Genomic DNA, 288,332 nt, shown 5'->3' on the forward strand with positions numbered 1-288,332 from the left:
AACCACAAATACCCAAGAAAAATGTTAGTTTCCCTCAATTGCTGATATCAATTAGAAACTATTACAAAGATTTTAAATATTCGAAGCAGTGAACCATTATAGAGTAGAAGATTCTTTCGAGGTTATTTCAGAAAGTGACTTTTATGTCGTTTCGTCGAAAAATAAGAAACATTTAATGAAGAATTTGTTCGAGATTACCTTTAGTACGCGAAGTCAAACTACTCCAAAATGCAACAAGTTTTAATTAAATGCTCATTCACGCAATATTTTTATATTATTCTATCTGAATCGAAAAATTTATTGAAGCTTTTTTAAATATTTGATTTAATGCATTTAGTAGTTTATGCATTATTTAAATTAGCCGTTTAATTGTACACCAATATGATTTCAACATTAATATTTTGCAATGTATAAAATAACTGGACTATTATTTTATTATTATTTTGATTATTATTTTATTAGGAGTCAAAAGTTGACTCAATTTAAATGTAAAGTGAAGGACAATTAAAACACAATTCCTTAAAATTTTAACAGAAGTGTATTCTTTAGAATTGTGATTATCCGGTAAAAATAGCGATTTTAAAACAATTTTTATTGAATGCTATCTGTCAATGTTAACGATTTATTGTCAGTTGTTTTCCAAAATTGGAACAGTCACGCTCCTCAATAAGCTGCCATGTTTCTTAAGTGTTTAATTGTTGTTTTATAATTTTGTTAATTGTTCTTTTATAACTGCAATGTGCTCACTCATTTTAAATATTTAATTAAATAATTTAGAGCATGTCGGCATTTTTAAATAAAAGCACGACAGAGGTAACACATAGGAATTGGAAGGACAATATTATTTATCATACTTCCAATTCTAAACAGGAAATCTTCCAGTTTTTTGGATGATTGATCTAAAAATCTTTCTTGATCTTTTTTTTTACTGATCTAATTTTTTGATTGATTAGAAGTGCAAGCTAGAAAATCACTCATATAGTGAAATATTTAACAATTTTTAAGGAAAACTCATTCCTTGGGGTGTAGTGCAAGAATTAGACAGTTACTCCGCAGTGTCTTCGAACATTAGTTTTACCAAATGTCCGGGTGGATCCAGAATTAAAAATTTATATAAGGTAGATGAACACATGCATGACAAGCATTCTTATTTATTTATAGAGACATTTAATATGTGATTTTGTAGAGGAATAAGTCTTCAGTATTACATCATAAGGTATTGGCGTTCCATTTTCAAGGTTTTTCTCTAAGGAACCTTTTTTGTTCTTGGGAAAATATACTCGTATATATATATATATATATATATATATATATATATATATATATATATATATATATATATATATATATATATATATATATATATATATATATATATATATATATATATATATATATATATATATATATATATATATATATATATATATATATATATATATATATATATATATATATATATATATATATATATATATATATATATATATATATATATATATATATATATATATATATATATATATATATATATATATATATATATATATATATATATATATATATATATATATATATATATATATATATATATATATATATATATATATATATATATAAACTATTCATCGTTCATCGAAGATAAAAAATATATGGATCGTTCTCACGAAAACTGTCATTTTTCGGTTCATAAAATCCCAAAAAAGTAAAGTGAATAAAAAGCTCTGAAATTTTTTTATCTTAATAGAAATATGTAATGGCATTATAAAGAAAGTATATATCCTATAAATTATACTTAATATTTAAATTAATTAGTTTTTTAAATAATTAATGTATAATTAATTATTTATAATAATTAATAAATTAATTTAATAAATAAATTAATTAATTTAATAAATTTATTTATTAATTTTTTAATTTATTTTTCAAATTAATTAATAAGTAAATTAATTATTTTCACTATTTAAAAAGTGAGGGAATGACACTAATAGTGAGGGAATGATATTTTATTTTAATACATGTTTTTATCTAAGTTACATCTACCTAAAGCTTGAAAATGATAACATACTAAGTATATCTAATATTTATTATAATTTAGTCTTATATATTTAATAGTTTTTACAGGTTTGGGAAATAAAATTGGCTGGCATGATTGAGCAAAAAAATTTAATAATATACTCATTTTGAATCATTCCCTCACTTCAGCGTCATTCCCTCACTTTATACACTAGTGAGGGAATGAGCACTGAAAACTCAAAATCATCAATATCATCAATACTTGATTTTGGCACAAGTAATAGAATTTCTTTTGATATTCAACAAGAACTACAACACACATCAATTCAAATTTCCTGGATTAAAGCACACAGCAATAGAGTAGGTAATGAAAAAGCAGATGATTTAGCTAAACAATCTACGAGACAACAGAAAAATTATGTATACCCACTTCCAGTTTCATATCTTAAACGACGTATTAAAGATTCTCTTCTAACAAAATGGCAATCTCAATGGAATAATTCAGACAGAGGCAGACGTCTATTCAAAATTATTAACAATGTTACTTTTTTCAAAACAATTCCTCCAAAACAAGTCATCTGGTTCTTGACGGGTCATGGACCATTTCCAATCTTCTTTAATTACCTGCATATAACAGATACTGATCTTTGCACCTGCGGCCAACAAGGTTCGCCTGAACATTATCTCACTAGTTGTTCCTACACTGTCTCCTGGCATAGTCGTCAACCTAGCCCAACAAATTTAGAAATTTGGCAGAAAACTTTTATTACAAACAATACTTTAAATAAAAGATTAATAACAGTAATGAACTTCTTAGCGGATAATGACTATCTATTAAAATTTTAATAACTTCCCATTTCACATGTATAATATTTTTTTTGTCTAATTTCTTCTTAAATTCCACACTTTCAGTAAAATCTGTTTTTAATTTTTAATCTAATGTTTTTAATCTGAATTTTTAATTTCTAAAATTTTTTTTTAAAAATTTTATGTTATTTAGGCTGGAGTGGAACTGGACCAGCGGCCAAGTCCTGGGCTATATGGTTAAGGGTTTTCATAACCTAGGTACATGCTCAGGGCTTGGAGGAAAGAAAAAAAAAAGTGAGGGAATGACGAATTCAATAAAATTTAAAAATAGCAGTTAGGCCTAATTAATTTCTGAAGTCAATAACATACAATTATATCCATACAAGAAAGCAACATATAATTATCCACTTTCTCGATGAAGTTGTATTTTATTTAACTCTAAAAAATGACATGAGGGAATGACAAATGTAAATAATTTTACCTGGTTTGATTCATTCAAATTTATTCCACAGCAAAGCTTCTTTAAGTTGAATATGGAAACATACTGCAATTTTGTTCTATGATGCCAGTTGTTAACTTCTGAAGTTTTTATTAAAATATTTTTATTCTAAGAAGATTGCAGGTGATAAGAACATTGTTGTGAGGGAATGACGCGAAACACCGGGGACAAAGTTTAAAATAGTGCTGTGTTAATATTTTTATCAGAAATTAAGCTTAAAATTGATTTTCTGAATTCCTTATTTCAGTGTTCTGAAATAAGAAACACGAATTCGTAAAAAAAAAAAAAATTTCAGAAGCAATTCTTTTCTTTTTTTAAATCAGCAGTGGGGACAAGTGAGGGAATGACATATTGGTATATTTTAATTACCTAAAATAAATAAAAAATAAAAATTGATAATTTTATTTTTATTCTTTTGTTAGCTTGCATTCTGAAGGACACTTTCCCTGAATTTTTTTTTTCGTAAGCTGTAAAACAAACATAAAATATGCTGGGGACATGAAAATGACTGTTTTTGTGAGAATGACCCATATAGTATAAAGGTTAGTTTTAAATAAAAATATTAACTATATTGACTATATTTTAATAAAAGCAAAAGGAATAGTTTAGCATAAGCTTCTTAATATTTTGATTTAGTTTCATCTCAGTTTTTTATACAACTTTCGAAGAGAATAGTTTTTGATAATGATACCGTTAACATATTGATAGGTCTAACCTTTGTGGCAGGAATTCTAATAAATCAATGAAGCTTTCAAACTAAGTATAAGTTCGAATCCATTAAGAAATGAAAAGGTTGATTCGATTAATAGTCTTTTTCCTTTAGATTTATATCTTTTGATATTATTTTATTCACAATAATAATCCTACAGCTAATGCTTAATATTTAATTATTTATTTATTAATACTGAAAAATATTTTTAAGAAATGGTGCAAAATTATTGTAGATACATATTTTTTTAATTGTTGAACAAATATCAAATCTTCAATAATAAAAGTTTTATGTTGACCCCGTAAGAAGGCTATTCGAAATTGATTCTTAAATGAAATTATGCTACGTCTAGACTTGCAATTAAGTTATTGCTGAAACATAAAAATTAAATTAAAAATAAATGGTTAAAGATTTTATTCTAGTGAATTTTATGCGTAACTATTAAAAAAAAATTTTCGCCTATCTTTTAGGAGAAAAGTTAGAAATAAGTTTACAGTTTTAATTTTATTCAATAGAAATGTCGCAATGATTTGTTTTGAATTATGATAGGTAATTTAAAATAAATAGTACCTTTCACATTTTTATTAGGCCATAGAAAAATTCAATCAAAATACAAATCATGATTGAAGCATTTAATTGGTTGAAATGCAGTGAGGTGTAAATTATACGTCTTTACTTAAATTAAAATTATAGAAATCATAGTAATTTTATATCTCTTTCCAAATCCTTGCCTTTAATATAAATTTATAATCAGAATAATTTATGCATTTATTATTTATCAAAAATTGCTGTTTAATATAAACTTTTGATTAATTTGAGAGACTGAACTGAAATTCTATTCAAGCTAAGCTTGTTTGAAGTAAATTTTAATTTAAAATTGTCGTTTAAAAATGGAAACTAATAAATTCAATTAATTTGGTTGAATTCCGGATGATTCTTATTTGTACGTATGATTTTTGTTTACTTAATAACGAAAGGTAAACATGATATTCGAAAGTTTAAATTTCTAAATTAAGTCCATAAAATGATTTTTTATTAAAGATAATCCAAAAGTAGAATACATCCATAATTGTATAAGCCTTGAGAAATTTAGAAAAAATGATTTTAAATATTCTGGAAATATCCTTTAATTTACATAGTTGATTTTTATTTACATTAGGAAATAGGAGTAATAAAAAAATTGTAGGCTAATCGTAAAAAAAAAAACCGCAAGAGAAAATTAAATTAATAATTAAACTGATTAAAATTTTTTTAACAACCCAGTCTATTTTGATAAAACATTTTAAAAATGCAGTTTGATTTTGAATTATATGACTGCATAAGAAAAAAAGAAAATAAATACTGAATTTTTTAAATTAAATAATTAATTAATTTCATTCAAGATATGTCGATAACAAAATAGCCGAGGTTTAAAACAAGTAAAAGAGATATTGCTTCATAAGGGGAAGTTAATTTATAGATGAAATTAAAGAGCTAATTTTATAAACATGAATTGAAAATAACACTAATGTTATAATTAATGACGGAAATTTTTACTGTGAGGAGTATGATTCTAAAAATATAATGTAAGTTTCAGCATCAAAATTTGAAATATATTATCTAGTTGTTATACTGTGAGTCTCAAAAGTGATCAACTCTTTGAAAAACTAATTTAGGAAAAACGGAAGAAGATCAAGCTTTGGTGAAGAATTTGCTGCGTTTTGCTTAGGAAACAGATTATTTTATTCCTCAACAAGATTTAAAATTGGTTATAAATTTCTTCAACAGATGTGGAAATGTAACGAGATCTCAGAAAAAGGTTGCGGAATACCTAATTTACCTAATTTATACTGATATCTTTGGTAAACGCTGTTGAATAATGCAAACGATAAATAAAATAGAAATTAAACAAATCAATCAATACGAATTAATTTACACCCGAATTAATTTTTTCACTGTATATATAACAACGTTAAAAATTTAGTATATAATAAAAATGGAATAATAAGTAAAATAAACAAATATACAAATGAGAGACATGAGCAAAAATTTGTAATAAAATATTTACAACGTAAAATAAATTTAACATATTAAAAAAAGCCAAAAACAGGAAAAACAGTTTTTATTATGGTGATTATTTTTGAAATGCAATATTATTAATTAAGTAAATTCACTTTTTTATTAAGTGTGACTTATTTTTTTTTTGCATTTACTTGCATTAATTGCTAGTCTTCCGACTAAATTAATAACAAAATCTTACGCTAATAAAAATTAAAATGAAGAATTAAAAAAGCATGTTTACTAAATAACATTGTTTTATCTCTCAGGACGGCAATTTCAAGAGTTTATATTTCAGTTAATTAACTGTTCTGCTTACTTTCTGATAAAATAATTGCCGTGTTTAAAAAATAATGAGGAAAATTGTAACAGAATTATAAAAATAGTGAGATGATACAGCGTATAAAAACAGTTATTAAATCTATGAAAGTTCTTTTCAGTGTCTTCTTAATAAGGAAGTCAAGGAACACTTCTGACAAAAAAATAGATGTAACAAATTAGTTTTTTCTTTCTTCTACAAAAGCTATTTAATGAAGTCAATGATTTTTATTAACATTTTGCTTAATTTACTATGTAAAAATGTTGCAATTTAATATTTGTTAAAAAATTGAGAGAAACAATTTACAAATGGATAATAGAGTATTTAAAAATAAATAATATGCGATTTAAGAGGATGACACAAAAAGTTTTCTTTGCTCGGAGAAAAAAACTTTGATTTCAATATTAAGTTTCACTTAACATTCTTAAAATGCTTATTTTTTCCTTTTTTTGTTATCGACTTTAATAAATATTATTTGAAGTGGAAAAAAGAATTTTATAGAATTTTCAGATATTTTTTATTCTTTTTTACAGGTTTATAAATCTAGTTACCTATGTTACTATGTTTCTTATATAAGCTCATCAATTGACTTGTAGCTTTTATTAAATGTAAAATTTATTAAAAGTGTATCGTAGAAGATATTCGAGAACGTTTCTTGTATACCTACTAAATGGAAAAATAATACTAAAACTTAGAAAGCATTTAAAAATATGCATTTTGAATATTGTTAATGAGTTTAAAAAAATGGTAATTATGTTTAAACTTCAGTGAGTATTATTTTTTTAAAAATAAATGTTATAAAGTGTATAAAATACGGATAATGGGGATAATTTTGTATAAGATATATTTTTCTCATGTATCTGAAGTTCAAAAAATTTCGGAGCGGTTAAAAGTACCGCCATTCAGGGTGCCGGAACATTTTACTGTAAAATCCATTTTTATTAGAATATGTTGCGGGAAGAACCCTGATATACTGTAATTTTTATGGTAATAATTAATGTAAAATACACTAAATAACTCTAATGAAATAAATAATACTCTAAAAATTACGATATAATATTTTACGGTAAAACAAATTTTGCGGATGATGCACCCAAAGTGTCAGTACTTTATTTGGGAATTTTTTGCAATTTGCTTAAAACAAAATGTAATCAAGTCTTTTTTTTTGTGCAATATCGTTTCGCAGTTAAGTAATTCAGTGTCACAGAATACAGATAATTACTATAGTGTTTTTGGTAAAATAACAGGATCATCATTTGCATTGTACATGTGCTATATGTATCTCTAAAAATATGCATTTTTAAATATTATTTTGAAAAATATGAAATAATTGAAAACGTATGTGTGTTGATAACTTCATTATTCATTTTTAAATATTAATTAAATTGCCTGAATCAATAAAAATCGCGTGTGCTTTTATTTCTGGAAACAAACAACAAGAATAAAGGTTTAATAAATAATTTGTCAATGAAAGTAATAAAAAAATATAGCTAGTGAAATTTAAATTATTTTATTCAACGAAAAGAAACTAAATTAGAGTCACCTAAATATTTTTTATGATAAATAAACAAAGGTAATTAGAAGCCTCTTATAATTTTAAAGTGGGAAAAAATTGTGGGAATCTTAAGAATCTCATTAAAGTAGAAACAAAAATTAATTAAAGACGGATAAATAATTTTATTAAGGTAAAGTGAAAAAGTGATTAGTGACATTCAAATAACCTTAAAATAGTAATTAAAAAAGGTAATTAGAAGCTTCTTAATAACTTTAGCTAAGTATGAGAAAAAATTAATTATAGACATCTTAATAACTTCATTAAAGTGCGAAACAAAACGTATTAAAAGACATATAAATAACTTAATTTAAGCAAAGTGAAATAGTGGTATTCAAGCAACCTTAAATTAATAATTAAAATAGTAATTAGAGACATCTGAATAACTTCGCTAAAGTGGGAAACCAAGAGTATTTAAAGACTAAATAAATTTATTAAAGTAAACCAAATTTGTGAGATTTAAACAGACTTAAAATACTAATTAAAATATAATTAGAGACACATTATCTTTTAGAGACATCTTTTTTCATTAGAAACGCCGTAGGCAAAAATGAATTATAGACATCGTAATAATATCATTGAAGTGAGAAACAAAGAGTAATTAAAGACATATAAATGACTTTATTGAACAAAAGTGAATTAGTGACCTACGAACAATCTCAAAATAATAAGAAACAGGTAATTAGAGACATCATTAATAACTTTAATGAAGTATGAAACAAAAAATAATTATAGACATTTTCATAACTTCATTAAAGTGCGAAACAAAAAATGATTAAAGGCATCCTAATAAATTTATAGAAGTAAATTGAATTAGTGACATTCAAACAACCCTTGCGATAATAATTTAAAATTATAATAATAATTAATACAGTAAAATAATTATTAAAAAAAGGCAATTAGAAACATCTTAATAACTTTATTGAAATAGAAAACAAAAAAATAGTTATAGATATCTCAATAACTTCATTAAAGTGGGGAACAAAAAGTAATTAGCGACATGTAAATAACTTCAGTTAAGTAAATTGAATAAGTGACATTCAAGTAATCTTAAAATAACTATTAAGAAGTAAATTAGAATATTAATAATTTTATTAAAGTAAATAGAAATAAGCAATAATTAAAATGTTACGTAAGTGCACCAAACATTTCATAAAAATTCGCATTGCGACTATTTTATTCACAAATGAAGAATCTTCTTTGTTTTCTCAAAAGATTTTAATCAATATCTTAAGTCATTAGCAGAATTTTTTGATATTATTTCCTCAAGCAAAGGATAACTCTGGAGTTTTCATATAATCCATATAGAGTTTTGCAGTTACCGTCAACATTCTGAGGGAATGGGATGGTCTACAGCAAGCGACTATTGTTTCGGCTACACGGATAAGTCCGAGATAAGTAATGACAAATGTTTAGTTCTGCCTGCCTAAGCAGCTAGAGCAGTGGTTCCCATATGGTGTTCCGATTAACCCTAAGGTTCCGTGGAAGGGTCATGGGGGCTTCGAGAGTTAGGACATTTTTATTACCAGTTATGATTTTCGGAGCCTGTAATTAAATTTACGTCTGATTAGATAACTATTATTATTTAATATTCATAATGTCATTTTTATGAAACTGTTTTATTAAAATGCTTGTGGAGCAAGCAAAACAAAATTACAAAAAAAAAAAAAAAATTCTGAAAATATATTGAATGATTAATGAAAAGAACAAATTTATGAATATTCCATTTGTGTTTTACATTGAATAAAAGTAGCCAATTTCAACGATGATGAAATGCGTCTCTCTAACTAGCACTCTCAACATTTATATCAGTCCTTTTTCGTCCTTATTTCACTGAAAACCAAGTGCATGTATGTATATTTAGTTTATACAAACATTAAATTGAAAGTAGAAGGCTATATGCCACTCCAGACTCCATTTTTAAAAATGTCACAAAGCTCAATTTTTAAAAATTTCATTAATGCATTAAATATTTTCCAAATAATTAATAACATTACAATCATTAAATTTTTTCATTTGTTTATAAATTTATTTATTATGTCTCAGGGTTCCTCCAAAAGATGATCTTTTATATAGGGTTCCATAAACGAAAAAAATTGGGAACCACTGAGTTAGTGGAATGAAGGTATTTATAAACACAAATTTATTAAATGTTTGAAAGTGTATACTGTATTTGGATACTTCAGATATAGTATAACCGAAACTAAAGTTTTCGAAAAAAAATTAAAATTACATAGCAATAGGAAAAACATATATAAGAAGTTCCGTAACGACTGCCCTTTATATGTACTTTTAGAGTCCATATCAAAATGGAAAATAAAAAAAGCATTCATGTTGAGGTTGTAAGTTAATATTTTAATATCAGTTTGGAAACCCAATACATTTTAGTTTTTAATTTTGATTATGGATCCTAAATATACACATTAAGGGCGAATCGATATTTTAATATTAATTTGCAATCTCAAAGTGCATGCTTTTTTGTTTTCTTTCTTGATATGGATTCTAAATATAAATATTAAGGGTGGTTGTTACGAAACGTTTTGTATATGTGTGAAGTTTTGCAAAAAATTAAGCCAGGAAATAAAATAATGCTATCAACATCTGACGAATCACAGAACAGGAAGGCGCATGTAATAAACATCATAGCAGCAGGTTGAATGGATGGGGCGGGACTTTTCCGATAATCTTCTTTCTGTTCGTCTCTGTTTTGTTCCTCAATTAAATCTGTTTTGTTATTTATTATATCCGTCTTCCTATTCTGTGTTTCGTCAGATTTCGATAACTTTTTTACCTCCTAATATTAATTTGTGATTCCATCTGTAAATACATTTTTTATTTATTTACATTTCTGATTATGCTTTTGACATTACGGAACACTCTGTATAATGTAACCAAACCTTCCAACAAGCAGGAAAATATAACAGTTCTCGCAATAAATTTAACTTCAGAACTGTAAACGTGTCGCAAAATCTTCTGTTATGAGTTTGCAACTTTATTACTAACATTTCATTTTTCACTTGATGAAGGGAATTTTTTAAGATTGCCAAAATCTTATGTGGCAAACTCCTACGTTTGAAATATTAGCTCATAATATCGAGGAATATTTGAACTGAACAAACCCATTGAATTCAGGTCTGGTGAATAAGCTGGCCTTTATTGTGCCTTAAGGAGTCAAGCAAATGTGCCTTGCACAGTTTTTGAGTGCCTTTATCTCTATGTTAGCGAGAATAGAACTGTTGAAAAATGTCTATTATATATTGCAAAATTAGTTGGCGAAATGAAGAGATAAAAATATTTAGTTTTTTAAGCTATTTCATGGTACCCTGTAACTAAACTACTGATTGAAATTAGTTGAATAAGTTTTAATTATTCTAGTATTTAGTTGAAATTTTCCTTTTTTTTTAATGACATTTCCCTCCCAAAAGCGCATTGTAAAATTTGTGCGTTAATAGATTAAGTTTCCTTTCTAAATTATTATTATTAATTAGAAATAATTATTATCATGACAAAATATAGTTAAATATCTAATTTTTCTTAATATATTGACCATTTTCTTGCATTACTCTGAAACTTATTGATGTACGTGATATTATTGGAACAAAATGCATTTAACTGTGGTAAGATTAAGTCATTAAGTTAAAAAAGCGTACAATTTGGGGGAATAATGATGCTAGAGCATTTCTTTATGAAATTATTGATCTCATAATGTTAACTTCCTGCCGGGTAATGGTTTGATGCAGCAACAATTTTCTCTATTTTGTCCAAACTATGCAATTATTCAGAAATTTTAAAGTAATTTTGTTCATTCTACGTGTATTTACATTCCTTTTCCGTACATGCTTGTAATAAGTGCAGATAATCATAATATATAGGTTGGCAAAATAACCACATCACGTACATTCAGTTTAGATCATTAAGATTTTATTTTAGCTTTTAATCATATTTTTGCCCTTTGAAAAAAAAATGATGTGATATTTTTCATAAGCATTAGATTAAAATGGCATTTACTAAAGAAAATGTCCATATATAGTGCCATCTTTCACAGACGTATTTTACAAAAATATGTTCTTATACTTTATCTTAGGCTTGGAATAGGAATAATAATATCACGCCAAATTGGCCATTTTTTAAATAAAAAATTAATATTTCGTTTAATAACTTAAGTATCATGCTATTTATATGGTTTAAGTTCCCGAGTTTGTTTTTCAGCTTGGGATTATATAGATAGCACATAACTGAAGCTTTTTTTGGAGTTAAATTCATTCAAAGTAAGACCCTTATACTTTTCTTTGCGAAAGAGCTCATAAATGCAATTCAGCAACAGAGAAAGGATTACTTTTATGTAGGATAATCAATGTATTTATTAGCTGCTTAGAGTCGAATTTCTGCATCAAGAACGATTTTCAAAACCATTTATTCCTAATTCTTTTATATTATACACGTGAATGAACTTTAAAGTGCTTTGGAAGATACATACATGCTAAGCTTTTTCTAAAATATGCAACTGGAGAAAGACGTAGCAGAAACTTTTTTTATCCTTTCAAATTATTTTATCTTCTTATTAGATTATGCTCCCTCAACTACATTTTAAAAACTTTTCCGTAACAGCTTAAGAGCATTACAGGAAAAGTTTTATTGCCCACTTAGGTAGCTAAAAAAAGAACTACAGTGAAATATATGAGTTTTGCGTGAGAGATACTAAAAGATAATTTAAAAGGCCTAGTTAAATCGTTCTATTACTTCCTAAACTACTCTGGAAACTCTTGATTTCTGGAGAAGTACATTCCTTTTTCGTTATATTTTAAGTATCAAGAAAGTACCTTAAACTTTTGATAACAGCTGTAATTCAAAACTATATCCAGATATGTTTAAAAATTGTATGATTGAAATGTCACTTATGAAACTGATTTAAACTAATCAAACATTACGTACACTGTTAGAAAATACTTTAACGTCGTACTTCCTAGTGTCGTTCTGGGATTTAATGAGTTCAGTCGAAATTGTTTAGTTTTTCAGTAAGTAATTTTTTAAAATTTGAGCATTTTTTGTGTGTGACAACACTTCTATATATACGTGATAATTACATATTTATAAGTTATTTCAATTTTGTATTACATCTTTATACAATGACTACCGTGGATAACATGTTATTTTGCTTGTTAATTACTTTTCTAAATTCAATGGTAAAGCCTTATGACGTCACTTTGCTCTTTGAAGTTGGGTATATATATTTGTCGAGAAGGCAGGCTGAGCAGTTATTCTTACGACAAGCTGATCGGAAGTTCGACTTCCAACGCACACACCAGACATTTCCTCCATGATTTATATACATGAGGAGTTCATTTATCATACACTCCTTAATTGGTGAACCTAGTCTACAAGATCATGTAAGTCTACAAGATCAAGATATAGGTAGCAGCACCATACATCTACTCATCATCATCCGACTCACTAGATGCCAAACTCTAGTACTATCGAATTTCTCACCCTAGATTGATCAGCTAGATCAGCTAAGATATGTTTAACAATTGCATGTAACTCAGCTGCTTAAGTCACTGATTTGTTTTCGATTCAATATTGACACAAGTAAAGTTTTTGTTTCTTTAAAAAAGTTCCCTATTTCTTACAAGAAATATTACAGGTATAAATAAGGTATATTAACTGAATATTTCTAATTTCTTCTTCAGTCTGCATAGTTTTTATAACTGGCAGTTAAAAAATATATTTTGAATCATACCAGACTGAATTTGATTTGCAATTTAATGAAGAGTTGTTATTATTAATTGAGAAGGTGGAATGAGTGGCTGCGTATTATAAGTTTAATACTCAACTTTGTTGTGCTTTACTCTATTTTTTTCTATTATGTTACACTCTTCGATTTTCAGAGAAAAGAGAAAAAATTCCTGACAAACAAATCAGGAGTGTTACTCTCCTTGAAAGAATAAACCAATTCTACGCAGTATAAAGATGGATAGCATGTAGAGTAAATAAGTGATAGTTAAAAATACATTGCCTTTAAAATATTTTTTCTAATGTTTTAATACATTAAATGTAACTGTTTCTTTTGCAATATCAACCAGTAAAACTTTCATAAACGCGTATAGGAAATAATCTGTTGCAATATCAGTTTAAATTTTTTTAAATGTACAATATTTTTATTTTCACAGAAAGAATTCCAGTAAAAATATATTTTTCTTTTAAATTTGCGAAAGTGACTTTTTTTTTCAAAAGAAAAATTAATATAATAGTAATTTATTTTTCTTTTCGTGAAAATAAAATATGCTTTAATTTTTATTTTCTAAGCAGTTTAATAATTAAATGCCTGAATCCTTGATGCATTTAATTTGCATTAGGCATATTTGAATTTGTATTAAAATAATTAATTTCATGACCAAATAATTCTCGAAACTGTCTGAAAATAAATAGAAAGACGAAAGATAAAATGAACGGTCATGTATAACATATTAAAATCTAATGAGATGAAATATTTATTTTAAATTTCCGCTAAAAGAATAAACATTTAGATTTTATTTTCCAAGACATTATGTCAGAAATATTTAGTTTCATCCGAGAATTTATTAACAGACGGTTATAAAATGTGTTAACATCGTTCAAAAGTTAATTAAATTAATGGCAGAAATGAAAGAAAAAATACATAAAAATAAAACTAGAATAAAGAAATGAGACGGAAAAACGGAAAGGAAAAAATAGAAACGCGAATTTAAACGATGAAAACAAAACGGTTTTGATTTTTTAAAATCATTGTTGATATAAATCTAACAATCTAATTAAATTGTTACAGAGATTTGAAAATTTTTTAAAAAAGATAAATGCTGTTTCTTAAGAAAATTAAAAAAATATTAGAAACGTACGATCATCTTTTTTTCCCTTCTTTTTTTTTTAATTAAGGAAGAGAATAGTTGGAAATAATTATTTTTGGCCAGGAAATTAATATTATTGACTGTTAATTTTTGTAAGTAAAGAGCAATGCAGAAGGATGTATCAAATTTACTCCGTACTAAATCTAATGATTCTAAATCGAATTTCATTTTTATTTTAAGAATGTTCAAAGTAGTTTTATTAAGCTGATTAACATTATAAACTGTACATTTTAGTGGCTTTTTCTCAAAACTGCATCTCTCTAAACATTAAATATTTACTTTAAAATTACGGCTGGAATAAATATAAAATTTGGTACACACAGTGTGTTTTCTAAAGATCATCCTTGTTAATTATTTTTAGAATTCTTATCAAAAATGAAAATAAAAGAGTATACACTTTGGTAAGTTTAATGTGCCAATAGCAGAAAAAGAAAATGAGGAAAAGAAAATTATAAAAGTCTTACTTATCACAGAAAAGGAAGGTGGGTGTAATAAACAACGAGACAGGTCTGATTGAGAGGGGAAGCAGAGAGGAGTTAAAAGACGATTATTAGAAACACTTTCAAGTTTCAGCCTTCAATTAAGCCTTTCTTTAGCTTTGATTACACTCACTTTCTTTCACAATTATTTGTTAGATTTCGGCAGTGTTTGCTTTTTCCTCGCTTAAATATTAACTAGTGACTCTTAATATTGAAGTGTTTTTTTCATTCTTGACAAAAATACTGAAAATACATAAGAAAATACGCATGAATACTGAAAATACGCATGAAAATACACTTTAAGAAATACCCTATATAGTCTTAATGTTATTTAAATTAATCAAATTTTAAAGCTTTTGCAAAGTAGTGTGGCGTTTTTGAATATATGTGGCGATTTTGAATAATTTTAAATAAAGGATAAATAGAAATCTTACTTTTAACTAGTAACATTTTATTATTTAAACAATTTAAGAAATAACATTATTATAAGGATATACAATTAATTCAACTTATTTATACATTAATTCTTACGTGCTTTTTAGAATAGATGGAGAGAGACTTACCAAGTTTAGTCATGGTTCGGCCTATTGTCACTTAGGCTGATTGCTTTTGATTGCTTTTCCGTGATAGCTTTTCAACCCTTTCCTTCGGCTGCTTTTATATCGTATTTTTTGGGTGATAAAAAGTTACAAATCTGAGGAAAGGTCAAGTTCAAAAGTCATTGTTGTTTTCGAGTTTGTCCCGTGATGGGTCAATCACATGATGGGGGTGACATTGTAAGATTTAAACCTAATCGTTTATTTGAATTACTTTATCCGTATTTAACTTACTATTTGCCGATGGAGATTTCCCACAGTAGTTTTATTTAATCGAAGACTCTGAAATGTTCTAGAAATCTAATCTTAGCCCTTTCTCTTGATTTTAATTTTGAGTGACGATAAGCGTCACATCTTCCTCAAAAGCCGAGAAAAAAAAAAGAGAAAAAAAAATAATTCTTGCTTAACCAGTTAAACTCAGAAGGAAAGTCTCTCTCTTATTTAACACATAACATAGTTTTCATTGATTTTAAAAATTTAGGTAAACAATCATCATAAACACGATTAAAGTGAAGTACAAAGCAATATAAATAATATGCAAGAAAAAAAATATTTCACATACATAACAATTGAATACACCTGAAGATCTTGCATTCACAGGAATAAAATATTATTTAGACGAAAGATTTTCCCAAATTTGACAGAAGAATCCTAACATTGAAGATGATACGTACATTGTGCAAAATAAATTGGTAATTTATAATTAGTATTTCATTTTATACAAAATTTGCACATTACATATATTTATATATATAAGAAAATAATTTGTATTTAAAAGAGTTAAAATATATAGGATTTAAAAAAATGTTGTTTGATTAAAAGGAAAGGATAGTTCGATACGTTCTAAGAAACTTAGGTATCGTGATATTCCATTAAAGAAAATCTTTTCGCAAAAAAAATATACAATATATATATAGGAAAAATAAAAATATTTAAAAAAAATATCCAAAATAATAGAAAATAAAATTTACATTTCATCTCCTACAACAAGTAATGCAAGTTGAGATGATGGTAATGCTTAAACAAATAATAATAAGAAAAGCTCCAAGCATTTTGAAACCAAAAAATATATTACTCAATGTAGAAAAAGATAAAAAGTTAAAGAAACCTGAGCCAGAAGAATCAGAGCTGGTTATCGCTTTAGTGTATGAGGAATTAAAATTTAAGAGATTTATACTAGGCTCAGTTAAACAAAATGAAAGAAGTTTGCAATGCTTCATTTCTCTTGCTACAAGGCATAATTTTTCCTCATAACATTTTTGTTCAGCCTGAAATTTAATAACGAATTCCCGTGGCTCAGTCTCCAATACAAATGATTGATTGTATAAAACAATTTTTTGAAGTTCAACAGATACTGTTCCAGCTTGGCAACTGGAATGAGCAGTAAACTTCAGCTCACTTAAAATCTGGCAAGAATAACAGCCTTTTGCCGTTACCTCACTTTCCATAATTTTGGGACAAATTTGTGACGTGTGTAGCATTATCTTGTAATCACTAAAACTAATGGAGAGTTTAACAGGTGCAGTTGCCAATAGTTGCGATACTAGGGAACCCTTGCTCATAGAAAATAAGTGCAAGTCTCTGGCCAGTGGAAGGGCTTTTTCCTTTGAGCCGGTTATCAGGGTAAGGCCATCTGGTTTCCTTGTACATCTCAATGTTGTCTCGAAGAAATCACACTTAGTGATGTCGGGATCAAATATGAAACTTTTGGTGAAGCTTTCATTGGCCTGAATCTGACCCACCAAACCAGCCATAGGAACATGTTGAGGGCTAGCGGGCGTCAGATAAGCCTCTGATGGATTTCCAACTCGAACAACGAGGGAGTCGGAAAAATGAAGTTGTGGTTGGTTTAGCGAACCTTGAATTTCCATAAAAATTCCATCTTTTGTTTGGGCTGATAAAGGGAATGTCAGTACTTCTGACGTACCATTTTCCGATCGTTCAACCTCTATTGTATATGAACACTGATGACCTACAATGGAACGTACTTCATAGGAATGTATGAGATCAGGGATGTAAAATACACGGTAAAATAAGCATCCCATTCGGGAAATAATAGTGCAGCCGCTACCTACGCTTGAAGGGTGGCAATTTGTTGTGCCCGGATAGGCCTTACTTTCAACAGTTAAAGCTTCAAATTCCTTGTCTGGAATACAGTGTTCACCCCATGCACAATAATAGTTCTGGGGACAAGCCAACTGACTGATGGTCCTTTCTTGCACTGGAAATGTAAAATATAACCGTTTGGATGAAAATTTACATTGAGCTGAAATTAGTTTAAATTTCAGATGAAATAGATTATTTTTGTGGGCATCTTGAAACCATAAACATGTTTGATACTCCAGATTCTTTAGTGTTATTTCCGCCGTCGTAAAAATTGCACATTTTTGATGACCGTCAAATGTTTGACAGTTTTGAAGGTCGGAAGTAATAATTGAGTGGCTTGTACAATCACTAGTTACTGTTGCTAAAAGTGTTAAGAGTACCAGCAAAGGCAATGTGTCACGTCTGATTTGTTGGTTCGCATGATTTTCAAGAAATTGGTTAAAATTGAAAAATTGGCGCCGAGCTGAGTTGCCAACAATCGCTCCTCCAAACAGTGAAATGCGGAGAATACCTCTGATGAATTTAAAGGAAAATATAAATATATAACATAATGTCTTTAAAAAAAACGTTGTTCCTCTGAAAATTAGTCGTAAAAAGAATAAAAGTAAAATAACTACTATAGCAATAGCACCATAAACTAGATAAGCAATATGACGAGGCCAGCATTTGATCTGATATAAAAATTCCTTACAAAGAATACAGTTCGTGGAACGGCAAATAACTTTTCCTTCTAGGTAAACTTCGCCATGCACCGCCTTCCCATCAGATGAGATGAAAATTAAAGTTAGTTTGTCCTTGAAAGCTATAAGTTCGGTAGGTAATACAACGTTGAGATCCTCTTTAATGTCATAAATTATTTCATTACCAGAGATTCTGGCTATTAGTTTCCCGGCTGACGGGACAGAGACCACTGGTTCATTAAATGATAATGTTAGGTTGTGCTGTACAAAGATAGCACTTTCGAATTCTAGAAGTTGTCTTGAGTTGCGCCCTGCGTGAGGTTTCCGATATAAACATATATCGAAAGAAATTATGGTAGTATTTGAAACCCAACGATTGGCTTCAAAATGAAGAAGTTCGTATTTGACTTTTCTTACATCACATTTGCAAGAAGCTTTATTGTTGCAAGGATATACGGAACAAAATTCAGCTGTACCCGAACAATTTCGAGCGCAGTCACAAAGGAAGTCCATTGCGTCACCTCTGTTTACATCAGTTTCTGAACAATAGAAAGAGGTCATATTACCTCTATTGGTTGTAGGTCTGTCCATGAATTGAGATGGAGATCTAAATGTTTCATCCTGTTGAAGTAGTAAGGACCTTGATGACACTACACAATTTTGGCAGGATGTTCTTAAACAAGCGTCGGATGGCAAATCCAAGTTCTCGATTTCTCCTGAATTCATCGTAGTGCATTTTTGTTTTGCTTCATTTAGCCTGCACACCTGAACATCGTGTGCACTTACCAAAGTAAATGAGAAATAGATCAGTAGAATGGCTGAAATAAACAAGGAAAGTTCTCTCCATCTACTCAATAAACTATTATAAAGTTCTAGTACTTAAGAGTTTTTTTTTTCTCTTCCACTCATTCAGTACTAATCAAGTATTTAAAAATTTTGTTTCAAGAAATGACAAAAGATCATTAAACTTATTTGAGCATGAATGAACTCATTTAATTTTACACATTAACTATTCCTTATTTGCTCTAAATATAATTATTTCATTTCGATTATTCTTAGTATTTATGATTTAGTATAGATAATCATTATCATTTGATCCAGTTAATTTCAGTATTTGTGCTCATTTTAATTAATTGTATACCACCAAGAATGGTATAGTACAGTATAATTGCTTTATTCATACATATTGTACATAAATATAAATTATTTATATACGTATTTTAGAAGTAAAATTTACAAATATTATATAATTGAGAGGAAAAAAAAAGTTTTTTTTTTATTTTTTTTATTTTTACTTATTTAGTATAATTATTTATTAGTATTATTATATCCAAAGTGTTTTTTTTCTCTTTATTCCCTACTTATTTAGTTGACACATATTCGTCTCCAATTGTTTAGTCAACGTAACAAAGTTTTATAGCGCCTGCGCAAAACATTGTATTGACGCAACGAAACAATAAGTGACTAGATCAATTCCTCAAGAGGGGCCGCGGATTCCCATTCAAGAAATGATCCGAAATATCTATATGAACATTGACTAAAAAAAAAAAAAAATAAAGAGAGGAGGAAAAAAAATTTTTTTTTTTGCTAATAATTTGTATAAGATTGATTATAAAATATACGTGTTTGTTGAGGATAAAGCGTTATATTATTGATACTTGGGTCCCCTTCAGTTTGCAAATCATTCGAAAGCTTGGCAGATAAGGCATCGGCTACTTTCTCTAAAATTCCCTTATCTGGGTTTGAGTTATCTGAGTTCATTGCCCAACCAAGAATTTTACTTGAAAGCGAATTATTATCGGAGGATTGTTTTTGAGATGTTCGAATTTCTGGCTTATTTACCTGAATTGATGCTGTACTTTTCTCAGGTCTACGCCGAAGGTTGTATCTCGGTGCTGGTGAATCTACCAGTGATATCGGAGAATCATTAGTTCCCTCAACTTGCTGTGTATGACTTTTTACTAAAGATGAGTGAGAATTTTGAGTAGATTGTTGTTGCGATAGTGATTCCGTTGTATCATTACGCTTGTGTGATAATGACTTTTTTGGACGGTATGTTGTATATGGAATATAATCATCCCCATCATCTTCCATATCATAAGGAAATGTAGCATCCTTACACTTTTCGTCATTTATTTTTAATACATGTGTCTGAGAAGAAATAGTGGCGTTTGGTACATTCGTAGTGGTTATTTGAGGAATTTCTAAATCTGGTCTGCGTTGTGTATATGAAAAAATTCTATCAATGTGTACCTTAGTTGGTTTCTTATATGGTTTGTTTACATCTTGAATTGTATAATTTAGATCAGAATGTTTTTCAATAATTCTGTAAGGTCCTGAAAATTTTTTAGCAAATGCTCTACCTGTCAATTGATTTGATGTTGGCGTATATAAATATACTTTTTGACCTAAATGATACGTTTTAAGGTGAGCGTGTCTGTCTCGAATGCGTTTTTGTTTTTCAGCAGCTCTCTCTAAATTTTGATACACTTGACGATACACCAGTTGCATCTTTCTCATGTTTTCTTCAAGAAGGTTGTCGCATGGAAAATAATGAATTTTAGGTTCTTGGTCTAATATATGAAAAGGTAAATTCAGATCGCGATTAAACATAAGATAAGATGGCTTCTCTAGAGTTGTGTCATGGTAAGAGTTGTTATAAATAAAGTTGTAGTACTGGAGATATGTATCCCAATTTGATGCTTTGTCTGCTAAACAAGTGAGGCTATTTTTAATGCTTTTATTAATTCTTTCTGAGACTCCATTTGTTTGAGCGTGGAACGGTGTCGTCTTTAATTTATTAATTTGCAATTTTTTTGCTAAAATGTTGAATAATTGACTTTGAAAATTTGTTCCTAAATCAGTGAGAATCGCATTAGGTACCCCGTACGTAAGTATAACCTCAATTAATCTATTAGCTATAGTCCCAGCGGTCATATCTTTTAAAGCAAATAATACACTAAATTTTGTGAAATGGTCAATAACCGTCAAAACGTATTTATTTCCCTGTTCCGATAGAGGTAGTGGTCCTAAGATATCTAAACTAATCAATTCCATAGGATAAGATGGAGTTTCAAAGTTTTGCAACGGAGATTTAGTCAAAGGGAAGCCTTTTTTCTCTATACATAAGTTACATGAATTTGAAAAATTCTTAATGTCAATGTACATATTGGGCCAAAAATACTTTTCCTTAATTGCGCGGTAGTTTTTAAAGAATGCGAAGTGGACCGTTTCGGATCCTTCTAAAATATAAGGTATTAAATCTTTAGGAATAACTATTTGTTCAAAACACTCATCACGAGCGGCGCGTTTATTTCTATGAGAGAAACGCTTTAATAACCCATTATCTAAAAAATAATTTTCAGTGTTTATTTTTAAAGTGGTGTTTCTACCTTCCAAAATATTTATGATTTCGCTTAACTTAGGATCATTTCTTTGTGAGTTTTTAATGGTTTCAATGTCCGGTATATCTGCTTTGACAACATTAATATTTTCGTTAATATCACGTGATAAAAGATCTCCTAAAAAGTTTTCAGATCCCTTAATATGTTGAAAATAAAAATCGTAGTTTGACAGTTCCAATAACCATCTTGATAAACGGCTAGCTGGAGAATCTAATTTTATTATGTAATTTAAAGATTTACAATCTGATAGAATTTGAAATTTACGACCATATAAATAAACTTTATAATGACGAACAGCCAAAAGAATAGCGTACGCTTCTAATTGAATGGCAGGCCATTTCTTTTCATGTGGTTTCAATTTGTAGGAGAAATAACTTATTGGTCTGAGAATACCATTCGAATCTTTTTGTAATAGAGCAGCTCCAACCGCAATTTTTGATGCATCAGTTTGTAAATAAAATAAATCTTCAAAATTTGGATGCTTTAAAAGAATATCAGATAGTAGTTTAGACTTTATCAACTCAAACGAAGTTTGAGCTTCCTGGTTCCATTTAAATTTACTTTTAGTTTTAGTTAAATCTGTCAAAGGTGTAACAATTTTAGAAAAATTTGGTACAAAGTCGCGATAATAATTCGCGCATCCTAAAAATCTTCTTAATTTACGCACTGTGTTAGGAACTAGAAAATTTTGAATGGACTTTAAATTATGAGGCAATGGTTTAATTCCCTCTTTATTAACTTCGTGTCCAAGGTAACTTATGCTAGTTTGAAGAAATCTACATTTTTGTGGGTTCAATGTCAACCCATATTTTCGAAAACGCTCGAAAACTAGCCTTAACTTTCTTAATGAATCGTCTATAGTTTGAGACGGTATTATTACATCATCGATGTAAGCTGCGATGTTCTCAGACTGCAAGCCGTTTAATATTGTATCCGCTATTTCCTGAAAAATTTGTGGTGAGTTCTTTAAACCAAAACTTAAAAATTTGTATTGATAATTTCCGTAAGGACTGGTAAAAGCAGTTAAAGCCTTATCGTTTTCACAAAGTTTTATTTGATGAAATGAAGCATTAGCGTCCAAAGTACTAAAATAATTTGCTCCTCGTAATGAATTTAAAATGTCTGAAATAAGGGGTAATTTATAAGTAGAAGAAACAGTTATCTCGTTGAGTTTACGATAATCTACGACCAAACGATATTCACCTGCTGTTTTCTTTTTAACCAAAATGAGCGGAAATGAATACCGACTTTTTGATTTTTCTATAATTCCGGCATCTTCTAAATCAGATATTTGTTTACGAACATTTTCACGTAATGCAATTGGTACTGGAAATGGTCGACACTGAATGGGTGTGGAATTGGTGATTTCTATTGGAGGTGCTTCGAGAGTGCATTTACCGATTGTTTTCAATGTTATGCTAAAAATATCAGAAAATTCAAAAATTAAATTTTTTAATTTTTGTTTTGCGTGTAAAGGAACACCTGACCAATCAAAATGCTCTTCCTTAAGTTCTTGTCTCCGTAATTCGCGTAAATTTTCATTTGATTTAATATCTATATTTGGCTCAATATGAGCTATTTTACTGTGTTTATTTAAATGTAATTTGTTATTTGAAAGATTATTGACAACCAAGGATATAGTTTTGTTTTTGTTCACGGTACAAATAGAACGATGAATTTCAATATTGTGTTGGGAATTAGTGGGATGTACTAAAACATTAGTTCCTGTAGGAATAGAATTACTAATTTTTACTTCAACTATTGAAGAACTTTGTGCTGGAATTTTGATTTTCCGAGAGAGTTTACCGCAGTGATTTACAGTTATGTTATTATTTACTTCATTTTGATATTTTACAATCAAGGTTTTGCCTCCAGAAAAAGATACTGACTGATCTTTAAAATTTATGGTACAATTAAACGATTTCAAAAAATCAAAACCTAATATAAAGTCGTAATCTCGACTGAGACTGCCCTGAGTTATCAAGACTTTGTGTCTTAAAGGTTTGTCTTCTATTGAGAATGATAACAATGTCGTTGAACTTATTTTTATCTCCTCGCCAGATAGCGTAGAGATTTTCATGAATGGGTCAGACTGAGCTGTTTCGACATGTTTAGATGAAATTTGTTGCGATGCTTGATGGCTCATTAATGAAATGCTAGCTCCGCTATCTAATAATGCCTGAAAAGTTTTATTTCCTATTGTAATTGATATGATGGGTAACGAATTTTGAGAACTAGTGTTAAAATGTGTGACCCCTGTTACTGTTTGCACCCTATCCGCTTGATTTGGGAACTCGCGGGTTTTTAACGATTCCCTTATCGGTTTAAAGGTCCTCTACCCTTTGAAGTTGACATTGGCTGATCATAGTTTCGATTTCGACCCCTGATAGCATTTGATGGAAATTCGTTTGGTTGACGTGTGTTTTCTCGTACATTATGTCGAGTGTCAAATGAATCACGCCTGTTTACAAACGATCGATTGGCATTACGAGTATTTTGATAAATGCCCATAGGGGTTTTGTTTTCGAATCGTCTTAATGTAAAACATTGTGAGGAGAAATGATTTGTTTTTCCACAATGAATACAAGGTTTGCGATTAACAACATTATGATTTCTAAATTTATTATTGTTTTCCTTTCTGGGGGGATTTGCGTTGAAAGTTTATTTATTTGGCTACTTAATGCACTTATCATTTCGTTGGATATTTGCATGTGTTTATCTAGAACTTGCGATATTTTAAGATCTAATGTACTTTCTCGAAAATTTGGTTTTGTTTCCATAGCATAATTATGAACACATTCGGTGTTAGTAAATTGCGAATTTATTTCATCTAAAAGGGCGTTTTCAACAGCCGCTTCGAAAGTAGTAGGATTTCTAGTTAAAGCTAAACGCTTAAGAGCTGGTTCTAAGCCTTCCAAGAATTTAGCGAGTTTTGTCTGATCAACTATAGGTTCAGCATCTGCTTTTGACGCGTTTTGTAAACCAAAATAGTTGATGGTTAAGTTTGACACTCTGGTTGAAAAACTTCGAACTGATTCACCAGGGTTCTGCTTACAGTTGGAAAATTGTTGCTGTCTATGACTCAGCGTAGTTTTAGTTTCAAAATAATTCTTAAATTTTTTTGCTATCGATTCAAATTTTTTTTCGTTTATAAGTTCCGGATCTTCGATAAAGAATTGAAGTGCGGGCCCTTTAAGTTTAGACTTTAATACCGCAATTAGTTCTGCGTCATTCCAATCAGCAATTTCACCGATTTCTTTTAGATTGTTAAAAAAGTAATTAACATTTGAAAAATTTCCCCATCAAAAATATTAACTAAGTTCTGATACCCCGCTATTTTATTTGGATTCGGATCCATTTTTTTTCTTTCGAGCAGTTATTCGTTGTACGAACTAATTATGATCTTCTCTTAACATATTAACACAACATAGAATAATAAAATAGAGCCTCAATTAACCTATACAAACTATATTGCATTCCAAACAGTAATGATAACAAAATATTGTATATGTAATGAATAAAGCATAGTACCATAGAAAAAAAAAACAGTCAAAATCTACAAAATATATTAACCAAAGGGATCAGATGACAAAAAGTAATAAATTGTTTTAAATTAATTAGTTTTAAAAGCATGGCACACTATACAATTAAGTTACAACGCTGATAGAATTTTTTTCATTTAAAAATTCGCATTTATTAAGGCACCACTTGTGGCGTTTTTGAATATATGTGGCGATTTTGAATAATTTTAAATAAAGGATAAATAGAAGTCTTACTTTTAACTAGTAACATTTTATTATTTAAACAATTTAAGAAATAACATTATTATAAGGATATACAATTAATTCAACTTATTTATACATTAATTCTTACGTGCTTTTTAGAATAGATGGAGAGAGACTTACCAAGTTTAGTCATGGTTCGGCCTATTGTCACTTAGGCTGATTGCTTTTGATTGCTTTTCCGTGATAGCTTTTCAACCCTTTCCTTCGGCTGCTTTTATATCGTATTTTTTGGGTGATAAAAAGTTACAAATCTGAGGAAAGGTCAAGTTCAAAAGTCATTGTTGTTTTCGAGTTTGTCCCGTGATGGGTCAATCACATGATGGGGGTGACATTGTAAGATTTAAACCTAATCGTTTATTTGAATTACTTTATCCGTATTTAACTTACTATTTGCCGATGGAGATTTCCCACAGTAGTTTTATTTAATCGAAGACTCTGAAATGTTCTAGAAATCTAATCTTAGCCCTTTCTCTTGATTTTAATTTTGAGTGACGATAAGCGTCACAGTAGCTTTTAGAGCTTTTTCAAGCAATATTGAAGGAAATTATAGTTTAACGCTCTTCAAATTTCCAGAAAGGGTAATAAACTTAAAATTTATTCTTAATATATCTTCTCGATTAAGTACACATTTCCAATAAATGTGATACTGGTGGTGATGTGGTTATTTATCTGCAATTGAAAATTGGCTTGAGCCTGGTCACGTTGAAGCTAAAAAAAAATCTAAGATATCTTAAGACAAATCAATTATTTATCTATTTTAAAATTAAAACACGAAACTCTACGTTATCCGTTTTACTTACACATTTATTTTTATAGTTTTATAATATTTCAGATTAAAAAGTTTTCAAAAAATGTGGACAAAGCTTAGGGTGAGTTCACAATCTGCGTAAACATCAACGTCTCGATATATTATACCTTCTGCGCAAGCGCAGAATGCAAATTTTCAAAAATTTATTTAAGAGCCCTTGCGCAACGGAAGCTATATGCTGAGCTATTGACGCCGGTGCTCACTGTAAACACGCTTACAGATTGACTAATTTGACCGTTTCCTATATCTATTCAGGTATTCAAAATGACTGGGTAATGTTAATATCTCAACAAGGTAAACAGAAACTTTTAAACACAATTTTTTTGCATTAGTTTTAGTTTATTTTCCAACATTTAATATTAATATGCAAAATAATATTGATAAAGAGAGACTTGAACAGTAATGGGTTGATAAAATTAATAGTGAAATATTAGTAAAGGTTACATTTCAACAATCAATTTTCGCTATCAATTCTTGATCTAAAAAAGGAAATTAAATTCGTGAAGTAAAACAGTCATCAATTATAGACTATGCACATAAATTTGGCGGAATGCTAATTATTGTTTCATACCCAGTATTGATTTCATAAACGATTGTCGGAATTCGTTGGTTAGGACGGAAATTTCCGAAGCTATCATAAATATTCTAAGTTCCGCAATGTCGGCAGTTTTCAGATAGGTTCCGGATTGGAGAAGCCATTATTAGCGAAGGTGCACTAATGAAAGCGCCATTTTCGTTAGTTTTAGAAGTTTGGCCTGTCTGGAATGCTGATAATTAGCTCATTCCACGAAGGTTGTAAATTTTGGAATAAAATCTTTATAAGAGCTCAGTAGAAGCCTGTAAAAAAGAAGTCTTTTAATAAATTTTACAACGATTGCGATAAACTTAATATTTTTTTTGTTTTATCTTATTGAATTTATTTTTTACCTTTATTCTATCATGTAACGAATAAAAAAATATAAAAAACTAGCATTTTGATAATGCAATGTTTATAAATTATTTTTTAAATTAATAATTATCTGTACTCATAAGTTGAAAAAAAAATCATAGAGCACAGTAAGAATTTCCATTCTAAAAATATATTAAAATAACCATTAAAGCTATGGAATATTTATACTTTTACGGCTTTGAAACTGTTTACAACTAGTAGGGTTAAAATATAATGAATAAAACTATGCTGTTTTTTAACCCTTTGCAACTAACATGGTTTCAAAATTGAAAAACATTTACCAAGACGTTGGAGGTAGTTTAGAGGTTTATGGTGCTAAATTAGCAGCTTTATGGTACTTTACAGTGCTATCACAATATTATTTATATATGTTAAAAGTTCAGGGTCACAAATTGGGGTGTTCAGGGTACCGAAAAATCTTCATGTGTTGAACGGAATGACGGAAATATTGTGGCGTCACCGCTGGATATTGAGCCTCCGTTCTGTCGGTCATGAGAGTGGCAGATTAACCCTCTCGCCTATAATATGTACCCAGCTTCAAGTAATTAAAAGACTTCATCAGGTGGGCCTAATTGGTGTGATACAATTCTGGTTGTTTAACCGTATTAAGTGAAAGCCGTTAATAAACGGTTTTTCTCAAAGTTAACAGTTTGAATATTATCACGTTTATGGTTATTTGTCTGTTTTGTTTGAATATGATAAAATAACAATTAAATGAATTGTATTTAATCTTTTTTTCCGAGAAATTTCTAACAGAGAAATTTGTAATCCGTTTTGATTTTTTTAAAAGTACATGAATGTAGTTTTTGTTGCACGTCGAGTTTTAAAAAAATAATTTTTTCTCTTCACAAAATGGCGGTGTTTTGAACAAAAATCTAAAAAAGTTATTTCAAATAAGTTATATTTATGTGGATTACTCAAAACCAGTCAACTCATTTAAAAAATTCTTACGAGCAACGAAAACTATTTATTATGTCAAATTTCAAGTAAGTTGGTCGAAAACCGTATAAGACATACTGCAAGTAAGAGAAACATAGTTTTGAGAAAATTTCGTTTAAAGTTTTAAGATAAATAATCCTATATAAAATCTTGCAACTAACTATACTACATCAATACCAGGTCCGTAAGACGCTTCTTCTCTATCATTTTCAGCAGTCTTAGGTGGTAGTTTAGACCTTTTTCTCGTCGTTCAACGTCTCCTAAGTTTTCAGAATAGCTGCCGAAATTTTGAGGTCATCTTCATTTTGAACCTCTTCTTTGGCTGCTGGGCCTACATTTATTTCTAATTGTTCCAAAACTGCCAATAACCCTATGCAACCTCCATTAAAAAATATTACGACTAAATAAGTTTAAACTATTTATATTGAAAGTACCAATTCTTTTTTTAATCTAATTTTTAAATTTTTTTTTCAATAGAATAGTTAAAATGATAGTATTTTACTAAAATGTGTTGATAACAGTAAGCAATTCCATTAATCAGCTAAGCAGATAAATTCACTTACGTATATCACAGAGCTTCCTCTGTGTCGCGCTTGGCATATTATGCTAGAAATTTACATTTTTTCGAAAATCAATTTAACATTTTAGTACAATAATCTAAAGGGGATAAACAATAGAATTTTTTAAAACTTTTTTCTGTGTTATTCTCCCTAAATAATGTTTTGTTAAAAGTTATATAGAATAAAATATAAAATTATATTTGCGTTTAATTAAACCTTTGTAGAACCTTGTATTTTCTTGCATTGTTAAAAATATTATCCTAATTTATTTATTTCTTTTATTGGACGTTGTAAAGGTAGATGATGCTTGACGATGCAGATATGAATTATACAGAAAGTTTATATGTTCAAACATCATTGTAGTTATTAAGTTGTTGGGTAACGTTTGCAGAAGAACCGTTGTTGATTCTTTATTAATTTGGTCTTTGATAAATTAACTGGTACTCGAAAGAGAGAAAATGAATTATGAGATGAATTGACTCCATGTTAAGAAGACATTAAATTTATGGGCAGCAGCAGATGATGGAACCTCCGACTGGAAACTTCTTGTTGACGACTTAGTTTTGTTCCAGGTTGTTTTACTGAGGAGAAAAAAGATTCCTATTAAGTAGGATAAATCATTATCAAAGGTTACACCGTCTGACATGAACCAAGCAGAACCATAATGGTGTTAAGACTGGAGGAAAAGGTTAAGACTAGTAGAGTCAAGATTTTTTTTCCAAGGAAAATAAAAAAAGTTACAATTTTAATGCTTTAACAAGGTCACAATCTCAAACCATGCAAGTCATCTTGAGGTAAAAAACTATTTGGGTTTTAGAATGAACAAGTAATTTGATTATTCAAAAAAAGAATTAAATATTTATGAAAAATTGCCAATTAGGCAAAATTCTTCCATCTAGGTAAAATTTATTATAATCAAAACTTATCAATTTTTACTAAACTAACGATTTTTGTAAATTTTTATGACTGCAGAAAATATAGTGCTTACCCTTACCCTTTTTCTTAATAGCATTTTACGTCATTCTATGCCATCTTATGCTTCTTTTAATAATTGGCATAGAGGTCGCTGGCTAATGATGGGCAGAACTAAATATAACAGTGACTAATAATTCTTACTTACTCTCAGGGCTTATAAAAAAGTAGATAGAAAAAACTTAACCCAAAAGTCATTAATAATTGTTACTTAATCAGAGCTCTTAATACGAAAACAGATAAGCAAAATTTCATCTAACAGTCAATAATGATTGCTACTTACTCAAAAAAGCAGGTTATTTGCTGAAAAGTGTTATTGTACGTGACGATAGAGCCTTCGAAACGGTGTCATAATTCCCTCAACCCTAATATGGGTTAACTACGTTTTCGTGTAAATTAAACTGTCTTAAATTTGAACCCAAAATATTATGAGTGCATTAGTTGAGGTAAGGGAGGGACAGGCCCTCTATTGTAGAATTAAATATTGGTTTCGTTTAAGCCGAAATCAAACCTATTAATTTTAATCCAGTCCAATGAGCCACGGTGGCTGAGGAATTGAGCACTCACTTTCCAATAAAGTGTGCCCTGGTTCAAATTCCAGCTATGACTGGTTGATACAAACTCTGTTCTCGGCCTGCACCGACAACAGTGAGCATGTAAAACATCATTAGTGGTAGATAGATCGAGGGCTAAAAATAGTCCTCCACAAAGGCTAGTTAGTCTAAATGCTTGATGCAGGAATTCCCTTGTCTTCTGGAAGTGTTAAAATAACTAGGCGATGGAGAAGAATATTTGATAGATCTAAACCCAAAAATAAGTTGACTGTTCATTGTCACTAACAAAGTAAAATAAAATCCAGCCTTATACTCCTCTTATCAAAAGATATAACGCTTGTTAAACTACTGATACGGTACTTAACTTGTTATGTCCCTGTAAATAGTAAAAAAATAATACTCGAAGAAAAAGTTGATTTGATTTTTTATTATAACTATAAAAATATAGTCCTACTTTTTTTTATTCAAGCTCTAATACATTAAGGCTAAAAACAAACCTATTAATTTTAATTTAATATTTCGTCAGTTTGCCACAAGACCTTAAAATTATAAAATATTTGCGACAGAATCTGATCTTTTGTTTTCAATAACATGGTGAACAAAGAGATTCAAAGTTCATCATTTAAAATTCACTAATAGCTTTTTTTTATAGAAGGCTAAAACAATTTACTAATATTATTGTACAAAAGTAAAAATAATCCAATTTTTTCAAACATAAGTTCTTATCTATTGAAGCCGAAAGCTAGCTAATTAATTTTAACCTAATCCTATACTCAGTTTACCAAACGGTATCACGTTAGTGAAAATATTTGCCGCAAAAATGTGACCTTCTGTCTTTATTAATGCGGTAAATAAAAAGATTCATTCCTATTAACAATAGCTCGTTATAAATTCCTCGTTATAATTTACTATTAACAATAACTCGTAAACAGAAAGCTAACCTTATTATTACACAAAAGTAAAAATAATCCAATTGTTTTTTAAAACATAAGTTCTTATCTATTGAAGTCGAAGGCTAGCTAATTAATTTTAATCCAATCCTATTCTCTGCTCAATAAAAGATATTACAATTGTCAAAATACTTGCGCTAAAGAACTGATCTTTTGTCTTCAATAACATGGTGAATAAAAAGGATTCTCTCTAGTTAAGTTCTTATCTTTTCTGATAACAAGGGATGAATTAGGTTCCAGCGCTTGATAAATGATAACGTATAAAATATCTTTCGGAACGTAACAACATGGGATGATTCATCATTTCCTCAGACTGGAGTACGGTTATGATTAATAACAGCTTCTGGAAACAAATTGCTGTTAAGTGCATTTAGACCGGCACCCTCTTTGTCTGGTCGATTCTTTTTTACACAGGCTTGGCGCCAAATTTTCAGAAACAAAACAACTCGATGTTGATGAAGAAACGCACAAGAAACATTATGAATGCCTTCCGTAAACATAATAGTTTATTCAATAGATTTTTCAAGTGAAACTAACATTTATCATTAATGCTGGAATTAAATATTTGAGTCTTAAATAATGGCAGAGAATGCGGATTTTGCATAGAAATAAATTCAGAAGAAGAGAACAAATTCATAAATGCAATAAATTACTTTTTTTGGAGGAAGACCCTTTGACGTAGGTAGGATACCGGCGAATCTTATATATATATATATTTTCTGGTGGTCTAATTACAAGCAAAAATAAATTTTGGTATTTTTTAATTATAAAAAACAGTCTAACAAAATCTGCTAGATTCTTGCAATTGCATTTGTATTTAAATATATAATCCAAAAAGTAGTTTTTAAAAAAAAAAAAATCATTCACATTCAAACATTTACCAATGATTGGTTTTATAAATCAAAGAAAATTCTATGATGAAAAACTGTTTTTTTAAGGTCTAAATAACTGCAAATAAGTTTAAAGTTGAAAAATTATTGTTTGGCTGTGAGCTGTGCTTGGAAGATTCAACGCAAAAAAAGACATCTGTGTTTTATGTTTCATTATAATCATACATTATCAAAATGATAAACATAATATTTTTCACTTATTTTGACCTAAATTAATACAAAATAATTAAATAGTATGAAAAATAACTTGAATAAAAATTTTGCATCAAAGGGTTAATAAAATAAACTTAATTAATATTTATAGTTATTTATAATTACATTTTCAACTATCAACCATTCTAGCTGCAATTTTTAAACTCGATTCACCATCAGAGTACATCCTGTACAGGGCTCTAGAACTCGCAACACTTATCGTCCAAATTTTTGGAAGTATTTAGCACTGATATAGCACCAAAAAAGATTTAGCACCAACAACACCCCTCATTCCCTTATTACATAAAAATAATAAATTTTTAATTTTTCGCATTTTCTTTTACAATCTATCATGAATCTTTTCGTGAATTCAGTCAGCTTAAATAATTAGATATATATTTATACCTTATGAGATATAATTATATTTAATACTTTAAGATATGGTGAATAAAAGATATTATTATGAGACATATAATTACATCACATTAAAATCTGCTTTGCAAAACTATCAGGTTTTAAACAGGCCCGCAATAAATTTGCTTAATTATGGATTGAATTTTTTGGGAGCCTCATGCTGAGTTTGCATTAATCATTAACCGGATTTATTTTCATGTTTTAATAGTAGCACATTAAATAATTACACATAATATTATGATAAATCACTTATTTATGTTACGAAAAATCTGCAATAATGCACTATTATGTTTTAAAATAGAATTTAAATGAATTGGGAGTAACATATTAATTACTAAAACTCTCGATATCTCAAAGTTGAAGGGAAGCTGAAAAATATCAGATAGCGAGTTTTCGAGAAAATAAGTTCAGAACTAAATATGTTCTGAAAAGTAGAAAAATTATTTCGCAAACATTACTTTAAAAAGTAAAGTCACGAAACATAAAAATAATTACTATTAAATATGTATGAAATGATAGTTGACTATAAGTCTAAATTTAACAATGATAATTTTATTTTTGATAAGTAAAATGATGAGTAAAACAAGAATAATTATGTATTAAATAGAAAAGAATGAACTTACACTGTGATTTTTCTGAAAAAATTCATTTTCGATTTCGAAAAGTATTCGACATAGAAAGGCTTTGAGAAGACACCCTTTGACATAAGAATTTAAAATAACATTATGTGGATATGTAACGCCAAGGGCAAAAGTATTTTTTTGACATAGCAAGGTTTTAGAGAAATCGAAGTTCGAAAAATTGGGAGTATACTGTATATACTTAATTGTTTTATTGTTTGTCACACATTGTTTGTGCATTGATAGATAGTTAGGTTATATAATTCACGATGTAATAGTACCAAATCTGTCTAAGTTGAGTAATAGTTTTTACATTTTATGATTTGGGAGATGCCTGCTGAATTTTCATTAAAATATTATCAGGCTTTAAAGTTCGCTATTCTATTGTAGCATACAAAATCATTCAGTTATATTACACTAAATCTACATTGACGCACAACTAAGTTCGGAAGTTCCCGAATTAAAAGCAGCACACTAAAATTGTGTTAAGAAGGTATTATAGAGCTGCAAAGTTCGTGATTTAACAGCACCGAACTAAAGCTGTGTTCGTAAGGCATTAAAGTTTACGATTTGCAATTAAGCGTTATCAAACTTCAAAGGTCACAATTAAGCTGCAACACAATAACAATGTTGTAGATGATTATCAGGTTTTAAGAATTGTTAATTGCGTGCAGAACACATTATCCCCTTGCTCTTTACTATATGATGTATTTACATTTTTAAATTAATTCACGAAGTAGTTAAATTATTGTTAAACGTTATTTTTATATTATTTGGTGCTATTATTCTCTGCATTTACCATTAGTAAAATATATACGTCAAAATATGAAGAATTTAAAATAATTAAAAACAAACAAACATTAAACAGGTGTACAGTATTGATTGATCACCCTTAATGTACATATTTATAGAATCTTTCTCAAAGATAAAGTCTAAAAACAGTAAGTATTATGTAATCCATATTAATATTTAAGTGAAATATAAAAAATGAACATACCAAAACTTAACGAATTACTACTGAGGAAAGTAGATCAGTTACTGTTTTGATCATATGAGCAAAAAGAGAAGAGTTGAAAGTAGATTATGAAATACCTCAAAACTTCACCCAGCCTTTAACCTGTTTGTCTTTTTTACAGTCTCCATTAAATATTTGACAGAAAACAATTCTCTTTCTCACTTGAATATATATTTAAGACTCCTTAGGAGTATATTTTTTTTTACTTAATTTTTGATTAGCATTCTAACTGAATTATGGAGCCCGTATATTTTATTGTAACCATTTTACCCCTTTCAGGACCATGATCTCATACACATGATCACGTGATTCCACTTTCCCGGCCCATATAATACGTATACGTTTTAGTTGTTTTCAAGGTGTATAAACGCGGAACTTATGGGCAAAAGGTGAAGAAGTCCAACTCTTCGAATAGGTAAGGGGAACAGCTCGGTGCGACATGCTATACCAGAAAAACAACTTACAGGATGAGCAACATACTCAGATTTTAGCAGAGCATCATATGTACTAAGATCCAGCTCAGCAAAGTGACAGTCACGAGGTACATCATCTGTGTTATTGGACAACTCTACGTGTATGGTTGGGTATGCTACCTTCCGTCAACCGCCATTTCATTCTTTCTTTCTATGTCAAAATTGTGTTAGCAGATTGTATCAACATGGATTATGTAAATGTATTCTCCAAGATATATTTTAACTGATAGTACAGTACTGTTTATTAATAGCGGAAAAAAAAGCAGAACAAACCAACAATAAATAGAAAGAAAACTTTTTTTCTCCTCCCCAACAACAGTAGTGGTTGTAGGAACCTCGGCTGCTCAAGAACTTCTACTGCTTTGTCCCTAAATGTTGTTTTTCCTCTTATACAGAGGAATCGCACCAAACCTTCGGGGACTGGTTTACATTATGAATATAGAAGCTAGCATTCTTCTTCTATATATATTTTCCTATATGTATTCTTAGATATGGGCCTTTAGAAGTACTTCTTTCTCCTTCCACTAGTCTTGAAAGGATTAATAATCATACTTCTTTTTTTATAATTTTTCTTACTACATCGAGGATAATTTTTATTTTGCATTGTGGTTTTACGTAATAGTTAAAAATGTTCAGTAGTTTTCTTTGTACATTTCGATCTGTTTCGTTTTTTGTGCTTTCTCAATCATTAAAACGTACATTAAAATTTAAGAAGCTGAAAAAAAATCAGAAATGAGTATCATCTTATAAATTAATGAACATTAAATATAACAGTCACAAATAATTATAAAAGAAATATTTATTTAATTAAATATTAATTATTAATTATATATATATGCATATATAAAACTTTTCCTGAGTTCTAAGGGAACAAAAAGTTGCTCTTTATATTATAGTATTTGTTTAATCAAGTGTAATTTAGTAAAAGCATGACTTATAAAAGTAAATAGATATATACCAATCTCTTTGATGAAAGAAAAACTAAAATAAAAATAAATCTAAACTTTGTTAGAAAGAGAAACAAAACGTTGATAGTAAATTTATTTTTCACGTTCCTTTCGATTTCAAATAGTGTAAAAAAAGGAATTCAACACATAAAAGCGGCAAGGACGCATAAATAAATTAAATTGAAATACAAGAAGTCACGTCTTTAGAAAAGCTCAAAACTATTTTTGAAATGGGGTAGCCACGTTTATTCGATATATATCTATATTTTAAAGCAAAAGATGTGTGTCGTATTTTTTCAGAAGTGTTCTTTCATAGTTATTACACACATTTTCTTCAGTTTATGTACTTGTTTATAATTTAAGTTATGCGTGTAGTTATTTTTTTTTAAATATAAAGAATTTCCAGAGAAACTTTTCTATCATTAATGAAGCTCTTAAATTAAGGAAGTAATAAAATGCCTCTTTTTCAAACTATTCCACTTATAAAAAATATTAGTTTCTTTCCTCTTTTTGCTGAGTTGCGATTTATTTTTCATTCTTTTCATATCAGGGCTAAAGTTCCGGAGTGTGAGTTGGTGTTAAAGAAAATTTTGGAGGAGTCACAAATTTTTGCTCAACTTTGACTCCATTTAATTGAAAGTTAGAAAAAGTTTTGATAGTAGGAGAAATTATTTAGACAAATATGTATATTTATATACACAAAAATATTATTTTTGCTACATAATTTTTTTGATTAAGTTGAACTCTTTTTACTGACAATAAATTATATTATTAATAATTTCACGATCCCACGAAAGTTCCTAATTATGATAATTTATTTAGTTATAAAAATACTTGATCATGCTTAATTCAGTTGCGGGGATTTCAAATCGGAAATTAGTTTTGCTCCTGAAGCTACGGTTTTTTTAAAATCCTATTTTTAGTCTATTTTTTAGTTTATTTTTTGGAATAATATACCAGTTAAAAAACGCTATGTGTAACAGGGATTTGAATAAAGGTAGGAGCAAACTTCTAGGGTAGCTATTTTTCATAGATGGTTATAATAGGGAAGAGCCCTAACCGCGTACTGGGAATGGGTTCCATAATGAAACATTTCTGGGAATGGGTTCCAATGAAAATATTTCCTTGATGTTGTGCTTACAGATGCTGAGTTACAGATTTCCTTGATGCTGAGTTACAGAAGATTCTTTACATGAAATTTTAGAGAGGCCATTTTTCCTTAGTATATGTTTCAGTGAGTGGCCGTAAATGGGCGAGTCGTGGTGGTGCCTGCCAACGGAAGGCGGCTATTTATATTATTCATTAGCAGAAATCACAATTTAGAGGACAGCCTAAAGATACATTCAGAGTTACGGCGGGATTCGAACCTGAGAGTTTGGCGGAACGCTGCCAACACTCCTTCACTTTCTTTCACTTCGTTATCAGAATTTAAGGACCAAAAAAAGACAACATATATTTTTTTTTATAGCCGTCGTTGAACAGCAGACCCAATTTTTGGGTTTACGACTACTAATGTTCAACTCCATCATCATTATATCATTACATATCATTACATCTCAAAAATATTTCAAAATATAGAATAGCTCTGTATTTACACAGAGCTCACCTACTTCATTATTTACTACGGGTAATAATATTTTTTTAATAATAAAAATATGGTTGCTAGCACATATTCGGGTGGTAAACAGTTAAAAAAAATTTTTTTTTCGGGGGGAAATTGTTTATGTTTCAGTAAATATACAAATGATTATGTAAATATACCTATACATACAGTCCCTGGCCAAATTATTAGACATACTATAAGTATGGATGTAAAATCTTAATTATCAGGTGATAATATACAGCATTATTGCTTTCGCGCGGCGGCTGAAACCAGTTTACGACTTGTTTATTTCCATGTATCAATTGGTTAACATTGTAATGCAATACGTTAAAAATAAATACAAATAGGAAGCATATAAAAAATCTCCTCAGTAAAACCCCATTACGTGTATGTTTAAATATAAAAGTATTGTATATAAACTCGCGCAAAACATCTATAATTAAATAACTATAGTGTGTCTAATAATTTAGTCTAATTATTATAATATAATAATAAAATAAATATCCTATATTTATGTAATACATCGTTTAATTTATTCAGTCGTCAAATTTATATTATATATCGTCTAATTTATCCAAGTGATACAGGAACGTAAACAAGTGCAAACCGGTTTCAGTTGAGTAAAAACAATAAAGCTGTATAGTATCACCTGATAATTAAGATTTTACATAGAATATTACAGTGCGTCTAATAATTTAGACAGGGTCAGTAAGTCAAAAATTATGTCTACAGTTTTCAAATTTAGTAGTATAAAAATATAAGCGTTTTTAGAATAATTTGCTGAGCATTTACAGAATAGAATGTTGATAGAACAGCTTTGCGGCTCGAGGATTAACAAAAATGCCAATCAAATAGTGATCTCATCCCCTCTGTACTAACTTCGAATCTGACATTCTCAGAATTGCATCGGGATTCTAAAAGAAGATGCTGATCTCCCCCAAATTCCGAGTGGAGGCGCCTCGGCAGTCCATTGGCTGGAAGTTGAGGCCACGCGACCACCACCCCCAACTCAAATTCTCAGTCATGGCCAACGCGGCCAACGAGAGACTTCGACTTGTGTACGGTCTCCTTGCATTTCTTTACTTAGGCCTTGGACTTGATTTCTACCTCACTGCCAGACTTTGGGTATCAGTGATTCCCGCAGAGGAAGCTCAAGAGCATCAACTCAGCATCCTTAAAAGAGAAAAGAGATTTTACAATGAAGAGCGGGATGAACCAAGTGTGGAATTTTTCCCACAACCGCAGCCGACACAGAAAACGGATGGATATGTGTGGCTTACTTCCTATTCCAGGATACCGGTGAGATATTGAAAATTATTTAGTGTTTGCAGGGGTAACAATTTGTGTTAAAATTTATATTTTTATACATTTATTTGGGGACTCTTAGTTATGAGGGTACAATTTCATTCTTAATGTTGGAGGGCTTGAAACTCCTTTACAAAATTAGTTACATATTGAGAATAAAAAGATATTGATATACATATATCAACAGAAGATGTATATCACATGAAGATGTCGATAATTTGATATCGCTGAGATATTGAAAATTATTTAGTGTTTGTATGGGTAAAATTTTGAGAGAAATTTAATATTTAAATATGAAGACCTATTCAAATATTATATGTCTCACATTCATCGATATACCTTTAATTAATCAAACATTAAATTAATCAAATCCCTATATACATTTATCTTTATACCTTTTATCTTTTAATACCTTTAATTAATCAAATTCATCGATATACCTCTTTTATTAGCGATTTTCGTTGTAATAAAACAGTATAGTACATAATTATTGATGGTATTATTTAGAAGAATTGCAATTAAATTATGAGGCAGTAAAAATGTTATGTTTTTATTAATACTTTTCGATGGTTATACGATGGTTTCGATATTAATGCTTTTTTTATTGACCTGTATAAAATGTATATATAATATGTAAGCCTACTTTCATTATTTTAAGAATAAGAATGAAATGGGAGATCCAGATGGAGAATGAAAGAACATTCGAACTAAATTAGGATGCACAATGCTCCATGATTATTACATAATCATTATTTTTTTTTTGATAAGCAGAGCAAGTAAACTATGAGAAATTCCGAAATAAATTATGACAAAAATTTTAGGCTCTAAGACTCGTACTTTTTTATCATAAAATCTATTTTAACCACAACATGTTACGTTAAAAAATATGATGTACCCTAATTTTTACCGTAATAATTACAGTAAAATCACTGAATCACTTTAATTAAATAAATATTACTTTAAATACGGATGATAAAGTAATAAAATACGGATGATGTACCCTGAGTAATTTAGACCGTAAAATGATTCGGAAGTTTCTGCTGTGTAATTAAATACATACTTTATTACAAAGATCTTCTTAGAAATTCTTCAGTGAAAAATTCGTGCTTAAACTATTTTCGAATAAATAAAGCAAAATGTGTGCACAAAGTGCACAAATTTTTATTATTATGTAAATTAAGTAGAGCATGTTGCATAATTATTGCAAATATCATTCGTTATCATGGTAGCTAAATTATAATTTATGATGCTCAGTAAATGTTATGTGATCGTAAATTTTCTTCCTTTGACAATAAAGAGATAGTATAATCCCTGTAATTTTGTATGTTTTTCAGAGATAACTACATAATAAATTTCAAAATTAATATTTATGCAGTAATGAATGCATACATTTATTACATAGTTTGTAATTATAAGAAATTTTTAGGAATGTTGTCTTTAACTCATAATTTATTTATATACGCCAAAAGTAATTAATTTTCCTTCAACTTTTTGTTATAATGTCACTTTATTAATCAGGGCTGATACTTATCCCGAAAAAATAAGAAACTGTTAGTAAAAATATTTCAATTTAATCATTACTTCAATAATACTTACAAAATATACTCACCAAATATATACTCACAAAAATTGTACTCACCTAATATATCACTACTTATTAATAAGTAAAAGGTATATAAAAATTACATCTTTTGTTACAGTAGTTTCTATATTTTAATAGTAACAAAAATTTACTCCTGTCAAGTGAAAGGAAAATTTGAAATCTTCTTATTTCCAGTTTTTAATCTTTGCCGGGTGAATATCAGCTGATTAATATAAAAGTTTAAAAGTTAATACTTACAAAGAAATTTCAATACGCAACACGTACTGAATTTATTATGATTTTGGATTAAAATGAATTAAAAAACAAATTTAATTAAATTAAAAAGAAATTTTTTCATGTAATATTTAGATTATTTTTCATCATACATTATGAGAAATATGACCTGCATATTAAAGAAAATGAAAAGAGAAATGAAAAGAAAAAATGTAATTAAAATAAATATTCGTTTTTAGAAGACTAAGAACTTCAAACCAACTCAGAATGAATTTTTATAAGATTTAGCAGAAGTTGGAATTAAAAACACAAATTAAAACAGTTTTAGATTATATAAATATATTGAAATTTATTAATTAAAACATTATTTAATTAGAATAAATTTGGAGAGCAATGATCTCTACTTTGCCCTTTTATGGAAAGTTATCAGAAATTACGTTAGAAATGTAACAAAATAGTTGAGTATGTTTCAATGACAAAATATTAATTTCAGTTAAATAAAATTCTTATTTTTTACTTTTCTCTAAAAGTGAGTACAATGACTTTTTTTGTCCTAATAATGTTTCGTTTTAAAACGAATTACTTTTGATTAATAATTATGTGCGTCATATTTAAAGGATGATTTAGTTTTCAGATCCATATAAAATGTTAAAGTTGTGTAGAATATGTGTGTTCTTGAACATTAGTACAATATAAGAACTAGGGCTGGGATAGCCTGGTCAGTAGGGCGCTGGGCCCATATCCAAGAGGTCGTGGGTTCGATCCTCGCCGGCCGAAGACTCTCCGTGTAGTAAATGGTGACTGATGCACGTTAAATCTGTCGAGTCCCAAAGTCCTCCATGTTCCCACAACAAATCAATACCTCTGGGGGTACTGATCCTGGAGTTTCCTTGTCTTCTGGATTGGTTCAAAATTACAAGGCTACGGAGTTGAACGTAAGTAGTCGTAAACCCATTAAATTGGGTCGGCTGTTCAACGACGGTTATAAAATAAAAAAAAATATAAGAACTAGGGCCGGGATAGCCTTGTCGGTAGGGCGCTGGGCCCATATCCAAGAGGTCGTGGGTTCGATCCTCGCCGGCCGAAGACTCCCCGTGTAGTAAATGGTGACTGATGCACGTCAAAGTCCTCCATGTTCCCACAACAAATCAATACCTCTGGGGGTACTGATCCAGGAGTTTCCTTGTCTTCTGGATTGGTTCAAAATTACAAGGCTACGGAGTTGAACGTAAGTAGTCGTAAACCCATGAAATTGGGTCGGCTGTTCAACGACGGTTATAAAATAAAATGTAAGAACTAGGAACTGTGGTGGGTCAGGGGATAGAGCTTTCGCCTCCCAATGAAGTGACCCGGTTTCGATCCTGCGATGGCTGGTCAATAAGAATTCCGCACTCGCTCCGACCACAGTGATGACGTCTGGAGTCCCCTTGCCATCAGGCTAACGGCGGAATGTCTTCGCGACTCTCCTCGTCATGCAATGCAAATGCGAGTTACTTCCATTAAAAAGTACTCCACGAAGGCAACTTTCTCCCAACACTTGACCCAGAGTTCTCTAGTCTTCTGGATTGGGCTCAAAATTACAGTGCTACGGAGTTGAACATTAGTTGTCTTAAACCCAAAAATTGGGTCGGTTGTTCAACGACGGTTATAAAATATAAAATAAAATACATGTACTAGTGATTGTACATGACTATTTGTTTCAAAACAAAATACTTAAATTTAGACTATACTTTAAACTATTGTGACGTCGTTTATTATGCATATGCCGTTTATCCAAATTTTAAATAAGGGCGGAAAATATAATTTTTAATTAGAAATGTACAATTTAGAAGAAAGTAAACTAATAAATGATGCGAAATATTTTTTTTTAAAAACCAAATTAATTAAAATTAATAATATTTTTATTTTTTTTTTAATTATCACATATAAATATATTTTAATCTTTGGCATTTTTTGCGTATTGCAGGATTTTTTTTAAAGTGTATTTCTTCACATTTTGCCATGAAACAAAATGCACAATTACAATTTTCCTAAATAATGCTTTGTCTAAAAAATTACTTTTGATTTCTATTTATGTCCATTATGTTGAAAAGATGATTCAGTTTGAAAGGATATGTAAAAAATGTGTAGAATGTGTGCATGTTTGAATTTTACTACTATTACAATACAAGAACTAGTGATTGTACATTACTGTTTACCTCAGCTCAAAATTAATAAATTTAGAACATACTTTAAATGGTTGTTATTATGTAATAACCATCCATGTACATAAATGCTCAAACTTGAAATAATGGAAGAAAAAGTTATTTTTACTTAATGTAAAGCTAAAAAGAAAGTACATTTATAAATGTTGTAAAATGTTTTTTTAAAGTTTAAATTAATTAAACTAAATAAAGTTCTTAAGTTAATTTTTATTATCGCGTAAAAATGGTGTATTTTGTTTTAATTTTTTGTATTTTTGGAACATTGTAGGAAATTTTCAAAATGTATTTTTTAAGTTTTCCTTCCGTGTCTTATGTAGCAATCGCATACAATCTTTTTATAGCTTAGGGGCTAAATCTTGTAATAGATGGCGCTTGTTAGAGTCGGAAAATAGCAGATGAACACTTACTGTCGAATCAAATCATCACATCAGTTCATATGAGAAAAATGAGCTTCCAAGAGAAGAGTAGTTAGAGGTTGAATTATTGTACATTTTTTCCAACGTTAAATTCTAAAAATAAAAGTAATCGTTCGGAATATAAACTAAGCAGTTGATTTGACAGAAACCCAGAATGAATCTTTTAAACGCAAAAATCAAGTTTTGAGATATTGTGCCATAGTTTAATGGAAAATATATTAATGACCGTCAGATTGAAATGCTGAAAGCGTCGTTTTTAATGAAAACCTAGAACGATTTGTCAAAGAGAATTGATGTAAATAACATGTTTTGGTATAGTAGAAATGTTAAAAGTAATGTACGTAAAAGTGATTCCGGAGAAGTTGTTTTTGTTTTAATATCAATATATTTTATTTCAATATCAATATAATTTAAATTATCTTTATTTAAAATGTTGACATTTCGTTTTATGAATATAAAAAATAAATTATTTCAATTTTAATTTAAACATTTTCGGTTTATGATTAGGGAAAATAAATATTCACATAGACTTTGATGTTATTTAAAAAAATTGCAATGACATCAATGCTTTGTTTAATTACTTAATTTCAATCAAAGCAATGATTTTAAAATGTAATAAAGCTAAAAATTTAAAAAAAAACGCTAAAATTTAGGGCTAACTATATTAAACTTACTTCTAAGTTGGATTATACAAATTGCCAAAAATATACGTTAAGTTTATTAAATATCTTTTGCTTGTTAATTAGAATAAAAGTTATTTGAGGATTCGAAAAATTTTAGGAGCATTGGAAGAATTAAAGTTCTCCCGTTTATTAACTGAAAATTTAATTCATTTTTATTTAAAATTTTCATAAAATTTAAGCAAGAAAAATCACGATAAATTCAAATTGAGCGATGATAATTAAGCTATACTGTTGTGTTTTGTAGTTTAAATGCAAAGAAATCCTAACGAAAATATAAAGAATTTCTTTAATTAAGAAATCTTTAGTTTATGGAAAATATATTTAAATTTCTATTAACAGTTTATAAAAAAATTTGAAGAATATCTTTAGAGATTAGATGAATACAGTATTTTTAATTCCAAATTAATCATAATTTAAATTTTGAATCTCAATTATCGGAATATAAAGAATGAATAATCTTTTTAATCTACATAAAATTATTGAAATGTGGCTATTTTTAGAAGCATTTAATGAAAAGTAATGAAAAATTTTAAAAAAACTGATGCACCTAAGCCATTTAAATCTGTGTAACTGTTCATATTTATTATAATCACAGTTTCAATAGCATTAGAATGCATCTTTGAAGGAAAATTAATTTTTTAAAACTTTACTTAGTATTTTATTAATTTTTAATTTAAAAAAGTCTTTTATTCAAATATGAACAAAGAGTTGCATTCATGACGATTATAAGAGGAATTTTTAGTAGAATAATTTGATAAAGTTCTTCGAATGGAAAGTATTTTCCGTTTTCTGCAGAATTTATTCAGAGCAAGAAAAGCGAAAACTTTTTAATACAAAATAAGTTTTGTAAATTAAAATAACGAGATCAAAGCACAATTAAAGAGGCAGAAATATAAATTTCTTTACCTTTTCTTTGTGCTTTATTCACATTGTTTTGCTTTGAACACCAAGTATACCCCACCTTTGTTTGCATAATTGTGTGATAAAATGCATAATCTTGCAAAACAGAAGCGTAAAGATATGCTTGATAATAGAAAAATTACATTATGTTCAAAACGCCGTTTCAAAAGCTCAAAACGTTGATGTTCTGTCTCAAGAGTCTCCAGACTTGAATTAGTGGTGAAACAGACGTCTGACGTACCATGAGAATGAGTGCCTTTGTTTTGAGTGCTCAAACCGTGTCGACTTTTTTCAGTTTAATAACTATTAAATCTAATGTAGTTTCACCATTATCAAAGTATAAGAGTATTATGTCTTAGTTGTTTTTTTAAACTAATTTATGTTGCTGATGTGTTTTTGATATATTCTATTATAGAGTAAAATTACATCCGTTTTAAAGTTTAGAAATATCCATTTGAAATTTTTATTTAAATTAAAAAAAATAGCAACTCAAGTATTAGAAACGTTTTCATTTGCTTTTAAAAGCGTTAAAAATATTAATATCCTTGCAAAAAATTTTACTGTGGAAAATTTCAAATGTTTTAGAGGTAAATGAAAAATTTCTTACATAATTATTTAAAGTGAAACTAAACTACTAAAGAATTATAATCTGTATACATAAGTTTTAAGACTGTTTAAGTAAATTTCTTTTTTTTCTCTACACTGCCTTAGCCACCTGGTTAAAGGGAGTTTTCTCTCTTCCTAATTTACAAAAATCCTCTCTAAGGTAGTATTTTTCATACCAAACAAGTTACAGAAAAAATCCATCCTCCCATTAAATAATATTTTTACAGGCCTATAGTAGGCTATTCAGAGGAGGTAGTAATTGCCATATTTACCATAGATATCTTAATAGTCTTGGTCAAAAATTTAAGCAAAAAATACACACCTATAGGTCTCAAAATATTAAATATTTAAAAGATACCTCATCAAAATAAGACGAAACATTAACGGGTAAGGCTAGGTATTCTAGAGGAGACAAAAGGTTATTATCAGAAACATTTTCAAAATGTATCCGATAATCAAACTGGTTTTAACGTGTAATAACATTTTTTTTCAATTGGCATTTTCAGACTTCGGTAATATTTTTTCTCCTTTAATAATTTTACGTAACTCTCAGGTGCATGCACACTCTAAAAAATGAATACTCAAATACCACGAAACTGTTTCTCTGTATATGCTCCGAGTGAATTTTTCGTCAAAATGGTGAAATATCTATTATCACTTTTTCAAGTAAACGAATTTCGTCAAAATTAAAGAAATATTTCTTAATTCTATATTTTAACAATTTCTAATAACCTCTTTATCATGAGTACCATATAGGTAGACCATTGTTTCCCCAACAACGTAAAAATGAGAGATAGAAAGAAGAGAAAAATTTTCGCCCATGCCCGAAGCGGGATTCGAAATCTGGGATCTTCGTAGTACGAGGGCAACTACTTGACCACCATGCAGTCCTGTCGGCTTACTTCATCGGTTCATTTTCGATCGTCTATAGTCTTCATTCTAGTTAACTATCTCCTCCTAACCAATGACGATGATCTTTCGAGATGAGGAAACATTTTCGTTATATATTTGAGTTCACATTTCGTCCCAAATCACGGGATTTCGTGACGAAATTATTCTCAAAATTAACGAAACATAGCTTAAGGATTGCGCGATCATCAAAAGTTATACATAGCTGCTGTTAATGAATGCTTAATTTTTTAAACGAGTTTTAAACGAATATTTATTAAAAGTGACAGTTATGATGCAACTTGAGGTAATAATAGCACTGAACTACTGAATAATAAAACTGAATTACTGAAAGTGCTTCAGCTTAACCGCTCATTTAATTTTAAAAATACAATATTCATATTATCGGGCATTTTTAAATAGGATAGCAAATATCAACAGAATTGTTCGAATTCGCAGTCTGCGAAATAGTGGTCCTCAAGAGATTTTAATATTTTCGATGCAAGACTAATTGCAACCTAGTTAAAGTCTTTTAATGAATTTCATTAAAATAAAAGCATTCTCGACTTAATGCTGAATTCTTCAGAAGCTTAAGACGATTAAAAGGAGCAATTGAGTTTATAACGTCAACTTAAAAATTAATATTAGACTTCATTATTGTAATAGTTATTTAGAAAATTAAATTTTTGCAATTTGTTTAAAACTATTTCATAACTCATGTAATAAAAATAACTGTTAAATTGTATACATTTTGCATTAAAAAGATTATTTGAAGAAATATATATATATTTTATACCCAAGAGTTCGCAAATATTGCTTAATAAATATTTATATCTATATTTAGTTATAATATTGTACACATATCATTAAATGAGTCCTTTTAATGATTATAAAGAAGGAGAATGGTGATTTAACCTATTTCACTAATGTGCAAGATTATATTATTTTGTGGGTGGTTAAAATAAGTGAATTATATCTAATATAATTAAGCTTAAATGAATATAATTTGTGGAGTATTTGAAATGGACCTAAGATGTTTAATCAAATCTCTTAACTTATTTAAAAAGCAGAATAGACAACTTTTCATCCTATCCGGATTAAATTACAAAATATTATACCGTAATTTTTACCATAATATTTATTTAATTAGACTGATTCACTAATTTTACGGAAATTATTACTGTAAAAATTATGGTACATCAGATTTTGTTTTTGTAAAATGTTCCGGTAAAAATTTATTTTACTGAAAAAGCACTTCTTTTTGCATTGCTTGACCGAAATTTGTTTTATCAAGCAAAAATATGTAATAAATGAAGTACGCAAAGTGGATTCGTAAAATGCGTACTCAAGCAATTTGAAAGATCTTTTTGCTTTGTAATCTTCCTTCTTGTTATTATTCCTTTTAGTTGTTTAGTTTATTCTCTAACGAAATTGTCATGATTGATAAAATCAAATCAAACTTATCAGAAATATCATTTGAAAAATATAATTTTTATATATAGTACTCCATTAACGTATACATAAAAATACATTATAATATACTAATATATACACATATATATTAATAAATAAATTTATAATACATAAATCTACAGTAATATATTATTAATGCAGATTACTCAAGTTTTGATGGAACTATTAATTTAAAATTTATTTACATACTTCAAGTAATGGACAGAATTGAGTCATGTTATTAACCTATTATATTATTTGCAAAGTGTACTATATATTTTTACTGTTTAACTGTAAAATCTATTGGAAAACGCAAAAGACGAATTGTCATTTTGTAATTACCTTGCTTAAACTCGCTTTGTTAAGTTTAAAATGAAATTAAAAATACACCGACATGAACTGCAAATCAAAATTCAAGTGCTGAAAACTCAAACGTTGTCAAAGTCTGACGCATTACTATCGAAATAAGTGCGATTAAATAATAAAAATCAGATTGAGTGTCAGAGGTGAAATGAAAATATATAAAATTGATTATTGTTATTAAATATATAATTCCAAGAATCTGAAGTGGTAGGATAGTTTTTGATAAAAAGAAAACTTTATTTATTTCAAAAATATACAGATTGGAAATAACATATATTATTTTGTCAATTTAGGAGTATTAGGGCAGATTGTTAGTCACTCTTTCAGAGGCTCCATATTAGGTGGGCAAACGTTGCTCCCACAGTAAAGACAGATAGTACAGAGAATAAAAAAACATCCACATCTTGTCCGGGATTCGAAGCCTGAACTTTTCTGATGAAGCACTCAAAAATAGACGGGAGTTTTCAAAAATTTCCAGATGTGAATGAGAAGAAACAAAAGTGTTTTGAAATATAAAACGCAAAGTTGTCAACGAAAAATGGAAAATAAAGGTGAGGAACAAAACTGGAAAAACCCAGTAGCCAAGAGAGAATAAAAATAAATATGACAAAACAGAACAAGAAAAAACACTGACTGATTATTGTTATTGTTGGTATAGGTTATTATTAGTTTAAACCGATAATTACTTGTTTTTATGCCTTTATTCATTTCGGTCATGTCGAAAATCTAATAATTAACAGTTTTTAAAGATTTCTTTTTCTCAAACTTTAATATTATATTGCGATCTATTCGTGGATTAAGTGTATTTCTTCACAAAATTTTTTGAAAAAAAATTCTAAAAATGCTAATAAGGACGATGATTACGGAACATTCTAAATCTTTTAGGGTGTGCTAAATTCCAAAATATTAAGAAATTAAATATGCACTTTAAAATTAGTCTTAAATTAAAATCAGTTAAGTATGAGTGAAGTTATGAGACAGTTCAGAGCTTGTGGTCTCTTAGAGAAATATGAAACATTTTTTTTAATATATTCTTAAAAAAGTAACTGCTCATTAGACTGGAATGACAGAACAGAAAAAAAAGTTCATTTCAGTTATTAAATTTTCTTTTCTTAGCAAAAGTGTGAGGAAATTTTCCTATACTTAAAGAAAACATACTCGTAGTTTCATTTTTTATTAATTTTCGGCGGAAATGAGTATTTGATTAAACTTAGTGGAGCAGTAAATGCTTCCAAATCGGTGTTTTCCTTTTAAATTCCAAATTAAAAGTCCCTCTGCCGTGCATGCCGGAAACTATTAGGAAGCGGATGCAGAGTTATTTCAAGCAGAAAAAAATCAAGATGCTTCTAACATTTAATTTTATGCTTTTTGGATTAATTCGGAAGGAAAAATGTGTGAGAGAATTTTGGTGGAATAATGGAAGATAAATTGCCGTTTTAAACTGGCTAATAACTTCGTAAAATGCCGAGTTCTCATCTCAATAAAATCCAAATGGATTTAGGTTCAGATTATTGATCATTCGATTAATAATTTAAAATTTGAATTAAATATTTCATTACTTTAGTTCGAAACATATTATCACGTCTCACTTCAATTACACAATTCCATTAAATTCCCACTAGTTAACTCCAACTTCTGCCTTAGACTTAGATTTTATCGGGAATAACTTATCTTGCATTTGGATTTTCTTGGAATGACTTAAACCTTGAGTTTGAATTTTCCCTAAATAAATTTTAGCTTGTATTCGAATTTTTCCTAAATACCTTTGATCTTGCATTTGGATTTTCTCTGAATAACTTTGACCTTTGATTTGGATTTTCTCTGAATAACCTTTGACCTTCAGTTTAAATTTTCCATAATAAGCTTCTAACATTTAATTTTATTATTTTTGCATTACTTTATAAGGAAGAATGTGAGAGAGAATTTTGGTGGAATAATGGACACTATACCGCTGCTCTTAAATAGCCAATAACTTTATATAATTTCGGGTTTACCTCCCAATAAAATCGAAATGCGTTTGGGTTCAGAACATTGATCATTCAATAAATAATTTAAAATTTACATTAAATGTTTCATTACTTTAGTTCATATCGCATTCTCACGGCTCCTTTCAATTACGTTATTGAATTAAGTTCTCACTAGCTCCAAGCTTATACATAAACTTCTGTGTTAGGTTTGGATTTTTACTGAATAACTTTAACCTTACGTTTGGATTTTCCTTAAATAACTTTGACCTGCCATTCGGATTTTCCATGAGTGACTTTGACCTTGCATTTTGATTTTCATTGAACAATTTTGACCTCGCATTTGGGTTTTCCCTGAATAGTTTTTACCCTCAATTTGAATTTTTCTTAATAAGCTCCTAATATTTTATTTTATGATTTTTCGATTAATTTTGTAGGATAAATATTTGAAGAAATTTAGAAGGAAAATGGAAGATATATTCTGCAATTTTAAACTAGCTGATTACTTTATATAAATTCCGACTGTTATCGCCTTAATATCCAAATTGATTTAGTTACAGATAATTCACTTTTTGATAATTAATTAAAAATTCACATTAAATGTTTCATTTCTTTAGTTTGAATAAGGATTTCACATTTTACTTACAATCACGCAAATTGAATTTATTTCTTATTTATTAGTTTAACGTTTATGCATTATTTTCGATCTTATGTTTGTATTTTAAATAACTAATTTTAAACTTGCATTTGGAAATTTTCTGAATAACTGTGACCTTATGTTTTGATTTTCTTCTAATAACTTTAACCCGCAGTAGGGATTTTCCTTGAATAACTTTGATTTTCTGTTCAAATTTTCTTGGAATTATTTTAACTTCATGATTTTCTTTTCCTTGAAAAACATTGGCCATATATTTAATTTTAACATAATATTTAGATTTCCATTGAAAAAATGTGACCTTGTAATTGAAATTTCCAGGAACAGTTCTGAGCTTTTATATTTGCATTTTTCATAAATGATTTAGATCACATCTTAGTATTTTATTGAATAAATGAATGCTATTTTCGAATTTTCCAAGAATGATTTTGGTCTGATGTTTGGAATTTTGATGAATAACTGCAACCTTATATTTGAATAACTATTGACTACTTGAATCCTTAATATTCCCGTGAATAACTAATGACTCTATGTTTAGTTCGATAAACAATCATATATGAACATACAAAATAAAGGGCTTTGGATAAAAATTTCAACACTTTTTTTATGTATAGCTAGATTCAAAAGCACTTCTATCCACTTTTTCTCTAAAATGAAAAGTCGTAAGGGGCACCAAAGCCGCTGCTACTCCTTGTTTTGCTGCGCAAAAACTATACAACTTAGAAACTTGAAATTAATAAGGTGCGCAGAAAAATGTACAGGGATTTAGATGGAATGAAAAAATGAACATTTGGTTGTTGGTTCGAGAATTATAACTGTTAAACTTGTTGGAAAAAATATCATACGGGTCACTCTACAGACCTCAAGAATGCAACTACAGAGTTGAAATTTGGGACGCTGAAAGGGCCATATTAATTTATGAGCTCAATACTAAGTTTTTAAGTTTTATATGTAAGTTTTTTTTATCAATTCTAATTTGTTCAAAAGTTATTGTAATTTTGAGTGTTTTTTTGAGAATTTTTATAAAAAATATTTTCGCTTAACATTATATTTTGCATTTGGTGCTCCAAATTTCCAAGTCTTAGAAATTTGGAATTGCGGTGATGTCTAGAAAAATGTTTAAGGAGATTGATGGGATATGAAAAAAGACGATTCGGTTATTAGTTCGTAAATTATTAGATGTTAAATTGAACTAACTAAAAAAAATCTACTTTCAACTCTTCAATGCAACTACAGAGTTGAAATTTGATGTGCTGTTAGGACCATTTTGAATTGGATTTAACGAGAGTTTTTTTTTTTTCAAAAATTCTTATTTGTTCGAACGATTTTGTAATTTTTTTTAAATAACAATTATTTATTCATTGTTGAAAGTAAACTTATCTCTCTGATAGTTTTCATTTCAAAAGCTCGCGCTTTGTATCAAAATTAAAAAAAATAAGAAATAAAAACTAAGTAGAGATGAGAACTATTTCCATTGCGAACTGCTGTATAAGATTTATTCTGAACAATCAAAATTACTTCTAATTTATTACTGCTTATTGTGTCACATATTTTGCATTCCAAAGTTTAATTATTTTTCAAGTGCATTTGGTTATTTTTTAAATCCAGAATTGTTTATCCATTTTTTAAATCCACATTAATGAAATGCGCTTACGTAAAATTACAATAATTATATATTCTCTAGTCAAAATTAACTTTATTTTTTAGAAAGAAAAAAAACTGAGGTAAAGGAGGAAAAACATTTATGAAAGTAAAAGCTGATTCTGAGAAAATCAAGCACATTTGCGCACTAACTGGAACCGTTTTTTCCCATCACTGCCCATCTTCACTGAGTAATTACTCTAGGGGAGGTGAAGGATTTAATTTTCTAGATTATTGATTTGCCAAACTTTAGTCATCCTCAAAAAGGAACAGGTGGCAATCAAATCGTAATTTATGAAAAAAATTAAGATGAAAAGTTTTTTACATTTGATCTTCTATGAGCAATGAAAAGCCACTACGAGTGTTTGAGGGAGAAGCCTCCTAGTGTTTCTTTTTCAAAATAAAATAAAAATAAAACCGAATAGAGAAAGGTTTAATAAATTAAATTCCACTTTTTTCAGTAAAAATTTTTTTTTGGTTTAGTTTCCTGTCTGAAAAAAAATTCTAAAAGTCTCAAAACTATGTAATAAACCCATCATATTAAAAAATACTGCGTTTATAGTTTTTTAAGTTTAAATATTTTCCTTGTAAAAATGTTTTATTTTGGTATTAATGCTTTCATATTTTTTATGCGTATAAGAAAGGAATACATTTGTTTTTGAATTTCATTTTGGAAACAAGAAATGTTACTTAAAACAACTAAATTTTTTTTTTATTCTGCTAAGTAATTTATTTTTTGCTTTGGTGGAGGTTTTGAAGAATTTAAGTTTCGGAATTATAGTTAGATATTTTATTAAAATATCCCAGAAGTACCTAACAGATTACTTCCTTTTTATTCCAATTTCTAAAATATTAGAGTCTATTTTTTAAATTAAGTCAACTGTTTCGATGCTAGAATTTTGAATATTGTTGAGCAATAATAACGAAAATTCAAAATTTCGTTCAAAATTTATAGCACTCTTAACATTGTGATAAGCTGAACAATAATATCGTTCAAATTAATCCGTCTTAAACGTGATACTTCGGTTCAACTAAATTGAAAGCGGGTTCACTTTAAGCCCTTATTAAGGTCTTAGAAAATATACTGGTGTTGTGATTCAATGTATGGTTCAATATTTCTTTGAGGGCATAAGTTATACGATTTAAGATAAAAGATTCATCTTCAATAACTTCATTTATCAGGGCAGGTAGAACCCAGTTCATTTATGCCCTTAATGATATTATTGCCTTCAAGAAAATGGTCACAAAAGTGCCTATCTTTTATTCAAGAAAAATAATATGAAAAAAGGTGTACGTATAATATATATATTCATTTTCGATTTTTTTAAAATTTTTAGCTTGAAATTTGAAACTCTATGTGCCCATGTAATTCTGACTCCATAATGTATACAATTCGAAAAAATACTATATTACAGAACATAAACCACGTGCATTCACAAAGAGCATAAGTAGCTCAGTTAAGAGTATGAAATACATATCACAAATACATATATTTGGATAATCCTGACATCTAGTTTAAAATAAACTAAATCCAGTTACAATATAAAATAATTTGGTGCAGCCCTCTAGGGTAAAAAATAAGAATTAAAAAAGTTCCTGGCAGAAGATATATTTAAACCTTTTTTGGCGAATAACTTTTGAGCACTCTAGCCCGGAAATATCACGGGCACGAGAAATGGGAGACGAAAGGTCACCCCGTGATCTTGACGGGAGAGAGAGAAAATGGGCTAATTGTAATTAATTAATAGATCTTGGGTACTTAAAATCCAACATGGTTTTTGTTGTATATACTGTTATACCCAAACTAAGTGAATTACTAAAAAACAAAACTAACATATTATTAAAACATTTTGTATACCTGTGCTTTAACAGGACAAAAAAAACTAAACTGGTATTTATCAAACTTTGAAGTCATGCTCAAAACTGAAAGCATATACCAAAATAATAGATAAATCTAAAACAAGCATAAATTTATTTATTTTTCACATTTATAAGAATTAATAGTATTCCTAAAAAAAATAATATTGATTGGCCGTAGAATTAATGGTATTTATCGTAAGCTTCCTTTGAATAATAAAGCCAATTTTCCGTTATCATAACAAACTCCAGCAAAATTAGTAGAGTTGACCGTTAATTTACAGTGTTTGTAAAGCCTCCTAACTCAGAACAGGATGAACACCTTTTACCATTAAAGTTACAGAATAATGCTACAGACGCAGGGGTCCATGGTTCAAACCCAGAAAGCGAGAAAGATCTTCTCCTTGACGAGTGTCAGCAATACACTATTCTGTCTTATTTTATGGTTCGTCTTGATTCGACAAACAAATCGACAGTGTATCAGACATTGTCAACTCCCTAACTGAAGGTAACTTTTACTACCATAATGTTAAGTTACGGATATAGAAAAGTTCAGAATTTATTCTATACCATAAGTAATATATAATAGAATATTAATTTATTCTATAATTACATTGGATTGAAAATTATTTAAAAGACACAAAATATTTTTTACTGATAAAATTATAAACAAAGTTTAAATTTAATAATATAAAATTTGAATAATTTTATTTATTAAACAAAGCCCTTTTTTAAAATAAAGGTTAAATAAAGAAAAAAAGTATTGGATGAAAACATATCTCAAGAAAAAAATTTGCAGCTCGTTTAAAAGTGTCTTCTTATTCAGTTTTCAAGTTTGTAAAAAACCCTACTTATCTTAAAAATGTAAAAGAATTTTTAAAATATACTTTATTAAAAATTATAAAGCTTAAAAACGCTTACATATTAATAATTTATGCTAAATTTTATGAATATTTTTTAGTCCCGGTGAAGCATCTTATAAATATTTATGGTTTTAATAGTTCTCAGTAAGAATTATTTTTGTTATTCCCTTGTGACAGCTGTTATTGACATTTTAACAAAATAAAAAGAACAATCTTCTTTATACAGTAAAACATCCAGAAATAGTCGCAAGCCTATAACGAAAACAAAAAAGGTTTTTAAGCTTTTCGTTCAATATTTAGGAGTAAAAGACATACTTTTTTTTAAAGAAACAAAGAAAGTGTTTTGGATTCAATAAATTGACGAAAATACAAAAATTTTAAATGTGTTAAATAAAAATATAGCTGCATTTTTAGATTTAATTAACCATCACCAGCTCTTGTTTTTACCGAAGCAGAGAAGAGAAATTTAAAATAGATTACACTGGCGGAAAAATGTATTAAGTTATCATTTTGTGGTTTTTGAAAGAGTTTGTTATGTTTAGTTTTCAAGTTTGTTAAAAGCCTCAAAAGGATAAAAAATAAAATTTAATAAAATATAAACTTCTGAGATTTAGAACACTTATATATTAATTATTTATTCCGATTTTTAACTTCGCTTCCTCTTCGTAATGCGTCCAAACCTTTGGATTAAGGAAAGAGGAATAGTTTTTAATTTTTGAATTTAATCTCAAAATTTCATGCGATTTTTCTTTCAAAATCGTTTCCTATGCAGAGTATAAGTTCTTGAATTTTCATGAAATATGAATTTGAATCTCAAAGGGCTTTTCACAATTTATGATTTAATTAGAATTCAGATTAAAAAAACAATGTGTTCTTTTAGTAGAAAAGAGCTTTCTTCAAATATTTTGAACATAAGTTTGAAAAAATGTAAACTGGAAAGGGGTTTAACTTTTGCATATTCCTTGTAATGCACTCAAACTTCTTCAGAACAACAAAAATATATTTTTAGGAAATTCACTATTGAATCATAAAATTTTAAGTGGTTATTTTATTTATTTTAAGAATATACAGGTATGTTTGGATCACACAACATTTCATACTGTTTATGCTGTAATTCACTCTTAAACTAAGAGAAATACTAAAAAAAAAGCTTATTTATGTATTCAAACCATTCTTTGAATGATTTGATCGAGCGTATATTAATGAAACAGACGTAAGGTATACAACTGGGTTTGACACAATGTTTTTGAAAAGAACTTTAATTAAAATTTTAATTTCATTTTTTATCGGCAGGGGTCCTAAAATTATATATCTGAAGTGAAATTTAGATATTTTTAAATATTATTTTCAAAATAAAAGCTAATTTGAGCATAAAAGTAGCAATTTTTTTTTATGCCACGCTAAAACATTGTAATGCGAACAACTATCAATGTACTTTTTTTGCATATAACGAAATAGAATTAAATAGATTGTTCTGTATTAAATTTTTGAAAGAAAAATTCTTAATATTCTTATTTAAATCATGATAAAAATAATAAATTAAAATTTAGTTATTAGTGCTTAGTTCTAAATATAGCTAACAATATATAAAATCTACAGACAAAGTTTCAAAGAGTTCTATTATAAACTTTCTTTGTAATGTGTGTTAACGTAAAGATATTTCCTTAAAATCAGCGTTTTTCTGGAAATGCATTTAGAGTGTGTAATTTCTTTTCTGTATCTACTGCCAGCAAGCGAAAAATCAAATAAGACTTCGAAAGAATGGAGAACAAAACTTTAAAGCGATTTAGAAATCTAATGAACAAATGTAGTAAAAGTGAAACATTCCAGAGCTAGAGGGGGTCATGTAGGTTAAGCAATAAAAAAAGGCAACATCGAAAAAAAATGAAAATTTTCGTCAAAAATGCCAATTTTTACCCAGTCGAATATAGCAAAATTGCGCATAACTTCGCGCCATCATTGTAAAGTGCCAAAATTATTTAAGAACTAAAAAAAAAGAACTTTTTTCTTAGGGAATTTTACATGCAAATTATAAAATCATTTCACTTTTCCTTAAGACAGTTCTCCATTTAATTCTTTCTTGATTCATTTATACGTTAGACTCAAATTTTTTCTTATGTATCTGAAACCAAACATGGTTTTTATTGTGTTTGTTGTTATATTCCCCAAACTGAGTGAGTTAGTAAAAAACATATTATTAAAACTACCTGTTTTTTTTACCGGGTAAAAAGATTATAAAAATAATAAATAATCACTAAATCGGTATTTATCAACACTGTAACATCAGACCTGAAAAGCATATAACAAAATAACAGCTAAAATAAATATAAATTTTTTCCATTTTCATATTTATTGTTATTTGTTGCCCTTTTCTCATGCTTTACGTTATTAGATTAAGTAATATGTATTTCTAGACGGTCATCGCCTTAAAATAATAACTAACTATATTTAGTATAATTTGGAATCAGTATAATTATTCAAGATCATCTCACGATCTCACGAGTTACCACACTCACGATTTACCACTATTTACCACACGATTACCCACGATTACCAAAGAGTTTCCACACTCACGATTTACCACACGATTACTCCCGATTTACCTCATTCAAGAGATTTACTCCAGTACTTTTTCCATTCTGGTACCTACGCCAAAACTCGAACATACTTTGAAGGAATGTATGCTAATTCTTTTGCCGTTGGAATGAGTGAATAATTGAATTTGATTATAAGAGAAATCAAAATTAAATCCCATGACCTGCCTAATCACCATAAGCTTATTCAATAATAAGTATTTAATCTACGCTTTGGAGTATAAGAAGATATCCATTCCAGGAGCTATATCTAAAATGGGCACTGCCAAATAACAAGCCAATTCAGCCAACACTGCGTTATCTAATGTTAATATATGAATAATGTAGCTGAAGATTTAATGACAAAAGTGGTTGACGAAGAAAGTTGAAAATAAATATTGATATTGAGTTGGCGTAGCATCACTCTCTCATGGAGGCAAAAGAATTTGTGTTGCGTGGAATATCAAGCAGGTGAGTTGTCACAAGCGCGAAAACGTAAGTACACATGTTTACAAATTTTTGCATCGCGTGGGAACTTTTTTATAGTGGTAATTAAAAGCTGAGACAGACTGAGCTATAAGTTGGGGAAAAAATAAAAGATTAAGAGTGAATAGTTTATATCATCGAACAAAGAGTTCCAATATAGAAAAGTAATGGTTTTTTAGAAGTATAATAATTGTTTGCTTTCTGCAAGTTTTTCAACTGCATGTCAGTTATTTCAATTCAATTTCCTAACATTCATATCAATTGAAAGCTATGCTGTGATAATTTAAAGTTCTAAAATTTATAATTGTGTTTTTAACGAAGTAATGATTTTTTATTAGTAATTGTTTTTTTTAAAAGCATAATTTATGTTTTTCACATTGCATGGCATTGATTTAATGTTAAAACCTTTTATTTCAATAACCTATAACTAACTAATAATTTTAATTTTTTAAAACGAAAAATTAGTTTTAAAGATGTTAATAATTTATTTAAATTCTTAAGATTTTACTCTCTAACATATTTCAAATGGCTTTAATTTAAAGGGATGCTAACTGTGTGAGATTGCATAGCAATTTTTTGTGGGTTGGAGATCGTCAGTGAACAGGGGGTGGAGTCCACTAATTGAATTATAATTAGCCATACACTTGGATTGAAATAAAAAAGTTGATAATAATAAAATATTTAAACTTGAATAAAACATATATGATTTATTTAGTTAGAAAGAGATAAGGAATGATTTAATATAGACATAAATTTATAAAAAGAAAAAAATTCAAAGACTAGAAAACAAGCAATGCCCATAATATCGTGACAGTATGCCCGAGCATCTTTTTCAAAATTTCATTTGGACATCAAAGAACTTTACTCGACTTAAACTAGAGTGGTTGTTCTTTTGGTTTTCGAATTGTTCTCAATAGAATGTGAGTTCTTGAATTTTATTTTAAAGAATTTTTAATCCTAGAGAAACCCTTTTAAACTGCTTTATTTATTTTTTTTCGAGTTTCTCGAGAGAGAGTTATAGTTGTTGTTTTTTTCAGTTGCGTCAGCTGTTTTCGACGTTCAAACTAAATCTAAGAATTTGTGCTACAGGCTGACCAATTTCTTTTTAGACTTTATTTTGCTCAGAGAGCTCAGTTGAGTTGTCCAATTCCTTTTTTTTTCTTCAACAAGAAGTAATGGGTGGTTTTGACATAGCATTTAATGTTTAGCTGTGTGTAATGTGTGGCCAACACAAACTTTTATGAAGTTGTCAAAGAAAAGTTATTTTGACGAAGTTTGACGTTAAAGAAGATAAAACAAAACCCAGGTGTTGAGAAATGTTATTTTCTTCTTAGAAAAGTTTTCTTCGAATGAAGACCTATTTTGTTGGACAGAGATTTTATTTTATCCTCTTAACAAAAAATTAGTTTAGATCGTAAGTGAAATATCTATTCTGTTTTTCAACCAGTAGTAACAATTCTTAACTATTTTTAAAGTGATAGAGACGTCACTTTCGTGGCTAAGAAAAAAATTAAATTTAAAGCTTAGAAATGACAGATTTTTTTCCTTCAATTTTCAAACAAGTATTTTGGATGAAAAACAAACGAATCCATGTTATGAAAATATGTTTCTGCGTCTTATTTTGCTATCCTAGGCATATTTTGGAAAGGTATGAAGTATCGATTTGGAAACAATGCTAAGGAACAGTTAGATGCAAAAATAACACTTTTGGAAAAAAAGATTCTTATCCTAAACTGGTCCAAATATTTCATTTTATTTAAAAGTAAAGGATTATTATCCATAATGATTATTATTGAACAAAGAAAAAAAGTTAAATTACCGTATTATAATGGTAATGACATTCCTGCTAAAAAAAATCGGTAATAAAACCCAAAATATGTGGTTTTCAAATCGTTGATTTGGTAATTTTCACGTTCGTATGGTAACGATTTAAAGGAATTTTTAAAATTATTGTTTTTATTACCGCACATATAGCAAAATATACAAAGCTGAAAATATATCTAATAAATAATAGTTATAACATGTTCTGAGGTATCATGATAAAATTACCAAATTTTTCCACATTTACCAAATTTTATTACATATCATAAAAATTATTTTATTGTTAATTTAATCAAAACCATTACCAAAGTTTGAACAATCTTGACACTATCTACCACAGAATAGAAAGTTTGAATATTTAAAAAGTAATGAAAACGTGGAAAACAAGATGATTTAAGGAGAATGGAAAACTATGCCAACTTATATGACTTATTTATTCTAAAATATATTGCTTTAAAGACAATGTCAAGACTATACAATCTATAACACACTGCTGTTCAAAATGCAAAATATCTTTCAACTCTTATGAAAATTTAGAAAATTTCTTCTGAAATACGAAGATCGAAAGGGAAAAGTTTGAACATTTTTGACATTATCTACCAAAGCAGGGAACGTTTTTTGTCCTCTTCCTTAAACGTACATTCTAAGATTACGATTATTTTCTTTCTGAAGGCATCTCCCTTTTCTTACTTTAGAAGAATGAGAAGAAGTTTCTTTTCTTTTTGGAGTATTTCTTTCTTAGCAGGAAGGAAAATATGAGGTGTCCCGAATGCGACACAGAGGGAGTATTCATCTTCGACAATTTCTCTGGGGGTCTTTATATTATAGAGGGAGAGTTCCAAAACAAGATTCGTATAACATTACCCCGTCTGATTTTTGCCCCATAATTCTGTCCCAGACTAGAATAAAATAGAACACGAGAAGTGTATCTTGTGAATTCTGTGAAATTTGTCCTTTTTTTTAATACATTGAAGTGGAATATTAAAAAAATGATTTCCCGGGATCAATCTGAACGATTTTATATTTTGAAATTTAAATTTACATTCCTCTAAATGATGACTTGTATACCTTACTTCAATTGTATATCTTACTATTCTATTTTTTAATATCATTAAATAAAGCAATAATAAATAATTATTAACAATTATTTCTTGCATGAAATTATCTTCAGATAGACGGATTTTGTGATTGCGAATATTTTTCGAAGGTTTACGAATATTTCATGAAGATTATTTTGTACCAATGTTAGATAATGAAGCTCTCTTGTCCTCTGGGTCGGGTCCTAAATTACAGGGCTATGCAGTTGGACATTGATAGTCGTAAACTCAAAATTGGCTAGGCTGTTACACGACCATTTTTAAAATAAAATATTAATTGCATATCACAACTAAGCGTTTCTTAGTTTACATTTTCATATCTTACCTTTCCAGAGTTTATAAATTTATTCTTAATTTGTGTATTTTCTATTATATATGCATTTTGTAATTATTTAAATAATACATTTATTTAAAAAAAAAATAATGGTACCTATTATTTGCTTTTATTTCATTCATATTTTCATTAAAAATCAGAAACGAAATTCCCCTAATTGATTTTTCCTTCATTATCTTCTGTAATATAGTATAACTGCTAGTGAACTTTAAAAAGTAAAAGTGCTAGGTAAAATCTTATTATGTTTTTAAGTATTAATAGCTAATAATTCATGGTTTAAATTTCTCTCTCTCTCTCTCTCTCCCACTATATATATATATATATATATATATTATTGAATAATAATTCTGATTAGTTTTGCCTTTTTCATAGCATTTTTTAATTCACGATTTTTTAGAATCTACTAATTTTACCTCTAACTACCTACATATGGTGATTTACATGTTTTTATATTCACTGCCTTCATTTTTACTTACGTATTCCCTTATTAGGTACTTTACTTTCCAAAATTTATGTACTATACTTTCATTTCGCATATTTAACATAATCTACCTCTTTTTTTTAATTCACGATTTTTTAGAATCTACTAATTTTACCTCTAACTACCAACATATGGTGATTTACATGTTTTTATATTCACTGCCTTTATTTTTACTTACGTATTCCCTTATTAGGTACTTTACTTTCCAAAATTTATGTACTATACTTTCATTTCGCATATTTAACATAATCTACCTTTTTTTATCAAAATATTTGTCAAAATGTATGCATTTCGTAACAATTTAAGCAATTAAAATTATTTTGTTTTAGCTTTCATTATTTTATCGCTTGTTTCTAGCGCATTCATCTTTTTGTAACTGATTAATTAAAAGACTTAATACGGAACATTGTTTTTTTTTCTTAGATCCATAACTAATCAGGAATTACTGTGGCAGTCGTGGATTATTTATTTTCCACGGGCTTGTGGCAAATAAATAAGTGGAAATCATTCTTCGGTCGCATAGGGATTAGAAAGGAATTAGTAGCTCTTTGATGAGGACATGTTAAAATGTAACAAATTTATTTCATTCTTTCGGCTTAAGGCAATCATTTTAAGGGAAAAAAACATTAGCGTGATTGAAGTATTCGAATCTTAATAAGATCAGATTTAATTTTATTTAGTAATAGTCATGCATTTCTTAATGTTAAACGTCTTTCTGACCAATTGATAAATGCCTTTTAATTAAAAAACTAATCAGATAATCTAATTTCAGTCTTAGATTTGTTTTAACGGCGAAAATAAGTAAATTCTTTTTACATTTTCTTAAATTCTTGAATTCATGGGAATTGCTTTTAAATTAGAAAAACTTTTGCGTCAAAGTTGTATTAATTATAAATAATACGTATTAAATTAAAATTTTGAAATTTTGGAGATTACACTATAGAAATTCTGGTTCCATCTTGAGTAAAAAAATACCATACCTCAGGGTGCCGGTACTCTTTACCGAACATTAAAAAGCTTGATAATTTTTTCCGAAGCCTTTTGGTAATGAATGTCATAAAATGAATAATAAAATATATTTTTATAATGGCTGATAAAATTTGGTAAATGTGGTAAAATTTAGTAATTTTATCATGATAATTTAGACTATAGTACAAGAAATATTTAATCAGTAAAATTTAATTTTCAGATTTGTATTCTTAACTAATAACGCGGTAATAAGAACAATAATTTTGAAAACCAGAACACATATTGAAATATGTGAAAAAAAGATGTTTTTTTTATTGCAAGAACACTTGACTATTCAAAGACGTTTTTTTAGACGTTTTAGGTAAGGTTGTTAGACGTTTTAGGTAAAGTAAAATTTGTTGATGTAATGTAGGAACATTTTTTATTATAGCAATACTTTGTTATAAGATTTCCTCATGGTGGCTCAGGGGGTAGAGCGTTCACCTTCTAATGAGGTGAACCGGGTTCGAATTCCTGCAATGGCTGGTCGCATCAGGGTTGCACCGACCATAGTCAGTGCTAACATGAAATATCCTCAGTAGTAGACGGATCATGGGTTAAAGTCCCTAAGGCTAACCTTGGGAGATTTTCGTGGTTTTCCTCTCAGGGTAACGCAAATGCGGATTAGTTCCTTCAAAAAATCTTCCACGAAGACAAATTTCTTCAAATACTTGATCCAGGAGTTCCTTTGTCTTCTGGATTGGTTCAAAATTACAAGACTACGGAGTTGAACATTAACAGTCATAAACCCAAAATTGGGTCAGCTGTATTACGATGGTTATAAAATATAATGACATATCGTGACATATAGGTATTTTTTAAATATCGCGATAACGATATCTTATTAACTATTCTTCCGAAATAACAAGATCATGTCTTATGAAATAAAATTAAAGACATGTTATATTGATATGGACACATCATATTGAGTATTTTTGTATCATTCCGTCAATAATAAATACCGAATACAATAAGATTGCTTTTTATATTGTCAACGATAAATGTTAAATACGATAATGTAAATTTAACGAGTACTGTTGATAATGGTAATTGAATGTCTGCAAGTAACTTCACGCGTGAGTAAATCATGGCATTTGTTTATGTTTCTATTCAGCAGCCAATCAATTTCGTCTCCCTTTGCGTGACGTCACTTACAGGTATCCAATTAAATTTGACCCGAAAATTGAGTGAGCGTGATAATAAATAAGTCGAATGGCTATAATATTAACACGACATGCATAACTGTGTGATTATGCACAACTACATGAATTCAGCGGTCTTCTTCTTTTCGTGTTGCAAGCACTCAGTTATAAAAGCAATGTTATTTAGAACGCTTATACATTTTTTGGGGTAACGGAAATACAGTCCAATAATATGTAATTTAGTTCAATTGGAAAAATACCACGATATATGTTGAAAGATCAAGTTTTGTCGCTATATTTTGCTATATTATAATTCCGATATCACCAATTAATAGTCATTACAGTTCAGTTTGGTAGTTTGACGTTGGAAGTTTCTGACGATATTAATGTCGTGTCTGAAGAGATGAGAAAGAATCCAGCACTTTTATTTAATGTGAGAGACATTGTACTAACATTCGTTTTTTAGGAAATCAGTTGCAAAGCAATGGGGTGGTGCTGCTACCTATTGAGGTATGTGTTCATATCAGTACCGGGTCACCAATGTAATTGGCTTTTTTTATAACAAGGCGGAGAGGACGGGTGAGAGCCATGGTTAATACAGTAAAACCTTATTTTAATTTCTCACCTTAAACTAGCATAGTTAAATTAAAAATTGTATCAAGCTTGTATGCTTTATTTGCTGTTTGTTTATCATCCTTGTTGGACTCTGTAATAAAGGTTGTTACTGATTTTAAAATCAACCCTGGACTTTGATCTAGGATTAAGTTTAATGTTTGCAAATTATTAAAAAATAGTATTCTATTTTGTTAAAATATATTGCACTCCTTATTTTAATGTACACCTTATTTTAATTTCCTTAAAAACAGAACAAAAACTTGGAAAAATTTCGAATTTGAACTTAAAGTCAAATTTCGGGAAGGAAAAAGTTGGAAAAACATTTCTTCAAAAAGTTTCAATAATTGAAGCAAAATCATTTTTAATAAAAATTAAATTATCAAGCTCTCAAAATTATATTATTACACTCAAATCTAAAACAAAAAACAAGGGATGTAGCGAATTTCTTACGCAAGCTGGGTTTTTTAAAAGTACTCTTTTTTGCTTATAAAAGGTGAAGACCAGAAGTGCCAGAAATTTGCTTACGTTATAGTTTAACTGCCTTCCACACCAAGATAATAAATTAGTAAAAATGCAGTAAAATATTGAAGTTGGAGGCAGAATCAAATTATTTTAATCTTTGTGTATGCCTTACATGTTTTGATTTTGTTTAATGCTTAATTGAGTACTCTAGGATTACAACTCTGGAAGCATTCACATATTTAATTTAAAAGAAGAGAAACAAAGAATTTTATCTTCATTTTATTTTTTGTGCCATCCTGTTTGGAGCTAAGAAAAATGTGACTTTCTGTCTTCTAAAAAATTGTTCATTTTTTTTTTGCAATGCTATTTCTCTGGGGATGTTTAAATTACAGGGATAAAATTTCCGAAGTGAAGTTAGCTGTAAGAAAGAGTTAGATTTACAGTTCTTTCATTTTTCTTCATTCCAGATGTTAAAGAAATACTCAAGAAGGGGGTGGTATTTGTTAGAGTAATACATTTTTGATGGTTAGTAACTGTCGTAAGAGCATTTTAGTTTAACTTCTAGGGGCTTTTTGTTTTAACCATGTCATATATTACCTTTAATTACTTTTTTTTTTAAATTTTTAGTATTCACTCCATAAATAGCCATAAATGTTTTGCGAGCACTCGCCTCCAGATTAGTTGATCCGGGTTCCAATCCAAGCGATGGCTGGTTGATATGAATTCTGTACCCGGCTCACATCAACCATAGTGCTGATGCAAAATATCCTCAGTGGTAGACGGATAGTGGGTAAGCCCCCCCCCTGCCGTTAGGTTAACCATGGGAGGTTTTCGTAGTTTTCCGCTCCATGTAACTCAAATCTGGGTTAGTTCCACCATAGATAACCTTCCTCCATAAAGACAACATTCTCCCAATACTTGATCCAGGAGTTCAGTTGTCTTCTGGATTGGATTAAGAACTATAAGGCTACGGAACATTGATAGTCATCTACTCAGAACTTGGTCTCGGCAGTTCAACGCCGATTATATGTTCAAAAAAATATGCATAACTTTTGCTGATTCTTATGTGAAATAACTTACTGAATGAAAATATGGTACTTTTTTGTTGCCGAAAATTTTCCCTACCGACTTTTTTCTATACTTTTTATGACCATGAATTTGATTTGTAAGAAAAAGAAAGCATAATTTTAACCTTTATATTTCTTCTGAAGGACTAGAGGTGAAAAATTTTAACGATTAAATTGTTTTAGCAAAAAGGAATTTGGAGGGAATTTTTCCCCTTGAACTCCATCAATAAAAGGAATATGGATCAAAACAGGGATAATTTTATGGATGACGTCAGCAGGAATAATGTTCGGGTTAAAAAAATTTTTTTTTTCTTTTTAAAGTGGTATTGCTATTCTGGTAAATGCTTAAAAAATGATCATAGTACTTAAAAAATTAAGAATATTTTATTAAAGAATAAATTTTCAATATTTTACGAATAAAGCAGCCAACCACCAAAAAAAGGAAACACTTTTAGTTTTCTTCTATCAAAATGAACGAATCAAATAAGAAAGTAATTAAATACAATCATGAAAAATGGATTTCAATTTTCTAAAAAAAAATTAAAACAATATTATTTTTAATATGTTTTCATTTGCATCGCATTGTTTCAGTTAATATCATGTTTGTTCAAAAATATTTGTAAGGAATTTATCGAAAGATACCTTAATAATTTATATTAATTCCAGTCATCAGGTAGAATTATAAATTTACTCTAAAAATTTTAATTTTAATTAAGCATAAAAATTTATTACAACTGAAATATTATTTGTTTTATGCTCTCAGTTTTGAGAACTGCCTTTATAAAACCAGGTGATTACAGTGAAAATATATAAGGAACAACGGTTTTTCTAGTCTGTTTTTTTTATTTTTTCATCTTTATTTTCGGTTTCTCTCTCGTGAATTTTCTAATTTTGTTCATTATTTTCATTTTCCATCTTTCGTTGGCACCTTTATGTTGTGTACTTCAAATCCCTTTCGTTTCTCTCATTTACGCCTAGCAAATATATTCAGGAAATAACACAAAACTGATTTTTGTAGTACTTTTTAGGAAGCTAAAGCTAAAAAAAGTTTTTCCAAAATTCTAAAGCAGACTTAAAGCCTCAATCCATTATTCAAAAAAATTCTTTTTGGTTTCAATTTCCCTAAAATTACACACCATACAAGCATACATTATTTTCTCCTCCAACTCGATTTCGATTTCTGTTTACAGGCATTTATTATTTTTATCACTAGTAAAATCTTTTTTTTTGTTTGTTTTCTAGTGGCAACAATATTTAATGTTTCGTTTCTAATGAGACTACAGCTACTAATTTGCTTAAACAGGGTGAAAAAATATTAATGACCACTTCGCCTACATTATAAGCAGCGTAAATTACCTTTCATCTTAATATTTAAGAAATTTCTTTAGCTGTTAAGAATAACTGATGATGGGGAATGACGTACGATAGATGAAACAGCACGCCAAAGTTACACAAACATAAACCTTCTTTGTTAGCTTCGAACATAAAATATCAAAAGAGGCAATTACTACACAGTCGTTTCTTTAAGAAGGAACATTAAGAAAAATATTTTATTTGTTCATTCGGGTAATTTTCGTCAGTGATATTGCGTGCCAACTGAATTTTTTCGCATGTGGGTGGAATTATAATTCCTTTTCGTAAATGAGGAGTGTGATTAAAGACGTGAAAGACATTAAATGGAGCGGCTGATATTAGAGGTAGCATTTCATATTTCATTGGTGCCTTTATTGACAAATCAATAAGTATTTGCGATAGGTAGAAATGGAAAGCATTTGGCGTTTTATCTCTTCGTTAACTGTTGGAAGAAGCAAATAAACATTACCCAGATTGTAGTGCTAGGTTGATTTTAATGTCAGAAACAACAATTATCACAAAGCCCAACAAGGATTATAAATGATTAGCAAATACACCATACAAGCTTGAAAGAATGTTAAATTTAACTATTACTATAGCAAGTCAGCAACAACAAGACTTTAAAGTCAGCAGCAACCTTTATCACAGAGCCTAACAAGGATTATAAATGATTCGCAAGCTATTCATGCAAGCTATTCATGCAAGCTATTCATGCTAACTATTACTAATGCGAGTTATGATAATACAACAATGCGAGTGAGTGTTGTTGCAACAAATGTACGTGATTCAACCGCATATTTTTAACGAAAGAGTACATTATTATGAAATAGTTTGCTAGCATTAGGCTTAATTCTAGATAACAGTGTAAGGTTGATTTTAAAGTCAGCAACGGCCTTATTCACAGATCTCAACTAGGATTATAAATGATTTGCAAATAAACTATGAAGGCCTGAAATAATGTTAAATTTAACAATTACTAATGCAAGTTATGCTAATATAACAATGGGTGTGAGTGCTGTTGCAACAAATGTACATGACTCTAAAACATATTTTAACGAAGAATAATACTATTTTGAAATATTTCGCAAACCTTAGGCTTGATTCTAGATCGCAGAGTAAGGTTGATTTTAATAAGGTTGATTTAGAATTATTTTGCGTAAAGCATTGAAACTTTTTAAAGAAATGTTTTTCCTTTCTTTTTTCTTCCCAAAATTTGACTTTAAAATCAAACTTTAAATTTTACCAAGTTTTGTTCTATTTTTAAAGAAATTAAAATAAGGTGTACAACATATTTCAACAAAATAGAATAGTATTTTGAATAATTTGCAAGCATTAAACTTAATCCAGAATCACAGTGTAAGGTTGATTTTCAAATCAGCCACAATCTTTATCACAGAACCCAACAAGGATTATAAATTATTGGCAAAAAAAAATGCAGGCTTAAAACAAAGTTAAACTTAACAGCAATAGTTTACGTGCTATGAAGTTTGCATAAACAATCCTTTCACATCAAGACTTTATCAGCTTTTACAAAATAAGGCTGGAAAAACCTTCTGAAATCGATGGTGAATCATCATTCTAAAATCAAGATTAGAAAGCCTTTTTAAACTGAGGATAAATTCACCTCCTCAAGGTTTATTTCAGATTTTTTGGCCATCACTGAAGCAAGGTTTATTTGCGCAACCTTGATCTATGACAACATTTGTCAACAACCTTATCTAAGCAACCCTTATCACAAAGATTTATAAATAATTAGCAAATAAATCATGCAAGCTTAAAACGATGTTAAATTTAAGTATGCTAGGTTACATGCTATGAGGTTTGCATTAAGCTTTCAGAAATGACCCTTTTATAACGAGATTGAATCTGCCTTTACAAAACAAGGCTGGAAAGCCTTCTGAAATCGATGATGAATCAAGAGTAAAAAACATTCTCAAACCGAAGTTCAATCAAGCTTCTTAAGTTTTATTTAAATTTTAAGACCATCGTTGAAACAAGGTTTATTTGAGAAGGATTTTTTATACCTTCTTTACGGGTTTAAGGTTGCATTGATCATTAAATTTTCAACTCATTCAAAATGTTGCATTTGAGAGTCTGAACAAAGCTAGAATGAAAAAAAAATGCAAAAATAAAGTTTACAGTAAAAGCTAAAAAATGAGACTTTCTTTATGCCTTTATTCAATCTTTAAGAAAACAAACTTGGCATATTAATATTTCTACTAAGTTTAAAAAGAATTAATTAATCAAACTTTCTATTTCAACCAAAGGAAAATGAAAATATAATGTTTGTTGTAAGGTTGCCTGTTATTTCGGTAATTTTCTGTGAAGAAATTAATTTTTCTTAGCATAGATAATTTAGTTAATTACGTACTGAATTTATTGATTTGGCAAAGTATTGACTTATTAAAGTGCATGTACATTTTTAGACTGTTAGAATGTTTAACGAGAAATGTTTATAAAAAAGGTACAATTAAGCAACAATAAGTGAAAAAAAAGTTATTTTTTAATATTATATGCAATAATAATAATATTAATTTCTATACTAGTAACATTATTAATGCGGTGCGGTTACTGCGAATAAAAGGTAGAATCCAGTCTTCTAGAAATTCGCTAGTGTGAGTAAAAGGAAAGGTAGCAAAAATAAGTGAGTGCAAGTTGACTGTGACTTAAATGAATAAATGGTAGCAAAAACAATAAATGTTTAAATTTTTTTAGCGAGTTCACTTGGGATATCTTCACTTTCTGTTCTTTAATACTGCATGAGTACTCAGTAAGTTGAGGCATTTATAATGCAGTAAAATATTTTGATTGCATATTAAAATAAGAGTTTATTTTTAAATAAACATAATTAGTATTTTTCGGCTAAAGAGCTAGTGCTCTTAATAATAAGGAGGATGGATGAGTAATGAAAAAGAATGTGAAACTTATCAAAATTTATACGTTCCACAATTAAACAGCGTCCTCCAGTAGCTAAAATAGTAAACATTGGGTTTGGAGATTACTCATAAGAAATTAAATGCTATTTATAACAGCTAGTAGTATTACAGAATCAATTAAATTTGGAATGTTTCGTTTTATTAAAAATAATTACATATATTTAAAAATAATACTCACTAATTTTTAAAATTCTGAAAACAAGGATAAAAGTGTGCTTGATTCTATGAAACTTCATTTATTACAATAATTATAAAGATGGGAAAAGTCAAAATTTTTCGAGCTATCAAAAATAGGTGTTCATTATCAAGATTCGCCATATGTGAATGAAGAAAGCAAAATATATTTGAAACAGAAAACGTAAAGTGACCAACAACAAAAAAATGGAACATGAAGAAGTGTGGGAAAAAAAACTTCTAAAAGCCGCGGTACCCGGAGAGGCAAATTAAGAAAAATGCATTTTCACGCACCTTGGAAAGTATAGAGAAACTCAGTTAGGAATTGGCATAAAATGAACGTAATAAGCTTTTAAATGAAGGAATCATGATTCCAGAGCTTAAATTTGAGCTGAAGTTATAGGGTTGAAATTAATTTTATCATGATTTAAATAAAATCTGTGCCCGAAATCTCAACATTATGCGACAATAGATAATTTATCGAATTCTTAATGACGGACTGATTTGCCTCACTTGGTTTCAACTGTTTTTTTTTTCTAGCATTGTTTTTCTTCGTTACTTATTTTCTATTTTTACGTTATCAGCCTTGCATTTTCTGTTTCAAATCTGTATTCACGTCTGGAGAGTAATGAAAATGAGTGCTTATTTTTGAGAGCTTGAGGCATGTCAACTTTATACTATGCGGAAAAAATGGGCAATTTTTTCCAACTTTATAACATAGGAATCAAATAAAATTTTTAAATTGTCAAATTTATAACTTACTTTAGTTTAATCTGATTATTCGTATTTCCGCAAATAATTATGTAAGATATTAAATGTGTGTCAAATTAAGTAGTTGTCTTAAACTTTTAATTGAAATACATGAAAATCCTTTAAGAGCTATTAATTATGTATTAACAGAATTTAATGTATCTAACATTTTAAGTTACGGCGATAAAATTTATTATAAACTACTTAAATTATTTGTGGGCTTTATCGCGAGAACATTTGAAAGTTCTATAGGCTTTAACTCTAAGAGGATAAATTTTGTTAAGAGATTATTGCATTAATTATGCATTCTTGAACAATTATATGTAATTTATTATTTATTTTAATCATTTAGTGCATACGTATGTCAGCTATTTTACTTTGTGAAAGCACACAAATTTATTTTTTAATTAAACTATACTCATCAATATAAATGAAAAACACCGGAAAGCAAGCTTGTTACCTTCAAGTATGTTTTAATTTAAATGATAGATAATTTTCTTTTGAAATATTCTTAACTTCTACTAAAAAATATCTTTGAAATATAGAATACTTTTTTCTCATTAAATATTATCATTCTTAGAGAAGCCTTGCCTGTTTTTCGATTTTTTTAAACAGAGGAAATTCTATAAAAAATCACAATGTTTTTCATTTTGAATTATAGTATAATTCAATCATAAAAATAAATAGTTTAGAGCAAATAATAATAATAGTATAAAAAGCATATATAAAGCTAGAGCATATAAAAAGAGATGGCGGGTTTTCTTATTACAACTATTAGGTCCAAACAGTTTTAGCGAAACGCTACGGCAAAAAGCTTAACTATCAGTTATGGTTTGATTATTTAGTATTAATATTTTTATTTGAATTTATGAAGATATTTATACGCGTTTGGTCAGTTGATTTATTTTAGTTGTATGAAACGGTTAGATGTTAATCGTTATAGAATGTTATTTGTCCCTTTGTTAACGAAGACAAAAATACGTTTTGCAAAGTAAATTGCAATTCATTTTAAATATTTTAATTTCTCATAATTTTTCTAGTTCTAGTATTTATTTCAAAGTTGATTTAATCCGTATTAACGTGGAAGAAATGCACCATTATTTTATTTAAACTCACGGAAGAATAAATACTGAGTTATTTACGAAGATTTTATATTATTTTCTCTTTTTATAGTAGAATATATCGTTTGAAGGAATTGAAATAGAAGCAAATAAAAATATGAAAGAAATATTCTTCACCTATTATAAAACTTAAATGCAAAATAAATAAAAAATTAAATTTGATCAAATTTTTTTATGTAACTTCATAAATGCTCAATAAGAAAAGTTTTCAAAAACCTTACATATATTCGCGCATTCCAATTTTAATTCAATAGTTTAGAATAAAATAAAGAACAAAAACTCAACTTTAAAACAAATAATCACAAAAAATTATTATTCATTCTGGAGACAAATATAATCGTACATAAGTAAATAAAAATATATGACAAAAACGCTTTTAAATGTACCGTACAGTATCCACGATTCACATTTACTGAATTAACTGATAGTTTCCGTTGAGTGTTGTCAGAGAGGGTGGTAGATAGTTTTGCCTGGAAAAAGTTTGAGAAACGCGTTTTGTGGGCGTCAGATTGGATCGTCCAATCTGACACTGATCGTCCAATCTGGTCTTAAGTATTGCAGTTCATGGTATTGTTATTACTTTAACCTATATTAATTTTTAAAGACTAAATATACATTTTTTTGTTAAATAAATTTGAATAAAAGTCAAAAATCATGTATTCTATATAAAAAAAAGAATAAATAGCAGTTTTCAAAAATTCTTAAATTTCATGGTTTTTATCAGTGAAACAATGATTTAAATAACACAAAACAATTATCTTTATTGAAGCTATTAAAATTTTTCATTTTGTTTCGCTAAGTTTTTAAAAGGTTCTAGGATGGTTATTTTTTTTAAAGTATACACTTTTTTACTGTAGTAAGGCCGAATATAAACTATAGAGGAACGTTAGTACGATAAGCGAAAAATAAAATTCCAGTTTCCCGTCGCAGAGCGATGGATAATCCTAATTTCTAGTAAGAACTCTGTGCTGAACAGTGAAAAATGTTCAATAACTTTTATTTATTATTACGATACTTATTATACCGTTTAATAACTTTCCTTTTTGTGATATTTTCATTCTATTTCTGTATATTCTAACAAATTCTGAACTCAAAATATAACTCATTTTTCTTGATTTATTATTCTTTTATTTACTTATATTTGTGTTTTTATATTTCTTTTGAAAAAATGCATGTTTTTTAAAAAAAAATATTCTTTAATTTTCCACTGAAATCGTTAAAAAATATTAAAAAGCTAAACAATTTAAATTTCTGAAAGCAAAATTTCTTTCCATAAAAATTTTCAAAACCCTCAAAAGTTTAAATAATTTTTAAAAAAAATATCTATTACAATTCATGGTTTTGAAAAATTGTTTCAATTTAAGATAAAACACATAAGAAAGCAAACGGTATAGTTTTAAAAAGTAATATTAATTTTCAAGTTTATTTTAAAAATTTAAAAATTTAAACTGTATATTTTTTATTATATTTATTAGATGAGATAAGAATACTAGAACAAACCATTATAGCTAATTTTTATCATTCCAAATCAAACTCTTTTCATGATCAAATTAGAAATTTTATCGATTATTCTTTACTGTTGGCTCAATTAGTGTATTTAAGTAGAACAAAAAAAATATCTTAATATACTTCCTCTCATCGCAATAAAGCCGCAAGAAAAAAGAAACAGTAGTCGAAGACGCAGAAAAAAAATTCATTTTTTTAGTTGTTTTCTTCACCGTTCACAAAAACGTATCATTCCCGTTTGTTGATCGTTTTCTTCACTTAAAACAGTTTTTTCAGATTAAAAGAAAAAAAAACTTTATTTTTTCACTCCTCTTTTTTATCTTTAATTGTAAGCGAAATTTTCAGAAAAAAAGTGCTATTTGTAGAATTTTTTCTAATAGTATCTGATTTGAGATAAAAATAAAAGGTTTGGTAGAAAGTGAATAAACTACTTTTTTTCATTAAATTTATGGGAAGGGATTTTTTTTTAAATACAAAACTATAAAGATGTATTGAACACGCTCATAAGTTTTTTTATTTTCAATTTAGAAGCTTGAAAGGTTTTTATGAGTATCTAAGCAAATATTTAAAATATTAATTATTTCTTATTAAGGGTCTGGAGCCCCCTGATCACTGTCACTCTCTAACGTTTATGATTGTATCGAAATAATTATTTTTTCTTGACGTGAAATATTTTCTTCTTCTAAAGTTCAAACTATCCACTTAAAATATATTTGTACTGTGAATTACCGAAATTGGTAGTTTTTGACTTCCACCGGTAAATGTTGACAATCACATAATCGCCTTGGTAACGGTCCGAAATATATACTAGGTCTAGTTAAGTACCACTACCGATATATATTTGCCCGATATGCCCTACATCAGTGTTTTTCTTAGGTCAAGTGCCACTGGCCAATATGAATTTAATCTGTACTCCGAACACTGATGTTTCTCCTAATCTATCCTCAGCAGATATTAAAATATAAAATAAATATAATAATGTCATCGCATAAATAAATATCAAATCGGATCTAACAAATATTTCGGACATTCATCAAAGTGATTATGTGATTGTTTACATTTACCTGCGAAAGCGACATTCTCTTGATTTCTGTCATCCATTCATAACAGATATATTAAAAAAAATTCTGTTTGCTTAAGCTCATCATGTCCAAATATTTCTCTTATGATACTGTTAAGTTCATTTTTTTATGCGCGAATCAATTTTTTTAGCTATCACCACATAATTTTAAGTGAATTACGGGTCTAAGCCCCTGAAAAAATTCTGTTAATGAATTCTGTATTAAGAATTCTGTATAAGGAATTCTGTATTAAGAATTCTGTTAAGAATTCTGTATTAAGAATTCTGCATTAAGAATTCTGTATTAAGAATTCTGTATAAGGAGTTCTGTATTAAGAATTCTGTATTAAGAATTCTGTATAAGGAATTCTGCATTAAGAATTCTGTTAAGAATTCTGTATTAAAAATTCTGTATTAAGAATTCTGTATTAAGAATTCTGTATTAAGAATTCTGTATAAGGAGTTCTGTATTAAGAATTCTGTTTTAAGAATTCTGTATTAAGAATTCTGTATAAGAATTCTGTATTAAGAATTCTGTGTTAGGAATTTTGTGAAAAGAATTCGGTTTGCTTACGCTCATTACATCCAAATATTTATCTTATGATACTGTTAAGTTCTATTTTTGAGAGTGAATTAATTTTTTCTAGCAATCACTGCATTAAAATAACTTTTTAAATTAAAGCTTTAGCGTGGTTACAATTTTTTTTATTACCATTACTTGTTCCTCACAATTTTGTTTTTAAAATTTCCATTTTATTTTTGATTGCTAAAATAACTCGTTAACTGTTTTTTCTTAAAAAGATTACTTAGTAACAGAGATTAAAAAGTTATTTTTTTAAACAATATTTTGCAATTTTGTTGTCATAACTTTAAGTGAACTAGGGGCCCAGGCCCCTGAAGGAATTCTGTTTAAGAATTCTGTATTAAAAATTCTGTATAAACAATTCTGTAAAAAGAATTCTATTTGCTTACACTTGTGCTCTTACTTCACACTTTCTATATCAATTTCTTTAAATGTTAAATGTTTATTTTGAGTAAAGTTTGATAAGTAAATAGTATGGAAGATTTCCTGTGATTTTATTTCTCTCATGATTCTATTAAGACTTTAGAGTGAACATAAATAATTTTACTTAGAAATAATTTTTTTTACTACAACATTTAAAATTAAATGAAAATTGTTATAACTAATTTGTTAAATTCACAACGGTAATTATTTCATGCTTTCGCTTAACAAACAAGCTGATATATTAAATAAATTGCTTGAATGCATCACATTGTGCACGGAGCAGATAATTGCGTTCTAAATCTCTTTAATTTTAGTTTATGTTATTATATTAATATGCTAATATTAATGAACTTTACACTAAAAGTAATAAATGTGAAATGGTTAATAAGGTTAGACACCGATTCAAATGAGTTTGTCATAAAGTGTGGCGCAATTAGGTAATATCATATAATACCTTTGTTATAAAGAAGCAACTCCTTTAAATTAAACTCTTAATTTAGAAAGCTATAAAAATCAAGAACGTAATAATGGAAGAATAAAATAGGAAAAATAAATATTACAGGATTTATTACAAAAGATAAATTATTATTAAATACATTTAAATTTGGAAACTATTACAAAAATATTTTACAGGCAAACAATATCTATAAAACTTTCTTAAATTTATGCTGACGACAACCGAAAAAAAGTGGAACAATCTTGTTACATTTTCACTGATACTAAATCACTTGGTGCCTCTTCATTAGGTTAGTGTGAGGATGGCATTAGACTTTATTTGCAAGTTATATGTCTAGCGATAATATCAGTATGTTTGTAAGAATGGAAGTACTCTAACAACTCCAGAAATGGTTCCCCAGAAAAATAATAGTACCATTTCAAATGCGCAGAAACAGATAGTTTATAAAAGGGAGTCACCCCAAGTAGCATACGATGATATTTCTGTCATGGGTGGCAATTCCAATTTCTTATGATGTATTCTATTTTTCTAAGAAATTTGTACCTTCTGTTTTAAATCATCTTCCACATGCTTTCTACTTTTATTTATTTTATCAGTTTATTATAATTTTTTTAATAAAAAATAATAAATAATGTTTTCAAAATGCTCAACGGGAAAAAATTCAGATAAAATTATTATACTTTATGGTAAAAATTATTTGGACAAAAAAAATTCATAGTTCTAGTACGAAGAAAAATCAGAGTAAAGTGTAATGAATTTCTGGTTTTTTAAAATTATAGTTCCTATTATCACACATTTAGTAAGAAATACAAAATTGAAAAATAATGTTAACCGAATAAATAATGTTTGTGCCATGCACTATGTAATAAAGCCAAAATCGTGAAATTTTACCATTTTTACCACATTTTAACACACATTATAATCGCTACCAAATTGCTTCTATAAAAACTACCGTGATTTTTTGAAGTTTCCATACAGCTAGAAACACTGCAAAATGCACCATATTCTATAAGTTTTGACCATACTTTTTTCCAGTGCAGAATTCCTTTAACTGAATCAAAAAACATTGTTTTAACTAAATAAAACTTCGTATAAATTTCATTCGAATAAACAAACCATCTGATTATATATTCCGTGGTTTTACGAGAATTGTTGAAATCCATATACCCAGAGTTATGTTACAGCTCTATATATATCGGAATTAATTTTGCAAACGCGCATGTACTTTGATATGAGCAAATGGAAATGGCATCTGTGTGGATATTATTGTCAGAATATACTAGAAACCTTATTGTATATGGACCATGTAACATTATATGTTTCGAAACGTATATTTATATTACCATTGATGCTTCCCAGAATGCATTAAGGTTTCCCTTTTAGCCCATTAGATTCCTTATCTAAATTTCCCTTCCGCTGTATAAATTGCTATGTTTGGTACCATTTCGTTTTGAATACTAGAATGAATAGGGAATATCTAGGGAAATTTTAAAGTCTAACGGAAGTCAAGAGTGTTTAGAATGCATTAAAAATTTTTATCGATCTGAAAACACATGTATTTGTATTTCGTAGTTGAGCATGATAGTATAAATTAGATACACATTTAATTATTTCATTATTTAAAAAAATTGAACTTGTTGTTTAAATTGTTGGCTCTACGATCTTCTTCAGAGAAACATGGGAGCTTGGTGATAGTGGAATGTTATAATGAGCTGCTATCGTCTAGATGTATTAATATTTCACAATATATTGCGATATTAATGTTCCAATATTGTCTAGGTCTAATGTTCTTATTTTTTGAAAATGTTTACTATATGAAAAATTCGCCTGTTTAAAGTAAAAGACATTTTTTTATTGTTAGAATTTTTTTAAATAAATATTACACTTAGAAAAAGTATGGTCAAAACTACTAGAGTGTGATAAAATTTACTGTATGGGAATCTCAAAAAGGGGACGGTGATTTTCACTAATCAACTTCGGTATTAAATTTTGGTGAAATTAAAAATAACATATGGCTTTATTACAATTGTTTGCTAGTAATGTGGTGAAATTTAACAATTTTATCATGATACCTTTAAGCATGGCATAAAAACCATTTTTTCGATTAAATTTCAGTTTTGTATTTTTATTAAGTGTAGGTAATGGAGAGAGAAATTTTGAAAACCATAATTCCTTTACCAAGCAAACAAAAAAATTACCAAATGAATAAGTTAAATACCTTATATTTTGGTTTTATTACCCGAATAGTGCTTTTTTATTCAGAAATGTCATATCCATGCAAGTACGGTAGTTTCAGTAAAATATTTTTTCTCGCTTATTGTAAGAACATTTTTTAAAATATTATAAGCGTAATGTTTCAAAAATATCGATTTTTAGCTGCAGTTGTTGTTGTAGTTCATTTACGTCGCACTAGAGCTGCACAATGGGCTATTGGTGACGGTCTGGGAGATATTCCTAAGGATGATCATAAGAGAAGCCATCACAATTTTGATCCTCTGCAGGGGGAATGGCACCACCGCTTCGGTAACCCGACGACCTGCACGTGAAGTCGAGCACTTTACGGTAGAAAAGTTTAACGAGGACCCATACCGCGCACCCTCGGTTCCTACGCAGACTGATCCAAGTGGTCACCCACCCGCACACTGACCGTAGCCAGTGATGCTTGACTTCGGTGATCTGGTGGGAACCGTGTCTTAGCGATCAGTCCACTGCTGGATGATTTTTAGCTGTAAATAAGTATTTTATTCAATTCCAGCAACTCTAAAATCAATTAGGTTTCTTAGTTTTCAGCCTTCCTTAGCAATTTTTTAGATTTCCGTAATCTTTTATTTTATGATTCATTTTTCAATTTGCGTCCCTTAATTACCAACATTTTTTGTATAACTTCCTTAAAAAAGATTCTAAATATATATTTATTGAATTTGTTCACTGCTTGTATATTGTATATATTTAAAATAATTATAAATTATATATTTTTTATATCAAATTTTTTCATGTTTCAAACTTTTTTACATTGCGACATGGTAACGCTTTTGGACTCCAACCATAAAGGATCCAATTTATTTAAAGAAAATATTAGCTGAAACAATGCTTTGTGAAAACTAAGAATACAACCGCACTAAAAATAAAGAAACCTTAAAAAATTAGTCTCTAAAGTTCTTTCATAGAACTCAAAAGATCATTTTGAATAAGGGACCAAAAGGAAAAAAAACTACGTTAAAATATGTGGCATTTTTTTTCTTCTAATATTTTTTTCATATATAAGTTCTTTCTTTCACATTTAAACATGAATTGTAAGATTAGAACTTTTCCATCGTAGTAATTTTTTTTAAATCTAAAGAATAAGAATCTTTCTCCTTTTGAAGATATTTCTCCTATAGAACTGAAAATATGTGGGCTACCAAAAAATACTCTAAGGGTGTATTCATCTTTGACAATTTCTCTTGGGATCTCTATATTATAGGGAAAGACATCCAAAACAAGACTCACTTGACATGACTCAGGTTGATTCTTGCCCATCATTCACTACTTCTTGCACTGAGTAAAAAAAAGAAAAGACTAAAAAATGCATTGTAAGATATAAAAGGATTTTATTATAGCTCGCAAAAATGCGTTGAATTCGAAGTAGTGCTAAGATTTAATGCTAAGTGATATGCTAGAATTTTATGTAGCTTTATTATGTAAATGAGAAGCTTTTATGCGAAACAATTATTAAAAAATTAGACTTTGTAAAAAATGTGAAATATTTAACGTTGATTCTTGCCTACTGTTAATTTTTACAAGCAGAGAATAAATTAAATGAAAAAAATTAAAAACCGCATTGTAAGGTATAAAAGCTTTTATTATAGTTTCTATAAAGGAAAACTGCTTTGAATTGATATGCTAAGATTTTATGTAGCTTTATTATTCAAATAAAAAGCTTCTAAGAAAAAAAAATTATCAAAAAAAAAATAATAAACTTAGTAAAAAACATGTCATATTTATCGTTGATTCTTGCCTACTGTTAATTTTGCATGCGCTGAATAAAACAGATTTTAAAAAATTGAAAACTTCATAGTAAGATATAAAAGGATTTATTATAGTTTTCAAAAACGGAAATTGCTTTCTTCGTATATAAAGTAGGCTGCAATGTTTAGGTTTCCTGTAACCTTTAAGTGTAAGTAAGAAGTTTTATTGGGAAAAAGCTATTGAAAAATTAACATACTACAAAACAATACACATTAAACGTTGATGCATATTTTTTAAAACGCATTTCAAAATATAGTTTTATAGCACTGTGGAACAATGGGCATTGAAGTGCATTTGGAATGGACATTGAAGTGCATTTGAAATATGCTACAATCATATAATATGATTGTATGTAACTTCCTATGATTTCGTAGTATAAATTTAAGGTCAACTCCACGAATCATTAAGTTTGAGTACCAGAGCGTAAGGATCCAATCATTAGATCAGAAGTTATTCACGAGGGGTCGTTTTTTAGAGCACTATACATATCGTTTATTTTAGGTTATATTAATTTTTCTTTCTAACTGAAGAAAACGAGAGAAGTCTAGATTACTCTTCGTAAAAAATAAGAAGTTCAATTACACTTCTCAAAAACATATTTCACTGGAAAATTTTATTGCTGGCAAATGGATCAGATCATAACAAAAAAAATTCATATGCTAAACTAAAGGTTTCTTTTGAATATGAAACCACATCACATATGACACCTGCTTTATAGTCCTGCTCTTTGGTTGTTTTCACGTCATTGATCCTTGAAAGGTCAACAGAAGTCCCTTTTTGTACTGCTTTAAGCAACTGAAAGAGGAGTGTCACCAAACAGTTATATTCAAGCTGATGAAAGAGTCGATTGATTACACCTAAGTGTTCAGAGTGAATTAGCATGATTTGCAAATGAAATTCGGACGGCGAACAAGAAATTTTTATCATTCTTTACACAATAGTACCAAAAAAAAAAAATCAAAACTTATAGGCGAACTGAGATAGCTTGATTGGCAGGGCGTTGTTCGTGAGAACGGGAGTTCGAATTCAGTCTGTGGAATAATCGCTGTGTATTAAATGGTGACTGATGTACGTTAAATCTCTCGCGGTCACAAAGTCTTCCAAGTTCCCATAACAAATCAATACCTCTAGGGGCTCGGATCCAGAAGTTCCCTAATCATCTGGATTGGGTTCAAAATTGAAAGGCTACGGAGTTGAGCAATGGTAATCGTAAACTCCAATTTTGTTCAGCTGTCCAACGACCGTTATAAAGCATATAGGCATTTTTAAAATATGTTCCAAAATCCAAGTCCCCCCAAAAAAATTCACAGCGAAACTAATTATATAATATTAATGTTTATACATCCCCTTGCAGGGACAGAATTTTCAATCTCTTCCTTTAACATGCATGGCTCGAAATGAAAGATATTCGGATAATTAGAGTGGCTTTGGGAATATTTTAATTTCCTGCTAAGGTTTCTTATCTTTAAATCTTCGGTTAACCAAACATTCTCATTATCAGCGTCCTTCATTCAACCGAAGTCAATATTTACTTGTCGATTCACGCCTTCTTTTTGTTTCATCTTTTGTCTGTCATACGTGGTAGCTTATCAAGAGTGGGATTCTTTATTCATTTCCTTTTGAAGTGCTCTTTATGCCTCGATCGAATCTTACTTGTGCTCTGTGATAGATAAAAGTATAATTAGTTTAGCTGCAATGTAAACAATCCTCAACTAATTATAGGAAATTACAGTTTTACTTATGCTGGAAAAAGAAACTAGTATTTTCAGCAAGCAAGTCAGGAGTTGCTTATAATAGAGTTAAGGGATTTAGAAAATGAGACTGTACGGATTTTTATTAAAAGTTGCAACCTTCTATAAATTTCTTTTTTTGGCAATTTTCCAACCTAACTATTTTAAATTTTGTTTTGAGCAGACAATAAAACTAACCTAGAAATAATAAACAGTTATAGCGTTCAATTCATAATTTTTAGCTAAATATTACAATATTACTCATGAATATGTCAATTCACGCTTTGTTTCAACTTATACTTTGTCTGTCATGTATAAACGTAGAAACTTAACAAATGTGACATTCTGTTCTTTCTTCATTTCCTTTTGAAGTGCTCTTTATACCTCAAACGAATCTTTGCAGTGTCCCGTGACAGAAAAAAAGTATAATTATTCAGTACTATCCTCATGCATGGAAGCTTATCGAGAGTAAGATGGTGTCTTGAATTCATTTCCTTTCGAAGTGCTCAAAATGAAATGCTTAATTTCCTTTTGAGGTTTGATAGCAACGTTCTTTGCCCTTATTCAGGCTACTTTTCACAAATTGAAGTTCTCCAAATTTCGAGGCATATACAACTTTAGTGATGGTTCATATAGCAAACTTATGAACCATCTTACTTAGCAGAATCTTCTTTAGCAGAATCCCATAACATATTGAAGTGTGGACGAGCTGTTTTGGGGTTCTGTCTTTATCAATGGGTGACCAGCATAGTAAGAATATGCTACTCTTTCTCTTTAAGCTATCGATAAAGCAACATTATGCATTTCAGCTCTGCTCACATTTATGCAAGACTCATTATATGTCAAACTGTAATACTGTTTATCTTACATCTATTACTGTCTCACATCTGTCACGCTAGAGGGCATTACCAGATTAACTAATTCAGCCAAATTCCACTGTTCAGTAATAAATTGAATTAATATAACGCAATTATAACTCATCTCTCCGCTGTCGTGGCTTAGAACTACACTGGTTTGTACAGGAGAAATTACATACATAGAGAATTAATATATAGACTCATTATGAAGCAACCTTGTCTTTCTAAGTTAAAAGGGCATAATCGGCTGAGAAAAATAACCAAATGGCGTGCTGATCTGCATTTCGGGGTTATATATTCATCTTATATACATAGGAACCTCAAAATTGAATGCAATTGTAAGTTAACTTTCCACAATCTAAGTGTCAATAGTTAATTGATATTTGTTTAAAATTAATTATTGTACATGAATAAACAGTACTTATAACTAAATAGCAACTGTGAAAACTACTTGGGAATACTTAAAAAGTGGATACTTTAAAGAGACAAAAATTGAATTTTGATGTGTTGAAATCCGATTGTAAGGAAAAAAAACTATTAAAATAATAAATTAATTTGTTTTTGTTCCTTACTCATCTCAGAACGTATTTTTTGTATAAATTATAGGGTTTTTCTAAAATCTTTTCAAGTCATCGATACTACATAATAGTCACCGATACGATACTAATAGTCATCGATACGATCCTGCATAAACTATTGAATATGAAGTCAAAAGGAGTGAGGCTATTCCTCAAATTGAATGCGTCAAGAACTAAACACAAAATCATTTAAAGCTTAAAAAGAGCTAGCAAAGTTTCAATAACTAATTCATAGTTTATGAACAACACATAATAAATTAAACACACAGCTATGATGAATTTGAATACCAATACTCGATACCATTTCAGTGAATAATATCTAGTAACATTTTCTCTACTGGGAATTCTCAATAATATGCTCAGCTACTCATACATTAATGAACTTCAGATAATATTAAGCTTGCCAATTAATGTGAAATTAGAAGGTAAATACTTCTGCACCATCGTGAATGCGTTATTATCAACCCTGTGCATTCAGTACAAATTATTTGGGAATTCCGGTTCATTATGCGCCCTTGATGCCACGTCGAACGGAATGAATGAGATAAACATTATATTCCAAATAATTTGGGCGAATAATAGAAATGAATATCTACATTAAGCCTGTATAGTGTAGGCACAAATCTGTCATAATATATTATTTGAAATAGCATTTGAGTCTACTGTCCCAATATGAAATACTTTATTTTATTTTATAACCGTTGTTGAACAGCCGACCCAATTTTTTGGGGTTTACGACTACTGATGTTCAACTCCGCAGCTAAGTTATTTTGAAACCAATCCAGAAGACAAGGGTACTCCTGGATCAAGTATTGGGAGAAATTTACCCTCATGGAGGACTTTTTGATAGAATTAACTAATATTTGCGTTACATGGAGAGGAAAAACACGAAAACATCCATCGGTTAGCCAGACGGAAAGGGGACTCTAACTCATGATTCGTCTATCACTGAGGATATTTTACGCCTGCACTGCGGTTGGTGCAAGCCGGATGCGGAATTTGTATCGACTATCCATCACTGGGATTCGAACCCAGCTCACCTCATTCGAAGGCAAATGCTCTATCTCCTGAGTCATCATGGTGAATATGATATGATTAATATGAAGGATTGCAATGATAAAAAAAAACTACAGGAAACAATGTGATATTATAAATGCTTGTGTACATACACAAAGATACTGTAAGCAACATAAAGACCAAAAAGCTGCAGAAGTCGGACCATTTGATAAGAGCTGATGATATAAGTACGAGAAAGGTATTCTTAGGGTAAATATCAGAAAAGAAAAGTGTTTGAAAATGTAAGAAAATATGACGAGAGAAATTGAATATGAGAAATTGAGCGAGGTTTTTAACTCATAAAAACAACAAATTATAATAAGAAAGCTTGGGATCGGAAAGTTAGGAAATGTGACACGAAGAAGACAGAGATCCTGCAGTAATTTTAGTGTCTGAAAGTCAACAAGTATGCATCCGAATTAACTACACGTGCCATGCAACTTTTGAAGCACTGAGCAAATAACAATCGAAATAAGACGTTAGAAATATAACATTTCTTTAACTACATATGCCACGTGGCGTATAAGTTACGGCGAAAGATCTGAATTAGTGAATGTGAACATCCATTAAGGCCCAGTGGTTAAGTTGGAATTATTTGCTAAATTTTAACATTTCTAGTTTTTTGAAATCTAGTTTGAAAAATAACAACCATAATAAGACGACAAGAGAATATAAGATAGTTATAAACATTTACTTAACTGCATGTAGCACGTAACGTATAAGTTATTATGAAATACCGAAATTAGTGAATGTGTAATTCATAGGTTATTCATAGGTATAGGTAGTTCATAGGTAATATTTGTTAAATACATATTAATATTTCTCACTTTCTGGAGTCTAGTCTGAAAATTAACAATCATAATAAGATGACAAAAGAATATAAAGTTGTTATAAATATTTATCAAACTTCATGTGTCACGTAACGTATAAGTAACTGTGAAAGAAAAAAAATGTGAGCGTGTACATTCATTATGTCCCATTAGTTACGTTTGTAGTATTTGTAAATATTATCATTTCTCACTTTTAAGAGTCTAGTCTGAAAATTAACAATCACAATAAGATGACAATAGAATGTAAAATTGTTATAAACATTTATCAAACTGCGTGTGGCACTTAACGTATAAGCTACTGTAATTGACCAAAATTAGTAAATGTGTACATTCATAATGTCACTTTAGTTAAGTCTGAAATATTTGTTAAATATTAATATTTCTCACTTTTAGAAGTCTCGTCTGAAAAATAACAACCATAATAAGACGACAGGAGAATATAAAATTGTTATAAATATTTATCTAACTGTTTGTAACACGTAACGTATAAGTTACTGTGAATGACCAAAATTAGTGAATGTGAACATTCATAATGTAGTATTGATAATCTGGTGATTGGTATCTGCTTGGTAATTGGTATCTGTTAAATATTAATATTTATCACTTTCAGAAATTTAATCTGAAAAATAACAATCAATATAAGATGACAAGAAGCATTATATTATTGTAAGCATTTGTAACAACTCCATACTCATGTTATGTTGGCAATTACTCTTAAAGACAAAAAAATAGTGAATGTCAACATTTACATAACCGTGTTGATAATGCCCGAAATTTTTGTTGAATACCATTTTCACTTTCTGAGGCTAGTCTGGAAAATAACATTTATAATTGAACGACTAAAAATATAATATTATTAACATTTGTATTGCTATGCTTTATCTACATCTTGATTGTATATATTATTATATAATACTAAAATTAGTGAATGTAGACTATCACATCATCGCAATAGTGAATGTCCAAAATATTTTTTAACTATTTTTTTCTTTCATATCGATATAGATCAACGTGCTACATGTGAATATTATTTTTTTTCATAAAGTAACATTATTTATTACCTTAACTGGCTGATCATAGCATTCATACAACACTGATAATAATCTCACCAGTAACACATGATATATGTAATAACATCCATATTATTATTTTAATATTATCAATCCTATTTCAGTTGTTGTTCGCAAATTGTAAATTGCCTAAATAAGTAGATATAAGCAGATTTGAAGTTTTTTAAATTGATTAAAAAACACCCTTTAGAAATATTTTTAGTGAATAAAAATCGCAAGTTCTACGTATTCCAGTATATATGTTGAGTTATAGTCTGTAATTCTAGTTTATTTGTTGAATTAAAGCTAAAACGTAAGCGATAATTTTTATATGCGCAAATAAAACTGCGTGCTCTTACACTATTTAATCAGCATTGATATCAGTAGAATTAAAAAGAATATATTTTCCATCTACCAGTAATTTCAATTAATAGGACCAGCAATATTTTAATTTTTTACTCTCTATTATATTATTAACCTAGTTTTATAACTTAGTTAGTCTTATATTATTAACTTAGTATTATTAACTTAGTTTTATAAGTATTTATAACTTGTCTTAGTTTAAATGACAATATAAACAAAAAATAAAATAAAAATGTAATTTTAATAGTTTATTAACTAATAGCTTTCTTACAGACATTAGCAGATGTAAAAAAATGCGGGACAGAACATTTTCTACGAAAAAGTGCTTCTTTTAATTTTATTTTGACTTTATGTCTAGTAATCACATTTTGAAGTATTTTTCCATATACTTATATGTAATACAATGTTAATACTGACTAAAAACCATGTGATGAGCTTTCAATGATGCTGCTTTCAGTTTGATGAAGGGCTCATCTTGTAATTGCCTGATAGTACTAATTATCTAATCTTATTACTAATTTGTTGATGATTATTGTTTTAAAATTCCAATAATTATTGGTAATGTGATGCTTGATATATGATATAAAGAAATCATTATTTTTCTAACTGAGACATTTTCTCTCTTATTTTTCTGCAAAGTGTACATTACTGTAATTCCATTAAAATAAAGAGAAATTTCTAAACAGTTTATTCTGCGTAATGATAACAGTTAATGACAGAATTTATTTAATGGCTGTTTTTCTGAAACTAAGTTAGCAGTAGCAGTACACCGTCGAATCCTAATGGCATTTATTTTTACTCGGAGTGTGTGTCCTTTCAAATCTTTCCAAAAATGGCTTCTTAAGTAATTCAAAATGAGTTTTCTGTGAAACAATTAGAACATCTTTCCATAATTTCTCTCCAGTTATTCAATTAATTAATCGGTTTAAAAAAAGGATGTAATAAACATCGATGATTTTAAGATAGCAAAAGCTAGATTCATTTCTAAGGAAGATAAACGAATTCTGAAATCTACCACGTAATGGCATGTAATTTAAAATATCTAGGAAATGCTGATATTTAATTGAAAAGAGCAATACATTTCTAAATTTTTTTCTTTTTGAAATAGATAGGTTGAAATTATAAGTCTTCAGGAAATGCTTAAAATCACTTCATTCAATTAGTTTATGAAATAAACTGTCCCATTTTTTGCAATTTCTTAAGGAAGTAAGACCATTAGTGACAGGATTTTAGGATTTTATCTTATCTTAAATATATGTTATAAGCATTTGTGCTATATCTTAATTAAAAGTTCTGAAGATTATTTAGAGAAAGAAGAGTATTTTAAAATGATGCGGCTACTTTGATCCAGTAATACATTATTCTTTTATAAATTGGACCAATGGTTACATGGGATTAATGTGATTACTTGGGCATAAGTCCCATTGGACTATAGTTATATTGGACCAATAGTAACATTTAGACTTATATCGGTCTTATATCGAAATGACTCATGAGATGAGAAAAAACGGAAATGATTGATTGTATCTTCACCTTAAATAAATGACTTTTAAGAAAATGATTTTTATCATAAACTTTTTCAAAGAGTTAAATCACTATACTGATATAAAACTATAAAATCAACTTTTGAAAATGAATCATAAAATGTTTTGAATAATATTGCTCATTTGCAGGTGATGGAAAATGTTTTTATCGTCATAGCTGTTTTTATGAATTCTTGTGCATGGTGGAATATAGCAATCTTAATTGCAGCCCTTTCAGATTAGCTGTAGTACTCAAATTTTCAGTGAAGTAATGTATCTAATAAGAGTATAAGCTTCAGTTATTTCCTGACAGCTACAAGCGAAATTTGTCGCTATTTAATCATCAAATAGAATTTATTATCAATACAAATTATAAGGACTTTCCTACTACGAGTGCTCAAATCTCCAGTGAAGCTCTATGTCTCATAATCAAATTTAAATAATTTTCTGAGCATTACTCATAATTATCGTTAAACTATCGTCCATGGCAAGCTTTTAACAGCTAAAATTTTTAATACTTTCAGACTAACTAGTATGCTCAAATTTTAAACGCAACTTTCTTCTTCATGCAAATACAAAAACACATGCAGTTTTTATGTTTTTATCTTATTATCTCAGTAAAAGTAAATTACGTTTATAATTATGGGAGATATAAAAATTGTAAATGTAATTGTTAATTTTATTATTGTAGCAAAATTCATTTACGTTTATAATTAAGGGAGATATAAAAAATGTAAAGGTTTTATTTTATTTTATTATCATAGTAAAATTCAATCATGTTTTTAATCACGAGAGACGCCGCAAAAAATAAAAATATTTCATTATGTTTCACTATTGTACTGAAAGTAGTAAAAGTCACTCACGTTTACAATTACGGAAGCATAAAATTAAACACTATTTTGAACTTTTCACGAGACATTCTATTTTGAGTATTTCATTCCTTGGTACCTTTTTGTTTAACCATGTCATACTTTTCCTAGCAGCATTTAATCCCAAAGTAAAATGTTTTCTCAATAGCTGAAACATTTCTCATTCTCAGACCAATTTTTACCGGATATCTAAAAGAACGTTATCTCTTTATCAGGCAGCTTAAAGTAAGTGTGTCTGAAAAATATACACCCCAATATTGGCATGTTTTTCTTTTCCAGAAAACATCGGATTACATAATCTGCTTTTACCCATACCTTTTCTTGGCTGCAAAAGAAGATTTTTTGGTGTTTTCTTTTAGCAGCAGCTGAACATCATTACTCATTTCTCACAAAAACTTTTTTTTTCCACCTTGCTGGACATTTTATTTGGCGAGCTTCTCGTATTACAAGGTAGCCATCAAAATTTTTTTTTGGCGACGTGGTTTTAAAACTTTAATCACTGTAATGCAGGATTTGTTTTTGAGATGCGAGGTATGATTATTAATGAGTGTCTTTAAAATGAAAGTTTGGTCTCAGTAAACCAAAATGAATGTGCTCTTAGTGCGATAATCAAAAAAAATTTTTTTTTTGAAATAAAAAATGGGAAAAGTGTTTCTGTAAACTTTTATTTTAGTTTTAAATTATTTTCACCCTTAATTAATGGTTTGGGTTCTTAAATATCAAACAATATTTGTTTGTGTGTGTTAGTTAGTTAGAAGTGCTTACGAAACAAAAAGGAAATATTTTGATGAAACAAAAAGGAAGAGAAGAAGCAAAAAGGAAATATTTAAGAAACAGAAAGGAAATATTTTGATAAAAGGACACCGTTAAAAGGTTTATATATTAAATATTTTAAAAAGGTTTATATATTAAATACATTTTTAAAAAAAATCTTTTTTTTTAAATATTAGGAAATTTTGGATTTAAAAATGACAGTATAAACTCGAGTTTGAATGTCTTTAGATATTGGTTAATAATTTGAATACTAAAATTAAAGAATCTTTGTTTGTTAGCTAAGTTTTAAATAAGAATAGGCATGAAAATGGTTAAAGTGTTTTGAAAGAAAATTTTTGTGATTCCAATTAAACTATTCGTGGCAAAACACAAGTATGAAAGGTAAGAAAAAAACTTCTTGATGGTTTAAAATCGTCACGTACGTTATAATGCTTCTTCGAAAAATTTGTGTACATATCGCTGGTTCAAAACTAAAACGACACATCAGCAAACGTATTATGCTTGCAGATGCGTCGTTTTAGTTTTGAACCAGCGATATAGTAAGTATATATATGTATAGATATGTATGTATATGTATGATTGATATATATATATATATATATATATATATATATATATATATATATATATATATATATATATATATATATATATATATATATATATATATATATATATATATTCAAAATAATATTCGAGTTGAAAAATATGACAATGTTGTGAGGTATTTTCATATGGGTACGAATCAATAAGATGAATTTTTGATTACAACCTTCCGATAAATTTTTTAAATGTTTTTCATAACGCAATTGTTGATGATCTTTCTATCTTTGACCAACATGAATGAGATGGTTACCATCACAAGCTCAGATCAAAAACCGTAAGACTTCTTGATGGCACAATGAAGCTTATTATTCCAATTTTATATTAAATCAACAAAAGCAAAACTAATTTAGTTTGATGGGTGTTTCTCGATGTTTCTGCAAGAAAAAAATCATCATGAACTAGCACATTTTATTGGTTTCCATTTTAATATTCCATCAAAAAACAATCAATTGCATTCCATCAAAAATCATTAATTTTAGCATCAAGACTAACCATCATTTCGTGCTTAGATTTGGCTCAATATGAATAAAACAAGCATGACCTATTGGATTTTTCTTTTGATGATCCAACAACGATAATCCTTTTAGAAGCAATATTGTTTCCGGTTTCTAATTGAATATTCCATCAAAAACCATGTTATTCCTTGATGGTCTTTAAGAAGTTAGATGGTTTTCGACGCATGTTAGGTAGAAAATTTGTGAAATTAAGATCGACCCATTAGCTTTTTTTATTTGCCTTATGTTTTGAACTATGAATACTTCTAGCTACTATAAATCAACCTAAATATAAATTTAAATGCTGTTAAGCACATTATTGGCTAATTTAACGTTTAAATAGTCAATTAATATGTGGTCAAACAAGAAAAATACTAACTAAATTTAAAACGCTAAGATTATTAATATTGGATTTAATTATTGCCCCCGCATTTAGTTAACCTGAGTCACCATTGTTTAAAATGAGAGGGACTCAATTAATTGATTGATTAGGAAAACTCTCAAACAAAGGATCCGCTTATTTTCCTCTTTTTCTAAATCCATATTTAAATTAGCTTCACTCATTATTGAACAAAGGAGTACTGAGTTTTTCTCATTTGGCGTTCTTTTTTTCCCCAAACCCCCATCACAATTACCGATAAAAAAGGAAACTAAAAAATCCATTTCAGTTTTTTTGGGTGAGTGTGGTTAACTCAAGAGGACGATCAACAAACGGAAACGATACTTTCATTGAGTATAGAACAGGCACCCATTGCGAAAAAAAGGTCTCCTTTATTGTTCTTTCCGCCTTTAAAGTTTTTTTTCTTCAGTTTTACCGTTATTTGTTTTAGCGTTGCTTCATTAAGATTGAAGACATTTATGGAAGACTTTTTTGTCCCTTCCCGATTCATTAATTGAATCACTGAAGGAGAATAATCGATGAATGCACTAATTGGATCATCGATAAATGTTCATTCGGAATGACTATTAAGTTAGTCTTTTGTGGAACTATTGCCCAGGATGCGTGCATTAAGTCAAAGTAAATGTTTTTTAAGGTTTTAAAATGTTCCCACTTTTCTTCTACTACAATCTTGTTTTCGGTCCAGAATTGATGTTTCTAAAAATTTTTTTTTTTTGTCTTTTTGTACAACTACGTCTTTTATTTTAAACAAATATTATAACTATAAGGTTTGATACTTCTACTTTATACTGATACTGATTACTTTGATACTGATTTTAACAACAAGGTTTTATACCATTAATGCTAATTTTTTCTGAACATAAAAAAGTACTTAAATGTTTTTTTCAGTACAGAATTGAGGTTTTAGAAGAATTTTTTTTTGTCTTTTTACACAACTATGTTACTTTTTTTTAAACAAATATTATAACTATAAGGTTTGATACTTCTACTTAATATTGATATTGAATACTTTGCTGATTTTAACTATAAGGTTCTATTAATGTTAATTTTTTTCTGATAATAAAAAAAATTACTAAATGTTGTTTTCAGTATAGAATTAATGTATTAAAAGAAGAAGAAAAAATTTGTTACTTAAACAACTACGTTCTCTTCTTTTAAACAAATATTTTAACTAAAAGGTTTGATATTTCGATTTGATACTGATTACTTTGATACTGATTTTAACTACAAGGTTTCATACTAATAATGTTAATTTTTTTCTGAATATGAACAACTACTCCTTTTCTTTTACCAAATATTTTAACTATGAGGTTTGATGCTTCTACTTGATACTGATTACTTAGATACTGATTTTAACTATAAGGTTTTATACTATTAATGTTACTTTTTTCTGAATATAAAAAAATATCGACATTTAGATAACGAAAATGAACTAAATGCACAAATTAGATCATTGATGTATATTGATTTTTAATGATTAGTGCTTGGCGAGAAAAGAAGGGTAATCGAAGTATATGCAAAATGTCTCTTAATGATTAAAAGCATGCTACTATAAAATATTTAATTGCTGTTAACAACTTGAAATTTGTTGTTTTGTGTTATTACTCGCTATCGTTTCTTAACTATCTGAATAAGTTTCGAAGTTTCTTGCTTCTCTCGCGTACTATGTACTACTACATAGCAGTCTAGTACATTTATTTTAGAGATATGCTTGTCCATAGATCAGTAGGCCATATTTACTATTTAAACTTCAATTCAAAATCAAACTTTCAGATTCTTTTAAGTTATTGACAGCAATCGATATTTTTCTTTTGCATAAAAATATATTAATATATTATTATATATTATTTGCATAAAAATAAATATACTAAGCAAAAAGATGTTATCATAATGAGTTTCTTTATAAAATGAATCTATGTGATGAAAGCATTACTTAGAAGCATATCATGTCCTGTTGTCCCATGGTGTAGAATTTAAAATTTAGTAGAATATGTTGAATTTGTTTCGATAAATTAATAAAAATTTAAAATTTATCACTGATGGTTGGTACTCGCTATTGAAAGAATTACTTAGAAACAGATAATGCCATGTTGTCCCATGGTTAGGAATTTAAAATTTAGGGAAATATGTTGAATTTGTTTCGATAAATGAATAAAAATTTACAATTTATCACTGATTGTTGGTACTCGCTATTGAAAGCATTACTTAGAAACAGATAATGTCATGTTGTCCCATGGTGTGGAATTTAAAATTTAGTAGAATGTGTTAAATTTGTTTCTATAAATGAATAAAAATTTACAATTTATCACTGATGGTTGGTACTCGCTATTGAAAGCATTACTTAGAAACAGATAATGTCATGTTGTCCCATGGTGTGGAATTTAAAATTTAGTAGAATGTGTTAAATTTGTTTCGATAAATGAATAAAAATTTACAATTTATCACTGATGGTTGGTACTCGCTATTGAAAGCATTACTTAGAAACAGATAATGTCATGTTGTCCCATGGTGTGGAATTTAAAATTCAGTAGAATATGTTAAATTTGTTTCGATAAATGAATAAAAATTTAAAATTTATCACTGATGGTTGGTACTCGCTATTGAAAGAATTACTTAGAAACAGACAATGCCATGTTGTCCCATGGTTAGGAATTTAAAATTTAGTGAAATATGTTGAATTTGTTTCGATAAATGAATAAAAATTTACAATTTATCACTGATTGTTGGTATTCGCTATTGAAAGCATTACTTAGAAACAGATAATGTCATGTTGTCCCATGGTGTGGAATTTAAAATTTAGTAGAATGTGTTAAATTTGTTTCGATAAATGAATAAAAATTTACAATTTATCACTGATGGTTGGTACTCGCTATTGAAAGCATTACTTAGAAACAGATAATGTCATGTCGTCCCATGGTGTGGAATTTAAAATTCAGTAGAATATGTTGAATTTGTTTCGATAAATTAATAAAAATTTACAATTTATCACTGATGGTTGAGACTCGCTATTGATACATACTTTAATTTGAAGGAGTGACGAACAATCGCTTTTCAACTCTTTTTTTCTTCTTCTTTTTTTGTTGTATAGATATTATTAGAAATGAAAACATATGAATTAGGGAGTTGCAATTTCTTCTATTTAAACTCCTACTCCCCAACTCCTCGATGAACGAGCAACACCTAGTTCCTTAACTTTGATTTGGAAATACTGACTATGATTCAGTTTTTGACTGTTTCTAAACTGCGTGTTATTGTAGCCTGTGTTACTAGTAAACTCTAACTGGAAAATAAGAAACACATGACCCACACATTGTTTGTTTTCTTTCTGGTGTTTACTATGATGCATTTCTTTTCTTCAAATTATTTATTTCACAAAAATTATACATTACTGAAACTGATAAAGATGCTGTGTAATGAATTGAACCAAAATTGCTTTTAATCGAAAAGAAAGAGACACTTTCGAAATTAAGACAACAGATAAAATACTTTGAACTGATTGGTATTCCCCAGAATGTATTATCACTAAGAGAAAACTCTCCTCTTACTCCCTCATTTTCAACCATAGTATTAATTAGTGTTATTAATAAATGTTTTATAACTACTTAATCTAAATTGTGAAGGTTTTAATAGTTAAATACACTGATAACCGAATAGGTGATCAAATTTCAAATCTGTGATGTTAAATTATTACAAAACATTTTTACATACTTATTTTCGAATCATAAACGAAAGAAAAGTGGAAAGAAAATAAAGCATTGTAAAACCTTAATGACACTAGAAAAGTTCTTTTTGAAGTCCTCAAGAATTTATGCTCCCATAAAAGTCTAAGAACTTTAAAAAATGATGGTAATCCAGACGAGAATCATGATACTGGAGGCGAAGTTATAGTACTTATATCGGGAGAAAGGGCAGTGAAATTATAGCGAATACTTTTATAAGTCGTCTGAGTTGTAAAACTTTTTTCGTTCACTTAATAAAATGTATCGCAGGTAATTGCTGCTATTTGGTATAAAAAAAGTTCGTGACGTATTTTTAAAAAAATATCGATATCTCAAATTTTTCCATCGTTATTTCATTTAAACTTTGAAGAAAAAAATATGTGAATAAGACAAAGAATTAAGAATCTCTTCTACTGTGTGCAATTCCAATTTTAAAATATTATTTTCGCTAAAAAAAGTATTCCAAAAATTTTTTTAGGCTTAACTTAATGTAATAAAAGGTGTATTGAGTGTGTGAAACATTAAAAATAATAATTCTAGCAACATTGACTGTAATGGGAACATAGAGATGTCTACGCTGACGTCACTTATCTGTCATCGGGCAATTCATCAATAATCAATGAGTTACAGATAACTACTGAAAGGATTACGTTTGTATTGTGATGTGAATATGAATTGTCCAATAGGAATGGTGTAAACAACAATAGATTGATTTGTTTCACTCTGTGAAAAAGTTTAGCTTCTGACTTAGACATCTCTATGCTCTATTTCAAAAAAGTGCCCAATTCCTTCCTTCCCTTAAAAATTCTTATAAATTTTCTGAAAACTTATACAAGAAGGTAACGAGATATAATAAAAATATTTAAATATTTTGATTGACAAATGTTATAATTATTCAAAGGGGAGTTAATATTTATGGAATGCATTTCGAAAACCGAAAGTGTCCTGAGATTATTTTGAACTTGGTATATGACATATTTAATATTATTTTTTGTGTTGGAAAAAAGTAGTTTTATTTTATTTTATTTAATAGCCGGTGTTTAGCAGCCCAAAAAATTCTGAGCTTACGATTATCCATGTTCAACTTCGTAATATGAACCGAATTTGTTCAACTTTGTAATTATGAACCGAACCCAGAAAGCCCTCATCAAGCATTGGCACAAACTAGCCTTTGTATAATATTTTTTTGATGGAACAAGCCAGCATTTGCGATATATGGAGAGGAAAACCAGGAAGACCTCTCATTATTAGCCGGATGGTAAGGGGATTCTAACTGATGATCCGTCTACCACTGAGGATGTTTTAAGCCAGCATTGCGGTAGGTGGCAAATGTAGTTGAAAGCAACTGAGTTCTGAGTTTAATAGAAATGAGGAGTTCAAATGCAACTTTTCTTATAAATGAACAAACTGCAGAACTATTTTGGCGACCAGTATTACCGTTTCATCAAAAACAATTAATCGTATAGTCAACGGATTCGAAATGAAGTTAAAAGAATTAAACAATGGGGGATAAAAAATACGTTTATTGTTTTTTATTAGTTTTTTTTCTTCTTTCTACGATTTGAAATTGTGAAGGGAGAACCATTGCTCTAGTCAAGTACATTTGTAAAGTTTAGCTTACCACAATTTCAGAAATTTATGCATTTAAGAAAATTAATGATCAACAAATAGAAAAAATTAAAATACCTTGGAAATCAATACAACTTTTTTTTGAATGAAGCGAATAAAATTTTAACAATTTATTTCAACTCCTATCGAAACAAAAATCCAAAACTGCATCTTTCGCATTTTTATTCAAATTAAAAAAATAGAAATAAATTCATAAACGAGCGTAACGCCATTCTGAAGAACCTCGTTGCCAGTTTCCCCATTTATAAAAAAAAAATAAAATCAATTTTCAGACTTTTTGCCAAACAATAGAGTTAAAAAAATGAAGTACTGACGGATGAAGAAAGGATTTACTTTTTTTTCTTTCTTTTTACAGTTTTATCACTGACTTAGTTGTCGGTGAAAACAAAGACGGAATTTGTTTCGCTGAACCTCAGCTATTCATGATGGTTCTGCTTCTATCTATCGCGGATCTAACAACGGTTTCAATCGATAACTTCATCGCTACTGAAGAACGTTTCTCAAAAGAAAAAAAAAAGTTTGATTTCGATGATGATAACTAAAGTTGAGGCGTGAATTTGCCGAGATCCAGTAAATGAGAGAGTGAATCGCTTTTCTTTTGCGTTCATTCTTTAAAGAAAATGTGCTGATTCGTTCGTTTGAGTTTTTTTTTCTTCCTCGTCTGAAGTAATTCTTTCAAATTTAAATTCTGACGCAGACGAACATTTTTAGAAGTTTGAGAATCATTTTATCGTGGAATTGGTAATGCTTTATTTGAAATAAGTTTTTTTGTTAAGTAATTGCTAAATATTTTATAAATAACTGAAAGAAGTGTTGAAGCATTAGTATTTTTTTCAAAAGATACTTAACTAGCTGAAACATTTTATTTTTTTAAAAAAAAATAAATGAAATTATTAGTAATAGCTTTTCAAATTTTTTTGAATACAATATGTACCTAAACACTAGAAAGACTGCACATTTGCTGTATATCTGAAAATATTGCAACGACCAGTTTAGTCCCTGTTTGCGTATGGATCAATTAGATAGCCAAAATTTTAAAATACAATATTTAATTTAATAAAAACATATTATAGACTTGATCATCGATATTCTATGATTTTTATTCGATTTGGTTAACGAAAATATTTGATTATATGGAACATTGACTTTTCAATTATACGCATACATTAGTTTCTTAGATAATTGAAATTTCTTTTTTCTCTAAATAATAATTGTAAATATGTTGAAATGCAACTGGGGTACGTTGTATATACCAAAGGGTACCGTATGCCCAACACTATCTGGGGTTCTGGATTACCTACCAAAATACCTATGACTCTGACTCCTCCCCCTTATTCAAGGTATACGGTTCTATAAGGAAAGCACATGAATAATTAAATAAACACTTAAATTGGATCAAATTATGAAAAGGCAGAAATACTCAATACTTTCATTAAGTTATTTTCTGAATTACAGAACAACAAAAAGTGATAGGCACCAAATATACCTCCTCTGTTTTTCTAGTGTTAATCTCATATTTGAGCTTATTTAATTTTTCCAATAATATATTATTAAATATTATCATTTCTTACACTCATGATAGATCTCTGTAATGCTTCTCATTATGTGATTTTAAATGTCTTATACCTATAAAGCATGATCTGTCTGAAATATTATATTGATAAGGTGATCAGCATTAAATCATCAATATTAGGCAAAAAACTAGAAAAAAGTATTAATATAACGCGACATCGAGCGACGCTATTAATTTACTATAACAGACACGCTTGCTTCGTAATTACAATAAATTATCATCTCATGCAGAGCTACATCATGATATTTTATGTTTTGGCACTGATGATGGTACTTGTTTATTTTACCGGAATGACCGTACAATATTTTTTAAATATTTATTTTGAGTATTATTTTAATAATATTCGCTTAAATTTTTTTTTGACTCAAATAATCTCATATTCGAATCTCATATCTTAATCTGATATTTGAATAATCTTAATCATCTTAATTTCATGTTTGAATCATCTTAATAATTTTAATCTCATTTTTGAATTTCCTGCATTTATCTAATAATAATTTATTTAATATTTTCATTTGTTACACACATGGTGTATATTTGTAATTTTTCTCATTATGGAATTCAGAAAGTCTTATACCTATAAAGCATGACTTGGTTTAAAATATTACATTAATGAGTTGTCTGACATCAGCATGCATGCAAAAGCAATAGGCAAAAATAGTACAATAAAGTGATAACACAATGGGTGGCGCAGTTGGTTTGTCGTCCGCCTTCTGAGCCCAAGTCTGCGGGTTCGATCCCCGGCCCAGACACCGGATTTTCAGGATGCAGAAAATCCTCAACGGCCATGTCGTATGATTATGCGGCATGTAAAAGATCCCTGGAGTGCCTTATTGGCTCTTGGCATTTCCGGCAAAATTAAATTCCTAGTGCACTTTAGCATCTAAATAGAGTTTCGGTGCTGTCATCTAGCGTGGCAGAAACTAGACGTCCAAACTAACATGACCAACGGTATCTCACCCATTGTGGTGGTCCTGAAAGAGTAGATACCCCCTCTGGAGAACGCACTAGGTCTGCTCATCGGCAAGACCGATTGTGCAGCTCATTGGAAAAAAAAGTAATAACACTGCATTTATCGTACACTTGACTTACTAAACGAGACAGACGCTTGTATCGTTATTACATTAAATTATCATCATCAGACTAAAATACATCATGACTAATTCTATGTTTCGACACTGATGATGGTACTTCCTTATCGTAACGAAGCGATTATCTGTTTTTTGAAGTGTATTATTACTGTAACAAGTACCCCCATCAGTGCTATAATAAGATTTCATCGTCGTGCTGAAATAATAAATTATGGATTCTATATTTTGGCATTGATTATGATACTTGTTAATAATACCAAATCGACTGCCTGTTTCTTTGAAGATCTTGATCTTGTTCCTTGCAGTATACTGTTACTGTACGAGTACTATCATCAGACACAAAATGATTGATTATGTGTCTTGATCCTGATATAGCTATACAGATACAGTTACGTTTAATCCTGATATTTCAACACTTGTTATAGTATCGAAATGATTGACAGTCACACTTAATTATATTATTTTTGCTTAAGAGGCCCTTCCTCTCCCGACTGAACTCAACTGTCAGAGGGTTGGAGACAGGGAGGGAAAATTCTATATATGTACGTTTAATCCTCCTTATTTAATTTTCACAAACAAACTGATGGTGGGTGTTTACTTTCTTCAGCAATATCTTTCAATGCATGCAAAATACGAGATCGCCACACAATCTCAATTTGAGAATAAAGCGTGTGGTATTTCCGATTTTGTATTTTTTTTCCAGACAAATTTATGATGATACAATTCCTGATAGGTAGTTAAATACTATACAGTTGTCTGTTTTTAAATTTTTGATAAGAATCTTGTTTTTTTTTTCTTTTTTCAATTAGCGTTAAAAGAATTTTTTAGCGTTATCCAAACCGGTTTTTTATCAGTTTAAACTTTAATAAAATTAGATTTTTAAGAAATCTAAAGCACTGAAAATCGTGAAAACATTAATAACTTACTCAGAGCTACGAAGGCTCAGCGGATAGAGTCCTATGAGGTGAACCGAATTTGAATCCCTGCGATGGCTCGGCAATACGAATTCCGCACCCGGCTTGCAGTGACCTCAATGCTGACTTCAAATATTAGTGGTAGACGGATAATGCTGGACTAGTGGTAGACGGATCATCGGTTAGAGTCCCCTTGCCGTAAGGTTAACTGTGGGAGGTTCTCGTGGTCTTCCTCTCCTTGTAACGCAAATGCTGGTTAGTTTCATAAAAAAGTCCGCCACGAAGGCAAATTTTTTCCAATAGTTAAAAAATCCAATTCAAGTTATAAGAGTGTTAACAAATCCAATTCAAGTTACATTTTAGAATTATTTTTGAAAACATTATAGCATTGAGTCTGATCCGTGTTGGCTCAGGGGATAGAGCGTTTGCCTCTCAGTGAGGAGAACCGTTTCGAATCTCAGCAATGACTGCTCGACCCGAATTCCGCACTCGGCTCGCACCGACCACGGTTCTGATGTGAAATATCCGCAGTGGTAGTCGGATCACGGGTTAGAGTTCCCTTGTAGTCAGATTAACCGTTTGAGGTTTTCTACACCATGTAATACAAATACGGTTTAGTTCCATCCAGAAGTCTTAAACGAAAGTAAATTTCTTCCAATATTTGATCCAGGAGTTCTCTAGTCTTCTGGATTGGGTTCAAAATTACAAAGCTACGGAGTTGAGCATTAGTAGTCGTAAATCCAAAATTGGGTCGGCTGTTCAATGGCGGGTATAAAATATACTAAATTAACTTACTCAAAGCCGCAAATTGCATTACGTTATTGGCTTTAAAGTTTGGAGAAAATTTCCTGGATATTATAAATTCTAATTATTTATTCTAATCTATAAAAGCGACCTCTTTTTTTTCTGTACCATTTTTTGGAAGATATTATGCTGTTTAATAATACTATATCTTCTTCTTCTTTTTCTTCTCGACAGCCCCTTACAGGCCTTGGCTGCCTCAACCACACGTAGCCTCCTACTCCTCCTGTCCATGGCGACTTTTTTCCAGCTGTTTATTTTTAATGCTTTTAGATCTTTAGCAGTGTCATCCAGCCATCTAGTTGGAGATCTTCCTCTAGCCCGAGATCCCGAAGGATTATAATACTATATCACCAAACATAAAATATCAAGGAAATACAAATTGAAAATTTAACTTAAAATTAAAGATTGGTAGGTTAGAAGTCTCCTAATTTGTTCTGTTCTACTATACATTATGTTTTAATGTAACATAAATGTTTGCTTTCCAAAATAACCATGGTCGAGCATTCAAGTTTATGTCTTCCTTCTATCATAAAATGGGAGTTTGCAAATATTGTGCTATATAAAACGGAAATTTTATACAAAATTATTTAAAACGAATCAAAGTGGGCACAAAGGAAATAATAAAATATATAGATTTTATCATATAAGATAAAAGCGTGACTTAGAAATATACCAGATGATGCTTTTTATTTCAACTCTTTCTGTTGCTGCTAAAAAAAAGTGTAACTTAAGAATGTTTCGATAATATTCTTTTAAAGCGTTATTTCAACCTTATTTTTATTACTTAGGTTCAAACCTAAGTAAACGATCCAGTAACTTTTATTTTCGCGAACCTAGCTTTTTCTCTATACCTTGAGCTATTTAATGGCATTTTATTTGTTAGGGTTATCGTATATCTGCTCACCACATTTCGTGTGGGTGAAAAAAAAAGAAACAATTGGACTGGAATTAGAGTTTCTTTACTTTGTTTTCAACTGATCACTTAACTGGTTTCCAAGAAAACGAAACTGAGTCTTATGTTGGGGAAAAAAAGCGGTAACGTGATACCTTGATTTCATAGCATTATTAGAGCTGCTTTCGACCATACTAAAAATTACTCAAATTACTATAAATTACTGAAATAATACTAAAAAATTATACCATTGTATTGCTGTTAAATTCATTGTTTAGTTTTGGTATTTATCGGTCATATGGATTATGATTGCCAAAAGGTGAAACAATATCAGATTCTGTTTACGTCTATCTAAATCTGTTTATTACAAGTTTTCAGCCAATAATTCAAATAGGTGAATTAAATATGACAATGTCGTTATCATGAGCAGTGTGGCTCAGGGGATTGAGCACTCGCATCATAATCAGATGACCGAGGTTTGAAACCAAGCAATAGCTGGACGATACGAATTTGGCACCTAGCTCGAACCAACCACAGTGCTGACGCAAAATATCCTCAGTGATAGACGAGTCATGGGTTGGAGTCTCCTAGCCATCAGGATAATCCTGGTTAGTTTCAGTTGTTTTCCTCTCCATGTAACGCAAATGCTAGTTAGTTCCATCGAAAAGTTCTCCAAGAAAACAAATTTCTCCAAATACTCAATCAATGAGTTTCCTTATCTTCTGGATTGCGTTCAAAATTTCAAGGTAATGCAGTTGCACATTGAGAGTCATAAACTCAAAATAGGGTCAACTGCTCAACGACGTTTAAAAAATATCGTGACCATTAACAATAACAATACATATAGAATAGGATAATATTGAGATTATTATTGATAACTGTTCAAAATAAGATAATATCGCTATCGATAACATGTTTCAAGAAGAAAATATCGCGAATATTATACATAATGATAATTATTGAACATGACTTTAGTGTAAATACATTTTATTTGGGTAACGAAAGTATTGACGGATGTAAAAAAAATGAAAATTTGTTAAATTTGAAAAATATTATGATCTGCCAATAAATATAAATATTTTTTGATAATACGTGTTGGCGACAACTCGGATTCGCCGTCGCCAAAGCATAGTCCCGTAAACGTAAACTACATTTTTTCCCACATACTTCCAAATTGTGAAATGTTTTATGATGTGACCTTTCGTCCATTTCTTTGTTCTTAAAATATTACTATTTTATTTCAATTACTTAACTAAAAGTTTTTCAATTCAGCTTATTGCATATTTATACTACACATGGTAAGACTGAGTTACAGGTAAATTCTAATTTTGATTTTAAATTTTATTGTCAATTTATTTTTTCATTCATAATTTAAATTTTTATTGCATATTAAAATTGTTTTTTGAATACGAATCTTCTTTAAATTTTAAGCAATTCGAAATTAAATGTTTAATGTTTATTTTAAATTATAAAGCAATGTTGATTTGAAATTTTGGCGTTAATTTTTAATTTTAATATATTTATATAAATTAACATCATAAGAATTATAATATTTATATAAATTAATATTATATAGTTATTTATGTTATTTTAAAAATATTGCTTATATATTATAATTTTACAATTCTCAAAACTTGTCTATTGATTTTGGATCGTTAAGAAAAATAAATTTGTTTAAAATTTCACATTTTGGAAAATAATAAAGAGGTGTTCTTAAAACTGACCAATATTAAACTGATTCTTAAAACTGATCAATATTAACCAAAAATATGATAATTTTTGTTAAAATAAGTAACTCGTTACAGTTAAAATTTGTCTTTTTTAACTTTATTCGAAATATTAGAATTTTGCAGAGTAAATCTTTTGAGTAGTCAATAACTTTACTTCAGAAAAGTTAGACACTTTTTAGAGAAAAAGTGTGTTCTAAAGTTTCTGAAAAATTCCAATTTAATTGACCAAATAAAGTATCAAATACAAGCGGAATTTACTTCAATCACGATTCTTAATTTGGTTTTGTTCTTTCATCGGAAACCGATTCGGTTTTCTCAGATAAGTTTTGAGGAATCCAAAAGAAAAGAAAAATGAATCAAGTGTGAAAAGAAGAAACATTTGTTGGGGAATAAACTGTGACTGTTCAAATAAAGTTTGTTAGCAAATGTTTTTAGTTTACTTATCTCTGCTATAACAAAAAAATGAAAAAAAAAAGTTTCCGTGAGTTAATGTTATATATGAAAGGAAGTACTCACATTGGCTATACTTTTGAATCTTATCAGTTTTATTGAGTTGGCGCTAGTTTTAAGTAGAAAAATCGTGGTTCCGCTACTTAAGTGTGTAACGGCATTTTATGCTTTCTATTTAAAAAAAAATGTGTATCCATCTGTATATACATACATTTGTATTTGTATACATCCCTGAATTGAGTTAGTTAGATTTATATAATAACCATATTGGCTGTCAATTCTATTAATTTTACTGAAGTTTGTTTCAATTAAGGGTACTGGTTTTTTTTTTTTTTTTTTTTTTTTTTTTTTTTTTTTTTTTGAAGAAGGGTGCCGGTCGTTAAACTTAACAACAGACTCCTTTAATTTTTCGTAAATTTTTTAGAGTGTATACATTGCACTAATTAGAAATATCAGCTGAAGTTCTAAAAAAAAAAAAAACTAACAATCGCATTTTTAAAGGGAATAACATAAAGAAGAAAAATCATGAAAATCTGCCACGGTTTGCCACAGCTGTAACAAGAATTACTACTCACTTATTTTGTAGGATATTTAAATGGAAATGCTCATCTTTTTGCATTTAAAAAAGAGAAAAATCACAATCATGTCCCGTTATGAATCAGGAGATAGAGCTTTCGCCTTCGTGAACCGGGTTTGAATTCCAGCGATGGCTGGTCGATACGTATTCCGCATCCGGCTTGCACCAACCACAGTACTGACGTAAAATATCCTCAGTAGTAGATGGGCCATGGATTAGAGTCCTCTTGTCGTCAGGCTAACCGTGGGAGGTCATCGTAGTTTTCCTCTTTAAACGCAAATGTGGGTTGGTTCCATGAAAAAATTTCTCCTAATACTTGATCCAGGAGTTCCTTTGTTTTCTGGATTGGGTTTTAAATTAAAGGCTACGGCTTTGAGCATTAGTAGTTGTAAACCCAAAAAATGAGTCGGCTGTTCAACAACGGCTATAAAAAAATCATCTCCCATTGTTAACTAATTGCAAGAAAACATTGGAACTGATTGCAACTGGGGAGCTTTTGCCCAAGTGCTGTGATTGGTGAAATATGAGATCAGTGTTGGGATTTAACCTGGGTAACTCAGGTCTATCTTATGAGTCATCCTCTCTTTTATTTTTCTTTAGCTTTGAAATAAAAGGTTATGGATCTTAAATTTAAAAGCAGTAATGTGTATATGTCTAATTGGAAAATCCGACTCTTTGAAAACTACCGTCAGCATTTGTTTGGCTTATTGCAGCGAGCCTTGTTGGCGCATTAAAAAGTATGTTGGTAGTTTGCAAGGAGTTGGATTTTCCAATTAGCTTAAGACATATACACCAGTAGTAAATGAAATATCCCTCTAACATTTTATTGGGCTTTATTAAGATTGATATGCTTTCTGCAAAATAATAGTTCTTATATAATAAAGAAAAAAAACTGAAATAATTAGGAGAGTAATAACATTTTATAATAAGTTAAATCATCATTATACTCTGGCATGCGCAAGTAAAAGTTATAATTCGTTGAGCAATTTACTGAGAATTTAATATTGAATAAAAAAGAGACACCAAATGAATAAAAACAATAAATTTCAACCTTAGAGTCATTTCTTTTTAAATCATATTCAAGTAGTAAACGAAACTGACAATCATTTACGATTGAAAGAAAAATTAAAAACAAGAGTAATAAAAGATTATTCTTTTCGCTAACTAAAAAAAGCATAAAAGATTAAAGGCAATCGATGGTTAAATCACAAAAGCGTTATCCCGCTTATTTGCCAAAAGTTTTATTAAATCTGCGAAGAAATAAAAGAAAACAATAGATTCAGAGGTATTCGAAAGAAGAAAAATGTTCCACGAAACATTCTGAAGTACGTCACGATTCCTCTTCTCATTAAAAAAGAGTCCTCTGAGACAATTTGCGAAAGAGATGCCTTAGATTCAGCTGATATTACCTGCTCTTTTACTTTCTTTCCTTCATAAAAATTCTTCGGAAGAGTTACAGAGAGGGCAGTAAAAAAAGCGATCACTAATTGGATGTCAAACCAAGCGTTCTAGAGTTTCGTTTTTTTTTTTACTCTTGTGAAAATGCATCCATTTTCGAGCTTTGGTCTTAACTCCGGATCTTTATTTCACAAAATCTTTTATAATGTCTTAAGAAGTTCATTTTCTATCCGGAGAATTTAAATTTAAAATAATGCTTTCATTTGTTCTTTTTAGATAGTTTGGGTTTACTAATTCAAAGCCTTAATACTGAATACTGATGATAATTAGGCTGATCATCAGCGCATATTTTGAGTTATGATCAACTGAGGGCATTATTAGAGAAGAGGCTCAAATTAAATCTTCATATTTATGAGGATAATCAACTTAAGTCCTTTTTTTAATTTTAGTTAGACTTTAGATTATTAACAGAAAGAGGAAGGAATTGTCCTATCACTAATTGGACATAAGGCTTTAAATTTTAAAAGTTTGGATAAAGTTGCTGGTTTGTATGATAAACTGATAATATTTTACTTTGATTATATTATTTTATTCAAATAAGGCAAATTGTCAAACGTGTGAATGAACAACAGTAAGTTGGTCATTATCTATATTATATAAAACGCTAATACATATGTATCAATAAAACCGATGATATTTCTCTTCTCGCGTTGGCAACAGTTTTCATTTTTAATTGATGGGCTTCGGCTCGCAAAAGCACGTAGTGAGCATCATATGGCTAATCTATATTATATAAAACGCTAATACGTTTTAATTGATAGGCTTCAGCGCGCAAGAGCACGTAGTGAGCATCATATGTCTAATCGGGTGAATTCTCACCGAATTATCCAAAAAATTCTCACAAAATTATCTTCATCGAAGCCGATGCTTTACATCCGGCGTTCAGTACTATTTCATATTGTTTTACAACACATGGTTTTAGCCCTATGGTGGGAAAGACTTTAAAACAAAACTTACAACAGTTACTTTTCTCAACAACTGAAATTTAGAAATGTGTGCTTAAGAAAAATATGTGAACTGTTTGCAATTTCAAATTAATATTGAAATGCTCAGGTTTAGAATTTTCTACAGTGAAAAGTTTTCGGAACTTCAGTGTTCAAAAAAGTATACAAAAGCTAGGCGTTAAGAACGTATCCAATGAGCGAGCAAAGCGAGCATCGGATTGCGAAGCAATCCGAAATGAACTGCGAAAGCAGTGCCGGGGTTGGCGAGCGCCAGCGAGCAGGGGGCGAAGCCTCCTAGTAACACATTAAAAATTTATTATTAATTTAACGTGCGTGTCCTAAGAAGTCTAATTTCTTTTCATTGGATTTAAATTTATAAACAAAAAAAGTTTATTTCGTTCTTTTTTGGAAGTTTAATTGCACTTGTTCTAAGTCATTACTGAATGCTGATTGTCTAATAATTTTGGTCATCATTTCGTATTTTGAGTTGATATCATTTTATAAGGGAAGAAACTCAGTTTTAAGGTTCATATTTATAGCTATAATCAGCTGAAGGTTTAATTTTTAATGAAATGGCAATGTGATTTAGAATGAAAAGCGCGTGAAATAGTTAGCTGAACATCAAGCAGTTCTTCTCCGTCTTTTTTTTTTAAAAAAAATTATAAAACTTAAATAGGTATTTGTAAGTGAGAATAGGCAGTTGCAAATGTCGCGATTTACCTACAATGACGTTATTTGCAGGCATCCATTCGAATGAAGCTAATGAACAACGTATGTGATATACAAAACAGTTAAAGTCGTTATGATCACGATTTGTTTTTAAATTTATTCATAATTCCAAGTTACAATAATGACGAAAATAACTTAACAATTCTCTTACTTAAATAACTCTTACAAACTAACATAACTCTTACTATTAACATAACTCTTATTATGTCTATAAAGTACCAATCCAGGAGCTCCCTTGTCTTCAGGATTGGGATCAAAATTACAAATATACGAAGCTGAACATTGATAGTCGTATACCCAGAATTGGGTCGACTGTTCAATGATGGTTGTCAGAGATTGTAATATGTTATTATGGTTAATATCATGTGACTATAACTACTACTACTTCCACTTATTTTTTTGTTTTACTTTAGTTTTGTTTATGGCAACGTTGTTGAAAAGTTTCATCCTGGATATTTAATTTTTGATTAATTAAGATTTATAAATATCACTAAACTTACGTTGGTTTAGAATTAATAAATGCTTGTTGCGTTTTAATTCGTAACTGTTAATTTATCTGTAGAACTTGTAGTTCATTTGAATAATACTAAAAGGCGTCAGTAAAATTTATTTGTTGGTGCAATTTACAACGGTTATAAAATAAAATAAAATATAAAGAACCATTAAACAGTTTTATGAAGTCCTTAGTAATTGCAATTTGAAGCATAATGCTTAAAAATATTAAAATATTATTTAAAAAATTAATAATTAAAAAAATTATTTTCTTTGAAAAATTCCATAAATAGTTCATTTTTATATCAGTTTGAATCAAGTTTAAATCTTAATATTCAACACGCACGTTCCAGTATTAAAGAATGGTAAATAGTAAACAACGGAACACTTATTGAATCTGCGAAAATATATATTCATGATTAATAAGCACTTGTCAAATGAATTTGCCGAATAAGTATATCATTTGTTGCCCAAGTGGTTCCAATTGAATCAAGCTAACGAACAATATTTCAACGCAGAACTGTTAAGGTTGTGATCGATGCTTCATTATGGAATTTAATAGGTATTCCAAGTCAATGCCGTAGATATTAACGTAACTCTTGCCTTCATATCTAATATTTGGTTGGGGCTTGAAATATATTCCGGGCGAATAAATCCTGGGTGATATAAGATTCTAATTCCATTCTAATTGTGCTTTGGAATTATTATAATGCATCATGGTGCCGTTTGATTTGTGTTTATACAGGGATGCATGGTGATATTAAGTTTTGGGGACATAAATCACGAAATTATTTACTTTCTAGAATAATCTAAAATAATGATTTTTTTAAGGTTAAATTATACCGTTTTAAGATATATGGATAGAAATTTCATCATATACTTCCAAACTTGATTGCTTCAAATAATAGAAATAACTTTCAGTATATTATGAAGAATATACTAAATTATAAAATATAATTCTTAATGTTTATAATTTTAGTATGTTTTTCTGATTGTTTAGGGAGCATTTATTTTTTTGCTTTCTGTTGCAAGTGATTTTTTTAACGGAACTTGGATAATTTCGTATCGATGATTTCAAATATGCAATCGGTCTCTTTTTCTATTCTATACTGCAATTTTTTAAAATGCTATTTTTAGTTAATTTTTTGTCGAGGTTAATTTTTGATCAAATGCGTTATATATAAGAAGGGGAAGCATAAACATTGCCTTCATATCTAATATTAGGTTGGACCTTGAAATATATTTCGGGCGAATAAATTCTGGGTTGATATAAGATTCTAATTCCATTCTAATTGTGCTTTGGAATTATTATAATGCATCATGGTGCCGTTTGATTGTGTTTATAAGGGATGCATGGTGATATTAAGTTTTGAGGATATAAATCACGAAATTATTTACTTTCTATAATAATCTAAAATAATGATTTTTTAAGAATTTTTAAGATTAAATTACATCGTTTTAAGTTATGCAGATAGAAATTTAATCATATACTTTCAAACTTGATTGCTTTGACTATCGCTGATTTCAAATATGCATTTGGCTTCTCTCTCCATACTGCAATTTCTTTCAAATGATATTTCAAGTCAATTTTTTGTCGAGATTTAATAGTTTGAAAACGTTATAAATAACAAGAGTATCCATAAATATCGCGACAAACGTCAAGGGGAGTTAAGACGCATCATCAGAATTAAAATTGCACAAAAAGCGATGCTTGTAAGTGTCCCCATACGCCACTAGAGATGCTTTCTTATTATGACTTCTTCGTATGCTTCTGAACAGGTCATCAAGCGAAAGTACCCCATGCTGCGTACAACGGCATTAACGGGACTAGTTTCCATGCAGTTTTAATCTTGATAATAAATCCTAACGCTTCTAGAAGTTTGTCGTTACATTTACGTGACCTCCTGTTATATAACCTGTTATATAACCTGTTATGTGACCTCCTGTTACGTCTTTAAATATTACGACAAAAAATAGACTGAAAATATAAAAGTGTCATTTTTAAAAAAAAACTATATTTAAGTGCAAAACTAATGCTAGATTTGAAATTCCCACTTCCGAATGAGGCAAGATTACGTCTTGTATGAATGCAATAAAAAATTTATTCCCCAGTGTAACGAATATAGAACTAAAGGAGAAGAGCGATTTCCAGATTTCTATAGTTTTCAGTATACATTTAAATGCTAGAAAATATAATTTTTTAAAATCCACTTTTTCAAGGGTAATATGTAGTTATTAGGGACAATTGCTTAATTTTTATTTGTAGAATAAAATATTCCTACTTATTCTACTTATAAAAATTACGTTACGTAATATGGATACTTTTTCCGTAGCAAAAATGAGACGTAATTTTTTGAGTCCAAAAAAGCATCTTTAAAATTTAAAAAAATCATTAATCATTAGAGTATGATTGAAATAAATAGCTTGGAGGTAAAGAATCAAAAATTATATTTTAAATATTTTGAAATATTAAGTTTTTCTAAAAGTATCAAACTATCTGAATACAAAACAATTATATCCATTTTAAATTATCTTGGATAAGTTTTTAATAACTAAAAAAACATTTAACTTATCAACTATGACAAACTAAAAAATTTATTCTTTCAGCAAAAGAATGAAAAAATAACGAATAATGGCTGGTCTTATAATAAACTATAGAAAACCATATATTTATTTGTTAAATTCTAAAGAATTCGGTACCAATATGGTATCAAATGTAAAGTACAATAATTTTTCGAAACGTTTACAAGATTCATATTCTATTAAAGACAAAATTTAACCTTTCAAAATTATCAAAAATGTAAAGTTGAAGAAAATTTTTATCAATGCTAACTAAACAAAACTCAGTGGCGTGACAGCCCATAGAGGGCCAAGGCCTACTGTGCCCAACTCAGTCTTTTTAACCTTGGACTCTGGGGTGTAGGAGAAAATGTTCCGGTCAGGTGGTCAACCGAACGCGGAACCCCCAGTGTTTAGTTCCCAAGCATGCTTGGTACTCATTTATCGACCCACTGAAGGGATGAAAGGCTGAGTCAACCTTGGCCGAATTAATTTATTAGCTAAAAATGATACCTTGATAGTGACAAATAATGTCAAATATTAGAAAAAAGTTTGTGCATTTTCTTTCTAAAATTTACTTTTTATTTTATGTTAAAACATTTTTTTGAAAAGAAAAATAACTACCGAAATTTCTCAAGACTATATTGTGTTTACTGCAGAATTATAAAACGGTTAATTTTATGCTAATTATCATGTTTTTCTCTTGAAAATGTTAGTTCGCAAGTGGGCCTGTGCCGATCTTCCGTGACTTACTGAAGGATGCATATGAAGCGTGTGGGCGTTGCTGCGACAAATATGCATGATTAAACAACAGATTGTAACAAAGGGAATAATTCTTTTAAATAATTTGCAAACATTAGGCTTAATATTATTCTTGCTGTTAAAAATGTTTTCATTAAACTGCAAAGTTTTTAAACGAATCCTTACATAAGTTACAATTAACTTAGATTACTAAGTTACATAAATTAGGAATGCGTTAAGTTGAATAAGCAGCAAAAAAATAAAATACTAAAAAATAATTCGCCAACATATGGCTCAGTACTACTGTAACTGTTAAAAAGCTTATATTATTATGTTACCAAGTTACAAAACATTACATTACATAAATTACAAAATAGAACACTATGGTAAGTAAGTTAGAGTTAACTTATGTCTCCATGTAACATGCATCGAGAATACGTTAAGTTAAACAAGTTACAAAAGAGAATACTGTTTCGAAATAATTTGCAAATATTAGGTTCAATATTTTTCTAACTGTTACAAACAACATTATCATTAAGATGCTCCAAAAAAATCGTCACTTATTTTGTTTATCGTGATCTGTTAGAAGTTAAAACTTAATATTACTCAAACTGTTAAAAAGTTTATATTAATATGTAACCAAGTTGCAAAACGTTACATTACATAAATTACAAAAGAAATCAGTACGTTGCATAGGTTAGAATTAACTTAAATCTCTACGAAAATTAAGTTTAGAATAAGTTCAGTAAATTAAGTTACAAAAGAGAATATAATTTTTATATAATTTACAATCATTGGGTTCAATATTATTCTAGCTGTTAAAAAGTACATTATTATTATGGTCACGAAAAATCATAACCTATTTTGTTTATTGTGATGTGTGACTAAATCTGCTGGAAGATTTTGTGAAATTCTCTGGTTATTTTAACAAATCCTTTTACATAAAGAATACTAAAACAGCCTAACAATTTAGAGAAACAAAATGACAGTTTAAATTTTCATATAACGACTCTGTTAAAGTTCTTACTGAAAACTTTTCATCATAAAAACCCTTACTCACTTTTATAAATTTTCTTTGGAGTGAGTTTTATCAGTGAAAAAGTGTTTTGAGATACATCACTTAAACTACATCCAGAAAAGATTTAAGAAAGTTGAAAATAGTTACTTGAAGTCTTAAATCAGTATTAATGTTTTTAAACAACATAAAACTCCTTTAAAATGTGTAACATATTGCGAGAGTTTGACTAAATCCATTTCGAATTTCACTTCATATCTCAAAGAAAGATTTAACTTGATTTATAGCAAGAAATAAAGCACCCCTGAAATTTTTTTTTCCGAGTTATTCTTGGTTTTATGTCCATTTCCGATGAGACCAATGGTCAATCCGATTCACGTCGTCTTGTCTCTACCAAAGAAGGCTTTTATTGAAGCCCGTATCAATGGAGAATGGAATTGTTTTTATGACTGGCCGTTAGGAGGAGCTCTACTTTTATGACTGTTGCCAAAAGAGATTTCAAAAAGTCAACGATAATAATAAAAATATGGCCGCTGTGACATGAATTCCGCGAGATGATAAATTGGTCTTTTCTTCACACGGGGAGACCACGTAACGGGATATTCCGAAACATTAGTTGTAAATGGCCATTCTTCTTCTTCTTATAGTTCCTCGCGTCCAACAATGCTCTAAGATAAAAAGAGAAGGGTTTGATATAGAAAGAGTTTTCTTTTATATGCTATTCATTATTCACTGAATTTTTATATTTTACAGTTTTTTTTTAAAAAAACCCCAAAAAAGCAATAAATGTATGGTTGAAATACGGCCAAAGTTTAAAAATATTACGAATTCCTTGAATATATATTTTTAATGCCTTTTATGGGCCGTGAACAATTTTTCGTCTTTCGAAGTATCTGATTCAAATGGAATTTCAGTTATGTATTTGACAAGTTAAATTGCTATGTTCTTTCCAAAAAAAAAAAAGGATTTAAATATGTGTGTTTAAATTTTCGTTCAAAATTAGTCTTAAGATCCGTATGCACCGCTCTATGCCACAGGATGTATCAAAAATGTAAATGTATACCAAAACCGGATATACCAAACCGGATATACTAAACATGTAAGATTGTAACGTTTATTCTTCATAAAATTTCTCGTGTGCAACAAAGCTCAAAGATAGAAAGAGTTTTTCTTTCATATGCTATTCGTTATTCTCTGAATTTTTGTATTTTATAGTTTCTTAAAACCAAAGAAAAAAGAAGCATTAAATGTATGGGAAAAATAAGACCAAAGTTTAAAAATATTGCAAATTATTTGAATATATTTGTAATGCTTTTTTTATGGTCCGTGAACACTTTTTCGTCCTTCGATGTATCTGATTCAAATTACATCAAAGTGAGCTTCAGTTACGAGCTCAAAAGTTTAAAAACATTAAGAGTTCTTTGAATATATTTTAAATGTTTCTTTTGTTCCTTGAACTCTTTTTTCCTTTTCACGCTGTTTCAAATTACATTAATTGAATTTTCAGCAATGTATTTTGAAACTAAAATTACGTTTTCTTTTTGTAAAGAATGTTTTAAACTTTACGTAAAAAATTTATTTTGAATAATTATAACAGTTTTTGTAATTAAATGTAACATTTGACTTAACAGGAGTTACTAAGTACAGCTATTGCAGATGTTCCAAAACATTAATCGTAGATTGCCATTGTGGTAACAAAACGTGTAGCAAATTGATGTTTTTAAAAAAATTTTAATAGCTTCAAAAATATATTTACCCCATTTCCTGTACAAATATACAATTTGAAGATTCCACCCGTATTCTAGCAATTATGTATTAGAACTAAAATAAAACGAACAGAATGCTTATTAACTATAAGGTATACAAAGAAATTCATTTTTAGAGTAAATTAATTCGTTTTCTATTCAGAATTCAAATAACTGGGTTCATTTCCAACATTTTGTAATAATATTAATTAGAATACTGAGTTAAACTTTCATGCTTAACTCAATAATCTAACAAAATTTTTTAACCTAGTGCAAAATGTATTTAAATAATTACAAATAAGTAAATTTTTCAGCTAAATATATTAATTTATACAAATTACAGTTTGCTATTATGAGTTATATCGTGAGAATTATCTTTGTAGTATTATTTTAAGCAATTGCCATTAAGTTTTATTTTTAATATAGTAAAAAGCATATTTTCTTTTTCTTCAGATAAAGAAGATTTAATGCATTTATAAATCTTACTGAACAAAATCTGTCTTTACTGTTTTTGAAAAGAGCTTTTGCTAAAGCGGATTAGTATAAGCTCTTTAAATAATTTTTCTACCCAAATACTTTTTTTGTTAGCGAAATAATGTTTTAAGCCAATAAATATACGTTTTTGCCCTTTAATTTTTGATTTGGAAGCATGGATTTGCAGTTTGGATGATTCGAAGTTTCCAAACATCTTTTGCATAACTTTGCTTTTAGTGAGACAATTTAAATAATAATTACTGTAATAAATATAAATATATAACAGCAATAAATAAATAGTTCAATCTTAAGACAAAGAATTTAAATCTCAAAATAAATCATTTATTAAATTGTGGAATAAATTTCTAGTTAAATCTCCAAATCAGTGAATGATCTGTTGTTTCTGAAATTGCACGAGTTCCACTACTGAACCTGCTTAGGAAACAATAATTATTCTTTTTTATTTTTATTGATGAACTAACTACAGGAAATACTTTTTGTACTACTCTTGCTATAATTTAATACATACTATAATAAGTATATAGCAAGATTATGTAGATAAATCTTAAAATAACTAATTATTTGAATCTCAAAATCAATAATATATTAAACTGATTAAATCTAAAAAATCGAAAGATATTATTTTAAATCTGTTAATTTAGTAATTGCAAAAGTTTCAATTCTGAAACTGTTCAGGAATCAATAATAATTTATTTTTTATTTTTATTGATGAATTAAACACAGAAATACTTTTTGTACTACTCTAACAGTAATATAATACATCCTATAATATATATACAGGATGATTCTAAAAAGATGGGCAAAATTTTAGGAAGTGATAGTACACACCCAAGCAAGCAATTTTTATCAAAGAATGCATGGTCAAAAACAAAACGCAAAGGTGCTGGCGCATTTGGAAAGTTGTTTCATGCAAACGTGAAAGCGCCATTCCTGTTGCGAGTTACCGCGATGCGAGTTATTATTTGTTTGTTATGGGAAGAAGAAGAGCTCGTATGCAAATTTTCGTCACGATTCAGACATAAAAGCTGCTGATTCGAGAGTGCATTGTCAATCGCGGTAGTAACGCATCTGAAGATGTTGCCCCTCTTTAATAAGGAAAAAGCCGATATGCATTTTGTCTATGCATTTGGTTCCAACAGAACGCAGCACCATCTCATTATTTACGAGAAGCGCGAAGCTATCTGGACGTAACCTTTCCAAACGAATGGATTGGGCGAGGTGGTCCTATAGCTTGGCCACCGTGCTCGCCAGATCTTTCATGCATCGATTTATTTTTATGGAGACAGCTGAATGCTCTTATATATGAGACTCACACTGAATCTGCAGAAGAACTTGTCGCCAAGCTTTCTGTTGCTGCAGGGGAAGTTCGCGATAAGATTGGTGTGTTTCAGAATGTTCGCCAATCTTTTCTTTGTCGTTGTACTGCGTGCATAGCTAATGCTGGCCATTGTTTTGAACACTTGTTGTAATCACATGTCATTAAATTTACTTTTATAACTTAATTTCATCGTTCTTTGTGTGCTTTTGCCTCATATAAGAATGTAACTTTTGACGCCCTATAACGGTTTTGTGTTTTGTTTTCGACTATGCATTCTATGATTAAAATTGTTTGCCTGGTTGTGTACTATCACTTCCTAAAATTTTGCCTATCTTTTTAGAATCACTCTGTATATATATAAATATATAGCAATATATTTGTAACTGGTTGGTTGGTTGGTGTCGTATCCTCTGTAGAATCATATTTCATGGTGTGCTTGAATAGTTTTTGTTATTTCTATGGCATTAAAAGAATACAAATCCTCTTCTGTGGGGTAGTTTAAGAGGTGAAGGCCTGCAGCGACTGCAGGGCAGTTAAAAACATGATATGGTGTCAGTTCCACATTAAGACAGTTGCCACAGTTTTGATATTTTCTAGTCTTATCTGTAGAAATTTTCATGTTTTTATGATGTTTTGTTCTTAGTCTGATGAGAGTAGTGGCTGTCTTCCTATCGATGTCAAGATTAGTTATTTGATCGTGGGCTTTGATTTTTAAAGGGGTGAATAGTCTTGATTTTGCATAAGCATTTGCATCTGCCAACATATTTGTAACTGAATTTTAAATTAAAAATTTGAACAGTAAATCAATAATATATTAAATTACGAAATAAATAGCTAGTTAAATCTCAAAATAATCAAGTGTATAAATTATTTTAGAAATTGCACGAGCTCCACTTCTGAAAGTGTTAAAAAATCAATAATAATTGCTTATGTATTTTTATTGATGGAGCTGCTAATAAAAGTTATTTTCTGAACCAGATTCTCAAAACCTGATTTGTTGAGCTTTTCAAGAAACTTTGGTTTAAACTTTTTTTACTTATTTTGAAAAGGTTTAGGCTTGTGTAATAAAGGAAGGTAGATAATTTGTTGAGCTTTTCAATAAACTTTGGATTAAACATTTTTTTATTTATTTCGAAAAGGTTTATGTTTGGGTAATAAGGGAAGGTGGATTTTGAGCTTCTCAAGAAACTTTGAATTAAACTTTTTTTTACTTATTTCAAAAAGGTTTTGGTTTGTGTAATGAGGGAAGGCGGATAATTTGTTGAGCTTCTCAAGAAACTTTGGATTAAACATTTTTTACTTATTTTGAAAATGTTTAGGTATGTGTTATGAGGGAGAGTGGATAAATGGGGTAAAAATATGGCAAATACTTTTTGTACTATTCCAGCCGTAATTCAAAACGTAATATTACCTTAAAAATGCTTTATTTTATCATTCAAATCATTTATAGTTTTCAATATTATCAATAATGTGATATATAACCATTTCTATTATCAATAACTTGAAACTTTATTTAAGAATCATCAAAATGCAAAAAAAAAAAAAAATTTTTTTTGATTTATTCGAACTTTGGAGTTTAATACAAAAAAAAAGTGAATAATGAATTAAAACAAACTGGATCTACTGCCTTTTCTGTACTAAATGAACATTATAAGGGTGAGAAACATCCTTTCACTGTAAAAAATTCCTGATAAAATTACGGCACAATGTACGAGCACTCTGGATGTCGATACTTAGGTGAAATCTAGTAAGTAAAAAGTAAAATCCATTTTTACTGGAACATGTTACGGAACAAAACATCTGGCATACCTTAATTTTTACAGTAATAATAACTCCAAAAATTCTGAATCACTCTAATTAAATAAATATAACTTTAAAAATTACGGTACAACGTTTTATGGTAAAAAAGGAATTTTTCGGTAAAATATATTTTATGGATGATGCACCCAAAATGCCAGTACTTCATGAAGTAAATTCATCCGGTATTTTTTAGTCGTATTGGGATACTCAAATCTTCTCCGCAACAACTATTTTTTTCCAAAATATCTATCAAATCTTCTGTTAATAAATTTTTTTTTAAAAAGTGAAAATTGTTTTCTTTTGAAATAACGGATTTAATAACTTAAAATCCAGTATAAAGAATTAGTTAAAATTCACAATTATTACTGAAAGCTCAAAACACTTAATCAATTTTAAACACGAAATGTCGTGTATCTTGTTTAGTCTTCAACTGGATTTGGGTGGATTGAGAAGTAATTAGACAAACGACTAAATGGCTCACATAGTTTGCCTCTAATCAACAACCAAAGGTCCCCTGGTACCGGTGGTATATGCTTCTAATCAACGAATGTACCCTTGGATCTAAGATCTATAGTCTCTTGCCTATTAGGATCTAGCTACGTGATTAGGTCTGGATTGCCAACGAAAGATTTATTGCAACAAATTGATTTTTGACAGTGGCAAAAGCATTGCTAATTTCGCCTATCTCGATTGTAGGTATTATTGTGTCTCATTTATGTTTTATTAATTTAACAAGAAAAGTAGCCGAAGTTTCAATCGTAAATTAAGTTGAAATTTTTATACAGTTAGTTTTCTTTTTTATCAAATATGTCGGTAAAATATTTTGTCTAATTTTCATTATCTGAGAAGACATAAATTGCTGAAAATGTAAGTTAACAATGAAATTAGACTAAGTTTCAATTCTTAATTATGTTTGATTTTATATAGTTATCTTGGTTAAGAAATATGCAGGAAAAATATTTTGTATTATTTTCATTTGTTAAGAAGATATAAATTACTGAAAATGTACGTTAACAAGGAAAGTTGCCGAAGTTTCAATCGTAAGCTAAGCTAAAAGTTTCATACGGTTAGTTCTTTTTTGTTATGAGATAATGTATGTAAAATAAATTGTTTATTTTTCATAAGTCGTAGAGGTATAAATTAAAGAAAATGTAAGTTAATAAAAAAAGTAGCCGAAGTTTCAATCGTAAATTAAGTTGAAATTTTTGTAAGGTTAGTTTTTTCCTTTTTGATTATGAAATAATGAACGTGAAATATTTTAAATACTTTGTTTATTTTTCATTGGCTGTAAACTATTTTTCAATCTTTCATTGGTTCATCAAGATAACAAGGAAAGTAGCAGAAGTTTCAATCCTAAATTAAGTTGACAGTTTTATACAGTTGTATGTAATGTATGTTAAATATTTTGTTTATATTATATATTATTTGTTTATATTTTATTTATAGACATAAATTACTGAAAATTAATTTTGGGCCAAAAAAATTTTAGCAATCGGAAAAAAAGACAAATGTGCAATAACTAATACAGATGGAAAAACAATTTCTTTTAAGATGTGTAAAAAAAATAATTTCAAAACATTTCTTTTCTTATAAATTGTTGTTAGAAAAAAGGCAGAATTACGAAGAAAGTTTTGGATATACTACTAAAACCAAACGAGATTTTATTCTAATTTTAAAGTTTAATATTTCTAATTTAACCTTTAAATTCCACATATTAAACTTTCAGTTTTAAGTTTTAAATTAAAATAAAAATTTTTCTTTATAGAAGTATTATTTTATTTAACTTCATTGTGCTCTCGAAACATTATTTCCGAAGATCTTAGGACTGTAAAAAAAAACTCTAATATTATTCCAAGTTTAATATTTCTGACTACTTAATTTAGCTGAATTTAAGATCATATTTTTGTACTTATTTTATACTTTATTCGATTTTTTTTCTTTATAGAAATATTTTTTATTTAACTTTATAGTGCTCTCTAAACATTATTTCCGAAGATCTTAGGACTGCAAAAATAAACTCTAGCGCTATTTCAAGTTTAATCTTCCTGGCTACTTAATTTAATTGAATTTTAGACCATATTATATATATTTATTTTGTACTTCATGACCAGATTACATATTTTCTATTAAAGTTTTATGAAGTTGCTTAATACTTTTAAATATTTTCGCAGCAAAAAATTAATTTTTTTACAGTAAAGTCTTCTAAAGTAAAAAAAAAAAGTAAGATCTACTTCAGATAAATATTGAAGTAATAAACTGAACTAATATAATAGTATGTTTTACTTATTCACGACTCCATTTTACCTTGTAACGTTGAGCCGCAGCCTTAATAATTCCACCAAAACTAGCTTTCAAAATATCGATTTAACGTTTCAAACAATAAATGTTTATCGATAGTGTCTTCAAAGCGTAGATCGAAAATTACGACGAGTAAATATGCATGGGAATTTCACATAATAAGAAAAGAGAACGCAGGTTTCCATATCCGCTTTACGACTCAGAAGAATATTTTCGACAAACGGGCCGGCTTTATGGCCCCATTCCATTTCTTTCTTTTTCAGTTCCGTAGTTGAAAGACAGCAGTCCGTAGTACTAAGGATGGGGGCCGGATGCACTTCTAAAATAACTATCTTCCCCGTTTAACGACTTCCTGTTGTTAGACTTGAGGATGAAAAACTGTACTAAAAAAAAAGGAAAGGATTCAAAAATTTATAAACTTTATTCCTTTTTTTCTTTTTCGTGACGGTGACTGCTACGTGTTTCTTTGGCCATTCTCTATAAAAGAGAAAAGAGAATGTCGTAAATATCTTTTCCTTTTATTGGCAAACTAGAGTAAAGTATAATACTTTCTGACTTTTTTTTCCTTGGTATTTCGGTGAAAAGCTTTTGAGATGAACGTTTTGCAAGAAAGTGAAGTTTAGGAATCGAATATTTTGCAAAGCTATGTGATTTCGTATTTAAATAAAAACAACTGATTATTGTTCTAACGTAATTATTATTCTTACGTAATTATTAAATCAGAATTTATCTTTAGAAAAAGGCCCGAATTAAGATAGTGACTGAAAAATTAACAAATTAAGAAATTTTACCTTAAATTTAGAAATTTACAATTATGAATTTTACGATCTCCAATACCTATTATTTTTTTTTCAATGTCTCTCTTATGAGCGTCAGACCTAGTTCCTAGTACAATTTAATTTTGTAACTTTGAGCTGGTGTTACTCTTGTTTGAGTAGGTGTTATATTTATTAGAGTATTTACATTATTTGAGAGCCCTCGATCTTTGAAAACTGAGCCGGCTTCATGAAATCATTTTTGCTGCTTAATTTTGCGGTCCACAAACTTTTAATTCATGCCCAGAGAAAAAACCTTTAGATTCTATTTATTTTTAATTTTAATTTTCATTTATGGTTATCTTCAGAAAAATAATTAATTTGAGTAATTTCTACTTCAAAAAATTTACTGCAGTGAAATACTTCGGAAAAATCATGAACCTCCAGTTACCAGCCTATAACACTCTGCATAACACTCCGCTTGCACCATGATTACATCATATTATTGATGACACGGAAGTGAGAATAGAGATATAATATATGTGATTGTGTGTGCATAGTACTTTATAATCCGTGTACATGACATAAACTCACGCAGAGAGTGCAACATTAAGCTGCATTATTTCTTTTATGTTTGCTTCACTCCTATGCACCTGACTAACTGGATAAAAAATAAGATTAGAACACTTGAGCTAAATTGTACTAGATGGCAGAACCTCGTTGACCAATTCAAAGAGTTTATTATTTATCACCATCGAGATTTGAGATTCGCTTTGATTTTTTTTTAAAAAAAGCGGAGCTGGGATGGATGCTCCGAGTTGGCAGCTCTGTAGTTTGATGGTTGGCCCTTACGATTATGTGAAACGTTTATATCTTCACCTAATAACAGAATATATCGGGGACAAGTTAGGTGCTTTTTCCTCAATATCGCTTCATCATTTTAAAGAACCATAGTTGTATACTGTGTAGTACTGCTATGAACACTATATACTGTTTAGTTTAAAGCCTGAAGATTGAAATTAAAAACCAGGCAAAGATACATTTGTCTGAAATTAAAATATAATATATATTTTAATAAGCAATCATTGATTTTTCGTTAAGTCAGTTCGAAAAAGAATGGTTTGAAAAATAAGTTTTATTTTCAATGATTCAAGAATTTTTCGAAGAAAAGTTTGATATGAATTTTCTGAAATATTATATCTATCCTATATTTAAAAATATGTGAAGAAAAAAGTACATATGGTATATATGCATCAACTTTGATTTTTTAAATGTATTAATATATCATGAACACTAAAACGAAATATAAATCAATGTTTAAATTAAAACTTAAAAAAATATTGTAGAAATAATTAAATTTTTTTTATCGAGGATATAGTGAAAAGCATTAAGATAACAAATCTCACAGAAATCTATTTGCCATGAGTTGTGATTTAATAAAAAAGAATGCTAAATAAAGTTTTGTAATGAGAAGGAAATTAATTTTTATGCGGAAAAAATCACTTTTACAAAAGCGGTCTTAGAGTATTAGGTGGTGAACAATCACGAATCAAAACAATTTTTTTCCAAGTAAACACAAAAAATTGAAATGTTCTTAGAATGAAGCAGGTAATCAGCAAAAAAATAATCAATTTAGGAACACAAAAGCCATCTTTCATTACATACAAGCAGAAAATGATAATAAATAACAAAAGAACTTTAACCTAGTGCATTAAAGTTGTGTCAGACTTTCATTTTGAGCATAATGAGATTTTTTTTTTCCTCTGTTACAAAAATAATGAAAAACTTCTTTTGCTTTTCAAATTTATATTGTTACATTAATTTTATAATTAGTTCATTTGTATTACTTTTACTACAGCAAAATTGATCACTAAAGGTATCTGGTTAGTGCAAAAACATGATTTTTGACAAAATTTTCGAAAATGAGCTTATTGTAAATTTAGAAACTTTGAACATTCTGGCTGTTCAAAATCACATCATAACCAGTGTTCATAATTGTGCCAAATTCGTTCGATATTTTTCGCTATTTTTGCTTTCTTTAAAATTCAGCCACGACATTTTGTAGTGGAGACGTTTTGAGTCAAGAGACCCACACTGTAAAAATTTTCAATGCATAGTTGCCACCATTTTTGACGTTGAGGTAAACTAAAATTTTTTACAGTGCATTTAGTCACATTTTTTATTAACTTTCCCACTCTTATAGCTTTATTAATTTCTTTATTTATTCACTTTTGTTTGTTTCATTGGCAACTCATACTTTCATGCGTATTAGTATCAATTAAATGTCTCCAAAGCAAAAAATTTTCGTTTAAAAAACAATCATTTATTTAAATAATAGATTCGCTTTAATTCTTAAACGGTTTGCATTTTGTCAAATTTTTTTTGTCAATTTTTTGCACGATAACTGCAGTTCTGAAGTTTCTGATCTTGACTAGTGCAGAAACATGAATTTGGACAAAATATTTGAATGTAAGTTTATATAAATTTGTATTTCCTGTACTCTTTGTTTTCTGAAAATACTTTACTTTTGTTTTTACTCCAATTATTTACTAAGTTATAAAAGTCTTTGTGCAAGGTGATAACAGTGGATAGACTAATGATTGTAAATGTTTAAATGTGTTTACCTCAAAATCAGATTTTTTCCCCACTATTATCTCATGTTGTTTTGAAAATAATTATCTACAACTGTTCATTAGTTTTATAATTATAGCATGTATGTTTCTAACTACATTCTAAGAGAACATAAAGAAGAATTTAATTTTTTTACATGTTTATTCGCAAAAATAAGTACGTATTTTTTTAAAAATTTGCTTTTTTAATTACATTGATCTCCAACTCAGTAGAACATACACTTGCTTTTAAGTTAACAGTTAAAAACATAGTTGATAGCCTTCTAAATAAAATTCTCAAAGGATTTTAGGTTTTAAGTAATAGAAATTTTTTTACTGTGTTTATCGTATATGCAAAATATGCCTTATTTTTACCTAAAAATAGGCATTTAAAAAGTAAATTATAATAATATTTTGTTTCTAGTTTTATTAGTTTTTACACATAATAAAACAAATAAACTAGTTTTTTTAAAGTTTTATATTAATATTTAAAATAAAGTTGCCGAAACTAGTTGGATACCTTAAGTAAGAACTGTGGATTAGTTTAAAATTGTGTATAAATTGTTTTAATGTCAACTGGTAAAAATCGACCAAGACAAAATATCGACCAAGTCATGAGACATATAAGATATTTTCTGAGCATAATTTTGCGCTAAAGAAGAGACTACATGAATAATGTTTGAAGAATCAGAGTGTTGCGTCTACATTGTTGTACTAAAATATTAAGTATGAGCAAATGTTAATCAAAATATTGCACATGCAATCATCTTGCATTGAAAACACTCATATTTTGACAATATATATATTCCGGCCTGGTGGCCGAGCGATTAGCGTGACTGACTGCGGAGCCATAGGCTGCGGGTTCGAATCCCGCTCTGGGCATTTATGTTTCTCTCTCTCTTTGTGCTGTCCTCTGTTGTGTGTATCATGTGTGAATGTGGCCCACCCTATAAACGGGTTTATGGCAGTGTGGCGTGGGCAATGTTACTCGCCTTCGTGACTTTGGTTCACAGGTGCCCACTGGGTAACGTGAAATGAGCAACAATTCTGGCATAGTATAGGCAAAGATTCAAATTCAGTGCCTGCCACTGGAAAAAAAATTTGACAATATCACGCTGTGAGTACAACTTGAGAATATAATTACTGTGCTATCTCGTTCTGACAAAAGCAATGGACTATTTTCCGAGAATCAAAATGTTGTGCATAAAAAAATATCAAACGTGGACAACCACGGAGATCAGTATTTTACAAATGCAATCTCGTACTGGCAAAGTCACACGCAAACGAAATCTTGAAGATCGGAGTCGTGGTGGGTCAGGAGATAGAGCGCTAGCCTCCCAATGAGGTGACCCGCTTTCGATCATAGCGACAGCTGGTCGATTCGAATTCCGCACCCGGCTCACACCGACCACAGTGCTGACGTGAAACATCCTCAATGGTAGACTGATCATGGGTTAGTCCTTTTGCTACCAGGCTAACAGTGGGAGGTTCTCGTGGTCTTCCCCTCCATGTAACGCAAATGCAGCTTGGTTCCATCGAAAAGTCCTCCACGGCAAATTTCTCCCAATACTTGATCCAGGAGATTCCTTGTCTTCTGAATTTGGTTCAAAATTAATAGGCTTTGAAGTTGGACATTAGTAGTCGTAAACCCAAATTTGGATATGATGTTCAACGACGGTTATAAAATAAAATAAAAGCCTTGAGGATGAAATGAATATGTCGCATACAATCCCGCAATGAAAAAAAATGGATGATGTCTCTGCAATTATAATGTTGCGCAAAGAACCTCGCACTTATGTATTGACAAAATGACGCGTTGATATTGAAAATCAGATGAATGCGGCACATACTATCTCGGTGTGAAAATAACGAAGTTACGCGTGGACATAATAGGGAAGAGTCCCCTAACGGCGTACGGTGACATTTCCGGCAATAGGTTCCGATGCAAGTTTAATTCTGATGATGTGCCATAACTCCCTAAAGGTTTGTCGTCATATATACATGAAATCTTGTTATACATAACGCTCTTAAACTTGTACAATTTGATAAAAACAAAAACAAAATTTCATTAAGGAAATATAGTTTGAAGAGAGAATCCAATTGCAGATTTGAAATCAGCGATACGAATGCATATAAAATCTGTTAAAAAACTCTATCATACAGCAGAATTTTTTTTCTCCTGTGTTATTGAAGTAAAAAAATTATCTTAGTAATTATTATAGACATATACCGAAAATCTTTAACTTATTAATTTAAAAATTGAAAAGATGTTTACTTGCAATTATTTTTAATCAATGTAAATACTTACCTTTACCAAGTTGTTGCATGTCTTGGAATTAACTATTTTTATTTTTGAAATTTGAAAAATCTTCTTAAAACCTCGTTATTTTTCAAACGTGTAATGATGTTAGAAAATGGAAAGGAATTTTGATTAAAATCAGTATCACGTTTCAGTGAAAATAGGAAACTCTATTACAAGAATTTGTATTTTCTAGAGAATGAAGGAATACTTCAATAAATATAATTATTCTCGGAAAAGGACAGGAAAATTGCATTACCAAGATTGCATTCAATTATTTAATTTTCTTCTCCTTGGAAATAATCACGCAGATTCGATAAAATTCTTAGCTTTCATGAAAATGGAAATGGTAGTACTTGCCTTACAAATGAATGCAGTGCCTTTAATTAAGTTAGAGATGCTGTTAGCTCAGTTAATTTCAGATTTTTGAAAAGTATTCAAAGCAGCTAATGAAGTATGTTAGAATATAATTGCCTTACAAAAAGTTGCCATGTTAAATTTTTCCTAAGTGTGTAAAATTTTTGTCATTTAATTTGAGTTATTGATTTAATTCAGACGCTATTTAGTGGTAAATCTATTGGTTTTTATCAGAATTCTTAAGAATTTTTAATAAATATTTATTAGTTATTTAATAATTATTTATTATTTTAATAATTATTCATTACTTTTGGTAATTATTAATTTTTAATAATTATTAATATGAAATTTATGATAACATTTACATTTAGCTCAAAATTTCAGTTAGAATTACCTATTTTCACTCACATTGCAGAAAACATTAGATTTTATTTGTTAAAAATCATAGTTTCTAGCGTTAGATTATGATTCACTTATGGTTGGTTATGAATTATTCTGAACTAAATATATTTTGATTTTTGTATAGATTTCTTACGAATTTCTGAAAATTTATAAAAATAATAATTTTAAATCAATTTGAAGTTTTAAAATAGCTTTTATAGTCAGCTTAAATTTGAAGTTGGTGATATATAGGTAGTCACTCACCAAACAGAAATGCATTTATACTTTATCTACTAAAAATTCTAGTTTCTGACGTTATATTGTTTGCGTTCGTTATAAATTATTCTGTTTCGGATGAAAAATAATAATAATTTAAAATAATTTGAGGTTTAAAACAGCTCTTGCAGCTAACTTAAACTTTAAATTATCAATTATCACTCACATAACAGAAAAGCATCCAATTTGAAGTTCGTTTACGGTTAGCTCAGAATTTCAGTTGGTGTTATACTCCATTCATATCAAGAAACATTTATATTTTATTAGTTAATGATTATAGTTTCTAGCGTTAAATTATGATTATTTTGTGTTAGATTATGATTTTTTTCTAATGCATGTAAGGTTTTGTAATAGATTACATAACATTTTCTAAGGATTCTTTAGATTTACATAAAAAATAATTTTGAAATAATTTTAAGTTTTAGATTGTTTTAAGTTAGCTCAAACTTTAACTTATCAGTTATCATTCTTATAACTGAAAAGCATGCAATTTAAAGTGCGTTTACAGTTAGCTCAAAATTTCTGTTGGTGTTATATCACACACATATCAGGAAACATTGATATTTTATCCGTTAATGATTATAGTTTCGAGTGTTAGATTATGATTATTTTGTGTCAGATTATGATTTTTTTAATAATAAATGTATTTTTCGCTAACAGATTTCATACGAATTCGTAGTTTTTTTTTCTTAATGTGCTACTACAATAATAATTCGAAGTTTAAGACAGAAATTTAAAACTAGTTCAGAATGTTAGAGGCAGCTGCCATCCATCTCATAACATTAAATATTAATAATTTCTCTGTTTAAAAGTATGTAGCTTTATCGTTAGATTATGTCTAATTTAGTTTATAAAAATCAAATTTAAAATTATTTGTAATTCAAAAGTAATTTTCTTTCTTTCTTGTATCTTAAAACGTAAAATAGTGTTTAAAACTTGATACAAAGTACAATTAAAACATAAGTTTTCGAATAGATGCTTTTTTTTTAAAAAAAAAGAGTCAGGATTAAAGAGGTTTTAACTTTTTCTATTACCTTAAAAAGATCTAGGAAAAGTTTTGATACAATAAATTTTTAAAGATTACAATGGACCGAGGATTTTTAATTTCTATAGACTTAACAAAAAAGCAAAGCTAAGCCTTTATTTTCCAGAACCGTAATTTACGATTATTTGCTTAAGTTTCAGAATATCAATAGTTCCACAAACAATACAATGGCCAAGATTTTCCTTTACTTTAAAAAAACCCTCGGGGGCAATATATTCTTATTGATCTCTCCGATTTCTAAATCGAATAATAAGAGCAAGATCTTTCACGGTGAGCCATTCTTCCAGTAAATGTTCCTTTAAAGAAGCCAATGTTTTGTCAGAAACCGTGTCTGATACATGGATTTAGGGAATAAAGATAAATGGTTCACTTGGCGATTTTTATAAACTAGCAGAATCACCGCTTGAAAGAAAGATTGCTCTCTGGAGAATTAGTTGTTTTATACTTCAAAGACGCGTAACAAGAAAAGTACTTTGGCGAGAGAAGAACGTGTGTCTTTGGTGAAAGGAGGGATATACTGGTGTTTAGAGTATCATAAAGTTAATGCAGAAAATCTCGCCAATTGTGATTGACGCTGATAGTGAGCATCCAATTCTCATATGGCATCGATGTTTTCTGGCTTTACAGAAAGCTTTGGAATTTCGAATCTGCTATACACTTTTGCATAACACATTTTTCAAGCACATACTACTTCTTTTGTTACCGTGGCTGTTTTTTTTTTTAATCAGAGAATTGTGATTTGTAAAAATATAATTTTTATGCTACCATTTTGCTTTAATATTTTTTTACAGTTCTAAATGCCAGTTGAAAGAGAATAATTATTTATTTGATTTATTAATTGTATAATGTTCCAAAGATCACAATTAAATTAAAAAATAACAATAATAAGGAAAAAAAATGCGTTGGTAATAATTTTAATACAACCGGTAAAGGATAAAAAAATAATAGTAAAGACATCGGAACCAACTAATTCGCCCTAGCTAATTAAATAAGCCCCAGTGTTAAAATAATGCAATTTTTAGTTATAATTATTTAATTTTTATGTCTCATAAAACTCAAAGTTAAATTTATTTTCCATTTTATGTTTAAGGTACCCACATACTTTTAAGAGAAAAAAATTAAAATGTTTAATTTGGAAACTTTTTATTTGGATTTACATATGTATCATACACTAAAACATGATATGAATGCAAAATAATATGAACAAGAAATAAAAATGTGATAGAAGAACAGGTTAAAAAAGATAAAACTTTCCAAATTACATAAATTTGATAAAATTTATTATTTATTCGTTATTTTTTATTCTTAGAAGTATTAAAGCAAATATAAAAATTACCTTGCCAAATTAATTACTTTTATTTTATTCGTAAATGTTTAAAAAATATTTTAAACAACTAGTCTGTAGTCTATTTTCTAGACATATGTATGGAAAGAATCCATGTCAAATTTTAAGTCATTTGAGCAAAAACTGTTTGAGATATTGCACTTAGAATGAAAGAAATTTACCAAATAAAGCAGTTTTTAGGAAAAGGACAAGGGAACACAATTATCAATTAATCAGTTACGATTTTGTTTTAAAATTATAATAAATTCTCGTCAAATTCGAGAAAAAACGAAACTTAAGCTGTTTTAGGAAGAGAAAAATTTGTTGTTTTATTATATATAAAAAAACAGAAAAATTATATTTTAGTCAAAATTGGCTTAAAGATTAGAGGGTCTGGTACCTTATAAAAACCAATTAAGGCAAATAAAGTTTTCATAGCAAAAAAAAAAAGCAATTCTAATAATTTGACTTTTTTTTTTAAAAAGAAAGAACTCAGGAGAGCAAATAACCATACTTTTCTGGAAAAAAAACCATGTGAATTTGAAAGCCTTTTAATAATTAATTATATTGGGTTGGGCGTTTTTAAGGCGTTACACAGGAGCATTTTTAGGAGGAAATTGCCATATAAGTTTTATAGCGATTTCGATCTTAATTTAGATTACAAAGATATTTTTTGAAACTTGGTGCTTCAGTTATAAATACCCATGCAATTTCGTGTTGTAGCTACTATTCTTAAAAAAGCCCTATTTTCTATAAACTCGACCAAAAGTGGAATAGTTTATTGACTTCCGGTTTCCTAAATCGACAGTCTAAGTTTGATTTGTAACGCAATTTAGGATGTAATGTCAATTAACGTGCTTTCTTTAGTTTTTGTAGTAGAATCTAATGACAGAAATTATCCTAATTTTTTTAATTATAAAATTTCACTCCAATGAAAAATAGTGTTTTAAACCATTTTATTATAATTGTATTTATTATTAAATAATAATACTTATATTCTTAATAATATTAACGGTGATACTGTTTCTGCTAATAAACTATTAATTATGCTACGACTAAATATGATAATAATACTAATAATATAGTAATGATAACTGTAATTATATTAACACGCTTATATTAATTATTTTTTTAGAACAATTATCGTGAAAAAAGCATACTTTCATTACGTTCCACTTGTAAATTCCAAGGAAATAAAATTTTGCACATTTATTAATAACTTTAATAATGGCCAAAAACCTAAGCAGTTATCTTGTATTTTAATATTTCAAAGGAACAAAACAAAATTTATTACACTGTGTAAATTAAATATGGATTTCTCTTTGTTATTTTTTGTATTAAAATTTAAAGACAGTATTTTCTATCATGAATGTAAGGGAAAAGTAAAATAAAAATAAAACATGCAAGTTAGAACTAAAAACAAACAGGTCACCAATACATGTTAATAAAAAATATTTGAGCAAATTTGAACGAAAGAAAACTTTCCTCGTAGTAAATTCGAAAAGTAAGTTTTTTTTTTTAATAATAAGTAGGGGAGAGTGGGGTCAATTGTAACAGGGTACGATTGTAACAGAGCAAAAATTTCGAGTGTCGGGGTCTAGATTTGGTTCCTAGGTGGTGAACAAAGTGTATTTAATAAATCTACATGTACACCCCTGCTGGCAACCATTTTTATGTACCTTTGAAAGAGTAACATCACAGAAGATATTTTCACGCTACATAAGTACTTTTTTTGGTATTAGGAAATCATATTGTAACAAAGTAATTTTGTTTAAACAAATAAAAATTATTAACCGAATATGTAAGTGGACACCTTAATTAACATTTCAATAAAAAAAAATTAGTTTTGTTAATTAACTAGCATTGTTTTTAACAAATGAAGCAGAAATGGTGTCTTGGGGACGATTGTAACAATAAGAAAAGGGACGATTGTAACAACTGAAAATAAAATAAAATAATCTTATGTTTACAAGCCATTACTTAACTCCTTAAGAACCACCAATAGTTTCCTATATCATTCATATTATGTTGCATGTGCATTATTTTATTTGTCACCTTTCACAGCATAAATTAAAATTTTTAACCCCTTAAATTTAAAAGTTTAACCCTTTAGGTCTCTGCTCATTATTATTTTTACTCCTAAAATATCACTACTATTTTGATCAATAAAAAAATATATCACAACTATGATAATATTTATAATTAACTATGTTTTAGTTGAATTTATGAACTGTTACAATTGACCCCGTAAGTGGGGACAATTGTAACAACTGCACGACTGTCAAAAATTGTTAATAACTAATATAATAATATTTAAAATCTGGTATTTAATTTTTTTCTAGTAGAGGATAGTCTACTTTACTCGTCTGTCAATTAATACTAATAATATATTGGATTTTTTGTTAGTTAAAAATAGTTAAGTAAAAAATGTTACAATTGACCCCACTCTCCCCTACTACTAACAATGAATAAATAAAAATGAGGATATTGATGCTAATACTAAATAACAATGTTACTATAATGATGATGATAATACTATTACACTGTTAGAATTTTCATTTAGAAGTACGGTCAAATAACCAGCAGCAATCTGTCCATCCAATTAATCGCAAAGTTTACGGTAAAGAAAATTTTTCTTTATTTTTACTGTTCTGAACCCATTTACAACTAGCATGATAAAAAAAAGATGATTACAAAACTATATGATTTCTTAACCATCTACATTTTGCCAGATTTCAAAACCGTTAATTAGAAATTTAGCTAGACATTGGAACAAGGTTGTGGATGAGCTGTGTTTTATCAAATGAACCATAAAATATGTTTGTTTCACCAATCATAAGTGATGGAAAATAGTAAACCGTTTTGCTTTAAGCAGCTTCATGATACTTATATCTATGCGGTAATGAGAGTATCGTTTTCTAATAGTCCAGGGTCACAAATCGGGGAGCGCAGGATACTGGAAGCTCTTCATGTATTGAAGGGAATTAAGAAAATATTATAGTATCAGTGCTGGAACTAGAACCCTCGCACTGTCGGTCATGATATTGCTAGATTATCCCTCTCGGGATAATCTTATTTCTTTTGAAAATTAAAAAATGGTTAAATAACAATTATGCAAATTGTTATTTAACCATTTTTGTAGAGAACCATTTTCATTGTTATTCAATCATTTTTGAACAATGTAGTAATTATTTTGAAAACACTATGAAAATAAAACATTTTTTTTTAAAAAAAATGCTTTTGCATCATTTTCCTTTGCAAATTAAAAAAGAAAAGAAATTTCTTTCGTGTAATAATAATAATAACAATAATAATGAATAAATAAATTACAAAAAAGCTAAGTATTTATTTTACATTTATTTTCGAAAGTACAAAAGTTTCGTAAATAAAATATGTATTTTTTGTTTAATTCTTGCATTAAAATGTTAAGACAGTATTTTCCATCAAGAATGAATGAATGAATATTTTCCATCAAGAATGAAACAGACAAGTCAGCAAACGATGCTTAAAACTGCGAAGTCATTCACTGTAGAAAAAGCTATTATGTAAAGAAATGGCGGTTTTCAAAGAGCATGGCTTTTCCATTTGCGTAAATTCTAAAAAAAGAAAATTTCACTCGCATGAAAAATATTGAATACGAATTCATAAAATATTGCTGCTAAATCCCCCCCCCCCAAAAAAAAAAGAAAAAGAAAAAAAGTCTGCGAATTGCAGCGGAAATATTATTGATTATTTATTTTCTTTGAACAGGAAACTAGACTGAATTCTTAAATAAGGCTACATCGAACTTTTAATGTCTCTATTTAGCAACTCTACTCTTTTGTTAATATTTTCTTTTTTTATTTGAGTGATGTAGTGAATACAAAAATGTAAAATCAATACTTATTACAACCCCTCTTTTGTAGTTTTCTACCTCTTTTGTTGAAAGTGCTGGGTGCTTATAGAAAAGAAATCAATAAAAATGCACTTTGGTTTAAGTAATAGAAGCAACTCATTGGGCTCGTTGCTTCCTGTTCACTTATACTTGAGAAGAGTTTTTATAAGAGTCTGATAATGGAATCATGCAAATTGAGAGAATCTCAGCGATGACCCGATTATTAGTTTTATTTTATGCGTAATCAGGAATTTTCTGGCTTACATTAATTTAAGAAAAAAGGAAAAGTTAGAGTTAACGTAAACGTTAATAAAGTTAACGTTCAAATATTATTTTAAACTAAAGTGGGTGGCAGGCTGTTATTGAACTGTAAGTATAATTTGGTGCGTAACCGCCACCATTTTTTGTGTTGAAGTGAACTATATACATTAAGGTATCCGACTAGTTTCAACACCTTTTTTTTAAAATATTAATGTAAATTTTGAAAAACTAGTTTATTTGTTTTATTATGTGTAAAAACTTAAAAAACTATCATAAAGTATTATTTCATTAATTGTTTTAAAAAACTACCCTAGCAAAAAGTATTATTATTTTATTAATTTTTGTAAATTGCCCTTTTTAACTGAAAATAAAGCATTTTTTTTGCATATACGCTAAACACTGTAAATTAATTTTAAAAGAAAGGAAAAGTTAATGTTAACGTAAACGTTAATAAAGTTAACGTTGAAATATTATTTTTAAATAATGTGAATAACTTTTGAAAATTTGTAAGTCAATTTTTTATTCTAAGCGAGAGAGAGAGAGAAGCAAATTGTCTGTAAGGAACTTTATTCAATAGAAAGAATTAAAAATTTTATTTTCTTTAATCATAAATACTTTTTACCGTCAACATAAAACAGCTTTTTTTGTTTCCTTACAATTAATTATTTTTAAATAATCTTCACTTGGATATTCATGCAAGTAACGTCATCGTAGGTAAATAGTGGCTCTTGGAGAAAACCAGGTTCGACATACACATGTGACGCAGCTTACAGGTATCGAAATAAATCTGATTTTAATCACATGACTTGGCAAAACCCTATCACTTCTTCTCGAGTTGCATGTACCCAATTTGGTTTTTCTTTATAAAAAATAAGCAAAATCGGTGAATAAAAAAATAATCTGTTTTTGAATCAAAATGAACTTGGTCTAAAATACTTTATTTAAATTTCTTTCAAAAACATAAGAATTTTAGTGATGAATATTACCTTAACAGAATCAAAGACAATGCTTATTATATTTCTTGAAGAAGCATTTTCCCCAGTTTAAACTCCTGATTTTTTTAAAGGCTCATATGCGTTTCGCATCTTTCTATCAATGAATGTTGTGTTTCAAAATAATTAATTTCTAAAAGTCTGCGATAAATGGAATTGATTCCACAAGAATAATTTAATTTGGTACTTTCCTTAAAAAAATCGTTCTGTGGTTGTTTTGTGTGTTTCCAATTTCGAACCCGTTGCTCCATTATTTGAAGAAATCTTGGAATTATTTGAAAATAAATCTTTCCTTCAGAAAGCTTTCCTTTTGATTCGGTTAGATTGCATCTATTTTTAGATTGAATATGAAACATGCGGGCTGTTATTGATCAAACAATTGGTTTTCACGTTTTCAAAAGTAAAGTATTCATGAAATATGTATACGGTTGAAAGAAATGCACTGATAAATTTGCTATCGTGAATGCATCTCTCTAATAAATTTTTTTTAAGATTTTCTATTCTAAATTTGACTGGATTTAATGTGATAAAAACTATATTGAGAGTATCTTTTTATGATTCGATTTGCAATTAAGTACCTTAATTTATTTTATTTTAGTATTTATATAAGTTATGCAAGGATTCGTATTACATATTTCCTATAATTTTAAAACAAAATTATTACTTCCTTTAGCCTATTTCGCAGTTAAAATAAATCTTCAATATTATCAGCAATTCTTATAATCTTCAACCTTAAATTGAGTACAGAATCAATATGTTTTCAGAGATTACCTTTGCATCTGACTAATATTTTATTTTATAACCAGCGTTGAACAGCCATCCCGATTCTGAGCTTATTATTATTCAACTCCGATGCCTTGTAAATTTGAACCCAAACCAAAAGACAAGGGAGCTCTTGAATCTCGCATTTGGTCAAACTAGCCTTAGTGGAGAACTTTTTGATGGAATCAACGCGCATTTCCGATACCTGGAGAGGAAAACCACGGAAACCACCCGCGGTTAGCTAGACGCAACAGGATTCTAATCCATTATCTACCCATCACTGAGGATATTTTACGTCACTGTGGTCTGTGAGAATCGAGAACAAGATTCGTATTAACAATTCATATTCCTCTTCAGGCATCGGTGGGACTTGAACTTGGATCCCCTCACTTGCAGGAGAACGGTCTAAACCCTGATAACGAGGCTCTCTACTTAATGCTTGCATATAATTCTAAAACAGTTACTTGGTTTCTAAATGCTTTTTTCTATATGTTTCTTACATGTTTTTTTTTTAATAAAAAAAAGCGTTATGATTTCAATCGAAGATCCGATCATTAGATCTAAAGTTTTTCAGGGTGACAGTTTTTTTATTTAATTTTGCACACTGCACATTAAAAATGAAAAATTATTTTTATTACGCAGCATTGAAAAATTCTATTTATTGCTGCTTTTTATTTTTATTATTAATATTCGTATATAGTCCTTATTCAGTGAAAAATGAAGAAATTACTTATTTTGTCATACATATGTAGGTGTTCATAGTAAGAAAGATATAAAATATGATGCTTTCAATTACTATCAATCACTAAAGAAGATTGTTTTTAAACTTATAATATTTAAAACTATATAATATATTAACTTAATAACTTTAGCATTTTTTGAACACATTTCGAAGAACACAAAGCATTATTTGAATAATTTAAATGTGCTATGTTAGTTCTAGCACTAAAAAATTTCAATTCATTACTATTAATTATTTTTGTTATTAGTGTATAGTCTTTATTCTATGAAAGGAATAGAAATCACTTATCATATGATATATATGTTAATGTTTACAGCAATAAAGTTTTTAAAAAAAACGATACTGGGGATTAATTCACAAAAAATGGGTTTTTAAACATAGGATATTTAAAATTTTAATAACTTTAAAACTTTTTGAACTTTTTAAAAATATTTATAACATAAATACGCGAGCCTTATATTCATATCTATAGAATAACAGAATGTATTATTTGAATAATTTAAATGTACTATGTTGGTTCGCTAAATTGTTTAGCTGCTTCTGTGATGTGAAGATTCTCATTATTATTGGGAATAATATGTACCTGTCATTATTAGAACGTGGTTAACCCACTCTAAGATGGCACCAAACCTTAGTACATCGTTTAATGTCATAATTGTCAGCAATCTTCTTGAGAGGGCAACAGTTATTAAATTATAAATAAATGCCCAGAGAAATGTTTGAATTTAGGGACATTAGATTTAATATTTCCTCGGGAGTTGTATAGAAATAACTGAGTTATATGTCAAAGTAACTAATTGTTTTGCTTTAATGGATGTTTAACGCAAATTGAAAAACTTATGCGGTGTTACTTAAAAGAATATTTCTAAACAAAAATGCAGTAATGTATTAATTGCATATTTCGATTTAAATTAAACAGAGTTAATGTTGCCTCATTAGTTTATTAAGAAGTCACGAAAAGTAAATAATTTTCAATGAGGGAATTATCTGTCTTTTAGAGTTAGTTTGAAATGGATTTAAAGACAATAATTACCTTATAACGTAATAATAATTTCTACAAAATATTTATTAATATTTTTAGCCATTAGTTGAAATTAATGACACGTTTTCAGGTAAAACAAAAGAAAATTTTAAATGTAAAAAGCAATAGAAATCAAAAAAATTAAAAAGAATTTTTTTTGAAAAGATTGAGGAATTAAAGCGACTTTTCTGATTCTAACTATACAAAATATTTTCAAGATCAAAATAACATGTAAAGTTAATATAGAAAAAACGATACAAATATTTTGAGTTAAAAAATGAAACCCTATACATATTTTTAAATTATTATAATAATTGCAATAAGAACAATAGAAATCATTGCACTAATAAAAATTGCAATAAAGATACAAGTTTTTTTAAAAATATTTTTGTCCTAGTAAAACATTATTTTTGATTAATTAATCTTTAAAATTCATGTACCCTTAAAAATTAAAGAAATAACAATCATAAACTGAAATATTTTTATTGTGAATTATTAAATAATAAAACTTCCCTAAGAAAATCTTTCATTACCTTTAAATTTGCAGTTTCATTGGTTGTAATTGAAAAATGAATATTTCTCTTAAAAATATTTCGTTACTTGGATTTCAAATTAACTTCAAACTGCAAGAATGCACTAACATTCAAAATTGCAAATGTTCTAAGAATATTTATCTAACAAAAGTACGTAATCTTAATTAAATATGCTAACCTTTTTCGAAACCGAGTTGAACCTAACCTTTTTATTGCTTTTTTCAGTCCATATCTAAAGTGAGTTTAATTAGGAAAGAAAAATAAAACTTGCTCTTAAACTGCGCATTAAAATAAATACTCCACGCGCTAATTCACTTAAAGCAGTTAATCTTGGCTATTATATCACTTAAGTGCTTTATGGTGTTAAGTAGCACTCAATTTAATGCAAAAAAAGGAAAGTATTTTTCCCCTTTAAAAATATAACTACGTTTTATTTTTGAAAGTTTTTTAATCTCTAGGTTTTTAAACAAGTTTAGTTCAATGTAAATAATTTTTTTCTTTTCTGAGAAATATGTTGACTTTCAATTGGTTTTGAACTAATTAAGAGTATAAAGTTTAGTTTGTTTTATAAATTTTTTTTCTTATTTTCAAACAAAAAGTGCATCACTTTTTGTTACATACTTTTTTTTGAATATGTGCTTTGTACGTACGAAGTATCTAATTTCAAAACTACTGAAAACAACCATTTGCTTTTTGTTTATTTTAGCTCAGTTGCTACACATATATTTGAATTTCTCTCATCGTTTTTAAGTTAATATAGCCGATCTTGATAGTCTAAATTTTACTTTTTTTAAGACTGCTTTTTTCATGTTATATTGAGTTATATTATTGAAAAATGTATGCTAATTTACTTATTCTATAATGTACATAAGAATTGCAATGTTTTCAAAATACTTCTTATAAAGTACACTGAAAAGTACACTGAGAAAAAAGCATGATAAAAACATCTAGAATGTGGTAAAATTTATCATATCTTGCTTTACGGTATCCCCATGGGAACACTGCAAAGCGCGATACTTTTTACCAAAAAGCTTTGGAATTAATTATAAAATATGGTTTTATTAACACACTGATTGATGGAAAATATAGTAAAAAATAGTAATTTCATCATGATACCTGAGAGCATGACATTAAAACCATTTAATCAGACTGCGTGTTAAAATACTGCTTTTTACGTGCAGAACAGTTTGTGGGTTAATCGGTTAAATTTACTTTTCAATTTTGTATTTTTACTAAGTGTGTGGTAATAGGAATTATAATTTTGAAACTGAGTTTCAGGTAAACTGTTACCATATGAATGGAATAATTGCCAAATTAAGGGTTTAAATACCGTACAATTTTGCTTTATTACCAAAATTATTCTTTTTTTTGTACTATAAATGTTTTTTTTTCTAATTTTTTTTTATAGAAGTACGTTAGTTTTACAGGAGTTTATTTCTACGCCCATAATGCTTATATACAATCCGTTGAAGATGGTTTTAGAATCTCGGCCTAAAATGAAGTCAAAAATGTATATTCATTAAAGATGGCTAATTAATATTCAAGTGAAAAAAAATTTAAAAAATCTATCAAAATCTGAATAGTAATCACTAGGAAAGACAAATACGTAGAACATCAAAACCTGTTTGATTTTTGCTTGAATTTTGGAGGTGATCCTTGTAACAATTATACTATTTCTTCCAGCTATCAAAGAGGTTGTGACGCTCCGTATACCAGCGTTCTTTATTGGTGATTTGTATGATTTTGATAACTTTTTTTTTCTTGTTCAAAGTTTAATTTGCGAACTCTATTGTGACGTAAGCGTTTAACTTCATTTTTGTCTAGAGACCTAAAAGTTTAATATTAAGACCAATTATTGAAACATCCTAGCATTTTGCGACCGAAAAACACAAATACTGAGATCAATAATTTCTTGAAGAATTCAAGTTCAGCCCCAAAAAAAATTTTTATGTCAAAAAACAGCATTTATTAAAGCAGCATAAATGAAGACTTTTTCATTTCATTGTATAATAGCTAAAACAGTTTTTAAATAATATTTTTAAAAAATAGCCATGCAGTTTTATAATCTGTTAAGCATAATGAGTCAATGTTTTTCTATTTTGAAGGAAATTTTTAAACTTTGATATATTTACTGAGAAGAAAAATGTATAATAAAAACTACCAGAAAATGGTAAAACTTGCCATGTTACTGACTTTATGAGAAAATCACAAAGCTCTGTAATTTTTACTGGCGTGCTTTGATAATGAGTTATGGTATTTGGTTTTATAACATGTGATAAAATTTTGTAAATGTGGTAAAACTCGAAAATTTTATATAGAGCAATTTTATCAAGAGCATTGAGTCCTTTTATTTTATTAAATTTAATTTCAAATTTTCTATTTTTTACTAAATGTTTGGTAAAAGAACGGTATTTTTTAAAAAAAAATTATAATTTCAGGTAAACCGTAACTATATGAACAGAAAAATTACAAAATGAACGACTTTATTACTGTATATTTTGATTTATTAACCAGAATTATGATTATTTTACCAGAAATGTTAACTTACCATATAGTACTGTAGTTTTACCCGTATGTTGCTCATTTCGTTTAGCGTAATATATTTCAGCAAATATATTTTCAAGCCAGTTGTAGATTCTTTCCATCCATTTTTCACCGTTTGCAATGTAAATTCCTTGCAACTGATTTTAAATTGACCCAAATTTTAGCAAACCATGGAAATTTTAAGAGATATTTATTTCGTTTCCATCTGCAGACCAGTGGAATTTGTGCTTGCGGTGATGCTGGTGAAGATGCTGAACATATTCTTCTTCATCGTAGTCTGTATGCGAGTGCCCGAATAAATTTGGAGACTGATTTGAGACGTCTTTCTATTTGTTGGCCACCTGTCTTATCAGAACTGGTCAAAAGTATTGAAAGTCTTGCGGCCATGCGGAATTTTGTTTTCAATGTAAATTTTTCTTCTTTTTGTTTTCTACTTACAACTGTAAGCCTCATGCTATACTTTGTGGTGCATGAAGAGTTTTAAGTCGTTTAAATAAAAAAAAAATTAAAAAAAAAGCCAGTTGTAGGTCTAAAATCTATTATTTATACCAATTTTTAACTGTACGTGTAGAAATAATAGGGACATTTATTAATCAACAACCGAAGTTTTTCTTTAAATCTTATTTGTTTTAAATTTCACAAAAAAATAAGCAATCAGTTGTTTTATATTTACATAAAAATTAATTAATTTTGTTACTTTTAATTTCTTAAATACAGTGATATAGCAAAAAGAACAGCGTATCAATGAACCATTATTTTTTTTTCCTTCCTATTACGTATATTGTATACAAAATAGGAATTTCTCATGACCAAATAGCGGTAACTAAAAGAACCTGCGGTAACACGTCAATGAAAATCAATTTCCCAATATAATGATTTATTTGTGTGTATTGTTCTTCAGTTCTTCTGATTTAAGAGGCTGTTTTTTGTCAAGTAATGTTTGCATCAATTTATAGAACAATTCGTTATTAGTAATTGTTCTGTTGTACATAAGTCGCATATATTGAGTTTGAGTTGTTTTTTCAAATCTATCTACATATTGATTTAGAAAAGACAAGATTTTCGAATTGGAAAGAGAGTTAATAGAGATGCTGTAATATTTCCTATTGATGATTGCTCTGTAGTACTTAAGTTTGCTGCATTTAGCTTCTATTTTTTTTTTGTTATAACGTTTTCAAACCAACATTCTACGTAGGTTTCTAAAATCGAGAGTTTCGAATAGGAAAGAGAGTGTCAATAATTTCTCTATGGTACTTAAATTCGTTGTATTTCGCTCGATTGTTTTTAAATATATTTCTTTTTTTGATAAATTGATTGTTTTTGATTTACTTTTAAATTTTCTATAAATAATCTTTATTTTTAGGAAACTAGTGCTTTAAAGAGAAAACAGCAAGCAAAGTTGCTTTGACATTTCACTTTAATGTTTGCTCTATTGCAAAGTTACCTTCATTTAGTTACAGATGATTTATGAATTGTATTATAATTGTATGGAAATGAATTAATTTTGCTTTTTTTCATTTCTTAAACACGAAGATATAACCCACAAAATAGCCTATTAATGAACCATTAATATTTTTCTTATTATGTATATTGGATGAAATTTTTTTTTTCATGACTAAATAGCTGTAACTAAAAGAACCTGTGGCACCACGTCAACGAAAATCAATTTCCCAATATAACGATTTATTTGTGTGTATTGTTCTTCAGTTCCTCTGATTTAAAAGCCTGTTTTTCTATTGAGCAATGTCTGCATCCATTTATGGAAGTGTTCTAACAATTCTCTATTAATGATTGTTCTGTTGTACATAAGTCGGATATATTGAGTTTGAATTGTTTCTTTTTCGAAACTATATATCTATATATTGATTTTAGAAAAAACAAGAGTTTCGAATTGAAAAAGAGAGTTAATAGAGATACTCTTATATTCTCTATTGATGATTTCTCTATTGTACTTGAGTTGGCTGCATTTAGTTCGAATTTTTTGTAACATTTTCAAACCAACAGTTAAAATAATAAAACATTTAATAAACAATTAATATAAAACTGAGAGTTTTGTATAGGAAAGAGAGCTTATAAATATTCTCTACCTATAGTTTCCATACAATTCTTAAGTTTGTTGTCTTTAGTTCAAATTGATTTTAAATGGATTCAAAATCCATAAAAAAAATTTATATCTAAGAGGCTAGAGTTTAAAAAAAGCAATAAGAGATATTCTGAAATTTCCCATCAATGATTAGTGTAGAGTAATTAAGTTACCTTCATTTAGATACTGATGATTTTTTAATTATTTTATAATTATCCGACAATGGAATAATTTTGTTTCTTTCCATTTCCTAATCACAGTGAAATAACTTACAAAATAGCTTACCAATGAACCATTAATTTATTTTCCTATTACGCATATTGGAAAAAAAAACAGGTTTTTTCTTCATGACCAAATAGCGGTAAATAAAAGAACTTGAGGCTTCACGTCAACGAAAATCAATTTTCCAATCTAACGATTTATTTGTTATTGTTCTGTAGTTACTTTGATTTAAGACTCTATTTTTCATTGAGAAATATCTGCATCCATTTGTAGATGTATTTTAACAATTTGCTGTATATATATATATATATATATATACAAGAAAACACGAAGAAAGTTAAGAAAAACAATAAGTTTCATTTATTGCGCTTAAGCTGCAAGTAAACAGAACTCATTAGATAAGTTCAAAATGAAGAATAAAACAAAGAAAAATAATAGACAAATGAAGAAGAAAAAGGGGGGTATAATAAGTAAAAAAATAACAAACAACAGTTTAAAAAAAAAAAAGATGAAATTTTATTTAGAAAACCGGAGAAAAAAAACCGGAAATATATATAGTGAAAAGAGGAGAGCTTCGAACAGTAAAGGTATAAGTAAGAGGGTCATTAGAGATGATCGAATATTATTTTGTGATGATTAATCTATAGTACTTAAGTTAGCTGTGTTTAGTGGCTGCGTGGACGGTTTTTTTTCGTCAAGTTTTCAGACCTATCTATAACATTTGCTTCTAAGTTCAAGTGTTTTTTGTTAAAAGGTGAGCGAATAGAGACACTCTTAATATACTTTATTACAGATTTTAGTACTAATCCTATTTAGGTTTAGTTTCGATTGTTTTTTCTGTAAGAAGAAAAAATTGTTTTTAGTATTTTTTCATATACACTCAAATATACATAAATAAGTCAACCAAAACTGATGAGCATCCGGAAAAACTAAAAAAACTGCTAGTGAAGTATTTTAATAAATATTCAAAAACTCACTGTTTTACTTTTCCTATTTACTATTTAGAGAATGCCTTATGCTGATTATTTTCCTTGAAAATTCATAAACGTTTTGTGTTTGTTTAATTGATAATCTTAGTATATTTAACAATTTTGCTCTATTTTATTAATAAAATAACACAAAATCCAATCTCAGTTAGTTGAAATTTAGCAAACGAAATTGTTAATCCTTTCAAAATCCGCTGCAGCTTTAATTACATTTTATTTTATTTTATAACCGTCGTTGAACTCCCGACCCAATTTTTTGGGCTTACGCCTACCGATGTTCAAATTCGTAGCTTGTAATTTTGAACCTAATCCGGAAGACAGAGGAACATCTTGGATCAAGTATTGGGAGAAATTTTGCATTTGTGGAGAACTTTTTCATGGAACTCACAAGCATTTGCATTGCATGTAGATGAAGACCACGAGAACCTCCCATGGTTTGTCTGACGGCAAAGTTACTCTATCCCAGGATCCGTCTACCATTCAGTATATTTCACGTCAGCACTGTTTTCGGTGCAAGTCGAATGTGAATTCGTATCGACCAGCCATCGCTGTTATTTGTGAAACCACTATTGTTATTTGTGAAACCACTACTGTTATTTGTTATAATTTCGTGAAACCACTGAATCACCCGAACTAAATAAATATTACTGATAAAAATTACGGTAAATTATTTTACTGTAAAAATGATCTTTATGGATGACGCCACTTTATACCGTAATTTGTTCCAGAATTTTTTACCGTGTACCACTACCAAAACATCATCAAAACAATATCACCACCAAATTTACGACATTAGTATTTTTACAATTTACCATCATTCTCATGCTAGAACTTTTAAGATTTAAAAACATACACGAAAGTTTTAAATTATGGCTACAGAAAAATGAAAGTTTAACAAATCTAAAACAATACAAAATAGCAATAATTGAGTTTTTCACAAGGATAATAAATCTTTACCTAATCTTCAGGTTTATTTGAAACAAATACTTAACAAAAACAGTATTCGGGGTAAATATATATTCTACCATTTATTCTTGCAGCAGTGTAATGGACAGTTCAAATAGGAAATCGTTGTTGTAAAAATAAAAACAATTTTAGACTCTGCATTTATGGATAAAGTGTAATGTAGGATATATATTGCTGAAGGAATGATAATGGTTGCTAAATGGAAAGTGTTTGTATTCTTTACCAAAGAAATATCTTTATAAGCTTTTACTTCATTCGAGCGATAACATAAGCGGAAAAACATTAAAAACAGCTCAGGAAGTATTTGTTCTTCTCAAGTAGTTTCAGCAATTTATTTTTTTGTTTAACACAGCTGAATACTTTTTCCTATGTTGTTTTCACATTAAAGTTTTAGTTTTTTTTTAAAAAGAAAGTTGGAACATGATAATTTTTTAAAGTTAAAAGCTTAAATAAACTATTCAATTTGTTATTTAAAACTTGTACTGTTGATTCCAATTTTTTATTTTATATTACAACCATCGTTAAATAGACAGCAAAATGTTTAGGTTTATGACTACTAATGTTTAACTACGTAGCCTTGTAATTTTGAACCCAATCCAGAAGACAAGGGAACTCTTGGATCGAGTATTGGGAGAAATTTGCCTTTGTGGATTACTTTTTGACGGAACTAATCCGCACTTGCGTTCCACGGAGAGGAAGACCATGAGAAACTCCCATGGTTAGCCTGATGGCAAGGGGATTCCAACTCATGGTCCGTCTACCACTGAGGATATTTCAAGTCAGCAGCGAACCCTTTATAACCTGAGTTATAGTGGTTGATTCTAATTGTTGAAAAAATATGTTTTTATATCAATTAGATAGAGAGATAAGACACATTTCAATAAATTGTGCATTTGAAAAAATAAGAAACGCATTTTATTATATGCTTTAAAATTCATGTCAAAAATTTCAGGGTCGCAAAATAATATTATCGGCACTGAAATTTCTATATTTTGTACAGAGTCGTAAAAGACATTTACGTCAGAAATGAATTTATCACGATTGATGAAGGTTTTTTGCTTATTTATGAAGATTTGAGGTAAAATGGGTTAGGTACTGAGCTATTATTATTATAAAATACTTCAAAGATAGTAACAAGGCAACCTAACGGCAAACGTCGTATTTCGATTTTTACATACACTGTTAGAAATTTGTCAGAAGTGATTTGCTAGAAATGAATTTTTACATACACTGTGAGAAAGTTCTTTCTAAAATTATGGTAAAAAATACCTGCAGAAGTCTTTCTATCCCATTAACCCTTAAAGTTTACGGTAAATTAGTAAAGAACATTTTTAACCTTTACGGTTTCGTAACTGTTTACAACTAGAATATTAAAAAAAAACATGTATATAAAATTATACGGTTTAGTAACAATATACAACTAGTATGAAAATACTAGACTTTTTTGTGTTAAGATTGTTTATGTGTTAAAGGAAAGGGAGGAAATATTCTGGCGTTAACGCTGGGCTTGAACCTGCGTTTTGTAGACCGTGACAGAGTAAACCGTCCTCTATGTCCATCTATGCTTCTAAAACACTATATCCTAATATGTACCTTTTTGCAGGGAACTAAGTGGCTTCATTAGGCGAGCTTAGTTGGTGAGATAAAATTCTGGTTGTTTAAAAGTATCAGATGAAGTAGTAGTAGTTAGTTTACGTCAGACTAGAGCTGCACGATGAGCTATTAGCGACGATCTGGGAAACACCCCTGAGGATGATCCGAAGACATGCCATCACAATTTTGATCCTCTGCAGAGGGGATGGCATACCCGCTTCGGTAGCCCGAGGACCTGCACGCGAAGTCTAGCACTTTACGGTAGAGCAGTTTAACGAGGACCAATACCGCACACCCTCGGTCCCTACGCAGGCTGATCCAAGTGGTCACCCACCCGCACACTGACTGTAGCCAGTGATGATTGACTTCGGTGATGAGCTGGGAACCGTGTCTTAGAGATCAGTCCATTGCGGGGCAGTATCAGGTGAAAGTTGTTAACAAACGGTTTTTTCTCACAGTTAACAGTATTAATACCATCCTATTTATAGTTATTTGACTGTTATATCTGAATATGGTAAAATAACATTTAAATAACTTGTTAGTCAACCATTTTTTCTGAGAATTTTTAAAAGTGTAAAAGGTTGACTAAATAATTTTGAAATATTTGAATGCGAAACTTATTTTCTTTGAAGATTGAACACTTTTAGCATATGTAAAATTTTTTCATTTAAAGCTTTTATTTGCAAGTATATAAGCCTTATTTATTTCCCTTTTTTTCCTTCTAGCTTTATCCAGGCTCTCAAAAATAACATTTTGTTTGAAAACTTAGTGATCAGATTAACATTCACTTTTAAAATGTTGAAAGAAGTATATAAAAGCCTGCGCAAATAAACCTTGTTTCAGTGATATTCATAATGTCTAAAATAAACCTTTTGAAAGGAAATTTATTATAGATTAGCAAATGCTTTCCATTCTTCATTCATGAACGATGCTTCATCTCCATTACAGAAGGTTTTCTAGTTGTTTTGTAAAAGCAGATTCTATCCTTCCTAAGTGCAGCCTTTTCACAGTAGCCCGTTGTGGGTCATAGATGTTAAGGTTCATAATTTTGTGACCTAATCATGATTGTACACTCTTAAAAATTTCTCGGAAAAAAATTGCTTAATAACAATTTATTTAGTGGTTATTTTACCATATTCAATTAAAAGAGTCAAATAATCATAAATAAAATATTAATCTAGGGCCGGGATAGCCTGGTCGGTTGGGCGCTGGGCCCATGTCCGAGAGTTAGTGGGTTCGAACCCCGCCGTCCGAAGACTCCCCGTGTAGTAAAGTGACTGATGCACGTTAAATCTGTCGAGTTGCAAAAGTCTACCATGTTCCCATAACAAATCAATACCTCTGGGGGTACTGGATAGGAGATTGATCGCTCTCTGATTCAGGTCAAAATTACGATCTGTGGATGAATGAATAGATGTATGAATGGGTCCGCCCTATAAACGGGTACGGCGTATGGTGTGGCAGAAGTCGAATTCTTGGCCATAGATGTCGCCACTGGAAAACAAGAACAATCGCACCTCCTCTGCCTAAACAGGCATACTTCAACAACAACAACAAAATATTAATCTAACTGTTAAGTGTGAGATAAACAATTTATTAACAGTTTTCTCCAAATACGGTTAACGAACCAGAATTTTATCGCACCAACTAGAACCGCCTAATGAGGCCACTTAGTTCTATGAAACTGCGTAATTATCATAGCCGAGCTAGCCAATCTGTGAATAACATGACCGGCGGAACTGAGGTTCAAGTCTAAATATTTACACCACAATATTTCCTCCATTCTCATCTACACTCGAAGAATTTCCAGTGTCCAGAACTCTCCAATGCCCATTACCTTACGAAAAAACGAGCCTCTACATCTAGTTAAATATTAATCAATAAAATAATATTATCAAAAAATAATATTATCCATAAAATAAAACTGCAGAAAGCTAATGCTAAATTTTTCGATTAAACATCCTGAAAACTGTGTTTGAATAAATTAGATGAAAAATTACTAAAATAAATTTAAAATTAGTTATCAAAATAATAATTCATATTTTAATAAGATATATTACCTTTGAAACTGTTATTTATACTCTCTATAGAGAAGTATTATCTTATAAGTATCTTTACTGAGAACTTTTCGTATAGTCTACATTTAATAAGAGGCTTTTGATTTAACAGTCTTTTATTACAAATTTATAAGGAAAACTTATTTTAAGATTAAAAATAAAATTATATTCTTGCAATCCTTTAGAGATTATAGATCGAAATATTCTTTTATGCTTCAATGCAATTTCTAAAAGTTTATATATTTTTTTTAACAGGAATAAAGGTTTTTCACTGTAAGATTTAACTAAATTTTTCAATTTGAATTTCAAAAGATTAGCATCAAAATTTTGCCAAAAGTGAAAAAATAGAAGGTTGTTGGCTTATTTTTTTTAGATTCAGGTTCTTTCTATCCTCGAGGGAATCTATATAAGCAAAATTTTCATAAGCGTCAAGAAATAAATTGAAAATTTTCAAACATTTTCTTTCACTAACTTAAATCAGAAACTCTATTTTTGACGCCATAGTCTAAACTGAGGAAAATAAATGAAAATAATTGAGTTATTGTGAGCGTTTTTTGACAAAATGAGTAAATATGTGACGAAAATGGAAAATCTTTTCAGAATAATGTTTTTTCACTGTGATATAATGACACCTTGAATAGCAAATTTTTAAAGTATTCAATATAATATTTTATACTCTAAGTTGCTTGCTTTAGCAGAAAACTTATTAAAGATTTTGTTTTAAAAAATGAAACTCTTTATAAAATTGCCTAGTTTTCAATGCAACATTTAATAAATTGAAATTTTTAAATGAATGTAATATTTTTTACATTACAAAATAGCATGAAACGACTCTTTCTGGATTCAATTATGCATGTGTTTCTTTAAAATATTATTTTTCTTGAATAAATTTTTACATTAATTCACAAAAAAGTAACATTTTAAAAGAAATGCAACAAGTGTGGTTTGCGATAAAGTAATTTATTGTTATATTTATTTTTAATATCTTTTATATTTTTACTATTTACTTATGTCTACTTATATTTATTTTTGGGTGGGTGTTTTCTGATCGATTTTTTTAGGTTATAAAAGTTCAAATTATCTTTTCTTCTTAGTGAATCAAAAAGCATTAAAAAAAAAAAAAGAAATACAACTTCCTTAATACTCTGATTATAATTAAGCCATTTAAAAATAATTTTTTAAAAATGTGACATGCATTAAGGCATATATAATATGTTTTGAAACATGTAAATGCCCTTAAATATATGTTAGCATTTGCTATGTTCGCTGACTTTTGTTTCTGTGCTGATTTTATCTTGCTGTGTGAATTGAACGTTCAATAAGAGAGAGAACGTTTTCATGTTCAATTTCGAATTTACATTAAATACATAATTGCAAAAAATGAATTCCCAAGAAACAACATTTGAAAGATCTACTTGTTTTGCCTCTTATACTTCTTATTTTATACTTTATAGCCGTCGTTGAACAGTTGACCCTATTTTGGGTTTACGACTACTAATGTCCAATTCCTTAGCCTTGCAATTTTGAACCCAATCCAAAAGACAAGGGCACTCCTGGATCAAGTATTGAGAGAAATTTGCCTTCATGGAGGACTTTTTGATGGAATTAACCTGTATTCGCGTTACACGGGGAGGAAAACCTTTAAAACCTCCTGCGGTTAGCCTGACGGCAAGGGAACTCTAGCCCATAATCCGTCTACCACTGAGGATATTTCACGTCAGCACTGTGGTCGGAATGGATGAGGAATTCGTATCGACCAGTCATCCCTGGGATTCGATCTCGTTTCACCTCATTTGAAGGTGAACGCACTATCCCCTGAGACTTGGCGGCTCTCTTTTAAACTTGAAAGATACTTTGCTAATTGCACCTTGGCTATATTGGCTAATCAGACTCGCTTTATTATTTAGATTAAGAGAACGCGAGTAATCCTCTCGTTTTCTAAAGTTCGAATCACGATCAGTTGCCCCATATTATTAGAATCTTTGTCATAAAATTATTTGCGATATCAACAAAAAAAAATCTCACGTCTGAGGCATCTGCTTATTTTGCTTACTAATGTAAACACTAATTTCTTAGTTATTTATATCACATCGATTCCACTGATAAATTTTATGTAAAAATGTTCTCCTGTCCAGAATTAAATAATTCGATCGCCATCAGTCACTCAGCTAGCCCAGTTTTATTCTTCTGTTTTCACTCCCTATATTTAATTTTTTCGTAGGCAGTTATTTACAGTAAATTATTTATTAACCGGGATGGTCAGGAATCACTTCCTCCCTTATAAGCAAACATAATTCAATTTATGCAAATTTTGATGACAAAAAAATTACTAGAACATGTAAAATTATGTACAACAAAATGCATGTTTAGTAAAATTAATTCAAAAGAAATAGAATTAACAAGGTATTTTAATGTTACTTAGATTCACAATTTGTACAGTTAAAAAGAAAAACAGAGATGTATTTTAACTCATTGTTTTGTGAAGAATGAACTGATAGAAGTCTGTTTTCGTTTTTCATTTACTTTATGACTAACTTTATTATGCATAATTCTCAACATAATTTTTTGGATAGTTCCGGATGAATCGAACCTCAGATAACCAGATCCCGGTTAATCGACAGTCCACTGTTTCTCTTTATTCAGAACGGTGTTGCCCTCTTCATTAACGTTTTGCTGGTTTTGAGTATATAATTACCATGCAAGTATATAATTATAATATTTTTTTTAAATTTTTTTTTTAATTGGCGGGCACTTGGGGTTTGTCCCATTGGCCACAGAAACGCCAGAACTGCTACTCTCTTCTCGTTACTCAGTGGGCACCTGTGGCGAAGCCACGGCTGTGGAGCAGCGTCGCCCACGTCACACAACCACAAACCCGTCATTATCATATTTAAAATGAACAGCTTGAAACGTTTAAATTCACCTAAAAATCTGATGATCAGGTAAAAAGTTATTTTGAGTGATTAATTTCACTTTGAGTAAAAAGTTGGTCTGATAATGAAATTTTTATAGAATCGATATACCTTTAAGAAAGTTCAGTATTGATTATCCTAAAGCTTTAACTGTTCAATAAAAATTTTATTAAAATTTGAGAATAACGCCTTTCGAATTTGTTAAAGTTATAAGAAATTTGTTAGATTAAAAACTATTTCCTACCTGAGTAATTATTTTTTTCTCAAATGTTACTTCAAAATAAGAACAATTTTTACAGATTATACCCTATCAACACATTAATTCCACAACAAATGCAAATATTGTTTTCAGCATCGCTTTTATTCAAATGATTATTATCTAAGCAATATTTTATAAATTTCCTCTCTAGTATCAAACTATCTAACTTTAAATCTTTAGAATTCTACGTACAAATAGATCGTCATTAAACTCTTCGAAACATTTAGCTGTTTTGAGAGCTACAGAAAGTGGAACTTTAACGATTAATAGTCTGTCCCGTTAGAGCATTTGTTTGCGTGTTTGTTCGTAGCCTTCATACAGAGTTTTAGAAGAATTCTGAAACAATTGAATCTGGGAATTGTTCTTAGCAATTAATATTCCCTATCTGTGATTTTGCGTAAACTTCTAGAATGAGTGATGGTGAATGTTTATCACGAAATTAGCACTCTTAACTTCTTTGTTTCTTGTATTAAAGATTTTGTTGCAACTGTTAAGTATAAAAGCTTGTGATGCAGAGATATTAAAAGCCATTGTTATAGCATTCATAATTTTAGTTAATGATCAATAGGCTGAAGAGCAACCATTTCTGAGTAAGTGTTCGTGATTTTTCTCTCCATGTAACGGAAATACAGGTTAGTTCTGTAAAATAGTCCATGGAACCGCAGGCAGAAGATTCCTTTTCTTCTGGGTTGGGTTCAAAAGATGCACAGCTAAGCAACCATTGGGTGCGAGGCTCAGAACTTGAATATTGATCGTAAATCTAAAAATGGGTCAGCTGTTCAACGATAGTTATAAAGTTGAAAGGATGGAAATTTAATTAAAAATGATTAATATCTTTTTCAGCATAGTTCAGGTAATAAAGCTCAAGCTCATCGTTTAATGAGGTGATTGAGGTTCGAATCACGATGATGGCAGATCGAACCTTTTTATTTAATCAGCTCGTAACAATCAGTGAGGTGACTTTATCTTTAGTCGTAGACGGGTCATAAGTAACATTGTAGTGAAACAACATCATAAACTATTTTTAAAAATTGCTCTTGTCATCAGACTGACTTCTTTTTGCCGGGTAACGCAAATTCAGGTTAGTTTCAATTCAAAATCTTCCACGAAAAGAAGTTGTTCCAATTCAAAAGATTCTGGATTCTGGATTCAAAAGATTTTTTGCCTTTTGGATTCGGTCTGAAATTTTAAGATTGTGGAGTTTAAAAAGTCCTGTAAAAAGAAAAAAGAAGAAAAAAAGATTAATTAAGACCCTACCATTATGAGGACAAAGTAAGTTAAATCGCCAAAGGTGCATCGAATTAAAATTAAATCATTTTAAAACAGGTATAAATAATTGTTATGAACTCATTAATTGTTATAAACACAGCACATTATTCGCTAAAAGGTATTAATATGGTATTTACATTTCTGGAATACGTTGAAAGTTGTAAATTAAGAGTTCTGAACTATGTTCCAGCTTGCATTGTGCTATATTCCAGTTTGCATAAGCAGCAAGTGTAAGTTGGGAAAGAGGGTCGCCTTAAAAACTTGATTAATTCAAACACTTTATAATAAAAGTTTATGTAAGTATAATACAAATTTAAATAAAATGCAAAATTAGAATAATTTTACAAAAAATATGCTTGCGATGAACATGGACAAGCATATTTTTTATTTATGTTTCCACTTTTAAAGAGATTATTTAAACTTCCTGAAAGGTATTTTAGAAATGCTAATAAAAAATATTTTTAATTAATCATCCCTAAAAATTTGTTTATTTCGGGTTTATTTATGAAGCAACGTCTTTTCTTCTTGAAATAATGAGCGGCCTTTACAAAATTAACAAAGTAATTAAATGAACAAAGAATTTTAATTCTAGAATAAACTAAGATTTAAAGCCATTCGCATAAAAAATCCTTAACTTTCTAAAGACATTTTAAGTTTATGTTTTAAAGTGATTTTAATGAAGAAAAGAAAGAAAAAAGAAACAAAAGAGCATTTGTTCGGAACAAAATAAAATATAAAATCTTGAAAAGAGAAAATGAGTATTTGGTAGAAAGAAAACGTTTTTTCTGCTAGAGCTATCGACGAAATGTATTTTTGTGCATGAGTTTTATTTATAAAAGTAAGCGGGTATTAGTTTTCAAAAAAGAAAAATTTAAAAAGAATTCAAATTTAAAAAGAATACTTATTTACACGCTAATTCTTTTTATTTAGTTCTATTCTAGTCTTTAAAGTATTTTCAAAAATTTATTTAAATGACATACTTTTTTTTTAAATATGTATATTTGACTAAATTATTCAGATTTGCTAAAGTTTTTGAATGAAGTGAAATAGATTTTATATAAGAAAGAATTATAGAAAACTTGGTTTGTTACTCATAAAAATGCATTAAATGCTGCCAATTTTTTTATTTAAATCTTAACAATGAGCTTTTTACTGCCATGTTTTTGATTAATTGATACAAGTAATACTTAAAATTCTTTTCCTTTGCCTTTGAAAGTTTTTTAGAGCAAATGAGTACTAGAAATGAAAAACGACTAGAATACCAAAAATATTGTTAATAATTTTTTGATTACTTTATTCATTTTCTTACGTAATAATCTCCTAAAGACTAAAATTAACTAAGTCGAGAACCAAAAGTGCGAACTCCAATAGTAATAGTTCAAAAATTTGTCGATAGATCGCGCTGATTGAATGTGCTATGCGCAGTGATGTGGAAAATATCCTGAGTGCCATCAGCGCTCAGTGATAAGACTCCCAGCACTTTTTTCACGTACGATGAAAATAACAAGATGAAATTAACGATAATAACGATCAAATTCACGAATAATTTATGATAAGTAACCATAACTTTAAGAGAGCGCTGTGGCTCGGGGCATAATAATAATAAACTGAACTATTTAATAAGCTGAGTGAAAAACATTTTTTATAACTGTTATGACCAATAAATAAGGATAGCTTAAAACAAAAGAACATTAGAGTGTTTATACAAACAAACTTATTGTAAAACCAACTTATTTACACAAACGTCTTGATGATTCAACAACAGCAATATGGCAGCTCCTTCGCATTGCCTAGTAAAATGCAATGCAGGCATAGTCTATTCACTGAAAAGCATATGTAATTTAATCTAATTGAGATATCCAATCTTACCCCTCTACCTGGTCTTACCCCACTCCCCCCCAAAAAAAATGTTTATAATGTGTTTCAACGTAGCCGTATAATAAAGTTGTAGTATATTTGAACGCTAATAAACTGAACGAATTTTAAAAATTTTAACACTACAGCCTCTCAGCTGTATTTAAAAAAAAATTTCGCAAAAAATTGCAATTATGAAAAAAAAACAGTATTATAAATGACTTTATAAATATCTTTTGCTTTTATAAATAATACATAGATCTCGAAACTTAAAGTTATTTCTTCTTAATGGTGGTTTATTTGGTATCTTTAGTTTAATATTTGGATTCTGTAAGTAAAAAACATCCCGTGATGGTTTATGCTTGCTGCTCAGGTAGACTATAAAGTTAAGTTAGACAGAACTATACAAACTCTCTTGAGAAGTTGTTGGAATCTTCGTAATTGCCAACAAAATATTTTTGTATTTATTCCAGGTGTTTTTATCATAGAATTATATCAATCTTACATCCATAAAGTATCCCTATGAATGGAATTTATTCTCGAAATAAATTTTAGTCTTCACAACTTGTTAGTTTTTATAACTATTTGACTATTTAGGAAGTATTTTTTCTAAACATCTGCCTTTTTATTTTATTTATTTATTTATTGTTTAACTTACTAACATGTTACTCTTTACTTGTTGTCTTGGCTTTATTTATCAAAAAAATTATTAACACTAAATATTCATTTTATTATTTAAAATTTTTTTTTATCTTCTTATTCGGCTATTTTGTCTCGGCTTTTTTAAAATGTTTGTAATCAATAAATATTCATTATATCATTTATGAAAGCTTTAGTTTCTTACTTAGCTTTGATGTCTTTAATTTGTCTTAAGCAATAAATATTCATTATATTAATTGAAAAATGTCTAGCTTTTTAGTCGGTTTTGTCTTGTTAAAACGTTTATTAGCATAATTATTCATTTTTACTAATTTGAAAAAGTTTAGATTTTTACATAGCTTCGTTCTAATTTTCTGTAATTAATCTTAATATTTATGAAAAATTTCGAAACAATTAACCAATTAAAACAGTTTGCGCTCATTAATTATTTAATGTTCTTATTAAAAAATGTTTCTCACAATTCGGTAGTGATTTATTAAATAAAACAGTCTCATTTATTTAAAAAATGCATCATATACGTGAAGACGTTTTGTCTCTCTAAAATTCTTATTTCATCATTTAAATTCTTTCATTAAATGCTTGAGAATAAAAAGAAGTGCGTAAATATTGCTAATTATTAAAGGCATCTGGAAATTTTTCTCTACTCTTTAATTTTGACAATGTGTAAAACAGAAGTTGGTGTTTTTGTGTTCAATTATTTTGTGTAGAAAGCTAATTTAGATAAACAAAAGATTTAAATTCTCAGCTTAATCTCCAAAAAAATAATTTAACAAATTAAAGCTATCATGCTTTAAATTACTCCTTTTATTATTCCCTTAAAACTATTCTTGTTTTTATTATTAATAGCTTATAATTTGTATAAAATGTTTAAAAAAATAAAAATAATTGAAGCACTCATGTACGAAAAACAATTAATCGCGATTGTTATGCTTCTTAGAATTTTCAACGGAATAAAGAAATATTTCCTTTTAACGGAATGGTTAATTCTCGGGATTAATATAAATTCTTAACAATTAATTTTTTTCCTTTGCTTAAAGCGATGCGCTCTATTATTGTTCATTTATTATCTTTGTTTACACTGCCTGTCTTTATTTTTGCTTGTACTCCCTCTTTCTTTTATTCTTATAAAAATTTAATTTTAATCGTAATGTATACTTTAAATAGAGAAAGTTTAATTACGTACAGCATGTCACAGTTTAAAGATATTAATTCGAGGTTGCATTTAACCGACAATTAAAAAAATAAAACCTTTGCTATAGATTTACCTTTTGTGGTGGTTTTATGTTTTGACATAGTAGTCATTCTGGTATGAATTAATTTTGTTGGGCGAAAATAATAGGCACGGAATGAAGAAAAAACAATTCTTTTCTAAGTAGGATAAAATAGATTACGCTTAAACACATTTTTTTTAAATTTCACATACTTACAAAGCCAATCGACTATAGTATTATTGAGATACAATACTATAAAGGATCCAATATAATAAGATACAATGCAATAAAGATGCAATAAAAGATCTGTAATGGGTCTGTGCTGCGGTTGCTGATAACAGACATACGATTGGAGTGGTTCAAGAAAAAAAAGGCGCCTGAAAGTAGGCATTCGATTATAATGATTAAAAGCACAATTCTTACTAACCCGAGTCAAAATTCTTGACGGTCACATCAAAACATTTTGATGGTATATGTTGGTTTCAGTGCGATTCATGATGGTCCAACATCATTTGATGGTCACCCTCATCCAACATTTTCCATCATGCGTTCATGGTGTTTGACAAGCCGACAAACTTCCATCATTCCATGATGGAAAATGCTACTTTAATACTATGATGGTTTACCCTCAGGATAAGTTTGATTCTCATGGACCAACAATTCATGATGATCCGTGATGGTCCATGATGGTTCCAACTATACATTTCCATGATGGGAATTCTTGTTGGTTCTCACGAAAATACCATCAAAACAATTTTTTTTAATTTTCTTATATGCTGTACCATTATAAATCAGTCCGAATTCCCAGATTGGGATGATGGTGATTCATGATCGTTTCAAAATGAGATCTTGAGGGAAATTTCTGATGGTTCAGCATGATCAAACCATCAAAAAAGTTACGATTTTTATGTTGGACCATCATAAATTAGTCCGAATTCCCAGATTGGAAAGATGGTGGTTCATAATCTTTTCATAATGAGGTGATGAGGGAAATTTCTGATGGTTCAGCATGATCAAACCATCAAAAAAGTTACGATTTTTATGTTGGACCATCATAAATCAGTCCGAATTCCCAGATTGGGAAGATGGTGGTTCATGATCGTTTCAAAATGAGATGATGAGGGAAATGTATGATGGTTCAGCATGATCAAACCATCAAAAAAGTTACGATTTTTATGTTGGACTATCATAAATTAGTCCGAATTCCCAGATTGGGAAGATGGTGGTTCATGATCTTTTCAAAATGAGATGATGAGGGAAGTTTCTGATGGTTCAGCATGATCGAACCATCAAAAAAGTTACGATTTTTATGTTGAACCATCATAAATCAGTCTTAATTCCCAGATTGGGAAAATGGTGGTTCATGATCGTTTCAAAATGAGATGATGAGGGAAATTTCTGATGGTTCAGCATGATCAAACCATCAAAAAAACTACGATTTTTATGTTGGACTATCATAAATTAGTCCGAATTCCCAGATTGGGAAGATGGTGGTTCATGATCTTTTCAAAATGAGATGATGAGGGAAGTTTCTGATGGTTCAGCATGGTCAAACCATCAAAAAAGTTACGATTTTTATGTTGGACCATCATAAATCAGTCTTAATGCCCAGATTGGGAAGATGGTGGTTCATGATCGTTTCAAAATGAGATGATGAGGGAAATTTCTGATGGTTCAGCATGATCAAACCATCAAAAAAGTTACGATTTTTATGTTGGACCATCATAAATCAGTCCGAATTCCTACATTGAGGTGATGGTTACTTATGCTGGTTATCATCCGAAAATATAATGATTCATGATGGAATTATTGATCCTTGCCATCATTATTATGTTGGACCATCAATGGAAAACCTTCAAAAAATTTTTCTTGGGAAGAACACTAAATCAAAAAACATTTAATCTACGCATTTTAAACAAAATTTCATTTAGGAAAGTAGCATAATTTAATGTTATGCATCTAAAATATATAATTAAAAAACAGAATATTTTCTTTTAACCGGCTGGTTAATTATCTGTAATGAAAATAAATATTTACGATAACTTTTTATTGTTTCAAACAATACGCAAAATTATTATTTATTTTTCTTATCTCTGTTTACGTCTCCAGTTTTCACTTTTACTTTTATTATCAATCGTTAGTCTAACATAAAAAAATTCAAGGTAGATAGTTCAAATATGAAATGTTCAGTTTTGTACACAATTATAAAACCTAATTTTAAAGTTGTCTGCGATCGCAATCAGTTATTAAAAATGAAGTTTTGTAAGAATGACTTCATAAAATATAAAAAAATTTTCTCAAGGATTTTTTTCTCTTCAAAATTTACCGCCAACGGTTGTAATAATCTGAAAACATGTACTACTATTACTTAACTAAATTTTTAGTTAACCAAACTGCAGATTTGCGATATTGGCAAAGGAATGGATAATAGAAAAGTAACTAATTAAATTATTAAAATTTTTTAAGAGATTAAATGTTTCTCAAGAATCATGTTGAGTAATTGAGGAGCAGTGTTCAATTGAATCATTCAATTCTGTTAATCAGCTACTGACTTTGACTTCAGGGAATCATTCCCCATTTTGTAAAATGCTTATAAATTTCAATATAATTTCTGAATTTTGCGCACCTGGCATTCTCACCCGCTTCCACTTACCTCTTTTTTATTTCCCTTTTTTATTATTTTCTTCAATGCTTGCTGTTCCTTTTTTTTCTATTGAAAAACCACTGTTTATACAACCGAAACTATATTATGTCCATTTTTGCGCTCTTGATTGTGCTTTATTCATGACGTTTTGAATATCCTATCTTTATTTGAATTAAATTTGTTATTAAATACTGCTTCTAAATCACGAGAGGTTGGCGTTACGTTTCGTTCTTGTTTGAACCCCAGACTCAATGGTTTCGGGATTTTTAGTTCTTTTCATTATATTCTTGATTATTATATTCGGCTATATACATAAAGATATATTTTAATAAAGAAACATAAAGCTTTGTTTTTTTCACTCATATCTACTGAAAGGAACGAGTGTTCTTTTTTCTGCAACACCTCTATTTATCTATATTCCTCTCTCTTTCTATATATTCATCTCTCTCTATCCATACCAAGTAAGGGTCCCCTTCTCTTTGAAAAATCGTTTGGTTCTTCACGCCCGGTAAACGACATTCTCTGTCTTCTTCACCCACCTGACCCTCATAGTCCTGACATACATAATAACCATTCTTGAATAGTTCTAAATTTACAAAAAATGAATAGTATTTTAATGATGTTAATCTAATAAGCTTATCAAAATTTTCACTTTAAAAAAACAAATTAGTCTGTTACAAACTCCAAGTAACTAAAGTAAAGAAACAAATGTGATATAAATTCTATTAACGGAGTTTTTTCCATCTTCCAGAAATAAAATAGAAATCTCTGGAGACCAAGCAGTGTTAACCAAAAAGGCTTTCCGAACAACGTTAACGAAAATCAATACACCAATATAGCAAGTTGTATGTCCTTTGTGTATCGTCTTCATGGCTCTTCGATTAGTGGGCCATTTTTTTTTTATTTGACATAAAAAAGAATCCGCATCCCTCCATATGGATGCTCAAACAATGTCTTTTTAACGATTGCCTGAAAGCATAGGAATTCCAACTATGTCTTACATTTTATAAGTTACCTACGACGCGACAATTCTTAAATGCTTCCTAGAAGTGGTTTTCCCATAAAAAAAACAAGCAAAATCTATAGCCACTACTATTGATACTAGGCCAATTCGTTATTCAGCAATTGTTTAAAAGCATATAACTTTTCTTACTGTTTTTGCATCAAAAGTTTTTTATGGATTTAACGTATACGCGAACATAAATACCATTTAAATTTAGATTTCATTTTGACATGAAAAGACAAAAAAAGTATCTTATATTGGTGTTAAGACAAAACTTTTAATAATTTATAAAAACTTTTAATAATTTTTAATAATTTTTAATAAGGAAAAAAAAAACTGTAGCGAGAAATATTCTCATAACATGAAAAATTCAACATGTGATTTTTTGATCTTTCAAAATTGAAATTAGCTATGATGTAGCAAATATTTAAAGCCCCTTAGATATAGTTTTTTTTTGTTTGTTTTTTTATATATATTTTACACAGTCTTCTTACATAGCTTTTAATAATTCTTTGAAAAAATGAAACATAGCACGCAATTCTAGTTTTATTTTATTCTGCTTTAGCCTTAATATTGAGTAAACTTTCAACAACCTTAAAAAGTGTGCATCTATGTTCTTGTTCAAGTTAAACAATAATATCTTGCAATTAAATTTACTTTGTCCAATAAGTTTAACTTAACATGACATTACGGATTCAATAAGGTTTAACGATAAGGTACGACGAGCATCAACTTTACCATTTGTGTAAAATCCAAGAGTAAACTAATAACTATATTCGTAACTATAGTATACTCACGGCTAAGCTTATCATTAAGTACTGACGAGGTTACGCAGCCCATTTACATTATTCTAATGATTTTACAAAATAAAGTCTCTTAACCAATAAATTTGGTGACATATTGAACTTATATAAAATATATAAAGGTTATCAAAATGAAAAGTGGACAAGTTGAATTAAAAGAATACATTTAATGGAAATCATATGTAATCACCATGGGCGTTGTAACACAGTCCATCATTTAGGTATCAGGGGTCTATGTCTTTGTCATAGATAGATTGTGATAGATTCTGGAAGAAGTCATGCACAGCTTTCTTCACTTCGTTATCCGAATAGAAACGTGCCCTAGGTAACGCTCTCTTTAGTGGCCTACAGAGGTGGAAGTCACTGGGTGACAAATCAAAACTGTACAACGGATGTTTCAGCACTTCCCAACTGAAATTTTGTAAGGTCGTCTGGATTTCACGGGAGACGTATGGATGGGTATTGCAGGGTGAGAAATCATTCTGGGAGAGGGACGAGCGGTTTGCTTTTGATCGCTTTTCGTAGTTCTGTCAGAATACTGCAGTATTGTACTAATTTAATAGTGCTTCTTTATTGCAGGAAATCAATCGTTGTTCCAATGTGGATGCATCCATGTATAGCACGAACTTTACTTTTAATCAGTTTTCTCTATCCCGAACAACCTTAACTGTTGAACGCCGTACGCAGTGCATACCTCCCACGAACTTCATATTTCGGTTCGGTGGCACTGCTATAGCTGCAGTCATTCTGACGTAATCAACTTTTCATTTGGGTAACCCCTATATAAAAATTAGGTTTGCCGCGAATAATGTCATGTTGGTTTTTAAATGATGTTCTTTGAATAAATGATTGTTTGAAAGCATAGAGGTAGCATTATCGTATTGTATCGTTGAGTATTGAAATAGTTAGTTCAATTGGTACAATTCGCCTTACAAAGAAGATGACCTAAATTTAACTCTCCAATAAAGCTAATTTTTTTACAAGTAGCACAGCCTTCGTACTACAGCACAAGTAGCACAGCATTTTCACAGCCTTCTTTTTCGCTTCCTTAAATCGTGTAAAATGCGAAAAACAAAACTTATTGAATAATATAAATAACAAAAAAAAATTTTTTTTTATCGAGTGATAAGAATTTTTTTGTTATAATGATATCCAAAAATCGTAACAGATATAAACTTTTCGGCTCACATTTAAAGAAACTAATTAAAGAATAACAAATATTGCTTCTTGCAGACTATTTTCTTCTACAGCGAAACAAAAGTAAAAATTCTTTATCTTTTATTTGATTTGTTAAGGGCATGTCAGCATAAGACTCGTCATTTTCAGTAGTACAATCAAATCCAATGCTCTTGCAACGTCATATTGTTGTTTCTTTTTAAAGAACAAATGTTTTCCTAATTTATCGAAATATGTCACCAAGTCTAGGATTCCAGTAAGACTACGAATCGATAATTTTTTTTCAATAATTCTGTGATATATGTCATAAAAGCTTTTATATTGTTTTGAAAGTATATTTAAATAGTTTGATAATGAAATAAAGTGGAACTATAAGTAGTTGCGGATGATTATTTCAATCCTTTACCGCAATAGTATTTTCTCAACTTGCAGCGGGATATAACTGTATTATTTTTCAATAATTTGTGTTTCTGAAACCAATGCAAAACGGGTATAATGTTTTATAAGAAGTAGTATGTAACAAAAAAAAGGAAAAAAAAGAAAAACTTACCGTAAAGAAAAAAATATATATTGCTTTGTGAGTGAGAATTCGATACTTTCCTTGATAGTTAGTTGAGAACATTTCCTTTAACATACAAAAAAATGCAGTTAAAAAAAGATGTTGAAAAATATACTTCTTTAACAAATAATAGGTACTGTTGTTCTTTAATTTGATGGTGCTGTTAGGATTAATGGTGCTAAATGTAAAGTGCAACTTCTTAGTTTCTCAATAACACAATCTTAAAAATGCTATAAGTGTTTCATAGAGCGTTGATTACTCTGGCTTGCGTTTTTACTGAAATGAAATTTTCCATTATTACTCTCAAGGAGAAAATGACTTCATTGCTTTGAAGTTATGTTAAATTTTTCAAACCTTTTTTTACCAATAAGAAATTAAGGAACAACAACTTAGAACATTTTACTTATTATTCATATTATAAAGTGTTTTTTCGCATATTGCAAAGAAAAGAGCTTAAGCTTAAAGTTTTGAATTTAACTAAAAAATAATCGGTTATCTTAATATAATTTTGTATGCATGTAGCTGTAAATATTTAATAAATAAGTGCTTTAGCAATAAGTTATTAAAGTTTAAGAACTGCTTAATTTAATTTTCTTTGTTTATTTTTCTTTTTAAAACTCCAGCTTTAAAACAAAATGGCAAAAATTTCTAATGAATAATAATTTATTCATTATAATTTATCCATAAAACATGCTCAACATTAGTAACATGATTATACAAAATATGATTATAGCCCCTAGGAATAGTACAAATTTTTAATAAAGTATTAAAATGAACAATATTTTTGTTTAAATTAAACCAGAGAATCGTGAAATCAGGTTAGAGAAAGATTCATCATCAGCATTGGCACGACAGCCCTTTGTGAGTCTGGGCCTTACTCAGAAGCTTTTCCCATTCTGCCCTTCTCCCAGTAATTGATTTCCAGTTCTTTAGGATGGTAAAATCCTCATCCACACAGCCTTTCCATCTCTTTTTAAGCCTTTCTCTTAACCTTTTATTGGAGGGGTTGCATTAAAGACTCTTAATGCTGTTCGTTCTGGGCTCATTCTCACTACATGCCCGCCCCATCTCATTCTACTTAGTTTAATAGATTTAATGATATCATCACTATTAAAAATTTTATATATTTCAAAATTATATCTTTTTCTCCTGTTGTAGAGAAAGATTAATTTGAACAATAATATTATGGTTACAAGCTTTTACCATTTTTTAATTAGAGCAACTTGAGTATAATCAATTGCCATTATCCACTATTATCTTGTTCTACGTATTTACTACAAATGGCATTATAATGTATACGTTTTCGCTAACGTCAGGTCTTAATTGTATTTTTGCGAATTCTTATTCAACTAATTCGTTTGATTTTGATCAATAAATTCGTGTTAATAGGAGTAATTAGATTGCGAAAAATATTACTAAATGAGTCTATGTTGACCTTAACGTAATATGTAACCATACTATTTATACCGATCTTAACATTTACATATACGTCACCTTGATAAAGATCAGAATTACTTAATGTCAACGTTTACATATCTATTCTAGCGGATCTCCAATATATTTTTGTTTTCAATTCATTATTTATTTTTTATAGTGGCATAATTATGCACTGATATTGAACATTCAATTAAACCATGCTGATTCCTCTTAATGCCAATATTCTTCATAATAAGAAGACGAAATTTAAATTTAAAAAAATACTTTTACAACCATTGCAAGCTGAATGCCAATATCTATCACGAAATAATGTCGTAGAAATATTTTGGACAATTTTCAAAGCTAAGACACTGATGAAAATCACGATTTAGATATGAACTTGGGTCAGATATCATGTTTTCCTGATAGCATATTCATATTACGAGAGAGCGCAGTAGCTAAGACACCGATCCGTAATTTTATATATATATATCCGTCGTTGAACAGCAGACCCAATTTTAGGTTTAGGACTGCTAATGATCATTTCCGTAATCTTGTAATTTAAAGCTATCCAGAAGATAGGGAAAACTTATATCAGTACCCCCAGAGGTATTGATTTGTTAAGGGAACACGGAGGACTTTGCGACTCGACAGATTTATCGTGCATCAGTCACCATTTACTACGCGGAGAGTCTTCAACCGACTGGAATCGAACCCACAAGCTCTTGGACATGGACCCAGTGCCCTACCAACCAAGCTATCCCGGCCTACGGATCTGTTATTGTTGAATACTTAGATCCAATCTGACGATCGCAACTGAAGCTACCTAGTATCAGATCCAGCTTCACTGGAAGGAAAATGCGATTGGTGTTCAATGCTCACGACATTGCTACAACTAGGCCGTTAGTTACAAAATTGTGAAGACTTAGTCTCAATGAACCCCCATACCTACAAAGAGCAAAGGATATTTTCATTGTCATACTGCACATTGATAAAAAGTGTACTTTAAAAACTAGCAGAATATGGTAAAATTTACCGTGCTTCTGACTCCATGGGAGCACCAAAAGTTCGGTAGCTTTAACCGAAGCGCTTTGGAAATGATTTTGGTAAAATGATTATTAAAATGTGGCTTTATAATCTGTGATTAAATTCGGTAAATATGTTAGAACTTGGTAATTTTATCATTATACTTTAGATCACGGTATAAAAACCATTTATATAGTTAAATTTACTTTTCAGTTTTATATTTTTCACTAAGTGTGTGGTAATAACAAATATAATTTTTAAATCAAAATTTCCGTTAAACCGTTACCATAGGAGTGGAAAAATTACTAAACTAATGGTTTAAACGCCGTATTTTGTTTTTACTAACTGTGCGGTTTATATTTTATCACGAAAGCTATTACCATTCAGAACGATAATTTTACTAGATATTTTGGCGGGCTACTAATAGTGCATATGAATCAAAAATAATTTCATATTAAGCATTAATAATTTCAAGGATAGGAGATCAGTTTTGATTGGGGAAATACCAATTATTCTAGTAAAATGTTGTAATATAAAAAGTAAATTAAACACGTGATCAGGCAAAACTTGAACTTATCTATTTTATTGAAAAATGATTTCCTTTCCTTTAACAACTCGAAATATTTTAATATACAATATTAGAAACTTATATAATTAATTCCTTTCTACCAGACATAACCAGTTAACTAGTCATTTTGAATCAGTATTACTTGTAGCAGAAAAGAAATTATTCTGGTACACATTCAGCCTTCAGAACTCACGTAAACTAGAAAACTCTTAGGAAGGAAGAAAATAAGGAATTTTTTGGACGACGTATACGAAATCAGGAGGAAAAACAGATTTGCGGACCTCCCTTCATTTCCTGTGACCGTTGCTGACGTAATGCAATCATTAAATGACGTTTAAGTGATGTTTGGCAAACTCATTGAGGAAAAGTGTCACGTTTGTCGCACTCCCTCGCTTCATCGATTAAACAGTAATCAATTGATGTTCCTATTTTTATTGAAAGAAGAACCACTTTCTATAAGCAAGTAAAGTTATGTTAGGAAACCATGTAATATAAATATTGTAAATTTAATTTTTTAGTGAGGTGTTATTAGTTTAGTCAGAATTCAAAGTTCAGAGGAAAAAATATCGGTAGACGTACTATTATCATATAACATGGTCTTAATTTCGCAGTAGATTAGTATAAAATATAAAAACTTTGTGATAGAGAAAGTTTATTTGTTTTTTATTTTTTTACTTCCAATGAGCTGCACAAGTGAGCACAGATGAGCAGACCTAGTGAGTTCTCCAGAAGTGGTATCCACTCTTTCAGGACCACCACAATGGGTGAGATACCGTTGGCCATGTTAATTTGGACGTCTAGTTTCTGCCACACTAACGCCCGTATTCACCATTGACCCTAACCCTCAGTCAGAGTTCAAAACAGGTTTTATGAGAGCAACTCTAGGTTAGAGTCCAAAATTTCATTTCACCGTGTACGTAACTGCGAGTTACTCTAACCCAGAGTTAAGTAACTTTAACCTGAAGGTATTCCCGGTTAGAGTAACCGGGCATGCGCAGTAAACGAGTGTTTGCTCATTTACTTCGTTTTCTTCGTCGGTATTTTTTATATTTCTGCTCTTTTTCGTTTGATAATTTTAATTGTTTTGAATTTCGATTCTTATTTTGTATTTTGGACCTACAGATTTCCCCGGTTTGAGCAAATGCTGATATGAAGAAGGAGATTTTTTTATTTATTTATGTTTTCAAAAATAACACTTTTGATGTTCGGTTGCTTATGTTCAATGAGGTCAATTTTTCACTTGATGCAACTATAATTAATTTATATCTTTGCCTTGCCTTCAAAAAAATAGCATACCATAATATTAATAAAATGAAAATTAAATAACACTTTATTTTGATGCTCAGTTGCTTTTTTTATGTTTAATAAGATCCTTTTTTTACTAGATGTAACTATAATTAATTTATATCAAATAAATGCTTATTAATAAAATGAAAATTAAATTTTCTTGAGTTAATATCTTCTACAGAAGATACTATTTATATTTCTCAAATTATTATTAGCAGTCGTTACAGCACTTAAATAATTTTTCACTCGAAAAAAAAAGTCGTGGATTATAAAGATTGCGGCTTTAATAATTCAAATGAATAGTTTAAGTAAGAATATTGTAAATAATTTAACTAACTTTTACTTATTTTTTTTTTAAAGAAAGAAAACAATCGATACTTGAAATAAATATAAAATTTAAAAAAGAATGTAATTCATTAAATGTTTTTAGATTTCGATAATATCTATCGAGATGATAGATCTTGCACAAAAATAAAAATAGTTTAGAGTTGAACTTCCAAAATAATGTGCAATATTTAGATATGAAGATAACGAAAAGAATTAAAAAAATTTTTTTTAATCCATAAAATAAAGCTATTAATTAAATTTGAAAATATATGCATTATTTTAAATATATATTAGAAATTATGCTGAAATAAATATTACTTAATCAATGCAAATTTTGATCCGAGGTAACATTTTAACTACGCAATAATTTGCATCAAATAACTTTGCAAATCAGGAAATTTAGAATTTTATAAGCATAAAATAATCTGCTGAATATTTCAAAAAAATAGGATCATTTGGAAGAGATTTATTGCTTAAAACTATATGAAATTAAAATGCCCGTCTTTAGTTATAATTTTTTATATATAGCCTGACTACTTTATGACATATGGGGCATAATATATATATATATTATATAACTGATATATTTCCATGTACAATTATCTAAATAATAAAATTTTTAAAGGCATAAAATTTTTTTTAAATTTTAAAGTTTCGGAATATTTGTTCCGATTATGACATTTTTCTTTAAAAAAAAATTGTTATCTTATTCACCATATCACCGACGTCGATTCTCTCTTATCATCAGCAGATGGCAGCACAATAGTAGTCATTTATAACTTCTGAATAATATGGATGTGTTGATTTATGCTTATCTGTACTAAGAAGTTTATTATATACAATTTCATTTAAAATTAAAAAAAAAAAAAATCTTTTCAATGGTTTAAGTTATCGATAATATGTTATGAAGGGGAAGAAAAAAAAAAGATTAAAAATACGCGCATAAGGATGATAATGATGTTAGCATAATCCCCTTGATCATAGTGTAAAATAAAAGTATTAAATAATTGTGTGAAATAAAAGTATTTTTAATTGAATTTCAGTTACATTTCTATGGTTGCTTGCGGCTTTATGATATCCATAATAATAAAATATCTAAATTCATAATAATAAAGCTCGGATCCTTTTGCTCATCAATACAAGTCAGTTAGGAAAACGAAACTAAACATATTTTTTATTTGACCAGTAAAGGAGAGATTCAAATTTAATTACTCGATGCAATCTTTTTTTCTTCTTCTTTTAATAGAAATTTTTTATAAAAAAATAGCAACGAAAATTGAAAACAAACGCTGTTAATACGGCTATAAATCTACCGCCTGTAACTGCCGGTCAAGTAACCCGCAGTTGAGAAACCGACGGTCAAAAAATAATGGTGGAATCGCTTTTGAACTGTCGGTCAAAGTTTCCGAACCGGGGGTTTCGGAACTGGGAGTTACGCGCTAGGTCAGAGTCAACGGTGAATACGGGGGTAAATGGCAGCACCGAGACTCTTATTTGGATGCTAAAGTGCACTCGGAATTTTAATTTTGCCCGAAATGCCAAGACCCAATAAGGCACTCCAGGGATCTTTTATATGCCGCATAATCATACGACATGGCCGCAAATGATTTTCTGCATCCCGAAAATCCGGTGTCTGGGCAGGGGATCGAACCCGTAGACTTGGGCTCAGAAGGCCGACGACAAACCAGCTGCGCCACCCAGCCACGTGATAGAAATATAGAGAAAAAAAGTAAAAAAATCTTAAGTTATGGGATTTATTTCTTTACGAAATTTAGTATTTTAAAATATATTGTTATTCCAAATTAATAATTAACTTAAGGAGAAGTATTCTTACAGAAATTGTAATTTGGGAACGCTGTGTTATAACATTTTCGTACATAGCAAACATATTAATAGCATTAAATTAAATCCTAACTATGAAGTAACAATGAAAATACACCAAAAACAAACGTAGTCAGCATTAATCATATATCTTATATTAAATATTTAGATTTGTTTTAACTATTTAGTTGAATTGTGCTCAAACTTTCCCAGCTTTATCTATGCCGTTTTCTTTGACCCGTTTGAAGAGGATATTTATTTTTCCGAATATATTTCAAAAGTTACCGAAAAATATTTTTAAGGCCAAGGTGGACGTAAATCAAGGGCGTCTAAACAAACTTTCAGAGTCAGAAAAGTGTCTTTCTCTTGTTTAGAATTCCAGTGGAGTTGCTTGTTGGTACAAAGTTACATAGGATGCTGTTTTGGTTTGCTGGTCACGTGATACACCAAAGCTCTTAATGATGCAGAAAATAAATTTATAGGCAACAATGAAGAGACTCACGTCCTTGTTGGAAAAGGAATGTAGAGGGACACTGTATTGTTTACTGTATTGAGTTAATCTGTATATTAATAGTTATAAAAGAGTCTTTCATTTTTAGGATTTATTTCCTAGAATTTAGATTAAACACAAACTCCAAGATACCTTGGATTGAATTTATCTTTCATTATCCATTTTATTTAATTTTATTCCTGGTGTTGAATAGCTAAATTAAAAAGTAGATGCTTGGTTCTCAATCAGCTTCATATTACTTATGGTTGGTGACTCACACGGAAGACTAGGGAGTTCTTAAGTCTTTAATGGGATGCATATTTTTACATGCATTTGCGGATAAATTAAGTATTATTTGCGCTGCATAGTGAAACTTAGCCTACTTAATCAGCTAAATGACAACCAAAGACGAATCTTCAACTGGGTAAACGTTAAATCAAATATAATATGACTGTTTTAGTTTTTTTACGATAATAAATAACTATACATATTACTAGGTATTAAAGAATGTTTTTATTTTCAGGATTTATTTTTATGAATTTTTATTAAAACTATCTCGGAGACACATACAAACTAAATTTATTTCAGTTTCATGGTGCATTTTATTTTACTTTCAAAAGAAAAAAATAAATTCAAGCAAAGTATTGATTCACTTCTTTTAATTTTTAGCATAGTCAAATTTCCCTACCAGCATTAGTCTGGTAACTCCCCTCTCCTGCTAGAATATTGTATGCATCTCCTTATTGGTATTCTTTAGAATGACAATTGTTAGCTCATTTTTTTAGTTTTTTCCTTATTTTTTTAATCTTTCCTTTTCATATTTCATATTCATATTTATAATATTTATAAAAAAGAATAAAACAAAAAAAGTAATTAAATTAAATTTAAAAAAAAAATATTTGTTTTAGGATTTAACTATGTACTAATGTAAATATTTTGGTGTTGGTTTATCTTTCATTCTTTTCTTCTCTTCTCTCACTCGAAATGATTCTATGCTTACCATCGAAGTAATTGTAAAGTACCACTAAAATAATTGCAAGCAAAGTACCACCCTTTTTACCTAGTTAACAAAGGATATGTAAATGGCCATCAGAATATAAAGGTGGTTTAAACATAATTCCTGATTACTCCATATACTGTAAAAGTTTTCATGTATTTGCACGCCAAAAATTATGGTGACTACTTTACACCAAAGTAGTGCCCTGTGCTATTCCTTTTTACACACCTTTACCACCATGCTTGTTATTAAGTAAAACTCAAATTTATAACTACAGTAAGATATGATGCACATAAGAACCAGTATCATGAATCATAAATTTAGGATGTCTGCATATATTATTTCTTAAAATAAAATAAGTTTTTTTTGCAAATATACTCACAGCACAGATAGAATATTAATATGAATTCGAACTCTGCTTAACAAAACTGAGAAGTACGGAAACTAAATATTATACAATTATTCAATACAGCTCACAGATATTTAAAAAAAATTAAAATTATCCGTATTACGTACCTAAAAATACAGATACATATTTTAACGATATTGTATAGTGGCGTGGATGAAAATTACTATCTTATGTAAACAAACTCTTGGCGATATCCAAAATAAGCCAACGCTGATTTTTCAAAATTATCCAACGCTGATGAAGTCAAAATAATCCAATGCATCTGACCTTGGCATAATCTTTTCCATTTGTAGGAGTTGGGATTTAACTATACCTATATTTTATTTCCTATGAGCTGCCCAATCAGTCCTCCCGATGAGCAGACCTAGTGCGTTCTCCAGAAGTGGTATGGGGTACCCTCAATGGGTGAGATACCGTTGGCCATGTTAAATTGGACGTCTGGTTTCTGTCACACTAGATGGCAGCACCGAGACTCTATTTGGATGGTAAAGTGCACTAGGAATTTAATTTTGCCGGAAATGCCAAGAGCCAATAAGGCACTCCAGGGATCTTTTACATGCCGCATAATCATACGGCATGGCCGCTGAGGATTTTCTGCATCCCGAAATCCGTGTGTCTGGGCCGGGGATCGAACCCGCAGACTTGGACTCAGAAGGCCGACGACAAACCAACTGCGCCACCCAGCCACACTATACTTATATATATGAATATAGTTTTTCTTCAAATCCCCACCCGATTGACGATCGTCATTTAGGTAGGGCAAATTTGCTGGCCACTCTTTCAAGGGCACCATTTTAGGTGGGCCTACATTGCTCCCACAGTAAGGGAAGAAAGTACAGAGAATAAAAAAAAATCGATGCCTTGTCCGTAATTCGAACCCAAGACCTTTCTGATGTGAGGTCAGCTCCCTGACCATTACACAGTCCGGTCGGCCCAACCTTTAAAAGTTTGAGTGAACGATTGCATCGGTATTAACTTCAAAATAACCAACAACTTTTTAGAATTTTTCAACACCAAAATCAAATAGGTATAACACTATAATTTTTATAGAGTAGTTCGCAATTGTACTACCAGCGCACCAGTGATTTTGTATGATCGTAAAATTTTGTTTAAATGAGTAAAATAATTCAAATCTGAAAATATGTGAACAATTTTTTTTTTAATTTTTCGTTATTATAAAAGTTTCACAATTTTCAAAAATTAATGCAATTTTAAATTAGCGCGAAGTGCGCAAATTTAAAAGCAAAACATGCAGTTTTCTTTGCTATCATTCGAACTTTGGAATTTCCTATCATAAAATATCAAAAAAAGTAAGCAACATATAATTCATGTTAGAAAAAAACTTACAAACAGGGATTTATTTGTTAAACGTTGCTTTATAATTAGTTAGTTCGTAATTAATTACTTCAATAAACATAAAATCAAATTTAAAAATTTCGGATGTAAAATTAATAATTCATGTGAATAAAAAATTTTTTTAAGGAAAAATATGTGTATATAATGAAATTTAAATGCATTAAATTAAATGTACATTTCTAATATTTTTGTGTAGGCTTTTTGGTATTATTGAAATAATTAATTGTAAACTAATATAAATTTTAAAAAAATTATTAAAACAACATTTTGAATTTAAATATTTACTGTAAATGTGTGCTTTTATTTTATATACAGAAAAAGAATAGGAGCACTTTTCAAAATAAATAGTTTGAAAATTGTGACAACATAAACAATTTTTTGCTCTTTTAACATCGCCTTGTTAAGAGAGCTTTTTAAATGAATAATTTAGAAATTGAGATGTAAGCAAGTAAAGCAAATTTGGTCAAATATTTTGAATGATTTATTAAGAATTATATTTGAACTTTCATTTTACATGAAATGTTTATTCATCCGGAAATGTTTGCAGTCGTAAACAAAATAAACTGAATTAACGAAATAAACAATTTTATTTACTTAGAGCGTTACTCGACTGTAAATAATTCATATTACTCCTTGCAAGAATTTGAATGCAAGAGTAGTCTGATTTGATTGTTTTAAATCTTAACTTCAATCTGTGATTTTTTTTCCAAATGGATGTAAGTTCCCATTTCCTTGCAATTTATTTATTGATTATTTATATTTATCATTTGCGAAGTTTTACAAAGAGAAAACATTATAGTTAAGTGTCTTTTAAATAACATGAATTATTGGAAATTTAAAATATTTTAATTATATTTCTACTCTATAAAAAATTCCAATCAAATAAACGGTCCATCCTGAAAGCAGTATTCATAAAACCCATTTTACCTTAAAATTCAGTTTTAGAGTAAAATTTTTTTATCTTAATTTTTGCAGTAATATTGATTTATTTGTAGTGATTCAGCAATTTTACAGTAATTAAAACTATGAAAGTGCAGTATATCAGACTTTAAATAAAAGTTTACGATAAAAAATATCGGTAGTCAAGGTACTAAGAAGTTTTAACGTAATATGATCCGGAATTTTTTTATAACGTAAGCAAGTCATTAGAAACTAGTTCAAACGGAAAATTTTATAAGATATTTAATTTAATTTTATATCCGTCGTTGTGAACAGGAACAAAGTTTAGAACCCTTACGTTAATTTTACTTTCTGAGTCCAACTTCAGCGTCTCCGGAAAAAATGCTTCTTGCAGTGGATTCCCGCCCATGTGAACCTAGAGTTCAATGAAATAGCTGATTCTTTGGCTAAAAATGCCAGAGATCTCAATCAAAATACAATCCCAACCACGTTGGCAGATGCAAATGCTTCTGCAAAGTCAAGACTATTCACCCCTTTAAAAATCAAAGCCCTCGATCAAATAACTAATCTTGACATCGATAGGAAGACAGCCACTACTCTCATCAGATTGAGAACAAAACATCATAAAAACATGAAAATTTCTACAGATGGGACTAGAAAATATCAAAACTGTGGCAACTGTCTTAATGTGGAACTGACACCATATCATGCTTTTCACTGCCCTGCAGTCGCTGCAGGCCTTCACCTCTTAAACTACCCCACAGAAGAGGATTTGTATTCTTTTAATGCCATAGAAATAACAAAAACTATTCAAGCACACCATGAAATATGATTCAATAGAGGATACGACACCAACCAACCAACTTTCTGAGTCTCAAGAAATTTTTTAGCAAATTGAAAAATTTTTTGCCGACAATATTTATTATTTTTTATTATTTTATTTAATAATGGTTGAAAAAAGTTTGAATTTTAAGGTATACAATTTTTTACATCAGTTCAAAGAATTTAATTTTGCATGGCAAAATACAAAATGTGAGCTAAATTGGACTGAAAAATCGAATTTTAAGTATTTGCCTTTTTTTTAAATTCAGTTACTCAGGAACTATTCGGGCGATTTCGTTTTTCTTGCTTGCCCTTACAATTTGTCCAAAGAAGGTCATCTTCAAACGTTTAAGTCATTTAGCAAGAACATTTGGCTCTTTCATTAGGAAACCATTCTTAATTTTGTACAGTGCGTCTAAAAGCTGACGAAGTGTGGGTTAAATAAATGGCCAAACATTTTTTTCAACCTTAATATTTATAAATATCATTCCGTTTGTCTGGTTAAATACTTTCTACTGTCAAAAACTATTTTGTTTCTGAAGGAACAACAATACCATAAAATGGCTATTTTGGAGTTATACTTGTGACCTTTCAAAAATATGCTTGTATATATTTTTTTAGAGGATACGTCATTCATTTTCTGATATTAAATCTCTTATATGACAAATAAAACAAGTTTTGAGTAAAAATGAAACAAAAAAATTATAAAAATAAAATAACGGTTTATTTTTCATCAATATTTGTAACAAACAGAACGAAAGATTCCAAAATAATGATTTTTTCTTAAGATATATTTTTTATTTCTGTTCAAGGAGCTATCAAAATAATGATTCTCGAAAATATGATTGTAATGCTGGGATTTTATATCACCCACGTAAAAAAGAAACGTAAAAATAATTTACTCTCATATCTTTATTTCTTGATTCTTCATTTGTTTTCCTGTCTCTGCCATTGGCTACTGCCACTATTGGCAATATAATCTCTGTTACTGTCAATGACCGAAATTGGTGGTTGTTGACTTCCACCGGTGAATGTTGACAATCACATAGTCGCTTTGGTTGATGTTCGAAATATATACCAGGCCTAGTTAAATGCCACTGTTCGGTATACATTTGCCCGGTATACCCTACACTGATGTTTTTTTAAGGTTCAGTGCCACTGTTCGGTATATATTTACCCGGTACTCCGAACACTGATGTTTTTCCTAATCTCTCCTCAACAGATATTAAAATATCGAATAAATATAATAATATCAGCGAATAAATTAATATCAAATCGGATATAACAAATATTTCGGACATTCATAAAAGCGACTATGTAATTGCTGACATTCATCGGTGAAAGTCGACATTCTTTTGATTTTGGTCATTCAGCTAAAAGTAAGAGAAAGTATATAAAATAATTGTAAAATTATTAGAGAAAATGTAAAGTTATATTACGGAACGCAAAACTGTACGGTAAAAACTAGAATTTCAACTGACAAATTCAATCCGTTGTAGATTAGGATGAAAATTGCAGAAAAACCGTTTCTTTAACAAAACGGTTTTAAGCCGTTAAATATACGGAGAAATTCCATAAAAACAATGGTTTTCATACAATAGAGTCGGCTCAGTTGATGACTCGTTACAGTCAATATTACGTTTAGTCATTTAATTTAATTAGCATGAACTTTACTGTAAGTCGATAAACAAAACTTAGTAGAAAATTGCTTGAATTTTTTTTCAAGAATTCTCAACTTTAAATGAAATAGATGTGCAGCTTTAAAAAGAAATTTGAAACTCTTTCTGCCACATAACTTTCTTGTATAATCAAAGCAAAGAAGAAGGTAACATAAAGCAATTTTGCATTTCTAGAGTTAAATTACATTACTTGCTAGGAACAGAATAGTTTTTTTTCTTCTTGTTTTCCATAAAAACAATGTTCAGTTAAAAACTCTTTTTACCTCAACGAAAAGAATACTCGGAGAAAAAATAAGAGTAATTTTGAAACACATTTTTTCGTCTACTATTTTTTTTTTAAATTTTTCTTTCAGAAATTTATCAAAAGTTTTAGTTTTTTCGTGTATTTTAACAGAAAGTGATTGCATTTAAAAAATGTCTCTAGGAAAATCAGATACAGAATGAAAGAAATAATATAGCAAAGCTTTATTGTGTTGCTGTATAAAGCAGGGAGATAAAATCAAAACAAGAAAAATAATAATAGAAAACTATAGATATAAAAAAAGGTAGATTTCAGCATTCAAGTACACTTATAAATGAAGTAAGTACTACATGAACTACCATAACTTAATTACATTTTAGTTTAAAATAATTGTACTTACAAAATAACGCTATAAATACATGAACTAATATAAAGAGTAATACAGCTAAATTTTTTCCACTAAGACAATATGATCGATAAATGAAACCTTTAGTACATTAAATCAGTGCTCCCTAACCTTTATATAGCCGCGAACCGGTCACGTTTGATAACTTTAATATGGCCCGCTGTTTGTTTATATTTAAGATGGGTTTGATTTAATAATTTTAATTTAACTGTATTTAAATATTCCTTCAAAACAAAATACAGTTACATGGTCGGTATGAATGCGTCTTTAGGTGATGGATCTTAGTTTTAAGCTTATCTCAGATTAAATTTAATCTCGGTTAACAGTTAACCTCTAGTCCGAAGAAATTCATTTGATAAATACTATCTGTGTAAGTTTTTGTGCTAAAGACAAACAAATTGAGTATCGGATAAAAAAAAAGGGATTTATGTCCTATGAAATATTTTATTGAAATAATTATTTGTACACTTGTTCAGGCATAGTAAAGATATATTGTTTATTGATACCTCGTCCCGCCCTATTCAGGGCACACGAGAGTAGAACAAACATTCTACAGACAAAACATACATAAAACACAAAAACATATATATAGAATTAATATATAGATATATAGAATAGTATATAGAATAGATATATAGAATAGTAAAGATATATAGAATTAATTTTAATGTTTATTTTTATAGGTCCAAGTCTTGGAAGAATTTTGCATATCAGCTAAAAGACACTGCCCGAAAGGGGAGCAAGGACCCAGGGGCACACCAGGTAGGCCATTTTCCTTTGATTGCAGAGCCAACCTTTTAAATCTTAATCCGAAATTCAAATCATACTCCATCGATTTCTTGAAAAAAAAACCTCGATTAAATAAGACTACTCTAAATTGTTAGCAACTTTAATCCTTTAATGAATCTTTCAACATTTGAATCCTTTAAGGAATCCTTTGAATCTATATTATATATATTTAATTATTTTTCTTCTTTATAATATTTTAATCTCTGAAAAAATCAACAACATTTAAAAATATGACTTATTAAAAAAGAAAATAATTTACCAATCACCCTTATCTGATAAGTAGGGCCCGGATAGCCTAGTTAATAGGTCATTGAGCTCGTGTTTATGATACGTGAGTTCGAATCCCACCGGATGAAGAAGCCCCGTAAATTAAATGGTCACTGCTGCACAGTAAACCTGACGGGGTCACAAAATCCTCCAGCTCTCATAACAAATCAATACCTCTCTGGGTACTGAATTAAAGATTGATAGTTCTCTGGTTCAGGTAAAAATCACGATTACAATTACGGTGAATAAATGAAATATAATTGGTCCTTCCCTGTAAAACGGAGTGTGACGTATGTGTGTAACTGAAGTCGTATTCTGGGCTGAACACCTCACCACCGAAAAAGAAAAAACGCACCCTCGGCCTTAAAAGTCCGTTTGTTTTCTTGGCAGGCCTGCTGATATTGGCAAGTAGCATAATTAACAACAACATCTCATAAGTGAGTTCATTTATAACCGATATCAAATTAAATCATTTTCAAAATTAATCAATCATTTCCAAAAAGTAGTTATTTGGGAGAATATTTATCAATACTTTCTTCTAGTATGTTTTTATGTAGTTATTTACCATTTAAATTAAATGAAATTTCTCTTTCGCAGTTAAGTAAATGAATTAGTGGTTTAATTTATAACTTTCAAACCTTTTTTACATATTTGGTAACATTTTTAGCTTTTTTTACTTACATTTCAACGAAATGAATTTGTTACACTTGGAGAAAGTATTTAATTATGCAGATGGAATGTTGTGAAGATTAAAAAATAAACTATGAAAAAGAAGATGGATAGTTAAGTAGATTTTTAATTAGTGAAGAAAGCGCACGTCTTTTGACCATATTTCATACTTGTGTAAGTATAGAAGACAGAATCCACATCGTATTTGCTAATTTCATTTATTAATTGTTCATATTTCATTTAGTTGTAAGTGAGGAAAACAGAATCCAAATAATTTTTTTTAAATTTAATTTTTGACCAACGTTGAACAGGCAACCAAGTTCTAAGCTTTCAACTATCAAGTTTCAACTCCATAGCCTTGCAATTTTTACCCCTTCCCAGACGACACGGAAACTCTCGCATATTTTCGACAAAATTATTAAGTGTGGTAAAAATAACTTAATTGGGACAAACTAGCTCACGTGGAAGTCTTTTTGATGGAACTAACCCGCATTTTCATTACACGGAGAAAATCTTCCCCTGTTAGTCCGACCTCAAGAGGGTTCTGAATAATGATTCGTCTACCACTGATGATATTCTGCGTCAGCATTGCAGTCTATGCGAGCCGGGTGTGGAATTCGTATAGACCTGGTTCACCTAGGTAGATCAGTGCAGGATTTGTCCGAAAAAATGTAAAAAATCTTTTTTGATATGAAATTGGTTAATGGAGTGTGGCTAAATGGCCTAGGTACATTAGGGGTTTTCTGCTAACAAGAAATTAAAATGGTATTTATAAGTACATGATGCAAAATACTTTGCTAAAATGAATAAGGAATCCATAAATTGACTAGATAGCTTTTTATTTAAGGTTGTTATTTTCTTCACAAATAAGTTTGAAGAATTTAAAACGTATTATTGATGAGAAACTAACACCAAGTATATATCAATTTAAAACAATTATAAAAACTGGTTTGAAAACCATTTATTACAACGTTTTGTCCTCTAACCAGTTTAAAAGCAGCCGTTTAGTAGCGTTAAAAATTGATGTAAATGTTATGAATATTTAAAGAGAGACAATCTATTTCTGGAATTTGATTTCCTCTTAAAGAGTTTTCTAAGAAACGGATTTAATGGATAATTCTATTGAGAAAAATATTGCAGGATTAAGTGCAAATTTAACTATTATATGGATGAAAATATGCCATGTCTGTTTTGGCATAACAAATGTTTTAGCTTTAAAACTAATTCAATTAAACTATAATTTTAAATTACTAAATTTAATATGCATTTTAATTATATAAGTAAATGTATATTTTTGACAAAATTATTAAGTGTGGGAAAAATAACCTGATTTGAAAGGAAAAAAAAATATTTGATAATCGAAATACTTAAACGACAAGTTTTAAGTTATTATTTTCAAAATGGCGCTTTCAATAACGAAATTTCTAAATATTGCTCTTAAAACTTGAAATATTTCACGTAATATCCATATTTTGTGTTATGGGCAATGTACGATACTTTTAATGAGACAATCTCAACACATTTTAAGGAGGAACTTTTCAGGAACTTCCGTAATCACCAGCAGAAGATTTATGGAACTCCTAAATTTCCCGTTCCAGATGGTGACGTAAAACCATCATTAAATAGCGTTTAAACGATGTTAACGAATTTCATTGAGTAAAAATGTCACTCCTTCCATTGCCTCAGCCATTAAACGGTGATCGATAGAATTTAGTTTTCTTTCAGCACCCTCTGGCGAGAAACTTACGTGAAAAAGTTCTTTTTCAGAACAATGTAGGGTAATTTAATTTAGCAACTGCTGCCTCCTTGCATTGTTAAGAAGAGATTAAAGCTCCGCATTCTTCCTCGTTAGAATTCGGGTTAAATTTAGGATAGGCAAAAAAAAGTTTAAAATCTGTGTCTTGCTCATTAGTGATTTATTTCTTTCATAAAAATAAAATTTAAAGTATTTAACTAACATTAATTTAAAAAGAAATAATGGAACGTCATTGTTATTTATTTATTACTTTTTTCTTAGAAAAAGGTCTTCGTTGACTGTTAATAATAATCTGTTCATTAATGATTCAAGAAAACAAAATTTTTTTAAACTAGTGTTAAAAACATTTAGAAATTTTTTTTATTCAAATTATTTTTATGTTTCTAATAATAAATTTCAATGATCGTTTGTAACATTATGTTCATTAGTGATTCATTTTATTCGTAGAAGGAAATTGATAGTTTTCTATTGCATTAGATTTCATTTTTTAAAACATTCCCTTAAAAATGTATTTTATTTATATTATTATTATTATTGTATGAGGTGGTGCAATAGTTTGTGCCTCCTTCCTCATTAGTGATTTCTTTCTTTCATTAAGATAAATTTTAAAGTATTTAACTAACATTAATTTTATGAAATGTTATTGTTATTTTTTTTAGAAAAAGGTCTTCGTTGACTGTCAATAATAATCTGCTCATTAATGATTCATGAAAACAGCATAATTTTTTTAAAAACTTGCATTAAAAAAAGTTCAGAAAAAATTGTTTAACCAAATTATATTTATGTTTCTAATAATAAATTTCAAGGATTGCTTATAACACTCTGTTCATTAGTGATTCATTTTATTCATAAAAGGAAATAGATGTTTTTCGATTGTATTAGGTTTCATTTTTTAAAATAAACATTCATTTTTTTCAATTCATTTCATTTTTCTTTTTCGTAAGAATGTATTTTATTTCTATTATTATTATTATTATTATTGTATTAGGTGGTGTAATAGTTTGTACTCGATGAAACTGAATTAGCTCCAACTCGTTTTCATAAAAAGCATTTATTCATTAAAAATGTATTTTAAAGTACTTTCAATTACAGTTTCTGTATGTTTTATAATTTTTTTAATTTGTTTTTCATAGAACTTATAGAATTTTCTTCCACAACAGCCTCAAAAACAGTTTTTTTGCAAAAAAAATTTTTTTTTTGCTTTTTAGATTATTTTGCTAAAAACACAATACAATGATAGAAACACAATACAATGATGAAAGCACAATACACACAATACAATTCCAAAAACTAATGTCATATGAGTTAATTAATTGATCTAAACGGTACTGTAAATGAAAAAAATTTAAAATAGGCTCTTTCAACATCGAGGTTCCAGAGAAATGTCAAGACATTGAAGTAGCCACGGTGCATATTTTTTTAGAATGTGCTTTAGGTCCATGGTGTAATTATTTTGAACTTTTCAATTGCTCCGAAATCGTGAGTGTTTTTAAGAGAGTTTGTAATTACAGGACTAATAAAGAGTCTCTAAGAGCCTTATAAGAACTGTAGGATGTCAAAAGAACCATTGAATTCTAGAAAGCGGTTCACGAAGAATACGGATTGTTAAGACGCGTTGCCATGTTGAAGTTTTCCCATCGTACACATCTGTCTTTTACTGTCTGTTTCATTGAAAAACACTCAAAATTGGCTCTGAGCAATCAGAAGTAAATCATACGCTTTACATTTTAGTCGGTGGCGGTTTTTAATTGCCTCCCAGCGTTAACTTCAAAACTGACTTAGATTGGTTTTCAAAAATTTTTTTTAAGGAAATGGTAGACCTTTCATTAATCATCATCACTAAAATCCATCATAATTAGGGAACATTTTTTCATTGCGGACCATCCGAGATCCACTGAAAACTAGATGACAATCCATCGAAAGTTCTGAAGTGACGGAACATGGCAATGAATTTCACTGAAATAACTGTCAAAACTCTACCAGAGGCAACTATGCAATCGCGCATGCGTAAACTTATTGCCGCTTCACCGATCCCATCAGTCCCGGTACGTTGCGAAAGTAATTCATTGCGCAGTGACATTATTTTTCAGGCAAATCTTGCATTGAGCCAACGGTGTCAACCGGGTGTAGAATTCTGGCGATGGCTGACCGATACGAATTCCCCACCTTGTTCACACCAACAACATTACTGATGCAAAATATCTTAAATGGCCTAACGGATCATGGGTCAGAGTCCACTTGCCATCAGGGTAACAATAGAAGGTTTTCATGGTTTTCCAATTTAGGTTGTTTCCATCAAAAAGTCCTCCACGAAGGCAAATTTTCCCCAATACTTGATCCAGGAGTTCCCCTGTCTTCTGGACTGGATTCATAATTACAAGGTTAAGGAGTTGAACATTAGTAGTTGTAAACCCAAATTGGGTCGGTTGTTCAACGGCGGTCGTAGAATAAAATAAAATCCTGAATGAAGAATGAAGAGAATTGAAAACAGTTCAACAAGAGAGATTTTTATTTTGCTATCTTAAGTTTCCGCCATGTTGGTTGGGGTGAAAAGAATTGAAAAGTGCCTCCTCATAGAGCTAAATGTAGGCACCAGTGACCAAACGGAGACATCTTGACATCTTACACGAAATTTAACAATGAGCTAAGTGTGCTCTTTATAATTTTGCTCCACAAAGATTTCTTCATTTGCTCTCTTCTGCTACTACCAGACACTTTCTTTGTCCAATTTGGATCACGCGTCGGTTTTTTCCATCCTTGTGTAAAAAGCGATTCGAAGAGATATTTGCAAATCTTTGGTCACCAATGATTGTTTTTAAGCGTAAAAAGGCCTAGGTACTAAGCCAATAGTTTTTTACTCTATGTATATTATACTGAAAAGGAGGTAAATTTCTGTTGAGTATGCATAGAAATATATGCGACCATTTAGAATAACGTGATACGGGCTTAGCACCTACATAAGACAACTAGTAACTCGTAAAGTTGCATGATCAAGATTTAAGATTCATAAAGTTTTAAAAGAGTTTGAGTATGGTGTTATTACCTTCGCATGAGAGATAGAAAATAGCCTCTCCAAGGTAACCACAAAACTTGAATTTTTACTTACGATCATTTCACGAGTATACTCAATAATATCAGAAGTTTGGTAAAACATCGAATCTCTGAAATCACTACAACCGGGTAAGAATCAATAAAAGTGAGAGTGAATCATTAAAAGTGAACGACGAGAATCATTAAAAGTGAAAGTATTTCAAAGCTTGGTCATCAATACCCAAATGTAAATTATAACTCATCATCATGAGTTACAGTTTACATTTGGGGGACTATCTCATTTTTGACGATTTGCAAATAAATGAATATATATGTAAATAAACCGAGAACCAATCATATAACGGTAAGCAGAAATTGCGGTAACCGAAAGCTAACGTCATTGAAAGCAAAGTACATCATGGTAACCAGAAATGAGATTACAGCAAAACTGAACAAAAATTATTGCTAAACCAAACGGCCTCCGATTCTACTGTGGAGCAAAAAAGTTCAACGTGCCAACTATTCAATGAACCAACATTGATATGAGCTTTCACAGCCAAAGACTCACTTATGTTCTGTCGCTGGTGATGTGAATGTGAGAGATCTCGGCTATTGGCGCGAAGCGCCACTTACCGATTCGTCTAAAGTATGTTGACATAAAACTAAAAAGTCCTAAGTTAGTCCAAATGTTAAACTAAAAAGTTCAGGTAACTGTCGACTTGAGTTGGTGGCAGTGGAGCTTCAATTGGAAGGGGAAAGTCCCTTTAGTAGAGTTTGAAGTAGGGAAAGCACTTCCTGGTCTTTCATGAGCTCTTGCAATTCTTTCATGATTGTAACAAGTCGGTGGGCTGAAGTTGCAGGAGTCCGGGCCTTCGTCTGGATAGTCTTTTTGCTGGGGTGGGCTCTGTCGCTGGCTGGACGACACGATGCTTTATACGTCACCTGGTCCCACCAACGCCACTTTTAGAACGTTAATTACTGGTTTGACCAGTTTTGTTTCCAAGTGTATAGGGGGAATGGACATGTGTGAGTAAATTGCCCCAGAAATAAACTCCTCCCCCCCTTTTTTTGAAAAGATTGACACCACTTCGAAATTTGTAACTTTTGTGAAGATCAGTTCTACTAAATCTAATAAACGAATAAATAAAATAAGGCAAAGATATTTTTCAAAAGATTAACCAAGATAAGTCTTTGCATTTTTGGTCCAATAATTATCAAAATATATAAATAATTGAAATGAACACTTGAGTTTATTTTCACGTAAGGGTTAAAAAATGGAGAATCCCCATTGTAGTTAAAAATAAATCAAAATTAAAAAAAAAACTTATTCATTTTTGCATTTAAAAAAGAAAATGTAATACAAAGTGGCATTATTGATCAAAGTATCAGACAGTCGCAATGAGTTAAATATTATTCCATAATATATTCTTTAAATAATGTCACAGCTAAGCAAAGAAATTCACTGGTAATATTTAAAAAAGTTATTTATGAAAATCTTTACTTTTTTACTAAATAATTACAAGCATTATTCATGGAATTGTGATCATTAGTGGTTAATCATATTCACAGAAATAAATCTGAAGTTTATTAATAAAACTCATTATAAATAGAGCTTACATTAATTGAAAAATAATTCATACACATTTGAAATTTATAATAAGATGTCTAAATAGTCACGTAAAATGTACTTTCAGTCTGTAGGTCGAACTTTAAAAATTAAATTGCTGTCGAAATAGTCATGTAAAATGTACTTTTAGTCTATAGTTCGAACTTTAAAAATTAATTTTACATAATTGTTCTGGAATGATTTCTTATCTGTTATGAATAGAGAAAATATGAAAAGCTTATGAAATTCAAGTAACATTTTAATATAAAATAAGTTCAAGACTGCTATGAATCCCAAATGGCGTTTTTTTTAAAAAGTAAAATAGTAAAACTTAAAGTTGGTCATTATAATTTTAATCTCCTAATTAGGATTCTAAAATTCAGTAGTTGTTCTCATTTTTATAAAACTTAATAAGAATGTGTACATATCTGCTTATAATTTAGAGCAACACAGGCCCGCATGCAGTTTTTTTCCCTTTTAAACTGCTAAAATATTATCGTCTACCTTTTAGTCTTATGATAACTAAACTCATTAAAACCTTAAATAAAGGATTTGTATTTTTTATTTAATTTAAAATGCTCAAGTTCATTTAAGTTTTAATTTCCTCATCTAAATAATTGGACGGAATCTTAACCACACTATTATGAGACGTTTTTCGTTTTAAGTTCGCAAGATATAAATATAGCATTTGATTCGATAATTCTTTGTATCTTAATTATCTCAAGTTTTAAACTCTGGATAAGAAAAATAAGACATTTTTTTAATGAAAAAATCATTTAGGAACTGTCGAAACAAAAGTAAGTAACTTATAAATGGATTAATTAGCAATGTACTAGCAGGAAAATAATTAATACTCCCAATATAAAAGGCCAACAAAAAACTGTTGACAACGTAAATACAGCTAGAAGTGTAAAGTGGGAATATTATTTCTTATAACACTATTGATAATATACTTACATTTTAATGTTTTTTCGTCCTTGATTATTTTAAAGTTTTTTTTTAAACTAAATAAACTCTAGTTAGTCATTTATTTTAGATTATTACATTCAAAATCCGTTTTTAGTAACATCTTATATCTGTAACAAAATACTATATCTGTCTCAAACTTACAAGTCTCGGCCTTAGAATAATTTACCAGGTTATTTTTTTCTCTTCATTCATGGCATCATTCTTCTAAACGTAGAAACATATGCTTGCTCTTTCTCCAAACCGCATTCTTTTAAAAAGAGGAACAACTTTGGCAGTGAAAAAGTGTAGAGAAACAACAATTGTGACAGATAAAAACTGTAAAAGAAGAACAGTTGTGGCAGAAGAAAATCAAGATAAAAAATAGCATGTTCTTTAACTTCATGACCTTTTTGAAATAAAAGGTGAGCAGCTTTGGCAGAGTAACCTGTAGAGGTAGAAGAGAAGTGACAAAGAAAAAATGGTGCCGAAAAAAAGCTGTGATAGGAAAAATACAGAGGAAGAATAACTGTGACAAAGAAAATCTGTAAAAAAAGAACAGCTGTGACAGTGAAAATCTCAGGAGAAATGATAGCTTTTCCTTTCGCTTCATGAGATTTTTGTAAGAAGAGGAACAGCTTTGGCAAAGAAAACTTGTAGAGGTAGACGAGAAGTTGCAAGGAAAAGCTGTTGTCGAAAACGGCCGCGATAGGAGAAGCTCTAAAAAAGGAATAACTGTGAAAGAGGAAAACTTTATAACAATGAACAGCTGTGACAGTACTGAGAAGCTCGAGCAACTTACTTTTTCTCTTCGTGGAATACTTGTAAAACGAGGTATAGCTTTGGCAAGGAAAAACAGTAAGAAGTAAGTAAGGAGGAACAGTAAGGAGGAAGAATAGCTGTGACGGAGGAAAATTGTAAAAGAAGAACAGCTATGACAGTGAAAAATGTATGGAAAAGATAGTTTTAGAGGAGAAGAAAGGATAGTTTTTCCTCTCTCCTCAAGACATTTTTTTAAAAAGAAGAACAGCTTTGTCAAGGAAACCTTGTAAAGGTAGAAAAAAAGTAGCAAAAACAAAATTTGTTCACAAAAATGGTTGTGATAAAAAAATTATTCAGGTTCAAGAATAGCTGTGACAGAGGAAAACTGTTCAAGAACAGCTGTGACAGTGACAAACTCAAGAGAAATAACAGCTTTTAATTTCACTTCATGATATTCTTGTAAAAAGGGGAACAGCTTTGGCAAGGAAAACTTGTAGAGGAAGAAAAATAAATAACTGTGATAGAAAACATTATAAAGAAAGAACAGATGTGACAGTGAAATAATCTGTTGAAAAATCAACTGTAGACAAAAGCTCATTTGAGAGAAAAGGAAAAAAAAATTTAAAGCCGATGAAAATCTTTGGAGAATGAACGTCTGTGACGGGGAAAAAGCTGTTAAGGAACAGTTAGGATGGAGAAATAGCTGTGCGTGTTCTGCACATAATACATGATGGCTGATTGAAATTAAAAATTGTCTATAACAAATGTTAGAAAGTTTCACTGGGTAACTTTGTATTTTTTTAAACCCAATTTCCTTAAATAGCGATTCTCAAAAAAATCTAGAGTGATTTTTTCTTTGTTTGAATGTTTGAATATATATATATATATATATATATATATATATATATATATATATATATATATATATATATATGTGGGGACGGCATGAGTGGTCTTCTTTGAAAATAAGAGGCACTGTACTTTAACAAAACATATATTAAACGCTAAATTTACATAAAGATGGACGATAAACAAACACAGGAATAATATAAAATAAATGAGTTCGTCATCGTGAAGTTAAAAGAAAATCGTCATCATCGCTGCCCCTCTCTGGAATTCATCAGCGTCTCCTTTTTTGTTAGTTCCATTCCGCGCTCCCGTGTCTCTCGTGTCTTTTGGCAATTCGCACGGGGTCTAACTTGCAGCTTACATAATCTGTCATAATCTGGTTAGATCTCTAGCTAGATCAGCTTACAGCACAGGAACTGGTACTATAGATTGGAACTGGCACTAAAGATAGGAACTGGCACTACAGAATCGGCCGTCCTGCATTTCGGCTGGTCCTCCAGCGACTCTAAAAGAATAAAAAAGAAAAAAACAGAGCAGACTGAAAAATATAATTGATATCTTAAAATTAAATGTTTTAGGTTAATGTCTTTCATGAAAAAAAATCTTTCAGGTAAGAGTGTATCAGTTCAGGCACGTTCACTCTTCCATCTTTGCACGTCTTTTCTCTTCTTCAATGGCTTCGTCTTCTTTTCTTTTCAACGTCTTTGGTCTTTTTTCTTTAGCGTCTTTCGTCTTTCTTCTTAACGTCTTTCGTCTTGAACTTCTTCGTCTTTAAATTCTTTTGTCTTCCTTCACGTCTTTCGTCTTCTTTTACGTCTTTCGTCTTTAAATTCTTTCATCTTCTTTTACGTCTTTAAATTCTTTCGTCTTCTTTTACGTCTTTAAATTCTTTCGTCCTCTTTTACGTCTTTCGTCTTTAAATTCTTTCGTCTTCTTTCAAGTCTTTCGTCTTTAAATTCTTTCGTCTTCTTTTACGTCTTTAAATTCTTTCGTCATCTATTACGTCTTTCGTCTTTAAATTCTTTCGTCTTTCTTTACGTCTTCTTCAAAAATCAAATTCTTTAGCAACTAATTTTTCATCTTCAAAAATTACAGTCTTTATTTTTTTTGTCTTGGCAAGTACTAAAATTCTTCTTGGCAACCGCTCCATGATTTAAGATACTCCGCACACGTTGTCGAGCAGTTGGGTCCTTCGTGATTCCCTTCTTTTACTACATCATAGGTATTTCCTCCTTTTACTCTTGTTATTTTGTAAGGGCCAAAGTACTTAGATTTTAGCTTCAAATGAGGTCCAAATTGGGTTCTTTTGATGGCGACCAAATTTCCAATTTCGTAGGATTTTGGTTCCTTTCTTCTTAAATTATAGGTCTTTTTATTTTCTTGTTGAATTTTAAAAATTTGTTGCTTTGCGTTTTTTCTTAGTTCCTCTCTTTGGGTGTCAAACTGAGACTGAAATTCAATTTCGATCATTTCCTTTAGTTTTCCCAGTCCATTAGTGTTCATTTTTGTCCCAAAAAGCAATTCAAATGGAGTAGTGTCTATGCTTCTTTGATAGGTTGAATTTATCGCTTGTTGAACTTTATTTGTATGCTTGTACCATTCAGCTGGATTTTCTATGGATAATTTTGAAAGAATCGATATGATGGTTTGATTAATACGCTCTACTTGTCCGTTAGCTCTTGGTAAACCTGTTGTTATTAAATGATGTTTAATATTTTCTTTCGAGCAATAATCACCAAATTCACTGGAGGTAAATGTTGTACCCCTATCTGAAATTATCTGGGAAGGATTTCCAAATACAGTTTTTTGGATTTCTAATTTGGCTAAAGTTTCAGCTGACGTAGTAGTCTTCGTGGGATAAATCCATACAAACTTGGTAAAAGCATCTATTATCGCTAACACATATTTATAATTTTTATGGGTGCTCTCCAAAGGTCCGAGATGATCAATATGAAAAGTTTTCAAAGGCATATCTTCTTTATGCAATGGATGTAATAGTCCCTCTTTCTTTCCTCTTTTATGATTCATCAGTAGGCAATGAACACAATTTGCTATGATGTTTTCTATTTTCTGTCTAAGTTTGGGTATGAAATAATATTCTTCGATTTCTTTTTCCGTATATTTAATTCCAGAGTGTCCTTTCTCATGAGCTGTTCTTATAATTTCGTTTTGCATATTTTCTGGCACAACCACCAATTCTTTGCCATCAACAAATTTATACAAAATTCCGTTTCTATTGCAATAATCTTCATAATTCGAAATTTTAAGTAGTTCTTTTATAGTCTTAATTCCAGTATCTTGGGCTAACAAAGATTTTAATTGATAAAACGCTTTCTTTTCTTCAATGCTAAACTTAAACTTATGATCTTTTTTTTAGCAGGTCACTCAGCGGTCTAGCTATTATAGAATAGTTCGGAATAAATTTTCTGAAGTATCCGGTCAATCCCAAAAAACTATGAATTTTTTTCAAATTTGTTGGCTCCGGAAAGTTAAGAACTGCTTTGGTTTTCAAGGTAGATGGGAATGTTTTTCCATCCTCTATCACATGACCTAAAAATTCAATGCGCTTCTTTAAGAAATGGGACTTCTTAAAATTAATATTAAGTCCATATTCACTAGCAATATTTAAAACCCGATTAAGTCGTTCAATACCTTCTTCAAGGGAGGAGGACAGAATTATAATGTCGTCTAAATATGGTAAAACTATACCCTCATTAATCAAAGTTCGGAAAATGGTGTTTATGTATCTTTGAAATACAGCGGGAGAGTTGCATAGTCCAAAAGGAACTTTAAGAAATTGATATTGTCCTTCATGTGTCACAAATGAAGTGTATTTTCTACTATCTTTATTTACATCGACATGTAGGAATCCGTTCTTAAGATCAATTGTACTGAAAATTTTCGAGTCTTGTAGTCTATCTAAAATGTCTTCAATTAATGGGAGGGGAAATCTATCTTTGACAATTATCTTATTTAATTTTCTATAATCTATGCAAATACGAGGAGATCCGTCTTTTTTCTTAACTATTACAACGGGACTACAATATTCGGAAGAACTAGGCTCCACTATTCCTTGTTTTAACCATTCAACGACTTGAGCTTCAACAGTCTTCTTTTCAGAAAACGGCAATCTACGTGGCTGGTGAAATATCGGTTCCTGATTTTTAACCAAAATGTTCATTTCCACATTAGTTGTCTTAAGTTTATCTGGCGCATAATCGAAAACTAATTGTTGTAACTTATTTTTTAAAACATTAGGAACACAAGGATCTATATTAATTTCAACTTCATCAGATATAGTAAGATCGTTTGGTAGAATAGACAAATAGTTTACTTCATGAAAACACGGAATTTTATTTTTAATTGTGATACCCTTTTCATTGATTATTGTTTCACCGTGCATTAAGACATTAAGGCCTATAATAGCGTCATACGGCATCATATCATTTTCTACAACACATATTTCAGCCAAATATTTGAAATCGTCAATTTTAATACTTTCTTTAAAATAACCTAACGGAGTCACTTTTGATTTACCAAATCCGTTTAGAGTACAATTAAATGGAAATAGTTCTTTGGAGTTTAAATTATTAAAAATTGATCTTTTGATTAAAGTGGCTTGACTTCCAATATCAATCAAAGACTTCACAGTTAAGTTATCAATTATTACCATTTTAAACAACTTTGGCTCTACGCTAACATTTAAAGTAGCAACTTCCGTTTTTGCATTTGATTTTGGACATTGCGAAGCTTTGTGTCCAAACGCTTCACATTTAAAACACTTTAAACCCTTATCTTTATGTATGCAATATTTTGAAATATGATTTCTTGAACCACAATTGTAACACAATTTATTATTAAAAGTTTCAACATCAGTATTATACCTTATCTTTTCATTATTATTTTCATATTTATTTTTATTCCTATTTGAAACATCTTTTCTTACATTATACCTATCATCATATTTTGCTTTTGTTCTATCATAATAATTATATTTACTATCAAAGTCATGTTTTGTTCTGATTTTATCGAAAGCATTTTTACTCTTTGCGGAATCACTTTTTATTATTTCATAAACTTTAAGTTTCTCTTTAAATTCGGACAAATTTTTGCAGCCGTACAAAACAATTTTGTTTTCATGCTTATCGTTAATTCCCTTAATTACATAATGCATAAAAGCAGCATCGTCTATTTTTCCGAAATTACAGATCTCTTTCATCTTTAAATAATATTCTTGAGCCGATTCACAATCCTTCATTTTTCGTCTACTTAATAGATCATGCAAATTGGCAGAATTAATTTCAAAAGAAAATTCGTCAATCAAAGCTTCCTTTAATTTTCGCCATGAATTTATTTCCGGTACAGTTCTGACAAATAAAGAGGCGTTACCACCAAGAGATCTTTTGGCAAAAATAAATTTTTGTAAATCTGACAAATTAAACAATTTTGAAATATTTTCGAAATGTTCGATCCAATGAACAATATTTTCATGCGATCCTGCATTATACTTAGAAATAGTACTTTCGATATCAGAATAATTAATAGCAACATTTTGAAATTCGAAATTTCTACAGGAATTATTTTTATCTTTTAAACACGAATTACTGTTTTTATTTTCATCATTTCTCTGCACTGGAAAATTGTGTTCCTTCTCTTTAATCAAAGGTTCAGTTTCACTTTGAGGATTGCTTATGTCGTCGTCCGACTCTGAACTAGACGCGTTGGCGCTATTGGCGAACTCTGCCAGTTTATTCAAATCCATTAATAACGTCAACATGTTTATTGCAATTTCGGTTTCATTGCCTTCATACGAAATATTTAGAATATTGGAAAGAGTTATAAGTTGGTTAAGAGTGAATTCTTTTTCAATATTTTTTAATTTATTTTGAAATTCTTCGCTGTCTAAAGTAAAATTGAAACCAGTAAAATTTCTTAATCGTTTTCTGTTTGAACGATCGCCTTCCACATCGAAAATAAATTTATGTAAAAGTTTTATTTTGTCTTTTTTAAAATTTTTCAATGCTTTGCTTACTTGCTTAATATCGTTAAGAATCATTTTTGATTAATGAATAAAAGTCTAATAATAAATGTGGATGTCACAAATGTACGATACGTACCCCAATTGTAGTTGCAGAGATGAAATAAAAAAACGAAAGTTTCATCACAACGCCATTCCGTCACTTACTTTCACAAGAATGAAACCATTCGGCATCCAATTTTCTTCACCAATAATTTTCTTTTTACTAGCAATTTTTTCTCAATCTAATTTCTTCATCATCAATTTGTTCTTGAAACCACTTCTGATTTTGTGGGGACGGCATGAGTGGTCTTCTTTGAAAATAAGAGGCACTGTACTTTAACAAAACATATATTAAACGCTAAATTTACATAAAGATGGACGATAAACAAACACAGGAATAATATAAAATAAATGAGTTCGTCATCGTGAAGTTAAAAGAAAATCGTCATCATCGCTGCCCCTCTCTGGAATTCATCAGCGTCTCCTTTTTTGTTAGTTCCATTCCGCGCTCCCGTGTCTCTCGTGTCTTTTGGCAATTCGCACGGGGTCTAACTTGCAGCTTACATAATCTGTCATAATCTGGTTAGATCTCTAGCTAGATCAGCTTACAGCACAGGAACTGGTACTATAGATTGGAACTGGCACTAAAGATAGGAACTGGCACTACATATATATATATATATATATATATATATATATATATATATACTAAATGATTTATTGCCTATTAACAAATTGATGTAAATTATAATCAATTCCTTCATGCAAAATTTTCACTTTAGACATTTATTTTTTATAATATATTTCGTTACTATAATTCAAAGCTATACAGGTAAAAACAATTTCACAATATATGTTAATTTCCTCTTGATAAAAAATTTCAAAATTATTTACATAGGAACTTTATGAAAATAAATAAATTTGCAGTTAAATTTTTACTTTTAACAATATTTATAAAAATTATCTTAAAACCACTACGGAGAAAAAGGAAAAAACTTATTTCTTACAGGCTAGCAAAATTTGATTAAATCAAAATAAATTTCCATACAAAATAATTTATTTCCAAAATTAAAATAATTATGTAAGAGGAATATATTGAATTATTAATGAGAATTTTTGTGTTCTCTATTGTGTAAAAGTCATTTCAATTTTGAAACTAAATTTAATTGGATAAACTAACTAAAGCATGAAAGCAAGCAAAAGAATATCTGAAAACTTTAAAAAAAATCTAATTTAATAATTCATATTTCCCTTACAAAACTTTTTAAAATATATTTTAGAATAAAATTTTGCTAAACTATTACTTCTAATAAGAAACAGTCATGCTTTATTTTTGTACCAAATTTAATCAATTTCCCTTTTTCGGTCTGTTACATTATTTCTTTCATTTGCCTAAAACCGCAACTTAAAAACAAAGTGATTTTTTAGAATAAATTTACTCTCATAATACTTTTAGACTCTAGGAAAAATATAATGTAAGTTAAATTTTTATTCTTTTTTTTTTCTTTTTGGGATATTTATTAAATTTTTCAAAAGAAAAAAAATAAACAAAACGATGGAATTCAGTACAGCTTAATAACTTAAAGTTTGCAATCTCAATGTTTTAGAAAAAATTTCGTTAGCTGCCTATAGAAAATACCAAAACTTATTTTCACCAATAGCAATCACATTTGAATGCTTCTAATATTTTGTAAACTGAAAAGTTTAAGACTGTAAAAACCTCCTGAACCTTTGCATTATTTCCTTATTCAAAAGCATCAACATTTAGTAAATAGATTTACTTATTTATGATTGCCCTAAAAGGAATATGTTTTCCTTTGGCAAATCTCATCAGATATATCGAAGTTTATGTATTGTTCCAATTGTATCTCAGAAAAACCATTGTACTTTAGATTCTCAGGCACTCTCTTGTATTTTGGTGTCACGTTTATTCTTAAGCATGTAAAAAATTATTTCAGTAGGTTTGTATCAAAATTTATTTAAAGTAGATTACTTTTTTTACAATGATTATAAAAAAAAGATGGAAAAGGAAATTTTCTACTTAGAAATGAAGGATGTAAGTATCTCTAAGCTGTAAGCCAGTAATGAGTCAAAGTAACCACTCTTTGTTTTCAGCATACATTCGATTGAAAATCTTAATTTATTGTTAATACAAAAAATCGCTCAACAAATATAAACTATGCATCCGATTGAATCATATGGAGAATTCTCTGCTCCTAAAACATAAATTGGTAGACATGAAATACAGTAAACATACAAAACATTAGCAAAACTTATTTATTGATATCTGGAGATATTCCCTTAACCACAAGGATTGCTTCAGAGACTGAGGAGTGCTGCCATCTTGCTGACAAGCTAAGAACTAAACCCGAAACATTGTAATAAGCGAATTTGATGATTATATCGTTTTAGGCTCTAGAAAAACTTTTTTTTAATTAATTATTATTTTCAGTCTGCCAGTAATACGACAGTGTATCATTTCCATGTGTCCAGTATACCACTTGATAGATTTCTTTTCAAAAACTATTCTGCAACCTTTTCTTTGATTTCTAACATTTAAAATACTTAGAGTAACTATATTTGTTGTTTAGTTATTAACTTCTGGAGCAAGGCGGTTACTTATAATAGTACCGGCACTCGGCCAGTCAGTACTTTTTACAGTAAAATCCATTCTTACCTGAACATGTTAAGGAACAAAAAATCTTATACAACGTAATTTTTACAATAATAATTACAATACAAATACTGAACCACTCTAATTAAATAAATATTACTGTTAAATTAACAGTATTGTATTTTACGGTAAAAAGGGGTTTTACGGATGATGCACCCAAAGTGCCGGAACTTTATATCTAGATTTCCACAGGATTTTTTTGCAGTGTACGTTTTAGGAATTTGAACCGACTTCCGACATTTGCCAAAATTCTCAAAACTCTTTTCTTAAAAGGATATTTTCTTTTTATAATAACTATACTTACATAGCACATTTTCCCACTTTTAGAAGAAATAACTTAACTAAAATTGTTTTCCTGTCTTTTTCTTTCGTTGTTATCTAAAAGAAAATAAACAATCTCGGAGCTTCCTTCCAGAAAATGAAAAGATTCAATGTATAGCCAACATTCGAGTCTGCAATGTGAAAATTTATTTTGTTCTCTACCGATGGAGAATACTAAAACTTTCTTACCAGTAGTAATCTCACTTGAAGTAAATAATATATTGCTACTAAAATCCGGTATGGAGTGCAAGAAAAAAAAACCTCTTTGAGCAGAAAAGTAAAAGTACTTGCTGACAGAGTAAACTGAAGATATGGCTCATTAATTATAGATAAAAGTCACCTTTAAAGGTATAAAACATGAGATATATCTACAGCTGAAAACTATTATGTGTTCTGTTCTTTTGCAATAGTTTAGTACACTCTTAACTTTAGTTTCTTCTTTAGTATAATAAACTTTAAAAAATAAATAGTAATGCTTTTCAATACTGTTTTGCTACTGAAAAGCTCGGGTTATATATATCGTTAACACTTCATCAGAATTTTCAGTGTTCAATAACAATACATGGAGTTTGATTGTTTATTAAAAAATATAAATAGTTGCGGTTTAAAACGATTGTATATTATATATAACACTTAAAACAGTTTAAATATATGGCATATCTACAATACAGTACAAGATTAACGTGTTGTGTTTGAGGGTTTTGATAATGAGTGCTTATATAGAAGCACTCATTATCAAACTCTTATACTGCTCCATTATAGCGCTTGAAATATGTCAATTTTTTTACTTTAAGTTCTGATATTGAAGATTTTCCATTAACAAGTATACCTAAAAACTCACTAATTCTTCATACAAATCGTTAATATCTTATTTCTCTTATTTTTAATCACTATTAAATTATTGACTAATTATCAAATGTTTTTATTAACAAGCATTAACATTGAATGATTTAATAATGTAAACTTTTCATACTGATGTATAGATGCCCGATTTTTGTCAGCTCCTCTTGAAAGAAGACATCTTTACGTATCAATTTAGTAGTCCAACGAAAGGAACATAAATTGCGCAGATGGGAAAAATAATAAAAATGTCATAATGTTAGGGCTACTAAACAGAGTGTTGAGAGTATACGAAACTTGTAACAGCATCCGGACTAATGAATAATCCAATTTCTCATTTATGGTTTACTTCTCTCTTCGAGCAGGCGTTGTTCTAATGTATTCAAAGTGAACGTACAGCAAAGTGCACACACATCAGCACGCATCGACAGATACGTAAAATGGAAATAATGTGGAAATAGTTAGAGCCATATGATGAAATTAGAAAATAGAGATCATTACATGAATTAATCTAAATTTAGAATTTACCGAATATATATTTTGAAAATTGGCCTTAATTTGAAAATAGACGTCGCTAGATAAAATAACCAAAAATTTAAATTTGGCTAAAATTAAAACTGTGAAACTGTGTTTGATAGAGCAAGTGGAATTTAAATAAGCATTTAAAAACCACATAGAGAGAAAGAATAGAGATAGAGATAGAATAGAATCGTTTGATTGATTGAGAATTTAAAAAAAATCTTATTGACTTACACAATTTTGCAGATTTTTACTTACGTATTATTGGTAGCAGATCACGCGGATTATTTTTCTATTGAATCTTCAAAAATAAAAACCTCGGAGAAGATAAGAAATGTGGAGATGCTTTTAAGATATATTTTAATAAAAAAACCATACTGCAGTGCAAAATGATAAACATAGTGTAATAAGCATAGTAAATTTCAGCTTAGTGCATTAAAAGGCAGTGCACCACAGAGCCAAATTGAGAGTGACTAGTCATAAGAAAAACAGAGCTCTAAGGCAGCATTTGTAGCTTTACTTACATGTTAATGGTAGCAGATCCAGTGACTCATTTTTCTAATAACTCCTCAGAAATTGAAAACTAAAGAAGTGTTTGGAAAAATGGAAATGCTCTTAAGCCATATTTCAATGACTTACCATCATAATTCAAGGTAAATTAATACAATAAAATACAATTGATTCAATGCAATACGGAAAGATTCGATTCAGTGCAGCAAAGTACAGTTCAATGCAATGCCATGCAATGTAGTTAGTACCAAAAGGAGAGTGACTAGTCATAAGAAAGACTCATGGCAAAGATAGCAGTTGTATTTTTAGTGATACGGTAACGGTAGAAGATCCCGCGGCTTATTTTTTTAATGACTCCTCAAAAATTAAAAACCAAAGATATGTTTGGAAGAACAGAAACTCTCTCAAGCCCTATTTCAATGCCTTACCAGCCTAATACACTTTTTTTTCCTTTCCTCCAAGCCCTGAGCATGTACCTAGGTTATGAAAAACCCTTAATCCTAAAGCCCAGGACTATCCTAATACACTGCAAGTTAATACAATAAAATATAAATCAATACAATGTAATTGAGTAAGATTTCATACAGTGCAATAAAGGTGAGTGCAATACAATGCCATGTAGTTAATGCCAAACGGAGAGTGACTAGTTTTAAGAATGACGAATATAGCATTTGCACGTTTAGTTATATGTTAATGGTAGAAGATCCCGTGACTTATTTTTCGAATGACTACTCAAAAATTGAAAACCAAAGAAGTGATTGAAAAGGCAGAAAGACGTATTGTACTACAATAACCGTCATAATTCAAGACAAGTAAAAATAAGGCAACAAAATAAAAATCAGTACACTACAGTATAGTGCAATAAACTGCAATGTAGCATAAGATGTAAGTGCAAAAAGGGTTGACTTGTCAAAGTAACACATGAGGAGGATGGAAGAGTGTTATAAGCATGCCCGGCAGCTATGAAGTAGCACAAACCACTGTAAGTATGAAATCAGGACAATTCAGCATTGTACGCAGCAGAAGTAATTCATAACATTTGTTAAACAACAGACCCCATTTCGGGTTTACGGCTATTAATGTTCAACTTCATAGACTTGTAATTTTGAACCCAATCCAGAAGTTAAGGAAAATCCTTGATCAAGTATTGAGGGAAATTTTGCCTTCGAGGAGAACTTTTGGAATGGAACTAACCCGCATTTGTGTAACATGGGCAAGAAAACTACTAAAACCTCTCACGGTTAGCCTGATGGGAAGGGAACTCTAACACATGATCCTTCTACCACTGAGGCTATTTTACATCAGCCTCCTATTTTACATGGTTGGTGCAAGCCTGGTGCGGATATCGTATCAATCAGCCATAGCTGGGATTCGAACCTGGTTCACCTCATTGGAAGGCGAACGCTCTATTTCCTGAGCCATTACTGTCGTATTAATATCATTTCTATCTCTGTCAAGAGAAAATATAGATAACTTAGCTCATAATTTTTCTTGATTTCTTATTGTTAGTAGACAGCATGCCTTAATATTCTTACTTACTGTGCGTCATCTTAATAACAAGCATATTCTCTTTCAATAAATTATGAATGGTGTTTAATCAATCTTAAAACCAAAGTGAATCTTATTATTCTCGCACAATAAATTTATTCAAAATGCTCTCTATTCTGATAAAATCCATCTGAAATAAAATAACTCTCTCTTGCTTCTAAAAAAGGATAATAAAAGTAGGAAAATGTATCCTACACTTATAAGGTGTCTACACCAGAAATATATCTTCTTTCTTCTTCTACACTGTGCAGTTGCAGAATTCTAAAACTCTTCTTTCCTCACCTGCGGCTATAGCAGATGAAGAAAATAGTTTATATATAGTAAGTGCCGAAAAGAGTGACTATCCAGAAAGAAAAACACATCACGAAGGTGGCAATAGTACCCTTGGACAGTGAAAGCAAAGATCTGGGTTATCAATAATAGATGAGACCAACAACTTTTATTGGATTTCCCAACGAATTGGGAATTCTATTTTCTTACTTTTTTTCTTCGTTTTGCTAGGTTGATTCAACCATTTGAGCTTTACTTTTACGAACGTATTAGACGAAAACTCGAAATTAAGTGGGAATTTGAGGAAAGTTTTTATTACTTTGGTGAGAGGTGTTACGCTTTGTTGAGGGGAGCTCGAGCAAATATAAGTTAGGAAAAAGAAAAAAAGTTTGGTGGATTAGATTGTGTTTCGTGGTGAGTAACCTCTTTTGGTTAAAGTTATCTTCGACATCTAGTTATCAAGAAAATTCTTTTTTTTCCTTCCAAGTTTATTTAAAGTTGGCTAAAAGTAATGCAGATTTTATTTATTTAAAAACATTCAATTAGAGCACGCTAAAACCTGTGGGAAAAAGAGTTATTTATCTTAATTATCACCTCCCATGTACTAAAGTTGCTTACCCATAAGGTATGCTCAGAAATTAAAATACAATATTGCTTATATACAAGGCATACTCAGAAATTACTATATGATATTACTTACATAGGAGGTATGCTCTGAAATTACTGTGCCATATTCCTTACATATGAGGTATGCTCAGAATTTGCTACACAATGTTGCGTCCATATGAGGCATAACATTATATTGTCAAATCTCTTATCAAAGATTGCCGAAGTTTTGCAAGTAAGGATAAAATTTTGAGTATATTTTAGAGTTTATGAAAGACTTTAGTTACTTTAAATGTTATGTTTTGCATAGCAACCATGTCGAGTGCAGCTTGTCAGGCCACCGAAGCGGGGGTGCCACCCCCCTTGCAGAGGATCATAATTGTGATGGCATGTGATCGGATTATCCTCAGGGATGTTTCCCAGACCATCGCCAATAGCCCATTGTGCTGCTCTAGTGCGACGGAAATTAACTATAACAACAACAGCATAGTATCCCAGTAAATATAAATTATTTTTGTCTTGAGGAAAAAGTATAGCTTAAAGTATATTAGGTATGCTAAAATTACTATACAATATTGCTTACATGTGAGGTATGCTCAGAATTTATTATGCAATGTTGCTTCTATATGGGGCACAAAATTATATTTTAAAATCTCTTATCAAAGATTGCGGAAGTTGTGTGAATAAGGATAAAATTTTCATTACATTTTAGAGTTTTATGAGAGACTTTAGTTACTTTAAATATTATGTTTTGCTTAGCTCCCAGCAAATACAAATTATCTTTGTCTGGAGGAAAAAGCATAGATTAGAGTAACTAGACATTAAGAAGATTATAATCTTGTTCCTCGCAATAAAGTTTGGATAATGGGATGCATCAGGGTAGGCTACAAGAATAGGATACATTAAATTAATTTAAGGAGTTATATCGCATTTAAAGAAAATGAACAAAATTCTAGGTACAAAGCAATGTATTGTGGAAATGATTATATTACAATATTTTTTCATTTGAATAATGAGTAAGAGAACTACTAAGAACATTAATTATAAAAAGAAAGGAATAAAAATGATTTATAATTTCAAATTTATTCATTTCAACTATTAGTTTATTGGATAATAATAATTTATTTAATTTTCATTATTTGCTTTTCAAATTTAATTGTAGCTTTTAATAAACACTAAGAATAAATTCCAATACCTTCAAAAATTGTTTTAAAAATTGGCTTATATATAAATAAAAATTTATATAATAGATATATACATTATGAACAAAATAATTAAATTTTTGATGAAATAATAAGAATAAAATTTTAATCAAATAAGACAATTTTAGATAAAAAATAATGTATTGACAAAAAATATTATAACTTTTTAAAATTTTTTAAATTACTTTTTTAAATTTTTGTTAAGTGTTAGATAAATATTATCTTACAAATTTTATTTTAAATATAATAAATTAACTATAACCGTCATTAAACAGCTTACCCAATTTTGGGTTTACGACTACTAATGTTCAACTCCTTAGCCTTGTAATTTTGAACCCAATCCAGAAGACAAGGAAGCTCCTGGTTCAGTACCCTCAGAGGTATGATCTGTTATGGGAACTTAGAGGACTTGATAGATTTATCGTGTACCAGACAGATTTATCGTGCATCAGTCACCATTTACTACACGGGGAGTCTTCGTCGGGCAGGGATCGAACCCACGACATCTTGTATTATAAAAAGAACTTAGGAAATTTCAATAACTTCAAATTTTAAAACCAAATGTTAATTATAGCTCTTTTTTTATGATCGCCTTCAAGTATCCATTGAAAAAATCATTCATCGTATCAAAAAAAAAAAAACTTAATGTTCTATATGTAAACTTAAAAAGAACTTTTCTTTAATTTTAGTATTAACGAGTTATAGTTTTCATGAATACCCTGGTTAAAAAGAAATGACTACCAACTAGATTATTTAACGAGAATTCCAGTACATTCTTTAAAATCCAGCCTTGTCTTCTTCTATTTTAATCTCCAGAACACGTTCAAATAAAATGATTTTTCGATCTTCCAATTCTTCAACTCCCAAGCCTCGCCTTACAATAGTTGAAATTGATTTAGTTTGGAAGCTAGGTCAAAAGTTCCGTCGTTGGCTTACTTTGAATTTCAAATTGTGTGAAGTAGATCACAGTAATATTATTTGGTTACACTCTTTCATGTATTCCATCTATTAGATTCGTTTAATAAATAAGTTTTAGAACCTAAACTTCACTATTTTGAAGTTGAGGTAGTAGTGCTATCTTTGCATTTTACAACAGAATTTTAATCATCCGAAACTTATAGCAACCTCCATTTTCAAATGTAATGAAAAAGGAAAGCGAACAAATATATTTCCATTCGAGAGTTGGCCACATAAATCTCTTTATATTCAAATTTAACTTAATAAATATTTTATGTCATTTACAACAATATAATGTATCTTGTAAATCAGAAATAGGGTTTAAAAGAGTCCTGCTGAAGAATATTATGTTAACTATGTGTTTTGAAACTATTTTTAGTTAGTACACGTTAGCTTTCAGATTTCAGGTACTTTAACAGCACACAAAGACAAGTTACATGCAAAGAAAAGCATTTAAGAGTTGGACCGTTTCAAACTTTGCAAAAATTGTGGCGAATTCAGAGTCAAAATTTTTATCTACATCCCCGAAGTTTCGGGGCTCTAGTTGCATAAAGAAGATGATGATTCACTAGAACATTGGTGGTTTTTTTTTCTTTCATAAATGGTACGTGATGAACCATTTAATTTTTATATATGAATCAAGCACTTTTATTTTATAAATAATCACACAGTTTCATCTGAAAGGCAACAAAAACTTTCACATTTGTTATATATTGGCCAAAGATGGGTTTAAATAAGAAAAAAAACATAATGTTGCCTCAGTTTTACGTGAGCATACTTTTTTAATGATTTTGAACTCTTTCTTCACTTATTGCTTCACTTATTACAAAAAAATTGTTTATATAAACCTTCCTTTGCTTACGTAACATTATTTAATTCCAAACTGAATTGTTTTTGTAATTTATAATGCATTTTTTACTAAAAGAATTTATTATAAACATTACATATAGTCTCTTTCGTCATATCAGCGAAACTAAGCAAAACGCAAACATAACAGCCTTACCACATTATTTTAACACTCCCATTTTTGGTGATAGTGCTATCTAAAGCTAGGTTTCTGCAAAAGATTGAGGAAAGCTATCTTCGCCTTTCCAGAATCTCGAATTGCTGCTGCAACAGTGATCCAAATTTATAATTTGTAACAAGTCCCTTGCAAAACACACTTAAGACAAGAATAAATAAACCTCCAAACGTTACTGCATGTCAAGATTGCATTTTGAGAAGATCTTACGTGATATACAACATTAAATCACTTGTCGTAATCTTCTGGATTTATGCAATGTTTCTGTGACCCATCACCTTGATGTTAGTAATGACTTCTTACTACAATCTTGATGAATAATGGGTCTACATTGCAGCCATTCTTAGCTTTGGACTATTTTGTATTACAACTTGCTGCATTGTTTTCTTTACGAAGTTTCTTTATCACATACTTATATTGTTTTCTTTATCGCATACCTACATGATGTACTGTGTTATTGTAAACTAGACCTGGGAAAAATATCAATTTAATATAAAATATCGATATTTTTAAATATCGAAACTATGATATTTCAAAATAATCCGCAAGTTATGTCAGCAATACCATATCTTAGGATAAATATGTAACAATCCAAACATTTCTTCTATGCAATTACAGTAAACAATTCAGCTTACCTTTGGGTTATTTTGTATTACAACTTCCTGCATTGTTTTCTATACGAAGCTTAATGTACTGTGTTATTGCAAACAAGACCTGGAAAAAATATCAATTTAACATTTAATATCGATATTTTTAAACATCGAAACTATAGTTTTTTTTAAAAATAATCCTCAAGATAGATCAGTAATACCATAACTTAGGATAAATATCTAATATACTATAATATTGCGATCCTTGCCAACAACAATAGATATGAATTACTATAAGATCAATAGTATTAATAAAAATTATAATTATCGAATATCATGGTAATGCACCATTATATTGTGATCCTTATTGACAATAATAGATATAGACTACTGTAAAATCACGTGTAATAATAATAACGATAATTATTCAATATTATACTAAGATACAATAATATTGTGGTCCCGATACGATAATATTATTTGATTCTTAATACGATACAATAGTATTGTGACAACAATTTATACAGACTACTTAAAGATCATAAGTATTAATAATAACGATAATTAGCAACTATGATTTTATATTGTAAGTTTTGATAAATTTCATTAGTGTCAAGAGAATAAGTAAGAATATTGTAGATAAGCAAAATTAAAAAATTAACGTGACATATTGGGAAATATAAATATTTTTGAACCATGTATTGCAGTAAAAATATTTTGATTATGTCAACATTATTACATACGTCATTGTTATAGAGCACATGCGATATACGTGATAGTAAAATCTGTGGAATCGAAAGCCCTGTGGTCAGTTGCATGGGTACAGGTATCTGGTGGCTCCTCTAGATTTAGATCTAAATTGAAGAATTGCCACGCGAATAAGTGGTGCTGATATCTACCTATGGGGTTCTTAGCTAAGACGTACTCTCACCCTTGCGGTGCTCTCTTGTCAAACGAAAGGCGCAATTAATTCATGAAAGGCCAATGGCTGGTGACTTTGGCCTGTCCTAGCTTCATTAGAAGCAACAACATCTCCTTTGTTAAGAGATTGTGATAAGTAACAAGTTTTTTTGCAAATATATTTTCCAATTTCGCAATTTTAAGGATAAGTTTCTCTTAACGCTCTCCAAACGTTCTCTAAAGGCTATATTATAATATCGCTACCACTAACTATGCCAATTGAGTTTCACTTTTTGTCAATATATTTTAAACCGAACTTTTCTTTTAAGTATCAAAGAAATGTGTGAGAAAAAAAAACTTATGTAAAAGTTCTGGATTTTTCAGGATAGTTTGCGAAAGAATAATTTCAGTTAATAAACTGCGGTATATCAGTTTTTTTAATGATGTTTTAATTAAATCCAATAAATTTGAAAAAGGACATTGCGAAGTGAAGTAAAAATTTTATAATAATTAGAAAATAAAAAAATTTAAAAAAATTTGGAAATATATTCAAATAGCTTAATGTATCGATTAACATTAATTTTGCTAATTTAGCAAAACAGTTGATAAGTAAACATCCCAATTTTAATCCATGCGTTCTTTTTCAAAAAAAATTAAAAGGGTTTTTAAGGAAAAAAATAATGTCACACGTTTATAATTAATTAAACAGATAGCTGGATAAATTCCGTTAAATTAAAACCTTCCAATGATTTATTTTTCATTGCATAGAAATTATTACTTTAAACTCTGTTTACAAAGCTCTGTGAATAAGTTAATAAATGTTCAAATTTTTTTCTTTGAAATTTTTCATTTTATTTTTTTCATTAAGTTTGAAAAAAAATATTAAACTTTTTAAGGAAATTTTTTTTCACTGTTATAGTTATTTTAAAGATGAATAAATTTCGTTTAATTTAAACTTGCTAATAATTTGATTTTTATATGGAAATTATTACTAAGAATTCTGTTTTGAAAGCTTATCAAATAAAGTAAAAAAATTATTTGATTTTATTTTTCTTTAATTATAAACGTTTATTTAATTCTATGAACCAATTTCATTAATATATTTTAAACAGTTTTAAAATATATAATTACCAATGTAGCTTGATTTCCCCTAAGCTAACATTTTCGTTTTGTTTGTAAATTTTATCACCTAACTTCAAATGGAAAGAAGATGAATTTTAAAAATTAACAGGTTTACGCTTTATTGCTTTAATTATATAAAGCAATGCATTTCGTTAGTGAATGGAAATGTGTACGCATGACAGCGCATTTAAATAATTACATTAATTATTCAAGTTATTTTGAAGAAATAAATAAATTTCTCATTACTTTATGCAGATATATCGTAATCTCGTATCGTACTTTATTTCTGTCTTTAGGGGCGAATGTCTTTATAGAGATTGTTTATTTGTGGCTTTTCTAATTTTTAAGTTCAGTTATGTTAAAAATAAAGCTTTTTTTTATATTTCATTAAAATTTAATGATTTCATTTCCAATTTAAATCGAGGTTTTCTAAAATAATTTAAGATAATTCGAAATGAATTAGTTTTCTCTTTCTCCTTTACTTTTATTTATTATTTTTGAAATTCAGATAGGATTTTGTAATTCGATTTTAAAAATATCTCAAGCACGTAGTTTATATAAATTGTTTGTCGCTATCTCATTGTGTGTTCTCTAATTATGTCATTTCCTATCATTTTCTATGAAAAAAAATGCGGTTTAATACATTAATTAAAGTGAAAAAAAAGTGATTTGGTTCTAATCTAAGAAGTTAAAGTCATTATTAATTATGATCGGGCATTAATAAATTTTCATTATTTATTAGAATAATTGGAAATTTTAACTCACTTATAACATTTTCATGTACGAAATTACTAATATGATGTACCTATTAATAGGATACGCCGACATTTCTATAGATTATACATTGAGACGGGAAACACATAATGGTCAAAAATACCAGATTATGGTAAAATTTACCGTGTTTGTGACTCGATGGGGACACCAAAAACCTTGGTAATTTTTACCGAAACGCTTCTTTATTGATTTTTTTAAAAAAGAAATAAAGTATAGTTTTATAACGTGTGATAAAATTTGGTAAATGAGGTCAAATTTTGTAATTTTATCATGATACTTTAGAGCATGGCGTAAAAACCATTTATTCAGCTAAATTAACCATTCAGTCTTGTATTTTTTTACTAAATGAGTGGTAATAAAAACAGTCTTTTTAAAACCAAAATTTTTGACAAACCGTTACCATATGAACGGAAAAATTGCAAAATAAATGGTTTAAAGGCAGTATATTTTCATTACCAGAATTGTATTTTATAACCATCGTTGAACAGCCGACCCAGTTTTGTGCTCACTGCAACTAAAGTTCAACTCCGTAAGGTTGTAATTTTGAACCCAATCCAGAAGGCAAGGGCAGTTCTGGATCAAGTATCGAGAATAATTTGCCTTCGTGGAGGATATTTTGATGGAACTAAACCGCAATTGCGTTACATGGAGAGAAAAACCACGAGGGTTAAATTATTTTTGCCTTACCAAACCTGAAACATTTTAAATTATGAATAAAAATATGTTTATTATTTTCAGTAATCTAAGTAATTAAGAGATTGACATTGCCCGGTTTACCCTGCACTGATATTTTTTTTAGGTTAAGTGTCATCTGCAAGATATATGTTAGTCAAGTATACCCAATGCTGATTTTTTACAGTTAATTGCCACTACATATTTTACTCTCTATAATAAGGCGAAGGGTTGTCTTCGTGGTCCCAAATTCACCCATCGTGATTGTTCTACGGCCTACTTTAACGGAACAGTAATAAAAACAATTTAAAAACATTAAATCTAAGATATTTTAGTAAATATAATTGTAAGAATATAATTTTTGGTATCTAACATGTTTTCCGATTTTGATAGTTCTTTAAGATTATGTCCGATGGTTATAGAGTTTTTTACTTCCTCAAGAACTACTTTTATCTTTTTTTGAAAAAGGCGCATGGTGGTATTTTATTCATTAGCAATGGACTTAAAATTAGTCATAATTGACAAAATATTATTATATCACATATTATATAAGGTAAAATAACCTTAATAACCGTAACTGTGAGTTAATGTTTATTTACAGTAGAGACTCTAAAAATGCTTATTTACCAGATATAAGAGTTAATGGATAATTTGTTTTTTTCCAAAATCTTTAGAATATGCCCTCATAAAAGTTGGCTCTACGTTAACCTATAATATCGGTATATGGTACCATAATACGTTACAAGTTTGCTGCACTTTTAATAAGATGTTAATTTGAACCTCATTTCCAATAAAGTTGCGTCATGGAATCCTGATATCAAGTTTAAGAAAGGAATCATTTGCACAATATTAGAATGATTTTGCAAATAATTAATGCTATTTGTATTGCGCATGCGCAAAAATTTTCTAACATATGGCAATAATGATAAGGTATGGACGTAAGGGCAGCGGTACGGTTAACTGAACACAAATGCTACGCAAAATCACTCAAGTATGATTAAACTTGGATCCTTATTAAGGTTGCTGCAAGCTTGAGCGATATGATAGTTCAAAACGCTTCGAAATTCTGTTCAGAGTGATGTTCAACGATGCATGTGGTTCGTCTGTGAAACAAATGAACTTTTGTGCTACACGTGTTTCATGTGTGAGAAACACGGTTTTCAGTTATACATGTGTTTCATGTGTGAGAAACACGGTTTTCAGTTATACATGTGTTTCATGTGTGAGAAACACGGTTTTCAGTTATACATGTGTTTCATGTCTGAGACACGCATATTTCGGTGGTATAAAAAGCAAGCACATCATAAATACATTCATCTATTATTAGTAAATGTACTAATTTTTTTCTTTCTTTTAGGAACACCTGGTTATAAAGGTGAAAAGGGGGATTTAGGAGATCGTGGACTTCCAGGCCAGCCTGGACCAAGAGGACCAAATGGTTTCCCTGGACTTCCTGGACCGGTTGGTCCAAAAGGTAGTTAGAACGAATAAAAATTGAAAGTTTGTGATTTTCAAAAACATCAAAAATTATATTAAACATTTAATATTCTATATAACTATACCTGACACAAATCTTGCAGAAATTTTGAAAAAATTTGTATACCAGTTCTCTCTAAAAGAGCTTTAAAATATTTCTTTAAAGTTCTTTGATCTTTCAATGGTCATAAGAATAAATAAAATATCTTTTTATATGTTTTTAATTGAAGAACCATCTTGGAATCCCAAAACATAATTTTTTTTCTGACGGTATACGAAAAATATAATACAAATAATAGGCTAGAACAATTTTTCTTAATTCAAAAATCATAGAGAATAGCAAAGAATTGCGCCATAATAAGATTTTTAGAACTATCCTACTATTAAGTTGTATGATATCACATCAGTAAGTATTTTTAAACATTTGTGAGTCTTGTTTATTATTGTTTCAGTTGATGAATTTTTAAAGTTCAGGTTTTAAATTTGACATAAAAGTAAGAGCTTTTAAAATCCAACTGCAATATAAACTTTTGTTTCATACATAAAATGAAAAATATATGGAAAAATAAGAGTTCAATGTTTTCAATGACTGTAAATCTTTAGAAAAAATGACAAAATAAAGTTTAAAAAAATAGCGCTTAGTAATAAATGTTGTTCATTAAAGTTATGATTATCTCTTCTACGGTTTACAAACCAATATACAAACCAATATAAGCAATGTTTACAAACCAATATAAAAATCTGGTATCATTTAACAAGAAATTGCTTTTCTTTTAAAATGCAAATTCTCTCAAGTTATTTAAATTTGGGTTTTTGAAAAGAAGTGAAGCAATTTTTAAAAAAAAAATTTTAACAATTAAAAAAATAAAAAAAGATTTTATGGAGATTTGAATGCCCAATTTAGAAAAGATTTTTGATATTTAATCCATAAGACCATAATCTTATAGGTGAATCCGGAATGTCTGGAATTCCCGGATTAGATGGTCGAGATGGAATTCCTGGGGAACCTGGTTTAGATGGTGTTCCTGGTCGAGATGGAATTGATGGGATACCTGGACGTGATGGCATTCCTGGTTTACATGGAACTCCTGGAAGACCAGGAACAAATGGCACTCACGGTTTGTATATTGATATTTTCGTCCATGAATATGTTAATGAAGAGATTCATATCGCCTTGCACCATTTATATATATATATATATATATATATATATATATATATATATATATATATATATATATATATATATATATATATATATATATATATATATACATATATATATATATCCAACTTTAGCTTCTTTAAATTAAACAATACTGATATTTCTCAATATGACAATTAAACTGAGATAATTTGGATAATTAGTCAGTGAAAAGCAGCAGACATGAATATAAAGCAGGTCTTTAGAGTACATACTTCCTCATGACAATACTGATATTTCTCAATATGACAATTAAATTGAGATAATTTGGATAATTAGTCTGTGGAAAGCAGCAGACATGAACATAAAGCAAGCCTCTGGACTACTCGCTTCCTCATGACAATACTGCTATTTCTCTATATTAAAATTAAACTGAGATAATTTGGATAATTAGTCAGAATAGAGAGCAGCAGACATGAACATAAAGCAAGTATTTAGACTACGAGCTTCCTCATGAAAATACTGCTGTTTCTCCGTAGGACCATTAAACTGAGATAATTGGGATAATTAGTAGGTGTAAGCAGCAGACATGAACATGAAATGTACAACAATCTGAAAGTTCACGAAGAGCATCGGATAGAAGAGGAGAATCGATGTTATGTACACTCCAGGACTTACAAAAGGAGGAGAGGGGTGTAAAGATGCTAGTAAATTTTAACTGAGATACAAGTAATGGTGATTTCTCGAAATTAAATGTAATTTTTTTCCAAAATTGTCCACAATCTCATTTCTTACAACAGATTGAGAGAATTTTTACTAGACAGATAGCTAAGACTATTGAGTATTTAAAATTTCAATACTTTTACCTATCAAGCAAAATTTTACTATCAGCAACTAGACTAAAAAGCCAGTTTTTATCTGAATTAAATATGCAATCGAATTTGATGAGAAAATTTCATTTAGGAAAAAATGTCTAATTTTGACGTCATAAATTTAAATTAAAATTTGGAATATTTAAAATATTATCGATATTTAAACAAAAGGCAAAAATAATGAGAGGGAGATCGGTAAGATCAACTGTTGCTTACTAGTTTCACAAAAGATAAGCGATAAAAATTTATAACGATAAAAATAACGAGAGAAACTACCTCAGAAAACCACGACCCTTGTATGTAGTCAAAAGAAGATTGGATATACTTAGTGCTATGTATAGACAATACAACGTGAATTAAAATCAAATACATGCATAATGTGCTCTTTTTAATTTATTTTATATCTTGCATAGTTATTCTGTATTACTAAAATAAAATTTTTGTTTTCAGTCAAAATCAGATTGTATTAAGGTATAAAGCACAATTAAGGTATAAAACACAATCTAAAATGTTGTAGACAAAGTGAAAATCAAAGGAAATTATTTTTTGTATGACTAGAAAAGAATAATATCCCTTAGAAACTATGAAGGAATATTATCCTTTCTTATCACTCTTTTAATGTCAGCTGTCATTGTAAGTGCCTGTTACACTTTCAAAGATTCATTCTAAGCCTGTAGCATTCAAAAATTGCTGATTTTTTTTAATTTTTAATTTAAAATATCCTGCAAATTTGGAAAATTGCATCTAATGAGCATCAAATGACCTTTTTATCAATTCTAACTAATGTTACTTATTTTATTAAATTTTCTTTTAGAATTCTTAATGGCGCATTCTAGTCAGAATGATAGACCAGCTGTAATTCTCTTTTTTTACCTACTGATTAAAAGTGCAAAATATAAAAAATCTTTTAAAGACTCTTTCATCATCCCACCACAAAGACACATAGTCTGAAATTTCTATGCAATAGATAATATACCGTAATGATTTTAACAAATATTAACTTCATTTAATCACAATTCGGTGATAAGGCAAAGAATAATACCCCTTAATAAAGTGTTTTAGAGTATTACCACTCATTCAATAGTCTTTTAAACTTATAACAATCCATCATATACTTAAAATCATATTGGGTAATGAAGCAAAATTATTTTAAGTATCTTATAATTAAGGTACGTTAGACTTTTTTTAATCTTTTACTAAGCTGCTTTAAATCGCCATTGGGAACTGAGGCGAAAGATAAGATATCGTAACAATTGTTGAGAAATATTACCCCTCTTTTAATAGCCCAAGAAACTTTAAAATGCTATTGGTTAATGAGGCAACTATATAATGTACAGTTCAGTTGTTTAGTAATATTATCCCTACTCCAATCGTCTGTTGAGCTTTTTTTATTTACCGTAAGGTGATAAGGCAAAGTATAAAATAATTCTTAAAAAGTATTACCCCTCATTTATAGGCCATTAAACTTTTAATCGTCATTGGGTGATAAGACAAAACTATAATATAATTTATATAGGTTAGGGAAATTAACCTTTTTTAATAGACCTTTAAATTTCGTCTAATCCCCACTCAGCGATGTGATAATACCATAGTATACCTTAATTGTTAAGAAATATTCTTCTTCTTTTAATAGCTCGATTATTATGGAATGCGTACATTTAAAACAAAATAATATAGTAATATAGCGATAAAAAGCATTCTGCTTATCAATAGAAGCAGAAATTTTTAAATGCTTATTTAATTAATCATACTAAAGGAAAAGTTAAAACTTATAAAATTATGTCATACATATGCAAGGTCTTTTATACTCTGAAACTTTCCAGTAATGAAATTACAAAATAATCTAACTGCAATTCCAACATTTGAATATAGATAGATCAATGCAGTAATTTTTATTTAAATGTGTTAAAACTGTAATGTTGAAATTGAAGTGATAAAAATTGTATGTTAAAATTTAAATCTGGGTAAATAAATTAATATTTAATTAGTAATTATTAAATTATATCTTACATAAAGATAATTAATTAATGTCTAATTGAAAAAGATATGAATAATTAAAAGTTATTAATAATAATTTAATGAGGAAAATTCCATTAAACAAAATCCATGATTCACTTGCAACCAATAATTGAAAACAAATGATTGCAAAAAAAGGTAAATTAGTAAATTTTAGTATAAATCGTAGATTGTTTAATTTTTCAAAAACTTTGTCTCTTAGAACAATCATTTCACAATACTTTTACATAATACGAGTATTTAAATGAAATTCAAAATTTCCATTTAATCTTTTAATCATCCAAGCAATTTATCATCTCACGAGTTTTCCTTGAACTTTTAAAAACTAATTTTCCGACACACTATTCATTACACAATTTAGTTCTGTCCTTAAAAGATGAATAATGGAATAAATTATAAAAATTAATTGTAGAAAAGAACAAAGTTATTAAAAGAGCAGTTAAACGTAATTCGGAAAAATCAATTATTGAAAGATGTTAGTGGTGCTCAGAAATTAATTCTCCCTCAATCTATATTTAGGTTCTTCACTATATTTGAAGTATTGTCTAATGGTCATTATTGTAAAGTGGTTTGATAAATTCAAATTAAGCAATAATAATGTATTACTTGAAAACAATTTAAATAGTTTTGGTGAGAAATATACAGGTGAATGAGCAAAATGTATGTTTTACTCTGTGATTTATTTGTTAGGATTTACATGCAATTGTTCGTGCGTAAAGTTTTGTCTAACATTTAAATTGCTTAAATATTCAGTTAAAGCGATGAAAAGAAAATTGATTGTATTAGGAAGAATTGTTTGTATTGAAAAGCGAAATTACGCTTTATCGTTAGCGTTTCTGAATTCTGCAAATCTTCTACTGAACTTTTTTTAAAACAATTTTTAGCAATTTACATTATTTATTTAACATGCCATTTCCAGAAGATAATAAAAAAGTATGTATAAGATTTGGTTATTATATTTAGCTGAAGATAATGGAGCAGGCCTTTATATTCGTAAGATCTACAATAGTAAAAACGATTTGCTTTTAGGATATGATTTGACTCAGAATCATTATCAAGGTTGAAGTAAATTTGAACGTTATTATAGTAAAGCTATAATGGTACAAAATAATTCAAAATTTTTAAAAATGCAAAAATTTGCAATAAAAAAGCCAGTAAATATGGGTGAAAGAACGTAAGCATATGCGTCGCAAAAATTTCTAGATCAAAACACGATATAAAGTACCGGCGCTTAGGGAGCATCATCCGTCAAATCCGTTTTTACCGTAAAATATCATACCATAATTTTTAGAGTAATATTTATTTAATGAGAGTGATTCAATGATTTTACGATAATTATTACTATAAAAATTACGGTTTATCAGATTTTTTGTTCCGTAACATGTTCCATAAAAAATTTATTTTACTGTAAAAATTTTTTAGTTTTCACAAGAAACTATGAAATAATTGGTATATCCAAAATTTTACCGTCTTTAGTTGTTTAATATTTAAAACATTTAATATATGAATGAATATAGTTTGCAAACTCTTTGAGTTTTTGATGGGATTAAGCTTCTTTAGCAATCATCAAAAAGAAGGAATAGAAATATGTTAAGAACCACTAATCTAAATGATCAGTTTAAACCATTACAGCGTGAGATTTTAAATTTTTTGTATCAAAATTTAGACTGTACATATGTTATTAGAAAACATTATTGAATATTATTTAAAGCAGCATTCATGCAGAAATATATAGGTTATAATTGAATTAATTTTTATTTAGAATGTTTAGTTCTTGCAGTATAGAAGTGAAATTTCAAAATGCATATTGGTATTCATAATAGAAATTATATATTTCAAAATGATGCAAAGAGTAACACAATAAAGATATAACATAATTTTTACAGGTATACCAGGGTCTCCAGGTCCAAGAGGTCCACCTGGTCCACCGGGACCTACAGGTAAGATTTCAGCTGCAAAATTTCTGAAATTCTATATTGGAAAGTAATTTCTGTAATTAAATAAAGAGTGAGTAAAAGAACAACAGTTTAACAACACAAATGTATTCACTCTGCAGTTTTCAGTATCTCTCTGAGTGTTTTTTACTTTTTCCTACCTACTGGTTGTTCTTACCTACTGGTTTTTCTTTCCTACAGGTTTTGCTTTCTAAATCATCTTTCTTTATTTTTAATTATTATAAATTTTCCTAATTTTTTTTCTTAACTCTTTTTTTTCTTTTCTTCCCCTCGCTTTTTCGTCGAAATAACGAGGTGAGCTTTCGCTTCCTTTTTTCTCGTGTCTGTGATATTTCCGGGCTAGAGCGTTCAAAAGTAGTGCACCAAAAAGGTTTAAATATATCCATCTCTTGTGTCCAGAATTTTTATATGCCTTATTTTGCGCACTAATGGCTGCACCAGACTGCTTATAATTTAACTAGAGACAGTTTATTTGAAATTAGGTTTTACTACTATCTAATTGTATGTATTTCGCCTTCTTAGCTCAACTACTTATGCTCTTTGTGAATACACGTTGTTGATGTTCCGTGATAAAATATTATTTAAATGAGTTCATTATAGAGTCAGAGAAACATGGTTATCGGGAGTACATATGGAGTTTGAATTATCAAACTAAGAAAAAAAAATTCAAAAAAGTAAAAAAAGAATACATATATTGTATATACATTTTATTTTATATAATTTTCTTGAATAAAAAAATAGGCGCTTCTATGACTGTTTTCTAGAAAATAATTAAAGGAATGTAATAAGATAAACTAAAAGGAATAAGAACATAAAATATATGTATACAAAAAAGGGAGAAATTCTAGATTGCGTGCAAAAAAAAACTAAATAAAATAGCATCTGAAAACACGAAACTCTTTGTCTTTCTTCAAGAGAGACACGTGCTTCTTACAGCTGCCACGCCTTTTCATTATTATCTTGAGTGGAACGAAGTATGGTTATGTCATATCTAGGACAACCTGTCGGAGGCCCTCCTCTACAACCTCTAAGGTTTTAGTAACCGTAAACTTTGTCGAACGTTGCATAACATTTATTTAAGGTTGAGATATTTTTGGAGCATGTATTATAAAGACGTCAAAAGTTCACGAAAAACTGAATTCTTCGTATTTTTTTCCTTATATATTTATGAATTTAGCAAATATGATCTACATGAAAGAATCGTGGTCATCTACTTTGTTATGCAAATGGAACTGAAAAAAGCTATCAAAATCTTTATAACAAGATTATTTAGTTCAATATTATATATATATATATATACATAGTTAGAATTTTCTTTTCGTTTGCTTAATTTTTTGGATTTTATGAAAAGAAAGCGCTTCAGAAGTATCATATTTGTTAACCTAACAATATTTGTTGTAAATTGTAATTTAAAAAGTGTTTTATTTAGTACCTAAATAAATTTTAAGTTTTTTAAAAAAAAGAGAAAGAAAGAGAAAACATGGAAAATAATTTAATGAGGAGAAATCAAAAATGTAAAAAAAAAATATGGAATTTTATTTTTGTTTCTTATTTTCATTTTTATAATTTTTCTACTTTTTTCATTAATCTTTATTATGTTATTTTCCATTTTTTCTCAATATTTTTATAATTTTGCCTTCCTTCCTCATAACATTTAATTTGAAGTATGAAGCTCAACTAAATATTTTAATTATAAACGTATGAATGCGCGAAATTAATTCATTAATTTCCCGAGATAATATTACAGGTATAAGTTTTCGAGTATATTTATTAAGAAAACTTTATGTAGTTCTTATATAGTTTATTTTGCACAGTTTCACAAGGGTACAGTTTTTCTAGATAAAATATTTTGATAAATGAGTTCAGAAAATGTAATTGAGTGGTAAATATTTTATAGAGTACTTATGAAGCTTTAGTATGATTTTTTTGAAGAATACAAAAAGAAAAGGATCAAAGACTGAAAGCTGCAATTTTCTCACTAGGAAATCCATCATCGTTTAAAATGGATTTTTTGCATGCAAGTAACGATTTTTAATGTTTCAAAAATCTTTTCTATTTACGCATTTTTTTTCTTTTTATCTCATTTAAGAAAGAAACATTACATTTAAATATAATAATAAATCTTATCCGAATAGTCCTTTTTTCTATAAAGAGAAGTGTAATTATTCTGCAAGTAGGTTAATATGATTTTTTTCATTTTAATGCTTCATATTTTATTTATGGATATTTTCTTCACCATTGATTAGATTTCTAAAAATTAATGTTTTAAAATATTTAATGGGGCTCTTAGTATATAAATCATTTTTGAATAAGCAGTATAAATAACGATCGGGTATTACACTAAAAAACATTTTTAAAACTGCTACACACAAAATTTTCATTTCTTGTTATTTTACACAATTTTGTTATAAATTCCAAATATAAAAAGTATTATAGTTTCACTAAACTGAAATAAAATAGCAATAAAATAAGAAAAAATCAGGTTATGGGCTGTCGTGTCACGAATTAGAGACTTTTTTTACATCTTCTCAAGCTGAGTGAATAATTCAATGTTGTTGTTGAATGTTTTTTGATTTTCTTTATTTTTTGTACCGTCATGTGGGGCTACTTTGTGCAGGATTTCGCAGTTTATGAACTTTGACATGTAAAAAAACTATGTTAATTCAAACTTTAGTAAAATTTATCGATATTATATTCATAACTGGACTCAGACGAGTGAATTTGATCAATATCGGCATTATTTGTATGTAATATTTTCAAATAATAAGTCAAAACATACCTTGCACAAAGTAGCCTCCTTGCACATACCTTGCACTCATCCTTGTTTGGTGTACAGAGTACATCACAAGAAGATAAGCGAATTTTTCCATGACGTAAGAGTGATGGCTCGAACTTGTCAACCAGTGCAAGGGATTTGGGGCAAATACTGCACTGAAAATAAAGTTTTGCTAAAATGACGATACTGTATGGTAAAGACCCTTAATATAGTCCTGGTTATAAAACCAAAATATACAGTATTTAAACCATTCGCACGGTAATGGCATCCCTTCATAAAATTCGGAAATTTCGTTTTTAAAAATTATGCTTTTTTTTTGTCACATATTTAGTAAGAATACAAAAACTGAAACGAAAATTTACCGAAAAACAGTTTTATGTATACTTTAAAATATCATATATGATACAATTAAAAAAATCTAACACATTACCAAATTTTAGCACACATTATAATAATATATTTCATTTACCAAGCAATTTGATAAAAATTACTGTGCTTTTTGCTGTTTCCATAAGAGTCAGAAACACGGTAAGTTTTACCATATTTTAAAAATTTTGATCAACTTTTTTTCACTGTGTGCTACTATTATTTTGTAAAGGTAAGGATTGAACTTTTGCGACCCTTAGTGTATGAATTGTACATTATGTGCATTTTACGATATCAATAAACTATTTAATCACGATATTTCGCAATGCATATCAAAAATAATTTTTATAAATTTGTATTAATTAGCATAATTGTGAGCTAAAATAATTTATATTCTTTTAAACTTATGAAATTTTAAATGATAATAGCGAATGTTTGAGTAAACCAGTCAAATAGCTTCTGTATAATTAAATATCTAAAAAGATGAATGTTTGAAAATTTCCTTTCACCGTCAGGAAAACTATTTGGCATGTTCCTTTGAAATCTCATATTTTGTCTTTAAATCCATAATTTTTTGTCTTTGAAATTACTTGTAAATAATCTAGATACCTAATAATTCAAAAAATTTTTGATTACTAAAATGTTTTGTTGATTTACTGCTGGGAACATATTCTTGTTTGCGTAATCATAATAATTTTTTTCTGGTAACATCTTTTAAAACCTGTTGATTTTTTTCTCCACTTTTTAAAAGAAACCAAGACTTCTTCTTTTAGGCCTTTGGATTAAAGTATCATTTACTTAAAATGAAGAGAAAAAAAAATTGTCTTGAAAGATTAAAAGAGTCAAACAAAATAAAAATTTTACGGTATGAAAGCCTTCATAGAAAAAAAAATTTAAATTGTGTTCTGATAATTAATTCCGGAAGGTATTTGTAGTTATTAAGTGGTGCTCAGATTTAAGATTTCTTTTGCCTAAGTTTTTATTGCAGCTCCTGCCATTAATTTTGCTCCTTTTTCTGTTTACGTTACTTTCCCGTTTCAGATTTAACAGAATCTAGAAAGAAAAAGAATTTTTTAAAGCACGCGCACACAAAAGTTTTTTTTCTTTTTAATCAATAATGAAATATCCATATTTTGTATATTTTATCAAACGCAGAGTGTCCTAAAAATTAGAGAAAAATTTTAATATCCATTAAAGAAAAATGGAGTGGGACTATTATTTGCTTTCCATTTAGGAAATTAAGTATTTCTCTCAAACGTCTGAAATTAGTTACGAATTCCGTCATCAGATGGCGGTATTGAATAAAAAAGCAATAAATAATCTTTCTGGAATCTTTCTTTTTCCTGGAGAGTCAGTCCCGACTATTCCAGGAAAAATATTTGCTACGATGTCTGCTTTGTTAGACTTTGCCATTATACTATGTATAATTACTTTGAAAACATCTGTTTCAAAGTTTTTGATCAATAACAGCGCCATATGTTAACAAATTTTGTAACTAATTTTAAAACTTAAAGAGACTAATATATATATATTAGCTCTTCCTGCCGTTCTGTAATTAGGTTTACAAATATCTTATCATTTTGAGAACAAAAATGCACATGTTTGTGCTGTTTAAATTTAGTCCCCCACTTGTACACTAAAATAAATTTAAGGAAGAATCTGTCCAATTGTTTTTCTGATTATATAAAAGATATTTTTTTTAAATGACTCTATCACTCTCTCTTTCAAGATTGGCGTACTACTGAAACTTTTCTTTTTGTAAAAGAATCGAAAAATTCTCGCTGCAGGAACACTTCTTTTTAACCCACTCGATAAAAAGTATCATTTAGTTGAAACGTAGAAGAAATAAAACTACGAATGGAATCGGCCAACTATCTTGAAAGATTAAACGAGCCAAACTAAATCAAAATTTCTCGACGACTGTTAAAATTCCAAATGTACCCGGGTAAAGTGTTCTGAGAGGCATTTGCAGATAATAAGTGACTTCAAGAGATTCAAGATTTCTTTACCCTACCATTTTTCTGCATTTCTGCCCTTTCTGTCACCATTTTCACTTTCGTTTTTTTCCCTTTCCAGGTTTACCAGGTCCCAGAGGGAAAAAAGGAGTTCCAGGAAAAGCAGGAACGCCGGGTATGAATGAGTTTTCCTGAATTCTTTCTTTTTGCCTTTTTCTTATTATTGCTCCTTATTTTTTCGTCTCCGCATTTTGTTAAGAAGGTTTATTGAATTGTGGAATGAATTTTTCCGGATAAATGCCTGCTTTTAAGAAAGAATGTTGTTGCCACAATCTTTTATTATCAGATATTATTTTTCTTGTTATAAAATATGAATTTGATATTAAATGGGGGAAAGTATTTATTGGTTCAAAGAAAGCATATTTTTTACATAAAATGCTTACTTTAATTTGATTATTTACTCAATATATTTCCTTGTTGACAATTGGATTTATTTAAAACAATGTTTAATGTCAGTTATTTGTGTATGTTATAAGTGTTTTTTTTAAAAATTTATTTAATTTTTGTTGAGCTATAACGAGTCTTAATGTTATAATGTTGTTTCAAATTTGGTGTTAATTTGAGCCTTATTGCCGTTCTTTTTAAGCTTAACAACACTATAATTTGACTCACCTTGACCAACTTTAAAATGTATTATTCATGATATATTTCAGGTAAAAGGATCGATTAATTCCCTTATTGTAGAATATTATATCAAACTAACCAAACTGATGTTCATGACCTAGCAGAAAAATAAGTTGAGCCCTCATTGGGCCAAATATTCATAAATCTTGGCTCAAAAGGCCGTTATTACTCCGATATTGGTTTATTATAGAATTTTTCGATTCACCAAATAATTTACAGTCATTTTACAACCAATATCGGTTCTGTATAGAATTGTGAAATTCACCAGATATTTTATATCAATTATTTAGCAAATACAGGTTCCATATTGGACATTGTAGGCTCTATATTTGCCAATATAGTACGTCTTTCACCAATATTAAAGAAATTTAAACACCCCAATACTGGTCCCTCAATGCATGACCCATATTGAGCCAATTTTAAACCCAACTGGGGCCAAGGTAAAATTGTTACTAGGGAGGAGAAGGCTTTTCATTGATCTTGTGTCGAGAATAAAGCTTTGAGACCAGTTAACGTCGTTCATTACAATCTTATTCAAAGTGAATATTTCAAAACTTTTTAAATCATCTATCAAATGTAAATGTTTTTATAGCAAATATATCGAAAAGTAATCATGTTTGTACATTTTGCTTCTCAATGGAGAATAAAGAAATAAAACGCGTAGTAAAACACTATAGGAAAAAAATAATAAACTGTTTAATTTAATATGTCATTGCAATTTTTTTAGTGTTACAAAAAACTTACGATATACGCTCTATTTGTCAGCTTTAAGGAAAAATTACTGTAAACTGGATTCTTTACAATGCCATTTAAATTTTGCTGTAAATTATAAGCACGCTTTACATATACCGGTCCCTCTGTTAGTTATACTCCAACAGAGGGTCCTCTTTCTCCGATGTTGCATAACAACCGCTTTAACCCTTCGACGTAGATGGGAACCCAATGTCTTTTTTAAACATTTTTTTTTACTCTTACAAGCAAATATATATTTTGGTATTTTTAATTGTAAAACAATACAGTCTAATAGTTACTGAAATAAAATCTGTTAGATTATGAGAATTATATTTGTACAAAAATTAAAAATCAGCAATTGTTTTTGAAAATGGAAGAAATTTTAATGGTGGATAAGTGTTTCTCTTTGATCTAAATAACTGCAAATAAGTACAAATTTGAAAACTTATTGTTTGGAAATCTTACCCTTAAACTTTTGCCTACGGCGTCTGATAGCACCTGATATTCTGGAAAATCAGTTGTACCTGCCATAAGCAAAAGGTTAAAGCAAAAAAAAAAAAGAAGAAAAAAACCCCAGATAAATCATTCTGCAACCACAAATAATTAAAATGCTACTATAATGTAATTAGATTTTTTTTTTACTTAAATCAATACAAAATTAAGAAAGAATTATTAAAAATATGTTTATTAAAAATTCTGAGTCAAAGGATTAAATGTCTTTTCCATTCTATTATGAGTTATTTTTCTACCAGTATGATTCAAAAGTAAGCGTACTCATTTCTAACACTAGTGAGTTCGCTCCGAATCTCAGAAACTACTTGATTTGTATATTGCTTTAGTATCGCTATGAATACTTTACTCTAGTAGAGAAAAATTACGATTTTTTGACACTGTATGAAATTAAACTTTACGATTATAAGGAATATTTTAAACAAAAATAAATATTATTTGAAAACATTTTTTTAAACAGGTGTTCCTGGAATTAAGGCTTGGACTGTAAATGGGACAGAAACAAGAACTCTTTTAAGTAAGTTTTGATTGCTTAATATTTAGCCTGTTAACTGCTTATTTTGAAAGCAGTCGTTAATTCAAAAATATATTATTAAAACATTTTATTATGTTAGTTTTAAAACACATTACGTTTTGAGAATCCTTGCAACCAACAAAAATAAATAAATAAATTTAAAAAAAAACATAGTTAAAGTGCCAAACACTAGCTATGGAGACAAAGCTATAATTTTAAACTACATGCAATCTTGCTCTATAGATTAATCTGGGCTTTAGAGCCGACAAATAACTTAATATTACTTAATAATTTCTTAATAAAATTAAAATTAGACTCAGTGGCGTCAGAGTCTATTTTTTTGTCGAAATATATAGGATTTAAACTGTTACGTATTACAAGGAGTCGCATACATGTTGTGACAAACATTTAGAGGAGTTAAGGCATACCACCAGGTTTAAAATTGCATAGAAACCCATGCTTGGAAAAGTCATCATACGCCGCAAGGGGTGCTTTCCTATCATGAACTGTTTCTTCATGTGCTTCCGAACAGGTCCGAATAGGGAAATGCCCCTACCAACGTACGACAGCATTCCCGGGCTTGAGTTCTTAAGCACTTTTAATCCTAATGATATACCTTAACTCGATCCCCTAGATGTATTTCGCAACGTTTATGCGCCTCCCTGTCATATATATAACGTTTTTAAACTTGTACATTTTTACAAAAATAGACTTAATATGTCATTTTTAAAAATTCTGCAGCTTTAGAAGCAAAAGTAATTTCAAATTTGAAATCCGCTCACCCGAATCAGACAAAATAAAGTATTTGTATAAATGCAACAAAAAATTTGTTCTCCGAAGAAAAATCTCCATCCCTTTAAAGAAATGATGCTTTGTTGCGGGAAACTTGTTTTGATGGATCATTTGGCAAATGTATTTTGATGATTTATCTTTCCAAATTGAATCTTTGAATAATATTAATAATAATTTAAATAAAATAAAATAAAAAAACTTTTTGCCTTAATACACCAAAGCAAATGAGAGAGAAAAAAATATTCTTTTTCAGGTGAAAGAATAAAACAAATATTCCTTTTTGGCTTCCATTAAGTGCAGAAAAATATCAATGGCTTCCAGAGAACGTGTTTCATTATTTGTTTCGCGTCGTTTGGTGGCAGACTCTTTTGAGATCGGTCGTTGGATCACAGATAGCCATCTTTGGAGTCACATTTCCGATGCCGGATGTCCGGATCGAAATTTAATTTCCGGCTTCATACTAAATTCTCTCGATGAGATTTCTTTGTCAGGTAATAAAAGCCACAGTAAGGCATTGTAGAAGAACCCAAACATTCCGTACGTTGTTTTCTGTGGCTAAATATCTTTCCAAATCAAAAAATTCCATGTTTTTTTATGAATGCCATATAAAAGTACCTCTTTTGTCCTAGAGATATAAATATGTAGGTAAAAGTACCTAGATTTAATTTTATTATTTTTTTTAATAAGAATACCACGAAGCCGGAATGGACTAAGGGATATGTCATTTGTCACCCAAAGAAGCAACCCAGGTTCGGATCCCAATGATGGCTGATTAATTTGTATATTGCTCTCGCTCGCATCAACTACAGTACTGACTTAAAGTATCCTAATTGGTAAATGGATCATGCGTTAGGGGTTTCTTTTTCCTATGGTTGACTGTGGTAGAGCTTAATGGTTTTCTCCTCTATTTAATACGGATATGGGTTAGATTCACTCAATAAGTCCCCCACAAGGATGAGTTTTGAGGAGTACTCTTGTCTTCTTGTTTGGGTTCAAAAATACGAATTGAAACATGGATAGGATAAAGTATGCCAAAAATGTGTTGCCTTATTCTTACGGAATGAGACTAAGATAGTTCTTGGATGGAGCGTGTATTCATTTAGTTACTGCCTTTAGTTATTATCGGTATGTAGATACGTTGGTAAAGTTTGTATAGGTATTCTATTATGAAGCTTTGAATAATTTCTTTTTCTACCTACTTTTTCTTTTTTTTTGCAGTAAATTTTTATGCATACTGTAGTACGTTATTGGTATTTCAGCATGCATAAAAATTTATTGCAAAATATATGTGGCTAACTTTCTAAACTGTTTATTTTTGCCTCAATAAAGTATTGAAATTTTTTTTTCTCTTTAGTACCTCCTGCAATAGTAGATGTAGATCCACCTTCTTCCATAATGGTGGATGAAGGACATAGGGTACAGCTAAAATGCACAGCTACCGGTTTCCCTGAACCACAATATACCTGGAGAAGTGATGAAAATAAACCCATACATTTTAGATCTTGGAAACGTAGGTATAATTCAAATCCATGCTTGTTAAAATTGTGATTGTTAAAATTTTCTATTCAAGTAGTCTTGTGATTGTTAAAATTTTTTATTCAACTAATTTTTTTTTCTTTTCTAGAGTCAGACTACACAATTTTTTTCTTCCAACTTTTAACATTGTTAGCGGTGAACAATTTAAGTTACTGTCGGACAATCCCGAGTTGAGCCCTCGATCTAATGGAACGAAATCCCACCGAGAGCTCATCTCGTAATTGCAAGAAAGTCTGCTTATCTTAATCTTTAATCTGAATAATCTCATTAAGAGCAACTGAAAATTTCATTGATATTTGAAAAGAGTTATAAAACTTAAAAAGAAATAACATTCAACATTTAAAAATAAATTTTAAAACTTGCTTATTTAAAATACATGCTAAATGGAACTTTTTTAAAAGAACAAAATCCCTTATTTAACTTAGATATTAGTTATATAGTTTATTTTAAAAGAGATGCAACGATGCAAATTTTTGATTTAGTAATGTACCGTACTAAATACAGTTTGCAATTGGACTTTTAAATTATAAAACTTCCCCTCGTCTAAGATGTCATATTCACATTTCACATGAAAATTAACCTCATTTCATTAAAATGTATCTATTTTGTAACATTTGTGCCTGGTACTCATAATTAAATAGCTATGTGGAAGTCCTGTAATCCCAGTGATGCTTTAGTTGTGCACTAGTATAATTAGATATTTGCAACTAATAACGCGGTTGTTCACGGCGTATAAATGATTAAGGCTTGGGCTTATTATGAAGTTGAATCTTTCTTTGGATCAGATTAAAATGGATACCTGCAAACGACGTCATGCGTTTGTGTCGAAGCTGATTGGCTGACCCTCGCGAGACGTCGTTTAGAAGTATCTAAATCTGAAAAATGAATCCTTCTTGTATTAGAAGCTATATCTTTCGAAAAAGCTTTATTTTTTCGAAAAAGTATTGTTTTTATATTCATAATGGAATTATAGAGTTATAAAATTATCTAAGAGGAGCTGGAATGTAATCAATCTTCCCAATTTAAATGAGCTTCGTGGATAAGATAATATTTCTGACACTTATAGTACTTGAATGGTTACTTTCCGTAGAAAATTATTCGTTTGTCTATATTAAGAATGTTTTTGTAACTTAACTAAGAAGATCCTTTATGTCGGAAAGTCATTAAGTAGATAATTTTGATTACTTTTCGGCGTAAACAGGGGTTTTAGATGAGTTCTTATTTCTTCCGTTAAGTACTTGAAGGGTTGTATTTTGTATAAATTCTGTTCAGTTGTACAAATTACGTACTTTCGTAAACTTTTTTCTTAAAACTTATCCAAGACCATTTATGTTGAAAAAATATCAAGTAGATAATTTTTTTTCTCTTAAAAGGCTCTTGTGTAATTGTCTCATTTTATATTTCTGTCCTTTAGTGTCAGAATGGTAATTATCTTAAAATTTCGTTTTAAGATTTATCTCAGAAATTAGTTTATGCTGGAAATAGAGCAAATAGATAATTTTGATTGCTTTTCTGCGTAAACTATTCTGCGTTTGTTCTTGGATGAGGTCCTATTTCTTCCATTTAATACTTGAATGGTTATTTTCTGCTACCTGTTAACTTTTCGACATTGCGCTTTTCTTTTAAATATTTTTTTTCTTAAAAGAGACTATATAAGAAACTATCATGACGGAAAGTAATCAAATAGATTGTTTTGGCTACTTTCTGGTGCAAATGGGAGATATGGGTAAACTCATATTTCTTAATAGTACCGGATTGGTTGTTTTCTGTATGAACCTGTTCATTTACCCATATTAATTTTCTTAAATGTCTTAAAACTTACTCGAGATGCTCGTTCATGTAGAAAAGAATTTAAATAGGCAATTTTGGTTACTTTCCTGCTCAAACGAAAATTTTAGTGCAGACTCGAATTTTTTTCTGAAAGATCATTAGTATTGCTTGCTGCAAAAACTCGTTTTTGTAAATTTTAAACTCAATTTAGAATTTAATAGAAATTAAAATTAATTTTAGTGTTAATGGGCTATAGATTAATATTTGCATAGTTTAAAACGATCTTAGCAAACTCTTCGTGTTGAGACACGAAATAAACAATTCAGCGACTTAAAATGTGATTTTGACTACAAATGCATCAATGAACAATTCTTTATTGCATCTTCACCCGTATGATTTTGTTTTCTCTAGAGTCTTCTGTGAACTCTGATGTTCTCGAAATTTCTCGTGTTAGCCGAGATCACATGGGTATTTATATGTGTATTGCTTCAAACGGAATTCCACCTCCAGCTATCCATAAAACTAAGTTGGAAGTAGCATGTAAGTAACGTTTACTTTTACCTTTCCCTTAAGGGGAAGCGATAAACTTTAATATGTCATTCTTTATAGGATTCGAAACACAGACTTAAAATTTCTGATTTTTTTTTTATCTTAGAGAAGAAAACGCTAATGACTATCTTTCATGTTTTAACCTTACATTTGAACTAGAATGATACATTGTATTTTTATTTTAATAATATTTTTATTTCGAATTCAAGATGATTATTACCTTTATCAAAATACTTGACTACTCAGCAAGTATACCATTCGATAAAATGTAATAAAATTTTATATAAATATGTTATAAGATATGCCTTCAAAAATAGTTATTGCAATAATTATCCAGATGTCACGATTGCGATAACATCATTTTGAAATTTTGAAATGGCAACACCTTTTTTTAAATTCAAGTAAATGATCAACTTGAATCAATGGAAAGTTATTCACTTTTTTTAAAAAAAAAATACACGAAAACTAGCATTTAAAAACAAATTCTAACAACTTAATATCGTTTATATACTATATATATAGGTAATAAATTATAAATAAATAAGTATTTACCTCACATAAGCGAGCGCCACTTCCAGGCTGCCAGCTGTATCTTCTGCAATTTATTATGAATTTCTTCTTTCAAACTTGATGAAAATCGGAACATTCGAAAGTTTTTTTTTCTTTCTTTTTTTGAAGTGTTTTTCCAATTTGCCGCCACACAACCACCTATATCAATAATTTTAAGTATCCATATAGCATTCAAATTCTCACCCTGATGCTAGCATAACGTAACTTGCAAACTTGTCTGCTCCATAATAGCGGATAGTTCAGCTCGCATAGTATAGGAGCCTTAGCTTAAATCAATGCATTTGAATCAACAAGATGAAGTTATAAACGTCTCTTATTGTACTGCCATCTGCGATATTAGAGAGAACGTCAGGAATTGATACTTTTTTTTTTATTTATAAAAACTTGATCCTCGTAGTTAATAACTTAAGATAGAGTTAAGCGATGTTTTTTGTATGAAAAAAAGCAGCGAGTGTTATTTTTATTAGGATCAAATAATAGCGTTAGGCAAATGAGTTATTGTGGACAATAATGCAGCTGAAAGGCTAGTGTTAGCAAAGAAGAGAAAAAAATTTCTTGGCATGCTCTGAAAACTTTATTCCTGGTGCACGAGGGTCTGTGTCTATACATTATAATGCTTCATTACAGGCAGATTCCTTAGTTGAGTTCTTAAGTACAATTCCTTATAATGGACGGTGCTTTCTACACTAGGGGGCACTGCAGGCTCTTTACCTCTCATATTTGCATGATACTATATCCTGTACATTTTGAGGCCATTTGGCTCAACTTGTCCTAAATGATAATTTGGAAAATATACTCTGTCTCCTTACTCTAATTAAATACTGATCCTAAAGAACTCACTTCTTGCAAGAAGGACAGATAGTAATAAACAAGTCAAAAGAAGCCAAATCAGGAGAGCTAAAAAAATCGACTTCCTTTTAAATGCAATATATTTATATTTATAAATAAAAAAAATATATACCACAATATATATTATAAACAATATATTTATAAAAAGTTTTTCATTTCAAATTCACCAGAATTACTTAACATTAACATCATATGAAATGTAGCAGATTTGAACTCAGAAATTACCTTATATATTACCTTTATATAAAAAAAATATTATCCGGTTTAAATGTCACCTCGCACAATAATCAGCAGTTGTAAGCTTTCTAACCGAAAGTTATAAAGGTAAAGAGATCGAGACTTGTTTTTGTTTTCATTTGTATTGAAAGCACGATCCATTCAAAATAAAATGCTTCATTGGTTGTTAAGATATAACAAACTAAAATAGCATTTCTCATTTGTTAATTTTATACTATTATATGACTTCATGTCAGTATAGTTTTTATCTAAACAAGTATTTCATATTTATTTCCAGTTCCTCCATTGATAAAAATCAGGAACCAAATGGTTGGAACGGTAAACGGTAGCTATGCTCTATTGGAATGTTTCGTAGAGGCTTATCCAACAGCTGTGAATTTTTGGCAACATGGCGATAATCGCCAACTTGAGAATAATTGGAAATATCACATTGATCAAATAGACGAGGGATATAGGACTCATATGATTTTAAATATCACACGAGTGGAACCTTTAGACTATGGACTGTACAAATGTATTTCTAAAAACGATCGAGGAAAAACTCTTGGCGTCTTCACAGTTTTTGGTAAGTATTCAAGGAAATATTTAATACTGAAATTGCATTGTTAAGAGAATATTGAAATTGCACTGCATTTAAACAGATTGTTTGTCGAACAGCTTGTTAAATGCTTATTTTCCGACTGATTCCTGATTTTTTTACAAAATTGCTCAAATGTTAAACGCCTTGTCAATTTGCTGTACTTGATATTTTTTTACGTTTATTTAAATAAACTGACTGAGCTACCATTTTATATTACATATATTTTATAATTATAATTTAAAAAAATAGTTTGAAATATTTATTTAGTTTCTGGTGCCACCAGCAAGCATTTTCATATAAAACAAAAAAAAATTCAACTCGGCAAAAACTATTTGTAACTTACCATTCAGTAAGTGGTAATTCAATATTTTTCTATTAAAAAAATTTTCATACTAAGGTAATATCACGGAACTCTTTTATAATTATAAAACACCAGTTTTACTTTAACACCTATAATTTCTAATACGATTATTAATATTCATTTACATTCACATTTAATCTCCAGCTACCATTTTAAAATATATCTCTATAATCAAAATACCGTTAAGTAAGAGATGCATAATTTATTTACATGTCAATACACTTATAATTTGTATTCATTTATATTTATGACGGCTAAAGATTTGCTAATGCTGCTTGTTCATTAAGAATTCCATTATATAATTCTTATATTCAATAAGATTACACCAACAACAATGATAAATGGTCTTCGATCATAATCTTTTCATGTTTCAAAGAGAATCAAATTGTTGGTTGGATTCAAATCCTTTAACGATGTATTATGACAGAAGTTGGAAGTGGTGAATAGGTTTAAAATTAGAAAATACTAATATATGTTTAAAGTTAACTAAAAGTTATTATCAAACGTTTTAAAATTTTGTACACTCACGTACCATTCAAACAGTGGAAAACAAGTTTTTGTATTAAATATAATTTTTTAGTTTATATGAACTTGAATCGCAACTTAATTTTTAATTCAATTCAGAAGTCAAGGGAACTTCTGGATCAAGTATTGGGAGAAATTGACTTTCCTGGAGGACTTTTTGAAAGAACAGCCCGCATTTGCGTTGCACGGAGATGAAAACCACTAACGTTAAACCTACCAGCATGGGGACTCTAACCTATGATCCGTCTACCACTGAGGATATTTTACATCAGCAGTGCGATCGGTGCGAGTCGGGTGCGGAATTCGTATCAATCAGCTATCATTGAGATTCGAACCCGGTTCACCTCATTAGGAGGCGAACGCTCTATCTCCTGAGCCACCAAGGCTCGAAACAAATATTTGGTGTGAAAGGGATTCAATTTTTTGTCAGTGAAAGATAAGATGTTCACATTGGATCTTTCATAATATGGAGAAACAAATGCTGTCGCTTCGTTAACAAAAATCAGTTACTGATTTTAACAATATGCAGAAAGAAATAATCGCCTAATCTTAGAAAATAAGCAAAATATGTACTATAGATAATAAAACGATTTTCGTTCAATCTTCTTTTGGATATGTCTTCGCATTGAAACTATTAAAATATCTTCCATTTCAATTTTCTATTGCTAATTAAAATTACAAAAAATGCGAGTAAGCAATTTAATTTTTCTTATCTAAGGTAAGTTATGGCAGCCCTGAGCGTTTCATTTATACTATTTTTTTCTCTTTTGCAGCAGGTTAAAATTTGATAATTGGTTGATGTATTCTTCCTCCAGAGAGCGACCGACAGTAAAATAATAATTGTGCAAAAAACTTTGGATACTAGCAATAATGAATAGTACCCATGTAGGGAACCTTTGGGTTTCTCATACCTATTATGGGCAGTATTTAAATTTAAGCAAACAAAAATTTAAATCAATGTCAAACTTTAATCAGGATCTTAACTAGATTGATTTACAAAAATTGTTTTCTTTTTTTTGTTTTCTTTTAAGACCACAAGATTCTTTAAGTACCCAAACACGGCAAATATTACACAGCATCGTGTCTAACATTCTTGTCTAAATTCTGTTGTTCTAAATTCTTATCGTGTCTAACACACCGCACCCAATATCAAAACTCTATAAGTTGTATTAAACATTGCAGAACGTTGCGTTGCAACGGTTCTCAATATTTTCTCTGAAGAGTTAAAGTTTGGTTGTAGGTTTCAAATTGGCAGCTAATTCCGACATGACAGTTGATTTTTTGCTGTTTCCATATAAGTACACTTTTCAGTTCCAGTAACAATTCCAATCTTGGAAAAGATGACCATTTTCACTTTAGGAAAAACATGCGATCATGGAAAAAAAAACTAAAAATTCGTGGCGAAGCTGTTTGTAAGGTAGACAACTAGGCTTAATTCTCTTTATAGCGGTTAATGATCAAGGAAGAATTTCTTTAAACGAAAAAGACACGTTTATGTATAAAGTTTAAAAGAACAATATCCTTCACATGCAGTTTCACTTCATCACTTTGTTACAAAATTTTGCATTGACGAAACAGAAGACTTTTATCACTCTTTCACTCCTCATTTTCATTGATTTATGCTGCCATCTACATTTAAAGTAATGAGTTAATTGATTTTTATTGCAATGCGTATATTAGGTATTAGCCCACTTTTGAGTCATTTATCTCACTTTATATTTAATAATTAAAAAGCTTAGTGATTGTGAATTCAATCTTGATATTTTGTTTTGCAGAAATTGATCCAAATGCTCCAACCAAAAAACCACCAACCGAAAAGTATGAAATATATGGACAACGTAAGTATCATTACATCCAGTTTTTACATAATATTATCATTTTACTAAAATTTCAAAACTCGCATTAATTTAATTTTGACTGAATATAATAAATATTATTCCGTGTTTAGAAAGGGAGAAACGTTTCTTACAGACTCAAATAATTTCTTACAGAAAACAAAATCAAATTGCAAAATTGTTCATTATTTTTCAGACTCAGCTCTTGTGTATCCATAGAAACAAAATAAATATTTTCTTTCAGCAGTCTAGACTAACTGTCAATAAATGCTCCAGACTTTATAATAGACAATATTGCACACATCAACAACTATCTGCTGTTTTTTTATACATGGTTTTCATTTAATTATGTTTATATTTTATTTATTTAGTGGAGATTTATAGAAGAATGTCATATTTGAAACTAAATTGTTTAAATTTGACTTATTTGGTTTATTTATTGTACAAAAACTTGTACATAGAAAACAATGTTTTTTGGTATTTAATTTCGCATGCCTGTTTTTTAAATCACAATCATTCTCTTTTTAAATAATTTATAAAAATTATTTTATCTTATGAATGAGTGGATTAGAATTTTGTCTGATAGTTTTTCTTAAGGATTTTTTTTATTCACTCTCGCAGGGGACTTCAAGAGTTAAAAAGGATACAAAAATGTGAAGTGATAAAAAAAATGGAGTTCTAATTAAATATTAACTTTAAAAAAGAACTTTTTGATCAGAATGATTTGATATTTTTCATGAGTATACTTGAAGCATTAGGAACTGTTTTACCAGAGGAGAAAAAGAGTTTAAAAGTTGACCGATAGATGATCGATTGATGACGCAACAGAAAATGAGAGCTTTGAAACATATGTTAATAAAAAGCCGTGATATCTGCCATATCGGTGATTGCATTGGAAATATTCTAGACATTAATTGTGGTCTAGAATTTCTTAAATTTTTCAAGACATTAACGGAGGATGGGCTTCGCTCGAAAAGAACCACAAAACAGATAACAGTCTTTTTAGCACCTCATGACTAGTACCGCACCTTCTATTGGCCAATTTTGAGCCTTTATTACCTTTGCTTCATGCATACAAAAAGGAAATATAAGGTCTTTCTGATCAGTGATTATTTTTCACAACCTTTTCAGAGTTCAATTTTAATAATTATAATTCCTTTACCCAAGTCACATCGAACATTTTCCATTATGCGTTCATGGTTTTTGATGTGCCAACAAATTTCCATCATTCCCTGATTGAAAATGCTACTTTAATACTGTGATGGTTAACCATCAAGTGAAGTTTGATTCTCATGGACCAACAATTCATGATGATCCGTGATGGTTCATAATGGTTCCAATTTCTGATGGTTTAATGGGAATTCTTGTTGGCTCTCAGGAATATAGAATTTGATTTTCTTTAATGTTGGACCATCAAAAATCAGTCCGAATTTTTACATTGCAGTGATGGGGGTTCATGATCGTTACAACAATTTATTTCTAAGAAACTAAGATGGAAATTTCTGATTTTTCAGAATTGGATGGTTCTTTTAATTAGACAGATATCCAAAATCTTGAAAAACATGTGTTGTAAATGGAAGGAGTCTTCATTGGCAAATATTACTAAAATCAGGGCAGAGCCAGAAACCCATCAAAACTTAAAAACCACTGTCTCAAAAGATAAAATTTTATTACATCTTAGTAACTTTATATCTGAGTTACGGTTCTGAAAGTCGATGAGCGTACAGAAACCCATCAAAACTTAAAAACCACTATTTCAAAAGATAACATTTTATTACATCTTAGTAACTTTATATCTGAGTTACGGTTCTGAAAGTCGATGAGCGTACAAAAACCCATCAAAACTTAAAAACCACTATCTCAAAAGATAACATTTTATTACATCTTAGTAACTTTACATCTGAGTTACGGTTCTGAAAGTCGATGAGCGTACAGAAACCCATCAAAACTTAAAAATCAATATCTCAAAAGATAACATTTTATTACATCTTAGTAACTTTATATCTGAGTTACGGTTCTGAAAGTCGATGAGCGTACAGAAACCCATCAAAACTTAAAAGCCACTATCTCAAAAGATAACATTTATTACATCTTTGTAACTTTATATATGAGTTACGGTTCTGAAAGGAGATGAGCGTACAGCGTCACTTTCCCGGCACATAAAAGGTGATATCATAGCTCTTTACAATACAAATTAAATGCATAGATATAAAAATAAAAAGAATACGCATTAGCTACCATGGGATTTTAATAAAATGTTTGTTTCAAAGTTAACAAAATTTTATGCATGTAACTCAGAATGCCGTCTATAATCTAATTAAATAATTAAGAGATTTTGCAAGAATAAATCAATGTTTAATGGCATATTCCCATCATCCCGTAAGTAAATATGATTGCTACGTATTTATAATATTATAATGCCTAAAATATGGCCTTTGCGAACAATAATAAATTAAATTCAATTTCTTTGGTAGGAAAAGATAATTATAATTTCGGTCCTTTCTTTTGCAAATGCTGTTACTTTTACAGTTTTTAAAAGTGCGATTCTATATATTGGACGTTAGCAATTAAAATGGAAAATTAAGTTTGATAAATTATTTTGCTTCAAAGGTGTTTCGGTAACTATTACTTGAAGACTGATTAAATCAAAACAAAGGGTTATTGAAAATTAATATTTTTCAGTTATAATTTAATTTTTCACCTTGATTTTTCTAGACGATAATGAACAATTCAAAAATCTCTTAGCAAGTACCATATCTAAGTGAGTACTTAATTTGTGAGTGTACGCTTCACTCTACGGATCTACTTTCAACTCAGTATATTGCGCAAAGGACGCAATACGCAGAAACATTAACGTCGGCGTTTTCCGTTAATCTATCTTTAACGAGAAATCATAACACTTGTCGAAATATCGATTAACTAATAAGTCTCTCAGTCAACTGATGGTTAAGACACGGTTCCCAGTAGAACACCGAAGTCAAGCATCACTGGTTGCGGTCAGTGTGCGGTTAGTTGACCACTTGGATCAATCTACAAAGGGATTAAGGGTGTGCGGTATTGGTGCTCGTTAAACTGTTCCATTGTAAAGCACTCGACTTCGCGAGTAGGTCATCGAGCTACCGAAGCGGGGGTGCCATCCCCTCTGAAAAAATCAAAATTGTGATGGCATGTCTTCGGATCATCCTCAGGGATTTTCCCCAGTCCATCGTCAATAGCCCATTGTGCAGCTCTAGTAAATAAAGTAGTAAATAAACTACAACAACAGTTAACTTATAAATGATAACTGTGTAATAATGGTAACTGCACATCCAGAGCGCTGTCATCAACATCTGAGAGTTTTGTTCTCCCCCACAAGTGCTCGCAGCTACATGTTCAAATTCTGCTCTTACGCAAGGAGCGGAATACACAGAGACATTGACGTCAGCGCTCGCTGTAAAAACTTGCCGCAATTCGCAAGTTAGCATTACGTTTAAGGCAAAACAAACACATAATGCAAAATCTCTTTATCACATTCTTCACCTTAAGTTACGTTTCTTTAACCTTGTATTGTAGTCGATATTGAATGTCTCCTTTACTTTGTATTGTAGTCGGTAGTGTAAGTCACCTAAACCCTGTAATGTAGTCAGTAGTGAATGTCTCATTCTATTTTTTATTGTAGTCGGTAGTGAATGTATCATTCTCTTTTATATTGAAGTCGGTAGTGTAGGTCTCCAGAACCTTGTATTGTAGTCGGTAGTGTAGATCTCCAGAACCTTGTATTGTAGTCGGTAGAGAATGACTCCTTTACCTTATATTGCAACTAGTAGTGAATGTCTCATTCTCCTTTGCTTTGTAGTCAGTAGTATATGTCATCTTACACATTTCCTTCTGCTTAATACAATGTGCTCCCGACGCATTTCCTTATACTTAGTAATACTGAAAATTTAAATTAATTCACCAAATTAATATTTATTTAAAATTCATGCACCAATTATAGAATTCTTGCCCTCACTATGCATTTATAATATATTTAAAAAAAAATTTTTTCCCATAAAACTGATTCTATTTTCTGATAATATCGCTTCTGTAATTAATGATCTGAAAAAGAGCATTTACATTCTTAAAAATTATTCTTCGAAACTGCTGGAGGGAATATGTTTATGAAATAAACAACAGAGAAACTATACTTACAGCAACGAGAAAAATAACCAAAACATCTTAATTTTTTGTTTTTGTTTTATCAAATCATTAACTTTATTGAAATCTGTTATTGCTTGTAATGTTCTAAGAACGATTTTCTTTTTATACCTATGGCCTTGAGCAATTAATTGAAACAAGTGCAATCATATCGTTATTTATTAAGTCTTGAAATAAGTTTAAAATATGTAATTTTAATTTTTTCTTTTTAAACTAAAATAAAATCCTCAGGGGAAATTCGCTAAGAGTTGTAGTTAAATTATCATGTTTTGTTTTCATTATGTTTGTATTTTTCACATGTGCTTTATTTTTATTTAAGTTTTGTTTATTTGAAATTGAGACTCTTTAAATTTAATAAAATGGCTTCAGTTTTGTTGGTAAAGAAGGCATAAAAAAGAAATGTTAAAAAGGAAAAGGAAAGTTTGTAAATTATTTAAAAATTGCAAAGAATAAAAGATAGCTGGAACATAAGAGCTGCATTAAATATAAATATAATAATTCTTGTTAAATTTTTAACTTAACCTGTGTTACAATCACTTTGCAAATAAACATCTGAAATCATTCTATAGAAAAGTATTTCTATATTTACTTTGTATTAGTAGTAGTTTTAAATAGATTAAGATAAAGTGTTCCCGGGTTTAAATAATGGTTGAATACTTAGTAGAGTTTTAATTGGATATGAATTATAAACTATTTATATAAATTTTCAGTTTAAAGTTTGTTTAAGGGTTATTTCATAAATAGTAAAATGCAATTTGTAATTGGGAGACAGTTTAAAGTTTGTATGTTTAATTAGTTTCGTATGTTTAATTAGTTTCGTATGTTTAATTGCGTCATATATTTAATTGGAATTATAACTGTAGCATATTAATTGAAAATATGAAAGTAATTTATAAGATTCGAAACATTGATTGAATTGATTTTTCTTCTTCATTTATGGAACTATGAAACTAAACACTGTATTTATGCATTCTTGATCCATTTTAATCATATTTAAATTTTAAAATCATTAAATAGAGTGTTGTTAATTTACGTCGCACTAGAGCTGCACTTAAATAGAGTGAAACACAGTGTTCTAGAATGAAATTACAAAAAGGTACCAAAAGTGAAAAAAAAATGGTTGACGAATAGTGTAATGGAACAAAATATTCTTCTCGAAAGTTTCATTAAAATTTTTGATCCAATTGCTCTTCAAAGCTGGATTTTAATTCTAAAATTTTGCTCCTTAGTCACTGACCAAGTCTTCTGGGAATCTTTTCCTATTTTGAAAAATCTAATAATTTAGTTAATTGCCCTTCTTACTTTTTATTCTTTTCAAGTGTTTGAAAATCTATTTTTTGAATTTCCATAATTTGCTGGGACTGTGTAGCGGTCATGGAACTGGCCTTGGATCGGAAAGATTCAGGGTCCAAATCCCGGGCAAGACATGGAGGTTCTTTCATTCTCTGTACTATGTGTCCTTAGTATTGGAGCAACGTTGACCTTCCTAATATGGTGCTTATGAAAGAGTAGCCAACAAATCTGCCCAATAAAATGGCTTAATTGACAAAAAGTTAACACAGGTGGCCATTGGAAATTAAAAAAAGAAATAAAAAAGAGAGAAAAAAAAATCTCCTCCTACCTTAACTACTTCTCCACTTTTTTGATCATGTTCCAACCATTTACACCTATCCTATTTTTTTTTATCCTTTTATTGTAACCTGCTTGTAATTTTCCTTCACATTCCTGTGATTCCCTCTTTGTGTCTTGGCACTACTATTGAAACTGTAGTACGTCTGTTCAGGTAGAATTAGTTGTATTTTTTGTTGTTCAGCTTTATTCATTTTACGCACTGGTGATTTAGTAAATGGGCAAAATTGGGAGATAGTTTCTCCCCAATACTTTCCCAATCTAATAACATGGAAAAACAGGTTTTGCTATGCGAACAAGACTGCAGGTTAAAATACAAATTTTTTCGTGTAAGGCAGTCAGTGGGTTCAATCATATCCTTACCTCGATCATATACCATATTTATCTGAAACTATTTGTGCTTATTACTATATTGCTATATTAAATTTGGGCGTATGTCTTTTTATTCACAGCTCCTCCGCCACCACTGATCGAAGCACTTGATTGTGATAGTTGTACATCAATTTGTGATTTTACTCCATTATGTCCAACTACAGGTAAAAATTTCTAGCTAAAATATAGTTTTGTATTTTGATATTAATGTTATATTTCGCTATTTAAGAACATCACTTGAAGATCAAGGAAAAACGATTTATGTCCGAAAAGCTGATTTTTAAGAAAAAATGATGAAAACATGAGGGCAGGAACTGTTTTACGTGACCACGGCCCATCTTCACTGGTAATGACTCTCGAGGAGAACAAATTTTTTAGTGTTATTGATTTTCTTCTCATTCTCCGAATTACTAAAAATCAACAGATGGCTATAGACAAAAGCCGTTCTTACCCATTGATCTTCAATTATGAAATTTTAATGTATAAAATGATGCACCTCACCTGTAGTTTGTAGCTCTATATATGACTATGGCTACGAGGCTAAATCATTTCGAGTAGGGGTTCGATATAAAAATTTAGCTCTAGCCTTGACTTAAAGTATTAAAATTTCTCCATAATTAAAAGTGCTTTTTTCTTATTTCTATTGCAGCAGACAGCACCAGACTTTAAGGTGGGAGGAGTTCTTTGTTAAATTAGACAGTAAAGTCTTTCATTAGTTTAGAAATTTTGTAATAAGAAAAAAAGTCGCTTTTCCTATATAGTTTTTATTATTATTACATGAGCATCGATGGCTCAGGGGATAGAGCGTTCGCCTTCCAATGAGGTGAACCGGGGTTCGATACCGACGATGACTGGTTGATACAAATTCCGCACTCGGTTCTCACCGATCACAGTGCCACCATAAAAATATCCTCTGTGGTAGACGGTTTATGAATTAGCATCCCCTTGCCGTCAGGCTAACCGTGGGAGATTTTTGTGGTCTTCCTCTCCATGTAATGCAAATGCGGATTTCCACCAAAAAGTCCACCACGAAGTCAAATTTATCCCAATACTTGATCCAGAAGTTTCCTTGTCTTCTGGATTGGATTCAAAACTACAAGGCTACTGAGTTGAACATTAGTAGTCGCAAACTCAGAGTTGGCCATCTGTTCAATAAAATAAAATATAGTTTTTCGAAGTGTTTTTGCTGCAGATGTATTAACATTTAGTACGACTTTACATTCACTTAAAATGCTCTCATATGAGAATTGGTGAATCAGTTGTATATATTGTGACGTGCACTCCTCTTACTTCCCTTAGTTACTCTAAATGGTGGCTCTGCTATTGTTGCTCTATTGCTTACGCTATCACGCATATTCACTTTTCATTTAGGCAAATTTCATATCTTATCCTAATATTTATAACATTTCTTTTCCATACTCTCATGTAAAAGAATGGTGTTATAGTGCATGTTTTATTGATGGTAATATATGCTATGGTTTTTTATTGAAGTGATTACACAGAAAATCAACTGAATATATTTTTTCTTTGAGCCTTAAAACTTTTATGTATGCACCTTTTAAACAATCATTGTACATATTTATTAGTCATTCTTCGGCTCTATTCCGAGTTATTGAAGTTTACATTAAATAATTTCGCATATTTTAGTAGCGTAGTTTGCTTTAATTGAACCCCACATCGGAATTTTTTAAGCAAAGTTTTATTTTATGAATTTTAAAAGCGAAATTTGCAATCTTTTTTGAGAATTTGCATATTTTCACACCTTTCAAATCTGACGTATGGAATTTTTCATACATGCACATCACGTAATCTGATTAATCATTTGAAAATATTACATTACTCTATGCCAGAGAATGCGTAATGCAGGATATAAATAAAAAAAGCTATTGTTAAGGAATTACAGTTAAAGAAAGATAAGACAAGAACGTGAAGTTTATGGAAATATTATATGATGAAATATTATATGATGAAAGTATAAAGGAATAATAATATAAAGAATTATAAGATAAGAAAAAGGAAGATAAAAAGTAATATAAGTTAATAAAATACAAGAAAAAAGGAAATATAACGTAACGAAAATTATAAAGAAATAGAATTAAAAAATAAGGGACTTCAGTAGGATAATTATTTACAAGATAAGGAGTTTCAAGCTGAAGAATTAAATTATAAGTATTTAAAGAATAAGAAATATAGGATAAGTAAATATAAGGTTAGCCAAAATATGAGAGATTATAGAATGTTATAAAATATTTTATGATAGTTATGAACCAAAGACAAGTTTTTAAAACTGCGGTTAGCAAATAATAATTTAATACTTAGAGTGTTTAGTGGTTTAATATATTTTTCACCTGATTGTATTTTAGAATAAATATATAAAATTAAAATAAAAAAATTAAAATACATTGTAGATGTTTAAACATTTACTTTGAAGAATTTGATGTGTATTTGAGTTCATAATATACTTTCTTTTACGCTTTCTCATGTTTTTATTAAATGTAATATTGATTCTATTTTTAAATAGTTTTTTTCTCCTTGAATCCTTCTTTTTCAAAAGTCTTAAGGCTGATAAACCGTCTTTGTAAAAGGCACACAATCCTGCATATGTGTGTGCCATTGAGGCTTAAATATTAACCCTTTGCGGTCATCTGTCTACTGTCAGACACCAACGTTTTTTTACCGTTCCAGTCGTATGTCTGCTCTCAGCCACCACAGCAAAGATGTTAGTCACAGGGTAATGGCAAATATTGCGGTACTGTGAATTTGTGAGGAGTAAAGATTGTTTTGTATGTACAAACAGAAAAATTAAAGGCGGAAGACGCCTAACTAATTATTTTTGCGACATATGTTCTCGTAAACCAGGGCTTCATATTAGAGACTGCTTTTAAAGATACCACACGATGGAGAACTATAAAATATAATTTTTACATATAATTAAAAAATACTGTGTTACAAATATCTAAAGTTTAAAAAATAATTAATACATTTTAATTTTCCTTCATAATCTTGCGTATTATTTATTACTGTTCGTTCAATGAAAATTACTTCTGGCTGAAATGACACCCATGTATAAACTCGCAAAGGGTTAATATCTATTTTCAACTGTATGAATACTTTAAATGTTTCTTGATATTTTTTCACAAACAAAATCTTTATTTGATTTCAGGAAAAATAGATCCATCACAAACTCAAAATATGCACATTGGTACAATGGGGATTTCTCGTCACTCTCTAACAACAGAAAGTGAGTATGAATTCAAATGAGGTATGATAAAAATGAGGCACAATATTACACCCTTAAAAATGTCTATTGTTTCCGTGAATTTGAAAGTTGATTAAAATATTGTCTAAAAAGCTTAAGTAGCAATTTTAAACTTCTACCTTTGGGTAAAACATAACTCTATATTGGATGATTACTAGTCAGAATACAAAGAAGAAATACTGACATCACTTCGAAGAACTATTTGCAATTCGGTTTATAATAATTTAAATAAGAGAGGCAAGATAAAACTTGGTCAATATAACAAAATATTAGTTTTTACTGAAATATTACAATCATACATTTGAGTAAGCATAACATCCTATAACATAAATGCAAATAATCGAAGTGACCATCATCTTTGGCCTTAATGCAGATTTGCGTAAACGTGTCAAAATTCTTTTTTTATGTTTTGCATTTTACTTACTGATATTCCCATTACTGCCAAACAAATTTCTTAGAATTACAAATTCTTTAACGGTACAGAAATCAAACTTTTACTTACAAGGCAGGGCAAACTGGAAAATTCATTGAATTTGAGTCTGGTGAATAATGTGGCCTTCATTGTGCTGTGAAAAACAGAAAAAAATGTTAACTCTTTATGTTGCAGCATATTCTTGTTTGATGGTCCAATTTTGGCTTACAGAAGCTTTTATGATCTAGGTGACTAACAACTATTAAATTGAGAGATTTAATTATTTAGTTTCAAAATTTGTGCAACTACGAGTTATTTCAGGTCATCATGTCGCATATAATCTAATAAAACTTTCAGAAAAAAATTTAAATTTCAAACTAAGTTAATTCAAGTCAATTAAAACCAAATCTAATTTATATTTTGTTAAATTTTATTTATTTGTGTGATCAAAAACTATTTCAGCTTTGGATTTGGTCACAGCCTGCGTTTGTTAATTATAGTACTGAAATCTTAAAGTTAATTTTCACGATAAATAGCACTCTTTTGTACATGTATTTATTTTTATGATACGATTTTTGTGCATTTTAAAAGTTTATATTGGGTTTATTAAATTTTAAGCTATCATGTTTATTAAAACAGGGAGTGAGTAATTTGACAACATGTGTTACTTATTGTGTTTTGTATTCTTTAGATTGTATGGTACATCAACTTGGAAAACCAGTTTTTCAACGTTCCTCAAAGCAAGAAGTGGGTGCCTGGTTTCAAGATGCCTACCCGGGTAGTTCTAACACGAAATACTACGCTATTTATGCAAACGAAACCAACCGTGTTTATGTATACAATAACAGGGATGACTTTCGAAACAATAACTTCAGCCGACAAATTGACCTTACCTTCGATTTTTCTGGAACATGCAGCGTAGTTTACAATGGTTCATTCTATTATCTTCAAGAAGCCTCAGATGTAATCATTCGAAAAGACTTATCAAACTTTCAGGCTTTTTCAGGTGGACCTTTTAACGATTCTTCAGGCTCATATCTTTACAACACCGAGCTGTGCCGTATGGACATAATGGCTGATGAAAATGGAATCTTCATTGTCTACCCATCAAATAACACAAATAACACAATCGTTCGAAAATTAGATCCATTCAGTGTTAAAGGGGAGTTAATGTGGAATTTAACATTCCCTCATAACAGTGTGGGTGAAATGTTCATTGCGTGTGGTGTGTTGTACGCTGTAGATTCTGTTACAGCTCTTAATTCACACATCAGATTTGCGTATGATTTGTATCAGAACAAAGTGCTGGATGTAAATATACCTTTTTCGAACCCATTCCGTAATAACAGTATGATATCTTACAATCCAAAGCACCAAAAAATATATACATATGATAAGGGTAACCAGCTTTTGTATCCTATACTGTTTGGATCCATAGATATGGGGCAACCCGAACAGAAAGACGATGTAAAAAGAAGAAAGTGACTCTTGTATAATCTTTTATTAAATAAAGTTTTAAGCTTGGTATATTTTCCGATAACGGTTTCGTAAGTCATTTCTTACATTGTTTTTTAATTGAATCTGTAGAAATTTTGTAAAGAAAAGATAAAATCTAATGTACGCAATTTCTATTAAAAACAACACCTTGACAGCGATATTTTAACAACACAACATTTTATTTTTTTTACTTTATAACCGTTGTTGAACAGCCGATTCAATTTTCCGGTTTACGACTATTAATGTTCAACTTCCTAGTCTCTTAATTTTGAACCTAATCCAGAAGAAAAGTGAACTCATGTATCAAGTATTGGGAGAAATTTGCTTTCGTGGAGGACAACACCACAACATTTTTAACCGTCGTTGAATAGCTGATCCAATTTCTTGGGTTTACGACTATTTATGTTCAACTCCGTAGCCTTATAATTTTGAAGTCAATCCAAGACAAGGAAATCCTGGATCAAGTATTGGGAGAAATTTTGCCTCTGTGGCGGACATTTTGATGAAACCAACCCGCATTTGCGCTACATGGATAGGGGAATCACTAAAACTTCCCACGGTTACCCAGACGGCAAAGGGTTTCTAACCCAAGATCCGTCTATCACTGAGGATATTTTACTTCAACACGGTGATCGATGCAAACCGGAAGCGGAATTCGTATCGACCAAGCATAGCTGGGATTCGAAACTGGTTCACCTCGTTGGAAGGCGAGCGTTCTATCCCCTGAGCCATTGTGGCTCTATAGCGCAGCATTATCATTAATAAAATTGGACTTTCGGTTCCTTTGAGAAATTCCTGAATCGTACAATCGAGATTTTTTCTACCTTTCAATCAAAATACGGCAAAAAATACATTAAAAGAACTGTCTAACTTGTTCCAGTCTACGGTATGTGGAAGATGAGGTTGGAACAATAATGTTCCTTTGAGGTTCAGCAACTGAGATGAAGAGCTAGTTCATACAAGCGCAGAATTCTCACGCGACATATTCTCTAGCCAGCTTTCTTTCAAGCAGTTTATCAAGGACATGAAAGGCTGCATTTGTTGCACACACTCATTAGCAGTTATTAGAGAGACTTAACTCTTTCATACCGCTTACAATGCTTACGCATGAGTGTTTTAACCTGCGTAGTTACTACGGTTCTATACAGACCTTTCAAATGTTTGCGCACGAGTATTCTTAGGAAGTTCTGCAGAAAACCGAGATAGTAATGCAGTAGCGATATTACGTAGATAAATCTCTAGAGTCTTTTTTTCCGCTCAGAAATCATTTTACAGTTAGGTGGTTTATCGTAATTTTCTTCCCGATTTCCTAATGGTTTAGGTTATATGAGATCAGGAAGCATTGAAAACAATTTGAAAAAAAATGAGACATCAATAACATCATTTATTAAAAATTAACACTTTAAATTTTGTATTCAAAATACGGCTTTAATCTTCAACATGACGGAGCACATGATCGCTAAGCATTAAAAAGTTATGTGATCATTATCACATAACTTTTATTGTGTTACGCTTTTTTTATGTGCTTATCATTATCCGACTTTGAATATTACTATACTTCCGTCAAACTCTCTGAATCGTTGAGATAGCGGGGTTCAAATTCCCTCGTAACTGTGGTGTCTCTTCTTGCTGTCTCTCTCTAATTTGATTTATCTGTTGCTCATTTTTAAAAGAGTTTATTAGCCGTTATTTGAACTGAAACTGCATATGTATGTGTAACAAAATGGTAGGTAGGTAGATACTGTAATTGCGTTCCACTAGAGCTGAACCATGGGCTATTTTAATCTTATTTTATAACCATCGATAAACAGCTGACCCAATTTTGGGCTTATGACTACCAATGCTCAACTCCGTAGTTTTGTGTCCCGCAGTGGACTGATCGTTAAGACACGGTTCCCAGCAGATCACCGAAGTCAAGCATCAATACCTGCGGTCAGTGCGTGGGTGGGTGACCACTTGGATCAGTCTGCGTAGGGACCGAGGGTGTGCGATATTGGTCATCGTTAAACTGTTCTACCGAAAAAGGCTCGACTTCACGCGCACGTCGGCGGGCTACCGATGCGGGAGTGCCATGCCCTCTGCAGAGGATCTTTGGATCATCCTCATGGATGTTTCTCAGACTTCACCAATAGCCCATTGTGCAGCTCTAGCTGGACGTAAATGAACTACAACAACAACTCCCGTAGCTTTGTAATTTTGATCCCAATCCAGAATAGAAAAAAAACTCCTATTTCAAGTATTGGGAGAAAATTGCCTTCTTAGAGTACTTTTTAATGAAACTATGCTTCACATGTGGAGGAAAACCATGAAAACCTAACACATTTAGCCTGTCGGCAAGAGGAGAGGAAGACCAGGAGAACCTTGCACGATTAGCCTGACGGCAAGGGGACTCAAACCCATGATCCACCACTGAGGATATTTTACGTCAGTACTGTGGTCGGTGAGAGACGGGTGTGGAATTCCTATCAACCAGCCATCGCTTGGATTCTAACCCGGTTTACCACATTGATAATCGAATGCTCTATACCCAGATCCACCACGGTTCATACAATGGGATATTGATAAAATTCTGGGAAACATCCCTGATTACGATCCGAAGACATGCCTTCACAATTTTGTTCGTCAGCAGAGGGGACGGCAACCTCACTTTGGTAGCCTGACGACCTGCACGCGAAGTCGTGCACTTAACGGTCGAACAGTTTAACGAGGATCGATAACCACACACTCTCGGTCTCTTCGAAGGCTGATCACATTGTTCACCCATTCACTTATTGACGGCAATCACTGATGCTTGACCACTGGTGTTTTACTAAGAAGTGTCTTTACGATCAGTCCACTGAGGGAGGCGTAATAATAAACAAAGATAGGGCTCAAAGGTCGAGTTGTTTCGTTATTCTGGTAAAATCTTTGTTGCGTTGAGGTAGAGGGTTCTAATCCTGCAATAATCTTGCTTGTACTTTTATGACGCCCATCTCTAATGTATGTCATCTGTGCCTAAACTTGACATGAGCTTCTGAGCCCTACTCTGTTGTTGTTGTTCATTTAAGTAGCGCTAGAGCTGCACATTGGCGTCGGTCAAGGAAACATCCCTGCAGATCCTCTGCGGAGGCGTATACTTCATCCTCTGCAGAGGGGATGGTTCCACTTTAAGGTAGAACAGTTTAACGAGGCCCAATACAGTCCACCCTCGGTCCCTACCCAGACTGATCGAAGTGGCCACCCACCCGCACACTGACCGCAGATGCTTGACTTCGGTGATCCGCTGGGAACAGTGTCTTAACGACCAGTCCACTGCGGGACGCCTTACTCTGTAAAAAGTACTTTATGTATGTTTGACAATAAGTAAACAATAACGAAGATTAAACATCATTAAAGTTCAACAATGCTGAATTAGATAATCAATAACAATTCTTTATAACTGAAGTTCTACTGTGTTTTTGGTATTTGAACACAATAAGAGTTTTAATATTTTGTTCCAAAAGTTAAGATGTAGCATAAATACATGAAAGTATTAGTTAAAGTTGTTGTTTTTAAAGCGTTTCTACAAAGTTGATAACAATTCAAGCCATGATGAATTACATAAACTATTAACTCCATAATTGACATGATGGTAAGTACTGTTTGCTTGCATTTTAGATATTTATTTATTTTATTAGTTCTTTCTTTAATAGCTCCTCCTATTATTGGCAAATTTAGCATAAATTTTAAAATTTACAACATATTTTAAACACAATCTGGTTTATTTTTTTCTGAATTTGAAAAAGTAGCATCTAAACCTATAAAAATCATAAGATAACAATAATTCGAGTTATTATTCGAAGTTAGTAAATTGACTAGGATTTGTTGCCTTTAGTTGCGAGTTTCAGAGAAAAAACTTTTTTGGGAAGTTTAGATAAATAATTTGCATGTATTGGAGTTTCTATCCCAGAATTATTCGAAATTTTAACCTAAGAAGTTCAGTGTTAGATTTTTGATATTGTTAGTTGCTCGTTAAATTGCATAAATATATGCAAAATTTTGATTTATGATTAAGTTCATGAAAAATACATTTAAGAATTTTAATTTAATAAGTCATCCCTGATTTAATTGCCTCTGGTTGTGACTTCCAAAAAATATTTTTCGTGATATTTTGATAAATTTTTAATCTATAATTAGTCTTAAACTTCGAGTTTTCTGAGTAAGATTCTTGAAGCAAATTTCTCAGTTTTGTATATCATCCTGTTCGATTTCGTAAAAATGTTTTCAGATAACTGAATTACAATGGACATGTATGTCCCAGTGTCTGTGAAGTGCACGCTTTTAACGTTAAAAAAATAAAATATTTTACGAGGATGCGCAGTTAATTGAAAACTTAGGTACAGGAGATAGCGGTATAAAACGCTTAACAATGAAATCTCTTTAATTGGGAATTATTTTGTTAAAATGTTTAATCCTGAATCACAAAATTAACTTAAAATTATAGCTATTTTGGTATTAAAAAAAATCGAATTTTTAAATCAGATTTATTTTTAAAAATAACCCATTTTCCGTGATTTATTGTATTTACGATAAGTTGTAGTTTATAGCTGTGTTTTTCAATATGATTTACTCGAAAAACCAATAAAATGTTTCAGAGTTTAATTAAGGAACGGTATGGTTTGTAATTTAGACCATTGGCATAATTTTTGCATTTACAAACTTTTTGACCAATTCAATGATAATTTAAATAAATATTTTGACTAATTTGTTTCTCATCATTCACATACTATCTGAAATTAAAATTAATTTGCGCTAAAGCCTATACGAATATAAATAAAATGCACAGCCAGAATGCATCGGAGCTTCTGAACTGTTTCTTATTTAATGTAAATATTTTCTTCATATTGAGGGGATCTCCGTTGTCAGGAAAAATGTTCAACCTGTTCTGTTACCAGATGAACTCTGCTTTGTGTATGCTCCATGAATTGAAAAACCTCTTGTTCAGGTCAAAATTGCGATGTCTGGATGTATGAATGGGTCCACTCTATAAACTTGTGTGGCGTATCGATGTGATAGAAGTTGAATTCTCGGCCATAGTTGGCGCCTCTGGAAAACAAGGGTAATCGAACCCCCAGTGCCTTAATAGCCTAAGTCTCAGGCCATTAAGGCTAATAATAGATGCTACTTATATTATGGTTATTGATATTGCGATAATAGACTTTTTGGGGTTAGCCGCATTAGAGTCGTACTAAACAGTCTATTAATGACGCTTTCGTAAATACTATTGCTATTAATGTTTGATTGTGCTACTTATATTGCTGGAATAGTTTCTGTGGGTAATAGGTTTTCAACAGTCGGACTAAAACTGAATTATACCAAACAGGTCTACCAGTGCCCCTTATATAATTACTATTGCTAGTGATGGATTGGGATAAATAGGTTCGACTTATATTGTGGTTATAGCTAGTGTGGTTATAGATTTTTATTTCACAGACAAAACAGAGTAGTACCAAACAGGTATACCAGTACAACTTTCCTAAATACTATTGCTAGTGATGTTTAATGACTGATTGTTGTAATAGGTGCTACTTATATTGTTGTTATAGGTATTGTGGTAATAGATTTTTACGTCACATCCGAATTGGAGTCGCAACAAACAGGTCTATTAGTGACCCTTTTATAAATACTATTGCTAGTGATGTTTGGTTGTGGTTATAGGTGGCATTTACATTGTGGGAGTAATTTCTGTATCAATTGATTTTTTACAGTTGGGAAAAACTGAATAGTACCAAACAGTTCTACCAGTGACATTATTATATTTACTAACGTAACTGTTGATGAAGCTCAATGCTGCATTATTGATTATAATAGTAAGTGCTCTACTGGTAAAATAGTAATAGTTTTTTATGACTCGTTTAAAACGGAATAGTACCAAATAAGATAATCGCTTTTTCTGAATAAACCTTTCAATTGGAAATAATTTATTTGAAATGTTTTAAATTTAACCTAAAATTAATATTTGATTCACATGACTTAAAATAAGAAGAATGATTGTAAGAGAATGCATTTGTAGCAGAAAATAACATTTCATTTCTAGAAATACCACTCGAATAATTTAAGTTCAAAAAAATGATTTTTCTCAATATTTCGGTAACTGTGCTAAGGAAATAATCTTTATTTTTCACTTTTTTATTGCTGCAATTGTACTCAGAACTGAAAAACTGAACTCGAAACTTAATACTTTCTACAAAAACATAAAATGCGAGAAAAAATCCCGTTTTTCTAAAATATTATTCATAAGAGTTATCAGCAATGTCACCTGGAAAACGATTTATATTATTTTTTTAAAGTAAAAAATGGCATCAAATTTGAATGTTTGCAACACTAAAAAAATTTTGATTTATTTAAATTTCAGGCAATAAAAACGTAAATAATTCGTCCCTCACAATCATAAATCTGTGTTCTCATTAAATATATGTCTCAGGAAAAAAAATACATTTGGTTGAACAGATTTCTTTTTATGAAGCGAATAAATGTTCTGATTTATGTTAATAGCATAGCAGGCACAATGTGAGATTTAACTTTGCAGTTGAACTGCACCGCGGCCATTATTTTACAAAATAATGAGATATTGTAAAATAATAGACAGGTCATTAAAGTGTTAACTTTCCTTTCGAAGTATTGGTTATTATTATGCATTTAGTTCGTGCCATAAATAATACTCTGGAATAATATGTTTTGTTTAAAAAGGAAAATAAATTGTGAAGCCGAAATTTGCGCAACTAAAAAGAATGTTTTTTCTTTCTTTTATTAGCGTACATTATGCTTACAATCATTCGTTCGATTTTGAATAGCGAATTCTTGCATTGCGTAATAAGTAACGCTCATAATAACCCATGGCTATTATTTTCTTGTACAAAAAGTGTTTAGCCTTTTTTTCAAGACATAATTGGCTAAAACACATTTGGCATCTTGCAAAAAACTATATATTGAGACTTCTTCTAAACGTCTTTTGAATACGACTTGAAACAAATCATGTGATGTAATTAATCGGAAAGTACATAACTTAAACAAAAAAAAAACAATATTTTTTTTAATTAAAAGCACATTTTATTACGCGAAGGAAAACTTTTATTATTTTACTTAATTTTTTTATTTCCTTATATGAAGGAAAAATGAAAATATATCTCCAACGAGAACTTTTTCTCTGAACAATAGAATAATAAATAAGGTTTATGTACCCAATTTTGACCTTGGTTATAATATTTACTGAGTAAGTTTTATTAAAAATACATTTAAAATTAGAGTATAGAGTATTTTGCAATTATCGTTATAGTATTTATTTTGGAGTCTTTATCGGACTAAATTTGATGAAAAAAATAACCATATTTCAGCAAGAAAACAAAATACACAGTCAAAATTCGATGAATCACAATCAAGGAAAGTCAGAATAAAAACATTGAAACCTTTTTGTTTGGCCGAGAAAATTATGTGAAATGTAAAATGTAGAAGGTTATGTAGAAGGTAAAATGTATCAGAAATGTATTAATTTTGCTTTCTGCAACCAAACTGGTTTCAATTTTTCTTGTCCCACCTAGCTCAAAAATGATTTTTCAGCTTTCGATAACGTTTAAATTTTTTCTCCCATATATGCAACATCTAAAATAATAGCTAAGAAGAATTAAAGGTATCTTAAAATTAAACCTAAAAAGAATTAAATTTTAGTTGTAGACTACTCCTTCTAACAGATGAGAATTTTAAATAAACTCCTTCACATAATAAATTAAGCACTTCGAGTATGTTATCGTTAATTAGTTAGAAAATGTAATATTTATTTATCTAATGAATCCATCCTGCGTAGTAATATGTATTTATGAAACCGAAATATCATTCACATTAATTAATATTTTGAGATTTTAATACATCTCCATCCCTTCTTATTACACATTAAGCCGTCAATACTAACAAAGAAGTCTGTATATTATGGATCACATGACATGAAAGAAATAATAACTGTATTCTGCTTGTGAAAAAAGTGCGAACTAGTCTTGTAAGGATGCAGAGGGAGGAACGAACTCACGACCACTTGGACACGAGCCTAACGCCCTACCAACCAATCTATCTCACCCGCTTCATCTTTGCTATTAATTGTAGAAAAGCAATTCCAATGTAAGTAATTAGTTGAATGATGTAATTTGCTATTCTACACACCATACGAAAAGAACTCGAATAATTTTCTTATGAAAGAAATATAAATCTGACAAATCAGCGGAATTAAAATAAGATGGATTAAAACCAAATGAGTGATCTTTTGTTCTTTTTAACTTACATGTGTAAGCTTTGCGTAATAGATACGAGTTGTCCCGAAAATTCAGACATCCTTGTAAATATTTGAATCGCAATGGCTTAAAATTTCCGTTAAAAATTTTGTTGTAATCATTTTCCAGTCAGTTCCGTCATTTGGTAGAAACTTTGAATCTAATGCTGAAATTTGTTGAAATTGCTTGTTAAGCAGAAAGTAACAAACTGAACAATTTTTCTTTTGCTTTCAACTTACAAATTTAAACGATTGAATAGGTAATTAAATGGCATTCTTAGCTGAAAGTTTTCCTTCTGTTGCCAAAGCGAGTTCCATGTATGCTGCTTTCTAAACTTAATTTAAATATTTTTTTAAAAATTTTTTTGTATTTTGTTTTACCCCTTGAAGTAGTAACAAAAATTCAAAATTGCCCATACTCATTTTTTAAAACCCACTTATGCTTTGTTTATTTTAGGAAAAAATAATGTAATTATTTCTTTTATTTAATGAATAAAAAAAAACAATTTGAGAGATATGTAAATGATAAAAGAATGTTAAAGCAAAAAAAGTAATGAATAATTATTCATTCTTAATATTTGAACGCTTAAGACAGTATAACGAGAGAGCAAAATGGCTAGAATGAAATATAAAGGTGAAATTTTTGCCCTTAAACATTTCCTTAATATCGTTTCTGGATAGATGCTTTACAAGTTTTTTTAATCTTCAAATTGCCACTAGGTAGCAGCATCAGAAACAACTAAAAAGAAAGCGTAGTTTCTTTTTTCCAAAACTCTATTAAAATTACGGTATGAATAATTTGAAATTTGACTTATTATTAATACCACACTGTAAACTTTTCAATAATTTCGTATGATTTACTCTGCCATTTAAAAATTATTTAAATATTTAAAATTATAAAAAAATTCCATGTGAGGTTTGTGCATTTGCACATTCTCAAACACTGCTTTATTTCAATGAAAAAACAAATAACTTAACCAAATATAAAATACCTTATAGAAAATAACTTAACCAAATGGTTTGAGTTATTTTAAAAATATAGAAATATAGGATTTTTTTTCTTCAAAAAACGTATTACTTTTCATTCTTTGTATGACAATATATTAACTGTTGCTGTAGGATAAAAAAATATATAAACTTAGTAGCAAAAAAACAACAAAGACTATAACGACCACTCTTCAGGTATCAAATGATAACTATTAACTTGAAGCGTCATCTATGGAGTTAGTTTTAACTATTAAATTGAAGCATCATCTATGGCGTTAGTTTTAAAGTCTGCAAAGAAAAACAAAGGCATTTGTTTTGAAAAGAGCTCATCTGAATAGTGAATGGATAAAGATATTAAGGCACCAGATAAAGTTCCCCCCAAAAAAAGTCTGTGTAACAATGTTAACGAAAATCAATACTCCAATACAGTCCTCTGACTTCCTGACTTATCTCTCGATTATGGTTCATTCCAATGAATCTTAGATAGCCAAGAAAACGCATTTTATTTCTTCAAACAAGAACCCTTAACTAAACTTACAGTGTTATTCCAACATTGCTCTTCTAACGATTGTTCGAATCCCGAATGTTATAGAGAAAAGATTCCTTATGCTGGATTTTAAAGTTAAGAGAGATCAATTCTCAAGGAAGCTTTATGTTTCTTGAATGATATGGATAAAAGTAGTATATGAAAGCATCCTGTTTGAGCTTTTTCTGAAAAGTAAATAATAAAGCAAGCATTTTGGGTACTTTGATGGTTTTTCTTTTTCTTTTTATCAAAAAATAGTTCAAGTTAACAAATCTTGAGCTGTTGAAAAATTAGTTTTTATGTATTTTTATTTCATAACCGTCGTTGAACAGCCGACCCAGTTTTATGGGTTTACGACTACTAATGTTCAACTCGGTAGCCTTGTAATTTTGAACCCAATCCAGAAGACAAGGGAGCTCGTGGATCGAGTATTGGGAAAAATTTGCCTTCGTGGAGAACTTTTGATGGAGCTAACCCGCACATGGTGAGAAAGACCACACGAACCTCCCACGGTTAGCCTAATGGCAAGGGGACTTTAACCCATGATCCGTCTACCACTGAGGATATTTCACGCTAGTACCGTGGTCGGTGCAAGCTGGATGCGGAATTCATATCGACTGGGATTCGAACCCGGTTCGCCGCATTGGAAGGAGAACCCTCTATCCCCTGAGCCATCACGGTTGTAAAAATTATTTTGATAAAAATAACTTTTTCTTCGTTTCCTAAGTGATATGAAAGTAAAGCTGATGCTAAAATTGCTTTAATTGTAACTAATAGGAATGCTTAATGGGCCCATTTCAAAGTAGGATAACTTTAGCAAAGGTGTTGCTTTTCATATAACTTGACGTGCTAGAAGGATTGAACAGATAAACGCCGTATTTGTAAGTAGGCACTAGAACGGACCTTCCTCGATAAGCTTATCTTGAAATTGGCATACCTTAAAATCAATGAGCTTTTCTCGAAAATAGATAACATCGGGGCAATATGATTCAGCAACAAAATGGAACTGTTGCCAAGATGAAAATGGACCTAGAATCCTAATGGTTTGAGGGGGTGACCCCAAATATGCTAATTAGTTAGTGCAGATGACAAACTAAGTAAAAATTCTTAACTTTAAACTTCGTTCTCCTACAATAGTATCAGTGGAACATCTCAGCACATTGATCGAATAGTTGATGCAAGAATATTATTCGGAGCTCATGGTATGCATGGGTTTATCATGGCATACGCATGAAAAGGTAAGAACTTCAAGAAGAATGCATCTACCTAAGTGGTGACAAAAAAATAGAAAAATACTCATTTTTTGTAATGATTTATGTAATGGGAAATAAACATAAGTTTTTACTAGAAACGAGAACTTAATTTGGAGATGCATTCTAATATACCAATACAACCACAAATTAAGATAAATATTTACCATCTCCATTATTTGGAAAGGAACACAACGCAGCGTAAAGAATTACTTTGTTTTTTACTTCCTTATTTCTGTAATAGAATCATGATATAGCAAACAGCTAGTATGACCTAGATTCATAAAACTGTCAGAGCATCTGAAAAATGCATCGACAATAATCGTGATTATGCTAAAAAAAAGAAAAATATTCAACTTTTTAAATAATGTAACAGAAAATAAACGTTTTTCTCTCGATTAAAGTTGAATATATAGCTTTCGGAGTTGCATTTGTATCCGTAACGTGAAATATTAGCTATATTTATTATTTATTGGCAAGAATAGCGAAACCATAAAGAATTACTCCATGCTGTACTCTTTTATATCGATAATAGAATCATGAATTAAGTTAATGTTTTGTATAATATGTCCTCATGTCTTTTGTATATACAGTTGTAATCAGTAAGTTTCGCTAAAAGAATGGCTTTTCCTTTATTATAATAAAAAACATAATACTCTAACACTGTGTACCTTAACAAAACATAATATTATCAATTAAGTTTATAAAAATAAAAAGATATAAATTTTTAAATCATTTTTATTGTTACGGTTATAGTTTTACTGTAAAAAGTATTTAAAAAAAGTAGGACACCGTAAAACGTATAAACAAACTTTGTTTAAATCTAATAGTTATTTTTATGGAGAAACTAATTATAGTGTCTTTTTATAAGTACCATACATAAACAAACTAAAAACAAACTTTAAACAGTTTTTTAATGTTATTTACCAATGAATTATGTAGTTCTAAAATACTGTAAACAAAAGAAGTTTTGTATAACTTTTACTATGAACAAATGAATTGTTCTAGAATGTTATAAGCAAACTAAGAGCAAGCTTTAATAATGGACAAACAAGCTAGTATATGTTAGATTGACGTAAAAAAGTTAAGAACAATCTCAGAACAATGTTTTCACGAGAATTGCAATGTTATTTTTATAGAGGAATGAATAAGTTTGTTCTAAAGGACCATTAAGAAATTAAGATCCAGCTTTGCATTGTTTTTAATGTTTTCAAGTAGAGAAATAAATTAGCTCTGTCTACAATACCATAAACAGCTTTAGAGCAGGATTCGTATAATTTCTAACGTTATTTTTATTGGCAAAACAATTAAGTTCTAAATCACCATAAATACATTAAGGGCAATCTTTATATAATTTTTATAGTTACCATTATTGACAAGTTCCTGAATACCACTAGAATTTTTTTCTTCTTATTTTGGTGTAGCAACCATCCTGAATTCATACAATGTTCACAGAAATTATTAGTTTCAAATAATTATAATTAAGTAGTGTAAATTATTTCTAGCATCTTATAAAAACGTCTTATGGTGTAGAAAACCTTCTGAAAATGACGGATTTAAATTATTCCATAAATACTTATCCGACTACGAATTTAATGGATGACTTTCTCTCTCCATTTGACAGTTAGATATCACTCGAATTTCAAATCCATTTCCATATTTTAAATGAGAATAAATAAAATCTTGTGGTTGAGCTACTAGTATAATCACATAAGCTTTTTTTTCTTAAATATAATTAAAATATTTTATATCGGGACTCGGGAGCTTCTATCTATGAATAAATTTAAAAGAAATTTTAAAAATTTTTTAAAGAGAAAATATTTCAAACAACTATTTTTTCGTTCATAAATTACGTTTTTTTAACATTGGCTGAAAACAATTACTGCACTATATTCTTAATAATAAAGATTCTATTAAAAATATCTAAATATTTGTAACTAAGTAATTAAATTCTACTAATAAATAATTATTTTTTGAAGCAATATCATTATTGTAATTTATTATATTGATAATTAATATTCTTAATTAATATTAATCATTTATATTAAAAACTAATTATAATTTATATTTATTTTAATAAATAATATCAGGCATCCATAACTTATTCTAACATCTTTTTTACTGTACTAAAAATCTTAAATTCTCAGAACTGAGAAATTTCATCAACTATTAACAATGTTTCTGTGTGTACCATTAAAAGCAATATTATAAAAATGAGTTATATTAAGCCCCCATTTTCATTAAGCTACATTAGGGTATAATTTATTATACACGTCTTTGTTTTCGCATAGCTATTTACAATCTAAAATAGTTGGATGTAATTACGAAAATTACGAGACAAGAACGTATTTTATAGCACAACGATTGTAAACGAACGGGTGACGACATTTCTTGAATAATCACGTGACTATCCGTTTTAGATGAAAACGAAAGTAAGCGTTTTTTCTTAAAAATAACTTAATAATTTAGATATTAGGGGAGAGTGGGGTCAATTGTAACATTTTTTACTTAACTATTTTTAACTAACAAAAAATCTAATATATTATTAGTATTTATTGACAGACGTGTAAAGTAGACTATCCTCTACTAGAAGAAAAATAAGTACCTGATTTTAAATGTTATTACATTAGTTATTAACAATTTTTGACAGTCGTGCACTTGTTACAATTGTCCCCACTTACGGGGTCAATTGTAACAGTTCATAAATTCAACTAAAACATAGTTAATTATACATATTATCATAGTTGTGATATATTTTTTTATTGATCAAAATAGTAGTGATATTTTAGGAGTAAAAATAATAATGAGCAGAGACCTAAAGGGTTAAACTTTTAGCTTTAAGGGGTGAAAAATTTTAATTAATGCTGTGAAAGGTGACAAATAAAATAATGCACATGCAACATAATATAAATGCTATAGGAAACTATTGGTGGTTCTTAAAGAGTTAAGTAATGGTTTGTAAACATAAGATTATTTATTTTCAACTGTTACAATCGTCCCTTTACTTATTGTTACAATTGTCCCCAAGACGCCATTTCAGCTTCATTTGTTAAAAGCAATGCTAATTAATTAGCAAAACTAATCTTTTTTTTATTGAAATGTTAATTAAGGTGTCCACTTACATATTCGGTTACTAATTTTCATTTGTTTAAACAAAATTACTTTGTTACAATATAGTATTCTAATACCAAAAAAAGTACTTGCGAGGCTTGAAAATATCTTTTGCGATGTAACTCTTTCAAAAGTACATAAAAATGGTTGCCATCAGGGGTGTACATGTAGATTTGTTAAATGCACCTTGTGCGCCACCTAGGAACCAAATCTAGAATCCGACACTCGAAATTTTTGCTCTGTTACAATCGTACCCTGTTACAATTGACCCCACTCTCCCCTACTCTTAGAAAAGTAATAAAATATTTTATGTGTGTTTTGAGGGTTTCTAAATTCATTGATATTTTTGTACAAAATATTGCCTATAATTGTCGACTGGACAACTTTGATGTCAAATTACAGTCAAGGAGAAATTTTTTTCGTGCAAGTGCAGTAAAAATGAGCTACTTTAATACTCATATCTTGCTTTTTTTTCAAATTTTAAAACAAATATTTTGAAAATAATTATAAATTGCTCTCAAAATATTGTTAAATTTTATTAATTATTTTTAATGTTATAGCAAAAAAAAAAAAAAATTTAGACGAAAATATTAATTTTGATACAACTATTAAGCTAGGTTTACGAAATTTTATGCAGTTGTTAAAAATAACAACCAAAGTAATCTATTCAAGTTACAAGTTTATTGTTTGATTTTCTGTCATAGGTTGTTCAAAAATACCTGTGTTTTTTCGTAAATTATTGTCGATCACTCAAAATTACGAAGGCTGTAAACCTTATTACTAGGCATGAAATATCGCAGGAACTAAACACCTCTAAAGTTGCAGAAATAGGTCTCAAAATAATTCTTGAGAAATTTAAACATGATCAAAACCGAAAGTGTCTCCTCCATTCCTGTAGGGTAGTATATATATATATTACCTTTATTTTATAATTATTTTTTGTACTTTAGCTTTTGCTTTACTGTTTCAAATTTGTGTCTAATGTGATTAAAAAAATCATTCTCATTGCTTATAGTAATAAAAATACGTAGGCCGGAAATTGATATGTAGGCAAGGAAAAAGCTGCAAAGTTATCAAAAGTTAATAACTAAGGACGGCGTTATTAAATTTTTTAAAGCGTGTTTTATTACCGGATGAAGTTCAAAAGTGCTTCAAATAAGAATCTAACCATCTTTCAGTTCAATCAGGTTGATTTTGATGTTTTAAATCTCGCTTTCCTCGATTATGATTCGTCACATTTCGCTCGAAAATTTTCCCTTCTTTTAAGCAAAATATTTGAGACCCAAAATATCAATTTTCTTCCTCTTTTACCTAATTTACTGCATTAATTCTTCTTAATTTAAATATTAAGACACACGTTTTCGAACAAACCCTGTATCAATACTTTTATTCAGAACTAGGATATTTAAAAAGCATTTCTTTAAAAAAATGTATTTTAACAGAGTTCAGATTTAAATTTGTGTGTAAATATTTCAACAACAAAGAGTTATAAATATTAGATATTAATGGCTGTCCTAAATTACTAGACACAGGTGTTTTCTGGAAGCCATCCCATCATTAAATTGTCCGGAAAAGATGTCAGGCAATTTTAATCTGCAAAAACATTCTCTGTAGCGTCTAGCCTTATCCATTATATGTTGATGGATTAAATAATTTTTCTTTTTGCTATGGATGACAGAAAACAAGCATAAGCGGATGTCCTTTCAGTTTGACACAAAATAATTCAATTTATCGGAGCCCTGTTATATTTTGAGGAATAATTAACGTTTCAACGGAGCGCTATGTCAAAATTCTACTCGATGCATGTCATTATTAAAATTAATATTTCAGCAATTTGCTTTGCTGCGTAATTCTAAAGTCATTTTCGAAAGCGCCATTTTTCTGGAATGTGAAAAATAGTTATCGGGATAGAATCGGTAGTAGTGGAAGTTTCTTTTGTACGTTGCGCTTGTACCGCAAGAGGGATATACTGCATAGATATATCAAACGAAGAAAATCATCTTGTTTTATTATCGACAATTTTTGAAGATAGCAAAGCAAATGCGGCCAAATTTAAAAATTCGATCAAAAATAAACAAAAAGTACCCGGCCATCTCTTTGCGGGAGACAAATGCAGATTCATTTTATATAACTATAAGGTAAGGTCGTATGACAAGGAATTTAGTTAAGATGAAATAAAATTGAGAGGCAAGAAGATGTTCTAAAAAGAAAATATTTTAATGAGCAATAATAAACAACGACAAATATTTTAAAGCAAAGCGTTCTATATCTATATATTTTCCGTTGCCACATTTTTTGTACGTATGATACACTTTTCTGAACTGTGATAAAATTATACTTTTGCGTACCTTACATAGCATTTTTTGTAAAACTAATAAAGGCCAGACAGAGGGGCTACCGGGCATCCATCCCCCTTCCCCAGCCATAACACCAAAAAATGACCAGCAAATAAGTTTGCAAACGCATGGAAGAGATCCAAAATTTGGTGAATAATCGATAGATAATATAACCAAAAATACAGAAAACCCCACTTTATTAACATGGTTTTTCGAAACTCTGTTGCAAAGGAAAATAAAAAAGCCACAGTTTAAGTGCCTGAAACTTAAAAAAAATTATAATTTTAAACTTTATATCATCTTGCTGTGAAGAATTATCTGGGCTTTAGAACAAACGAATATGACTTATATATTTCAAAAGTATTTAACTTCTGCAAAAATCGAACATTTGACCACTTTTTTCCACCTAGAAAAAAAGTATCAAAATCATTGCCTTATTCTCAGCTTTTTACAAATTTTTTATGACCCCAGAGTTGGAGTACGTTTTTAAATAACAACGTTTTTCATCTCCATCAAAAAGTGACTTTTCGCCATACTGATTTTTTTCGCAGAATAAGCATAGATATTGCTATCTTTACATAGGCGATACTTGTCCTAACAGTCATGATTAACTGTTGCAAACGCACAGCAGTTTTAAGAATAGCAAGTTATTTGCAAGTAAACATTATTTCAGATGACGACGAAGTATTCGAAAAACAACTTGAATAATAACTTTCAACTAACCTGAATACAACTTTATTACCAAAAAGAATTTAATATAACCCTGTTATTGAAACTTTTTTTTGTTTAGAGAAATAAAGTATTGTAATGAAAAATAAAATTTTGGTATTTGATCAGTTGCGAAACTGAATTAAGGAGTTATACACTTGCACTGAATAGAAACGTTAGCCGTGACATTGATTTTAAAGAAAAGAATAAAATTATTCACATTCGCTTTTTATAAAATGTGATAAATATTGAATAATTGATTTAATTTAATTTTAATTGGATTAAAAAATTTGGTTATTGAATGCAATAATCGAGAATCGTTAATAACAACAATTCAAATTCAACTGTAGTAAAAATTTATACTTCGTAAAAATTTATATTAATCCTTAATAATTCTATTTTATTTTACAACCGTCGCCGAACAGCTGACCCAATTTTGGGTATACGACTACTAATCTCCAAATCCGTAACCATGACATTTTGAACCCAATTCAGAACGCAAAAGATCCCCTGCATCAAGTATTGGCAGAATTTTGTCTTCGTGGAATTCTTTTTGTTGGAACTTACCCACATTTGCGTTACCTGGAGAGGAAAACCTCCCAAGGTTAGCCAGACTGCAAGGGTATTCTAACCCATGATCCGTTTACCACTGAGGATATTTTTAAATCAGTACTGTGGTCGGTACAGGCCTGGTGCCGAATTTGTACCAGGGATTTGTATCCGGTCCACTTCATTGGAAGGCAAACGCTCTATCCTCTGACCAACCATGATTCAACTGATCATAATTTTACTTACGATATTACATAATTTACATACTTACGAAAAATATTTAAAAATGTAATTTACACACTAACGAAACTAGATTGTTGGGCTTTAATAATTATCAGTTGGAGTTATTAATATTAATAAAAATCGGTTGCAAATTTTCGGTTACAGATGTCTAAATGCAAGCTTTCTATGATTACTTGTCTACTAGCTTTCGCAAAATACACTTGAATCCTTCGTTTACACTGAATGACTCTAAGATTGTCATTTAGGTAAGGACTTATCAAGACAAAAATGTTTATATAATAAATGTAAATATATGTACTAAGTTTTGAGTGCCTACCCCTGGAATTATCGGCTCTAAGCCCAGATCTATTGCACCTAGGCGATAATCATGATTTGCAAATTACATGTGGTCATTACATGTGGTCCACATTACTTGTGGTTCACATGTTGTACAAGCCGTAAGCGAAAGGTTAACAAAATAATGCAGTATAGTGAAATATTGTCTAATAAAATGTTGTATAATTTGTTGTAAAGAATGCTGTATAGAATGTTGTTTAGCTTGTTGTATAGAACGTTGCAAAGTTTATGGCATGGAATGTTGTATAGTTTAAAAATACTAAAATAAGATTTTTTCTCTAGAAATCTCAATTTCTAAAAATAAAGTAACTTATCTGTTCAAATATGAAGAAAACTTTTTTCTGTTGTTGTGTTTGGAGAAATACACTGCACAATTAAAACGAGCAGGTGTTTAATAGTTATTAATCATTTTCAGTTTTCTAAAATAACTTTAACGAAAAAGATAAATGTTACGGTATATAATTTTTTAAGAACATTCCTAAGAGAACTTATTTCTTAAAGACAAATGAAAATTCAAATATGCACCTGAAATATATATTTAAAATACGAAACAAACTAAAGTGGATCGCAAGGTGTTTGTCAAACTTTTTTCTTCTCTACTTTCTTTCTTTTTCTTACAAATTTGTCATTTTTGGTGAATTTAAGTTTATTTTTCTTCTTCAAAACAGTCTAGTTCCAGAAAAAAAGAATTCTACTGAAAATGGTAAAGCTAGATAGGAATCGTTTTGTCGAGTTTTTTTTCTTCTTTCATTTAACGCCATTATTCCCAACTTTTTTTCCCGTTGGAATGCGTATTGATTCAGAAAAGAATTTCTCCCCCTGGAATGTTTGTTTGACAAAGGAATTTCTTTGGTTATTAATTCTTTTGTTGCACTTTATTCTGTTAAAGGATGCCAAAATTAAAATTTCGAATTTTCCTTAGTTTCAATCTTTTTTTTCTATTTGCTTAGTGCTTTTAACAAATTAGCCTATTTCTTTTTGTATCCTTCTTCATACGAAATATAAAATTTTTTAGTGCTTTCGAAAAGTTTTAAATATTGATTATTATTTTAAGGAAGTTTTTCTAGTAAAAAGAATTTATTTGGTTAGAATAAAAAATTATTTATAATCTTTCATTGTGTTTTACTTGTTCATTATTAAATGCATTAACTCTAAAAACACAATTAGTTGATAACGACTTCTCAGTTTGTCAGTTTATGGGAGCTTTGGCGGGAAGTACAGGGTACAAGTAATAAAAACTAAACTAATGAATTTTTTCCTACAAAATCTTTCATTCTGCTTTGCATGTTCATTAATAAATGCAATAATTATAAAGAACTCAAATCCTAGTAAAAGATGATTAAAAAAATTTATTACTAGTAGCTTATAACGACTTCTCAGTTTTTCAGCATATATGAGAACTAGCAATAAAAACTAAACTAATTAAATTTTTCGGATAAAATCTTTCATTCTACTTTATATGTTTACTATTAAATGCAATAATTCTAAAAACAAACAAACAAATAAATAAAGGATATTGTCGTTTGACGTAGCGGCTATTAATGGGTAGATTCATTGATTCATTCTAGTGCTAGATTCATTGTTCCAAGGATGACATTGTTTCTATCCGAAACGAATACATTATTCAAAACAGAGAAAATTTCGACTACGATCATTGGAGCCTTAGACTTATCTTCTAATCGATAGCAATTTATATCAATTTCTGTCCGGAACTAGATCACTCACTTCATTCCGTGTATACTCTTCAGGGAAATAAATTTCTATTTTGACAAATGCCTTAATTAGAATATTTTTCTAATAACATTTACTTTTGATGGATTGGAGAGAGTAGTTTAATGTTTCAAATCGGAAAGTCTATTTATTGATGCAACATAGGTTTGCTCCGAGGGAACTGTTTGCAAGTGCGAATTGCGGGACGTTTTTATGTGTTTTTCTGTAGGGTGTTCGATTGATCTAAAAAAATTCCTAAAAAATAAAAACTGGCATTAATATAATTATAGTTGCGATTATATTGCTTTATAATCTTGTTTTAAATCTTGAAATACAGCGTCCAAAATATTGAACAACATGTGGTACGATTTTATCTCTTGAAAAATAATATTTTAAGAGTTTGTTCTTGTTTCTATGCCTTTAATAAGCGAATGTCTATGTAAAAGCACAGTCTATGTTGAGTTTAGCGTCGTTGGCCAGAATTTTTAATGTATAGCTATAAGAGAGATAAGAAATCCAATTGTAGTTACCTTTTAGAATTATTTTTGAAAGATTTGTATCCTTGAGTCAGAGCCTTGGTGGCTCAGTTGATAGAGCGTTCGCTTTCAAACGAGTTAAACTGGGTGCGAATCCCGGGAAAGACTGATCGACAAGAACTCCGCACGCACTGACCACAGTGCTGACATAAAATATTCTCGATGGTAGATTTATCATGGGTTACAGTCCCCTTGCCGTCGGGCTAACAGTGGATGGTTTTCGTAGCTTTCCTCTCCATGTAGCGCTAATGCGGGAAAGTTCCATAAAAAAATCCTCCACGAAGACTAAATTTCTACCAATACACGATCCAGGAGTTCTCTTGTTTTCTGGATTGGATTCAAAATTCCAAGGCTGTGGGGTTGAACATTAGTCACGATCAAGAAAGATCAAGTTCAGTATCATTGGGGAGCATTTAAAGAATATTGAATGTTTAACAAGTTTCACTTCTCTATCTAATGTATATTTCTAGATATTTGACAGTTTTCAAATTTTTTTTTTACACCCAGAATGTCTCTATCATGCAATAAATAATCCGTAACTATCTCGTGTATCTCTTAAACTGTAGAGTATATTCATTTCCGGGACTTTCATGGCAGTGACAGATGAAACTTTCTCTAGTTTCATAATTGAGTGAAGAAGGTAGAAGGTACAATCTCAGAAGACGTATTTTAAAACTCTGGAACTATTCAACCAATTTCGTTGTCATTTGGGGCCCCTCAGATCGAGTGGTATCGCCCGTCCAAAGCAGTGTGAAACTTGGAGGAGGCGAGTTCGAGTCCCGTCGTAACTCTGAGCGTATTCTTTGTGCTGTCCTTCTCTGAATTTTTCTATCTGTCCTTCTACTTGACAAAGGATCCTAAGCCTAAACAAGCACGCAGATGCATGCAATTTCGCTGTCATTTTGCCTTATAAAATTACATTCTTTAAAACGATGTAAGAAACTGGATACCTTACAATACAAATTTTTTCGATTATTTTCAAGTAAACAGTAATAAATAATTATAAAAAAATATTTTTTTCATGGAGATGTCTTTGGATAAGCAAATTTTATTAGTGTGTGCAAAAATATTTCAGTTGACTTAAAAAGTTCTCGAGCTATAGCGAAATATGAGAAAGTAAATTAAACATGAAGATGTCCAAACCTTAAACCGCTTTCCTGGATAAACTATTGAGACCATATTTCCCAGATATTGGCTTCCTCTAATATTCTGAGTGTAACGAATCCAAATATGTCCATGTTAATTCAAATAAAAGCTGTTTATGTGTCCGATTTCATAACTTAAAATGTAATTTCCACAAATTAATTAGCATATCTGAGGTCACCACCATGAACTGTGATCGCCATTTGAGTTCTAGAGCCTGAAAATTTGATCAAAAGTTATACAGGGTGTTTTCTTAGTACTGTATATGTTATTCTATTTAATGGATACAGTATAAAGTGTAATGGTTTGATAGTTATGGATGAATTAAAATTGAATGCTAAATATGGTACTAAATATTTTTCAACGTTTTCACTTTTATATCTTTCTTTTTCCTTCTTGAATTAGTTCTTTTGTTAAGTTTTATTTATTTCACAAACTTTATTCAAATTGTTTAGTTGATAATTTTCCTTTTCAGCATTATTTCTTACTTAAATTCAATTCATATCACCTTCTCTTTGAAATGTTTAATGATAATGTAATTAAGAGCATGCCATGACAATCTTCCTTGAAAGGAGAAATTCAAATTTCATTTCAAAATAAAATTTGAAGATTTTTGTATAATTTCATACTATTTATGACATGCTTTAACCGACTATTATTTATAAAAATATATAATTGAACGGCATATTAAAACATAAATAACTTTTTGACACGTAAAATTAAAGTCAGTTGAAGTTTAAAAGATTAATTACCTTAACATTAAGGAGCAATTTGTTTACAGTATAAGTTCTTGTTACCCCACCCCCAATTCTAAAATGGATTTGAAGCAGCTTAAAACTTATTTTTGATTCAATATCTCGACGCTTTATTATTTTTCCAAACATTCCATGGCGAGAATTTTAATATTAGGGGACTATAAATCTTGAATTCCACAGTATTTAAGTTGAAAAATCTGGCAGTTCGCCTCTTCGTTTTTAGTATATTGCTTTACTAAAATTAAAATAACTAGAAATTAAATTTTTATTCTTCGTTTATATTTAATTTGAAAATTTTATGAAATTTTAACTTCTAATTATAAATGATTTATCAGTGTATTTTATTAGTAATCGAAATAATAATTATTATTTTAAGTATTTCCAAACTAAAATGCAGAATTCTTTTAACTTGAAAAGCAGAAAAATGATTTTCAGTTAATTATACAACTCTTCATGCGTTGATTTCGTATTAAATATTAACATTTTTGTGTTTCATGTCAAGACTTCATGGGGTGAAGTAATCAACTTCGTAATTGGTGAACTGAATTCGTCAAATTTTTCTTTGGTGAACTCGTACAGATGCTATACCTAGGCCATTTAGCCATTCATTTAAATAAAGGTGTCCTGATGTTGCAAAAAGAAAAATAATATACAATAGTCATTGGTGCTGGATTATTTTATGTCATAGATTTAATCATGGTCACAATGGCTAAAAATATGTTTTCTGGTCATTGATACACAAAATTTACATTCAACAATAATTGTACTTTAATTATTGGTGTGGAATTCTTTTATGTCATAGATTTATTTTTCAACATTATGATTAAAAACATATTTTTTGATCATTGATACACAAAATTTGCATTTAACAGCCTATGTACTTTAATCATTGGTGAAAGATCTTTTGTTATAGATTTAATCATTAATACAATGACTAAAAATATGATTTTTGGTCATTGATACCCAAAATTTACACTTTACAACATATGTACTGGAGTCATTGGTTAGATATCTCTCATAGATTTAATCATTGGCACAATGACTAAAGCAATGTTTTTTTATCATTGATGTACAAAATTTACGCTAAAAAATCTCTAATAGAGCCATTATTTTGTTATATGATTTCTAGGGCATGAAATATTTTTCACTGTTGAATATGATTAGGAAAAACTGTAATAACAAAGAAGCCAATGTGAAAATAACAAACAAGAAAGTTTTAAGATAGGTATCTTTATTGGAACTATAAGCAAACACCATTAATGCATTGCCCTAATTAGCATAATTTATCATTCAGACGCTTCATATACGTATATATGAGCGTCTTCATTTACGTGTATATGAGCGTCTTCATGTACGTATATATGAGCGGAAAAAAATCTTTAGCATGGTATACAGGGAGATTACCACAGTACCTACAAATTATTTTTCATCTCAGTTTTGGGGAGGAAAAAAATTTTGAGAGAATCTAAATAAAATATATCAAATAAAATAGTTGCAAAATATAGATTTTTACTATCCTTATCGATTGCATTAATGGCTAAAACAATAATTAAAAATCATAATCTAAAAACATTTATTAGCAATATTCAATTCACTCAAGCCAGGAATAAACTCATAGAACTTGACAGCTACTCGAAAACAGGAAATGAGTCCTGGATTCAATTTCGATTTCAGTTTGCTTAGAACATGACATTCTAATTTACGGGATAGGAGTAATTCCAGATCTTGTTTGGTTTTCCGAGTGCTATTCCTCCCTCACCGTAAGTGGCGTTTCTAATCATCTCAATAGCTCTCTCTCTCTCTCTCGATCGTCTGCTTAATACCTGATGGGAAATCATGTGATCAAACATCACAAAAGTTTTACTTGACGTCATAAGATAAGAGGTCGAGTTTGGATTATTGTTCAGAAAGTTTTCAGAAGTTTGTTCTTACTATTGACGTGTAATTAAAGCCAAGTCGTGATTTTCCAAGAATGGAGTAAAAGTCAGTTAAATTGAAAATTAAGCCCTATTGGTATTACAACACAGAAATTATTCTGGGAAATGATATATTTATTTAAAACACTGCCGAGGGCAGAGGGTGCAAAAAGGGATTATTGCCCATAAGGGGGCATCCACTCCGCGAGTTTTCACTCCAAAATGTAATGTTTAACGCAATTTTTATTACGAAATTAAAATTTTAAAAATCGAAATATTCGAGTTAAGCAAAGTACTTCTTGGCGAGTAAGCCTGTGTGATATTTCAATGTGTTAAATTGTACAATGAAGTCAAAATTGTAAGGTAAAAAACGAGAAAGAACAGATGTTTTACCTATCAATAGTTTACACTTACCTTTCAATAATATAAATATAATTATGGATTTAGGTTTCTTCATTTCAGTGCTTTCTTAAAAATTTAAATTTGCTTTTCTCACTGCAATAATTATACACTCCTCTATTCAGGGTCATCTGATATAACCCCGATATTTACTTGTGGCAATGGATGAATTTGCCTCAGTCATCCAAATGTCTCTGCACATTACTTATCTAGAATCACATAGAAAGGGATATATTTACTGCTATTTATTTTAAATATGTCTATTGCAACTTTATCTTTCTAATTAAACGATCAGCCTGTAGGGTAGTCAAGGAGTTGACCTCATATCAGAAAGGTTTCTGATTCGAATCTAGCTTCGGGCAAGCATGTAATTTCTCTCTTTTTTTAATCTGTCTTTCTAGCGTTGTTGGGGTGACATTGGCCGACTTATATGGAGCCGGCGGAAAAGAGTGATGTTTAAGTGATTATCAGTATTCACATTCTTAAAAACTATTTCATGCTTGTTGTCGTAACTTTTTTTATGCCTATTTCGGCTTTAGTACTTTTAAACACTAAGAACCACTAAATAATAAACATCAAATTTTTTATTCTTTTTATAAGGTTCTATTCTAAGGCTCTCAAGTTTATAAATTCTCAAATATGAATTTACTTCTCATCCGAAAACAATAAGAAATGTTCCTTTTTCAGTAAATCTGAGTAAATATAAATAGGGAATATTAATTAACATTCTGCCCGTTATTCTGTGAAATCGTTATATGTTAAATAAAAATATTCAATATGAATTGTTCTTAATTTTAAAAAATCACCAAATTTAGAGATGAAACGCGTCTTTTGACAAAACCGTTGTAAAACAGATTCTCATAGCCCTGGTAATGCTCAAATGTTAGCCTTGTCGTCAGTGTGGAAATAATGAAGGAGGAGGATCGAATGAGTCAATATAGACAGAGAACCACTGATGTATAATACCACTGATGTATAATACCACTGATGTATAGACAGAGAACCACAGAAAACAAATATTGAGAAAGTTTGAAATTACTCATAACGCTTTTTTTTTAATATGTTGTTTTCATCAAATTTGAAAACGCTCAAAATAATTGAATAAATAGTATTTTTAAAAAAAAAAATAATTATCATATTTTGTGTTCAAATTCAATTAAGTGTTTTGTATACATATGGAGGTTGAAAGTTAGTACAAAAGAAATCCTATCATTTGATCAAGAGTTATTTAACACATGTGACCATTTTCTTAAGTTTAATTTTATAAGGTATTTATATATATTTTTTGGAGATAATACAAATAGATTAAGTAAACTTAAATGCTTAATGTGGTATTTTTACGAAAAATTTCCGTTTAAAATAACCTGATTGAAACCTCCGCATTTCAGGTTAAAATGTAATATAAGGGAAAAGGTTTTTATTTTGGTAGCGAAATTGATCTTTTATTTGGAAATATCTAAAAAAAACATTTTTTTCAGACCAAATACCATTAAAAGACCCCTTGAGATAGTTTTAACGAAAATCAATATACCATAATGGAGACTTATCTGTGTTTAGTGTTCTGAGATCCGATGGCTTTTAGATGTGACGAAACAAACGTTTCTACAGTAAACAACAATTTGAAACCACTTATATAAGGATTTTCCGTTTCTTTTACGACATTGCGAACCAAACATTTAAAAATACAAACTTAGGTTTAAAATTTCTTTTCAGTTTCGTGATTTATTGCGTTTTCAATACAAATATTAGTTTTACCATAAATTTTAAATCAAGTATCATCGTCTGAGTTTAACCATTTATGCTTTACGTAAATTTTTATTATCTTAAAAATATAATTTCTACGTGCTCTTTAAAGAGTTTTTCTACGTGAGTAGGTTTAGTTTATGAACTGTTGGAAAATTTTGAGCGAGTTAAACTATTATATCATCCAACATTATTACATGATACTATAGTTCCACTTGAATAGATATACGGTTAGCTAAATAAATTAAATTAAATTATATAAATAATGTTGCAGAAAATTTTGTACTGTATTAAGGTTGAGTATTAAACATACATTTCTGAAAGCTTCAGAAATGCTAATATAAGAACTCAAATAATATTTTTTCAACTGATTTAGTTTTTTGTTAATTTTTATAAAGCTTATATAAAGTCCAATATAAGAACTCAAATAATATTTTTTTTTCATTTAATTCAGTTTTTTAATAATTTTTGCGTCATCACAATAACTCTTTGGTACTGTATTGTATCTTTCATTACAAAAATACAATTTCAATTCCCTCGTATATAAAACATGTTAACCTGATTCAGCGTTGGGGTACCTTTTCAAAGATGAAGGTTGAAATTGTCGATAACAACTCTCCCCACATTGGTGACCCGGTCGCTCTTCTTTTAGTTCAATGCCTACAGTTGGCTCCCCTTCAGCCATTCCTGAAATGGCTGCTTCAGATGTTAAGAAGAAAAAGGTTAAGTTTTCCGACGAACAGCTTAAGAAGGCTATTTCTAACAAGACATCACGTGTTGGGAGATCTATTAAAGTTCCATCCAAATTTCTCGATTCGTTCGAATGAGGTTCTCACCGGAAGGGCAGTAATGAAGCGACGTGACGTCAAACGTATATTCTGCATGTTGCTGCTGACGTATGCCATTTAGGCAGAGGGGGTGCAGTTGTTCTTGCTTTCCAGTGGTGCCATCTATGGCCAAGAGGATAGTGGCGCTATCTATATCCAATTCTGCTACATCCATACGCCACACCCGTTTATAGGGCGGACCCATTCATACATCCATTCACAGATCATAATTTTGACCTGAATCAGAGAGAGATCAATCTCCAATTAAGTACCCCCAGAGGTATTGAGTTGTTATGGGAACATGGAGGACTTTAAGACTCGACAGATAAAACGTGCATCAGTCACCATTATCACCATATTCTGCATAAATTGTTTTTATTATTATTTATGATCTCTAAGTTTGTTTCTACTTCAACTTTAATTTTTACATTTTAGAATGGAATTTTAATCTCGTTCTATTATTTTATTTCTGCGTATTTACATCTTAAATATTTGATGACTTAAACGAGTCGTGCATAGGTTGTAAATAAATGTAAATAGTAATTATTTAATATGTTTATTCTTCAACCCATTCATTTCGCCTCAGTACTGAGCTGTAATTACTGAGCTGGTTTCGATCCCAATTGGCGGATTAAAGACGAACCATATTTATATCAATGGGCATCATATTTTCTGGGATGTAAAAGCGGCATAAGCACAATGCAGACCACATGGCCACAATCAAAGTAGTTTGTGGAATCACAATCTCCGTGACCCTTCTTGACTTACAGCGGGATATTGAGGAAATGACTTATTTTTACTCTGTATAATAAAGTTTGATTTCATTAAGTTCGGTACTTCGTAAAATTTCCGTAGAATGATGGTTTCTTGCTTTTGCTGTAATAAATTCTAATTTTAAACAACTAAATCGATTATCTTTTAAATTGTTTTATATGCATTTTTTTGATTTAGATTTTGCATATTTTATAATGTTTGTTGAGAATAACTAAAAATTATACTGAAAAGGAATGTTAGTTAATAGCAACAGTTTCGTTAATGCCATACCATAACACGTACATTAACACACCAATTAGAACCTAAGCCCTATTTCCTAAACATTAGACCTCCTAAATAAGTAAATTACAATGAAAAAAATAATATCTGAATTAAATAACTGCTTAATCGTGTTCTTAGAGATATTTTTAAAAACATTTTACGTAAAGATAGCGTATCACTAAAACATGTTATGGGTATAATATTAAAACTCGAAAATAAAAAACATTTTTCTCAAAGGTAGGTTGTCAGTTACATATTTGAAATGTGGATAAATGTACAACTAACCGTAAATGAAATCCAGTGAGGTGTCAAAAATAACAGCTCTTAAAGGTAAAAAATACATTATTTTTTCAAAAGAGCAATTTTTAGTGCTATCTAGTTTAGTTTTTTTTTTTTAAATATTGTCAGTGAAAAATATATATATACAGTCCCTGGCCAATTTATTTGACGCACTATAAAATTCGATGTAAAATCTTAATTATCAGGTAATACTATACAGCTTTATTGTTTTTACGCAACTAAAACCGGTTTGTACTTGTTGTGGATGAACTGGTTAAATTCTACGATATATAACATTAATTCCACGATTGGATAAATTAGACGATATATTATATAAATTGGAATGTTTGTTTTATCAGGTATTATATTAGTACATTATAATAATTAGATCAAATCATTAGACACACTGCAGTTTTTTAATAACTACACGTGTTGCATGAGTTTATAGGCGATACTTTTATATTTAAACATACATGTAAAGGGTTTTTATTCAGGATATTTTTTATATAATTATTATTTGTATTTATTTTTAATGTATGGTATTACGATGTTAAACAATTGATACATGAACATAAACAAATGTAGACCGGTTTCAACGATAAAGCTGTATAGTATGACCTGATAATAAAGATTTTACATAGAGTCTTACAGTGCGTCTAATAATTTGGCCAGGGACTGTATATATAACACATCGGCTGATAAGTTTTCGGTCTGACATAGAGATGGCGCCCTAAACACATAATTAGTATTTTGTTTAGCAAGTCCTAACCTTCAAATAAAAGGTGTCAAAATTTTATAATGATTTGTAGATTGGTTTTAAAGTTACAGTGATTTTAATCTTTGGACTCAAAATGGGTATTTGTTTCGACAATCACTTCCTCATTCGTGCTGAATCTCTTACCCGCGAACATTTTTTTCAAGTCTGCAAACAAGTAGAAGTCACTAGGAGCCAAATCTGGTGACTAGGGTGGGTGCGGGTGAATAGGGGGTGTCTGACACAACGTCAAACAGCTCTCGGAATCATCAATTCGTTTTTGGTCAACTGTTAAGCATACGCGGCACCCACTTCGAAAACAGCTTTCTCATAAACAAATGTTCGTGCAAAATAAAGCCTACACGCTCTTTTAATATATTTAGAGTATCAGCTATGTCATGCAACTTCACTTTGCTGTTTTCTATAACAATTTTGTGGATTTTTAATATGTTTTCCGGATTAATATCATCTTTAGGGCGTCCAGAGCGTGGTGCATCTTCAACATTTGTACGACCACGTTTAAAATCAGCAAACCAGTCAATAATGGTCGAGTTTCCTGCTGAGCCACTTATTGAGCCAAGCTTTAGTTTCTACCGTGTTTTTTCCCATTAAATAACAATGTTTAATAAGAACACGAAATTCTTTTTTATCCATTGCTTCAATAATATAAATTGGTGTTCGATTAAAATCACTGTAACTTTAAAATCAATCTACAGACCGTTATAAAATTTTGACACCTTTTATTTGAAGGTTAGGACTTGCTAAACAAAATACTAACTCTGCATTTAGGGCCCCATCTGTATGTCAGACCGGAAACTTATCAGCCGATGTGTTATATATATATATATAATATTAAATGAAAAAGAAGGTATAACTTCAGATAAAAACAAATATAATAACAGTAAATATAACGATAAATAATAAACGTTAGTCTAATTTACTCTGTAAATACAATTTTAACTAATCTACAAAATATTTATTATTATTACATGGGCATATGTAGAAAGCTTTTAAAATTATCTCTAGAAAAATAACTAAACATGAACTAATATTTTAATTTATTTTGGAAGAAAAATCACTACTATAATATCCAGGAATATTTTGAAAAGTTGTTGTGCCGCCCTAAGTTCTTTTCAATTTAAAACCCGGTGCCCCTAATCCTCTTTCTGAGCAATTCTTGGTGAGAATTTCAATAAACCGTGGATATGAATCTCGAATTCCATAATACCCAACTTTGGAAAGCTGGCATTTCCCTGCTTTACCTTAGGTTATTACTTTGGACAGGAAAAGCATTTATTATCCTTGGAGATTTCTTGGATTTGCAAATGACATAAAATACAAAACCCTAAATAAAGGCAGAACGTTCGAGGCAGAATTTTTGAGGGAGGCATGTGGAATTTAGATAATTGCGAAGAAAAAGAGTTTAGTAAACATCTTTAACTCTCGAGATTTCGGTAATAATTTTGTGTTATCTTGCAAAGGAAATATTGACTTTATATTTTGGCATTTAAACAAAATGGCGCCAAGTGTCATTAGAGAGAAAACCCTTCTTAAACATAATTTATTTCAATTCGCTCTGTTTGAAGGTATTTTTTCTTTAACATATTTTAAATAAATTATGTCAAACGCATGTTATGTACTCAAAAACATAATTAATAATAGTATTTCTTACATAGGAACTTACCTTTAATAGTAATGAATACTTGTCTTTTTAATCGTCGCTTTCTTCTTGAAGTAAAATTTTTTTCTCTTCATTAAAAAAAATCAAGAGTGCTGCCGCTGTTTTGGGTATTCAACTTAACATTTTGTGATTAACAGTATGTTCTTACATAAAGATAAAATAATTGCATGTTTAGAAACCAAAATGTTCTGTATTTTGGTGGGAACTAATAGAATTTGAAAAGAAATAAACAATGATAAATGAGAATCAATTACGGGAGGTGGCAAGCGGAGCAAGCAGGGAGTGGAACCTCATATTTAAGTAAAAAGAAGAAATTAATAGATGCATAAAGTATTGGTAGTTGGATAATTAAAATTTAAAAAAGATAAGTAAAGCATAAAAAAGATAAGTATTACAAGTCTTTTTAAACATGAGTATATAGTTCATGAGTAAAAAATGCTACTAGTGTTTCAAAGATGTTTAATGATGCATCTTACAAGTTAAAAAACTAAATTTGATTTCAGTACGTTTACTTTTGTTATGTGCATTGACTTTTTTTCGTTGAATTCGCCTGATTAATACGTTTATAGCTATGCTGCGGGATAATTTTTTTCCTCGTCTAATTAATTATTTGATTTTACTACAACCACTCGAATTGAATTTAGTTTACTCCCATCTTAAACCAGCTGTGACGTGGTTTTTCTGAACAAGAATGTTTTATCTTATCAAATTAACTTCTTGTTAAGCATTTTTTTGTGTGTGGATACGAGTACAATTCAACTTGAGCGACTAATCAACCATTTATAAATAAGCTTTCAAACAATTGAATGTAAGGCAATTTTTAAAAAAAATAATATATTCAAAGTAAAGCTTGTGGGTCTTTGCTGTGGTTTAATAAGGGTTTTCTGTAATTCCCACCTTTAGTATATAATTTTTTTATTTAACTAAAACAATTATTTATTATTAACTTCATTATTTTTTATTCATTATTTTTTATTTATTATTAACTAAAGTATATAAATTAGAAAGTAAAAATTTATATTTAAGAGGGGAAAATTTTTTTAAAACATACCTTACAAAAACTTAGGTGTTTTTGAGGTTGTTTTGAGGTTGACAGATTTTAAAAAAGTACTAGTAGAGTAGAAAATGAGGTTATGTTTTGCATTAAAAATTACTTCAGTGATAAACCTCAATTTCAACCTCACAAAATTAACTACATATATTACTTTGATATTTTTAGTTGAAATGGGGTAAAATTATTCGCATCTCTGATATAATTATTTGCCTGAAGTGTACCCTCATCTCGAAAACAAACTCTCTAATCTGGTTTCTCTAAAGTTGATTTCAATCAACCTTAGGTGTGAATAAAACGACATTATTCATCTTGATTATACACTATACACCTTAAGAGGTGGATTTTTTAAGCTTTTTTTTAAAAAATCATCTTGAAATAAACCTCAACTCAACCTTGACACCTCAAAACAACCTCAAAAACACCTTAAACTTTTGTAAGGGAAGACAAAACACCATTTGGCAAGGTTGAATAGAAAAGATCTATACCGGTTCGATAGCAAATTTTTTTAACAGTCAAAACTATACATGTGTCAGTTTTCCCGGTCAATCAAACTAACTTTTATGCTTTAATTTTCGCCTTTCTCACTAATGTTTCGTCCGGTTCTGATTACATTTACATTTTATCGCTTTTAAGTATTATTTTGCGACTAGCATTTATAAAGATTCTTAAGCCATATACTACAGATGGCAATTTCAAAACAATCTGCGTTAGTAGCCTATAAAGTAGTAAGATTTAAAAGTTGTAGCAATTATAGGTACACCTAAAACGAGTAATTCATGAAAGTATCGAAGAATAGCTGAAATTTGTAAGTTTTGAAAGCAACAAAATACAAAAATATAATTTTTAATTTGTAATTTCGCTCTCGTGGCCATTTACACAGGTACTGTTTCATTTCTAAGAATAATTAGTTAAAATAATATTTTTATTAATAAGAGATATAAATAATGAACGAAATTATTTCAACGACGATTTAAAATATTTCTCTTTCATTTAAAAACACTACTTGAAACAATTATCGGTGAAACCATTATATAAAAGTTATTTTCAATTCAAATCAGTCTTACTAATAAAGCTACTTTATTATAAAATTGTACTTATTTCAAACATTTCAGTCATATTTAATTTTTAGCTAGCTACGTTTGTTTAATTAAATAAGGTCTTTGTACCTAATTAATTAAGCATATTTACAGTGGCAATTGTGATGCACAATCCGGCCCTTGCATCCATTCATATCAATGTCCAAACAGTTTTGATATAAACTGGATTGTTATTTGCTCGATGGCATCGGTATGACTGATCGAAATCAGATGTTAGGAGATCAGTAGATTAAAACGATGGCTCATCATCAATTTTGCAAACATGATGGATTAATGTGAAACATGATGACTAATTATTTTGAAATAGATTACAGGCCATTGAGATATTCAGCAAGCAATTTTGGTAGTGCATATATCTATCGTAATTGAATGGTAATTATGAATTTCAACTGGTTTAAATTATAGATTTTTATTGAAATCAATAAAATAGAAGAATAATGAGTTTTCGATTAAATCGCTAATAAACTTTTTAAAGTGTTTCAATTTTGAAAAATTCTCTAACAAATTCAAGAATAAAATCTATTTTACAAATATTTAAAAAATGTTGCATATTAGCGATTTAGTTTTACGTATTAAAACAGGTAACAGATACAATTTTGGGAAAAAAATACAAATAAAAAAAAGCAAGATACGTGATCAAATACTTTTATGTGATTTTTTTTTGTTTTGTTTTTGTTTCTCAGACTTCATCGTTCAATCTGTTAATCTAAATTACATTAAGTTTACGTTTTGAGCAGTATAGCCCATTTTAATTTCGTTTCTTAATCCATTGGCATAAACTTAAATTAATACTCAAATGTCTAAGAAAGGGAAAATGAACTCCCAAACTTTTTCAAGGAAATAAAATTACTGCAAAATTATTGATTGTCTATGAACATTTACTCAAAAGGTCGTACATTATTTTCGGAATTTAAAATTATTTAAAAATTAGATTAGATATTAAAAGTGGAAGATTTCTAGAGCTTTTAACCTTTATAAGAATATCATATTACTAGAGATTTTACAATAACTACAACAAAAAAAAAAACATTTACGAAATTTAAAACTGCACAAAATCTCAACAAATAAAAACCAGATTATAAGGATATCGATAGCAACACATTATAACTGCTTTCAGATCTGCAACTCATTTTCTAGTAATTAAGAGTCAAAATAACCAATAAGTACGACATTTTCAGATAAACTATTGCTTCACTTTTGTGAACAGCTGGAGTTTTTATTTATTTATTTTATCTAATAGATAGAGTAAACCTCCATTTTTCCAAATCTCCGGAGAAATCGGTTAAGGCTGAACTAACTCTCGTGATGAAAAATTGTGGGTCGTGAGTTCTGGCAGCCATTTAAGCAACTGATCGTAATTTACAAAAAGGTGTACATTAAAATCTGTCTCGGGAGATCGCTAAGACACGGTTGTCGACACATCACCGAAGTCAGGCATCATTGCCTGCGGTCAGTGTGCGGTTGGATGACCAATTGGATTAGTCTAAGTAGGGACCGAGGGTGTGCGGTATTGATCCTCATTAAACTGTTCCACCGTAAAGTGCTTGACTTCGCGTTCAGGTCATAGGGCTACCGATCGGGGTGATATCCCCTCTGCAAATTATCAAAACTGGGATGGGATGTCTTCAGATTATCCTCAGGGATGTTTCACAGACTGTCGCCAATAGCTCACTGTAGTGCGACGTAAATGAACAACAACAACAAATCCGTCTCGGCTGAAAGTTCTCTCGTTGATTGTGACATGTAAATTTGAACCGTATTTGTATGCGAATCTATGAGAATCACGATGCTCACCTATAATGGATCTCATCTCTTGTGGATATTTGCGGTAATGTGGGTAGCGAGCAGATTAACGAAAGAGGGTAGTGAAGTGGAAACAGCCACTGACACCTAACTTACTTATAGGAAACTCTTCCATTGACTATAGGAGACTCTTCCATTGAAAGATCCAAGCTTTATCTACTGTGCCGTATACCACATACACACACTGGAGATATCTGGATTAAAAAAAAATATACACCACCTCCCGGCATTTTAAATGCCGTCTTCAAGAATTGGTAACGTACCAAACACATGAGAAATTGAGTATTCCTAATCAAATTAATCAGAAATATTGAAAACTGGCAAGTCGAAGTATAAAAGAAGTCATTGATACTTCCAAATACCAAATTAACGTTATGCCAAATTAAACGATTAAGAAATCTATTATCAATAGATTGCCCAAGGAAGTCATTTTGACTGCTTTTTAATTTCAATTAGAAAAACAATGACACAAATTTTCAGAATTTTGTGACTTTTTGTACAACATATAATTTTTTTATTGTTAATATTTACTAATAACTTGTTATATAACTGAAAATAATATTGAAATTTAATTTAAAGCAAATTTCTTCATACATTAATTATTCTTTCACAATGCAGACATTTTGACTGCTTTTGGGCAATATAGGTATTTCAGTCCTTCTAGTGTTAAACATCCTTTCACAACAAAATCGGTAATTTTTTCTTTCTTTCATGTTTACGCTTAATTCAGAAATATTTTACGAAGGCAACTTTTATTTTTTTTTTCGTATAAAATATCTTTCAGCAAAGTGCTCCCAGCAAATTCTGATTCATTTTATTTAAGAAAAGTAAATAATAGCAGTTTATGCTCGAGCAATTCCAACCAAGTCGTTTTAAAGATTTAATACTTCCCCTCCAGCTAAACTAGGATGACTTCCAATTCTCTTCCAAAGCATCCAGAGTTAGATTTAAGACCTTCATTCATAGCGATAGATGTCTTTGTTATGAGTTTCAATGCTTGAGGTGAAATTGTGACGTCATTCAAATTCAATGTTTAATCTGAGGCAAAGATATTCGTTTATAAATTGGATTTGGTATAATAAGTCATGAGATAATTCATTGTCACTGAAACATTAATTTTGAACAAAATGGCATATTTAAGGTCAATTTTATACCTTAATCTATATATATATACTTCTTTTACGTAACACCAAAAGCATGGGTATTTTTCTATCTAAATTGGCAACACTATTAGTCATTTAAAAAAATCATTTTGTTAGGCTGTTTTTGTTACGTAGACTGACAATTCATATTCAATGTTTAATCTGAGGCAAAGATATTAGCTTACAAATTGGATTTGGTATAATAAGTCATGAGATAATTCATTGTCACTGAAACATTAATTTTGAACAAAATAGCATATTTAAGGTCAATTTTATACCTTAATCTATATATATATATACTTCTTTTACGTAACACCAAAAACACGGGTATTTTTCTATCTAAATTGGCAACACTATTAGTCATTTAAAAAAATCATTTTGTTAGGCTGTTTTTGTTACGTAGACTGACAATTCATATTCAATGTTTAATCTGAGGCAAAGATATTAGCTTATGAATTGGATTTGGTATAATAAGTCATGAGATAATTCATTGTCATTGAAACATTAATTTTGAACAAAATAGCATATTTAAGGTCAATTTTATTCCTCAATCTCTACATTAATTTCTTTTACGTGGCACCAAAAACACGGATATTTTTCTATCTAAATTGGCAACTCTAATAGAAATTTAAAAAAATTCATTTTGTTAGGCTGTCTTCAGTTATTTAAGTAGTCTATATATCTAACTATATATAAAAATCTAATGATGGTGTCACAGTTTTCCATTATTGCTGTACATTTTTATTGGCCGGAAAAGCACATGGTAGTATCCAGTTTTCCCAATTTTATTTTTATATTGGTTTAGTTGTGATCAGCATTAAATTGATATGTGATAAAGGTATTTTTCTCCTATAAATATTTTTCTATCATTAATTTAAAGGTATTTACCTGTTTAATAATAACCTGTTTGTTGAGGTTTGATAATTGTTGTTATTATGTTTTTAATTTTGTTTGTTTTCTAAATTAACTGTATAAGGTAATTTTTTTTACCATTATTATTATTAGAATTATTATTACGTTACATAAGATACAGTTATTTAAATCAGTTCCTGATCTTATTAACTGTTTTACACTTATTATTTTTTGTTGCAAATTGCATAAATATACTACTATGAATTACGGTTAAAGGGATTAGTTAAATGATTTAGAACTTAACTTTTAGCTTAATGTGCAAAGTGATGCAGACAAAAATTTTATTGAAAATATATATAACTCCATTTGGAAGGGGCAAAAATATTAAATTACTGTTGCGAACTCACCAAATTTTGTATAACAAAATACTTTTAATTTTAAATATTATTTCAGAAAATCATTACTTAGATAAATGATTTTAGTCCAGTAACAGTATAGTATTATACAGGAAATATTTGGACGTTGAAAGTGGTAGCAGAAGTGTTCTTTTTTGTACATATATTTTAAGTTGAATAATTTAAACTGTTTCATGCCAAGAAACAACAATTAATGTGAAACAGTCATTGGTGTTGGAGGGCGGCAGTTTAGCCCCTAGTATATGTATAAAAATGAATGTGTTTGTCTATTTTTAGTTCATAGACTCCTAACCCAGTCAACTAGGAGCGTTTCAATCAGGCATACTGATAGTTCAATACACGGGGAAGATCACTGTCGACATTAAAAGGTTCTACTACGAACCGTTCGAGCAGGATGTGCGAAAAAAAGAAATGGAATTTTCAGATTGAACTATAGCTGACCCTATTTTTCGAAATATTTTAACGATATCATCAGTGATATTTGCTAGCTTTTAGCTCTATTTGAACAAATTATAAAAATATTTAATTTTCTTTTCCACTGAGTAAGATAAATTCAATAAACAACGTTAACATGGTAGCATGGGAAAACTGTGTCACCAAATAAGTGTATTTGAAGTTTTGGTTTTGGTGTTTTTCCTCTCAAAATAATACAAAGGCTAAAAAGATTCCTTCACAACAGTTCTTTACACATGCTAGTTTGTCCCAATGCTTGATCCAGGAGTTCTATTATCTTCTGCAAAATTGATTTTCGCAAACTCAGAATTAAAACTGTTCAACGCCGCTTATAATACAAAATAAAATATAGCATCAATTCAATCAATACGGCTCATGGGTAAGAATCCTTTAGCCATCCGGCTAACGGAGGGAGGTTTTAGTGGTTTTCCTCTCAACGTAACGGAAAGACTAGTTAGTTACAGTTTAAAAAGTCTTCCACGAAGGCAAATTTTTCCCTTTGACCCAGGAGTTTCTTTGTCTTCTGGATTGAGTTCAAAATCACAAGGTCAAGGAGTTAAACATTAGAAGTCGTAAGCCCGAAATTGGGTAGGCTGTTCAACGACGGTTATAATTGAAACTATTGATTGAATACACAGCATAACATCTGCCTTAACAAAACATAATATGACATTACATAATACATCACAACACATAAACATAGCACTGCATGAAAATTAATAAAACTCAAAACAATGAGTTTCAATATAACTTCATTACTAGTTAAAGCAGCGTATTAATGTTTGTTGATTCTCAATTGTTTTGATTCATAGGCGCACAATTTAAAAATTTTACGCGTAAATGTAATTTAAGAAATTCATTTAGTCTAAGTGCCCTTGTACATTAAAACGCTTTCGATATATTTTGAATTAAATTTTATCACACTTGCTATGTGGTTTATTTCAATTTTATTCTATATTGAATTCACTAGGCTAGTCACGGTGATATTTTATTTCCTCTCCTCCTAAACGAAAATGCAAATTATTAAAAGAAAATAATGAAGAAAAACAATTTTCGCTATCAAGAATTAAAAGCAGTGAAACTTTTATAACACATTATATTATTTCAATTTATACTTTTTCTTTGAAAAATGAGTTAAATTCCTCCCCGGGGGAGGAAGCCTCATTATTTTAAGAGACGAAGGAAAACAGTTCTATTACACTTGAGTTTTAAATAAAAGTTTCTTTCGCAAAATACTTTTATATAATATCTTTTAAATGTGCTACAAGGGAATATTTCCGAATTAAGATAACCTTTTATGGAATGGGAAAATTCTATAAAATGTTACTGAGGGAAAATATTAAACTTTAAACTGGATTTAAAATAAATTAACATTTTTGCTTTCTTTTAAAACGCTTAATCTAGATAATTTTCATAGCTGATATTAAATTAATACTGATAGTAAAAACATACCCACGAGTGAAAATTCTCTTTTTTTTCTTTTACCCACAGCATCTTTTTTTATGAATGCATTTTTACTGATAAAAAGGAGTAAAAGAACTATCATTGCTTCACCTGAAAATTTTAAAAACTTTTTTTTTCATGTTCCCAATATATGTAGTTCCCTACGTGGTATAATAGGAATAAAAACTCAAAAACATTTTACTAGCTTTTGTTAAGGAATTGGAGGTTTAAATTATAAATGTGCTTTTAATCATTTTAATTAAATTTTCACAAAAAAATTTCGATGAATGTTCACAGTACTTTATAAATGTGTGAAATATAATGACAACTCCCAATCACTACTTCTAAATACGTGGTATTATATATTCTTCAGATTTTTTTTTTGACAAAATTCTACAAATATGACTTTGCAATGAACAGTTGTGAAACAGTTTTCTACATTTGTCTGCATTTAGAGTTACAATAAACTTAATGATTACTAGTCCTTCCTACGAGGTGAAGAAAAGTTAATAATCAATTAATCTTTATTGATCAATGCTTCTAAATCATGCACAAAACTATAAAAATACACTGCCAGATCAAATTATGCTAAAAGGAGTTCAATTTCTTTTATTTATTATTATTATTTGTTGCCCTTTACAGTGAATTTATGTCATGTTGAGCAGAAAATAAACTCAGAAGCTCATCCCATCAAATTAAATATTAACTATATTCAGCGAAATTTGGCATAATACTGTCTTTTGAGATCAACACCTGATAATCAAAAATTAACCGCAATCAACTGTATTCTCCGGTACATATACCTTTTTGTGCTCAAGAAAATTATTTGCACAGCACCTATGATAGAGTTATTTTTGTACCTATGTTAGTATATTAAGTGCCTATGAAGTACTGTGTTAGTAAAAAACACCAATTAGCATTATACCAGGTAGTGTCGATTACCAGAATTAAGCAACATTCATACTAATAATAATTGATCGATTTTTTACGATTCTTCTAGACGAATAAGTACCTATTTTCTCCATTAATTTAGCCTTATAGTAATATTTTTGCCAATGGCGAGTTATCGAGTGAAAATTTCGAGCTCTATGATATTACAATGATTCCAATGCACGCAGACTGATAAACCTTTTTTCATTCATATCATTCTTGTTTTTGAAATGACTCTAGTACTTGTTTACGGTACCGAAACAGCTGCTTACGTTTTAACTTTTTTTTTCTCTATATGACATTTTCTAAATTATTTTACTCTAAAACGACCCTGATTACATTATTATATTTAACTAGGAGGCTCCGCCCCCTGCTCGCCCCTGCTCGCCAGTTCCCCTTGCCTACTGCCAATAGAAGTTTCAATGAAATTTTTTCCAAAAAACATTTTATTTCTGCAAAGCTCTAAGAAATTAACACTAAGCATTTAGAATTTCTTTGAAAACACAATTATAGATTTGGCATCTTGGAGCAATTTCTGAAAGGTTGTCAAATGACTTAACTCTTGACAGGCCAACATAAAGTTGTCCATATGACTAAAAACTTGTTTAGTCAATACTAAACTGATTTTCTCAAAAGTCAGACTTTGTGACTTATTTATAGTCATGGAGAAGGCCAGCCTAATTAATTCCTAATTGAGTTTAAATTAAATATTATCATGTTTTTAGGGCATGAATCTGAATTGAACAACCTGATAATGCTCACTCTGGTTATTGTTTCCGTTTTTAAAAGCGCTATATGTTGAGCCACCTCATGTGACATTTGCCATGTGACATTTTTAGCAGCAATCATTGGTCGATTTTCTAGCGTTGCCATTCGGGGAGTTGTAATGAGGCTTTTTTTGGTGCCGTGTAGGAGAAATATATATATAGATAAGCTACGAAACATTCTGCGCTACGAAAGTACTTTCCGCGCTACATTCTATGCTATAAGCTACGAAATATTAATACATTTTAGCAAGACATTAGTATTTATAAAACTCTACCGTATTTTACTTTCTGAAAAAAGAGGTAAAAGAGGTTCTTCTTGTAAAAAGAGGTAAATTTCAAACAGTTATTTGTGTTTACAGGAACAGGTGAACTTACAAGATTTAAAAATTATGTCTATAAGGTATAGATTTCAGTAACTAGAAAATAATGAGCATATGAGTGTATTTTGAAAAATCTGTAATGATAACGTAAAAAAATATATTTATTTATAAAAATATTAAATAAATAATTGTGTGCAATGAAAGTAATTTTATTTATTAAAATAATTTTGGAATTAAAAAAAAATAAAACTTCAAATATTTTAATTTTTAGACTGTTTACAAATTCAGTGAAAGAAAAGCCTAAGATCTATACCTTACTATTTTAATTTATTACTATTTTTATTTAAAATCAAAACTAATGATCAGAAACATTAATTACATTACAAGATCCACCATTCTAAATTAGAAAATAAAAACCATGAAAAATATTGTCGATTTGGGGGGGAGCATTTTTATAGAAACGGAGTAAAAACTAGAACAAAAATGTGATCAAAGTAAAATAACACTGACTTGACAATCTAAAATAAACGCCCAATATGTAAAAATAATCTCAGGGAAATTAAATAGACTTAAAAAAGTCGAAAGTAAAGAGTGGATGTGAACTGAAAACATATCAGTTTTCGTTAATCATCAATATTAAAACACTAACTTATTCTAATTAACCTTAAATCACAAATAAAAATTTATTATAGCATCAAAGCATGGACTGTTTGAATTTGAGACACTCCTTGAGAAAAAAAAGTTGCTGACGATTAAAAAATGGCGACAGTTGTGGTTCGTGCTTGATTTCAAGTACTTTGCTTTTTGGAACAAATAAATGTTCGTTAGATGTTTATTCTTTTAAATGATTTTCTCCTATCAACAATCTCTCCATTAACAATTTTATAAGTTTAAAAATTAAAGTCCAAATCTACGCAAAATAGAGTAAAGCATTTTATTCAAAACTAAAATGTTACGAAAATGCTTAGTTTATTGAATTGTTCGTTCAAAAACTATTTTTATACCTGTGCAATAATATTTTTGAATAAAATAAATCTTATCAAGTCTTTTGTTTTAACGCAAGTCTTAACAAGGTTTATTCGGCGAAGGCAGTTGTGTTTGTAGCTATAACAGTTGTGTGAAATTTTAACATCAATCTTATGGAAAATATAAGTGCATACATCTATTTCAAAACAGAGAGGAAAGGCATTCAAATTCTTTCTTTGAAAAACTGTAAAATATATATATTAAATATTGTTCGGTAATTTGTACAAGGGGCTTATTTAGATTTACTGACACTGTGAGCGTTGAAGAATACAGCAATACTGTATGTAAAAAAATTTAACAAGAACGTTTAAGGAAATAATTTTTTTTTCAAAATCTTATTGAGAGACCTTTGTAGTCATTTACAAAAAGATTGCGCTTGAATGTAATTGTTAGTTATGACCATTCGGGACTTTTTTGTGGTTTGTATATTTAATACTTTGGAGATCGCAAAAAACTGCTTGCAAGACTCTCAAGCTACTAGTCTAACTTGAGAAAGCCAAGTTGCAAAAATATTCTTGTAACTTCAGAAAGACCAGGGTCGGATCTAGAAATTTTCTTGGGGGGAGGGGTCATAGACACAGATTCCCCCCCACACTTAATTAATTTTTTTTTAAAAATTTTTTTGGAGAAAAAAATTTGGTTTTTAATGCTAGTTTTCTCATTTATTTTTTCATAATGAGCAATACATAAATAATTCAAGTATTCAACATCTTTAAAAAATAAATGTAATGCGTTTTTCAGAAACTTTAGCAAATCTGTCAATGCCCTCGGCGCGCTTCAACATTATTCATGTTTACAATGAAATTATGACGAATTTCGTTTTAATCTTTTGGATTATGATTCTTGAAACAGTGACGAACATAATTAGATGGAAAAAAAATCGATTTTTCCGATGTACCTAGGTGTATATTCCCCCTTAAGTAATTTTTAAAATATTTCATTTATTTTGTAAACTATTTAAAAAATTATTATAATTTTTCCATTTGGGGGGGGGTCATGACCCCTATGACCCCCCCCCCCCCCGTTGGATCTACCACTGAGAAAGACAAGTCGAGAAATGGCCCTTATGGGTCTTTCAAGGGATCAAAGTTGCAATTAAGAGGCAACAAAGCTTCTAAGTGACTTTAGCTTCAGTAAAGTATGGGCGAGACTACCAACTGATAAAAGTCACAAAAAACAGTCAGGGAAATTTTTATGTGATATCGCAAAATAAAGTAATATCAAAGTCACCTTCTAACCTCATTGAAGCAGTTTAAAACGGTCACACTGATAACTGACACTGTGACCATTTTTGACTTTTAAATGACGTCACTGTGCTATCTGGAGAAATTTCGGGCATGGAATCTTATGCAATTTTAATCCTGATAAAGCAATACCTCCTAGGAAAAAAAAGGCCTTAGCATGGGTTACCATAAACAAGAAATTTGATCCTTTAGTAGTCCAAACGTAATGACATCTTTCGTATTTTCCACCACTGCGCAACTTAGTAGCCCAAACGTAGTGACAACTTTCTTCTTTTTCATCGACTGCGCATTTTATGTTCGTCACGTCGAACTATTAAATTGATCCGTGCTGAGGCCTTCGTTCTTCTCGGAGATGTTGGATAAAGTGCCCTAATTTCCCTGGAAACTTGTCACAATACCACTCCCTATTATACAATACGTTTCTAAACTTGCTCATTTTGACAAAAATAGACTAAAATTGTCAGCTCAATTATAACTTTAAGAAACAGATTGCATAACTCAAATCCCTACACCTGAATTAGGCAGGATCAATTATTTATACGAATGCAATAAAAAATATGTCCCCTAGTGTAATCTATATTGAACATATTATGTTCAATAAAACATTATCTTACGTTAAAAAACAAATTTCCATTGAACTAAAGCAACATTATGAAGATTAAAGAAAAATAGAAAAGGCAAAAACAATCTTCAATTTTCAACTGAATTGGAAAAAATAATAATAAAAAGTATTGGAAACAAAAGTGTACATTTTACTTCTTGTATCGCACTATTTGGTCTCAGTAGTTTAGGAAATCGGTCATTCAATCAGCGATTGCTATCTCTGGAGTCACCATTGTGATTCCGGACATCCGGATCGAAATTTAATTTCCGCTTTCATACTGGACTCGCCTTTTATGAGTCTTCTTTGTTAGGTAATAAAAGGCGGGAAAAACCTTTTTAGAAAACAGCCAAACATTCCATCCGTTGAGTTTTGCTGTTAGAATTCCCTACCAACAAAAGAATTATTGTTCTTTTTTCTTTTGAGGGAGCTGTACAGAAGATTGAGTTTCTGTATAATGCATTTAATAGTGTATTGCTTTTCGTTTTATTCTCGCTGTCGTTTCGTTAACTTGAAAGGAAGTGTTTAAAGTTTGGTTTCTAAACCATGGCCTAATCCACTTTAAAATCCTTAATTTTTCCTATTGTTGTGCTTTTATGACTAACGTTTTAACTTTTTAAAACGATTTCCATAAAAAGCAACTCATTCCCTTTTAAAATTAATTCGAAGTTTTTATTTGTTTAATCTTTTAAAAAAATTTCTTACGCATGTATTATTTTTTCAATAAATGTATATATACGTAACATAAAAAGTTTCAATTAATCTTTTTATGTTAGTTCTTTTCTAAAAATCATTTTCTTTTATTTTATTATTCTAATTGAAACGCTTTCTTATGCTTTTAAATTCACATTCTGTCCTTAAATCTATTTTTGCTATGTAAAACATTTTTCCATTTACTCTTTGTGGGAATCGCGCGGCCTACTTAATAAACCAATTGTAATTACTAAGATTTCCCTTTTTCCCAGAAATATAATAAAATAGAAGGAAATTCATTTGCTACTTTCCTTGGGATAAAAGTTTAAGCACACAGTTTTGGTGGGCGAATTTGAGTTCCGCCATTGATAGAAAATGTTTTTAATATACCATGCGAAGTTAAATAAAAGATTTTTGCCTTCCAACTGCTATCTGCTTGGCTCTACAACACTCGACCATGACTACCACCCTTTATATATATATATATATATATATATATATATATATATATATATATAT

At 29.5% G+C, this 288,332-nt stretch overlaps 1 protein-coding gene across 1 annotated transcript; it reads left to right on the forward strand.

The window, feature by feature from the left end:
- Positions 1-38,726: 38,726 nt before the first annotated feature.
- LOC107445460 (uncharacterized) lies at positions 38,727-242,913 on the forward strand. Its single transcript, XM_021144441.4, has 14 exons — positions 38,727-39,055; positions 177,389-177,467; positions 208,282-208,398; positions 209,348-209,518; positions 214,319-214,372; positions 219,606-219,659; positions 221,871-221,927; positions 224,071-224,226; positions 226,434-226,562; positions 228,505-228,792; positions 231,469-231,531; positions 237,786-237,869; positions 240,869-240,946; positions 242,068-242,913. The coding sequence occupies exons 1-14, from the start codon at positions 38,780-38,782 to the stop codon at positions 242,859-242,861; spliced, it is 2,400 nt and encodes a 799-aa protein (XP_021000100.1). The 5' UTR covers positions 38,727-38,779; the 3' UTR covers positions 242,862-242,913.
- The last annotated feature ends 45,419 nt before the right edge of the window (positions 242,914-288,332 follow it).

Source organism: Parasteatoda tepidariorum, chromosome 7 (assembly GCF_982258835.1).
Source record: "Parasteatoda tepidariorum strain Cologne lab strain chromosome 7, Ptep-v5.0, whole genome shotgun sequence".
Lineage (NCBI taxonomy): Eukaryota > Metazoa > Arthropoda > Arachnida > Araneae > Theridiidae > Parasteatoda > Parasteatoda tepidariorum.

Bases quoted from the DNA above. Each gene is read 5' to 3' on its own strand.
- LOC107445460 (XM_021144441.4), top strand. From the start codon at position 38,780: ATGGCCAACGCGGCCAACGAGAGACTTCGACTTGTGTACGGTCTCCTT. The intron at 209,519-214,318 runs GTTTGTATATTG...TAATTTTTACAG, and splicing joins AGGAACAAATGGCACTCACG to GTATACCAGGGTCTCCAGGT. The intron at 214,373-219,605 runs GTAAGATTTCAG...TTCCCTTTCCAG, and splicing joins TGGTCCACCGGGACCTACAG to GTTTACCAGGTCCCAGAGGG.